Source organism: Pan troglodytes, chromosome 1 (assembly GCF_028858775.2).
Source record: "Pan troglodytes isolate AG18354 chromosome 1, NHGRI_mPanTro3-v2.0_pri, whole genome shotgun sequence".
NCBI classification, from domain to species: domain Eukaryota; kingdom Metazoa; phylum Chordata; class Mammalia; order Primates; family Hominidae; genus Pan; species Pan troglodytes.
In genome coordinates, this window is record NC_072398.2 from 152,994,320 (window position 1) to 153,243,421 (window position 249,102).

The 249,102-nt window shown below is 38.7% G+C and overlaps 5 protein-coding genes and 2 pseudogenes across 60 annotated transcripts; 3 read left to right on the forward strand and 4 right to left on the reverse strand.

Moving 5' to 3' along the window:
• Positions 1–3,935: 3,935 nt before the first annotated feature.
• On the reverse strand, positions 3,936–43,629 carry DNAJB4 (DnaJ heat shock protein family (Hsp40) member B4). Of its 3 annotated transcripts, none has more exons than XM_003308168.7 (3): positions 17,399–20,893; positions 9,094–9,662; positions 3,936–6,665 (listed from the first exon to the last, which is right to left on the reverse strand). In XM_003308168.7, the coding sequence occupies exons 1-3, from the start codon at positions 17,607–17,609 to the stop codon at positions 6,432–6,434; spliced, it is 1,014 nt and encodes a 337-aa protein (XP_003308216.1). In that variant the 5' UTR covers positions 17,610–20,893; the 3' UTR covers positions 3,936–6,431. The 3 variants fall into 3 exon arrangements, with proteins under 3 accessions (XP_003308216.1, XP_054523508.1, XP_063673093.1); XM_054667533.2 differs by lacking the exon at positions 17,399–20,893 and adding an exon at positions 43,547–43,629 and having other exon boundaries at positions 4,699–6,665; XM_063817023.1 differs by lacking the exon at positions 17,399–20,893 and adding an exon at positions 43,221–43,367 and having other exon boundaries at positions 4,699–6,665.
• On the forward strand, positions 43,290–79,120 carry FUBP1 (far upstream element binding protein 1). 37 transcript variants are annotated; one of them, XR_010159472.1, is made up of 24 exons: positions 43,344–43,443; positions 43,781–43,955; positions 52,812–52,902; positions 54,617–54,655; positions 55,483–55,522; positions 56,048–56,100; positions 56,198–56,269; positions 56,401–56,458; positions 57,895–58,057; positions 58,158–58,256; positions 58,379–58,480; positions 58,770–58,872; positions 58,964–59,064; positions 59,415–59,556; positions 60,200–60,360; positions 62,632–62,783; positions 62,865–62,944; positions 66,443–66,571; positions 67,818–67,892; positions 73,869–74,014; positions 75,616–75,715; positions 76,592–76,638; positions 77,529–77,665; positions 78,902–79,120. XR_010159472.1 is itself a non-coding variant. In XM_054667443.2 (23 exons), exons 2-23 carry the CDS (start codon positions 43,836–43,838, stop codon positions 77,557–77,559), a joined length of 2,064 nt encoding a protein of 687 aa, XP_054523418.1. In that variant the 5' UTR covers positions 43,323–43,443; positions 43,781–43,835; the 3' UTR covers positions 77,560–79,120. The 37 variants fall into 37 exon arrangements, 15 of the variants coding, with proteins under 15 accessions (XP_054523481.1, XP_054523418.1, XP_009422105.1 ...); XR_010159484.1 differs by having other exon boundaries at positions 43,405–43,443; positions 43,647–43,955; positions 75,621–75,715; XR_010159450.1 differs by lacking the exon at positions 43,344–43,443 and adding an exon at positions 53,743–53,805 and having other exon boundaries at positions 43,685–43,955.
• Positions 79,121–79,279: 159 nt separating this feature from the next.
• On the reverse strand, positions 79,280–136,881 carry NEXN (nexilin F-actin binding protein). Of its 8 annotated transcripts, XM_009423850.5 has the most exons (14): positions 136,799–136,881; positions 108,529–108,607; positions 106,901–107,092; positions 106,620–106,698; positions 106,384–106,532; positions 99,516–99,557; positions 98,135–98,332; positions 97,854–98,030; positions 95,264–95,452; positions 91,318–91,515; positions 87,130–87,351; positions 80,968–81,153; positions 80,359–80,716; positions 79,280–80,277 (listed from the first exon to the last, which is right to left on the reverse strand). In XM_009423850.5, the coding sequence occupies exons 2-14, from the start codon at positions 108,553–108,555 to the stop codon at positions 80,264–80,266; spliced, it is 2,031 nt and encodes a 676-aa protein (XP_009422125.3). In that variant the 5' UTR covers positions 108,556–108,607; positions 136,799–136,881; the 3' UTR covers positions 79,280–80,263. The 8 variants fall into 8 exon arrangements, with proteins under 8 accessions (XP_009422125.3, XP_009422151.3, XP_009422141.3 ...); XM_009423876.5 differs by lacking the exon at positions 106,901–107,092; XM_009423866.5 differs by lacking the exon at positions 99,516–99,557.
• LOC100609015 (putative uncharacterized protein NEXN-AS1) lies at positions 119,778–136,979 on the forward strand. The gene is made up of 2 exons (XM_054675519.2): positions 119,778–119,813; positions 136,158–136,979. Exons 1-2 carry the CDS (start codon positions 119,778–119,780, stop codon positions 136,977–136,979), a joined length of 858 nt encoding a protein of 285 aa, XP_054531494.1.
• Positions 136,980–145,409: 8,430 nt separating this feature from the next.
• MIGA1 (mitoguardin 1) lies at positions 145,410–241,090 on the reverse strand. 11 transcript variants are annotated; one of them, XM_009423794.5, is made up of 16 exons: positions 240,970–241,090; positions 237,347–237,460; positions 219,169–219,346; positions 217,265–217,401; positions 213,576–213,702; positions 209,099–209,232; positions 207,737–207,860; positions 179,279–179,379; positions 163,679–163,797; positions 163,349–163,421; positions 162,609–162,695; positions 161,408–161,506; positions 158,700–158,834; positions 156,334–156,387; positions 151,836–151,952; positions 145,410–150,105 (listed from the first exon to the last, which is right to left on the reverse strand). In XM_009423794.5, exons 2-16 carry the CDS (start codon positions 237,443–237,445, stop codon positions 149,887–149,889), a joined length of 1,803 nt encoding a protein of 600 aa, XP_009422069.1. In that variant the 5' UTR covers positions 237,446–237,460; positions 240,970–241,090; the 3' UTR covers positions 145,410–149,886. The 11 variants fall into 11 exon arrangements, with proteins under 11 accessions (XP_009422069.1, XP_009422072.1, XP_009422075.1 ...); XM_009423797.5 differs by having other exon boundaries at positions 237,347–237,455; positions 240,970–241,068; XM_009423800.4 differs by lacking the exon at positions 240,970–241,090 and adding an exon at positions 240,514–240,943.
• Positions 173,864–175,687, reverse strand: LOC134810860 (nuclear speckle splicing regulatory protein 1-like; annotated as a pseudogene).
• Positions 241,091–245,877: 4,787 nt separating the features above from the next.
• Positions 245,878–246,881, forward strand: LOC469358 (actin, cytoplasmic 2-like; annotated as a pseudogene).
• Positions 246,882–249,102: the final 2,221 nt, after the last annotated feature.

Sequence of the window (249,102 nt, forward strand, 5' to 3'; positions counted from 1 at the left end):
GGCTCCCAAAGTGCTGGGATTACAGGCGTGAGCCATTGATCCGGCCAATCTCATTTCTTGAACCTCTTCATCCCCAGTCACAGAGATGCAAAATGTATACTTAAGATAAAAAACAATTACGCAACTTTTACTTAACTGACTCAGATAAACATAACTAAGCCGAGAGCGGTGGCTCACGCCTGTAATCCCAGCACTTTGGGAGGCCGAGGCGGGCGGGTCACGAGGTCAGGAGATGGAGACCATCTTGGCTAACACGGTGAAACCCCGTCTCTACTAAAAATACAAAAATTTAGCCAGGCGCTGTGGCGGGCGCCTGTAATCCCAGCTACTCAGGAGGCTGAGGCAGGAGAATGGCGTGAACCCGTGAGGTGGAGCTTGCAGTGAGCCAAGATAGCGCCACTGCAGGTCTGGCCTGGGCGAAAGAGCAAGACTCCGTCTCAACAACAACAACAAAAATAATAAATAAATAAATAAAATAAATAAATATTTCTTGAGCTCGAGAAATAGTTATATAATAAAATATAATTTATATTATATTATTATATAGAAATTATATTATTATATAAATTTTAAATTCATCTTACAAAACTACTTCCCATCCAGGCTTTTTGTATCCATTTCAATGGCATCCCTTTAGCAAAAACAGCAGCAGTGGTTCTTACCTCTGGCTATATTGATTGATTGAGACACAGTCTGGCTATGTTGCCAGGCTGGAGAGCAATGGCGTGATCTTACTATAATCTCTGCCTCCTGGGCTCAAATCAGCCTCCCACCTAAGCCTCCCAAGTAGCTGGGACTACAGGAGTGCCCCACCACACTGGACTAATTTTTGTATTTTTTGTAGAGATGGAGTTGTGCTATTTTGCCCTGACTGTTCTCGAACTCGTGGGCTTAAGAGATCTGTCTGCATCAGCCTCCCAAAGTGCTGGCATGAGCCACCACAACCGGCCTTGGCTTTATTTCTTATGTGTAAGTCTGCATCAAAAATTTCTCATCTTCCTGAACCATTCGCTTTACTCTCATTTCCTTTTTTCCAACCTCTGGTTTCCTCTTCTTAAAATTATCTCAATTAATAATGGCTCAGCCTGGGCAACATGGTGAAACTCCATCTCTACAAAAAATACAAAAATTAGCCAGGCATGGAGGGGCACGCCTGTAATCCCAGTCACTCAGGGGAGGCTGAAGTGAGAGGATTGGCTTGAGCCTGGGAGGTCGAGGCTGCAGTGAGCCCAGATTGCACTACTGCGCTCTGGCCACAACAACACCATGCCTTAAAAAAAAAAAAAAAAAAAAAAAAACTCACTAGATTAAGAAAATGTGGCACATATATACCATGGAATACTATGCAGCCATAAAAGAGGATGAGTTCATGTCCTTTGTAGGGACATGGATGAAGCTGGAAACCATCATTCTCAGCAAACTAGGACGAAAAACCAAACACCGCATGTTCTCACTCATAGGTGGGAATTGAACAATGAGAACACCTGGACACAGGAAGGGGAACATCACACACCAGGGCCTGTTGTGGGGTGGGGGGAGGGGGGAGGGATAGCATTGGGAGATATACCTAATGTAAATGACGAGTTAATGGGTGCAGCACACCAACATGGCACATGTATACATATGTAACAAACCTGCACATTGTGCACATGTACCCTAGAACTTAAAGTATAAAAAAAAACCTCAAGAACTAAGTTTATACAAACCAAAATTCTAACAGCTGGAGAGAAGATGTACTAACGAATTTTTAGTTTGGGAGGAGTTATAATATTTGCAAATGTTTGTAGAGATTCCGTATGTTATTTGTCATTACAAACTTTTCTTCTCAATAAAATCTGCAGGGTTTTTTTCTTCCTTTCTTCCCCCCTTCTTTTTCTCTCGCCTTTTTTCTTTCCTCTCTCTCCCTTTCTTTTTACAATGATATAATTTAATATTTGAATAGTATTTTACTTGTAAAAATCTTCATTTGTTATTTATGTAAATTAAAATAATATGCTTGTTTTTTGCTCAGATGTGGCCTTACACTATTTTGACAATAACATTGGCATATATATTTGTAAACTAATGAAGGACACAGCCCAATTATGGACTATTACTGCTATTAATATCCTTAAAAAGAAAAAGCCTGTTTTTGTAATTAATGTTTCAAAAGCTTTCTAGTGAGCACCAAATTATAACTTTGTATGTTCCTAAATGACCGAATATATTTCAAATATATATGCTAAATTACACAGACTACACAAATAAATAGGCAAATGAACTTTTCTTTTTAATATTTAAATGGAGTCTTGCTATGTTGCCCAGGCTGGTCTTGAATACCTAGGCTCAAGCAATCCTTCTGCCTTAGCCTCCCAAAGTGCTAGTATTATAGGTGTGAGCCACCACACTTGGCCAGCAAATGAGCTGTAAAAGAATTTAATCTAGTCTTGGAAATTGAGAAACAGGGGATATCAATGGCATACTGGAGAAAAATGGCACTGAGAATAAGAATTCCCTTTCCAGCTTCCTTTTTTTGAGACAGTCTCCCTCTGCCACGTTGCCCAGGCTGGAGTGCAGTGGCATGATGTCAGCTCATTGCAACCTCCACCTCCCAGGTTCAAGCGATTCTCCTGCCTTAGCCTCCCAAGTAGCTGCGATTACAGGTGCTTGCCACCATGCCCGGCTAATTTTTGTATTTTTAGTAAAGAGGGGGTTTCACTATGTAGACCAGGCTGGTCTCGAACTCCTAGCCTCAAGTGATCCATCTGCCTCGGCCTCCCAAAGTGCTGGGATTACAGGCATGAACCACTGCACCCAGCCTGCTCTTTTTTTTTTTTTTTTTTTTTTAATGACCAGAAGAGTTTTGAATACATCAAACCTGCTCTTTAACTGCAGACAAGCCACTTAGCCTCTCTGGGTTTACTTCTTTATCTAGAAAATGGGATTTTAAAAATTATTTCCAGCTCCAAATGTTTTATGAATTTTATGAAGTATCACAAAAAAAATTTAAAACGTTGAAATATTTACTCTATAAAACTTCATCTATTTACTCACATTTTGATTAAGCTATTATTTAAAAGTAACATACCACATTTTTTTTCTATACTTCTCCATAAAGGGTAAAAAATAAACCATGTATACATGAAGTCAGACATATAGGCAGTATACTACATTACACGTTAGTAGATAAAAAGTATTTTTAGATTAAGAATGATATTTAGTCTTAACTCTTTGAGGTTATGTAAATAGTCCTTGGAATATGAAGATAGTCCCTTCTGAGCCATTTACTGAGTCTAATCACATATATTAATTTCCTTTATCCATCATAACTATTTGAATGACAGTTTCCCAAAAATAAACAAACAAGAGTATTTTCAACTCCTTGTCTCCAAGGAAGGCTAACAATAGGCAGGAGTGATGAGCTACAGTAGATGTGACTAACTCAGATGCTTTCAGAGGCCCAGGCAATATAACTCAACATGTGAAGCAGCATTATGTAACGCAATAGATAATGGTAGGTCAGTGGCAACAGAAGAGTCCATGTCTTGCCTAAAAGCATTCTAATTAAAAAATAGTTTTTAAACCACTGAGCTGGCCAAACAAAATACCTCTATTAGCAGGCCATTAATCACCTTGGCTTATACTTGTTTTTTTTTGTTTTTGAGAGAGGGTCTCACTCTGTCACCCAGGCTGAGTGCAGTGGTGCAATCAGGGCTCACTACAGCCTCTACCTCCTGGGCTCAAGTAATCCTCCCACCTCAGCCTCCCAAGTAGTTGGGACTACAGCACATGCTACCAGGCTCAGCTAATTTTTAAATTTTTTGTAGAGATGGAGTCTTACTATGTTGCCCAGGCTGGTTTCAAACTCCTGGACTCAAGTTTTGATTTTCCCCTGCCTCAGCCTCCCCAAGTGCTGGGATTACAGGCATAAGCCACAGTGCCTGGCCTTCGTAGTCTTCTTCTTTTTTTTTTTTTTGTAACATAAGCAATTTGTGGTTTTTCTTTTAGGGAAGATAAACATCTTCTTTATGGGATCTATAGTACTTCAAAACTATTCCGGCTATCCAAGAACCTGGTTGAATTTAAAGAAAACATTTTAAAATAAAAAGTACTCTCATAATTTGAAAAAATAAATTAAAAAACTTTAAAACTCTACTCATTACTACTTTTAATTCAACATTCAACACATAAAAACTGAGCACTTACTACATGCTAAAGCATTGTCAATATCCTTTAAGATAAGAGAGATACTGGTATACTGGTTTTGTGTAGTTATGTAAATTTATTTACTACTAGAATAATAATTCTCTGCTTAAAAAAACTTTTTAATCCAAAGATTATTATATATCTATCTATAAATCATTTATTTTACCTGGGAGAAAATGCTTAATCAAGAAAATTGCAATAAATAATGATGGGTTTAAAACAGAAACCACTATCAGTCACCACGTTGACTGATGCTTTTCAGATCTAGATCTTCAGACTTGTGAGAAAATTTCTGTAATGTTCACACTTCTGTAGGGAGTTTTAACTGTCATTCAGAGAGACAGTTATAGAGGAATCATTTATGAATTAGAGTAATAAATATGATTAGCTGAATTCTGTGGCATTTTTTTCAAGCATTTTCCATTTGCAACTCAAATATATGGTTACTCCCAGAAATTCCACTTTTAGGTATATACCCATGAGAATTGAAACACAAAAACTTGCACACAAATGTTCACAGCAGCATTATTTATAATAGCCAAAAAAGTAGAAATAAGCCAAATGCCCATAATTAATGAAAAGATAAACAAATTGTGGTATATCCATATGATGTGCCACACAAAAAATAAAGTACTGATACGTGATACAACATAGATGAACCTTGAAAACATTAAGCTAAATGAAAGAGGCCAGACCAAAAAAAAAAAAAAAGCCATATATTGTTTGAGTCTATTTATGTGAAATGTCCAGAACAGACAAATCCATACAGATGAAAAGTAGATGGTAGTGTTTTCAGGGGCTGGAGGAAGGGAAGAATGGGAAGTAACTGCTAATGGATTTAGGATTTCTTTTTGGGGTGATGAAAATATTCTGGAATTAGAAAGTGATGATGATTGTACCACTTTGTATATATCACTAAAAACCACTGAATTATATATTTTAAGGGTAAACTTTATGGCATGTAAATTATATCTCAATAAAGTAATAAAGAATATGGCTATTATAACCTATTTATATTGGATTTCTAAAAGAATATTTCATATTCTACTAAAAGGTGATAGGATCCAGTATATATATATATATATATATATATAATCCTGAAAACTATTTTGTAACCAAAAATTTTGTTTCAAAACATCATTCTCACTATAGTTATAAAACAGAAAACAAAACTAAATTTTAAAAACATAAATATATTTAAAAAATTAAAACACCTAAGAAATGCAATCTATACATGTGAAAAAGTAAAATATTTATATGCATAACAAGTAGTTGCAACATTATCCATAAGCAGCAGTTAGTGTTTATTTTCCCTATATTTTGGTTTAACACCATAGTGTGTAGTGGTAGTTCATTCTTTTTAGGGAAATTACATAAAGTACATATAGAATATTATTAGTAAGTTATAGAAGACTGTATAACTGGAAAATTAATTCCAAGTAACAGCATTTCCTCTAAAAACACATCTATTATTAAACGAATTACTTTAAACTAGCAGAGAACAAAATGAGCCTATAATTTATTAAGTACAAGATATATAGTCAACTTGCATAAAATTACATATGGCATTTTAAAAAGTCTATTCTAAAATATCAGTAATTCAAGCAATTGGGATTTCCACAGGAGAGAAATTGCCATTACTTTCCTTTTTATGAAGAAAGATCTGCCTTAAGAACATCACAATGATGTTATTAAGAAATGCTACAGCATACTTTAAAAATCAAAATGGTGAAACAGATGCATCAGGATATTCTTTTACAGATACCAGCCCTATAGCAGCATTTCAGAAGGTGATTTAAATCTAATAACTGACTTGGGTTTTTATTCTCTTCTAGAAATACATATTACATGTATAGTTTAGTTAAGAATTTTCATTTCCATTATAAATGGGAACTTTTCATACTGATTATCTAAAGGTATAAGAAATTAAGTAATTGGATAGTCTAGCACTTTATTAGAAATATATCCACTGACTCCACAAAAACAACTTTTACATATAAGCAAATTACTAAAAATATCTGAATCAGGAGAAATGAAATAAAATACAGTGAATGGTTTTCTCTTTTATCTCTAACTGTAAAAATCCCTTTTGCCTATTTATTTGACCCGTCTCTATTCATGCAATTTAATGAACCCTCAAAAGAATTTACATATCTTTATACAGAATTCACATCTACATCAGTAAACTGCCAGTCCTTTTATATTTTCAGTGCCTTATCAAAATATGTGTAACAAAGTTCTTCATTCTATGAGGCAGGAAGATGTTTCCTAAGTACTTCTTTGGATGAAGAAGATATAGTATCTGGGAAGGACACCTCAAATTCTATTAGAAGGTCACCACGTTGGTCAGGATTTTTTGGAAATGGCAGCCCATATCCAATAATTCTTCTCCTCATTCCGGGTTTCACAATATCATTTACTGACATAGGTATGTTTCTTCCATCCAGTGTTGGTACATTAATTGAGCAGCCACACAATGCCTAAAATGGACCAAATAAAATAAAATGAAAACACTTCAAAACTCAAAAATCTAAGCACAAATATTACCAGATGGTAAAGGATAATACCACTAAGGTAAAACTTTAACCTCCAAAAGAATAACAATAGTTATAAATTTTTTTTCCTCATTAGAAAATTCCTTCAGAGGTCAGGCACGGTGGCTCACACCTGTAATCCCAACATTTTGGGAGGCCAAGGCGGGCAGATCACCTGAGGTCAGGAGTTCAAGACCAGCCTCACCAACATGGAGAAACCTCGTCTCTACTAAAAATACAAAATTAGGCGAGCGTGGTGGCACATGCCCGTAATCCCAGCTACTCGGGAAGCTGAGGCAGGAGAATCACTTGAACCCAGCAGGCGGAGGTTGCAGTGAGCCGAGATCGTGCCATTGCACTCCAGCCTGGGCAACAAGAGCAAAACTATCTCAAAAAAAAAAAAAAAAAAAAAAGAAAGAAAGAAAGAAAGAAAGAAAGAGAAAAAGAAAAAGAAAAGAAAAAAAGGAAAATTCCTTCACGACATGCATTATTAGATATGTTACCAAAAAAAAAAAAAAAAAAAAAAAAAGAAGAAGAAGAAGAAAAGAAAAGGTAAAAGAGAAGTAAAGGATATATTCCACATTGCCCTGGAATGACATGGTTATTCTGAAGCTGCTATTAATACATTCAAGATGCAGGGATTGGAATGGGAGAAGAGGGAGAAATTCAGGACTAGAAAGAACTGGATAGGAGCAACTATTTCTCTGGAAAGTATTAGGACAAGAAATATATTTGTTTTAGATAACAAATGTTTACTGAGCATTTACTATATGCCACACATTCTGGCTAGATGGTGAGCCTTATAGGGACCATGAACACAGACCCCAGCTCAAGGAATGCACAAGGAACTCACAGAAACATAGAAGCAAACTAGCCATTATAACACTGTATAGTGTAAGAACAGAGGTAAGCATGGAGGTCTTTTGTAAGAGAAAGAGCACCCAACTTAACCCCTTAGATTCCGGGAGTAGAGGATGCTTGAACTAAGCATTGGGCAGTAGCAGGTAGGTATTAGAGCAGGGTAAGAAACAATAGTGTTCCATAGAGTACAGCTCAAGTATACAAGATAATAATAGAGCAAACTGGGCCAGGTGCGGTGGCTCACGCCTATAGTCCCAGCACTTTGGGAGGCCGAGTTGGGCGGATTACTTGAGGTCAAGAGTTCAAGACGAGCCTGGCCAACATGGTGAAAACCTATCGCTACTAAAAATATGAAAATCAGCTGGGCATGGTGGCGGGCGCCTGTAATCCCAGCTACTCAGGAACCTGAGGCAGGAGAATTACTTGAACCTGGGAGGTGGAGGCTGCAGTACTAGCTGAGATTGTGCCACTGCACTCCAGCATGGGTGACAGAGCGAGACTCCATCTCAAAAAAATAATAATAATAATAGAGCAAACTTGGGGAAGTGCATATACATTTTATGGGTAGACATCAGATTTAAAATGACTTATTTTAAGCTAAAGAGTTTGGACTTTATGGTAGAGGTTATATAGAGCAATTTAAGAATTTGAAGCAGGGAACTGCTATGACCATATTTGCAAAGTTACAATCCAATTTGAGAAATAGTACAAATAGGCCAGGCGCGGTGGCTCATGCCTGTAATCCTAGCACTTTGGGAGGCCAAGGCAAGTGGATCACCTGAGGTCAGGAATTCAAGACCAGCCTGGCCAACATGGTAAAACCCCGTGTCTACTAAAAATACAAAAATTAGCCAGGTGTGGTGGGGGGGGGGGGGCGCCTGTAATCCCAGCTACTTAGGAGGCCAAGGCAAGAGAATCACTTGAACCCGGAGGCAGAGGTTGCAGTGAGCCGAGATTGCGCTGTGGGTGACAGAACAAGACTCTGTCTCAAAAAAAAAAAAAAAGAAATAGTGCAAATAAGAACTCAAATAATAATTGTATTAAGGTAGTACCATTATAATTTATAAATGTATATATTTATATGCACTTATAAATGTATTTATTAATATAAATGTATACAAATTTATTTATAGTGAATTATAAATTATTTTCTTCTAATCTTTTTTGTTATGCAATTATTACTCCATATTAACAAATTTAGAACAAACCCTATATACAAAGACTAATGTGTTGAGATTACCAATGCAGATCTCATAAACCACATTTGTAAAAGCAGCCTCCTAGTACATAATCCAGTTAACACTTGACACTTTAATTATAAGTAACTAAAGTTAGAAAATATAATCACATCCATAAAAGAGGTATAATACCAGTACTATCTTAGAGGATTTTTATAGTAATTATTTTTAACGTATAATAGGCATTAAATAAATGTTAGCTATTATCTAGATACACTCCCTATGATCAACTACATAATTATTTGGTCTTAGGATTTTAGGTCCTACCAACTTACCTCTCGTAAACTAATTTTAGCAGTATAAATTATATTTGATCCATCCCTTTTAAATTTTGGATGATCTTTGTCTTTAATGATAAAAACAATGTCTGCTGGAATACTATTTGGTGTTTCATCTCCTTCTCTTGGAAAAGTAATTTTGGTGCCTTCTTTCCACCCTTTTTTAATCTCAATGGTAAGAATTTTGTCCTCAGATCTGTAACTCCTTCCATCAGCGTTTAGCCTTTTTCGAGAAATCTTCATCCGTTTGGTACAACCACTATATATCTCTTCAAGTGATACTCTAAGTTCATGAATAACTGGAGGATCTTGTTTGAGGCGGGATGGCCCCACAGAATTCCTGTCTCTTGGATATCCATTCATGCTGAAACCAAAGGCACTAAAAGGATCACCATCTATTTCCATTTCTTCAGAATCTCTACCACCACCCATTCGTCTTCCAAAGAAAATTTCAAAGGGGTTGGACCCTCCGAAAAATGCAGCAAATGTAGCATGAGGATCGCCATGAAAGGTGTACCGGAAGGTACCTCCTTGTCCATCAGTACCTCCTGCTCCTCCTTTCAACCCTAATTGAAGAGATAAGCATGATTAGAAAAAAGCTTGCAACTCTTAAAAGTTAAACTTTCAAAAACTGTATTGCTAATAAATTTTGGCTAACTTACAATAAAATGTATTAATATTGGCCAGAAATGCCACTTTACTAAATACAGAACAGCTATAAAACTCTTGATGATTACATCCTAAGTTAAATTGTTAAGTTTTCAAATTCTTCCTCCAAATCAGCATTTTTGTTTGTTTGTTTGTGTTTTTGAGACAGAGTTTCGCTCTTGTTTGCCCAGGCTGGAGTGCAATGGCGCAATCTTGGCTCACCGCAACCTCCGCCTCCCAGGTTCAAACAATTCTCCTGCCTCAGCCTCCCGAGTAGCTGGGATTACAGGCATGCGCCACCACGCCCGGCTAATTTTGTATTTTTAGTAGAGACAAGGTTTCTTCATGTTGGTCAGGCTGGTCTCGAACTCCCAACCTCAGGTGATCTGCCTGCCTTGGCCTCCCAAAGTGCTGAAATTACAAGTGTGAGCCACTGCTTCCGGCCAAATCAGCATCTCTAATATTTATTCCTGATTCTTTGTTCCACGGGTAAGTAAGAAAAATAAAATAAGGCCGGGCGCAGAGGCTCATGCCTGTAATCCCAACACTTTGGGAGACCGAGGCAGGCAGATCATGAGGTCAGGACTTTGAGACCAGCCTGGCCAACATAGTGAAACCCCGCCTCCACTAAAAATACAAAAAAAAAAGCCAGGTGTGGTGGCAGGTGCCTGTAATGCTAGCTACTCAGGAGGCTGAGGCAGGAGAATCACTTGAACCTGGGAGGCAGAAGTTGCAGCGAGCTGAGATCGCACCACTGCACACTAGCCCGGGCAACAGTGTGAGACTCTGTCTCAAAAAAAAAAAAAAAAAAAGAAAAAGAAAATAAAACTGGGAACTCCTTGTCTTATAAACTACTGATCTGGCATGCTGAAGTATATAAATTATATAAATATCTACTTATAAATATATAAGTTTTTAAAAGATGTCAGTTGGAAGGTCTTCAGCAATCAACACAAAGTGCAGAACTTAAATCTTTAATTTTTATTACAATCAAACAATATATATAACATTTAAAAATATAAACATATTAATAAAATATATAGCAAAATATAAAATACCATATTCATACTGTTTATATATAAATAAAATAGAAATATGTAAAAATATAATGTAATAAAAATACCATATTCATTCTAACTAGCTTTATTTCAGATCATCTTTTACTGTTTAAGAATTAAAATAGGGCCAGGTGCAGTGGCTCACACCTGTAATCCCAGCACTTTGGGAGGCTGAGTCGGGTGGATCACTTGAGATCAGGAGTTCGAGACCAGCCTGGTCTACATGGTGAAACCCCGTCTCTACTATAAATACAAAATTAGCTGGGCATGGTGGCACATGCCTATAATCCCAGCTACTTGGGAGGCTGAGGCAGGAGAATCGCTTGAACCTGGGAGGCAGAGGTTACAGTGAGCCAAGACTGCACCATTGCACTCTGGCCTGGGCAACAGGAGCAAAACTCCATCTCAAAAAAAAAAAAAAAAAAAGAATTAAAATAGAACTCTGTGTCAGAGAGTGAAAAAAATTCTAATAATGAGGACATTCTATGAAAAATGGTTTTTTAGACACTACGATTGTCATTCCTACTCTAGATACCAAATTTTTTAGGCATATCACATCTTAGCATTAATTTCAATGCTTGTAAGAAGACTGAAATCAAGAGCTGTAAACTTTGACACGTAAGGCCTCTATATGGGTTATTTCTGTCTCTTGTGAACAGTCCACCTCAGGCAACAATACAGTGACTTTCTGACCCTTTGCTTAAGGGTTCCACTAAGTAATATTTAACCCACAAAAGATTATATTTGAAACAACATTTTCCACTATGAAAGAAATGTTCTACTAAAACTCAAAAAACAACAGTATGGTGATCTTTTAAGGGGTCAATACAGATCAAGAAACAAGCAGGAAAAGAATCTAAAAATCATAAAACTATGAAAAATCCAACAGATTAAGCTAGGAGATTCTAATATCTCCAAACAGTGAGTGATTTGAAGGCAGGAAATATATTTATTTTGCACTGCTCATGCATACAGGGCTGAAAATGGTAGGTATTCATGCTTAGTGAATGAAGGGAATGAACTAATTCCTAAAGTCCTTCTAAATCAAAACTAAAAAAGGTGTCTTGAGTATCGGTACAGAGAAAAAGGCAGAAGCAAAAACAATGTAAAATATAATCACACATATACATATATGAGAGATTTAACAATTTAAAATGCCACTAACACACAGCATACTTTAAAGAAACTTAGTTTTGCTTACGTCTTATTCTGCATTTGGCTTCTTCCATTAAAAGGTATATATCTACTCTATTTCATCTAACAGGGTCTCAAGTGATATCTAAAATTTTTACCTTCATCCATGAATAGAAATCTGGAGAGATCAAGAGAGACCTAATAATCTGAAAATTGCCAAAATATGTATTGAACAATATATCCAAATAGCAGTTAGGGAAATTCCTTGTAGAATGACAAGTATAAGCAGGACAAGATCTTTTCATAAGCAGCTCATCCAAATTTCCCTTTTATAAATTTTAGTAGTATAATTATAACTCCAAATGTTAAAAAGGTAATGGCAGATTTTTTTTTAATGATAGAATAATATGTAGCTCAAGGTCATCACCAAAGTGACTCAACCAATGCTTAAATTATTTAAATAATTTTATCCTTCATCCCATAGACTTAAGGGAGTATAATTATTTAACTGAGTTAAGTAAACTGGGTAAATCAGCCTGCCCAATCTAGCCTCTTATAAGACAAAATTTAAATACTTGCACCCATAATGAATTCATGAAAAGAAAGAATAATGTTTTGATTTATTACATCATGGGTTTGGCTTTCTGGAAAACCTCTTCCTCCTCTGCCAAAAAGGGCAATTCAGTCATAATTACAAAGTCTCTGAGAAGATTCATACAAAGTCTGAAGTAACTTATCAAAGCTGATAAAAAGACTCCAATGCAGCTTTGAGGTTTTCCTAGACACTATTAAACAGTCAACTATGCAGCTCAGACAAAGAACGAAGCTACTCTAATGAATGAAAAAAATCCTAGGCTGGGCACAGTGGCTCACACCTATAATCCCAGAACTTTGGGAGGCCAAGGTGGGTGGAGCATGAGGTCAGGAGTTCGAGATCAGCCTGACCAACATGGTGAAACCTCGTCTCTACTAAAAATACAAAAATTAGCCAGGCGTGGTGGCGCACGCCTGTAACCCCAGCTACTCAGGAGACTGATTCTGTCTCAAACACAACAAAAAAAAAGAAAAAAATCCTACCAAAATTCATGCCACTATAATATACATTATTATGCAAGTATCACTTGCATTGTCTAGCACATAAAATTATAAGTAATGTCACATTAACTATATGGTCAGTTCTTAATCATGTACATTTTGAATGCTAATGGAAATGTTTAATATCCAATTGGATTCCCTCTGCTATTCAAAATGTTTTCTAGACACCGTCATCACTTTGTGTGATCAAAAAATGCACTAGAGAAGCAACATTTGCCTATGATTTAGCAAGACTGCTATTATTTTACAACTAACCAGTCAACCAGTTTGCAGTCCCAAACCAAATATGTGTTTGGAATACTATCTATAACAATGATTCCCACTAATTAGTTAAGGTTGACTAAAAGTTTCCAAAAGAAGAAACACTGGAGAAAAATTCAGATTGCAAAGAAAAAAACATGATAATACTTTAATAACTCTTACTCCATCCAAGGAGATCTAATATGTAAAAATCCAGATTTACAGCAAGACTTCAGTTATCAAATAATGAGATTCTGAGATTTTTTAAACAGTTTTAATTCACAAAAATCAAATTTACTTACTTGTTTTTAGAACACACAGTGAATTTAAAAAAATCCAGCTAGCTAAATATATAAGTTAAAGAACAGAAGAGAACTAGTATAAAGATTAATAAATACAAGTTTTATCATTTAAACACTACCTTTTAATATTTGAAGTTACTGAATAAATCATATGCAATAACAAAATAAGGAAAGCATAAAAAAAGAAAAATTAGAAAACTAGAATAAATGAGGATGTGTTATTGAAAATCTTTTCTTTTAGATCTCTTAACACAAATTTTTGTTGACATCCACTAAACTATTCAAGACTAAACCTAAAACTTTAGAGAGTGGTTCAGAATCCAATTTTAAATTTCTGTAGTTCTGTGGTTTTTGTTTTCAAATGATTCAACTATAGAGAAATTTTATTTTTAAAAAGATTTATTACATATATAAAATTAACCTATTGTACAAATACAATTCAATTGATTATAGTAAATTGATAGAGTTGTATAACCATCATCACAATCCAGTTATAGAACATTTCCATCATTCCAAAGAATTCTCTAGTTCTTATTTGTAGCTAATCCCCGCTCCCACCTCAAGTCCTAGGCAAGAAAGATCTGCTTTCTTTTTCTACATACTGGCCTTTTCCAGACATTTCACATAAATAAAATCATACAATATATAGTCTTTTACATCTGGCTTCTTTAATTTAGCATAGTTTCTGAGGTTCATCAATGGTGTAGCATGTTTCACAAATTGGTCCTTTTATTGCTAAATAGTTCCTCATTGAATGTATATAGCACATTTTGTTTAATTCACCAATTTATGGTGCTTTCAGATTGTTTCCAGTTTGGGGCTATTATAAATAATGCTGCTATAAGCATTCAGGTACATGTCTTTGTGTGGACATGTTTTTGTTTCCCTTTTATAGATTCCTAAAAGTAAATTTGAGTTATCCGTATTTTTTTTCTTTCCTTTGTTTTTTCTAGAGGTAGGGTCTTGCTATGTTGCAAAGGCTGGACTCAAACTCTTGGGCTCAAGCAATCCTTCAGCCTCAGCCTCCCTATTAGCTGAGACTACAGGCATATGCCACCTCACCCAGCTAGCCAACTGTTTTTAAAACAAAGCATTTTAAATTGTGAATATTCAGAACACAAATATACTGTGTTCTGGATTACTGGTTCTTTCACTCCTAAATACATAAATTTAGCATATGCAACTTATATACTTTTCAGTTTATGGTTCCTTATTCCCACCATCCCAGATCTAAGTCCCAAGACTGTAATAACTTGGGGGGAGCGGGAAGAAGGATACCAGGTAAATTAATAGTGTTTCCATAGTCCTAAAGTTCAGTGTTTTGTTACTACTGGAGACACCTATGGAACCACGTCTGGAGATAAATAAAAGGCAAAGAGAAAAAATGTTTTCCCCTACTTTCACAGTGTATCTAAATGGGATTTTTTAATAGAATAAATGAGATATTCTGAATAAACGGCAAATAAATATAATACTTTCCTGTGAAGGAAGAATAATTCTAAAAAATAATTCAAATAACTTTCATTCAATTGTATTTTCTTTTTTTCCTTTTCTTTTTTTGAGATGAGGTCTCGCTCTGTCGCCCAGGCTGAAGTGCAGTGGCTCGATCTCGGCTCACTGCAACCTCTGCCTCTTGGGTTCAAGTGATTCTCCTACCTCACCCTCCCAAGTAGCTGGGATTAGAGGTGTCTGCCACCACACCTAGCTAATTTTTGTATTTTTAGTAGAGACAGGGTTTCACCATGTTGGCCAGGCTGGTCTCGAACTCCTGACCTCAGGTGATCGCCTGTCTTGGCCTCCCAAAGTGTTGGAATTATAGGCGTGAGCCACGGCGCCTGGCCCATTCAATTGTATTTTCAAGTAACCTATAACTAGAGAATGGTATTTCTGCATAATATATTTCTATGTTTTAAAAAAGGTATTCTCTCCTCACTCTTTCCTTCTATCACTTATATCAATTATGTAAGTAAAAAAAAAAAAAAAAAACCCAGGGTATACAGATTCAGGGTGATTTAGTTTTTAAAAAATTCACTCACTGTGTAATGACCAATAAAAATTAAATGAGAAAAATCACTCTAGAAAAGCACTATTAAGAGATAATGTTAAATCAAGAAAAATGTATCATTTGGTGACTTGAAAATTCTGAAGACAAATATCCTTACTAAACCCTGAATCCAATGGCTTAGCCACAAACTTGAGCTATCAGTGAATTGTTGCAAAATATTTTAAATACAAAGCAGTGGATATCTGCTTTTTCACAGGAATTCACACTGTCATTCCATGTTTGTGAATTTCTTTACAAAATTACAAAATTACTCCTTTAGAAATAGTAGTACATTATTGGTAGTATCTCAGAATCCTGCTTAGCTTTTGAGATAAACCAAGTCATGATATTTTGGGTAATATGGCCATAGGTATCATGCAAGATTGAACTGCCCAGTATTTGCCTTTTTCAATATTTGCTTTGTAAGAACCTGACACTGTAGGTCCTCACCACACCAAAACCTGCAACATAAACTTCAATTTTGGGCAACTCATAGACCAAAAAAGCTAAACAAAACAAAAAGGAAAAAACCCTCTATATACAATCACCCTGCTTGTCTACATTTAATTTGTTTCATTCAAAATAAGCAGTCTCTGCTTGACTATATTTTAAGGATATATTTCTAATTAGGAAAATTTGATGTTAAATGTAATAAAGGAATCAAAGGGATAACAAGTTTTCATAGCTACAGTGATTTGAAAGCCAGTATTTTGGGAGAAAAACTAATAATAAAATAACTTAGTCCTGATGTTAAAAGTTGAAAATCCCCAAACCAGTACAAGTTAAAGTTTTTTGTGTTATCAATTAGCAATTTAAAATAGTCTTGCTTCATAGCCCCGTTTATATGGAAGTGATGGACAAACCTGATTTAAAATGCAGAATGAGAAAAGGATAATCTGAAATTGTCCTCCTTTACTGTGCTCACTAGTTTTTGATCTCACAATGCAAAAAACAAAAGTATGGCAGGGAGAGGAAAGGGAAGTTGTTATGTTTTTCTCTATACCTAGATAGGAAAATTTCTAAATAAATAATGTTATCTAAAAGTAAATGAGTAATTATTCTAACTAGGTGGCCATTTTAGGTCAAAAATTGTATTTCTGAGATTTCATTTTCTTGGCACAAAATTATTGTTTACAATTAAGCTAAAAACTTGTTCTGGTATTTTATGACATCAGGAAAATTCTTTCCTCTCCAGGCAGAATGCCAAAAACAACTAGAAGCTAAATGCCTGCGCCTTCTGCTTCTGAGAGTCACAACTCTGTCTTGTTCAGTCTAAACTAGCCTTGCTATAAGAAAGGCAAAAAACTACTTTTTGTTTTTGTGAATAAGGTATAAACTACTCAGAATCTGAAATGCCAATCTTAAGGTTTTAAATGACTAAAGACTCTTTACTGGTTCTGGCAGAAAATTCATTAGAAAACGAAACAGGTTTCATAAGACTTTTGACACAATTTACTAATAGGTATGGGAATTCAAGGTTTATTTTAAAATATACATTGTTAACATTGTAAGTCTAATGATAAAATATGTATAATACAAAATGCTAAAATAAAAAGGCAAACAAGGACATTTCATTCATAGCTCTGCAATACTCATTCATATGATCAGAGATGAAACCTTGTTATTATACATTTGTCCTTCTACTTTTGATATGACTGAGAATCCAATTTAAGGATAACCTTAACAAGCTGAGAGAGAGGGGGAAAAGGCTGGGAGAGAGAGAGAGAAAAAAAAAAAGAGACAGAGCTGAAGAGACAGAAAGATATACAGAGAATACTTACCTTCCTCCCCAAACTGATCATATATTTCTCTCTTTTTAGGATCACTCAATACTTCATAAGCTTCTGCGACCTCTTTAAATTTTTCCTCTGCCTGAGGAGATTTGTTCTTGTCCGGATGAAATTTGAGGGCTTGTTTTCGGTAAGCCTTTTTAATATCTTCATCTGAAGCTCCTTTCTCAATTCCCAAAATGCAATAATAGTCTTTCCCCATTTCGAATGCCTTGAAATTAACTTAGATTTCCCTTTGTAAAAGAAAACAGCGTCCCCAGTCTTAGCAACAGATTCTAAGAAAAATAAACCAAGCTGGGTATTTTAAAAGTTAATCAGCAATTCAGCTAGCTGTCTTAAGGCAGCAAGCAGACAGCGTCTCTGTATTCAATCCTTCCCCAACGGCTCACTTACAGATAAATATACACTACACAGGAGACAGCCTCCTTCTAGATCCTCCCATTTTCACTACGTGTCTCTGTACTTTCTAGAACAGCAAATGCTACAGGACGTCACTTTCCCAGCTGCCTCTAGTCAAAGTACTGAGCTATGTTTTCTCCTCCTCCACGATTAACTATTCATTTTCCGACTGGCTCTACCATCTTTATTTCCTAATTAAACAGGACAAATGGGTTAACATGCCAATATTTCAACACAGAATGTCACAACTATATATTTATGTACTCCATACTAGGTGAAAATCATCACAGTCATTAAACACCCTATGTTAAAAGAAGTTAAAGTTAATATACAGATAAAAGGAACGACAATTCTATTTTAGGTATTTTTTAATTTTAAGCTATTTGTTTGTTAAGTATATAATACTAAAATGCAGGTTGTTTAAATTAAGATTTCCAAGTAATTTACGTTGTCTTCAAAATTCCTGGGGTCTATCAATCAGAAACGCCAGAAAGTTTGTGTACTAGTTTCACATTGTTAAGGGAGTATCTATAATAAAATTCAAATGCATTATTTTAAAATAAGTAAAGGACTTAAACATGATTTTAGCTAACTAGTTATTTCTAGTATACATGAGTTCATAGTTCTGGCAAACAAATACTTATTTTTGAAATTTTAGTATCTGAACTTAGTTACTTCAACTAAACTAAAACTGAATGAGGTCCCTGCCACCCCTCAACCCCCGTCCCCCGCAGCCGCCCCACAGGATCCCTATTTAAAGAACTGTGGTGCTGCAGGAAAGCTAGAACAAAGTATCAGGTTACAGACAGTACATACTCATGTTCCTTACAAGACTTAACTGCAACTGCATCAATGTAAAATTTGGATATGCCACTTAAGGGGCAGTAATATGAGAAATATTTTTTCTTTCAAAAACACATTTCCCTAATTATAAATATATATTCATTGTTGGAGATTTTGGAAAACGCAGAAAAAAGTTTTTAAAAATCTCCCTATAATATCATTTTAGGTAATCCCTGTTAAATATTACTGTATTTACTTATAATCCTGTTTTCTATAAATCTTCATGGTTATTTGCTGTAGTTTTATAATTTTTTGTTAACAAAGTTAGATCATAGCATTTATATACCCTTTTGATGCCTGCTTTTGAAAGTATAACATATTTCAGGTATTTATGAGACATTTTCTATGTATATAACTCATCTTTTATCTCCTGTATGGTTTTCTCATCTTTTCAAAAATGTTCCCATTTCTATTAGAGAGATAAATAAGAAAAGTCAGAAGAATTGCACACGGTCCAAATAAAATGTTAGAAAACCTTTATGAGGAAAAGAAAATGTACATATATGTTTAGAATATAATAAAGGGTAATAATCATGTGTTAACCTTTAAAGAAATGAGAACGCCTACTCTATATGCCAAGCAATGATGATTCAGCAATTCTTTCTGAATGTTCATCTTTGTGCATTTTGACAGCTATGATTTTCTACTCTTCAAAATTCTCTACTTTAACAACACTATGACATTAGAAATGTATAACATTGATCTAGCCTACCTGTAGGTTACAGAGGTTTGTCAGCTATTTATCAATTTTTTTAGCCTCACCAAGAAATAATATCAAAAGGTACTTTCAAATCCAAAAAACTTAGTGAAAAATGCTAACATCCAGTCACCTTAAGACTCCCAGTTTTAAAAAGCATATTGCCAAACTGAAATCCAGTGCAAGGATCAGTATCACATAGAGTAAAAACAGAATAAAAAATCACCTATTACAAAATTCATTTCCAAGGGAGTTCCTTTAAATATTCATTACCAAAGGAATGGTGACTTTACTATTTAACAACCGGAAATTGTTCTGGTGGGTAGTGTTTGCAGAAAAAAAAATAGATACTTATTTGATTCAATCATTTTCAGAGAGCTAGGAATATTATCAAAACTTGACACAGTAAATTATTTTAGAGAACCTGAAGACCGGGTCTTTCATATTTGTGAGAAATTGTATTATATATTAACAGACGGAAAGAAATCTGGCTCCCTAGACATTGAAAAGGGTGAAAAGGGATTTTCACATTTCTTTAAATATCACACACACATAAGAATCGTAATTGTAAAGTTGAAAAGCAAGAATTCACCTCAACTTTGACATTTCAAGTTAATAAGAAAGCAAATATAATCGTGATTTACGACTATTAATACAACAATCTGGCTAGCTTTTGGTAAAATGAGCAGATACTTGCACACTTATAGCTTTGTAAAGCTTTGTAAATAATTCAAACATTTGGCAATAGTAAAAGCCACTAAATATTATTTTAATAGCTCTATAAATTCCACACCTGGAATTTATCCTTAGAAAATAATTTAAAGACAATAATTATATTTACAAATATACCCATTGCAAATAGATGAAATAGGGTAAAGCATCAAGATGATCATCTTTAAAAGTACATAGCATTTTGGAGATATTTTACCCTTACATTCACTTTTTCAGACTGAGATGTCTTCTCTACTACCTAGGAGTTGAAAATCCATTATACAATACGATCACTTTACATTAAATCTTGGTCATCCAAGTTTGTATGATATGAATGCGGCAATTTGGGGGAGGGGTTGGGATTGTCATTCCTGCAAATAATTATGACAAAAACAGGAAGAGTATGTGAAAGGGAGAGTAGTGGTAGCCTGTAGGGGAAATGGAACAGAGAAGAGCTGAGATCAAAGCTTATTTAATAAAAGTAAAATAAATAAAAGCTTATTTATTTTAAAGGTTAAAATAAAACCAAAAAAATACATAGAAATAGTCTATATGGAATATTTAGATATCACATAAATGCTGCTTATTTGATGTTATAGCTTACATGTATGTGTGACGGAAAGTTTGAAGAGAACAAAAACTAGCTTGAGTTAGTAACTGACATACATTTTTTCCCTTAAAACTAAAGAATGCTGCATTTTTAACAAAGATATAAAAATTAGCACTTGCATTTTAAAATTTTTACTTTACTACTCAAACATTGGTAAGATTATTCCATGAAAACACAATAAGAAAAGTACAGTCAGGTGAGGTGGCTCATGCCTGTAATCCCAGCACTTTGGGAGGCCAAGGCAGGAGGATCACTTGAGCTCAGGAGTTCAAGACCAGCCTGGGCAACATAATGAGACCTTATCTCTACTAAAAACTAATTTTTTAAAAAAATGGAAATTAAGATAGCATTTTAACCACAAAAAACTAAAAGTATAATTTGTTATTCAGTTGATGTCATCTTCATCTTCTACTTTGACTTTATTCATATATAATAAAAAACAAGTTTTCTTTTTCCAACTCACAAATCATTTCTCAGTTTATAATAAAATAGTACAGAAGAAGATAAAATGCCATGAGTCTCAGAAGAAATTACATCAAAATTCAGATCATCACTTAAATCAAAATTCAGATCATCATTTAAATGCTGGAGGACAAATGACTTCTCATATTTTACCATCGCACCTGTGAATAACTTTTCCTGGCAATATTTAATGCTTAAATGGGTCATATTTAGTCCTAAAATTTTTTTTTTTCTTTTTTGAGATGGGGCTTGCTCTGTCACCCAGGCTGCAGTGAAGTGGCACAATCATAGCTCACTGCACCCTTGAACTCCTAGGCTCAAGTGATCCTGCTGCCTCAGCCTCTCGAGTAGCTGGGACTACAGGCCAATGCAACATCTGGCTTATTTTAATTTCTTATAGAGACCAGGTCTCACTATGTTGCCCAGGCTAGTCTCCAACTCCTGAGCTCAAACAATCCTCCTTCCTTGACCTCCCAAGATCCTGGGATTACAGGCATAAACCAGGGTGCTTGGTCCTTGAAATTTCGATCCTGGAATTACAGGCATAAACCAGGGTGCTTGGACCCTGAAATTTCTTTTTTTTTTTGAGACAGGGTCTCGCTCTGTCGCCCAGGCTGGACCAGAAATAGAGTGCAGTGGCACAATCTTGGCTCACTGCAACCTCCGCCTCCCGGGTTTTAAGAAATCTCTGCTTCAGCCTCCCGAATAGCTGGGATTACAGGTGCGTGCCACCACGCCCAGCTAATTTTTTTGTATTTTTAGTAGAGACGAGGTTTTGCCACCTTGGCCAGGCTGGTCTTGAACTCTTGACCTCGTGATTCACCCGCCTTGGCCTCCCAAAGTGCTGGGATTACAGGCATGAGCCACCACGCCCGGCCATGAAATTTCTTAGTGATTCATATTAGAAAATTATGACCTCCATTCCCCAATAATTCCTGTCCAAGAATAAGCAAATAAACTGAGGCTCTTTTAAACTCTGTTAACAGTGCTTTAGATATTTGAATATATAACCTCAGAGTATGTAAAAGTGATTATATTTGCCGAGGTGACACCCAGGGAATATTCATAATATAGTGGTTAAAAGCACAGATTTTGGAGCTGGAGTGCCTGGGTTAGAATCCTGGTAATACTACTTATAGCTGTAAGACCTTGGACTTAAATCTCTCTGACCTCAGCTTCCTCATCTGTCAAACAGAGTTAACTCTGTTAACTGTTAAGCTGGTAACATTAATACCAATTTAGGATTGTTGTGAGGATTAAATGCAATCAATGTGATACTTAAATGTGATTGGCACGTAGTGAGGAATACCAAAGTGTTAGCTACTCTTATCATGATGATGATCTCATATGAACTTGAAAATTTTTTTTCCAGGAAAATTACTATACCATATGCATAACAAAATGTTCTTATTTATAAGCATACATGCACACACACTCACACATACACACACAGCTGTCCAATTGGTATTTCTAAATATTCCAGTTAATATTTGCTACTCATTCATGTTGATTTTGTTAAAATTTAAAATCATTAAAACTTCCCATAGGTAGCATTCATTGTATTTCAGTTCCAATATTTATATTCTTAAAGTATATATCTTTGATTTTGGAATCAGAAGATCTGTCCAGCCTTAATATCTGTCGATGCCTCACATATCTCAGTCATACCAAATTACTTGAAAATTATCTAGGGGAAACCATTATTTATCAATTCCTCTTAGAGGGCTAGCACAAAAGAATAAAGACTTAAAAATCTGAATACTTGGTTTCTAATCTCAGTTCTCCCACTTAACAGGTGAGTAAGTTAGATAAATCATTTAAATTATCTGAATACCTAACTCACAAAGATTATTGTGAGAGTCAGATGAGATAGTACATGTGTCAGCACTACAATTTATATGACATCTACATATACATTATTTTCAGTATTTTAAGCTATATAAACTATTTTGCTACCACTTGGATGTCTATTGACAAATAGTCTCCTTTGACTCAGGAAGTTTTACTTGGCATAAAGCATTAAAGTAACTACCAGATTCACCCCCAAAGGAGTCTGGCATCCCCCAAGATCTTGCCTCTTGCCAAGTTCCCTTTTCAGACCTTTATCTCTGAATTTTACTATCTTCTCAGTGTTAAAAAAAAAAAAAAAAAACAAAACCTGTTCTATGCCTTCCCCATAATAACATTTATATAATACTTTACAGTTTATAAAATACTTCCATATGCTTTCTCACATACATCTGATACTCAAGTGATAAGATTTCAAAGAGCTTTTCTATAGCTACAGTCTAATAATGAGCTAAGATATTCTTGACAATACTTAAACATACACTGTTCCAATATTTACATAAAACTAGAGGGTACTACGCTGTGTCTATCCTAATGTTTCACCTGTTTTTAAGATAATATCTAAATAGTTATATAAAATCAAATTATTGGCCATTTAATAATGGACTATATCTTACCTCTACATATTATAATTTCCTAAAAAACCAGTAAGCACTAAGAGGTATCATTACCATAGATTGCTATAGAGCAAATGCTTGATGTAAGTTTGGAACTCAGACCCTCAATTCTCATTCCTGTGAAAAGGTTCCAGAGCATAATACTTACAGTACCTTTTAATTTTGTGATGGCTACAAATGCAACTTTGTCTTTAGGGGAAAAATAGGGAAATTTTTATTTATTGTGTATGTGTTGCCAAGATACAGACCCATAAAATGTATTTATTTATTTATTTAGAGACAGGGTCTCACTCTGTTGCCCAGGCTGATTGTGTTCCTGATCTCACAATCTCAGCTCACTGCAGCCTCGACCTCCTGAGCTCAAGCCATTTTCCCACCTCAGCCCCCAGAGTAGCTAGGACCACAGGCATGCCACCATGCCTGGCTGATTTTTCTATTTTTAGTACAGATGAGGTTTCGCCATGTTGCCCAGGCTGGTCTAGAACTCCTGGGCTTAAGCGATCCACCCATTTTGGTCTCCTAAAGTGCTGAGATTACAGGTCTGAGCCACCGCACTCAGCTGAGAAATTTTAAAGAGATTCACTTCTTACCTTATCTACGTTACAAGCTGAAAGACATAAACTTAAGGCAAGTGTCTTTAAGACATTAAGCCCTATCCATTTAAGCTTAAATTGTTTTAGAAATCCTACTCCCCCATGCCCCTTACCTGTAAATGTCCTTTTTTAGCAATGACAGTAGTTTGGATTCATTATATTTGGAATTTGTCAATAGTATCTGACTGTCCATTTTATAGTATTTGATGGGTACACAAACTGTTTAAAAAGGTGGTTATCATAGTGCACATTTTCCACAAATAAAGTATTTCAATCACTCAGCAAATATTTATGGAGTGTTTATTTTGTGTCACACACTATTTTAGGTGCTGTTAACTAGATAGACATTATCCTTGCTCTCATTCAACTCATTCTAGAGGGGGAAGACAAACAATAAAAAGTTAATAATGAAATGAGATCGTTTTAAGAGCTTTAAAGATAGTCAAACAGAGGCCGGTGTGGTGGCTCACACCTGTAATCCCAGCACTTTGGGAAGCTAAGGACTGCAGATCACTTGAGGCCAGGAGTTCAAGACCAGCCAACACGGTAAAACCCCGTGAAAATACAAAATTAGCTGGGCATGGTGGCGTGCACCTGTGGTCTCAGCTACTCAGGAGGCTGAGATGAAAGGATCATTTGGGCCTGGGAGGTGGAGGTTGCAGTGGGCCAAGATCATGCCACTATACTCCAAACTGGGTGACAGAGGGAGACTGTCTCAAAAAGAAAAGAAGGAAAAAAAAGTTAATTATTATCCTCAACTTGGGCTGGAGTGGTGGGGATAGGAAAGACTTCAGAACAGAAAAATGTGAGCAAAGTCATGAAAGACTGATAGATTTTGAAAGAGAAAGGGAGAATTTGCAATTTGGATCAGGAACACTAAGTCAAGAAGCAAAAGAGCATAAAATGTATTTGATACAGCAAAAATACTGGTGAGATTAATGCATGCAAATTAGGAAGGCTTGCCCTGGGAAGCTGGCAGAAAATAAGTTACCGTCAGATTGTTCGAAGTTTTTTTTATGGAGACAGGGTTTTACTGTCACTGAGGCTGGAGTGCAGTGGCATTGTCACAGATCGCTGCAGCCATGATCTCTCCTGGGCTCAGCCTCCCAAGTAACTGGTATTACAGGCTCACACCACCACCACATCTTGCTAATATATATATATATATATATATATATATTTTTTTTTTTTTTTCTTTTTTTTTTTTTTTTTTTGTAGAGACAGGTTCTCACTATGTCTCCCAGGCTGGTCTCAAACTCCTGGGCTCAAGCAATCCTCCCGTCTCAACCTCCCAGTGTTGGGATTACAGGCGTGAGCAACTGCACCCAGCTGGAAGTTTTTAATGTCACACTTGATGACTGCTCTTTCATGCTCTTCAAAAAGCACTAATTCAATAGTTTGGTCTTTGAAAAAAAATTACTTGAAGAGGTTGCTTCATTTCTTAAGTGTCCATTTATTCCCAAACCAGTGAAATTACTTTTCTGGTTGTCAGTAAGGTAAAGGTTTCTTAACAAAGTTTCATTAATAATCTGTAAGCTTCCTGGCCAGGCGCTGTGGCTCACGCCTGTGGTTCCGGCTACTCTAGAGGATCACTTGAGACCAGGAGATCAAGGTTGCAGTGAGCCGTGATCGCAGTCCACCCGGGTGACAGAGGGAGATCCTGTCTCAAATAATAATAATTTGTAAGCCTCCAAGAGCACCAACATAAGATGGCAAACTAACTTAAAATGGTTGGTAGGAAGAATAATTTTAGTCATAATTCTCTGTGGACTATTGTCTGTATCATCAAAATTTCCATTTTATCGCTACAGTAATATTAGTAATTCCCCAAGTTTTCAAATGTTGATACTGTGTCATGGCTTGGTTTTATAATACTTTCCCTGAAGCACTGTAATATATACATTTAATTTTTTTGTCTAGTGGTCTTTAAAACAAGATTTTAAATTGTTTAAAAAATTAAAAAGTACATACCTTTCAAAAAACAAGAAAATAAAATTGCTTTAAATGTATAGAAATTACTAGATTTGGAGACACCCAGGGGATCAGACATATTTTATACTTAAAAAAATAAATCAGCCAGGTGCAGTAGCTCACACCTGTAATCCCAGCACTTTAGAAGCACGAGGTGAGAGGATCACTTGAGCCCAGGAGTTTGAGACTAGCCTGGGTAACGAAGTGAGAATTCCATCCCTACAAAAAATTTACAAATCAGCCAGGCATGGTGGCATGTGCCTGTAGTCCCAGCTACTCAGGAGGCTCAGGCAGGGGGATGGCTTGGGTCCAGGAGGTCAAGGCTGCAGGTGAGCCGTGATCATGCCACTGTATTCAAACCTGAGTGACACAATAAGACCCTGTATCCAAAAAATATATATATCATTTCCTTTTTGGGGGAGTATAGAACTAACTTATTCTAACTGGGATGAATAAAATATTCAAGCAACAACTAGCCCTTCTTTGTTACCCTCTTTTACAATAAGTCCTTGAAAGCTTGCTAATGACTAGTGAATGTACAGCGAGCTAATATACTTTTCTGGCCTTTTGAAATAATTTAAAGAGTTCTTTTTTTTGTTTTGTTTTGTTTTTTGAGACAGAATCTCACTCTGTTGCCCAGGGTGGAGTGCAATGGCACAGTCTGGGCTCACTGTAACCTCCGCCTCCCGGGTTCAAGTGATTCTCCTATTTCAGCCTCCCAAGTAGCTGGGACTACAGGCATGTGCCACCACACCCAGCTAATTTAAAATAAAGTGTTCTTTACACTGATTTTAAACACCGAGTTAGGCCCAGGGTGATAGCTCACACTTGTAATCCCAGTATTTTAGGAAGCCAAGGCAAAAGGATCACTTGAGTCTAGGAGTTCAAGACCAGCTGAGCAACATAGTGAGACCTCGTATCTACAAAAAATAAAACAGATTAGCCAGATGTAGTGGCATGCACCTGTAGTCCTAGCTACTTGGGAGGCTGAGGCAGGAGGATCACTTGAGCCCAGGGAGATGAGGCTGCAATAAGCCATGATCACGACACCACTGCACTTCAAGCCTGGGCAACAGAGCAAGACTGTCTCAAAACCAAAAACACTGTATTAGCCAAAAAATTTTAAAAAGAGCTAGAGTTTCTACATCATTTTAAATGGGTCTTGATAAACTAATATTTCATTATAACACTTTGCCTGTGTTGAAAGATCACACTATTTAGACCAGTGCTGTCCAACAGAAATATAAAGCAAGCTACAAATGCAAGCCACATTTCCAGAAACCATATTTTTAAAGTAAAAAGAAACGTGAAATTAATTTTAATAATGTATTTTATTTAACCTAGTAAATCCAAAATATTATCATTGCAGCATATAATCAAAATACAAATTATCAATGAAATACTTTACATTCTCTATTTTTTGTACTAAATATTTGAAATACAGCATGTATTTTACACTTTGACCTCAATTCAGATAGGTACATTTCAGTAGCTTAAGAGCCTCATGTGGCTAGTGGCTACTGTGTTGGACAGTGCAGATCTAGTGGTTCCTTCTAGTCAGCAGTACTATAATCCAATTTTTCAGAAATCTCAGCCTGTGAATCTCAGCCCAAGTATACCACACATACATACCTCTCACATGCACATTTAGGGTAAATAAAGTCTTAACAGGTGGACTCTATTTTACTTATAAAATAGTACTACATTGTTCATCTATATAAACGATATGATAATTTTTTTCAAAATAATACTTTACACTTAAGGTAGTAGGAATGTATTTACACATGCTCAGTTGACATACACTTTCACAATGTTTAATTGTAAAAGCAACACTTGGAAATGAGGAATCTACGTGATTTTCACTTTTATCTTTTCTAAAATGTCTCTTCTCATACTCTTTTCTTATATGTGGCCTGAGATGTCATCTTAATTGGCTCATTAGAAAAATGAGAGTAGTTTAAAAAAAAAAAAAGAGAGAGAGTAGTTTAAGGAGTACACAGAAAAAAAATGTCTGTAGCCCAAGAGGAGGAGAGGATATGTAGCTGTTTCATTGAATTATTAGGCTCTTAGCCAAGACTGCAACAAACTGATTATTTAGCAAGTTTGTTTAGCTAATTGTTTACAATTCTCAAATAATTTTTTTCTTTTTCTTTTTTTTTTTTTTGAGACAGTCTTGCTCTGTCACCCAGGCTAGATAGTGCAGTGGTTTCATTATGGCTCACTGCAGTCTCAGCCTCCAGGGCTCAAGTAGTCCTCCCAACTCAGCCTCCCAAATAGCTGGGACTACAGGCATGTGCTACCATGTCTAGCTATTTTTTCTTTTGTAGAGATAGGGTCTCCCTATTTTGCTCAGGCTAGTCTTGAACTCCTGGGCTCAAGCTATCTTCCCACCTCCGCCTCCCAAAGTGTTAGGATTACAGGCGTGAGCCATTGTGCCTGGCCTCTCAAATGATTTAATTTAAATCAGTACCAAACTTTAACTATGAATTAACTTTATCGTATACTGCATCCATTAAAACATAATCATGAAACCACTGCTACCATGGAGACTTAACTATGATTCGAAGACTTTAATAATGGCTACCAAATATAAGTATTAGAACATTTATATAAATAAGCCCGTATGTCCTATAGTATTTACCAACTACTATAAAATTCAGCCATTGACTACCTAATTCCAAATGCATAAGCTTGAACTATTATAATTGTCTAAAGAAGGATATTTAGAGAAAAAATAGATCTCTAAAATAAATTAACTGTAAATGGATGGGTTTTAATGTTCAAGTTATTAATATTTCAAAAATATAAAGTTTTTGTTATCTAGGTCAAATCAGCATATCAAGCCAACCATTACTGAGACCCCACTGTGCTATACTGTTACATGTAACATGAAGGATAAAACAGTATAATACATAGTCCCTACCCTTAAGGAGTTTATACTATAAATAGGTCAGGCATGGTGGCTCATGCCTATATCCCAGCACCTTAGAAGGCCAAGGAGGGCGGATCAGTTGAGGTCAGGAGTTCGAGACCAGCCTGGCCAACGTGGTGAAACCCTATCTCTACTAAAAATACAAAAAAATTAGCCAGATGTGGTGGTACACACTTGTAGTCCCAGCTACTTGGGAGGCTGAGGCAGGAGAATTGTTTAAACCCGGGAGGTGGAGGTTCAGTGAGTCAAGGTTGTTCCACTGCACTCCAGCCTGGGTGACAGAGCGAGACTCGATCTCAAAAAAGAAAAAAAATAAAAGAAAAAGGAGTTTATACTATAACTATATAAAGTAATACCTACTGTCTATTGTTGCTTTTGCCAGACAGCGGTAGAGTTGAGTAGCTGCAGCAGAGACTGTATGGCCCACAAGGCCTAAAATAGTTACCGTCTGGCCCTTACCAGGAAATGTTTGCCAACTTCTGCTTTATACAAATTATTCTTCGCTGGAGGGAGAGCAAAGTCTAAATAAAGCACTAAACATGATAAAATTTTATTGCATCTGGCAAACTTTAAAAACTATAGTTTTTACAATAAACACTCAGAAATAGGCCGGGCGCGGTGGCTCAAGCCTATAATCCTAGCACTTTGGGAGGCTGAGGCGGACAGATCACCTGAGGTCAGGAGTTCGAGACCACCCTGGCCAACATGGTGAAACCCTATCTCTACTAAAAATACAAAAATTAGCCAGGTGTGGTAGCACATGCCTGTAATTCCAGCTACTCGGGAGGCTGAAGCAGGATAATCGCTTGAACCCGGGAGGCAGAGGTTGTAGTGACTGAGATCGCACCATTGCATTCCAGCCTGGGCAACAGAGACTCAAAAAAAAAGAATAAAGGTCAACCTGTTTTTGCTTGTCTGATGGTAAAATAAAACTTATACGCTGATTCTCAACCTGGACATGACTGCTAAAGGGAATATATTAGAATATTTAAAGTGTGAGGTGAGATGCTTATCAAAAAGGGTGGCATGTGTTTTAAAAGGCAGAGAAAGACTGTTTAATAATCATACCTCTGTATTGTTCCCCTTGACCATTCCCATCTAATTCATCGGTCCTGGTCATAAATGATAATGGCTATTTCCCAAAATGAAATTTACCCTGAAGTAGTTGATTCTCATTTGTTATGTTCTATAAAACCCATAGTTATGTTCTATAAAACATTTGCCATGGTTATGTTCTATAAAATCATCCCAAATGCTAAATTAGAGAATAGTGAGTCACTGCCCCTAAGGGAAATACAGTGTTAGGTTCCTGCCAGGCTCTGGTCATATTTTCATCAACTGGTCAATACATAACCTCTTCTATGTGTATTTCTGTTAAAGATACCTTAATAATATATATTGTTGATTCACTGACATTGAACTCATAGCCAACAGAACTATGACTCATGCCTGAATGAAGCTTACCTAACACCTGAATTTTCTCTGTAAGGCACATCACAGCCTTCTTGTGCTTAGCAACACTAGACAGCACTTTAGCACTATGCTTAGAGGCCATTTTAAATAGTAAAGTCACCAATAAAAAAAAAGAAAGCACAAAAATACAAAAATGTGGCACTAAATGGACCATGAAAAGGAGACTTGTTTAAAAGTATGAGAGCTGAAACATGAGGGCAGACCACTGACTTGTTTAACCTCAGCTAGTTCATTTTTTGTGTGTGTGGAGATGGTGGGAGGGGTTGCACTATGTTGCCCAGGCTGGTCTTGAACTCCTGGCCTCAAGCAATCCTTCTGCCTCAGCCTCCCAAGGTGGTGGGATTACAGATGTGAGCCTCTGTGCAAAGCTCAGCTAGTTCTTAAATATTTTGCCACTCTGAACATGCGTATGTCTAAAAATGACCTTGAAAGCATTTCAAGTATTGCTTTTGGGGTTACAAATACATTTCGGTGAGTAGGCAAATTCATAAATACAGAACTGACAAATAATGAGAATCAACTGTATAATAATATCATTACTGAGAATCTTCTGCATTAACCATAATCAGTTAAAAAATTGTCTTTGAACAACGGTAACATTAATGGAGTACACAGGCACCAAAGTTAATACCTTTGAAGGGATATTTGTTATATATAAAGCAAATAGGGCATGTGTGTAGGTGTATTTCCCTCTTCCCTACTCCAGGAGCCCTTCACCTAGCTTACTTCTGCTTTGAGACTCACCCTGTAGTTGGGCTTCTGTGAAGCCCAAACTTGGGTTAGATTCCCCGGACCTTGAGCTCCTACACTTCCCCCCATATCTCCACTGTATTACACATCACCTTACATAACCATCTGTGTGTTTATGCCTTATCCACTGGATTGTAACCAGTGGGGTCCTGTTTTATTTCTAGAACAAGGCGTTTACAATATATTGCTGTTCAATAAACTTTTACTGAATGAATGAATCACAAAGAGATGAGAAATAACAAGAACCTAAAGTAGGATGACTATGATATAAACAGACCAACAGGTAGGATTAAGTAGTAAGAAATAGCATCTGTATAATTTGCCCATCAGCTGGATGTAGGGAAGAGGAAGGATTTCAGACTGCCCATTTCTGGATTGACAAAGGTGTGCACAGTTGTGCTACTAATGAAAGTATAGAATATAAGAAGAGTACTTTTTAAGTGTAAAGACAAGTTCTACTGTGAACATTCCTGTAACCTTATTAATAACCCCTTCATCTATGCTACTTCAATAGTTGGTAAGTTTTGCTGCATAAGACTGCATTCCTAGTTATCTATTTCTCTGGCTAACTACCTCATTAAAATGTAAGATAATATAAGGTAAATTTTATTTAATTTTTGACTCTCCAAAAACCAACTCAACAATATTCATTTGAATTGAACGTGGATGAAGACATCCAGGAGATATTCTGAACTGGAGCTTAGAAATATTAGTTGGAGACAAATATTTAGAAAGGATCCTAATGCAAGTGATATTTTATAGTGTGAAGGAGGAACAATTTTTGGAAAGAATCAAAGACAGAACTTTGGGATGACCAGCATTTAAGGGACACATCAATCAATAGGAGACAATAAAAAAGACAGAAGGAACCATCAGAGATCAACCAGGTGAGAATGCTACGGCAGACACTGCTGGTTACATACCAAAGAACCATTCATATCTTCTTTCTAGCTAACAGATATCTTCTCCCAGAAATAGAGTAATGAACTCAAGGAAGGTGAGAGCATCCCCCAGTCTCTTGGGGATGGCTCAGGGTTGATTTAAATCAATCACAGTAGTATTTCCTTTGCCAGTGATTGTTTAAGGGCAGACATGTGACATGGTTCTAGCCAATGAGATGTAACAGAGATGTTCTGGGGATTTTCCTCCCTATAAGGAGATATCCACCAAGGAGAAACCCCAGCACTGCATCCTGTTTTTGAATAATGAAATTCTTACAATCCTAAAGGTAGACATCTATGACACAGTGAAAACGGCAGAATACAAAGACAGTAAGAGCCTAACTTGACAGTGTTGCATCTCTAAATCAATCTTGGAACTACCTATCATTGGACTTAAGAGATTCTCTTACTTGGAGCTGAAGGCATCCTGACACCACCAGTGTCCAAAAACCAAAAGACAGAAACTATTTCATGAGGGATATAGAAAAGTAAATAAAGATGATAGAAAAGTTATCTGTAAGAGTGAGAATGATTTTGGCTTCAGTAGTAATAGTTAATCCTGGTGAGCCCTCAAAAAATATTAACCTAAAAACACATGTATCCTCATTTAATCTCTCAGAATTCTATGAGGTAGACAGAATTGTGACCAATAAAAGCTAGAATGTGGTAAATTGAACATTAAGAGGGAAATGAAAATGAAATGGTAAATGTAAATATTTCTAACAAGTTGTCTGAAGGAGATAGACCTGTAATAAGGAAAGGATAAAAGAGGTTTTAAGATAGTCCAGAGAAGAAGAAAACAATATAGAGGAGGATATTTAAAAACATGTAAGACATATAATAAAAGAAATAATTGCTTAAATGACATCTCAAAGAAGATAAAATTTGATATGATTTGATACCAAGAGTACCAGTAGATGAGACATGAATAAAATTAGAGGTGGGCTCTGAGAGCAAAAGGAAGTAGACGACGACAATTTATAAATTTGAAAGTAAAAGGACTAGGAAGACCAAGAAGTTCATACATAGTATCAATACTCTGTTTAAAAAGAGAGGAGTGGGGGGACATCCACTACTAAGGATTCAGAGTAAAGTAGGGTGTTTGATAAGAATGGTGGTAGTTCAGTATGTCAATTATGGAAAATAGGGAAGCAGCTGATCAGAAACAAACAATTACTAAATCCCACTAAGGACCCAGCTGAAACCAGAATGAATGAACATTCATTTACTCACAAATTTTTATTAAGGACCTTTCATATGCCAAGGCACCTTTCTAGGTGCTAGGGATACAGTATGAACAAAAATCCCTGCCTCATTCTCTGTACATTCTAGTGGGGGGAGATACAATAAAAATTTTTAAATACTGTAAGTTGTGTTAGATGGTGATAAAAGCTAAGAAAAATAAAGCAGAAAATGTAAATAAGGAGATTCAAAATTTAGATAGGGTAGCCAGAAATGATTTCAGAGAAAATGATATTAGCACTACAATCTGAAAGGAGAGGAGGAAAGCTATGCATCCATATGGTAGAACTTATTGGATAGAGGGAAATATCAAACACCAAAGCCTAGAAGTGAGGGAACGCAAGGCATCTTTGAGGAACTGCAAGGTGGCTGAGTCAGAATGATAGAGATGGTGAAGGGGTTGAAAGATGGTCAGAGAAATAACAGGTGCAATACAGAGGCTTGTAGGCCACTAAAGACTTTGACTTGCATTCTGAGGGAAGATACAATGCCATTGGAGAGTTTTACGCGAATGATAGGTCACTTTGATTCTTAACAGCGTGGGAAAGACGGTGGGCAAGGGTGAAAGACCAATAAGAACTGATGGGCACAGTGGCTCAGACCTGTAATCCCAGCACTTTGGAATGCTGAGGCAGGAGGATAGCTTGAGGCCACGAGTTTCAGACTAGCCTGGACAATATAACGATACTCTGCCTCTACAAAAGATAAAAAATGTCAGCCAGATATGGTGGCACATGCCTGTAACCCTAGCTACTCAGAAGGCCGAGGCAAGATTGCTTGAGCACAGGAGTTTGAGGTTACAGTGAGCTCTGATTATACACTGCACTCAAGCCTGAGTGACAAAGTGAGACACTGTCTGGGGGGGAAAAATACACACATACACATATATATATAATGTATGCATATATATTATGTATATATATAAAATATTTATGCATATATATGTACATATATAAAATATATATACATATATACATATGGCTTAGGGTGCCAAAGACTAAACAAACTCAAAAAAGGTTAAAGAATTTGGCAAGGTCACTTAAGTAGCAATATACATATATATTCAGGTGGTTTGGACCATGATGTAGCAGTGGAGGTGATGAGAAGTGGTGAACTTCTGGATATATCTTAAAGGTAGAGTCAACAGGATTTCCTGGTGAATCAGACAGGGAATGTGAGGAAAAACCAATAAGGACACCAAGGTTTTTCAACTTCAGCAAACACAGAACAGACTTGCTACTTACTAAAATAGAGAGGGGAGAAGGGAGAAACTGAGGAGTTCAATATTGGACATATAAAATAAAGATGCATGGGGCCAGGCACAGTGGCTCAAACTCAGCACTTTGGGAGGCCAAGGCAGAAGGACTGCTTGAGGCCAGGAGTTTGAGACCAGCCTAGGCAACATAGCGAGACCCCCATCTCTACAAAAAATTTAAAAATTAGCCAGGTGTGCTGATGCATGCCTGTAGTCCTAGCTACTCAGGAGGCTGAGGCAGGGGAATCACTTGAGCCCAGGAGCTCAAGGCTGCAGTGAGCTAAGATTGCACCGCTGCACTTCACTTCGGGCGACAGAGATCCTGTCTCTTAAAAGAGAAAAATTTGGGAAGAGTGTAGGTGATATTTGAAACCATGAGACTAGAGGAAATTACTAGAATCATAGATAGGGTAAAAGGGCACAAGGATTGAGTCCTAGCACTCACAAATGCAGTAGTAAGAATAACTATTACTAGGAAAGTGGGGCCTCTCCCTCACCCCTGAGATGAATCCTAATTATTCTAAGCCAGTATGACACTTATAGAGTAAGCCTGTGACTCAACTCTGGTCAGGACAAGGTTAATAAGATTGGCAGTTGTGGGCAGGGGTGGAGGGTAGGGACATTGGTAGCAGAAACTTTCCCCTTCCATTTAACAATCATGACTGCATGACACCTGGAACTGTGGCAACCATTATGCAATCATTAGGGGAGTAAAGTCAAGAAGCTGAGGGTGGTAGAAGGCAAAGATGAAAAAAACATGGGTACCTCATAAATTGTTGAGCTGCTCATCAACCAGCCTTACAGCCACTCTACCCCTGGATTTTTTATTATTTAAGCCATTTAATAAGGGTTTTCATTACTTGTGGTCAAAAGTATCTGGATACAATAATCTCATTTAATTTTCAAAACAATGCTTAGGGTGACAAGGAGTAAACAAACTCAAAAAAGGTTAAAGAATTTGGCAAGGTCACTGAAGTAGCAAATGGTGATTTGAAGTTCATCCGACTCCAAAGTCAATTTGAACTGATTAAGAGTTGTTGATTTAAAGAATGGACACAACTGAAAGACAAAGGGGAGTGGGAGTTGAGAATTACTGAAGTGACTGGCAAAGAAGGAAAGCCAGCAAGTAAGAGATGGAAAGAAAAGAGAAGGGTCAAAAGACTAGAGGAACGGAAGAAGTACATTAGGAAACAAACTGACAAGAGGTCATCTTGAGGAGAATATCAGACTTGAAGATTTTTATTGTTTGAGTTGTCTGGATGAAGACTAGATGCAGGCTGTGGCCATAAGTAGTGAGGAAATAGCATTTCGAGTAGTTAAGGATTAATGTAGTAATATTTACTACATGGCACACATTATTTTATGCACTTGGGATTCAGTGGTATGTGATCTGAGATGAAGTTCCCGGGCTGTAACCTGGCCAGAAGCTTGAAGTCTTTACCCCAAGATATAAACAGAGCACAAGAATCAGGCTGACAATTGGGATGACAATGACTCACATTCACTAGCTTGTTTCAAATAATTTAACATACACTAGGAAATTAAATGTTTAATGAATGAATGATCTATCTGATCATTCAGCTTCTCCCATTCTGACTCTTCAAACCATTGCTTAATTAGCTACAGAATATTATTGGTTAGACTGATACAAATAATTGTCTGAAAACAATAGGGAGTCTCTGCAAAGTGATCCATGGTTTCAATCCACCTTCACTCACTAGCATGCTCAAGACAAGACGGTGAGATATATGTCTATTTTGTTTACTACTGTATCTCTAGCACTTAGAACAATGCCCAGAATTTTTGTTGAATTGAATAAATGAATAGATTAATTAGGACCTACTAGATGCCAGGCATTATTTTCATCTCAAAGGTAAATAAGATAGCTCCTGCCCTTGACCGTTTACCACTTAAAAGCTCTAACTAGGCCGGGCGCGGTGGCTCATGCCTGTAATCCCAGCACTTTGGGAGGCCGAGGCGGCTGGATCACGAGGTCAGGAGATCGAGACCATCCTGGCTAACACAGTGAAACCCCGTCCCTACTAAAAATACAAAAAAATTTAGCCAGGCGTGGTGGCAGGCGCCTGTAGTCCAAGCTACGCGGGAGGCTGAGGCAGGAGAACGGCGTGAACCCGGGAAGCGGAGCTTGCAGTGAGCCGAGATCGCGCCACTGCACTCCAGCCTGGGCAACAGAGCCAGACTACGTCTCAAGAAAAAAACAACAACAACAACAACAAAAAAAGCTCTAACTAAAACCTCTCAATCTTCATTTATATCAAAGTGCATAGTTAAGGAGCAAGGTTAAAGGTAATATCTGTCCTGGATAAAAGGCGTCTAAAGCTTAATATGCGCTTAAATTTTTTAAAACTACCATTCTTGCTTGAAAAAATAGTATTTATATTATTGCTACAATTAGATAACCTGGCATAAACAATGATTATGATAAACCATAGAAAAATAGTACCTCCAGATATTTCTTATAAAAAAAATTAATTCCTTTTTCTTAAGTACATGTCCCTTCAAATTTTTTTTAAATGAAGTGAGAATATCAGTTAATATGAAGCAACATAAAGGAACAAATGGAATCAGAAGGCAAATTCCAAAGAGATCACTACTATAAATAGAGACATGGAAATGTCAGAACAGAGAAGCAAAGTTCCACTAAAAAACAACAAAATTGTTATACCAAATGAGTTTTATATCTTGTACCCACCCACTTCCAGTTAAGGATTTCACTGGCAAAGATCCTTGATCTTTCAATAACCTATTTTCAGAAGGAAATGTTGTCAGTAAATGTTGTCAGTAAAGGTAGACATCCTGATTACAAAAATTAAGATGTTTTTGGTTCTGTACAGATTCTTCTTCCTCTTGTACCTAAGAAGCAGAAAACCTCCAACCCAAACACCGATGCTTCATATAGAAGACAGTTCACAAAATAAAGAGCACTGGATTAGAAATCTAGTCTTGGCTCTGCAATTAATCTTGGCACTTTGTAGAAGGCACTCAGCAATCTGTGTTATGGTTTCCTCCAATATAAAATGAAACAAATGGGCGAGATTACCTTCAAGGTCTTTCCAAGACTGATATTCTAAGAAAAGTTTGTGTGAAACTACCCTTCAGTGCCATCTGGCCTCAAAGGCCCTCCACATTCATAATCATATGTAGCTTTGTAGGAAAATGATAAGTGGAATAAAGAATTCAACTTGATATTTATTAAACTTTTACCAACATAAAAGCATACTGGGCAAACCAAAGAATAAGACCCGGTCCTTGACCAGCCCTCTTTTATACAGAGGAGGGGAAAAGGGAGAAGACAAAATTTCTGTATTCATAACATTTACTACAATCTAGCCAGGGAAACAAAATTTAATTCACTTTAATTCCTCAAATATTAAATATGTTTTGCGTCAAAGGGTAGTTTTCAAATCTTGATGAGTAGAATCAACTATGATGCTTACTTTCTGGAAAAAAAAAAAAAAAAGAAAGAAAGAAAGAAATATAGATTCCCCAAAACATGATTCAGTAGGTCCACGTACGGCTAAAAAGCACTCTTGATGATGCTGGTGACCTTTTGTTAAGAAACTCTGCCTTAGTCTAGCTAACAAAAAGTTTGAGTTAGTCCAGTTAAAAGAAAAACTTTCAATTGATTCATTAATAGGACAGATCCCAATTGAAAGTAGTTCAATGACTTAGGGCTGAAGGGATAAGGAGGACTTTCACAGGATGAATGCAGAAACAAGGCAAAGAAAACATTTGATTAAAGTGGAGCAACAGCCTGATTTGGACCATTCCAGTGAAAAGTCCCTAGTTAAAAGTTAATTGGCAGTTTCTGATTGGTTAAGACAGTTTACATTGAATTAGGTTTCAGTTTGCTTATGTAGGAACACAGGGCACTGGAGGTACCCCAGTCTAATCACTTCCCATTTAATTATTTTAACAGTTTAAAAAAAGCTGTTTCTAGACCCTGAATTCATCTCAAGACTATATACCCATAACTAGAAACAAACTGCAAGCCATTAAAAATAAGCAAAAGTCGGCCAGAGCTTGTACACGTGTGTATTTCAGTGGTTCTCAAGTGTGTCTTGCACTTTAGGATTAACCTGTGGGGAAAAGCAAGAGAGATCAGATTGTTACTGTGTCTGTGTAGAAAGAAGTAGACATAGGAGACTCCATCTTGTTCTGTACTAAGAAAAATTCTTCTGCCTTCAGATTCTGTTAATCTATAACCTTACCCCCAACCCCGTGCTCTCTGAAACATGTGCTGTGTCAACTCAGAGTTAAATGGATTAAGGGCGGTGCAAGATGTGCTTTGTTAAACAGATGCTTGAAGGCAGCACGCTCCTTAAGTCATCACCACTCCCTAATCTCAAGTACCCAGGGACACAAAAACTGCGGAAGGCCGCAGGGACCTCTGCCTAGGAAAGCCAGGTATTGTCCAAGGCTTCTCCCCATGTGATAGTCTGAAATATGGCCTCGTGGGAAGGGAAAGACCTGACCGTCCCCCAGCCCGACACCCGTAAAGGGTCTGTGCTGAGGAGGATTAGTATAAGAGGAAGGCATGCCACTTGCAGTTGAGACAAGAGGAAGGCATCTGTCTCCTGCCCGTCCCTGGGCAATGGAATGTCTCGGTATAAAACCCGATTGTATGTTCCATCTGCTGAGAGGGAAAAACCGCCTTAGGGCTGGAGGTGGGACCTGCGGGCAGCAATACTGCTTTGTAAAGCATTGAGATGTTTATGTGTATGCATATCTAAATGCACAGCACTTAATCCTTTACCTTGTCTATGATGCAAAGACCTTTGTTCACGTGTTTGTCTGCTGACCCTCTCCCCACAATTGTCTTGTGACCCTGACACATCCCCCTCTTCGAGAAACACCCACGAATGATCAATAAATACTAAGGGAACTCAGAGGCTGGCGGGATCCTCCATATGCTGAACGCTGGTTCCCCGGGTCCCCTTATTTCTTTCTCTATACTTTGTCTCTGTGTCTTTCTCTTTCCTAAGTCTCTCGTTCCACCTTACGAGAAACACCCACAGGTGTGGAGGGGCAACCCACCCCTACATTAACCCAGGAAGCTTTTACGGATTCACATATAGTCCAATTAAATCAGTTTCTGGGAGTAGGAGTTAGGGCTAACCTTTCTTTCTTTCTTTCGTTTTTGAGACAGAATCTCGCTCTGTCACCCAGGATGGAGTGCAGTGGTGCGATCTCAGCTCACTGCAACCTCCCCGTCCCGGGTTCAGGCAATTCTACAGGCGTCCGCTACCATGCCCAGCTAATTTTTGTATTTTTAGTAGAGCTGGGGTTTCACCATGTTGGCCAGGCTGGTCTTGAACTTCTGACCTTAGGTGATCCACCCGCCTCGGCCTCCCAAAGTGCTAGGATTACAGGCGTGAGGCACCTCGCCCAGCCTACCTTTCATATTTTTTAAAAGCTCCCTGTAGCCAATGTGGGTAACCACTGAATAAATAAAAGGTCATTGCAATTGGTTAGTCAGGTTAAGTTTCATGAGAAAAGACTTTTTAATCTGGATTTTTTTATTTAGCTAAAGGTTAATGAAAAAGATAAATGTAACAGAAGAACTGATAATCTAAATATATGATCCAATAGGAAAAGAAACAATAAATGTTTTGACCACAAAAAAAGGGAGAATAAGAACAGTAAATATATGAATTTTAGACATTTTGTTTTTGAGGCAACATGTAAAACCAAAGTTTTGTAGGTAGCTGTTTGGAAACATCTAGGAAACAAATATAGGATCAATTTACAAGAAATTACAAGTATATTAGTGCATATTTGTATATAGCAGCTTTATTATAAATTATTGTAATGTATGCTATGGAATAAGCTAAACTCACTTAAGAACCGGATAAGGCCAGTTATTTAAGATAGATGCTTTCAGGAGTCCCAAACTTTCAATCTAACATTATTACCTAAAGTAATAGAAAGCTGGGAGTGTTGTCTTACAAGAAGAGGTGGAGAGCTCCAAATTTTTCTCTAAAAATTAATAATCTATTTCCTATATATCCTATGATGCCCTGTTATATCTCCCATGATCATAATCAAAGGACAGATCCTGGCAATGAATGTGTGGCGTAACCAAATACTCCATTAATATTCAAAGAGGCCTTTTGTATAATACACTAAAGATGTTTGTTCTTTTATTAGATTTGAAGAACACTGAAAAGTTTGGAATGACACCTTAGCAACCCCCCAAATATTCCTCCCAGCTTCACTGAAGAGGTCCTAAAAAGCAGTTTATTTATATTTTCACAAAGAACCTTTGTCTCAAGCATTAATTTTTCCAAAAGATTAAGCTATCAAGAATTTTATTCTGGCTGGGCGCGGTGGCTCACGCCTGTAATCCCAGAACCTTTGTCTCAAGCATTAATTTTTCCAAAAGATTAAGCTATCAAGAATTTTATTCTGGCTGGGCGCGGTGGCTCACGCCTGTAATCCCAGCACTTTGGGAGGCCAAAGACGGTGGATCATGAGGTCAGGAGTTCGAGACCAGCCTGGCCAACATGGTGAAACACTGTCTCTACTAAAAATACAAAAATCAGCTGGGCGTAGTGGTGGGTGCCTGTCATCCCAGCTACTCGGGAGGCTGAGGCAGAACTGCTTGAAGCCAGTAGGCAGAGGTTACAGTGAGCCGAGATCATGCCACTGCACTCCAGTCTGCGTGACAGGGTGAGAGTACGTCTCAAAAAAAAAAAAAAAAAAAAAATAGGCATGGTGGTGCACACCTGTGATCCCAGCTACTCCAGAGGCTGAGGTGGGAGAATCTCTTGAACCCGGGAGGCTGAGGTTTCAGTGAGCCAAGATCGTGCCACTGCACTCCAGCCTGGGCAACAGAGCGAGTATGTAAAAAAAAAAAAAAAAAAAAAAAAATTGAGGTCCTTACATATTTTCAATATTCAGTGATAACTAAAATAAATTGAGATATACATAAATTTGTTTTGAGGGTAAATTATAGCACTGTGGTAAATTACATTGATCAAAAGGTCTGATTGCATTGCCTAATTAATAAAATACGAAAAAATCAAGACATTTTCAAAATACAACTGGAAAATTTCTACCTAGCCGCACACCCAACACTGCTTTTACTGTTTTTCTATACATTATGATTAAATCTGTAGTCCCATACGTGCACTGATTTTTCAAATGCAAATTCCACCAAAATTTATAGGGATGGCCACGAACACTGAAAAAGATCATCAGAGCTATAAATGGATACTACTGCCTTAAAAGCTGATTAAAGGGAAATGATGGCTCACCTGTATCTACATTCATATTAACTGCTATTTTGGTGGTTAAGCAAATGAACACATTACTTTTAGGTTTTCAGAAAGAATGCAGCATATATATATTTCTCACAATTACTCTTAAGAGCTGCAGAAAAAGTATTTTTTTAGACCTAACCAAGTAAGACAAAATGCCACAAAGTCGAGAAAGTTCATTTTACCTCATTGTTTGTTATTTAAACAGAAATAATTTTGGAAAAAAAAAGTCATTGTGATATACTCAATAATAAAGAGTAAGACTTCTAAAGTATCCTCACGATTCCTGGAGCTTACTACTATTAACACAGTAAATTACATGCCACGGTATGTTGGAGAAGGTCTGAAGAAATGCCTGGCATTACTTGGTAACTGAAGTACATAACATAAAATACCAATTTATATATATATACATATATACACACACACACACACACACACACACACACACACACACACACACACACACACATATATATATACCTAGTCCTGTGATGACAATTCAGAATATGATCTTACATTTGAGTACCCACAGGATGGGGTGGGAGAAACTACGCCTAAGAAGCTACAAAATCTATTTTGGTCAAGAAACAATGCTGTTCTTAACTTAAGAGACTTTAACAGGCCGGGCGCAGTGCCTCGCGCCTATAATCGTAGCATTCTGGGAGGCCGAGGCGTGTGGATCACGAGGTCACAAGATCGAGACCATCCTGGCTAACACGGTGAAACCCCGTCTCTACTACAAACGCAAAAAAATTAGCCAGACGTGGTGGCAGGCGCCTGTTGTCCCAGCTACTCGGGAGGCTGAGGCAGGAGAATCGCTTGAACCCAGGAGGCGGAGGATGCAGTGAGCCGAGACCGCGCCACTGCACTCCAGCCTGGGTAACAGAGCGAGACTCTCAAAAAAACAAAACAAAACAAAAAAAACCCTTAATAAAAATGGCCATGGACACATACATATACTAGGTTACTAAATCTGGCTAACACTGAACTTCAAGAACAATCACGTTTTTGGATAAAGAAAAGGGCAGTCATACTTTTAGAGCCTCATCCACATTATTTTAAACAAAAAACTTAAAATATGTTCGAGAACTAACAGGCTTCCAGCCTGAATTCAACACCCACCCTCGTGATAAAACTAAAAAATCTGACAGTCTGTAAGTAAAATACAGGGACACTTTACTACCCTGAAAATCATGCTGGGTTCCCGCTAGGCCGGGCAGACGTTTTCGGGAGCATCACCGCGCGGCGTCTCGGACGCACTTCTCCTGGCGCCCTCCGGGCGGCAGCGCTCTCGAGACACTGTTGCGTCGCCGTCACGCCCGTCGTTGTCACGCCCTTCCCCGCGGACACCGAGAATGACTCATAGCGGAAAATTCTACCGCACTACCTCCCTGAGGCAGCGACCGGTAAGAAACAACCTTTTCTTCAGGCTTCCCACCACCCAAACACAGTGGCAGTCCACTGGCCACTATCACCCACCACCCTGCAGGAACAATTACCCAGCCTCACCCCAAGAACGCGCGGAGAGGAGGCGCCAAAAGAAACCCTGCTCTCGCGAAGTCTTAAACTTAATTCTCGCGACGTCTCTGTTCCTGTCGTTCTTTCTCAGCCCTAACCCACACTGGCGCGTTGCCTCGGAAACATCGCGAGATTTTGTTCCTTCAGTCTCCGCCCCTTTACGGCACGATGGTCGCGCAAGAATGTAATAGAGCTTCGACGGCCGCCATTTTCTTTCTTTCTTAGCTGTTAGCTGAGAGGAAGTCTCTGGACAGGCGGCAGCGGCTCTTATAGTGCAACCATGGCAGACTATTCAACAGTGCCTCCCCCCTCTTCTGGCTCAGCTGGTGGCGGTGGTGGCGGCGGTGGTGGTGGAGGAGTTAACGACGCTTTCAAAGATGCACTGCAGAGAGCCCGGCAGGTAAGTGTGGACCGCGCGGCGGAATCCCGAAAGCTTACGGTAATTGGCCGCTGACTGAGTAGGCCGCTACCCTTAAGCGCATGAGGAAGAGGAAAGAGGTGTTCTTCCGGCCTGAAATGTGAAGAGACACGTTTCCCCATGTTGGTAATAATGATTAGAGACCAGAACCCAGTTTTGTGTTCTTGGTGCCTAATCCACTTAGAACCCCGACGCGTGCTACGCAAAGAAGGCCTGAAGTCTTTCTGCCGCTTCTGCGGCACTCGCGTGTCTCCAGTGAGCTAGTTTAGATAAAGATCCTCTTCCAGGGGATAAAGCGCAGTTAGTTTCACACAATTTAATGGAAGGTTCTGGTAATGAGTTTGGGAAAGAACTAGGGTCTGTCCTGGAGCCATAGCAAGGGAAGGGATTTGTCATTAAAGTAGCCTTTACAGCTCATTCCCGTTCTCTCTCGCAATTAAAACCGCTTTCAGTACCATTCACCGTCACACCTCTACAAGGAAGGGACTTGAAAGCAGCCTTTTTCTGGGCGGGATTTACGTGTCAGTCTGTTCCACCAGTCCGCCCCCCTTATTTCTCAAAATGGCCTCAGGCCCATTATACCAGAGGTTTCAATTTGAATCTGCCTCTCAGTTCAGAGTCGTAAACTGACCAGACCTCTTTGTATTACGTAGTGCGTGCATTTGCCCTGAAGGCACCACTTTCCCAGACGTAAGCTGTTAAAATAGTGCGTGTATTCCAGGAAAATAAAAGATACCTTAATTTGAACTTTACATTTTTAGATAGTCCCCTAATATATTTAACATTTCAAAATGTATGATGTTGGTATAGATTTGCATGTAAGCAAAAGAATCCTATTCTCTATGACACTATGCATATTGTACTAGGTGCTGGGCATTTTTTACTAGTTTTAAGCTAATGATAATTAGAAACCAGTGTTGTGCTGTGTTTTCGTTGCATTAGGAGTTCACTTAGTTAACTTTTTACCGGTACAGTTGAGGGAACATTGAGTCAAAATTAGAATTCATAAAATCCGTTGTAACACATCTAATGTGAACGCATTATAAACATGTACCTGTACTTCTTTATAACCAGAAATACTAGGAGTAGTCAACAAAAGGTCATCATTAATATTAGTTCTGCGGTTTTTTCCACGTAATTTAAGAAATTCTGAACATGTTTAGCAACAAGCATATAACTATGACAAACACTCTTAGCGTGTTTTATTAGATTGATTTGTAAAACTTAAGGGAACTATTTTATTTACTGGAACCAACTATTTTATTTTATCAGAACCAGCACATTAGATTAATTGGTATCGCACACTGTAGGTAGATACTGGAGTTTTGTTTTGTTTTGTTTGAGACGGAGTCTCCCTCTGTCGCCCAGAGTGGAGTGCAGTGGTGCGATCTCGTCCCACTGCAACCTCTGCCTCCCGGCTTCAAGCAATTCTCCTGCCTCAGCCTCCCGAGTAGCTGGGATTACAGGCGCCCGCCACCATGCCTGGCTAATTTTTTGTTTTTTTTTTTTTTTTTTTTCAGTAGAGACAGGGTTTCACCATGCTGGCCAGGCTGGTCTCGAACTCCTGACCTCGTGATCCGCCCGTCTTGGCCTCCCAAAGCTGGGATTACAGGCGTGAGCCGCTGCGCCCGGCCTTGTTTTTTTTCGTTTGTTTTAATGCATGAATTGTTTCCTACTAAGAAGCTATGATATAGTTCCTTGACCAAATGCAAATGAACAGGATTATCTGATTAATACTTTAACGAGAGCAGACAAAATATGGATATTTAATTCATCCACTTGCTTTATAAGTGTTTATAGAGTTTCTATAAGTCAGGCACCTTGTACGGGACACAAGTTAGGAGGGGATGCCCAATTTCCTAAGTAAAGGTGATATTTGAGCAAGACATTATAAAATGAAAGAGAGTTTGGCCAGTAAAGAAAAGAAGCAGCATGCGCAGAGGTATGGGGACTTGAGGGAATGGCAAGGACCCAGAAGTGAAGTCGCTAGAAGATGGGGGTGGGAGGACGTGAAACGAGGCAAGGAAAGGTACAAGCGGATCCAGATACTGGAAGACCTTGTGTTGCAATGCTTTAATTAAAAATTGGATTTCAGGCCGGATACGGTGGCTCACGCCTGTAGTCCCAGCACTTTGGGAGGCTGAGGCAGGCAGATCACTTGAAGTCGGAGTTTAAGACCAGCCTGGCCAACATGGTGAAACCCCATCTTTACAAAAAATGCAAAAAGTAGCCGGGCTTGGTGGCCTGTGCCTGTAGTCCTAGCTACTTGGGAGGCTGAGGCACAAGAACCGCTTCAACCTGGGAAGTGGAGATTGCAGTGAGTGGAGATCACGCTGCTGCACTCCAGCCTGGGCATAGAGCGAGACCCTGTCTCAAAAAAAAAAATTGGATTTTATTATTAGGCTAAGCCATACTTTCTTTATACTTCTTAAAATATAGAAATTGTTGGCAAATTGTGAAATTTATTGTTGTGTATGCTAATAGATCAGTTGTCCTGATGTCTTTGCTGTAATGATTTCTTTATAAAAATGATCTTAAATCTGAGCTCCCTAACTTTAGTTTTTGCCTGGAATTACCCATTACATTTGATGATATCTCTAAATGTCAGTTGTAGCTGTTACTCTGATGATATAAGTGGAATATACAGAAGCGTACTTAGACAAAAGTTAGGTTAATATCTGAACTACTTCCTCCTTGTGTATTTAAGAGAATATTGACTTAAGTTTCTAGAATCCTCAACTAATCCTAAGTTTATTTTCTTTGTCTAGAATACTATGCTGTTTTTGTTTTTGGAAGGAAGAGATATAGGCATAGTTTCCTGCTCTCAAGGAGCTTCAAAGGCTGTACCAGTGGGGATGCCATTGGTATTTTTAGTTGGATAGTTGTTATTCAGAAAAGCTGGACAAGTAATTATGATTCCTGGTCCGTACCTGGTAATGCCAGTAATGTTAACTCTAGCTGGTTGTTGACATCTGGTCATTTAGTTGCCAGTCTTCTTTTTTTTTTTTTTTTTTTTTTCTGGCTTTTATGTGAAATTTTTAGATTTTTATAATATTCTGAGCTAAATTCAACACAGGGACACCAGATTGCTGCTTTAGTTCAGGGTTTCCAGCCTGTGCACTTAAGAAATTTATTTTTGTGTATATCAAGCTGTAACTCCAGAGATTGGGATTGTTTGATTGGGTCTTTAGCAGTGGTACTAATAGCAACTTCTGTCTCTAGAACATTGGAAAATTAAAATGTGTTTATCTACCGTTTTTTTCCTCGAGGTTATATGAAGGTAGAAATGAATCAGACTAGATGATTAGCTAAGCAAGACTATTAACCCTCATCCCTTCCCCTCTAGACAACTATGAAATTAGTCATTATGTATTCGATCCTTCTTGCAGTCTCTTCTCTGACAATTATAAAAGTGATTTAGGCTGCATAATGTTGTTTGAATGAAATGAAAATATAGACTAGAGCTGTTGTTTTTTTTTATTTCCATCAGTCTCTTCAGTGAAAACTAACATTTGAGCATGATTCTTTTTTTAAATCATTTTGTGACAGTTTAGCAAGGCTTGTGATAAGCAAGTTATGGTATGGTAATATTTCTAGTGTCCACGTTTCTTCACATGTCTGGTGTATGGGAACTACTAACTCCATCAGGACCTTGCCTATAGTAGGTACTCAACATTTACTGAATTAAATCAATAAACATTTTTAATGAATTAAAGTACAAGTCAGACCTCTGTATCTGTGGGCTCTGCATCTGCAAATTCAGCCAACCATGGATCAGAAATATTAGAAAAATGGAAGAACAGTCCAGCAATACAAGTAATATGAATAAAAACAATACAACAACTATGTACATTGTATCAGGTATTATAAGTAATTTAGAGATGCTTTATACTGAAGGATTTGCGTAGGTTATATGCAGATACTGTACCATTTTATATAAGGAACTTGAGCATCTGTGGATTTTGGTATTTGCATGGTTCCTGGAACCAATCCCCGAGGGATACTGAGGGACTATAGTTGATCATACCACCTGATTTTAGAGATTTTCTGAGTCTCAGAAGTTAATTAAGTAAACTACAATAGTCTGTTCTTAACCTCGGAGGATACATTCCAAGAACCTCAGTGAATATCTGAAACCACAGATAGTATTGAATCCAATATATACATGGTAATATTTTTTCCTATACATATGTATCTATAAAGTTTAAATTCTAAATCAGACACAGTATTAACGATAATAATAAATTAGTGCAAGACTGGGCATAGTGGTTCACACCTATAATCTTAACACTTTAACTATGACGTTGTCTTTGAAAAGAAATCAGCTAGCCAAGGTGGCTCATGGCTGTAATCCTAGTGTTTTGAGAAGCTGAGTCAGGAAGATTGCTTGAGCCCAGGAGTCTGAGACCACCCTAGGCAACATGGTGAAACCCTGTTTCTATAAAAAATACCAAAAAATAGGCTGGGCGCGGTGGCTCACGCCTGTAATCTCAGCACTTTGGGAGGCTGAGGCGGGTGGATCACGAGGTCAGGAGATTGAGACCGTCCTGGCTAACACGGTGAAACCCCGTCTCTACTAAAAATACAAAAAATTAGCCGGGAGTGGTGGGCGCCTGTAGTCCCAGCTACTCAGGAGACTGAGGCAGGAGAATGGCGTGAACCCGGGAGGTGGAGCTTGGAGTGAACCGAGATCGTGCCACTGCATGCCAGCCTGGGCAACAGAGTGAGACTCCATCTCAAAAAAAAAAAAAAAAACCAAAAAATTAGCCAGACATGGTGGTGCTTGCCTGTAGTACCAGCTATCCAGAAAGCTGAGGTGGGAGGATTGCTTGAACTTGGGAGGTCAAGTCTAGAATGTTGACAATGTTGGGTCCTTTATGTAGTTGCATAAGTGAGCCATGATCGTGCCAGTGCACTACATCCTTGGGCAACAGCCTGACCCTGTCTCAAAAATTTAATTTAATTAAAAAAATAAAATAGAACAATTACAACAATACACTGTATTACTGGACAAGAAGGGCAAATTTAAAAAAAATTAAACCAATATGCTGTAATAAGTTATATGAATGAGGGGACCCTCCCCTACCCCAGAATATCTGATTGTACTATATCATAGGTAACTGAAACCGTGAAGAGCAAAAACTGAAGATAAAGAGAGACTACTATGTCTTTTAAGTTTCTTTTCAACTCCCAAATTCTTGGATTTCTCACCTCTTGGCTTCCTCAATAGAGGTGAGAAATGCTAAAGTAGTGAAAACAGGAAAAATAACTTACTCATTCAAGAAGTAGATAATGGTCCAGATGGAAAGCTTGAATTATTTTTGTAAAACTAAAATTAAATAAAGTAGCCAGGCATGGTGGCTTACGCCTGTAATTCCAGCACTTTGGGAGGCTGAGGCGGGTGGATCACTTGCGGTCAGGAGTTCAAGACCAGCCTGGCCAACAAGGTGAAACCCTGTTTATACTAAAAATACAAAAATTAGCCGAGCATGGTGGCGGGCGCCTGTAATCCCAGCTACTCGAGAGGCTGAGGCAGGAGAATCGCTTGAACTTGGGGGGCGGACGTTGCAGTGAGCCCAGATCACGCCACTGCACTCTAGTCTGGGCAACATCGTGAGACTCCATCTCAAATAATAATAATAATTAAATAAAGTAAAAAGTTTCCCACACTTGATAAATGTCTAATAAAAATTGAATATGTTGAGTTCAAGTACTCTGAAAAAGGAGTTGAATATAGTTGGAGGTTGGTTTTTAGGAATTACTATTTTTCTTAAATTAACTATCCTTGTAGTCACCTAGGAATTGTGTATTTTCTATAGATCTTAGAAAATTATCAAATCTACAGTTCATTTTGTTTTTTCAATTTTTTTTTTTTTAAGAGATGGAGTCTTGCTGTATTAACGTTGAACTCCTGGCCTCAACCAGTTCTCCCATCTCAGCTTCTGAAGTAGCTGGGGCTGCAGGTGCCACTGAGCTTGGCTTCTTTATTGGTATTTTTATTAAACGCTTTTCTCTAATGTCTTTGTAACAGTTCTCAGTTTTTGAAATGCTGTTACTGGTTCTTTAGTGTGAACTGTCAACTTTCATTTTTTCTTTTCTTTACTTTTCTTTTCTTTTTTTCTTTTTTGAGACAGAGTCTCGCTCTGTCACCCAGACTGGAGTGCAGTGGTGCGATCTTGGCTCACTGCGACCTCTGCCTCCTGGGTTCAAGTGATTCTCCTGCCTGAGCCTCCCGAGTAGCTGGGATTACAGGTGCGCACCACTGTGCCTGGCTAATTTTTTTTTTTTTTTTTTGTATTTTTAGTAGAGGTGGTGTTTCACCATGTCAGGCTGGTCTCGAACTCCTGAACTCATGATCCCCCTCGCCCTGCCTTGGCCTCCCAAAGTGCTGGGATTACAGGCATGAGCCACCACGCCTGGCCTCAGCTTTCATTTTCATTTGGTTAGTTTTTGAACTATTCAGTGGGTAAAGTTGTATAAATAAGTGTCTTTTCTCTGTATAGAAGTTTCTTGGAGTTCAAGGAGTGCTGCTTTGCAAACTCATAGAGTATTTATAAAAGCTAACTGCAGAAGGTATTCATAGGCTAAACCGTTTCCTATTCTTGGTAGCACCATTTTCTCTGGCCTGAAATACTTTCCTTCTACTATTAGTGCCTGTCGATACCCAGCAGTGTATTTACTTTCCTGAGGAAAAATTCAAATGCTAAGTGCTTTAAGACCTAAGGGTGGAAAAGCAGTGTTTTCAGGCATTATTAGGAAAATAAGATTTAAATTAGACACCCAGAAACAAAAACAGGTTTGTAATTGGTAAAGTGAAAGATGGTTAAAGAAGGTTAGATTGACCAAAGCGAGAATTTACCTTTTTTTTTTTTTTTTTTGAGACAGAGTCTCATGCCGTTGCCCAGGCTGGAGTGCAGTGGCGTGATCTTGGCTCACCGTAACCTCCACTTCCTGGGTTCAAGCAGTTCTCCCACTTGAGCCTCCCGAGTAGCTGGGTGACATGCGCCACCACGCTCAGCTAATTTCTTTGTATTTTTAGTAGAGACTGGGTTTCTCCATGTTGGTCAGGCTGGTCTCGAACTCCTGACCTCAGTGATCTGCCCGCCTTGGCCTCCCAAAATGCTGGGATTACAGGCATGAGCCACTGTGTCCGGCTGAGAGTGTACCTTTTTTTTTTTTTTATCAAGCAATCTAGTACTTGATCCTAATATTCTTTGTGGTAGGTGTTTGCATTTTTAGATTAGGAAAAGGGAAATCTAGGAGTCCTAGGAAATACAGTTGGTATATGGGAACTGATATGTAATTAGACTTAATGACTTAAGCACTTAACTATAATCTTAACCTCTCCAGTTGTCTGATGAAGTTAGTATATGGGAACTGATACATAGACTTAAGTGATCCATGTTGAATTTATGACTTCAGCACTTAACTATAATTTTACCCTCTCCAGTTGTCTGATGATGATAAAAACTTGAAGCAGTTATCCATATGGGGATCTCTTTGGGGAATCCCAGTCACCAAAAGTTAGGTTTTCTTTAATATTTTTTCATGGAAGATTTCAAATATACTCAAAATTGAAATAATTATATAATAAATTCTTATGAGCCCATCACACATCAATAATGAATGTACAGTATTGCAGTGTGGAGCTTGGCCTATTGCTGACCACTCAGCAATGTGGCAGAACCACTCCATGATTCCCCATGGAAATGGGAACTACTTCAGTTGTCCTTTTATAGAAAAATTCAGTAAGTATCTGCTGATTGTGCCCTACTTGTGACTTGAAGCCAGGTTTTGTTTTGTTTTGTTTTGTTTTGTTTTTAACAGTCTTGCTCTGTCATCCAAGAGGGGCATGATATTGGTGCACTGCAACCTCCACCTCCTGGGTTCAAGTGATTCTCGTGCCTCAGCCTCCCGAGTAGCTGGGACTATGGGCGTGCACCACCACACCTGGCTAATTTTTGTATTTAGTAGAGATGGAGTTTCATCATGTTGCCCAGGCTGCTCTTGAACTCCTGAGCTCAAGCAATCTACCCACCTCCACCTCCCAAAGTGCTAAGATTACAGGCATGAGCCACCATGACAGCAAAGCTGGGTATTTCTTAAATTGGTTCAGTCAGGTGCAATAAATTATTTGCCCTACTCTAAAATTTAAAAATCTTCTAAGAGAATTATGGTTTTGCAGCTGAGGTTTTTTTAAGACTTGAGCTCCCTGGACTCCTACATATATCCTTAGAACAACATTGTCCAGTAGAAGTACAATGTGAGCCACATGTTTTGTTTAACCCAGCATATCCAAAATATTACCCCCTTTGCATGTGCTTAATATAAAAATTTAAGATGATTTATATTCCAGGTTTTCAATATTCAGTGAGTAATTTTACACTTAGAGCAAGTATCATTTCAGATTAGTCACATTTCGAGTACTCAATAACCACATATGGCTAGTGGCTACCTTACTAGATAGCATAGCCTTTGAGTCCCACAAAGTGTTCACATTCTATGTGTTTACACACATCTTTTGAAGTGTCATGACAGCCAGATAGGATCCAGATTTTCTTTAAATCTGGTCTCTCTTCCGGATTCCTAGTTGATTACTTCTTTGTTGCTTCTTATATGGATGTATCAGAAGTTTAATAATCTCATGATTATTATGTTAACTGCCTGAAGTATTAATGGTAGCAATAAATTGAACTATAATTTTAATTTTTCAAGTAAATTTTCTTATGTGATACTAAATATTTCACATATACATGTATCAGGAAGTAAATGGGGGTAATTTAGTAATGAATAGTATATAATAGTTTATGATGGTATTTTTCTTTTTTTTTTTTTTAGATTGCAGCAAAAATTGGAGGTGATGCAGGGACATCACTGAATTCAAATGACTATGGTTATGGGGGACAAAAAAGACCTTTAGAAGATGGAGGTAAGTTATACTCTTAAGTATTTTAAATTGTTTTTCAGAGTGTTTAGTTGAAGTGATTCTCGGTATTTTTCTGTTATTTTATTGAGATATTAACTTTTATTATAAGGTTGTTAAAATTGTAAGCTGTATATTGGCCTAAAAGGGGGGAAAGAAAACTAGACAAGGTAAGTAAAATTTGAAAGAAATTTTTTAAAAATTTTTTAAAAAAAGGAAGTTTTGTCTTAATAGAAAACAATTTATTTTCCCTCTTTTAGGATTGTGCCAGATTGAAAGTTTGCACAGACGTCTTGTTAATAGTATTAAAAAACATATAAATTGCTTAGAAGACACTTCACTGGTTTTACTCATACGTGAATGGATTTTAATATGCCGTATTTTCGTCATTTTTCTATTTCCAATTGCACCTTAAAGGTTGAAATTCCTATAGTTTGCTACTCTAGTGTGTTGCAGGTTATACCATTTTTTTTTAATGTTCTTTACTTTCAGTACTTTTGTGTTTCACGTTTAGCTTTAAACCTGTGGATTAAAACAGTGGATTTACAGTGCTTTGTATTTTTAAAAATCGTAATCGTTGAAGCTTCTGAACTTAGAAGTCTGCATGTATTTTTTGTTTTAGGTTTGATATATGAGTTTTGATACATTTTCTTTTTACCCTTTTTTTTAAAGGGAGGATTCTCACTGAGGCTATAGAATGTATTTGTAGCTTTTGACCAGGAGAACTTGGTTTCCTTTTATTTAAGTGTCTTTCATACTTATAGTGAGGTTTTTAATGTAGAAAAAAAATGAGCTAATGATGCTTCAGATGTTGTATGTAATGTATTCTTTTTATTTTATGTGTAGATGGCTCTTGGACAAGTCCGAGCAGTACAACACACTGGGAGGGAATGCCCTCTCCTTTTAAAGGCAGGAATTTTTATTTATTACCTGTGTTCAGTATGTAAACGTGAAATAAACCAGTGGATTCTTAAATGGACACAAATATTTCTTGGATTATGTGTCTGCACATATTTTATTTTTGCTGCACAACATTCTGATGTTTAATCATTTAAGTTTGAAGGGGGGAGGAGAATGTAGTACTTTGAGCTATAGGTTGTCTGTTCCAAGGTATGCATTGTATTCATCTGTGTAATGGATTTAGATGAAGGTAGTCATGTAGTTGCTTTGAGATTTTATTTTTTTGCTAAAGTTTTATGCAGTGAAATGTTTGTTTATAAATAATAGAACAGTTTAGGTTGAGATTGCCTTGTAATGTTGTGGGGGGGTTTTTTGTTTTATTTTTTGGGGCATAGCTTTGTGGTCACTGTCAGATACACTTTAATGTCAGATTTTTGTAGTTTGATAGGCTTTTCTCCCCCCAGTCTTCAGTTCCTGAGGTGGAAGCATCATTAGCCTTTAGCATGTGATATTTTGCTAGTAATGGACCTAAAGTACGTTGTCTTGTATCATTCTAATGTGCTTAACATACATTAAGGTCAGTGATTTCTTAAAAATCAGATAACTATTTTAATGTCTGTGCATCTTTTGAACGTGGAGAGAATGAAGTATCGTTTCTTTTTTAGATTACTGAGTTTGGGTTGAATTTTGGCAGTTTTGGTTCAAATGATAAACCATACCTTCAGATATTTCAATAAATGTTTATATTGTTATTCTTGTTTGGGAGGGGAGAAGCTTTGTACTTAATTGGCAAAAAATTAAAAGACACTTAATTTTGCAGATCAACCAGATGCTAAGAAAGTTGCTCCTCAAAATGACTGTAAGTATTCCTTTTAAACTGGGTCAAAAGCTAAAGTAACAATTTCAATGTTAAGATTTTGTTCATATTGGAAATCATCGTTCTCAGTAAACTACCGCAAGAACAAAAAACCCAACATCGCATATTCTCACTCATAGGTGGGAATTGAACAATGAGATCACATGGACACATGAAGGGGAATATCACACTCTGGGGACTGTGGTGGGGTGGGGGGATGGGGGAGGGATAGCACTGGGAGATATACCTAAGGCTAGATGACGAGTTAGTGGGTGCAGCACACCAGCATGGCACATGTATACATATGTAACTGACCTGCACAATGTGCACATGTACCCTAAAACTTAAAGTATAATAATAAAAACAAAACAAAACAAAACAAAAAAGATTTTGTTCATATTATTGGGTATCTTTGAAGTTAGTTGGTTTATGAGTATTTTGGATCAGCTAGCCTGAATTTCTTTGTAAATATATACCTTTTTCTCCTATTTTACAATCTGTCCCATTAATTGTGGCCGGGTATATGTAAGGATTGGTTGCTGAATTATTTTACATATTTAACAACTCCAATTCTTGATCTATACTTGTACAACTTGAAAAAGGAAATTATTTTGTTCTGTGCCATTGCTAATATAATGTCTTCCCTTTCATTGGCTCTCTTGCCCCTGTCAATGCCAATATAAATATTGTGTAAAAAATTTGACTCTCTTCAAGGTGTTGTCTGTGCATTAGGGAGAGATTTTTGAATGTTTGATGTGATTGTGTTGTTAAATATATAAGTAAATTTAAATTTTGAATTTTTGTTTTATTTTTATTTAATTTTTTGATAGCTTTTGGAACACAGTTACCACCGATGCATCAGCAGCAAAGGTACAGTCACAAGATTTTCAAAAACTACTCTGCAAGTTTTGGTTGAGCTGTATGTAAAAACACAACCACATTGGTGTATATTGAATATGTGTCTGTGTATTTTTTGGTGTACCTAGTTCATATCACTCCCCGTGGGAAGGTACCATAAAGTGATGATTTTTCTTTTGAGTGAGAAAAATTTGTGATTTGGAGAGATAGGTGGAATTAACCACATTTTAGAAGAACGGGGGTGAATTGGAGTAACTGTTAAGATGACATTCTCTAAACTCCACTTCAACTTCTTTACAGTTAATGCCTTCAGACTGTTCCATTCATCATCCCTTCTTCACTTGATGTGTCATCTTAAAATTCTTAATTTAACTACTCAAGTAATAAGACCATATTTTTTGACGTGAGTCTGAGCCTAGAACCTTAGTTTAAGCCATTGGGAGACATTAGACTTCCATTTTTATTAATAGATTAGCTTTTATTTGTAAACAAAGTATCTTTCATTGAAGGAAAATGGTGCTTTCTGTTATTTCTTAGCAGATCTGTAATGACAGAAGAATACAAAGTTCCAGATGGAATGGTTGGATTCAGTAAGTAACTTGATTTTTAAAGTTTTGAAAACATGATCAAAACATACTTTAGAATCTTTCAACCAAAAAAAAAAAATTTTTTTTTTTTTCTAACTAGTAATTGGCAGAGGAGGTGAACAGATCTCACGCATACAACAGGAATCTGGATGCAAAATACAGATAGCTCCTGGTAATGTTACATTCTCATGGTATTTTCAGTGTGACTAGAAAACTAGCTTTTTTTTTTTTTAAGGCTTCTAGTAACATTAATGCTACTTTTAATCTTTTGACCTGAAGTTTTCTGTTTGTTTTAAATTGTAGACAGTGGTGGCCTTCCAGAAAGGTCCTGTATGTTAACTGGAACACCTGAATCTGTCCAGTAAGTTTGAAAAATCTTAAAAATCTACTTAGGTAACAACAGCAGAACTCTTTGAATTTCGTCTCTTCTCTTTGTTACTGCTTTATTTTACACTATGGTTTCGCTGCCACCTTCCCTCAAAGTCCTCCAACTCCTTTGAAGTTTATGCCTCATGCCTTTCTCAGGTAGGGTTCATCATCTGAATCATTAAACACAGAAAATGGTTAAAACAACTCCATATCTACTCCAGTCTCTACTTGTAAAGCCACGTGTAGCCTGGAGAAGAATGCACAGTCAGGTTGACTGGTGACACCTAAAACTCAGACATTAAGCTCAAGTGGACTGTTGTGTTGCCTGTATTTCCCTAGTTCCATTCACTTTTCCACTCCTCTCCCAGGCTCTTTAATACTGTATTTCCCCACCTCCAAATCTTCAGCATCTAACCCCACCCTCTCCCACTTAAGCTTATTTACTGAGAAAATGGAAGCAAATGATAAGAAGCTTTTCTTTTTCCCTACCACTAAACCTACCAGCCTTCATTTTTCCTCTGTTCACATAGTACTCAGGTAATTGCTTTCCTTTTGTGTTCGTGTGCCTAAAGCCAGCCCTTTCTTCCTACTGAAGGTTCAGCCTGCAGTTGTACTTTCTTCTGCATTATTAGTTCTCCCTCATTACTAGGTTTTTTCTTTTCTTTTTTTTGAGACGAAGTCTCGCTCTGTTGCCAGGCTGGACTCGGCTCACTGCAACCTCCGCCTCCCGAGTAGCTGGGACTACAGGTGCATGCCACCACACCCAGCTAATTTTTGTATTTTTTTAGTAGAGACAGGGTTTCACCATGTTGGCCGGGATGGTCTCGATCTCTTGACCTCATGATCCACCCACCTCGGCCTCCCAAAGTCCTGGGATTACAGGCGTGAGCCACTTCCCCCCAGCCTGATTTTCTTTATGGCACTTTCCAAATAATGTGTTATTCATTTGACATGTTATTTTTACTTATTTAATGAAATGAAGCCACTCTAGCAGGAACCCTGTTTCTTTGAGTGCTATTACCCCATTACCTAGAATAGCACCTGCACATAGTTGATATTTAAATATTTGTTGAATGAATAATTGTAGCATATGAGTAAGCAAAATGGTAGTTTAAAAATGTAAATAAATCATTTAGTTCTTGGAAGAATCAGTTTAATTCTAAGATAACTTTAGCATTAGAGTTCTTTCTTGGAAATTTTGGACTATTCTTTAAAAATTGTATATCTAGAAAATTTTTTTGCATAATCTCTCAATCTTTGACCCTTGATGGCATTTTCTTTCAGTTAAAAGTAAAAACATTGTTAAAGTTAGCATCAAGGCACCTAATCCTGAACTGGGATAGGAGGAGTTATATTGCTTTATATTTCTCTATTTGAATAAGCTTGGGTATGCTACAGCTTACTATTTAAATATTAATTTGTTAACAGGTCAGCAAAACGGTTACTGGACCAGATTGTTGAAAAAGGAAGACCAGCTCCTGGCTTCCATCATGGCGATGGACCGGGAAATGCAGTTCAAGAAATCATGATTCCAGCTAGCAAGGCAGGATTAGTCATTGGAAAAGGGGGAGAAACTATTAAACAGCTTCAGGTATTGTTATTTTTGTGAAATGGCTACTTTTGATCTGTTTTGATGCCCATTTTTGTCCACTTCCTTTTGTTAATATATATTATTTCTATGATTATAACAGGAACGGGCTGGAGTTAAAATGGTTATGATTCAAGACGGGCCGCAGAACACTGGTGCTGACAAACCTCTTAGGATTACAGGAGACCCATATAAAGTTCAAGTAAACTTAACTTTATACTTTATAAAGAAAGAGTGGGTTGAATGGGGTTGGGCAAAATATGCATGAATAATTAAAATGTTTTGAGACATGCTTTCTAAATTAGCTAACTTTTTCTGCTTTAGCAAGCCAAGGAAATGGTGTTAGAGTTAATTCGTGATCAAGGCGGTTTCAGAGAAGTTCGGAATGAGTATGGGTCAAGAATAGGAGGAAATGAAGGGATAGATGTAAGTAAAAATACCCATTCCGAAATGGTTGTATGCTAATTCATAAATATAATAGTGTTTTCTGTTTTGTGTTAAGTAGCTCTAACATTGTTATCCTTTTATTTCACCTTTATACTTTAGAATACAGAATTCTATATATCTTGTTACCCTATTTACTATAAATATAGAATTATATGTACTTTTATGATTTGAGGCAGATTTTCAGGAAACAGCGCTTTTTTAAAATACTTTTTTTTACTTTAAACCCTGAGAAGCTAGCTTTCTTAATACTTAGTCTTTTTTACATAAGGTCCCCATTCCAAGATTTGCTGTTGGCATTGTAATAGGAAGAAATGGAGAGATGATCAAAAAAATACAAAATGATGCTGGTGTTCGCATTCAGTTTAAGCCAGGTGAGTATATATAATAATCTTGTAAGTGTTGGCAGCAATGAGTTTTGACATACATTTATTGTTTAATTAATTTTGTTTCTTTGTTTCGAAGATGATGGGACAACACCCGAGAGGATAGCACAAATAACAGGACCTCCAGACCGATGTCAACATGCTGCAGAAATTATTACAGACCTTCTTCGAAGTGTTCAGGTTTGATAGAAAGTTAACATTTTCATTTTTTGTTTTTATGGAAAAGTATTTTCCTTCATGAAATCTGAAGTTACCTCTATATCAGAGTCTGCTTGATGATACTTTATTAATGGAGAAAGTTTAAATTGCTTTAAGGTAAAGATCTTGGAGCAGGAAGAACTACTACCTTAAAGTGCTACCTTATTTACTCTTGTATTTTAAAAAATGTTATTACTTATTATTAGGGCCAGTTCATCTCTACATTTCTGATTCAGGTATATGAGAGCTGGGAAAAATAAACTTAATAATTTTATCATGAAACAAAAGTATTTCTGTGCTGACTCTTCGTTCTTGTCTTTCCCTCTCTATAGGCTGGTAATCCTGGTGGACCTGGACCTGGTGGTCGAGGAAGAGGTAGAGGTCAAGGCAACTGGAACATGGGACCACCTGGTGGACTACAGGAATTTAATTTTATTGTGCCAACTGGGAAAACTGGATTAATAATAGGAAAAGGCAATGTATTTTAAACTCTTAATGTTTTAACACATTATTCATTTTTCTGGACACTTTCTGTTGCTGTCGTAAACAAGTGGCAATGCTTTTTCTCTGACCGTATTTTAGTAGAAAAGCATTCTTATGTTAATATGTAACAAGTAAAACATAAATGAGGGATCTCATGTATATTTATAGAAAGAGCAGGATTTTAATCTTACTAGCTTCTAGAGAAAGCGAACTAAGAGATAATTAGTAGCATAAGAAATGTCTTTTGACCGAAAAAGTGGTTTGAGTGTTTTTGTTTGTGCATTTTGGTTTTTCCCGACTCATATTTTAAAAATTTGAATGTTTATAAGTGTATTAGTTTATATTTACACTGCTTTTAAAAGCAGTTAATTCAAATATTTTATTATAATCACATTAAGGTTATGTTTAAACATACCAAGTAAATGTAAATGTATTTTAAGAGAAGCATGAAATGCTTCCTAAAATTTGATTTTCAGTGTAGAATATTAAATGAAAAATCTTAATACAATATTGTCAATTAGGATACTGACCAAACCATATTTTTAATGGCCCATTTAATTGTGATCATTTTCTTCTAAATAGCTCCTAGTACACCCTTGAAACCTTTAGAGAAATTACTGTCTTTTGATTTTAGGAGGTGAAACCATAAAAAGCATAAGCCAGCAGTCTGGTGCAAGAATAGAACTTCAGAGAAATCCTCCACCAAATGCAGATCCTAATATGAAGTTATTTACAATTCGTGGCACTCCACAACAGATAGACTATGCTCGGCAACTCATAGAAGAAAAGATTGGTGTGAGTATACTTTAAACTTTTAATTTTTAGTGTAGACCCTTAGACTGTAGTTAAATTAAGACATTTATTCAAATACATCAAAGGAAAATGTATCATTACTAGTCAGCATTTATAGATTTCATGATATGTATAATGGATACAACGTGAAGATTTTCCAGCAATGAAAATAACCTAATTAAATGTGTAGTTACAGGTTTTGAGAACAACCTTACATTTGGGTGTGGCTAGATAAGAGGAGGGTAGTGTTACCTGCAGGCATGATATTAGTGTTGGTGTAGGATTGTGGAACATACTTGAAGGACATAGTTAACGGGAATTCATTACTTGTTAAGATTTTACTCTACTGAACCCCAGCGAGGCAAACAAGATAAATCAGGTACATCTGCCGCTCTACAGTAGAAATTCATAAATCCTAGGTTTTGGACTGGCTCACAGATCATCTGGGGGTATTAAAATGTAGACTATTTGGGTGCTTCCCACTCCTACACATAATATACAGAGACAGACCTGACTCAAAATGTCTGGGATAGGGCCCAGCATCTAATTTTACATAGATGTTTGGGTGATTCTGGTGCACAGACAAATTTGGAAATTTTTTCTCCAGGAAAGTTTTCTGTTAGAACAAAAAAGTATGAAACGCTTTGACTGCTTTTTTGTAAGTGAGGCAGACAGTGTCTTACTGGAGTTTTTAACACAAAGTGTGCAGGGAGCATCTTAAATTATTAGAATTGCCTAGGAAAAATTATTTTTGGTGTTTGCCATGCTGTGAATGGGGTGCGTGCAAAACAAGGTTGACACTGTTTCTGTCAACTTGGGAAGACAAAAATAGATGTACAAAAGACGCTTAAGGAACGTCTTACAGAATGTACACAAACATTGTAAGTTCTGTTGTATGGATAGTTTAATGGTTCAAAAAATGAAGAGGATGTTTGTAGAGTAATGATAGAGGTTGATGCCATGGCAAAAAAATGAATAGCACATCTTGGTTTTTTATTTTACAGTATTAGCCTAACATGCATGGGTCAGGATTTCTGTTGGATTCATGGAAAAACAAGATAGATTGTTTTGGAGAAGCAATTTGGTGTGGTGATTAAGAGCATGGACTCTGTAGTCGGGTTGCCTGAGTTCAGAATTCTGTGAATCATTTACTGGTTCTGTGACCTTGGAGAAGTTACTCAGGCTTTTCTGTGCCTTGGTTTCCTCCTGTAAAATGAGGATAATGGTATCTACTTCATAGAGTTGTAGGGATTAAATGAATGTTCATGTGTGTGTCACTTAAAAGAATGCCTGCCACATAACCCTAAAAAATGTTGCTACTTTTTCAGTATTATTTTTACTACTTGGAAAGAATAGGTCATGGATAGTAAGTGAGAGATGACAGCAATTGGAGATTTAAAGAGACAAGTTAATAAAAAGAACTTTAAAGGTCATGAAGTTTAGTTTCCCTATTTTGCAGTGAGAAATTTACAACAAAATGTAGTGTTAGCATTTTGTCCAGCATGTCGCCTGGTTGTGTTAACTACTCAGAAGGAGCATTTAGGACAGTTAAGTGTAATGTCTTTGTTGGCTTAACAAAACAGAAATCAGTTAAGCGTTACTAATGGTGTGGCATGCATGCATGATAAGGATATAAAATATCCTGATTTATTGAAGGAATTAAAAAGGGAATTTTTGTGCTATTAAACATCATGATACATGAAAGGCCAAAAAGGATATAAATTATTGATCTGAATGGGATTTTAGTGACAGAAATAGGTTGTGAGGTGGATTTTAGTTTCATAGTGAAACAACTAGCTACTAATGTTATCAGTGAAATGTTCAGAAGACGATGATACAGGACCCAAGCAGTTTGGGAATATATTGTCAAGATGGTTGTCTCATGTTAGGCAAGTAGATATAGAGAGAAGAGCTGAAGATAAGGACCTGATTTCTGTGATTAAGATGGAAAAAGATAGTAAAAGTAAGAATTATAAAAGGAAAGGGAACTACTGCTGTCCGCAAACAAGCTAAAGGAAATTTAATTGCTAATTTAAATTTAATTTAATTTAAATTGCATTTAATTGCTACTGCTATTGATTTTAGTGAATTTTACATGTCTCATTATTATGGCAGATGAAATAGTTTTTGCAAAATGAATGAGGAAAGGAAGGAAAACCTAAAATTTGTTGTTTGTGACTATAAGAGGGTAGAAATGGATGATTATTTGGCCATAGAGTTGTTTAACCATTACTGTGTTTTTCTGATTTTTCTATGTCATCCTTTTTTTTGTAGGGCCCAGTAAATCCTTTAGGGCCACCTGTACCCCATGGGCCCCATGGTGTCCCAGGCCCCCATGGACCTCCTGGGCCTCCAGGGCCTGGAACTCCAATGGGACCATACAACCCTGCACCTTATAATCCTGGACCACCAGGCCCGGCTCCTCAGTAAGTATTGGGTTTAGTTCTGGGCTTTCCCCAAAGATTCTAGTTTTGGGACTGTATTTTTATACTGATTTTTCTTTTCAGTGGTCCTCCAGCCCCATATGCTCCCCAGGGATGGGGAAATGCATATCCACACTGGCAGCAGCAGGCTCCTCCTGATCCAGGTAGAAGATGCTTATTATTTGTGTGTTATCTGTATTATTTTCCACTCCTGTTACATTATTAAATTTTCTAGTGTTGATTCTACATTTGTATGCATCACCTTCACTCACTTTACTCTTTCAACAGTGTTAGGCACTGCCTCTACCCCAGTGTATAGGACTGACATGAATATGAGCTCTGCTTTTATGGAATTTCTTTCTACTTGCCTTTGGCTTATGAGTTGATACAGTAGAATGATAAAAGCTAAAAGTTGCAGGAAAGAGCACAGTGTCATAGGTTTTGGATACCAGTGCTGTCAAATGTGTAGTATGTTCATTGTGACATTATCTGTGGAAAAATAGTTTTTACTTATTTAGAAAAGTATGTGATAGGGGCTGGGCACTGAGGCTCACGTCTGTAATACCACCTATTCAGAAGTCTGAGGCTGAGGCTTGAGACCAGCCTGGGCAATATGGCAAGACCCATCTCTAAAAAAATTTGTTTTAAATTAGCCGGGCAGGGTGGTATGTGCCTGTACTTCTAGCTGCTCAGAAGGCTGAGGTGGGAGGATTGCTTGAGCCTAGAAGTTCTGGATTGTATTGAGCTGTGGGCACACCATTGCACTCCCCTGGGCAACAGAATGGGATCCCATCTCTTAAAAAATTATGTATATATGTAACAGTCTATATAAATATATATATATATATAACAGTCTAACAGAGTGTTAAGTATTGGGGCATTAAACTTCCAAATTGTCAAATAAGATATCTGTTCTAGTACTCCTCATATGACAACTTCATGTGAGTAAAAATCAGGCCTGTATTTAATAACTGCATGCTAAAGCCCAAATACGTTTAATTATTTTCTATATTCAGATTTATTTATTATATCCTATTATATTCTGGCATCTTTCCATACCCTGTAGTTTGCTTTCCATCTTGGTCAAAGAGTCATTCTTTGAAACCAATTAACATTTATTTATGATCCTTTTTTCTCACCTGCTACCTACCTTTTAGGCCTCTTTCACTCGTGTAGTTTCAAGGAAAATATACTCAATTATGGAATACTTTCTACACATAATACATTTATCCCAAAAAAACTTGAAGTAATTTATGTAAATGAAATTGCTTGATTAACTTCATAGGAAGTGTGCTGTTTGGAATATGATGACACAGCATGACAGTTACCAAGCATGACTCGAGTTGTGCTAGGATATAGGTGTGCAAAGTTGGGGCTGTGTTCTATAGCAAAAGAATGCACTCCCAGCATAAGCAACACTGATGGAAGGGGCTCACAGGGTACAGGATATAATACTCTAACCACTACTTTTTGGAGAATGAAAGGGCTTTTCTTTCCCTCTTGTTGGCTGATTGGGATGGTATAATTAATGGGATTGAAGAGTTTGAGTAGGTTAAAAGGCAGATTCATATTGGGTAACTTGGATCTGCCAGGATTGTATTTTTGAGCACTACTGGGTGGTTAGCATGATTGAGGAAAAATGATGGGAATAAGAAGTGGAAGTGGTCTTTGTATCACAAGTTGAATTTCTCACTTGGAGTAGTAGTGAAGTCACTACTGTAAGAGCTGGTCAGTGAATGTGGTTGCAGCATGGCCTTTGGGCAAGAAGTAACCCATTTAACTAAAACCAGCTGGTTGGCCCCACTCAGATTTATCAAAGGGTTACTGGGTCCCTGGGGGTGGATATTGCTTATATTAGACTTAGAATAGCATACTGTTTTAATATTATATGAACTAAAATGTTTCTTTAAAAAAAGAGTGGTCTGTTAATGGATTTATGTAGTGGTCAAGAATTTAGACTTCAGAGTCAAATAAACCTATATCAGTCCTAGTCCTACAGTTTACTAATTGTGAGATGTCAAGCAAGTTTTTGAACTCCTCTAAGCCTCTGTTTTCTTATCTATAAATTAATAAATGAATGAATCTTGGGTTGAGTGAATATTTAGTAAATTCTTAGTACATACTAGTTATTTGTAACTGTGAGACTGGTTTTTTGGTATGGTTTTCACATTTGGGAGTAGAAATACCACTTCCTAAAGTCTGTTTTATCTCAAATTCTCTATCCAGGCATAGTGTAAAGTGAAATACCTAGATTTCTTGATTAATATACAGATAATGGCCAGACGCCATGGCTAAAACCTGTGACGCTAGCACTTCGGAAGGCTGAGGCGGGCGGATCACTTGAGGTCAGGAGTTGGAGACCAGCCTGGCAAAACATGGCGAAACCCTGTCTCTACTAAAAATACAAAAATTAGCTGGATGTGGTGGCGGGTGTCTGTAATCCCAGCTACTTAGGAGGCTGAGACAGGAGAACTCCTTGAGAATTGCTCCACTGCCCTCCAGCCTGGGCAACAGAGTGAGACACTTCATCTCAAAAAAAAAAAAAATACAGATAATGACACTATTGAGATATGTAAACATCCAACATACAAAAGCAGTACATTGGGCAATTGAGAAAAGTTTGGAGGGTGTCCTAATAACACCTTACAATTATATTACCTTGCAATTTTCTTTTTCTAGAAATTCTTGCTCATTTTTCTCAAACTTGACTAACCTTTATTAAGCAGCTGAGAATTGCTACTGTTCAGAATGAAGGTATAATAGAAAATTTAAAAGTTTTAATTGTATGGTATTCCTAGTATAAAAGACAATCAAGTTTTTTCTGGTTTCTAGAAGATTGAAAGGTCTCAAACTGTTCGCACTTCAGTTGATGTGGGAGATGAGTGAGGGTCAGTCAAGTGTAGAGGAGACAACATAGCTAAAAGCCGAGACACGGGCATAGTGATTTCTGAAAAGTACAAGCACTGTGTTGTGGCTGGAGCTTGGGTGTTGAAGAGATACAACCAAAGGGAGAGATGAGGCTGAAATGGAAAGGATAAGCCAGGGGCTTCAGGCTGTTAAAGATGTTGAATGATAGGCTGTACTTAAGCTTTGAACATCCTGAAGATTGCAGAGAATGAAGAATTTCAAGTAGGATGACATCAAGTTTATAACATTCAATGTGAAATAGGATGAAATGTGGCTAATCTTCTTTAAGATTTTTATATTTTCTCTTCATTGAAAATAAGGACAAAGTTCATTGTTCTAAAATAATTTTCTTTCTTATACAGGTTAGTCCCTAGAAATGTTTTTCTTTAGTCATCTTCTAGATAGAACTGTTTGTGCTTGAGGTGAAACCAATTTAGAAAAAAACAAGGGCACAGGATGGTTTGAGACAGAGCATTGGATTTGGAGCCAAAAGACCTTTATTCATATCCCAGTTATGCCACTCAGTAGTTTTTAACCTAGGAAAGTCACTTGGTCTCTGACACTTGGTTTTCTTTAATAAAAGCTGATGGTGACAACAAAAATAATAGAAAATATAAGTTTTCATATACTTTTTTTAATGTTCTAGTTAATTTTGGGGGCTGTATATTTGCCAGAGAGCTGGGGGGGTGGTGTGTGTGTGTGAGAGAGAGAATTACAGACTTCACATGCAAACCTTGAACTTTCATTTATTTTAGCTAAGGCAGGAACGGATCCAAATTCAGCAGCTTGGGCTGCTTATTACGCTCACTATTATCAACAGCAAGCACAGCCACCACCAGCAGCCCCTGCAGGTGCACCAACTACAACTCAAACTAATGGACAAGGTAACTACAGAACTTATTGTATGTGAAAGCCAAAACTTGTGCTTGGAATTATATATGAAGTACATCACTGTATAATACCTAAAATTTCTGACATTATTTAATTATAATTTAAGCAGACTTTTCCTTTTTTAAATTGTTACTTTGAAATAGTTTCAAACTTTCATAAAAGTTGTAAGAAGAATACCAGGAGCACCCAGATAGCCCAGCTGTTAATGTTTTATTCCCTTGTTTACTCTGTTACCATCTATATCATACATGTGTATCTGTGTGTATTTATTTTAAATATCCATTATAATTAGTTCTGAAGGAAGCTAATTATATCCAGCATAATTAGTTCTGAAAGAAATCACTGAAGACTAAACTGTAGACATGATGTCCTGTTGGGTACTTCTTCAAAAATACATAACCATCATACAGCCCTCCAAATCAGTAAGTCAACATTGATATATTAAGTTCTTTATATCATTATGGATTTCTGATTTTTGCAATAGGTTATATTTTTAAAGTATTTTTATAATTTTGATAATCAGATTATCCTGGATTTGGCCAGTCAGGGAGTATATTCAGGGTGGTGCCTATATCCTTTTGAAATACCTGTCATTCTTTTAAGCACTTCCATACTGTCTGGCACAGTAAGATTGTTATTTTGTGCTTTCTGGGCTCCAGCCCTTGAGTCAGCTATTTCTTCAAGGAGCTCTGATTCCTTTTAGTAGAGTATGGTAGTTAGAAACGAGACTTGAGTATGCTTGTTGCTACTGAGGTGTAATTGCTTCTAGCTTCTTTTAACAGGCAGAACTAGGAAATATATTTACATACATGCATACCTACATACACACACCAAAAAACACATAAACATCGATATATGTATATTTTTTAAAAACTATGTTCATATCACCACATCCATTTCAGCATTTTGGGGTTTTCAAGCCTTTTCCTTTTTTGTACTTGTTTACAAACGGTGAGAAACCTGGTGTCCTCAGTGTATTTCCTTATTTGACATGCATTTACTTATATGTTCAACATAACCAGTCTTCAAACAGGTTGGTTTTCTTTTCTGTCCACCACCTCTGTACCCCCAGTACCTTCTATCTTTGGCACTGTTAGGGATGCCACCACCACATAGTACCTCCCTCCTACCCTCACTGTCACATTGCAGGCCCCTGCCAGCTCCTGCACCCAAGGAAACGGCCAAAATTGCCTTTTAAAAACTTTAATTCTGTTTTTTGTTTTGTTTTGCTTGAACAAGGAGATCAGCAGAATCCAGCCCCAGCTGGACAGGTTGATTATACCAAGGCTTGGGAAGAGTACTACAAGAAAATGGGTATGTTTTATACATTTCTTGAAAATGCATACTTAATTAAATTGAAACAAATTATTCTCTTCAGGAAGAGAATAATTGAATAAAATCACTGGACTTGTAAACATATCAAGACAGTTGTAAATTATAGTTTTTAAATTTGTGGTTATATGGCAAGGAAATTTTTTTTTCTAATTGCATTTGTCAACCAGTTATTAATTGAAACTAGAAATGTCCTTACTGGTACATACAATATTAACATTACTATACTTTTGACAATGACAGTTATATATATTATCAGTCTAAATGACATAAGGTTAAATTTTAATGTGTCAGGCGAAAATTGTGTGTGATACCATTATTTTTGCTGCAAGATAAGCAGGTAAGAAGTAATCTGCAGTGACGGAAAGTAACCAAGTGATGGAACCAGAATCTGGCTTCCAAGAGGGTCTGAGTCCCAAGCTTGTCTCCCAAATTTGTCTCTTTAGGAACCATTTGGAACCTGATACTATACTTCTGGACAAATCACTATGTTTCAGCTGCTCTTGCTCTTAGTCATTTAAAATTATTACATACCACAGCTAGATGTCACAAATGAAAGCTAAATTGGTAAGCTTGGTTATCCTTCACTATCAGAAAAAGAATCTATAGGTGGTAGAGTTTTGTCATAAGAGAACGGTCTACTTGGGATTTTCAATGTTTTCTTTGCCAAAGAATGTTTCTCATTCTCCACAGAAAGAAAAATTTCCAGAAAGGTGACGATTTTAATCTTCTAGATGTAAAATTACATATACCTGATGATAAAGTTGTTTTGCACAACTGGTTTCTTTTTAAAGAAAAATTGTTTTTCCTCTTAGAATGGCTTCCTAGGAGAGTCATGTTCCGTCTCTTTCTGAGGCTTTAACAGATTATGTTTTTGTGACCTAGCTTAGGCAGATCTACAGTAGCTACAATTCGGCAAAAAGAAACTTTTAACTTAAAAACAGCATACTCTGATTAAGGTTGGTTACATAATTTATTTTCTGAACTGGGATCCTTTTTAGAATGAATAGGGATGCTATTAATAATCATGCCCTGACAGCATTGTGGTCAGGACCTGTAATCAACTTAACTTTAATTACATAGCATCACCATTTTAAAAGACTTGAGCATGAGCCACGTGCGGTGGCACACACTTGTAGTCCCAGCTGCTTGGGAGGCTAAGGTGGAAGGATTCCTTGAACACAGGAGATTGAGGCCAGCGTTGGCATCATAGTGAGACCTGGTCACCTGTTTGGGTTAAAAATCACTAACTTCAACTTCTGTTTTCTCAATGGGTAATGTCCCCTAGATAGGGTCCCTAGTTATTATTAAGTAGGTAAAAATAAAGGCTTGTTAATGGATTTAGGTAATTACGGAGGAATGAGTTTGGCTTCTGTGCATTATTTTACCATATTGATTATTTGTAATATGGCCATTAATACATTTACTGTTTAGTCTTTTTTGTTTTACTTTTTATGTTTTACTCAAAATGAGTGGGTGGGTTGAATTCTAATTTTTATTGTTAAGGGAAGAAATTTTACCTTGTCTTTAATTTTTTATTTTTTTTTTACCATTTCCCTGCCAGTTAGAGATACTATACTATACTGTCTTGAATCCTCTGTAGGAAAACATGGCATAGAAATAATTAAATAATAATTAGATGTTAAATAATAATGCTGTATGACTAAAGAACCTCCTTACCCCGCCTTTTCTGTTGTTGTTCTGTAGTACCACAATAATCACCTGTTAATTTTATTTATTTATTTATTTGAGAGGGAGTCTCACTCTCGCCCAGGCTGGAGTGCGGTGGCGCAATCTCAGCTCACTGCAACCTCCGCCTCCCAGGTTCAAGCGATTCTCCTGCCTCAGCCTCCCAAGTAGCTGGGATTACAGGCGCCTGCTACCACGTCCGGCTGATTTTTTGTATATTTAGTAGATACGGGCTTTCATCATGTTGGCCAAGCTGGTCTCAAACTCCTGACCTCAGGTGATCCACCTGCCTCAGCCTTCCAAAGTGTTGGGATTACGGGTGTGAGCCACCGCACCCAGCCTCACCTGTTAATTTTATGAGCAAAATAGATTAGTTGGGCAAGTCCTTCACATGCATATCTTGTTGTTGTTTTTTTTTTTTAAGACGGAGTCTTGGTCTTACTCCCCAAGCAATGGTGCGATTTCGTCTCAGTGCAACCTCTGCTTCCTGGGTTCAAGCTATTCTCCTGCCTCAACTTCCCAAGTAGCTGGGATTACAGGCGCCCAACCACACCCAGCTAATTTTTGTATTTTTAGTAGAGACAGAGTTTCACCATGTTGGCCAGGCTGGTCTCGAACTCCTGACCTCAGGTGATCCACCCGCCTCAGCCTCGCAAAGTGTTGGGATTACAGGCGTGAGCCACTGCGCCTGGCCACATGTGTATATCTTAAAGGAAATAATGCTAGGTAATTTAGTCAGGTGCTTGATGAGCATTTGTCATCATCATACGGAGTCAATTTGTCTTTTTCTATAAAAGTTCTTTTTGTAAATGATTAGTTGCTTAACTGCTTTAATTTCTTCTAGGTACCTTACCTGTCATCAGGATCTTTTTACCACAAATAAGAAACCTTAAAGCATAAAACTTGGTTCAGTCTTCACATTTCTTAAATGGAAGGAGAAAGGGAATAATAGGGAGATAGACATCTTTATCTCAAAGCCAACTTGTTGACTTTTCCAGTGGCAGGGGTATGATGCTAGGACTTCAGATTTCCTGATTCCCCATCCTAGTGCCCCTTTTGCCAAACTAGGCAGGCTTTCACAGCTTTTGGAGCCTAATTTAAGTTTTTCTTGTTAAGAACAGAAAACTCCATTCATAGATTTTAATTTGTCATTATTTGCTTATTTACTGAAAAAAAAAAAAAAAAACTATTGAAAACAGATGTGGGTTAAGTTTCCCAAAATTAGGTTTATATTTTAAAACAATTCTAAGTTCCCAAGGATAACACCAAACTAAGAGGAGAAATTTTTATTTTATTTTATTTTATTTTTTTTATTTATTTTTTTTTTTTTTGAGATGGAGCCTTTCCCTGTCGCCCAGGCTGAAGTGCAGTGGCATGATCTCGGCTCACTTGCAGCATCCACCTCCCAGGTTGAAGCAATTCTTCTGCCTCAGCCTCCCAAGTAGAGAAAATCTTGATAAGATTTCAGAGGCTTATAAGGAATGGCAGTAAAGATGGGTGTTTTTAAAGCTAGAATAGAGGGATTTTTTTAAGACCCTTAAGAGAACAAACAGGGTTTCAAAATAGAAAGGAGTAATTCTTGTTTGGAGAAGTGAAGACATTTGGGAAAAGTTTGACTTGAGGAAGGCCATTATGATAAGGACTGATGTGGTAGACTCTGAACCCTGAAGAATCTGGTACCTTAAGCCTAAAGGAGGGTAGAGTGAGGACTTGTGGGAAAGGTACAGTTATATGGGAAGACAACTGAGTGTGAAAATCTATTCATGCAAGGCTGGCTCTTAGGCTCTAATAGAATCTTACAAGCTAACTCTAGAGCAAGTCTTTTATCTTTGGGATGAAAGAAATTTAAGGCTAAACTTTATACATTATAATTATAAAACTATAATAAATATTAGATAATGTTCTACTGAAGTATAAACTCAACTATCTGGCATCAAACAGTAACTAAGCCATGATCACACCACTGCCACTGTGTTCTGGCCTAGGTGACAGAGCAAGACCCTGTCTCAAAACAAACAAAATCCAGTAACTAAAGAGAGGAATAAGGGGAGTGCAAGGTAAGGCAGTACATGTCTGAAGGGGCAGGGAAAGAGTTCTTTCTCTGCTTCCAACTGGGCAAAATAAATCACATTTGCCCTTTAGATTGCAAGAGTGAAATAAGCTTTTCTTGAACATCTTTTAAGATTGGAGTGTCAAATATTACCAACTTATTTACCAAGAATTTGGTTTTTCTTAAAGTCTAAAGTGTTTACTATTAGCTTTCCACAGGGATATAGGAGTTTGCAGAGGTTGTAGTTTTTTAAGGGAACATCGATGAATTTTCTTGATGCATATGCCTGTTTCTACCATTTTACATTGTTAATTTGCCTCTAAAATGAGTAACTCTTACAATGGGGTTTAAAACCTGAAGACTGTTGATTGCTACCTTGATCAGGTTTGGTTTCAAATGTGCACCCTGTAAGAGACAATGTGTGGTTTTATTGCTATTGTCACACCAGTTTTTTAGATATTGAAACCTGTTTCAGATTTGCTTGAATTGTCTTGTAAGAGGAAAATGTTAAACTTACTTCCTCTTTGAGAACAGTTATTTATAGAAGACAGGAAAATATGAGAGTTTTTAATAGTATATGAGAGTTCTCTGTTACCCAAGAAAAGAGGGTTTTTTTCAGGCATTTTTAAAGAATCATAAATCTTAAATTCTTTCACTCAGTTGCTTTGAGTCTGTGACCTGTTTTACAATGGTGATAGACTGCTTTCTGAAACCATGAAATTGGTCTTGTTGGCAGCATCCTACAAACATAAAAAGAGCTTCCTGTATGTCCATGCTCCAGTATTTTTGTCTATGGTAATTATTTCACAAAGCCAAGTGAGTTACAAACGAAATAAAATAGTGCTTAAGTAAAGAAACTGAATAGGAGAACACATACTCTCTCTTCTCAATTTTTTATTTAGAAAATTACATACCTTCAGAAATTGGGGAAATAAGGCATCAGACACTCAGCTTCATCATTTTTTAAAAGTTTGCTGTATGTGCTTTATATGTATGTTTTTTGTGTATGAACCATTTCAAAGTAAGTTGCAGACAAGACAGTTTGCTCTAAATAAACTCAATGTCTGGGCACAGTGGTTGACGCCTGTAATCCCAGGACTTTGGGAGGCCAAGGCAGGTGGATCACTTGAGTCCAGGAGTTCAGGACCAGCCTGGACAACATGGCAAAACCCCATCTCTACAAAAAAAGAGAAAAATGTCAGCTAGGCATGGTGGGCCTGTAGTCCCAGCTACTCTAGAGGCTGAGGTGGGAGGATCACCTGAGCCCTGGGAGGTTGAGGCTGCAGTGAGCCATGATTGCACCGCTGCACTCCAGCCTGGGTGGCAGAGTGAGACCCTGTCTGAAAATAAATACCCTCAATATTATCACAAACATACAGACTATATTTAAATTTCCATAGTTGTCAGGAATATGTCTTTTGTCGTCTGTGTGTTTTGTTTAATTCAGAGTACATTCAAGATTCATGCGTTGCATTTCATTGCTATATTTCTTTAGTCTCTTAATTCAGCAAAGTCACCTTATTTGGAAAAAGACCTGATTGTGAAAGCTGAGTTTTATGTGTTTTCATTGATCTTGTTCTTTATTCCTTGTCAGGTTACTTTTAATAACATTGTGTTGTAATTGGAATAAATTATTAATACTTTTAACATCTTATTATGTGTGTGTGTACGTACAGTTTATAGGTTACTAATCAGGAAAAAGTCTTGGCTAGGTCTTAATACAGTCTTTAAATCATTGCCTTTAAGTGGGCTTAAAGTTTTTCAAACATGTTCTTTTTGTAATTCTGGAATCGAATTAAGATTATGCCTAAATCTTTACCTTCCTTAGCTAAAGCAGTGTGGATTTGGAGTTGATTCTGTTTTTTTTACTAATAATGACGTCTAGAACTAAAAGTTAACGATTAATTATAAGGCAAAAAGAAAAGAGCGTTCTTTTTTTTTTTCTAATTGCAGTGGTTTCCTGACACTACTAAATGAATATTTTAAATAAAACAGGAGTAATTCTGACCCTCTGGGCTTTTGTCTTATAACCTGTACTTACAGTGGATGTAATTTTATATTAAAATTTAGGGGGTTTTTTTTTTGGTCAACAAGGGCAGACACAAGATTATTCAAAGGCTTGGGAGAAATACTACAAGAAGCAAGGTATTGTTTTTATTAGAAATGAGATGTTGGGCTTATAATTGTGGTTACAGCAACAAAGTTCTTTTTTTTCAAAGGTCAGGCAGTTCCTGCTCCGACTGGGGCTCCTCCAGGTGGTCAGCCAGATTATAGTGCAGCCTGGGCTGAGTATTATAGACAACAAGCAGCCTATTATGCCCAGACAAGTCCCCAGGGAATGCCACAGCATCCTCCAGCACCTCAGGTATAATGTAATTGCTAATTTGTTGATTTCTACTCCAGTCTGTTTTCTGCATGTTTACTGTTTGTCTGTTTGGGAGTGTTTGCCTTTTAAATTTTTATCTGGCAAAGTATAATAACTATTTAAATGAAGTACTACGGTGTATTGTTTGGGTTTTTTTTGTTTTTTATAATGCTTTCCAGCATCTGAGTGGTGAATATTTCTGCAATGCCTTTGATTTTAAAAATAAATTTTCTTCCCCCAGGGATTTGCAAATCATGCAAGAAGCCACCACCATTTATATTAACCACTTTTTCTTTCTTAAAGGATTCACTCCTGAATTAGCTCCATTTCAAGGATTTTCTTTAACTTTTTGTGTATTTCTTATGTATCTCTTCTGCACAGGGCCAATAATAAGAAGTGGACAATACAGTATTTGCTTCATTGTGTGGGGGAAAAAAACCTTTGTTAAATATATGGATGCAGACGACTTGATGAAGATCTTAATTTTGTTTTTGGTTTAAAATAGTGTTTCCTTTTTTTTTTTTTTTTGAAAATGTACAAAATATCTATCACTACTGATAGGAGGTTAATATTTCTGTGTAGAAATGAAAATTGGTTTGTTTTTAGTATTTAGTGTAGATGTACACATTCCAGCAAATGTATTTGCAATTATGTGGTTGATGCTTTGTGATATAAATGTACTTTTTCAATGTATACTTTCACTTTTAAAATGCCTGTTTTGTGCTTTACAATAAATGATATGAAACCTCCTGTGTCGGTAAGTTGGATATGTGGGTATTTAAAGGATTCATAATTTCTTAGCAATGATAAATTAAGATACATATACACAAATATATAAGCTTTCCCCATGAAATATTGAGTTTTTAAACACTGGCATGTTTTTCCCCCCTTGCAGTATAGTGGTAGATTGGAGGATCTTTTCCATTTATTGTATTTGGCTCTTTCAGCACAAGTAATCCTGATATCTTCATTTTTTTTCCTTCTGTTTGATTAAAAACTGCATGTGTGTACAATGATCTTTTGGCATACTTCCATTGCATTAACAGTGAAATTTCCTTTTATACATGACCACTGTTTCAGACCTGTACTGCTGCTATAACAGTTAACCTTTCTGTTCTTAATTTGATAATACTTGATTTCCAAGACTGTTTCGGCATAACTAATTTTAAACAGTTTTCAGATAGTGAATATGAGTAGTCTAATAAGAACAGTTTTTTTTCCATGTGAAGCAACTCTTTCAATGTATAATGTTAGTGTGTTTCTTTCTAAATTTAGGATAGAAAAGTGAATAGTGTGCAAAAAGTATAGCTACATTGCATCTGCCATTGAAACATAAATGGGGTATGGAAACGTTCAAGCTTTTTTTTTTTCTTTATGCAGTATAGATAAGCTTTGTTTTGTAAATGCACAAGTCCAATCATTGAATCAACTTAATTTTTTTATGTACTTGAAGTCATTTTATTACTCTTTAACACTCATGCTGAAGTTCTGATATTTTGTTGAAATCCATTGTTTTACTCTTTGCATATTTGTTGGCTCTTTGCATATTAATATATTAGACTACATGCAAATACAGTCTGTCTTGCCATTGTCTGTTGAAGTGCAGGTTTGATCCAGCCAGTATAGAACTAGCTCTGTAGGGGTGAGGAGGACTGTGCTGTGTATCATCCTTGATTGTGTTCCTTCAAGGAGCATTGCACTGTAAGTACATCAGAATGACAAATTGATGAACTGCAACAGTATCTTTTTGTCAATGTTCCACATAATGCAAATGCCATACGTTGTGTGAATATTATGTTGGAATACAGTGCTGATATCTTGGAAAACCATAACTGCCTCTTAATTTAACATAGAATAATACATAGTTCTGTATTTTTTTTAAAGTGAGCTTAATGGGTAAGTATTTTTTATATGCTTTAGCTATAGCTAAAGAAAACTGATACTTAACAAAGTTGAATAGTATTATTCACTGGTGCTCCTAAAATATTGTTTTTCAGTGTAAAATATGCATATCTTCTATATTTAATATGAAAGTCTTGAAATGTATCAGACAGAAGGGGATTTCAGTTTGCAAATAATGAGCAATGTAGCAATTTTAACACATTTCATAAATATATATTTTGTCATTGGTGGAGAGCACCATTTGTTGTTTTGAATATACTTTAAAGGAAGAGGTACAAGGACATAAATGTTGAGATTACCTACAGGATGGAAATAGCAGTACAGTTCATTGTAGATATTTTGAAATGTTTTTGATTGTTTTATATAACCTAGAGTGACTTCCCTTACCCTTATTTAGATCTGCATATATAGTTCTAGTATGAAGTTTAATAGTTAAGGAGTTAGCTATTTGTTATCTTTAAGAGTAGGGTATTGACGTGAACAATTGCAGTATTTTGCATGATACTGTTTTATAGATGACCTTTTAGGAAAGTGGTGCATTTATTAATTGAACTGAAGAAGTAGTTCAGTTGAATTCAGTATCATAACTCACAAATTGGAGGCTGTTGATTTTGATTCATTTAAGGTTTAAAATCTTTATTAATTGCAAACAGTGCAATTATTTATACTTCACAGTGCCTTCCCAGACCTTCCACCTTAGGTTCTGCTGCAAAAAGCACCAGGTAAGCACAACCTAAGGACATATATAAATAAATATTTCAGTACATTAATGTTGTCCCTGTGAGGTTTTTGTGGTTGTGTATTCAAAGGCAATCTGCTACTGCTTCCCCAAAATGTATTTTGTTATTTTATGCTACCATCTTAGTGGAAAGTCTGTAAGTTGTTAAAGCAACTGTTTACATTTCTGGGTAATGTTTTTTATTTTACTTTTTTTTTTTATTAAGACAAGAAAATGATGAGTAGATTGCTGCAGTAATTGAACTACATCCAAATCTTTTTGTATTTTTTCCCCAAATATAGAAATGTTAATATTAAGAAAGGACAATTACACAGTTTTCAAGATTTAGGAAATCACTTGTTTAGAAACTTCAACAGCCTTCACAATCTGTTTTATATGATGGACAGAAAATTTCTTTGCCCTCCAAAATTATAATTTCTTTATTTTTTTCTTATTCTTAAACTATAATAATTCAGTAAGGATATTATGGGTTAGAATTTTATTATGATTTTTTTCTTAGACAAAAGTTATATGCTGAAGAAGGAAAAAGTTATAAGGCAGTATGTTTTGATAAAAGGCATGTGCATCAGTGAAATGTTAACTGTATAGCAAATAACCTTTCATAATCTGTAGCAATCAGTATTTTTCTGATTTAATAATATTTTAATAACTGACGCTGCATTTATTTAATTTTTTTGCCAGTTTAAAATGTTTGTGTGTTTTTATAGATGATTTTAACTGGTACATATTTTGAGTTAAGATGAATGTATGAAAGCAGCATCTTATCAGTTTTGTTTATTCGATTTCTAAAATGTGCTGATCCTTTTAAAACTCCTGCTTATCTCTGCAACAAAGAAAAATATTCAAAAATACTGCCTTCATTTTCACACACAGTGCTGAAGATGCTGCAAGCACCAAATCATAGCTCATAAAATCAGGTCCTGAGATAGTTACCCATAAAGAGGAATCCTTTGAGTGTATGCCATTGGTGAGCCGATGAGCATGGACCATAGAAGGGCTCAATGTAGAAGGTAAAATTGGCAAATCATAATTGAGAAATATGAAATGTATTCCCATACATAATATGGTATAGGGTGTAATGTACCTGCTTTTGATCACTTTTCATTTTAAAGTGCTATTCACTTGATCTTAAATGTTCCATGAACTGTTAAATTTCTTAAGTTACATAGTTACTACACCACATTTATGTGTATGTTATGTTTTAATAGTCAATGATAGATATGTACAATTGATAATATAAAGGGGCTCATTGAAACTTGAGAGCCTGTCAAGTTTTGGTTAGTTGTAGATTGCATTTTTATTAAAAAAAAAATACAGATAGATTGATGATAATAGATATTGGGGCATTGTTTCTGTCTCATGAGAATTCTTTTATTCATTACCATAAGCCTTCACTGATACTATAAGCATTATTTTAAATGACGCTGATCTTAAGTCTGAAATAAATGGAAAGCAGAAAAGGTGAGCCAGTTGATTTGAATGCATTGGATATTAGTGTTAGAAACAATGTATAGTTTAGATTGAAACTGAACTGACTTATTTAGCACTTAAACAAAAATTTGACAATGTTTTTAGTTTTTTTTAAGACAGCTTAGTGTGGTGATACTTAGAATTCTGTGGTTTGATGTTTCTTTTAGAAATGAGAAGTATAGTTTTATTTTTTAATATAAAAATGGTTTTAATACTAAAACTAGTAATTTGATACTAGTTGTTTATAAACATTGTAAAATATATCTTTGAAACAAATTATCTTGGTAGTTAATTCATAAGGGGTGGGTTTGGGTAGGAATAGCAGAGTACTTTCAGAGGGAAAGGGGAGTCATTCAGAAGTGATAGCATTTTATTTGTTTGAATACTCTGCCAGTAAAATCAGCTGTACTTAGAAAGTTATCTGTTGTGTAGAATAATGATGTAGAGTTTACTAATCGGTGAGGATGTCTTGTTTTTATTTTCTGCAAACTCTGCCTCACTTTAAAATGCATTATAACAATACCTAATTAAAGATAATTTTGGCTCTGAAAGTTACCTTATTTTTTGTTGAGTTAGTGACTTCATTTTTCTTGCCACAATATAAGCTTTTGAGGGATTTTTTAAAATTGGTGCTTTTAATAAGCAAATAAATCCCAGGGTTTTATTTTCTTCAGTGATACCCCTATAGAAACTCTTAAATGTATTTGCGCATATATATATATTTTTTCTTATGCATGCTCGATGCATTTTCGTCCTGAGAAAAATGTTCTCTACAGAAACTACCCGTGTGTAAAAAGAAGATTGGCTTAAAATGGCTACTGTGATGGGAACAGTGTCTTAGGGAGATGCAGCTTGGACTTGAGGTAAATTGAATACTTTACAACTGTGGTTTAGAGTTTGCTTTAATGACATTGTATGTAAAAGGTCACATGATTGCTGTAATTTTGTATTCATTATGGTTTCCTCAATAAATGTACATTGATGAATATTATAAAGGAGTGCTTTGTGTTTTTTATACATATATTACATGGTAAAATTTTCTACTTGACTGGGTTTTTTTTTTTTTATGTTTACTGTGAGAAAAGATGATTTTAAAAAGTTTTAATGATAAAAGGGTAACATCTGGTTGCACAAGTCTTAAAATACAGAAAGACTTTTAAATACAGAAGTTACTTTATTTGGGTTCACGTTGTAAAATAAAATTGTCTTCCAGAAAATTAAAATATAAAACAAACTTAATAGAACGTAATAGCTAATTATTTACAAACTCATTTTAAAGACTAGAATTTTAAATCGAAGGTTGTGCCACTTTTTCCCTAAGTCTGATACACTTAGATCTTGAAGCCTTCGACTATGTTGAAAGTGTTTTCTCTTGCGTGAACTATTAATACAAAGTTTTTTCATTAAAATATAATTTGTTCAGGCAAGAACACAACATAAATTTGCTTTATAAATTTAATATGTTACATACGTTTGAAAAATAACATGTTTAATATCCTCAACACTCAACACTGTATAGCCATTCTTTAAGTCCTTTAATTTTTGTTTTTCTCCATGCTCCTCCCCTTTTCCTCTGAAAGGAGTGACAGTTTTCCCCACCCCGCTCCAATCCCAATATGTCTGCTTCAGAAAGACTTTGAAACTACAACAACCAAAATGGTGTACTACTAAAGAAAAAGTCCACTCAAATTGATAGGTTCCAAATTAATTATCTCAGCTATTTCAGCCTAATTTTAGGTGTAAAAAGCTCAGAAATGACATTCCTTCATGCAAAATAATGTATTCTACTTAGGTTTGTGTGTTTGTTTTGTTTTGTTTTTGTTTTTCAAACATAGTTGCTGTAAACGTCTATGGGAAATACAGTCTTTATAATAGGTTCTGATAGAATAATTGAGTAATTCCCCCCCATAAGTACATTTTATTGACTGTTACTGCATAATAGGCGATAAATCTGATGCTTATTTGGAAAAGAAGTAGGCAGTCTTTAGATGAGCTGTGCTTTGAAGACTGTTATGAAAAGGAATAAGAAGTCAGCATAGTGGCACTCCTGGTTTCCTTTTTTGGCCCCGCCACAGAAAAGATGGATGTAGTAAGAAAGTTGGAGTGAAAGAGAAAGTTCCAGGGAGAGGGGAGGGGAGCTAGTAGTCATCAGCTAAAAAAGAGAAGAAGAAAAGTGATTTTAAGGAAAAAAAAATTAATAGAATAAAAGATAAAAAGAGTGATTAATTCTTACTTTCAATGGTAAGAATACAGGTACTAGCTGCAGATCCTTTATTGTTGACTGCTTTACACATATACTCTCCTCCATCTTCTGGGAAAGTTTCTGGTAAGTAAAGGCAGTAAGTTTCTCCCCTTTCAATATATTGATAGTCTTCTCCATCCTGCAGTATTTCTCCTTCAAACCACCATGTAATTTCTGGTTTGGGTTCTCCTGTTACTTTAACCGTAAATCTGACTGGCTCACTGTCTACAACTGATGTGTTTTTAAGAGGCTTCTTGAACCATGGAGCTCCTGATCTGGTTTGCTCTTCATCTTCAGTAGTGGAGCCATTCATGATGCTAGCTTCTTCCTCCTCCTCCTCTTCTCTTTTCTATATTAAAATAAATGCATTCAGGTTGGCATTTATAGTATTTTCAGGGCAGCAATTTAGTAACAATTTTGAAATGAAATTTTTTTTTTAAGTAAAGAACATACAAGTGTGCCTACTACAAAGTGTACTTAACAGTACATTCCAGTGACTTGAAAGAAAACCATTAAAACATTTTTTTAACCTACCTAATTATAAAACTATGGGTTTTAAGAGGGCATCTTTGGAAAATAAAGGATACATAAGCCTGGTACCTTTTGTAGTGCTGCATCAATTTCCCTTTGTTCAAACTGCATGCGTAGTAACTTTTGTTCTTCAATTCTTCTTTGTTCTTCTTCTTCTCTTGCCTTAGCCATTTGTTCAAATCTAGCTTTCATATTCACTTTGTGAGTAAATGGAGCCTCGCTTTTTCTTGCAGGCCTAACATCAACATCATCTTCCTGCAAGAAAGTGGGCCAAGATTAACAATTGCTTGCCTTCTAAAAACAAAGAAGCGTTACTAGTTCTAAAGGTGTTTAGAAGCACAAAATGATTAACATGTTTATAATGCATATTTTTGCTACACTGCAGACACTCAGATTTTTTCTAACTCCCCAGTTCAGGAAAAGTGATAGATACATTTATGAAGCATTCTCTTAGTTATAGGCTTTTTCTCCAAATGTAAAGATCACAATATCACTGGGATCCTAGCCTGTTTGTCCTACCAACTCTGCTTGGTTTTGATAGCACTTAACTGAAAAAGGTCAGAATACTATACATTCTAAATAATTGTTAAAAGTACTCCCTTGATTCCTGTAAGTCCATACCATTCCCTACTGCATAATAAATCTGTTCTTTCTCACTTAATGATTTTCCTTCTTTACCCTTCTTAGAACTATGTCCCTAATGAATTCCATCCAAATAATGTATTGATGGTGAAATGGCAGGGGAAGGGTGTTTACAAGTAGAAAAACAGGTAGAGACAACTGTTGAAAGAGGCAATGGCTGAAACATGGGGAAATCACTAAGTAAAATATGTTTGAGTCATCTGAGGGGTGAATTGGAAGGGCGAAATACTAATAAGGGAGTGATTTAAGAGCAGAGTCTCAACTGTCAAATAGTGTGTCTAGGAAAATAATAATTTGGTAATGATAAGGTCTTCTAGAGCAGTTTTGGTGGAGTGGGGTTAATGTGGGTAGTTAATTCATGGTTTCTAAAGTACTTCAGTTGTTGTTGACTTGGTTTCTTGACTTTTGGTTTCTAACTACCTAGGCATTTGTGGATCTAGTTGGAAATCTCACCATTTATATTTCATAGTACTATGAGGAAATTGCTCCAGATTGCCACATCCAACTAAAGGGAAATTTGAAACAAGCAGTTTAATTGCCTATGTAAGAAAAGTCTTGGTTCGGGTGTTTCACTTCAGTTTGAGGTGTTGCACCTCACACCTCGTACCTTGTACCTACCTCATTTCCGATGAAAGGAGTAGAAGGTGGTTAAAGTAGTTGCATGGTTTTTCTGGTTCTGCATTAGATTTTTTATTTGATGTTGGAAAATCATGGGACATCAGACAACCTGCTACCTGGTGCGTAAATTCTATTTTGTGCCATTATTTACCTTCAGTTGATAAATATAATGCCTGACTATGGTTGTTGCTAATGAATGAATGAATAGCGTTTTTTAAAAAATTATTATACATAAAAGACTAAGAAAAATACATGTTAAACCATGATTTGCTTACTGTAGTTTTATCTCAACAGACTTCTGAGACTTAAATTTAAAAAGGACCTCTTTGTTCACAGTATACACTTTTTTTGTTGTTTACCAAATGAACCTTTAAGATGGAATATTTCAGCAGGTACAATAATTGCTATTCTGAGTCCCTCCCAGTTAATAACTTGCCTTTCAGATTTTAGCCTGTTTATGCAAATTCATAACTATTCATTTAGCTGCCTCAAACCTGCATTTAGAAAATAAATTTGAGTAAGTGAAATAATTTCTCGAGCTGAAAATTTATGCACAGTTCTGCAGTCAAGTACAATTGTCAACTTTTCTTGAGCTCCTAAAAAGCCAGGTTAAAACATGTTTCTGGGAAAGAAATCTAAGATAGTAATATAAATGGTATTCTGTAGGTACATTCTTTATAGGGCATTGGTACTCTCAGCCCATGAATATTAAAGTCAGCAGTTAGGCAGTGTATTTTCCTTGAGATACAATGGGGCATAAGGTAGTTTTGGAGTAGACTTTATTGGAAAATCTAACTAGAAATTCAAATGTTATATAAGGCATTTAAGTACCAAATGAGGGGTACATGTTTAAGTGCTACAGGAGCTGGGATGGAATTCTTTGATTAGGTAAGGTTATGTAAATGAGCCTTGAAAGAATATAAACATTTTGAAGACACATTGAACATTGATATTTCTCGCTGTGTCACCCAGGCTGGAGTGCAGTGGCGTGATCTCGGCTCACTGCAACCTCTGCCTCCCGGGTTCAAGCCGTTCTCCTGCCTCAACCTCCTGTGTAGCTGGGATTATAGGCGTCTGTCACCACGCCCGGCTAATTTTTGTATTTTTAGTAGAGACAGGGTTTCGCCATGTTGGCCAGGCTGGTCTCGAACTCCTGACCTCAGGTGATCCGCCTGCCTCCGCCTCCCAAAGTGCTGGGAATTACAGGTGTAAACCACCGCGCTTAGCCGCTAACAAGTTTTTAAATACGATTTCAATCATCTTTAAGCCAGAAAGATACGATAGGAGGGACTTCATTGTCCTCCAGAGGAAACTCCATTCAGGATATTCTGATAGGGTATAAAAGTTCAGCCATGTCCTAATACCACATCCATGTATACTAGAGAGCCAGTAATAGCAAAAACAAGAAGTCACCTATCTTATTTTTGTTATTATTACCTACATATTTTGTAGGTATAGGTATGACTGCTAAGGTTTCACTACCATTAACAAAAGGAAGCAAGTGCATGCTGATTGAACTTTTCTTTACCTTCCATGTTACACCTATAAAGACTGATGTTTGGCCAGTCATCCACTAAATATTGGTGTTCTCCAGGGTTTAATTCACTTTCAACAATTAACTTTATAAGCAGCTTTATCTACTTGTACTTTCCAGTGCTGTCTGTAAAAGTTAGTATCTGCTTGCTTCTCACCTTATTTCAGGACCTTTGTTAGACTGCCTTTACCTTATCCAAATATCACTCAAACTTTACATGCCAAAACTATTCACCCCAACTCCCCAGACCTGATTTCTCTATAGCATCATCTAGATATCCTGAAGTAATGGTAGCCCCCTCTGCAACCAACTGCCCAAAAAGCAACCTATAACCCTTTTTTGTTTGTTCAACTCCTATCCATACCAGAGTCTAACCTAGTTTTGTTATTTAGGTCTGTTTTTCTCCCTTGGCCCCAACTTCATGCCTGTCTTCCAGTTCATCCTCCATGGTCCCAGAATTCTTGCATAAACATAAATATTTTATTACTCTGACCTAAAAAGTTACTAACATTGTTGCCCAGATCATAGAGCCTGCAAGGTTTAAAAAGACCTTCATTAACTAGCCACAACCTATTTTTACAACTTTGTATCCTATCACTTATTCTGTGAACCTTGCCTTGTCCTTTGAACCTGTTTTCCATTCCCCAGATACATTTTTACAACCTCTGAGTTAATCTGGAAGGCTTCTCCTCTATCTGGAATGTCTCTCCTCTTTACCTGCAACTTTTATTCAGCCTTCACACTCACCTTAAATGTCACCTTCTTGGCCCTGTTAAACATATCCTAGGTATATTGACCACCCAATTTGATTCTGTAATAACTTCTATTATAGTACTTAGAATAATTAGAATTTTCTTCATCATACGTCATTAGACTGAATTTTTTTTTTTTTTTTTTTTTTTGAGACAGTCTTGCTCTGTCGCCAGGCTGGAGTGCAGTCTCAGCCTCCTGAGTAGCTGGGACTACAGACCCGTGCCACCACGCCCAGCTAATTTTTGTATTTTTAGTAGAGACGGGGTTTCACCATGTTGGCCAGGATGGTCTCGATCTCTTGACCTGGTGATCCACCCGCCTCGGCCTCCCAAAGTGCCGGGATTACAGGTGTGAGCCACCGCACCCGGCTGTAGACTAAACTTCTTAAATGCATATTATATCCACATATATATCCCCAAAACAACAGATCCAACATGTTAAAAATGTTCAACATTTTGTAGATGTTAAAAAATAGAAATGGTGTTTGCTTTTGGCAATGATGAAAAGGTTTATCTACAACTAACCCAGGCCTTAGGCTTGTATGTCACACAAGCTTAGATGCAAATCAGATTGATTGGTTGATGTTTCACAGCATCTCCATTTGTGTCAAATAGCTTATGGAACCTCTTTTCCTTCCAAACTCTAGTCTGGTTTCCCGTATTGTTACTGTATACCCTGTCGCTATGATTCCTTCCTCTTTCTTCCTCTCCATCACCATCCCCAAGTCCTGCCAGTTTTGACTCCTGCATACTTATCTGTCCTTTCCATACCAGCCCTAGTTCAAATCCTCAGGCCGCCTCTGACCACGCTGTACAAAACAGTAACACATACTCTTATTTCCCTTACTCTGCTTTATTAATCTTAATAGCTTTTGTTTGTTAACCACCTGATAATTGTTTTCCATCCCTCCCAATCCCCAACCCATCCATTAGATTCTAAACACTATATGAACAGGGACTGTAAGTTTAGTTACTGATGTCTTGTGTCCAAAGCAGTCCCTGGAACATAGTAGTCATTCAAATAATTTTTTTTTTTTTTTTTTTGAGACGGAGACTCGCTCTGTCGCCAAGGCTAGAGTGCAGTGGTGCGATCTCAGCTCACTGCAGTCTCCACCTCCCGGGTTCAAGCAATACTCCTGCCTCAGCCTCCCTAGTAGCTGGGATTATAGGCACCCGCCATTATGCCCGGCTAATTTTTGTATTTTTGTAGAGACAGGGTTTCACTATGTTGGCCAGACTGGTCTTGAACTCCTGACCTCAGGTGATCCACCCACCTCGGCCTCCCAAAGTGCTTGGGATTACAGGCGTGAGTCACCGCGCCTGGCCTCAAATAATTTTTTTAATGCATGTATCTAAGACCATATAGCTTCAGCATGATCCAGCTATATAGACAATATCTGTCTGACAATATCCATGCTTTATTGTGTTAGAGACAGGGTCTTGCTCTGACCCCCAGGCTGGAGTGCAGTGGTGCAATCACAGTTCACCGCAGCCTCAACCACCCAGGCTCAATCAGTCCTCCCACCTCAGCCTCCCAAGTAACTGGGACTACAGACATGCACCACTGTGCTCGGATAATTTGTATTTTTTGTACAGATATGGTTTTGCCATGTTGTCCAGGCTGGTCTTGAAATGGCTCAAGTGACCCACCCACCTCGGCCTCCCAAAGTGCTGAGACTACAGGTGTGAGCCACTGTGCCCAGACAATATCCATGTTTTAAAAATCCCTTCACATGGCATCTAAGACTCCATGATCATCTCAATTATGCTTGCATCTTCATTTTGCTGTCCTTTGCACTCGTGCATGCCTCAATAATAATGAATTGCTTATAGTCCCAATAATTGGCACACAGTTTCTTCATTCTGTCCTTTTATTCAGTCTCCTCTGAAGGCCCTCCCAAATTCCCATACGTGTTTTGCTAGCTGAATATTTGATCAAAATAGAATATAGGTTAAGTTCTGTTAAATATTATAGGATGGCAATTCTGGCAGAAAAAAAATTTCTAGATATCATTTAAACTAGTATTCATAATCACAGAAATAGTCCTTAAGCTAGAAGGGATATTGCAGGTCAGTGATTGCCTCTTTATTTTATGTTTGAAGATAATTCAAATTCATGTCATCAGAATTCTCATTTAGGCTCTTCCACACTGAATTACTACTGTAACTTTGAGCAAATACTAGAGGCTTTATGGGTTTCATCTAAAAAATTATGAATAATCTGGAGTTTAACTTGAATATACACTGGTTCTACTGACTCAACTAAAACATATGCCAAAAAATATATTATTTTAGTTGTATCTTTTTTGTAGAGATGGGGTTTCACTATGTTACCCAGGCTAGCCTAGAACTCCTGGATCATGTGATCCTCCCTCCTTGGCCTCCCAAAGTGCTGGGATTATAGGCGTGAGCCACCACGCCCAGCCAAAAAATATTTTTGAAGATTTTTGCTAGAGTGAACCATTTGACATTCACTATAGGTTTTAACACTGATAAAGGTGATTTTGAAACAATGCTAGTCTTTCAAAGTCTAAGATCTACATGTGTTTTGCTATTTACTTCCCAGATTACTGTATATACCAATGATTAATTTTAAGTACTAAAACATTTCAAAGCCAATGTTACTTCTGTTAAATTTATTATCATTACTGTACCATAACTATGTTAAATATAAAGGTAATATACCTCATGAAAATTTTCAGCTTCTCGCTCTTTAATTTCAAGGTCAATTGCTCTCCTTCTTGCTCGCTCTTCTTCTATTTTTTTCTGTATTTCTTTTTCAGACAACTGTCCAATTTTTTCAAACTTGCTTTTTAGGTTTTTAGCTTGAATAGAGCCACTCCTTTTTAATTTGATCAGTTCTTCATATTCTCTGCTCAATCCAAAGGTTTCATTTTCTTCCTCTTCCTTCAAAAAAAATTAATAAGTTTGTTGCTGCTGTTTTTGAGAGAGTCTCACTATGTTGCCAAGGCTGGCCTTGAATTCCTGTGTTTAAGCAATCCTCCTGCCTCAGCTTCCCAAGGAGCTGGGACTACAGGCACATGCCACCATGGTTGACTCAAAAAAAAAAGATTGAATATCAGCATATTAGTTTGTACAAGAAACCATCCAAAAGATGTGCACTATTTCTTATTTGAAACCAAAAATACAGTTTAACCTCTTCTCTAAATGCAGGGTCCAAATTTACTAACTCAAAATGGTGCTACAAATTTAAGGCATTATTGAAAACATTCTACTTAAAATACTATTCTCATTAGGAAATATGGCTAAAATCCTCTGACATTCCTTGATAACTTGCTAAAACTAAAATATTCATGACAAGATTAGCTTTTTCTAGGAGTTGTAGGAAGATCTTTGTTAGGGGAAGGCAAAAAATAATTGAAAGAACACTAGGCTGGGTGCAGTGGCTCACGCCTGTAATCCCAGCACTTAGGGAGGCCGAGGTAGGCAGATCACCTGAGGTCGGGAGTTCAAGACCAGCCTGGACAACATGGTGAAACCCCCTTTCTAATAAAAATACAAAAATTAGCTGGGCATGGTGGCTTGTGCCTGTAATCCCAGCTACTTGGGAGGCTGAGGCGGAGGTTGTAGTGAGCCGAGATTGTGCCACTGCACTCCAGGCTGGGTGACACAGCAAGACTTTGTCTCAAACAAACAAAAAAGAACACTGGACTAGGAGTCATATGAGTTCTAGTCCTGGCTCTGATACTGTGCAGGCTTTTGCCCAGTTACTTACCCGCTGTATGATTTTCTTCATCTCTAAATAGAGCCAGAGTATCTAAAATTTTTCCTACTTTTGATTTTATGGTAGTCTTATAAAGTTAAACCACTCTTAATACTCAAGTTAATAATTAAGCATTTCTGGAGATATAGTCTGGTAAAATATCTACATTTCTCTACATATAACTTGTATCCTCAATTATATATTCCACCAGCAAAGACAGAAAAGGAGTCAACTGGCCAGGCACAGTGGTTCACACCTGTACTCCCAACACTTTGGGAAGCCAAGGTGAGAGGATCACTTGAGCCCAGGAGTTCAAGGCCAGCCTGGGCAACAGAGCGAGATATCATCTCTACAAACAATTCACCAGGTCTACAGCCATTCCACCCTGAATGTGCTGATTGTGTCTGATCTTGGAAAAAATTCACTGGGTGTGGTGGTGTGTGCCTGTAGTCCCAGCTATTTGGGAGGCTGAGGCAGGAAGATCACTTGAGCCTAGGAGTTGGAGATTACAGTGAGCTATGAGTGCACCACTGCACTCCAGCCTGATAGAGTGAGCTGCGTTTTAAGAAGAAAAAGAGTCAATCATAATTGGGCTCCAGTTCTTTGTTTGTTTGAGACACAGTCTCACTCTGTCACCCAGGCTGGAGGGCAACGGCACTATCTCAGCTCGCTACAACCTCCCCTTCCCAGGTTCAAGCGATTCTCCTGCCTCGGCCTCCCTGGTAGCTGGAATTACAGGTGTGTGACACCACACCTACCCAGCTGATTTTTTTTTTCCTTTTTTTTTTTTAGTAGAGACGGGGTTTTGCCATGTTGGCCAGGCTGGTCTCAAGTTCCTGACCTCAAGTGATCTGCCCCGCCTTGGTCTCCCAAAGTGCTGGGGCTACAGGCATGAGCCACTGCGCCTGGCTGGCTCCAGTTCTTTATACCATTTTGTCTTTTTTGTTTGTTTGTTTGTTTTTTGAGTCTCGCTCTGTATCCCAGGCTGGAGTGCAGTGGTGCAATCTCGGCTCACCACAAGCTCTGCCTCCCAGGTTCACGCCATTCTCCTGCCTCAGCCTCCCAAATAGCTGGGACCACAGGCGCCTGCCACCATGCCCGGCTAATTTTTTGTATTTTTTTTAGTTGAAACGGGGTTTCACCATGTTAGCCAGGATGGTCTTGATCTCCTGACCTCGTGATCTGCCCTCCTCAGCCTCCCAACATGCTGGGATTACAGGCGTGAGCCACCGCAGCCGGCCCATCTTGTTCTTTTATTCAGATTCTTTTCCCCTGACTTTTCACAATCTATTATTACTAGTCCTTTGTAATATTTACCAAACCCTAATACCACCATAATGGAATGGTAAACTACTACAGGTATTCCTGGTATACTTTTCCTGGAGAAGACTTAAAGTTCTACACAGAGTTTTAAAAGGTGGAGGCAGAGGGTGTCACAGTCTGGGATGATATGACATGAAGGTTAATTTCTTGACTCAACCAAGGGGTAAGAGAAAACATTCCTTTATACTATTTCCACTTTTTGGACTATGTGGGGTGAAAATACACAACTCATAAGAAACCTAGACCTTGGAATATTTTCCCACAGCACATTCCTGGTATTTATTTATACATTTATATTTATATTCTCAGGGTCCACTAGATAATTTGCCAGCCACACCTGGGGCAGAGAAGTAAAACTTCCCTTCCCACGTGCCTACTGCCCCAACCCATAAAAAACAGGCACCTTCCAAGGGATTGCAACCTCTGTGTAGGAACTCACTTGGTTCCTAGGTCATAAGTTGGTGAGAGGACCCCTCCAAGTTGCCTGCCAAACGTGCCATAGCATTGCCAGTCCAAGTCATGAGGCTACATCTTAGACCCTGACCCTGTTCATGTGTGTGGCCTGGCCCCTGGCAGGGGCCAAGGCTGATGGCGAATACACGCCCCCATTCTACCTTTCTCTTCTGCTGCCCACGCAACCTGGGCCATCCAGAGGGATGGCAGCAGAGTCCGAAGAGGGAAGAAGGTTAGGCAGGGCCCTGGGAAGGGGGCTGATGAAAACCCATTCCAGGGAGGCAGGAAGACAGCGTAAAGCTCTAGTGAGCAAAAGCTCCTATATAGGGCATGCTTCATCGTCCAATCAGCTTTCACTTATATACAACACACAAATTCAAAGGTAAAATTAAGAATTTCAAGACAGTGGCTGGGCATGATGGCTAATGCCTGTAATCCCAGAACTGGAAGGCTCAGGTCAGAGGATCGCTTGCCAGAAGTTCGAGACCAGCCTGGGCAATAAAGTGCGATCACCCCATCTTTAGAAAAGAAAACAAAAAGGCCGGGTGCGGTGGCTCATGCCTGTAATAACCAGCACTTTGGGAGGCCGAGGTGGGCGGATCACCTGAAGTCAGGAGTTCGAGATCAGCCTGGCCGACATGGTGAAACCCCATCTCTACCAAAAATACAAAAATTAGCCGGGCATCGTGGCACATGCCTGTAATCCCAGTTACTCGGGAGGCTGAGGCAGGAGAATTGCTTGAACCTGGGAGGTGGAGGTTGCAATGAACCAAGATTGTGCCATTGCACTCCAGCCTGGGTGACAGAGCAAGACTCCATCTCAAAAAAAAAAAAAAAAAAATTAAAAATTAGCCAGACATGGTGCTGCGTGCACCTCAAGTCCCAGCTACACAGAAGGCTGAGACATGAGGATCACTTGAGCACGGGAGGTTCAGGCTGCAGTGAGCCATGTTCACACCACAAAAAGAATTTGAAGACAGTAACCTCAGCATTAAACCCCAAATGCAGGGCCTTCTGAACATGGCGTCTTGTGAGTGCACAAGGTGCATGCCCATGAAGCTGGCACTGTATAGTCTATATATAATATATGTATTGAATATATGCATATTTATGAACTACAAATATAAATAAATAGTAATAGCTCAGTCACTTGCAAACCTAGATACTTTTTTATTAAACTAGCAAGGAAGGAGTAGTTAAAGCAGACTAGAAAGTACACATAATTGTGCAGACGCCTGTACCATGTAAGCACCTCATAATACTATGTCAACTATCCTAAAGGTGAATAACAATACAAAGTTATTATAAGGTGATATAAGTAAAATATTTAGCTTAATAAATATGGGGAATATAGATATTTCTTAAAATCTTACCTCTCCCATTTCCTGTCTCAGTTGTTCAAATTCTTGTTTCTCCATTTCTAGCTTATGCTTCCGTTCCTCCTCTGTTCGTCGTTTTTCTTCTTCCATTTTTTGTTTTAATAATTCTTCAAAATTAATTTCCAGTTTTCCCGGTGTAAGAAATTCTTGAGAGATTGTCTTATACATCTCTGGGGAGTCATCATCTACTACCTATTTAAAATAATTATTTTATCACTCTGGCCAGAATTATACATACTAAAAAGGGACTATTTCTTGAAGAAACTGGGATTTCTTTTTTTTTGTTTGTTTTTAGTTTTTGTTTTTGTTTTTTGAGATGGAGTTTCACTCTTATTGCCCAGGCTGGAGTGCAATGATGTGATCTCAGCTCACTACAACCTCTGCCTCCCAGATTCAAGCAATTCTCCTGCCTCAGCCTCCCAAGTAGCTGGGATTACAGGCATGCGCCACCACGACCGGCTAATTTTGTATTTTTAGTAGAGACGGGGTTTCTCCATGTTGGTCAGGCTGGTCTCGAACTCCCGACAGGTGATCCGTCTGCCTTGGCCTCCCAAAGTGCTGGGATTACAGGCGTGAGCCATGCACCCGGCCAGATTTCTTAAATAGGTTTCACATTGAACAAAAAACAAGGGGACTTAACAGTAAACAAGGAAGTCTCAACACAGTGTTCAAAAATAAATAAATAAAAGGGAAGAATTATTAGAAAATGTAAGACCGAGGTATTTTGTGGTTATGAAGGAAATGGTAACCATCTATTCTCCATTACAGTGAAGACAAAGAAATAATTTATTCATACCATGAGTACTTTAAATTAGACATTAAGATTTCCTAATTTGAGAACATTTTTTAATTGGATTGAAACGACTCTCCAGGTTGGTAATTAAAGCATTTAAGTTAATCATGATTTTGTCTGAATGAATTAGATAACCCATCATGATCTCTTCATAATCAGGCAAAAATCATTCTTAGTGCTATGAGTTTATTGTTTATTTGCTGTCTGGCTAATTTTAAAGAAATAATAATAGTTAATACTTGGAGCTGCCAAGTACAGTTATAAGCACGTAAAGTGTATTAATACATGTAAAATGTATTAATTTATTTAATCCTATGACCCTATGAAGTAGTTACTAATATCCTCATTTTACAGAGAAAGAAACTGAGGCACTGAAAAGTAATTGTCTAAAGTCAACACAAATACTATGTGGCAAAGCTGGGATTCAAACTTCAAAATCTTTCTAATAAAATTATAGGCCGGGCACAGTGGCTCATGCCTGTAATCCCAGCACTTTGGGAGGCCAAGGCAGGTGGATCATGAGGTCAGGAGTTCGAGACCAGCCTGACTAACATGGTGAAACCCCGTCTCTACTAAAAATACAAAAATTAGCCAGGTGTGGTGGTGGGCGCCTGTAATCCCAGCTACTGGGGAGGCTGAGGCAGGAGAATCACTTGAACCCAGGAGGTGGAAGTTGCAGTGAGCCGAGATCGCACCATTGTACTCCAGCCTGGGTGACAGCGAGACTCCATCTCAAAAAAAACAAAAGATTATAGGCCGGGCGCGGTATAACATAACCCTCTGGCCTGAACTGTGACTCTGTGGTTGAAATACAGGGGAATGAGAGAGGCAAGGGGTATTATTCATTTGCTCCAAGTTTTATCAACGTAATCCAGGCTTTACCACAGAACTATTTCAACTCAGAAACAATGTTTAAGTGGTTTACAATTCAAAGATTGCCTGAAATTTTTAAATTTTATATATGCATGAACTAAGCTATGGTATGAAATTACAATACTTATTCCTGGATAAATTACAATACTTATTTGTGGATAAGAAAACAATATAAATGTAAGAGGAAGGTTTTCTCTCTTCTCTTTAGAAATGTCTTTAGGAAACTTGGTTTTGTTTTAATGCAGTTTTCTCGCCTGCATTTTTTCCGCTAGTGAATCATGGTAAAAAGGCAGTATTGGCCTGCAAATCTGCCCCAAGGACTAGGTCTAGTAATCTTCACAGTTACTTCTCTTCTACCGCTTCTTTTTTTTTTTTTTTTTTTTTTGAGACGGAGTCTCACTCTGTCCCCCAGGCTGGAGTGCAGTGGCGAGATCTTGGCTCACTGCAAGCTCCGCCTCCAGGTTCATGCGATTCTCCTGCCTCAGCCTCTGAGTAGCTGGGACTACAGGTGCCCGCCAACACGCCCGGCTAATTTTTTTTTTTTTAATTGTATTTTTAGTAGAGACGGGGTTTCAACATGTTAGCCAGGATGGTCTCGATCTCCTGACCTCGTGATCCGCCCGCCTCGGCCTCCCAAAGTGCTGGGATTACAGGCGTGAGCCACCGCGCCTGGCTTCTTCTACCGCTTCTAAACCTGCTTATTCTCCAAAAATTAAGTGCATTCACAACGTCTGTAGGACTTCTATGTAGAAACCATTTATGAATCAGGGATTACCTACTGCACGTAAGATTTCAATATCACTTGTTCCATCAACATTTATTGGAGGTCTGCTACGCTAGGCATTGTGCCACATGTTTGATGAACAGTCTTGGCCTCATGGAGTGGAAAAGACAGCCATAAGTGGTAACAATACAGGATTAGCGCTATGATAGAAGAGTACTAAATGCTGTAAGAATTCATGGAAGGTGTTTATTATCAGGAAAGGCTTTCCAGAGGAAATGGAAAGTTATGAATTGGAGTTAGCAGAGCATAGGGAAAGGAGTGAGGGACATCTTTCAGACAGTGTGAAGGCTGAGTCTCACTTTGAAGAAATACAAACAAATTCAGCATATTTGGAACAGAGCAGATTCAGGAAGAATCAAGAAATGAAACGAGAGCAATATACAAGAGCAAGACTATAAAGAAATTTGTTTTAGAAGTTTTTGGATTTTTGCTTAAGAAAAGTGGGGAAATATTAAGCAAAACAGTAACAAAACACAATCAAAATTTCTTTCTTTTTAAAGATCACTCCTGGCCTTACAGGAAAGAATAGGTTACAGGTAAGAAAGCAAGTTAATGAGGAGTTGGCCCCAGGCAAGTTGTAACAGTAACTTGGATTATAGTAGTGGTGGTGAAAATGGGGGGAAAACTGACAGATTTCATAGTGATTTAGGAGGTAGAATAAATGAGACTTAGTGACTGGTTGGACGTCAGGCATGAATAAGAAGATGGAAGTGTTTCAGGCTTCCACGTTTCTGATTTGAGTATCTGTGTGGGCAGTAAAGCCAAATAAACACTTGGACATATGTGTGTGATGCTCACCCATACAGAGGAAGAAAACCACGTTACGATATCACCAAAGCTAATTACAGTGTTTCAAGAAGGAGATGCAGTGCTCTAGTCTCAAATTGCTTCAAAATTGTTTGTCAGATAACTGTACATTGTACAAACATAAAACTGGTATAGGAAGTACAGTCATAACCTTGTGACAGTTAAGTTAGGTATCAATTTCCAGGAGTGATGAGTGAGCATTTTGGAGAGAGAAATAATTCTGATTAAATGACTCAGGTCATTTAATATATAGTAGGTGGGATGAAAACTGAAAGAAGGAAAGGAAGGAAATAAAGGAATGAAGGAGGGAAAAAGGGAGTGTGGGAAGGAGGTGGCGAAAGAATGGAGAGGAAGAAAGAAAAGTTGAGGGAGGAAACTCCCTACTTCTTCTTCTTCCTTGGATACTTAGTTCTGGAAAACATGCCTTCCCAGAGAAGGGAGATAATATTCCATCCTTTCTGCCAAGCATGGCAATTTAAAGCAGAATCTTCGGAACACTAAATTGAAGCAAATACCTTCAACCAACTGGTGTTATTCCATGGGAGACTTTAAAACATATTTGCCATTTCTACTCTTGGCACAGTTTCCAGAAATAATAGGGTATTCTCTAAAGTCTAATGATTCTATTAACATATTCTCAAAGGTGAATTCTAATAGCATTCTCCAGTTAGCTTCTGTCTTACCATATTTCTCCTTGCTTCAGCAAACGCCTTCTTTTCTTCCTCTATTCTCTTTCTGGCTTCTTCTTCTGCTTTCCTTTTTTCATCTTCTCTTCTTTGCCTTTCCATTTCTTCAAAACTGAGTTTGAGTTTACCAGGGCGGTACCCTTTAAAAATTTTTGCTGTGTCTTGGTTTTCCTCATCTTCATTTACCTAACCAAATAAACAATTCATTCCTAAGAATTGAGGTTCATCAGAAAAAGGAATGAATTATCAATCAAAAGGCACAGAATTAGCCACTATCACATAGGAGTTTCAATGCCCTTAATATACTTGACCTAAATCCCCTTCCTTTTTAATGTCTTCTATGATAAAATATTCAAATTTGGAGAAATTCCATATAAAGATGTACTCAGGTTAAATAAAACTTCTCAAGTAAGCCAAATTTCTATAGATAAAATTGAATATTAAAACATTTTTAGCCAGGTGTTGTGGCGGCTCACGCCTGTAATTCCAGAACTTTAGGAGGCAGGAGGATCACTTGAACCCAGGAGTTCAAGACCAGCCTGGGCAACATAGCAAGACTTCGTCTCTACTAAAAACCAAAAAACACATTATAGCCAGTGTGGTGGTGTGTGCCTGTAGTCCCAGCTACTCGAGAAGCTGAGGTGGGAGGATCCCTTGAGCCCAGAAGGTTGAGGCTGCAGTGAGGGGTTACTGTTGAGTATTAACTTTCCCAGAACAAATATAAAATGCGTATATGTGTACTATAATTGGGGTTCAAGTATATCTACACAGAATCTCTTTGGTAGTAAAATAAGGTTCTCATTTTGTAATTTTTGTAGTTTTTTTTTTTTACTGTGAACTATGGTACCTTATACTAATCAGATAAAAGATTATTATCTAGAACTATTTTATGTAAAATTCCAGCTTTATGATTTTATCATTAAAGGTTTATTATTAAATTTACTATAATATCAATTGAAATGTATTATTTAACAATACTATTTCTTTATTAAGTTGACCACCAGAAATATCTAAAATGTGCAGATATTATGCAGCTATACCCGAGTAATAACATTTTCAAATAAATGTCTAGAAAATTAAATTTTTATATATATAATTCTTAGAACATCATTCAAGAAAGCTGATCAAGAAAGTTCTGTAACTTTAAAATTACAAATATTCCATTTTTAGATCCTTTTTTTTTTTTTTTTTGAGACAGGGTCTCACTCTGTCACCCAGGCTGGAGTCCAGTGGCTCGTTCATAGTTCACCGTAGCCTTGATTTCCCGGGCTCAAGCAATCCTCTCGCCTCAGCACCCGGGGAGCTTGGACTACAGGTCTGTGCCACCACACCTGGCTAATTTTTGTATTTATTTTTGTAGAGACATGGTTTCCACATGTTGCTCAGGCTGGTCTCAAACTCCTGGGCTCAAGGCATCTGCCTGCCTCAGCCTCCCAAAGTGCTGAGATTACAGGCATGAGCCACCATGCCTGGCGCGTTTTTAAATCTTAAAACGAGGTTTGGAATCAGTGTTTTCTTATTTCAGTTTTACTTTCTGTTGATAAATCTATTAATACCATAGTAATAATTAACATTTTCAAAGAACTTAGTATATGTAACAAACACCATTTTAAGTGCTTCCTAGATATTAACTCGTTTAACCATTTAAGAAATAGGCATTGAAAAAAAATCCAAGTCATTGTGGAAGTTAAAAAAAAAAAGAAGTAGGCGCTTTCATTTTTACCATTTTAAAAATAAAGAAACTAAGAGAGATTTAATTAATTAACACAGCGAGAGATTAAAACAGTTGTCCATGGTTACACAGTAAATGGCTGATATCTGAATCTAGACAATCTGGCTCCACAATCCATGCTCTTAACCACACTACACACACACACACACACACACACAGAGGCATGCACACAAATATGCACACACATACACTTAATAGGACAAACTGCTTATTCCACTGTAAACTGTTATTTTGATATGTTCAAACAGTTGAAAAACTGGACTGCTGAGGACAAGTTTACACTTACAATCAGTCCCGCACCCATGTCATTAAGTACTTTGCAGATTGAACTAACAGATGAAGGAAACCAGGTTCATTGAGTAATTATTTTGCATATTTATACATTAATAACAATGTATAAAAATAAAAATTTAAAGCATATTGGGTAAAATGCCCCAGAGTGAAAACTGGAAAACAGTATGGATTTTTTTTTTTGAGACAGTCTCATTCTGTTACCCAGGCTGGAGTGCAATGGCGTGATTTCAGCTCACTGCAACCTCCATCGCCTAAGTTCAAGTGATTCTCGTGCCTTAGCCTCCCAAGCAGCTGGGATTACAGGGATTTCACAGTGTTGGCCAGGCTGGTTTCAAACTCCTGACCTCAGGTGATCTACCCACCTTGGCCTCCCAAAGTGCTGGGATTACAGGCATGAGCCACCGTGCCTAGCCTAGATGTATTTTATATATGAAATATGAATACAATTAGAAAATCAGCCCTTCTATATGTAAAATCTCTTTGAATTTGTAGTAGTAAACCTTATCTAAAGTCGGCTAACTTTATTAATATTAATTGTAAGTTTTAAATATGTAGATTTACCATTTGCCGCCTTGCTTCTTCAAAAGCACGCTTCTCTTCTTCTAAACGTTTTCTTGCTTCCTCTTCAGCTTGCTTCTTTCGGTTTTCTTGTCTTTGTCGCTCCAGTTCTTCAAAAGTTAGTTTCAATTTTCCAGGAGAAAGTGATTCTTTTTTTGCTTCACTTTCTATTTCATCATCCTAAGAAAACGTTATGAAAACCCACCTTTTAGTCATAAAGGAAAATGCTGCTAACTTAAACTGCCTTGATTTGTTTCTTAGAAAACAAACAAACAAAAATTTACCATAACTAATGAAAGACACTTTGCTTCCTTGAGAGATGGTCGTTGTTCTTCATATCTTATTCTTTTATCTTCCTCGTACTTGATCCTTTCTTTCTCTTCACGTTCTTTTTCTAGATCCTCAAAATTCTTTTTCATTTTTCCAGATGTTTTATATGATTTGACAGGTACCACAGTTATAAGTAGTGAATCATCTCCTTCCTATTTTATAAAATAGATAATTAGCATATTTCTTCTTAATCAAAATTGGGTTTCATGGGACTTTACCTCCATCATAGGTGAATTTCATTACACTGTCATCAATGTTATTATGAAGAACAATTTTTTTTACAGATTATTATTAAATATCTCCTACTCTAAATTCTTTGTGCATTATGAGTTAATCTTACTGAAATCCATTGCTGACGAGGTTCAAGAAGCATTCTATTTCCTAGAAGATGGAGTTAATACAGCTGTTTGGATAACGAAACTGCAGTGACATTGCCTGAATTAAGCTATTTGTGCACTAATCCACAAAATGTGCATGTGAATATACTCTAAATCAATTTGATGGTGGATAGATTCAGTTTAAACAAAAAAAAGTTTCCTCATATGATTTTTCTCTCTATGCAAGCTTTTAAATACTTAATGAAACCAGTATTTAGTGAGAAAAAAACACAGTATTTCCAAGTGATTTATTAAACATTTATATATATTATAGATAAAACTCTCTGGTATTTGATTGTATTAAAATATTTTAAAATTATTATTTAATTCATTTTAATTATATAATCTGTTGTTGCCTCTGACTTTTTTAAAAACTAAGAAGAGTTATGAAATGAAACACATGGCCCTGAGATAAAATTGCTCCCAATTTATGGGCTGTAGTTTTGGGCACACCATCAAATTGAAAGATTTTTAACTTATTCTGTTAGATAAAAGGGATGACTAAAATTTTTGTGGTTGTTGAACATTTCTTCTTGGTAACAGATACTGCACTCTGTACTATTATATAAAAACCAAAACATAAACTCTCAGGAACTCTGAGGAAAGAAGACAAATGATGAAAATAAAATTGCCTTTTCATAAATGTTAGTGTTCAACAATCTCAGCTGTTAGTAACAGTTCAAAAAATACGTTGTCTTGGCAGAGTATCTCAAACTGAGACTAATAAGGCTTGTCTTTCTAACCTATGAAAGCAAAACATACTTTTCTTTAAAAACACTAAGCTATAGTGTTTGAAAGTGCAAAAGTATGCTCTTGCTTTGCAAAACATACTTTTTTGTTATTTCTACATTTATAATAAAAATAATAAAAGCTCTTTTAGTTTTTTCTTATACTAAAAGATAATTTGTGAATCAGATAATTTTAGGTGAATGTTTCATTAAAGGAAATGTCTGTTTACCTCTGATGCTGATTCAGTTCCCGTATTGTTTATGTCCTCAATCTATTGAATGAGAATTTCATATCATTACATTACATCAGATTTCTACTTTTTGCTTTTAAACAACAACTGGAAAGTAATTTAGTTGTGACTTATAGTAAATTTTCAAATTTATAATTTTTGAAATATGTTTATGTTGTTCCAAATTAGCCAAATATATCCTTTATATTTATTGTTGCATATTGATATCAATATCAATATCCAGAAAACAACATATTAAGAAAACAATCAGGCTGGACGAGGTGGCTCATGCCTGTAATCCCAGCACTTTGGGAAGCCGAGGTGGACAGATCATTTGAGCCCAGGAGTTCAAGACCAGCTTGGGCAACATGGCGAGATCCCTTCTCTACAAAAAGTACAAAAATTAGCTGGGCATGGTGGCACGCACCTGTGGTCCCAGCTACTCTGGAGGCTGAGGCAGGAGGATCACTTGAGCCCAGGAGGTTAAGGCTGCAGTGAGCCATGTTCATGCCACTGCACTCCAGTGTGGGTGACAGAGTGAGACCCTGTTTCAAGAAAAAAAAGAAAAAAAAAAAACAGAAAAAATTAAGATAAAGCCTACCCTCTGTAACCCAGAAACTGAATAACAGACCAAACTCTTATGACCAGGCTGTTGAGCTTACAAGCAGCAATTATTAATTTAATTAGCAATTTAAACCAAGACACATAGAAACACTTCTCCATTCTTTGTCACTGCCCCATCAAAGGAAAACCTATCCATTAGCAATCTAATACTTGTCATGATTATATTTTACAACATAAATACAGGGCAAAAATAAAACTGATACAATAACAGTGCAGTGAAAGATGTAGGCTAGTTTATTTATTTTTTTGAGATGGAGTCTCGTGCTGTCACCCAGGCTGGAGTGTAGTGTCGTAGTCTCAGGTCACTGCAACTTCTGCATGCTGGGTTCAAGCAATTCTCCTGCCTCAGCCTCCTGAGTAGCTGGTACTACAGGTGTGCACCATCACGCCTGGCTAATTTCTGTATTTTTAGTAGAGATGGGGTTTCACCATGTTGGCCAGGCTGGTCTCCAACTCCTGACCCCAAGTGATCTGCGTGCCTTGGCCTCCCAAAGTGCTGGGATTACAGGCGTGAGCCACCGTGCCCAGCTGGGATAGAATAGTTTAGAAGGGAAAATAATTCTGATAGTCATGTTTTCTCTATATTTTGACGAGGTCTAAGTAGGAAAGCTCCTCATTTAAAAAGTGAGAGCTTGGCCAGGCACAATGGCTCACGCCTATAATCCCAGCACTTTGAGTGTGTGGTGGCACACGCCTGTAGTCCCAGCTACTCGGGAGGCTGGTGCAGGAGAATCGTGTGAACCTGGGAGGCGGAGGTTGCATTGAGCTGAGATCACACCACTGCACTCCAGCCTGACAGAGCAAGAGTCCCTCTCAAAAAAAAAAAAAAAAAAAAAGAGAGCTCAATTTACCCATTACTCATAAGAAATACCGTTAGTTTAGCTTTAGAGGAAGACTAATGTACTCTTCTTAGCAAACCTAATTGAGAGAAGATAGGTGATTTAAATAATGCAGTGTTTAAGATCTCAGGAAAAGAAAACAAAAGCAATGGGAAAATGGAACCATTAAAAAAGTAAGAATTCAGATTGTTTATTGTTTTAATTTGACTTTTAAAACCAATGAAAGAGTGGTTAAAGAGTTCATTAACTCCTCATGCAGTGTAAGGGAATTTTGTTGTACCCTGCTTCATACTAGGAACTAGGCTAAGTCCCTGTTCTCTCATCATCACACTTTTCTATATTTTCTCTCAAGAAAGAAATAATACATTTTATTAAGATACCTGGCCAGGCATGGTGGCTCATGCCTGTAAACCCAGCATTTTGGGAGGCTGAGGCAGGCCGACTGAGCCCAGGAGTTCAAGACCAACCTGGGCAACATGGCGAGACCCTCTCTCTACAAAAAAAAAAAAAAATTAGCTGGGTGTCGTGGCACACACCTGTAGTCCCAGCTACTATGGAGGCTGAGGTGGGAGGATCACTTGAGCCTGGGAGGTGGAGGCTGCAGTGAGCCATGAGCGTGCCTGGGAGACAGAGCAAGACCCTGTCTCAAAAAAAAAAAAAAAAAAGACACCCAATTTCTTGAAAAATAAATTATTCTGAGCAAAGTTTGTTAAAAATAAATCTATTTTATACTTTAATAGTTTATTTTCATAGTTTTATTAAGAATAATTTTGTGGCCAGGCGCTGTGGCTCACGCCTGTAATCCCAGCACTTTGGGAGGCCGAGGCGGGCGGATCACGAGATCAGGAGATCGAGACCGTCCTGGCTAACATGGTGAAACCCCGTCTCTGCTAAAAATACAAAAAATTAGCCGGGTGTGGTGGCAGGTGCCTGTAATCCCAGCTACGGGAGGCTGAGGCAGGAGAATGGCATGAACCCAGGAGGCGCAGCTTGCAGTGAGCTGAGATCGCGCCACTGCACTCCAGCCTGGGCGACAGAGCGAGACTCCGTCTCAAAAAAAAAAAAAAAAAGAATAATTTTGTATACTATAAAATATTTTATTTAGAATAATTTGCTTTGTTATAGAATTACTTGTTAACACTGACATGCTAGGTAAATGGTGAAGGCTTTGTTGAATTATATATTATACTAAAAATCTTTAATGGATCTATAATAAAATAATTACAAAAGACTTCTCTTTTTAGGCCAGGCGCGGTGGCTCACGCCTGTAATCCTAGCACTTTGGGAGGCCGAGGCAGGCGGATCATGAGGTCAGGAGATTGAGACCATCCTGGCTAACACAGTGAAACCTCCTCTCTACAAAAATTAGCCAGGCATGGTGGCGGGCGCCTGTAGTCCCAGCTACTTGGGAGGCTGAGGCAGGAGAATGGCATGAACCTGGGAAGTGGAGCTTGCAGTGAGCTGAAATCGCGCCACTGCACTCCAGCCTGGGTGACAGAGCGAGACTCCATCTCAAAAAAAAAAAAAAAAAAAAAGACTTCTCTTTTTAAAAGAATACTGACAACTCCTGTATAAATCATGTTAATCTCTCAATAAAAAGGTCCAGGAGGCTGGACATGGTGGTTCATGCCTGTATTCCCCCAACTTTGGGAGGCCGAGGTGGGAGGATCTCTTGAGCCCAGGATTTTGAGACGAGCCTGGGCAACAAAGTGAGACCCCATCTCTACAAAAAAAGACTTTTTTGGTAGATTTTTTTGTAGAGACAGCAGGGTCTTGCTGTGTTGCCCAGGCTTGAGTACAGTGGTGCAATCTTGGCTCACTGCAACCTTTGCCTCCTGAGCTGAGGCGATCATCCTCCCACCGCAGCCTCCCAAGTAGCTGGGACTGCAGACATGCGCCACCATGCTCAGCTAATTTTTTTTTAATTTTTGTAGTGACAGGGTTTTAGTGTATTGCCCAAGCTGGCCTTGAGCTCCTGAGCTCAAGCAGTCCACCTGCCTCGGTCTCCCAAAGTGCTGGTATTACAGGTGTGAGCCACCACACCTTGCCAAAAATTTTTTAAAAATTAGCCAAGCATGGTGGCATGCATCTGTAGTCCCAGCTACTTAGGAGGCTGAGGTAGGAGGATTGCTTGAGCCCAGAAGTTTGAGGCTGCAATGAGCTGTGATTGCACCACTGCACTCCAGCCTGGGCAACAGAGCAAGACTCTGTCTTTAAAAAATAAAAAATAAAAAGATCCAGGAGATACGGTGAGAAGCCAGACATTGAGAATATAGAAAAGAGAAATACTAAATTTATTAACTCAACTTTCTTTTATTGCTGCTGCTACAACCTTCCCAAACCCAGGTTTTTTGTTTGTTCGTTTGTTTGCTTTGGTGCAGTGGCCTGATCATGAACCTCCTGGGTTCAAGCAATCCTCCCACTTTAGCCTCCCAAGTAGCTGGGACTATAGGCACCCACCACCACCTCCTGGCTAAATTGTTTGTCTGTCTGTTTTTAAGAGCTGAGGTCTCACTATGTTGTTACCCAGCCTGCTTCCAGATCTTTATTAGCTTATGGTAAAATAATAAAGTATGTTTGAAGATTTTTTTTGCTTTCTTCTTTGCTCACTTTAAACCATTACCAAAACAAGAAAACATTGGAGAATACTTTTTTTCCAACAAACTAGGAAAAAGATAAATCTGTCTAAGTAGCCATGGTGTCAGTATATTCACAGAGACCAGATATTCAGAAGTTCAGGTATAGTGTTGACTTTCAGAAGACAATATTGAAGAGCCACTTCCTATTTCTTTTGCTTTATAAAAAATGAAACTCCTTTTGCTTCTTCCCAAATCAACTTCCTTCTCTCCCTTTTCTTTTCAACATCTCCTTCTCTTCCCTCACCAGTAACTCCTCTTTTTTCTAAGCTGATGGACTTTAACTTTGCTCATCAGGGTATCCTCAAAGATAAACAGATAATATCAAATCAAGCTTCTTCCCCAAATTGATTCTAACATCCACTATATCTACTATTAATCCCCACCCACCCCCAACCATCTTTTTTTTTTTTTTTTTTTAAGAGACAGGGTCTCTCTGTTGCTGGCTGGAAGTGCAGTGAAATTATCATAGCTCACTGCATCCTGAAACTCCTGGGCTCAAGCAGTCCTCCTGCCTCAGCCTCCCAAAGAGCTGGGATTACAGGCATGAGTCACCATGTCCAGCTCTCATTTTTAATTCATTATAAGATCCTAGAATCTCCAAATCTTGTAGGTCACCAAGTCATTCAGCTACCCTCTGACTCAGGAATCCTTTATGGCATTCTTGCATATGGATTTATACAAATAAATTTTACAAGCAAACATTAAAACTCTTCTTGACTACCTATGCCATACTTTACTCCTTATATTCAAAGATACATTAAATTATATTGGAGTAGAGTGGAAAATGTACTTAATTAGATTTGAAAATTAAACTTTACATATTTACAAGATAAAATTACTAGGCCGGGTGCGGTGGCTCATGCCTGTAATCATTTTGGGAGGCCGAGGTGGGCAGATCATCTGAGATCAGGAGTTCAAGACCAGCCTGGCCAACATGGTAAAACCCTATCTCTACTAAAAATACAAAAAAATTAGCTGGGAGTGGTGGCATGTGCCTTAGTCCTAGCTACTCAGGAGACTGAAGCAGGATAATCGCTTGAATCCGGGAGGCAGAGGTTGCAGTGAACCGAGATTTTGCCACTGCACTCCAGCCTGGGTGACAGAGCGAGACTCCGTCTCAATTAAAAAAAAAAAAAAAGAGGCCAGTGCGGTGACTCACGCCTGTAATCCCAGCACTTTGGGATGCCAAGGCAGGTAGATCACCTGAGGTCAGGAATTCAAGACCAACCTGGCCAACATGGCGAAACCCCGTCTCCACTAAAAATACAAAAATTAGCCAGATGTGGTGGCAGGCACCTGTAATCCCTGCTACTCAGGAGGTTGAGACAGGAGAATCGCTTCAACCTGGGTGGTGGAGGTTGCAGTGAGCCAAGATTGCACCGAGCCAGGACTGCGCCATTGCACTCCAGCCTGGGCAACAAGAGCAAAACTCCGTCTCAAAAAAAAAAAAAAAAAAAAAGACTGCCCTGCTGGATTTCAGACTTGCATGGGCCATGTAACCCCTTTGTTTTGGATGATTTCTCCCATTTGGAACTGCTGTATTTACCCAATACCTGTACCCCGCTTTGCAAATCCAGGGTAAATACATTTCTTTGGTATGCAAGTATAGCATATGCTTTGCTTTCATCGTCACTTTTCTTTTCAGAAAGGTAATGGAAACTGAAGGCAGCATAGCAAAAAGACTGAAAGCACTTAATGTATGCCTTAAAAGACCAGCTGATATGGTTTGGCTCTGTGTCCCCACCCAAATCTCATCTTGAATTGTACTCCCATAATTCCCACGTGTTGTGGGAGGGACCTGGTGGGAGATAATTTGAATCATGGGGATGGGGGTGGTTTCCCCCATCCTGTTCTCGTGGTAGTGAATAAGTCTCATGAGATCTGATGGTTTTATCAGAGGTTTCCGCTTTTGCACCTTCCTCATTTTCTCTTGCCACCGCTACGTAAGAAGTACCTTTCACCTCCCACCATGATTCTGAGGACTCCTCAGCCAAGTGGAACTATAAGTCCAATTAAACCTCTTTTCTTTCCCAGTCTTGTGTATGTCTTTATCAGCAGCATGAAAACAGACTAATATACCAGCATTTAAAAGTATTGTTATTAGAAGACCAGCACTTTGTTAGGTACTCATGGATAGTTTATATGTGAAATTGCCTTACATCTTTGTAAAATTCTCTAACTTGTAAAGAAAAATAAGGAATGTAGACGGGGTGAGGAATGTGGATAGAGCGGTAAGATTGTATATGATACAAATCATCTCACTATTCTACCTTAAAATAGGCATATTCTGCCCATGTCCTTCTAGGCATCTGATGTTAAATATTTTTCCTTCAGATCTTTTCAGGTTAGCTGCCTTTTTTTTTTTTTTTTTCTTTGAGATAAGTCTTGCCCTGTCACCCAGGCTGGAGTCCAGTGGCATGATCTTGGCTCACTGCAACTTCCACCTTTCAGGCTCAAGCGAACCTCCTACCTCAGCCTTCTGAATAGCTGGGACTACAGGCACTTGCCACCATGCCCAGCTAATTTTTGTATTTTTTTGTAGAGACAGGATTTTGCCATGTTGCCCGGGCTGATGTTGAAGCGATCCACCCAGCTTGGCTTCCCAAAGTGCTGAGATTACAGATGTGAGCCACCATCCCCAGACGGTTAGCTGCTTTTTAATAGGTTTATGTTACATTAAAATATTTTAATTAGGCAACATACTGATTAGTTTTACTTTGCACAGTTAGTTTCAGAAACAAATACAAACTTAATCTTCAGTGATACCTGTTCAGCCCTTTTTGCTAATTCACGCTGTATTTTCCTCTTTTCTAACATATCCTGCTCAATTCTGCGTTTTCGTTCCTCCTCCGTTCTCTTCCTTTGTTCCTCTTGTCTTTGTTTCTCCATTTCAGCAAATCTACCCTTCACAGTTCCTAAAAATATATGAAAAAAAATGTTTGATACTTGGTTATGTTTCTATTTTGCAATTTAATTTACTATTTACCCCTCAAGCTTCTTACCTGTTAATTTTGGAACATAAGCCTTTTCTACTTTAGAAGATACATCTTCCTCATCATCAGAAGCAAGCATTTCTTTAATCTAGATGGTTAAATAAATTAATGTGAGCACATGTCCAAAAATTAGACTAAATCACATTATATGCAGAGTTTAAATTAGGTTACAAATACAGAAAAGTATTTTAGTTATAGTTAATATGAAATGTGGTTAATGTGAATAAATACAATTTAAATGAAAAAATGCAAACAAATATTTTCACGAGAATAAAGTAAAATAAAATAACCTCCTGCTTTCTCCTGTTCCATTCTCTCTCTCTAATATATTGTTCTTTTCTTCTTTGTTTTTCATCTCTAGATCTCCTTTGATTTCTTTCTTCCCTGGCTCTCTGCATGGCTTCAAACTTATCCTTTACATCACCCTTGCCAAGTTTTGGTACATAGGTTTTTGGGACAGGTTTAGATGAAGAAAGCAGAATCTTCATTAGAAGAAAATAAAGAAAAGAAAGTTAACGAAAAAGATAGGAAGAAATTAGGTAAAGATAGATAAGAATAAGCAATATAAAAAATATTTATTGAAACAGAAAATAGAAATGTGTTTGAACCCTTTATTTGACCATCACAACCTGATTAGATACTTTCTAAAACCTAACTATGAAAAATGACATTACAGAAAATATGAGAGTAGAAATTCCACTGTTATATAGTAATGAAATCTCATTTTGTGGGTAGCATTCCACTGAAGCTGAAAGCCAGTAAAATATAAAAATCAAATTCTGAATTCTAATTAAAAACAACTGTCTTTTATTGTCTAACTCCATTATTAAAGATTCAGATTTGATATCACTTGCTAAAAAGGTACCCAAACTAATTTCAGTAAATTTGGTGAAGTTGAAAACAAAGCAAAAGTTTAGGCTTTAAAGTTTGAGCCTAATTCACATTTTACACCCTTCCTGGTTTCTATATCCAATATAAGCAAAACCAAAGGCCAGTCCTTTAGTCCTTATTTGTGGCTGAGGTACACCATGGTCTGTGTGCACAAGCTGTGATTTATGTTGTTACTATTACTTCCCATCTATAACTTCTTTAAGCCACATTAAAAATGTGTAAGAAGGCTATATCATTCTATATGGGGGCGGGCTGTAAGAGGAATTCCATATGGCAACAGCTTCACAAAGAATGGGAATCTGGTAGAAGACTGAAGAAATGATTTTCCTCCACTCTAAAACCAGAAGAGCAAATTATTTTTACCACTTTGAAAATTAAGCTGATTTCTAAATGAAATTTCAGTAAATAAAATGTGTGCCTCAGAACACCAAATCCTTTTTCCTAGTGATAATGACAATTACTTAATTAATCTGTGGCACATCCAACTTGTATTTTATAATCTATTATGTGTCATTGGCCATTTAAGGGTTAACTTTATAATTCTGAGGTGTCAGCAACTGAGCTCTTCTTACAACAACTCTCAGTATCTACAGTCAAGAACCAGAAGAAAGCTAAAAATTAAAATATATATATAAGGCACTTAAAAAGGTTCCTTACCTAAGAGGGAATTATGTTTTCTCCTATGAGTATAGGTCAAACTTTGTTTTAATACTAAAATAATAATTTCTAAGAGTTATCAAGAACAAAATATTTAAAATTCTACTCAGAATGCTAGCTATCACATCCACTTCACTATCATTCACAAATTTACTACTCATGCTTTGTAGAATTTCCTAGAACCCAAATGAAAATACTAGCCCAAGACCAGCTGGTGAATTGTATCTCTTCTTGTTTTACATCTTGCCATTATGTTATTAATTATGAACTCCTAAATATGACCTTTCCACCAAATGACTGTCCTTTCAGCAATTCTACAGTCAACTCTACATTTCCCTCTTTTATTTTTATTTTTACTTTTGAGACTTACCTCAGCCTTTTGGGAAATATCATTCATGTTTGCTCTATGTGGTCTTGGGCTGATTATGAAGCTCTGTATATATTTGCACCTGAAAAAAAATTATATTGTATAATAAATTTTAATTTATTTGTAATATATTATGTATTTTTATAAATAGAAATAGCAGTTAATTGCCCCTCAAAAAATACTGACATGATTCAAGCAAGTAATAAATTGTGATAACCTTTAGCTCTTTTTCCCAAGATTCATGGTATAGAAAATATAAGGTGCATGATGGTAAAAGATCCCTGAAAGTTTTTGACCCAGAATAGCTTGATGAACATACTAAGTTCACTTGAAAAGAATGTGTATTCAGCAATTACTGAGTGTATTACTCTATAAATATTAACTAGCTGAAGGTAGTTGATCATGTTTTAGATCTGTATTTTTACTAATTTTTGGCTATTTCTATCTTCAACTATGTAGTTTTTTGTTTGCTTGTTTTGTTTTGTTTTGTTTTTGTTTTTGTTTTGAGATGAAATCTCACTCTGTCGCCCAGGCTGGAGTGCAGTGACACAATCTCGGCTCACTGCAACATCTGCATGCCAGGTTCAAGTAATTCTCCTGCCTCAGCCTCCCAAGTAGCTGGGATTACAGGCCCGCGCAACCATGCCTGGCTAATGTTTTATTTTTAGTAGAGATAGGGTTGCACCATGTTGGCCAGGCTGGTCTTGAACTCCTGACCTGAAGTGATACACCCAGCTCGGCTTCCCAAAATGCTGGGATTACAGGTGTGAGCCACCACGCCCAGCCAGAATTTTTTTTTCTCCCTTTAATTCTGTTGTTTTTGTTTCATGTAATTTCAGGTTTAATTGCACACACATTATGATTATAAGATATCTTCTTTTTGAATTGACCCTTTCAGCAGTATGTTTTTTGTTTTGGAGGCAGAGTCTCACTCTATCGCCCCAGGGTGAAGTGCAGTGGCACAATCTCAGCTCGCAATCTCCGCCTCCCAGGTTTAAGCAATTCTCCTGCCTCAGCCTCTTGAATATTTGGGATTACAGGCAGCACACCATCACACCCAGCTAATTTTGTGTGTGTGTTTAGTACAGACGGGGTTTCCCCATGTTGGCCAGGATGGTCTGGAACTCCTGACCTCAAGTGATCCGCCTGCCTTGGCCTCCCAAAGTGCTGGGATTACAGGTGTGAGCCACTGTGCCCAGCCTATCAGTAAGAAATGTCTTTCTTCTTACCTCATTGTCTTAAACTTATCTTACATTAAAATAGTCACACCAACTTTCTTTCTTCTTTTTTTTTTTTTTTGGCAGCGGGGATGGAGTCTCGCTCTGTCACCCAGGCTGGAGTGCAGTGGCGCCATCTCGCTCACTGCAAGCTCTGCCTCCCGGGTTCACACCATTCTCCCACTTCAGCCTCCCGAGTAGCTGGGACTACAGGCGTGTGCCGCCACGTCCGGCTAATTTTTTGTATTTTTAGTAGAGACAGGGTTTCACCGTGTTAGCCAGGATGGTCTCAATCTCCTGACCTCGTGATCCGCCTGCCTCGGCCTCCCAAAGTGCTGGGATTACAGGCGTGAGCCACCATGCCCGGCCACCAGCTTTCTTTTTATTCATTCATTTATTTTTTAGAGACAGCATCTCGCTGTGTCACCCAGGCTGAAGTACAGTGGCACAATGACAGTTCACTGTACCCTTGAACTCCTGGGCTCAAGCGATCCTCCTTCCTCAGCCTCCCAAGTAGCTGGGACTACAGGCATGCAGCACTATGCCCAGCTCTTTTTTTTTTTCTCTATAGAAATGGGGTCTCACTGTGTTGTTTAGACTGGTTTTGAAACCCTGGGCTCAAGCAACTCTCCCACCTTGGCCTCCAGAAGTGCTAGGATTGCATCCGTGAGCCACTGCATCTGGCCCCCAACTTTCTTAGGTTTACAGTTTGCATGGTATATAATTTTCTAGCTATTTACTTTCACTCTATCTATGTTTTTATATGTAAAGTATATGTCTTGGACACAGCATATGTTTGGACCTTGCTTTTTACAAAAATCAATTCTGATAAAATCTGGGTTTTCTTTTTTTTTTTTTTTTTGAGACGTAGTTTCGCTCTTGTTGCCCAGGCTGGAGTGCAGTGGCACGATCTCGGCTCACTGCAACCTCTGCCTTCCAGTTTCAAGCGATTCTCCTGCCTCAGCCTCCTGAGTAGGTGGGATTACAGGCTCCCACCACCACACCCAGCTAATTTTTGTATTTTTAGTAGAGATGGGGTTTCACCATGTTGGCTAGGCTGGTCTCGAACTCCTGACCTTGTGATCCACCCACCTAGGCCTCCCAAAGCGCTGGGATTACAGGCGTGAGCCACCGTGCCAGGTCTAAAATCTGTTTTTTTAATTGCAGCATTTAGTCCATTAACATTTAATGTAATTATTAATATCAATGAGTTTAGGCCTATCATTTAAATATTTATTTTAGGTTTGTTTTATCTTGTTTTGTTTTTTTCTTTTGGAATTTTCTAGCCAACTTTTTTTTTAATAGAGTTTATTTTAGGTTCACAGCAAAATTGAGTAGAAGATAGAGATTTCCTGTATATGTTCTGTCCCTGCACATGCTTAGTCACCCCCATTATCAACACTGGATAACCCCATTATTACCACCTATTGGAGTGGTACATTTGTTATAAATGATGAACCTATACTGACACATCATTATCACCCAGAGTCCATAGTTTACATTAGGGTTTACTCCTGAGTTGTACATTCTGTGGGTTTTGGGTAAATGTACAATGACATGTGTCCATCATTACAGTATTGCACAGAGCAGTTTCACTGACCTAAAAGTCCTCTTTACTCCACTTACTTATGCTTTTCTCCCCCATAATTCCTGGTAACCATGATCTTTTTACTGTCTTCATAGTTTTGACTTTTCCAGAATGTCATACAGTTGGAACCACACAGTATGTAGCCTTTTCATATTGACTTTTTTCACATAGTTATGTGCATTTCAGTTTCCTCTATGTTTTTCATGGCTTGATAGCTCATTTCTTTTTAGCACTGAATAATATTCTATTACCTGCATGTACCACAGTTTATCCATTCACCTACCAAATGACATCTTGGTTGTTTCCAAGTTTTGGTGTTTATGAATAAAGTTGACATAAATATCTGTATGCAGGTTCTTGTGGACCATGATTACTGGATTATATGGTAAGAGCATATTTAGTATTATAAGAAACCACCATGTAGCTTACCACTTGGCATTCCCACCAGCAATGAATGAGAGTTCATATTGCTCCACATCCTCACCAGCATTTGATATTGTCAGTGTTCTGAATTTTGGCCATTCTAATAGATGTGGAGTGGTATTTCATTGTCATTTTTATTTGCATTTCCTTGAATATATATTAAATGAATAAATATTAAATTAGAATTATATTAAATAATATATTAAAGCACCTTTTCATATGTTTATTTGCCATCTGTATCTTCTTCAGTGAGATGTCTCCTAAGATCTTTGTTTGGTCCATTTTTTTTTTTTTTGAGATGGAGTCTTGCACTGTCACACCCAGGCTAGAGTGCAGTGGCATGATCTCAGCTCACTGCAACCTCCGCCTCCCGGGTTCAAGCAATTCTCCTGTCTCAGTCTCCCGAGTAGCTGGGATTACAGGCACCTGCCACCACACCCGGCTAATTTTTGTATTTGTAGTAGAGATGGGGTTTCGCTATATTGGTCAGGCTGGTCTCAAACTCCTGACCTCAGGTGATCCGCCCACCTCGGCCTCCCAAAGTGCTGGGATTGCAGGCGTGAGCCACTGTCCCCAGCCCTTTGGTCCATTTTTTAATTGGGTTGTTTGTATTCTTATTACAGAGTTGTAAGAGTTCTTTGTGTATTTTGGATAACAGTCCTTTATCTGATATGTCTCTTGCAAATATTTTCTCCAAGTCTATGGCTTATCTTTTAATTCTTTTCACAGTGTCTTTTGCAGAACAGAATTTTTTAATTTTAATGAAGTCCAGCTTATCAATTCTTTCTTTCATGAATTGTGACTTTGGTATCATAGCTAAAAAGTGAACTCCAAATCTGAGGTCATCCAGATTTCTGTCTATGTTTTCTTCTAGGAGTTTTATAGTTCTGTGCTCTAAGTCTGTGATTCATTTTGAGTTAATTTTTGTGAAGAATGTAAGGTCTGTTTCTAGATTCAGTTTTTTGCAAGTGGATGTCCAGTTGTTCCAGCACCATTTGTTGAAAATAATCTTTTCTCTATTTTACTGCCTTTGCTCCTTTGTCAAAGATCAGTTGATTATACTTACGTGGATCTATTTCTGGGCTCTCTATTCAGTTTCGTTGATCTTTTTGTTTATTATTTCACCAACACCGCACTGTATCAATTACTGTAGGTTTATAGTATGTCTTAAAGTTGAGTAGTGTTAGTCCTCCAGCTTTGTTCTTCTCCTTCAACACTGTGTTGGCTATTCCAAGTCTTTTCCCTTTTCATATAAACTTTAGAATCAGTTTGTCAATATCCACAAAATAATATGCTGGGATTTTGATTGGGATTGCATTGAATCTGTAGATGGATCTAGGGAGAATTAATATCTTAATAATGTTAAGTCTTCTGATCCATGAACACAGTATGTCCCCCCCATTATATACATATTCTATAATTTCTCAGAAATGTTTTGTAGTTTTCAATGTGCAGATCTTCCACATCTTTTGTCAGTTATCCCTAAATAATTTCATAGTTGTTTATACTACTGTAAATGGTGTTGTTTTTTAGATTTAAATTAATGATTGTTGCTAGTACATGTTGAGTATCCCTTATCTGAAATGCTTGGGACTAGAAATGTTTCAGATTTCAGATTTTTTTTTTTTTTTTTTTTCAGACAGAGTCTCACTCTGTCACCCAGACTGGAGTGCAATGGTGCAATCTCGGCTCACTGCAACCTCTGCCTCCCGGGTTCAAGCAATTCTCCTGCCTCAGCCTCCTGAGTAGCTGGGACTACAGGTGCATGCCACCACATCCAGCTAATTTTTGTATTTTTAGTAGAGACAGGGTTTCACCATGTTGGTCAGGCTGGTCTCAACTCCTGCCTCGTGATCCGCCTGCCTCAGCCTCCCAAAGTGCTGGGATTACAGGCATGAGCCACCGTGCCTGGCCTCAGATTTCAGATCTTTTTTGGATTTTGGAATATATATATATATATATATAAAAACAGGCTATCTTGGGGATAGGACCCAAGTCTAAACATGAAATTCATTTATGTTCCATATACACCTTATACATATAGCCTGAAGGTAGTTTCATAGAATATTTTAAATAACTTTTGCATGAAGCAAAGTTGTTTTGTTTTGTTTTTGAGATGGAGTCTTGCTCTTGTCGCCCAGGCTGGAGTGCAATGGCGCAATCTCGGCTCACTGCAACCTCCACCTCCTGGGTTCAAGCGATTCTCCTGCCTCAGCCTCCCAAGTAGCTGGGATTACAGGTGTCCACCACTATGCCTGGCTAATTTTTGTATTTTTAGTAGAGACAGGGTTTCACCATGTTGGCCAGGCTGGTCTCGAACTCCTGACCTCAGGTAATCCACCTGTCTTGGCCTCTGAAAGTGTTGGGATTACAGGCGTGAGCCATTTTGCTCGGCCAAAGCAAAGTTTTGACTATGTTTTGACTGATCTGTCACATGAGGCCAAGTGTGGAATTTTCCACTTGTGGCGTCATGTCAGTACTCCAAAGGTTTCAGATTTTGGAGCATTTGGATTTTAGATTTTCAGATTAGGGATATTCAACCTGCATACAGAAGTATAATTTTGGGGCCAGGCGCTGTATCTCATTCCTTTAATCCCAACCAACACTTTGGAAGGCTGAGGCAGGGGGGTTGCTTGAGGCCAGGAGTTCAAGAACAACCTGGGCAACGTAGTAGACCCCATCTCTACAAAAAATTTAAAAATTAGCCAGGCCTGGTGGTGTGTGTCTGTAGTTTTGGCCACTTGGGAAACAGAGGCAGGAGGATCTCTTGAGCCCAGGAACTCAAAGTTACTGTAAGCTATGATCATATCACTGTACTCCAGCCTGGGTGACAGAGTGAGTCCCTATTTCTAAAAGAAAACAAATTAAAATTAAAAAATACAATTTTTGTATTCTGGTTTTATATCTTGCAACCCTGCTAAAATAACTTATTAGTTTTTTTTGTTGTTGTTTGTTTTTGTTTTTGAGACAGTCTCACTCTGTCACCCAGGCTGGAGTGCAATGGCACAGTCTCAGCTCACTGCAACCTCCACCTCTCGGGTTCAAGTGATTCTACTGCCTTAGCCTCCCGAGTAGCTGGGACTACAGGCGCGACCCACGACACCCAGCTAATTTTTGTATTTTTAGTAGAGACGGGGTTTCACTATGTTGGCCAGGCTGGTCTCGAAGTCCTGACCTCGTGATCCGCCTGCCTTGGCCTCCCAAAATGCTGGGATTACAGGCGTTAGCCACCGAGCCCAGCCTAATAACTTATTAGTTCTATTGGCTTTTTCATAGATTCCATCAGATTTTCTACATACATAGATGATCACATCATCGGTGAGCACAGTTCTACTTTTTCCTTTCCAGTCTGGATGCCTTTCATTTCTTTTTCTGGCTTGACTGTACTAGCTAGAACCTCCAGTACAATGTTAGATAGAAGTGGTAAGAGCAGATATCTTTGTCTTGTTCCTGATCTTAGGAGAAATATGTCCAGTCTTTCACTGTTAAGTAAGATGTTAGCTGTAGGCTTTTCTTAGATGCCGTTTATCAGACTAAGTTTGCTGGAGTAATTATCAGTAACAGATGTTGGATTTTATCTAATGCTTTTTCTGTGTCTATTGAGATAATCATATGGCTTTCATTTTTAATTTATTAATATTGTGAGTTACACTAACTGATTTTCAAGTGTTAAATCAACCTTAACATTCCTAGGATAATTCCCAATTGGTTATAATGCATTATCCTCTTAATATATTGCTGGAATCAATTTGATAAAATTTTGTTAAGTTTTGTATCTGTATTTATGATAAATTATTGGTTGTGTAAGTTATCTTTTCTTGTGATGTCCGCTTTTATTAACAGAGTAATATTGTCTTTATAGAATGAGTTGGGAATTATTTCTTTAGTTTTCTGGAAGAGTTCATGTAGGATTTAGTTTTATTTTTTCCCTAAATATTTGCAAGAACTCCCCAGTGAAGCCATGTGGGACTGAAGTTTTCTTTATGGGAAGGAGACAATATAATGGGGGAGAGGATGGGACATGATTCCCTGTAATTATTAATAAGATCCTAACTTTTCTTGTTTAGTGGGTCTGTTGGTGCTTATGACATTATTAAAAATAAAGGAGTAAATTAAAGGAATCCATCTATACATGAGTGTGTCATGAACTAAGGTTTATGAGTAACTTAATTTTATGTGCCTGAGATAAAAATAATAAATAGCACTAGTCCTGTTGTCTTACTTGAGCCATTATATCATATCTAAAGTTACCTGTTAGATATTTTATTAATTAATTTATTTATTTATTTATTTATTGAGATGAAGTTTTGCCCTTGTTGCCCAGGCTGGAGTGCAATGGTGTGATCTTGGCTCATTGCAACTTCTGTCTCCCGGGTTCAAGCGATTCTTCTGCCTCAGCCTCCCAAGTAGCTGGGATTACAGGCATGCCCCACTACGCCCGGCTAATTTTGTATTTTTAGTAGAGACAGGGTTTCACCATGTTGATTAGGCTGGTCTTGAACTCCTGACTTCAAGTGATCCACCCGCCTTTGCCTCCCAAAGTTTTGGGATTACAGGCATGAGCCACCATGCCTGGCCTGATATTTCTTCTTATATAACCAACAAAACCTACCCTTCATTCTCATGGCTTCTCAAACCTTGCAGTTATTTTTGATTCATTCTTCTATATCTCCTAGATTTTAATAGATTGTCAAGATTTATGAATGTTGCTTTCAAACTTCTCTTACATATTACTTCATATTTCCACGGCCTCCATACTAATACAGACCTTCAATCACCTCACATTTAGATTACCAAAATTTGGTAATCAGACCTAAATCCAAATTTCAAATCCGTTAACTGCTTAGTTAGGATTAGCTGAGAGCATTATATGAAGAACCCTGGAATAATAACTAACATTAGTAGATATCAATAACTTTGACTAATTTTATTACTATTCATCTCCCCTACTAGAATTTACTCTATTTAGGAAAAAAACCTATCTTCCCCTGCCAGTGAGCATATATAATGTATTACTTACACAATTGTGGTGGCTCATGCCTGTAATCCCAGCACTTTGGGAGGCTGAGGCGGGCAGATCACCTGAGTTCAGGTGTTCGAGACCAGCCTGACCAACATGAAGAAAGCCCATCTCTACTAAAAATACAAAATTAGCTAGGAGTGGTGGCACATGCCTGTAATCCCAGCTACTCGGGAGGCTGAGGCAGGAGAATTGCTTGAACCCGGGAGGCAGAGGTTGCTGTGAGCTGAGATCGCACCATTGCACTCCAGCCTGGGCAACAAGAGCAAAACTCTGTCTCAAAAAAAAAAAAAAAAAATAGAGGTAGGGGAGGGGTGGGGGTGGGTGCAGTGGCTCACACCTGTAATCCCAACACTTTGGGAGGCTGAGGTGGGAGAATCGCTTGAGCCCAGAGTTTGAGACCAGCTTGGGCAACATAGCGAGACTCATTTCTACTGAAAATTTAAAAATTTGCAAGTGTCGTAGCACATGCTTGTAGTCCCAGCTATTTGGGACACTGAAGCAGGAAGATCGCTTGAGCCCAGGAGTTCAAGGTTGCAGTGAGCTGTGATCATGCTACTGCACTTCAGACTGGGCAACAAAGCATGAGGCTGTCTTAAAAATAAAAATAGAGACAGGGGTCTCACTCTGTTGCCCAGGCTGGTCTCGAACTCCTGGCCTCAAGTGATCCTCCCACCTCAGCTTCCCAAAGTGCTGGGATTACAGGCATGAGTAACCATGCCCGAGCCTCTCGTGCAGTTTTTTAGAGTAATACTAAAGGGTATGAGGAAAACTTGGAATCATGGGATCATAAGAACTGATAATTTTAGGTCAATTAATTGGCCAGAAGGGACTTCAAAAGCCTTTTTTTGTGTGTGTGAAATGAAAGAAAATTGGGTGGCTTACTGACAGTGAAGAATTAATCTGTCAAGAATAGTCCTAGAAAATAAATGAATCAGCTAGACCTCTTCATTTAATTTGTAAAAAATCCTCAAATTATATCTTGACTTAATTATAGATTTAGAATAAAATAAAATTGATTTTAAAAATTTACTATGAATAAAACCACTTAAAATCGTTTTTTAAAATGTCATTTTAGTATTCTGAGCTCTCATTTTTAAACTCAGTGAAAATTTGAACAGCACTAGCCTTAACTTTCTTGGTTAAAATATAAGCAAGTGATCCTTTACTCAAAGTTTGCTCTGTTCTGCCTTTTGAGGATAAAAAGTTGTAGCAAAATAAGTTCATGACCTTTTTGTGTTATGCAATTGCACTTAAGGTGCAAATTACAAACCAATAGAACTCACATCTCTTAAATATTTTTATGTTGGAGAAAAAACTTCACAATTACGTAGACACTGTAAATACATATAAGATTCCTTTATTGTTAATTAAAAGGGAAGTATGACACTGCCTTGGTAGAAACAACAGTGCATTTCAGTTGCTAACTCATTTACCTATCTGTGTTAACACAAGGATAAAGGTATGAATTTGACTCTGTTTGGCCTATTAACTTCACAGGAAAACTCTGTTCCCTAGTCATTAATTGTATTATCCTATCTAAACCCACTATTTCACTAATACATCCTTTAGTCACAAAACATGAATAAAATTAATGATGAAGATAATCCAAGTTAACATTTGTTAAGTCTTTACCGTGTGCCTGGTAATGTGCCAAGTAGTTAACAAGCATTGTCATTTATTTCCTACAACAACGCTTCAAGGTAAATACTATTATCAAACCTTCTCTCCAAATCATTTCCCAGCCAGGTGTTATGGCTCACACTTGTTATCCAGGCTGAGTTGAGGCAGGGGAATCACTTGAGGCAGGAGTTGGGGACCAGCCTGGGCAACATAGCAAGACCCCATCTCTACAATTTAAAAAAAAAAATTAATCTGGGTGTGGTGGCATGTCCCTGTAGTCCCAGCTACTTGGGAGGCTGAGGCAAGAGGATCACTTGAGCCCATGAGTTCAAGGTTGCAGTGAGCTATGATTGAACCACTGCACTACACCCTGGGCAACAGAGCAAGACCCTGTCTCAAAACAGAAATCAAACAAACAAAAAACAACTTTAGAACAAATGACATATACAGGCTCAATGTTATCATAACTTTTCATAAACCCCCTCATAAAAATTCCAAACCCATATATATTTTAAATTTTAATATTAATACAAAAATAATTTGAAATCTCCCAAAATATTCTACTAGAACTTTTTGCGCTTAATAACCTTTGTATTCAATTATATCTTCATGATAATTATATAGTTAACTGTTGGTTTTTTCATGCACATTAAGAAAACATTGACGGTGGAAGAAGCACTGGAGTTAGAGCCAGAAAACTTGGATTAGAGTTTCTGTTTAGGTTAATTATTAGATATGTGATTTTGGACGAGCCCGTTAACTTCTGTGAACTTCAGTTTTATATGTAAAATGGGCCTAATAATGCTTTTCTCATTATATTGCCAAATAAAATGAACAGTTCCCTTTTTCTGAACTTCACTGCTACACTTGATACTCTCAGTCACTCCTTTCTTCCTGAAATCCTCCTTGCTTGGTTTCATAATACTATTCTCCCTCTGTTTTTTCATGTCTCTGAGCATTCCTTCTCTATGTCCTTTGAGGGCTTCTATACCTCTCTCTACCTCTTAGATGTTGTTTGCCCCCAGCTTTCAATCTTTGCCCTTTTCTTCTCATTGTCCACTTTTTCTTCTGTGATTTAATACACTTTAGTAGATTAAATTACTTCTGTAGCCTCATCTCTTTTTACCCCTCCCTCCCACTCTATCACCCATACTGTAATACTGGCACAACTCAAGCCTTTGCAGAGCTGGCTCCCTCAGCTTTATGCTATTCTCATTCCCTTATCACTCAGCTAACTCCTACTCATCCTTTAATTCTTGAATTGTCACTTTCTCCAGGAAGCCTTCCTTGATTCCACAAGACTAGGTTAAGTGCTTCTCCTGTTTGCTTACACAGCATCCCATGGTTACCCTAATTGTAGCACTGACCGCAATGTACAGTAATGACCCACCTTCCTGAAAACCTCCTCGACCAGAAGGTGAGGTCTTTGAGAGTAGTGACTGTGTTTTGTACACCATTATATCCATAGTACCTCCTGCCTCAGCGTCCTGAGTGGTACTACAGGCTTGCACCACCATACCCAGCTAAGTTTTGAATTTTTTTGTCGAGACAGGGTCTCGCTATGTTGCCCAGGCTAGTCTTTAACTTCAGGGCCCAAGTGATCCTCCCACCTTAGCCTCCCAAAGTGCTGGGATTACAAGCATGAGCCACCATGCCCAGCCCTGAACAAGTAAATCTTGCCAGCTTCAAGGTGAATCACTTTATGAACAGATAAAGATTATCTGGATATAAGGCATGACTATCATTATGATTATCATTATGCAGGGATATCATATAAATACAACATGCCACATATATTATTATTTTTTTTTTTGAGACGGAGTCTCACTCCACTGCCCAGGCTGGGCAATGGCGCAATCTCTGCTCACTGCAACCTCTGCCTCCCGGGTTCAAGCGATTCTCCTGCCTCAGCGTCCTGAGTAGCTAGGACTACAAGCACGCACCACCACACCCAGCTGATTTTTGTATTTTTAGTAGAGACAGGGTTTCACCATGTTGGCAAGGATGGTCTCTATCTCTTGACCTCGTGATCCGCCCACCTCGGCCTCCCAAAGTGTTAGGATTAAAGGCGTGAGCCACCATGCCTGGCCCATAAGTATTTATTAAGCATCTACTATGCCAGGCACTCTACTGGGCACTGAGAAATATAACACTGAACACACAGACATGGTCTCTATTCTCATGCTATTAACAGTCTCTTTGCAACAACTCTCAACAAAAGCCTTGGAACCGGATTTTTAAGTGGTCCAGTCTGATTTGCTATTTGCAAACACAGGTAAGGTTCTAACATCAACCATGCCTACTATAGAATTGAAAGGCAGTATACACTATTCCCCAACTTTCAGTTAGATGACTAAGATCAATGATTTCCATTCTCAGTCCATATTTTGCACTTACTTCTCTTACTCCCTGATTTTCCTCTGTACGCATGGTAGACTCTACGCTCCCTTCCCAGATTGCAGGGGATCAGTTGCTTTCCAGTATCTTGTTCAATTAAATTATAATTTAAAATAACCCCCAAAAGCTATCACATAAAGCTTTTAAATATTCACCAAAAACTAGCAAGTTTGAAAGATCCTCTGTTCCTTTGATTCAACTTTTTATTCTCTTAACAAACTGTCTATACTATATTTTAAAGAAGTCTTCTGTTGAACATTTATAGGAGATTATTAGTCTTTTAGAAACATATTCTCAAATGCCAAATATCATACATTAAATATATACAGCTTTTGGTATGTCAATCATATGTTAATAAGGTGGTTTTTAAAAAAATTCCAAATATCACCAGGAACAGTGGCTCATGCCTGTAATCCCAGCATTTTGGGAGGCTAAGGCGGGCGGATCACTTGAGGTCAGGAGTTTGAGACCAGCCTGGCCAACATGGTGAATCCCCACCCCTACTAAAAATACAAAAATTAGCTGGGTGTGGTGCCAGATACCTGTTATGTCAGCTACTAGGAAGGCTGAGGCAGGAGAATCCCTTGAACCTGGGAGGCAGAGGTCGCAGTGAGCCAGGATTGCACCACTGCATTCCAGCTTGGGTGACAGAGTAAGACTCTGTCACAAAAAAATAAAAATAAAAACTAAAAATTTCAAATATCAATTTAATCTTTGACTTATTTTATCATCTCCTCCCACTTCCTTTCTTTCTTGACAGGATCTCACTCTGTCACCCAGGCTGGAGAGAAGTGGTGCAATCACAGCTCACAGTAGCTTCGACCTCCTGGGCTCAAGCAATCCTCCCACCTCAGCCTCCTGAGTAGCTGAAACTACAGGCACACACCATCACACACAGCTAATTTCTGTATTTTTTGTAGAAACAGGGTTTCATCATATTGCCCATGGCTTGTCAGTCTTCCCAGTTTCGTGCTTATATATATTAATAGTCAACATTTCAGTTACCAGTCTATAAACTTAATTTTGCTGCTTTATTTAGCAAAAGTCCCCAGCTGCTCCTTCAATTTCATATAATTATGCTTGCCAGAAATTATTTCTATTTAGTCTTCATATGTATCACTATAATTTTCATAAATAAACTTAATTTTGCTGCTTTATTTAGCAAAAGTCCCCAGCTGCTCCTTCAATTTCATATAATTATGCTTGCCAGAAATTATTTCTATTTAGTCTTCATATGTATCACTATAATTTTCATTAATAAACTTACAAAATGAGAAGCTATAAAATTCAAAGTATTCACTTTACTGGTTTTCTTTTCTTCGGAATCCTGATAAACATTTTCAAATTATTCAATCTTTTCAATAGGTGCCGGAATCCAAGTGTAATGACATAGTTAACTTCAGTTGCTATAGGGCAGCTACTTTAATGTAGTTTCTTCAGAACTCTTAACTGATACATATTGTATTAGAATAGAATAATAATTTAAGTATACATTATTGGTAAAAAAAAAATAGGTTTTAAAAGTTCCAGAAGAACTTCTAGCCATGATTGTTCTGATTTCTCTCTTTTTTTTTCATTTCTTATGATAGGATAACAGCCCACCATTCTTTCTGCCCTCAACCAGGCCCACTAGGTTCTCTACTCAACTACTGCCATCTCTACCTCTCTGTGCTCTTCTCTGTGCTCTAGTGTATCACTCTAACTCTGAGGATGTTAACTGTGTAGTGCATCATGGGTCAGAACTAAAATTCTCACCTGGGCTTGACAGGCCTTCTGCAGACCCTCAGACTCTTCAGTTTCCTTTGTCTTCTCTCCATTTTTTCAACCTTCCAGCTAGACAAATCTATTTAGTAGCCTTTTTCTACCTCCAAGACCTTTCTTAAGTCACTTCTTTACCAAGGAGGTATTTTCCCAAACTAATTATAATGGAAATGGTGATTTTCTCCACTTCATCTTAAACATGGTTGTTTTTTCTCCTTCAGTCTCTGAGACCTCTAAATATGCTTAGATTTCTAGGTGTATCTGGCATAAACTTTAAACATTTTTATATTGGTAAACATCTCAGACATATCAGTCTAATCTATCTTTTTTGTTTACTTTTTTATTATGGAAAATTTCAGGCATACAAACTGAAAGAGACTAATACAATGAACCCCCATACACCCATATCAAGCTTCAACAATTATCAGCTTTTTCCACTGTATTAGGCAATACAAAGTCTGTTTCATTTATTTTGTGCAACACCTATTTCAGCATAACACATCTTTATAGATGTTTTAAATAATATTCTACCTGTACTCACCATATCCTAGGCTCTATGTAGTACATCCTCCTATCCTCTCAGAATATGAACAGAATCAAAACCTATAATTCTTGCCTTTTATTCTCTTTTGGGAAAACTTTAACCACTCAAAGAAAATTGGTAAACTTTCATTTGATGAAGTCATTAATAAAGTAATGAAAAGTTACATGTACAAATAAAATTTAAGGATTTTTTAAAAACTGCAATACGTTAAAGGAAAGTTCTGAAACCTCTAAACCAAATAAAGGAGGAGAAAATAACAATTGAATACCTATTGTGTACCATAAACTAGGTGATTTTCATATGCTTTATAAATTTAGAGTGATGAGTATGACAGAACTAAGAATAAACAGAAAAAGATAAATTAGTGAACATTGATATTTGTTCAAGAAACATTTATTGAACATTTTTCTATAATGTGCTAGGTACAGTATATAGGCTACTACATAAATAATAACGAATAGGATAAAATATCTGTTATGGAGTTTATGGTCTAGATGAGATAAAATATAACTATCAAAAATATAATAAGGCTTACATTTTTAGATTAGAAAAGGCTTTATTTAGGTAACATCTGAAAGTGTGTAAACACACATAAAAATTAGCTTCAGCTGGGTGCATTCCTGTAGTCCCAGCTTAGTTAGCGAGGACTGAGGTAGAAAGATCGTTTGATCCCAGGAGTTTGAATCTGGTTTGGGCAACATAGTGAGACACCATCTCTAAATAAAATAATAAGATCTGTGATGTTAAAGAAAATCCCCCCACAAAAAGAAAGGCTATGTATTACAAAGTGGGTCTCAAACTTTTGGGGCTCAGGACCTAAAGTCTGGGCCCATTATTGAGGATCCTAAGGTGGTTCTTGGCCACCTTAAAGGGGCAGCCACAACACAACAATTCGGCTCCATTGCACCTTGTAAGTATCTAAGATCCCAGGCAAGTCCATTGAATTCTTATGAAGAATAAGATGAGAGAGAAAACAGTGACCAAAAGATAAGGTTGAACATGTGGTTCTAAGAGTTTGGTTATAATAGAGGTTTTGTTTATATGGATAATAACAATAGGTCTTTAATATATTAGAAATTAAAACAAAATATTCTAATATGTACTTATAAAGTCATTTAAAGTAACAATAACAAACCATTATTTATAAACATAAAAATAATTAGTAAGAAGAGGAAAATAATTTTACATTTTTGCTAATCTCTGGTATCTGGCTTAATAGAGGAAAAATACATTCTCATATCTGCTTCTGCATTCAAACTACGGTGATGTTGTTTTGATTGAAGTCTCTAAGAAAACATGACCTTATACTAATATGTAGTTGGAAAAGGAAGGACTTTATGGACCCCTAAATGGTACTGAGGACTCCCAGGGGTTCTAAGACCACATTTTGAGATTTGCTGAGTTACAGGAAAAACATCCCAATTGAGTCATATCAAGTTCTCATTCTAGAAATGTATTTTAGAATGCTAAATGGAGATTGGCTTAACAACTTAATTCCTATACTCAGTGACCTGAATGCCAAGAGACTTTGTATCTGGAATCTTAACAGGCTTTTCTTCTTCTAGCGTTAAGTGATTTTTCTTGTTTGAGTAGGCAGATGCAATGTCCTTGGCCACCTTAAAGGGGCAGCAGCAACCCAACAATTCAGCTCCATTACACCTATGTATCTAAAATCCCAGGCAAGTCAATTGAATCGTTATCAAGAATACGATTAGAAAGAAACCAGTGATCAAAAGATAAGATGGAACACGTGGTTCTAAGAGTTTGGTCATAATAGAGAAGGCTGGGATGATAAAGAGATTTAGTAATGGCATTCTAACACATTAAGCATTCATGTTAAATGAAGACAAATATGTATCCACCGCAGGTTTCAGAGGTAATATTGCAATATTAGTATAACCCATACACAATTTATCAAAAAAGCTGCATTTTTTCAAATTTGACAGATGAGGTCTGTATTTACAATACATTATTTTTGTGAAAAGGAGAATCTGCTGTATGCCAAAAAGTATGCCTGGCAATGGGATACGAAACAAATAAGAGCTAGCCCTTGTGAATCAAATAGCTTTGGTGACAGAAATAGATGTACTAATTATTATATGATGTAGTAAATGCTATAATACCAGTATTATAACCAGGCTACAGAAACATGGAAAAGACTATGGTATGGTTAAGGAAGAGGCTGGGTTAAAGAAGGTTTCACGGAGACAATGACATTTGAGTTAGACCTTGACAGATAAGTAGAATTTCACAAAGTGGAAAAGATTGTAAAGGCATCCAGGAAAAAGAACCAGAATGAACAAAAATACCGATGCCTGGTGACCCATTGCAAATCTGGGGAGCTATAAAATTGTCCAGTCAATCTATGGCAAAACTAGAAAGACAGGCTGGGCACAGACTAGAATGAATACTGTGCACCATATTAATAAAAAGTTCAGATATTACCTAATAATACTATAGGCAATAGAGAGCCAGCAAACGAGCATGACTTAAAGATGTATCCTAGAAAGAAAAGAAAAAGAAACTCTTATAGCAATGTAGAGAATGGAGTTTAATGGGGAAAGACTAGTGGAAGGAGGACAAGTACAATGACCTTGGTAAGAGAAGATAAGGGCCTGAATTAGGACATTGGCATTAGGAATGAAAAGCTGGAAGAGACATTTTGGAAGTGGAATTGACAGGACATGGTGACTCATTATTTATTTAACAAATATTTCTTACGCTCCTACTTTGTGTCAGGCGCTATCCTAAGCTTGGGGAGATGAAAGGGAACAAAAAGTCAAAGTCCCTGTCTTGATTAAATTTTTTTGTTTGTTTTTTGTTTTTTTATTTTTTATTTTTTTATTTATTATTATATTTTAATGTGCACAATGTGCAAGTTTGTTACATATGTATACATGTGCCATGTTGGTGTGCTGCACCCATTAACTCGTCATTTAGCATTAGGTATATCTCCAAATGCTATCCCTCCCCTCTCCCCCCATCCCACAACCGTCCCCGGAGTGTGATGTTCCCCTTTCTGTGTCCATGTGTTCTCATTGTTCAATTCCCACCTATGAGTGAGAACATGCGGTGTTTGGTTTTTTGTCCTTGCGATAGTTTGCTGAGAATGATGGTTTCCAGTTTCATCCATGTCCCTACAAAGGACATGAACTCTTCATTTTTTATGGCTGCATAGTATTCCATGGTGTATATGTGCCACATTTTCTTAATCCAGTCTATTGTTGTTGGACATTTGGGTTGGTTCCAAGTCTTTGCTATTGTGAATAGTGTCGCAATAAACATACGTGTGCATGTGTCTTTATAGCAGCATGATTTATATTCCTTTGGGTATATACCCAGTAATGGGATGGCTGGGTCAAATGGTATTTCTAGTTCTAGATCCCTGAGGAATCGCCACACTGTCTTCCACAATAGTTGAACTAGTTTACAGTCCCACCAACAGTGTAAAAGTGTTCCTATTTCTCCACCTCCATCTCCAGCACCTGTTATTTCCTGACTTATTAATGATCGCCATTCTAACTGGTGTGAGATGGTATCTCATTGTGGTTTTGATTTTCATTTCTCTGATGGCCAGTGATGATGAGCATTTTTTCATGTGTTTTTTGGCTGCATAAATGTCTTCTTTTGAGAAGTGTCTGTTCATATCCTTTGCCCACTTTTTGATGGGGTTGTTTTTTTCTTGTAAATTTGTTTGAGTTCATTGTAGATTCTGGATATTAGCCCTTTGTCAGATGAGTAGGTTGCGAAAATTTTCTCCCATTTTGTAGGTTGCCTATTCACTCTGATGGTAGTTTCTTTTTCTGTGCAGAAGCTCTTTAGTTTAATTAGATCCCATTTGTCAATTTTGGCTTTTGTTGCCATTGCTTTTGGTGTTTTAGACATGAAGTCCTTGCCCATGCCTGTGTCCTGAATGGTATTGCCTAGGTTTTCTTCTAGGGTTTTTATGGTTTTAGGTCTAACATTTAAGTATTTAATCCATCTTGAATTAATTTTTGTACAAGGTGTAAGGCAGGGATCCAGTTTCAGCTTTCTACATATGGCTAGCCAGTTTTCCCAGCACCATTTATTAAATAGGGAATGCTTTCCCCATTGCTTGTTTTTCTCAGGTTTGTCAAAGATCAGATAGTTGTAGATATGTGGCATTATTTCTGAGGGCTCTGTCCTGTTCCATTGATCTATATCTCTGTTTTGGTACCAGTACCATGCTGTTTTGGTTACCGTAGCCTTGTAGTATAGTTTGAAGTCAGGTAGTGTGATGCCTCCAGCTTTGTTCTTTTGGCTTAGGATTGACTTGGCGATGCGGGTTCTTTTTTGGTTCCATATGAACTTTAAAGTAGTTTTTTCCAATTCCGTGAAGAAAGTCATTGGTAGCTTGATGGGGATAGCATTGAATCTATAAATTACCTTGGGCAGTATGGCCATTTTCATGATATTGATTCTTCCTATGCATGAGCATGGAATGTTCCTCCATTTGTTTGTATCCTCTTTTATTTCATTGAGCAGTGGTTTGTAGTTCTCCTTGAAGAGGTCCTTCACATCCCTTGTAAGTTGGATTCCTAGGTATTTTATTCTGTTTGAAGCAATTGTGAATGGGAGTTCACTCATGATTTGGCTCTCTGTTTGTCTGTTATTGGTGTATAAGAATGCTTGTGATTTTTGCACATTGATTTTGTATCCTGAGACTTTGCTGAAGTTGCTTATCAGCTTAAGGAGATTTGGGGCTGAGACAGTGGGGTTTTCTACATATACAATCATGTCATCTGCAAACAGGGACAATTTGACTTTCTCTTTTCCTAATTGAATACCCTTTATTTCCTTCTCCTGCCTAATTAATTGCCCTGGCCAGAACTTCCAACACTATGTTGAATAGGAGTGGTGAGAGAGGGCATCCCTGTCTTGTGCCAGTTTTCAAAGGGAATGCTTCCAGTTTTTGTCCATTCAGTATGATATTGGCTGTGGGTTTGTCATAGATAGCTCTTATTATTTTGAGATACGTCCCATCAATACCTAATTTATTGAGAGTTTTTAGCATGAAGCATTGTTGAATTTTGCCAAAGGCCTTTTCTGCATCTATTGAAATAATCATGTGGTTTTTGTCTTTGGTTCTGTTTATATGCTGGATTACGTTTATTGATTTGCGTATATTGAACCAGCCTCGCATCCCAGGGATGAAGCCCACTTGATCATGGTGGATAAGCTTTTTGATGTGCTGCTGGATTCAGTTTGCCAGTATTTTATTGTGGATTTTTGCATCAATGTTCATCAAGGATATTGGTCTAAAATTCTCTTTTTTGGTTGTGTCTCTGCCAGCCTTTGGTATCAGGATGATGCTGGCCTCATAAAATGAGTTAGAGAGGAGTCCCTCTTTTTCTATTGATTGGAATAGTTTCAGAAGGAATGATACCAGCTCCTCTTTGTACCTCGGTAGAATTCGGCTGTGAATCCATCTGGTCCTGGACTTTTTTTGGTTGGTAAGCTATTGATTATTGCCACAACTTCAGAGCCTGTTATTGGTCTATTCAGAGATTCAACTTCTTCCTGGTTTAGTCTTGGGAGGGTGTATGTGTTGAGGAATTTATCCATTTCTTCCAGATTTTCTAGTTTATTTGCGTAGAGGTGTTTGTAGTATTCTCTGATGGTAGTTTGTATTTCTGTGGGATCGGTGGTGATATCCCCTTTATCATTTTTTATTGCGTCTATTTGATTCTTCTCTCTTTTCTAAATTTTTTTTTTAATTAGACAGAGTCTTGCTCTGTCACCCAGGCTGGAGTGCAGTGGTGCAATCTCAGCTCACTGCAACCTCTGCCTTCCAGGTTCAAGCAGTTCTGTGCCTCAGCCTCCCGAGTAGCTGGGATTACAAGTGTCTGCCACCACACTCAGCTAATTTTTGTATTTTTAGTAGGGATGGGGTTTCACCATATTGGCCAGGCTGGCCTTGAACTCCTGAGCTCCACCCGCCTCGGGCTCCCAAAGTGCTGGGATTACAGGTGTGAGCCACCATGCCCAGCCTTCTTGATGGAACTTACACTGTAGTGGGGCACAATTGCAAGAGGTTTGGCCAATTTGATTTGGAGGGGTAGAGGTGAGGAGAGGAATATTGTCAAGAATGAACCCAAGCAAGAGTCAGAGGATGAGAAATAAACAAACAAACAAGTAAATAAAAAAGGATGAACCCAAGGTTTCTAGTTTGAGCAAATGGGTGAACAGGGTTACCATTAACTGGAGATTAAATTAAAAGGCATGTTTAAGTCAGAAAATGAGCTCAGTTTCTGAGTCACTGTGCTTGGCCGACAACTTATTTATTTATTTATTTATTTATTTATTTATTTATTGAGACAAAGTCTCACTGTGTCACCCAAGCTGGAGAGCAGTGGTGTCATTTCTGCTCACTGCAACCTTTGCCTCCTGGGTTCAAGCAATTCTCCTGCCTCAGCCTCCCGAATAGCTGGGATTACAGGCACATGCCACCACACCTGGCTAAATTTTTTTAGTACAGACAGGGTTTCACCATGTTGGCCAAGCTGGTCTCCAACTCCTGACCTCAAGTGATCTGCCCACCTAAGCCTACCAAAGTGCTGGGATTACAGATGTGAGCCATTGTGCCCAACCAGGCTGTCAACTTTTAAGATTTCTTTTTTGAGATGGAGTCTTGCTCTGTCGCCCAGGCTGGAGTGTAATGGCACTATCTCAGCTCACTGCAACCTCCACCTCCCAGGTTCAAGTGATTCTCATGCCTCAGCCTCCTAAGTAGCTGGGATTACAGGTGTGCACTACCACACCCGGCTAATTTTTGTATTTTTTAGCAGAGATGGGGTTTCACCATGTTGACCAGACTGATCTCTAACTCCTGGCCTCAAGAGATCTGCCTGCCTTGCACCCCCAAAGTGCTGGAATTACAGGCGTGAGCCACAGTGCCCAGCCAACTTTTAAGAAGATTTTAAACGTAATACTTAACTATATGCTGCAAGTAAATGTTAAAACCTAATTCTTACAGTCTTTGGAACAAGCAACAAAATTGTTTTGAGCTTCATAAAATATGAGCCTAAATTTTTATCATTTTTCACTTGTACAGGAAACATAAACTTAGGTATAATGTAACTTTATTACATTTAATTAATGAAGGTTGCAACCTTATACTTTAAAAATTACACTATAGGCGACCGGGCGCGGTGGCTCACGCCTGTAATCCCAGCACTTTCAGAGGCCAAGGCGGGCGGATCAAGAGGTCAGGAGATCGAGACCATCCTGGCTAACACGGCGAAACCCCATCTCTACTAAAAATACAAAAAAATTAGCCAATCATGGTGGCGGGTGCCTGTAGTCCCAGCTACTCGGGAGGCTGAGGCAGGAGAATGGTGTGAATCTGGGAGGCGGAGTTTGCAGTGAGTTGAGATTGTGCCACTGCACTCCAGCCTAGGCAACAGAACGAGACTCCATCTCAAAAAAAAAAAACAACAACAACAAAATTACACTATAGGCTGGCCATGGATGGTGGCTCACGCCTGTAATCCTAGCACTTTGGGAGGCTGAGGCAGGTGGATTGCCCAAGCTAAGGAGTTCGAGACCAGCCTGGCCAACATGGTGAAACTCCGTCTCTACTAAAATACAAAAAATTAGCCAGGCATGGTGGTGTGCGCCTGTAGTCCCAGCTACTTGGTAGGCTGAGGCAGGAGAATTGCTAGAACCCGGGAGGTGGAGGTTGCAGTTAGCCAGGATCAGGCCACTGCACTCCAGCCTGGGCTACAGAGCAAGACTCCATCTCTAAAAAAAAGGGAAAAAAAGTATACTGTAGGCTGGGTGCAGTGGTTCATGCCTGTAATCCCAGCACTTTAGGAGGGTGAGGCCTGGGCAACATGCTAAAACCCCATCTCTACAAAAAACAGAAAAATTAGCCAGGTGTGGTGGTGCACACATGTAGTCCCAGCTACTCGGGAAGCTGAGGCGGGAGGACTGCTTGAAGCTGGGACGTAGAGACTGCAGTGAACCCTGATCACGCCACTGCACTCTAGCCTGGGTGAAAGATCGAGACCCTGTCTCCAAAAAATAATAATAATGAAGTAAAAATGATACTATAAAACCTGTCATAAACCTCATCACAATTCAAAAATATGAAATTAGATCCTATTTCACCTATATGAAGTAGTGATCTATTTCCCTCCTACCAATACACAATTCCTCACCGAAAACCAAGAATCTTATGCCAGGTGCAGTGGCTCACACCTGTAATCCTAGCACTTTGGGAGGCCGAGGCAGGTGGATCACCTGAGGTCAGGAGTTCGAGACCAGCCTGGCCAACATGGTGAAATCTCGTCTCTACTAAAAATACAAAAAGGCCAGGTGCGGTGGCGCATGCTTGTAACCCTAGCACTTTGGGAGGCCAACGTGGGCAGATCACGAGGTCAGGAGTTCGAGACCAGCCTGGCCATCATGGTGAAACCCCATCTCTACTAAAAATACAAAAATTAGCCAGGCGTGGTGGCGAGTGGCTATAATCCCAGCTACTCGGGAGGCTGAGGCAAGAGAATCACTTGAACCCAGGGGGTGGAGATTGCACTAAGACGAGATGGTGCCACTTCAGCCTGGGCAAAAGAGCAAAATTCTGTCTAAAAAAAAAAAAAAGAAAGAAAGAAAATCAAGAATCTTTCGAATCTTTCAACCTGCCTTGATATCCTTCCGCAATAAGTATAAATAACACTTTGCCCTTATATGACAGTATGTGATACTTTTTGAAGTATATCCATCAAACTATGAGCCCCTGAAAGGTAAGAACTGCTCTATTCCTCTCTATAGTTTTAGTGTTTCGCACAACACCTAGGACATAGTACAAGCTCTATTCGTATTTGAGCTAGTGAATGAATGACAAAGAGATAACAGGAAAACTGTCTGATCCAAAATCACCCCAAATAAGACACATGATTCTTATCTACAAAAGGAAGACTGATGATCTAGATGCACTAACTAAAATAATAAAAAATAAAATGGGGTGAATTTATGCTAAACTAAATACCATGAACAACCAGAAACCTGAGGCTTCAGGAGTTCTGTTCCCAAGCAAATTGATGTGGTAATCACTGGAGTCTGGGCCTCCTCACCATCTCTGCAAGTGGAAGATGGTCTTTCATTGAAGGACACAGCTGGGAATAGGAAGACCTGGATCTCTGGCTCCAAACATGTAAGTGGAATGGGGAGGCAAAAGAAAAACAGTAAACTCCTCTTTATAGCCAAGCTGTAGGAGTCACAAAAACCCTCCTAAACACTTCTCAAATGGACAGGGAGTAGAATTTTTAAGGAGGCCAGGCATAGTGGCTCACACCTGTAATCCCAGCACTTTGGGAGGCCGAGGCAAGAGGATTGCTTGAGACCATGAGTTTGAGACAAGCCTAGGCAACATAGTGAGGCTCTATCTCTACAAAAAATTAAAAAATCAGCCAGGCATGGTGGTGCATGTCTGTAGTCCTAGCTACTCAGGAGGCTGAGGTAGGAGGATCACTTGAGCCCAGGAGATAGAGGCTGCAGTGAGCCAAGATCATGCCACTGCACTCTAGCCTGGGTGACAGAGCAAGACTCCGTCTCAAAAAAAAAAAAAAAGATTATTTACAAGATCCTAGGAAATACTTCCTTAGCAGAAATATCTTCCCCATGCTTTCTAAAATCCCACCAGGGAAAGTATTTTATTTGTTTTGGTTAGCAATATATGGTCCCTTCCAGCTCTAATCGACACTAACAATTAGTGTCAATGAATGCTAATCTCTTCTCCCACTCCCATGATCACATTATTTAAGAGGTTTGCTAACCAAAATGTATCTACAATGTTTAAAGTCCCAGTTCCTGTTGCTAAGTACAGCAGACTTTCCATCATATGATGCATCAGATATACTTGCCCTAATACTTAGATCGGGGACTGCATACTCAAGTATTCAGGGTCAGGTAATGTAAATGTAATGTAAGGTAATGTTATGTAATATAATTGACAGGTAATGTAAATGAGTGTATGACTTGTTTAAAACAATAGGGAATCTCAGAGACTATGTCAAATGCAGAGCATGTGACCTGCCTGTCTGTGGGGCAGCCACTATTTAGTTCCAGTGTATTGTTCCTGTGCAAAAATGTGAACCTTTGGGTACAATGTACACTATTTGGGTGACAGGTACACTAAAAACCCAGACAGACTTCACCATTTTACAATTCATCCATGTAACCAAAAACCACTTGGTACCCCTAAAGCTACTGAAATAAAAATAATTTCTTTAAAAAAGTGAACCCAGATTTTGCCCAGATTTTCCAGTTTTCAAGAGAGGATGTAAATCGATATTTTAATGTAAAATGTACCAATTTTTAAGTATGTCTGTGGCTAAAAGTGTCTTTTTTTTTTTTTGACACAGAGCCTCACTCTGTCACTTAGGCTGGAGTGCAGTGGTACAAGCACGGTGCACTGCAGCCTCAGCCTCCTGAGCTCAAGCAATCCTCCTGCCTCGGCCTCCCAGGTAGTTGGGACTACAGGCATGCACCACCACATCTGGCTAATTTTTAAATTTTTTGTAGAGATGGGGGTGGGTCTCACTATGTTGCCAGGCCTGGTCCTGAACTCCTGGGCTCAAGGGATCCTCTCGCCTCAGCCTCCCAAAGTGCTTGGATTACAGGCATGAGCCACCACACCCAGCCCCAAAAGTGTCTTTTTTGTTTTTGATTTTTTTTTTTTTTTTTTTTTTTTTACTTTTTTTCCACACTTGGTAATCAGGAAGTAAAAGGTGTCTTTTTGACTGTCGACTTTTTGACTGCCATAGCCTTAGTCTAAATGAATAGACAACACTGACAAAATGGAAAGGGTCAAAGGGGAGGCCTATTTTGGCCAGAAAGAGAAGGGGAAGAAAAGACAGGGAAGAGGCCCAGGATGGATGGTGAGAAGTGAATTTCACCAACCTCGAAACCTCATATAGGGAGCCCCAATCTGCTTGTCTTCTAATCTAAGAGTAAAAAGGAAGAGATGTCAAGAAGGAAATAAAGGAGGAAGAAAAAGAATCACCTGTTGAGCACTTACTGGATGGCAGACACTGCATGGGATGCTTTCACATGTTGTTTTATTGAGATATGTCAATGCAAAAAGAAAGAGTTCTATGCATGGGAAAAAGACTTAAAGGAAATACATCAAAATCCTAACAGTAAGAGTGTCAGATTACAAGAGCCCCTTTTTCCATTCTCCATAATTTTTAACCATAAATATAATATGGTGTATTAACATTATAATACAAATTAAACTAAAATTTAAGGTGGATTTCTGGGTACAAATCCACCCACCCTGGAGTATATAAAGTAAACTACTATAAATTAAGCCAAACTATACACTGAATATTTAAATAATAAAGGAAAATGTAGCCATTTCAAATGTATATAATATGTAACTATGCAATTATAAACCCAGAAAGAGAACATGAAAGAAACTACACAGGTGATATGGACCACAGATTGATTAAATAAGAACACAAATATGTGAAATTGTTAAGAATGTTATAAATCATTTTCTCTCCAAATTATAAACTACCAAGATGTTCTATGTGTGTGTGGCCTACATAACTATAAAATAACAGTCCTCTCTTCTATAAAAACGTTTAGACTTTTACCTGTCTGTTACATACTTTTCCACATTCACTGCATTATTTTCTTTCTTTTAGGTGTGCACAACTCTCATATTTAAATAATCCCCCTTTTTTTTGTCTTTTAGGGTATTTCAAAGATAACAGGTTTTTTTTTAATAAATGAAGTATGTCATTATAGGCCGCTCAGATTCTAAGCAATCTGAATCCCCAATTAATGTCTTCCAAATATGCATATTTAGTTTTTATTCTGCTCAAAAATGAAACCCTAACCTAAATACTTCAAGTGAAATTTCAGGGGAAAAATACTGTTCAAAAACCTAGATAATGCATTCCTTTGTTGATGCTAAATATAGTCATCTCAAGATGACATACATTTTGACAATGATCAGCCTTACATGTCAAATTTTCAAAAATAGCACAAATTCCATTTTAAGGTGAGCAGGAACAATTGCTATTCATTACATTTCAATTGAAAATGGATTTTAAAATATGAATCTTCTATTAAAACTGGATTACATTGTAACTATGATGAGGAAAACTGGATTTAAAATAATTTTGTTGTGGTTTTAGCTTAGAATTCTTTAAGGGAATTGCAGATAAACTACATAATTGCATGCATTTTTCTTTAAATTGTTCCTCAGAAGCATTAGTCAAAATATAAAATATCTGCAAAAATACGGTGTTAATTGTAAGGAAGAAGAAACTTAAACAGCTACATTGGTTAATCAAAGTTTACTTATACAAATTATACCTCCCCCCAAAAAACCTTTCTCTCATTTGATTAATTATGCATTTTTTCTTAACAATACCCCAAACTCAAAAGAATTTGAGACAAAGTTTTCTAACTGCAGCAGTTTAACCTGTAAAGGATAATGTTTAGCGGGGGGAATTATGTGGTCCACTCAATAACGTGTGACTAAGATATAAATAACGTGTGACTAAGATATAAACTTAAGTATAAATACTTTATTTAATCACATTACCTAAGACATAGTTATGTTGTGACTCGAAGGCCAATGGGCCGCTGCTACATGAATTCATTAACAAAATTTAACGATGAATGATATTCCCGTTGTTTTGGTCAGGGAACTAATTTCTTTATTATGGCTTCTTCTCTCTACCTGTGTCTTCACCAAGGACATTTTGTTAGGACATATCCTTATGCTATTTTTACCTTGTTATCTCTCTGCCAACTTTGTTCACGTTGTGCTTTAATAACTATAAAATGAGCATCTCTAAGTCACTGCAGTAACCAACTATAATCTCTCAACTTCGTCATTTTCTTTATAAATCCCAATGCTAATGCATTTGTAGAACGTTTCACAGTTTACAAACAGCTGGAATGGTTTGGCGTTTTCAAAAGCATATAGGCAAAGGGAGTTCTCAAGAAGTGACTACATTTTTCACTCACTTAAACTACGTAAACTTCGTAAACTTCCAGCCCTAGTTGCTCAACCCCCAGCATCCCACCTCGGGCAGAATCACGAAAAAAAAAAAAAAAAAAGGGTTGGAGACAGGAGTGGGGGGATATGCGGGGGTGTGTGTGGGGGGGAGTAACAGGCTGTTAAATCATATTTCTCCCTATCTTCCACAGAGACCGATCAGAAAGGATTTCTTAACTGGCACTGCTGGCAGAGACGGAGACCGCGGCTGGGGCAAGTGGTGGGGGACGGCACTGAACTTCCCTAAGGACCCCAAGGGTTCAGCCGAGGGACCGGCACCCACTCCGCTCACAGAGGGCTCCCTCCCTACAGTAGGGAACGCACCCGAAACTCAGCCGACAAGGCGCAGGGGAGCAGGGCAAAGACATTGCAACCAGAAGCCCAAGGCCGGCCGACACTTTCAGACCCTGGGGCAGCCCCTGGTAGGCACCCCGCCGAGCCCGCAGGACGCGGCTCCAAGGCAGGGTTCGCCCGGGCCGGGGCCAGCGCGGACCACAGCTGTATGGCGCCCGGCGCCCTCCGGAGCTGCAGCGGAGCACGGCCAGAAGCCGCAGACCCCGAGTGCCTCTCTGCAGCCGCCGCTCCCGCCCCCGCCCCCACCAGGGGACCCGACACCTCCGTCTCCACTCCCCCCAGCCCACGTTCCCCCAACTCTTCTCACCCTCCAGGAGCCGGTGACCGACGAAGGTCCTTCTTTCCGCGTGGAGGGACTGTGCGCGTTCCGCCTGGCTGTGGGTAGGGGTCTGGGAGCTCTGGCCGCTAACACTTCTGCTCCAGCCGCTGGGAGTCCTCTGGCTGCCGCCGCCGCCGCCGCCGCCGCCTCCAGCAGCAAGTTTCCATAAAAGTCCTGGTGCGCAGCCTGTTCCCGCATTCCAGGCGGGCCCAGCGCCGGCTGCAGCTGTTCCAAAACACAAGGCCAGTTCCCCCAACCCCCCACCTCCGCCGTATCACCCGGAGTGGGGGTGGAGAGTTGAGGAGAAAAGCAGGGGAGGGGGACCGTGGCTGCCAACTTTACGCCAGAATTTGTCTGTCTCCCGGCCCTAGGTGCGCGAGCTGACCCCCTAACTTTGGGCCTGCCTCCACCTCCAGCCAGGCCTGGGGAAGGAAGGCTGCCTCCGCCATGGGAAAGGAATGAGGCCGAAATGGACTTCATTACCGGGCTGAAGCTGGCTCCCCCTACCCGCAACCAGTTTGCTCTGGGGCCCACTTCTCTCAGCTACTCTACCCATCCTAGTTTCCAGTCAAGAAGCCAAGCCACTACATATCTTCTACTACCCTAAGCATTGACCTTTGGCCAAGTTTTCCTTTATTACAAAGAGCGTGGGGCAGCAATCCGGGAACACTTCATCTGTCTATTGCTCCCCTTTTCTTAGCTCCAGTCTTTAAAAGGAGAGTTAAAAAAGAAGAAGAAGAAGAAGAAGAAGAAGAAGAAGAAGAAGAAGAAGAAGAAGAAGAAGAAGAAGAAGAAGAAGAAGAAGAAAGTTGAAGGCAGAGGAGGAGAAGAAAAAAAGGAATATATTTATATAAGTACAAATATCTTTATATTCCACCTTTTTCTTAATTGAAGGCAAACCATATCTGGTCTTTCTAAAGCTTCATAAAGGCATCTTTGACTATTAGACACCCACAGACCTTTTTCAACTTGGACCGCCAGCCTGTCAAACCCATCAGACAATACCATATTAAAACCCGAAATGCACACTCGGAGTATTTTTGGTGGACGAGATCTTTAATTCTTCACTGCACTTGAAAAAAAAATCGAAATGACATCCAGATAAAGAATAAAGGTAACCACTTCCACCTTCAGGCCCTAAGCAGACAGCGGTGCTCAGGTTATATTTCAGGGATGTTGAAAAGGCCTTCTGGGCTGGGCGCGGTGGCTCATGCCTGTGATCCCCGCACTTTGGGAGGCCGAGGCGGGTGGATCACTTGAGATCAGGAATTCAAGACCAGCCTGACCAACATGGCAAAAGGCCGTCTTTACTAAAAATACAAAAAATTAGCCTAGTGTGGAGGCACACACCTGTAATCTGAGTTACTCAGGAGGCTGAGGCAGGAGAATCACTTGAAGCCAGGAGGCGGAGGTTGCAGTGAGCAGAGATCATCCCACTGCACTCCAGTCTGGGTGACAAAATGAGACTCTGTCTCCAAAAAAAAAAAAAGGCCGGGCGCGGTGGCTCCTGCCTGTAATCCCAGCACTTTGGGAGGCCAAGGCGGGTGGATCACCTGAGGTCAGGAGTTTGCGACCAGCCTGACCAACATGGTGAAACTCTATCTCTACTAAAAATACAAAAAATTAGCCGGGCGTGGTGACGTGCGCCTGTGATCCCAGCTACCTGGGAGGCTGAGGTTGAAGAACCCACTTCGCTTGAACCCGGGAGGCTGAGGTTGCTGTGAGCTGAGATGGCACCATTGCACTCCAGCGTGAGCAACAAGAGTGAAACTCCCTCTCTCTCTCCGTTTCTCTCTCTCTCACACCCGTACACACAAAAGGCCTTCTACTCAAATATAACTCTGTTCCCCAGTCCCATCCCCACAGTATTTACTCAGGATGGAAACTCTTCTAAGGAGGGTAAGCCATTCATTCCTCGATTACAGAAAAGTTCAAAATTGGTAATTAAAATTATTTAAATGTACCAAACTACGGATAGTGATAGGCGGTCTTGGTAGTCTTGCTTGTGCCCTTGCTCTCTTTGATACCATCACCTTGGCCTTCTTCAGTTCATGAAACTTTCTATGGGCAGTCTGGCTGCAGGGCCTTTGTATAAGTTGTTCCCTGCATGAAATCCTTTCTCCCACTTTCCCCTTCACCTAACTTCAACATATCCTCCCGATCTCTTATTAAATGCTGCTTCCTCGGAGAAGGCTTCCTTGCATCCCACCTTTCTCCCCACCTTGCACCTCACCTTTCATCCCACCTTTCTCTTCCCTATATATATATATTCCTACTTATTTGCTTATTTATTTATTTATTTATTTATTTATTTGGAGATGTAGTCTCGCTCTGTCGCCCAGGCTGGAGTGCAGTGGCACGATCTCAGCTCACTGCAACCTCCGCTTCCCCAGTTCAATCGATTCTCCTGACTCAAAAGTAGCTGGGATTACAGGCGCGTGCCACCACACCTGGCTAATTTTTGTATTTTTAGTAGAGATGGGGTTTCACCATGTTGGCCAGGCTGGTCTTGAACTCCTGCCCTCAAGTGATCCACCCACCTCGGCCTCGCAAAGTGCTGGGATTACAGGTGTGAGCCACTGTGCCCTGCCCCTATACATATCAATTTATAATTACATATTTATTTCTGTGATTTAAAGAAGTGAGTTGGCTGAGCATGGCGTCTCACGCCTGTAATCCCAGCACTTTGGGAGGCTGAAGCGGGTGGATCACTTGAGGTCAGGAGTTCGAGACCAGCCTGGCCAACATGGCGAAATCCTGTCTCTACTAAAAATATAAAAATTAGCTGAGTGTGGTAGCGTGCGCCTGTAGTCCCAGCTACTCGGGAGGCTGAGGCAGGAGAATTGCTTGAAACCAGGAGGCGGAGGTTGCAGTGAGCCGAGATCATGCCACTGCACTCCAGTCTGGGCGACAGAGTGAGACTCTGTCTCGAAATATAATAAATAAATAAATAACTAGAAACTTAACAATTTTTTATTTTTATATCCACCCAATAGATTCACCAGATTAAACAAAGCTCTCCATTCTCTCTGTAGAACACTGATAGCTACTCACAGCATGCAAGGCCTGCTTATTTTCCCACCAATTCATCATTCATTCATTCAACAGATATTCAGTTCTATATGCTAAGGATACAGCAGTGATAAAAGAAAAATCCCTGCCATTATGGAACATACATTCTAGTGAAAGAAGGCAGACAATAAGCAAATAAGTGAACTATGTAGTATTTAGTGACATGTAATATGGCAATATGGATAATACCAGAGCAGGGAAGTAGAGAATGCTGGAGGCAGGCTGAGTAGATGTTGTAATTTTAGATAAGAGTGGCTAAGGAAAGCCTCATATGAGTAAAAGCCTTGAGGAGAGTGAAGCAGTAGGCTATGTAAATATCTGGAGAAGCAAATATTTGGAGGAAGAGTGGTCCAGGGATAGATACAAAGGCCCAGAGAAGGATTCTATCTGACATGTTCTAGGAAGAACCAGGAGGCTTGTGCGACTGAAGCTGAGTAGGTGAAGGGTGAGGTAATAGGAGGTGCAGTGGGGAGCAGGAGACAAGACTACGTAGGATTTTGTTTGTTTGAGAATAAGTCTCGCTCTGTCGCCCAGGCTGGAGTGCAGTAGCATAAACTCTGCTCACTGCAACCTCCGCCTCCTGGGTTCAAGCGATTCTCTTCCCTCAGACTCCCGAGTAGCTGGGATTACAGGCGCCTGTCACCATGCCCGGCTAATTTCTGTATTTTTAGTAGAGATGGGGTTTCACCATATTGGCCAGGCTGGTCTCAAACTCCTGACCTCAGGTGATCCGTCTACCTCGGCCTCCTAAAGTGTTGGGATTACAGGCATAAGCCACCATGCCTGGCCTTTTTTTTTTTTTTAGAGACCCAGGCTGGAGTGCAGTGGTGGAATCACAGCTCACCGCAGCCTCTAACTTCTGGGCTCAAGCGATCCTCCTGCCTCAGCTTCTCTGAGTAGCTGGGACTACAGGCATGCAACAACACACCTGGCTAATTTTTTAGTTTTTGTAGAAATGGGGTCTTATTGTGTTGCCTGGGTTGGTCTCAAACTCCTGGGCTTAAGCATCCTCCCACTTCGGCCTCCCAGAGAGTAGGGATTATAGGCATGAGCCATTGTGCCCAGCCTCTTTTTGTACAGCATTGTAAAGATTTTGGTTTTTACTCTAACATGGGTGGTCTCTGGTAGGTTTTGAACAACATAGTGACATGATCTGACATGTTTACTCTCTCTAGCTTAAGTGCTGCACATACACTAAATGAGGCAAGAGAAGAAGCAGGGAGATCAATTAATTAGGAGGCTTCCACAATAATCGGAATGAGGAATGGGGATTTGGGCCAAAGTGATAGTTGTGAAGGTAGTGAGAAATATCTGGCATATTTTTGTTTCCTTGTTGCCTTTTTAGGTAGAAATGGTAGGATTTTTTTTTTTTTTTTTTTTGGTAACTGAATGTGAGGTGTGAGGAAAGGAGGTTTTGGGCCTTTGATCTGGAAGAATGGAGTTGTAATTTACTCAGATAGGGAAGGTTGTGGGAAGAGGAGGTTTAGGCAGGGGTGGTAAGGAGCTCAGTTTTGACATGCTAAGTTTGAGATTACTAAAAATCCAAGATCTGCCAATTTGTATAAGCATTACTTGTATACTTATCACGAGTGATTAGGTTTGTTCTATGTCAGTTGCACGGTTTTGAAATTATACAAAGTAAACATTTAAAAAATGAAATTATAGGCCAGGCATGGTGGCTCACACCTGTAAGCCCAGCGCTGTGGGAGGCCAAGGTAGGCAGATCACCTGAGGTCAGGAGTTCGAGACCAGCCTGGCCATGATGGCAAAATCCCGTCTACTAAAAATACAAAAATAAGCCGGGCATGGTGGTACGTGCCTGTAATCCCAGCTACTCGGGAGGCTGAGGCAGGAGAATCGCTTGAACCCAGGAGGCGGAGGCTACAGTGAGCCCAGATCGTGCCCCCAAAAAAAAAATAAAGAAATTATAAAAGCAAAAATAAAGTTATAGTTTTTTATAAAAGCTGAGTTGAATGCTTTGAAAAGACTTGATAAAGGCAAATAGCTTACAAAAATTACCACCAAGCTAGGTGTGGAGAAGACAAATGTAAAAGATTGGGTACAAAATTGTACAAATCTAGGGAGATTCTGCAGTCAGTGCTTTTTAATGTACCTTTTCTCTCCTTTAAAAGTAAGGAAAACTCGAAATTCCAGATGATGATTTAGGGCAGGGGCCCCCAAACCCCAGGCTGCACAGCAGGAGGTGAGGGCTGGCGAGTGAGCATTACCACCTGAGCTCTGCCTCCTGTCAGATCAACGATGGCATTAGATTCTCATAGGAGAGCAAACCCTATTATGAACTGTGCATGTAAGGGACCTAGGTTGTGCACTCCTTAGGAGAATCTAATCCCTGATGATCTGTGATGGACCAGTTTCATCCCAAAACTATCCACCACAGCCACCCCCAAACCGTCCATGGAAAAATTGTCTTCCCCATAACTGGCCCCTGGTGCCAAAAAGGTTGGAGACCACTGATTTAGCGGTTTAGTTTATGTAACAAAGATATCTTGAAATATCGAGTGAATCCATACTCACAACTAAAGGCCTTGATACTATATCAAAAGATTGGCCAAAGAAAGTATATTCATTCATTTAACATTAAAATGTCAACCAGGCATGGTAGCTGAAGCCTGTAATCCCAGAACTTTGGGAGGCTGAGGTGGGAGGATCACTTGAGGACAGGAGTTCAAGACCAGCCTGGGAAACATACCAAGACCTCCTCTCTACTAAACAAAAATAAGCCAGGTGTGGTGGCATGTGGCTGTAGCCCCAGCTACTCAGGAGGCTGAGGCAGGAGAATCACTTGAGCCCAGGAGTTAGAAGTTGCAGTGAGAACCACTGCACTCCAGCCTGGGTAAGAGAGAGAGAAAAACCTTATCTCTTAAAAAAAAAAAAGTAATTTGTCTACATCATTATGTATAATCTATTATGATTCCCTGCCATGGTATCCAGCCACCAAGACAACCCCAAATGTTCCACCTCTTGGTACTCGCATCCTGTGTAATCCCCTCCCACATTGTGTCAGCGTTGGTCTGTGTTACCAATGGCAGAAGTGGCAACACTTCCACATCTAGGTTATAAAAGACATTGTGTCTTTTACCTTGCTGTTTCTTGGATTATTTATCTGGGAGGAAGCCAGCTGCCACGTCTTTTTTTTTTTTTTTCTGTAGAGACAGGGTCTCATTTTGTGGCCAGGCTGGTTTCACACTTATAGGCTCAAACAAACATTCCTCCTGCCTCAGCCTCCCAAAGCGCTGGGATTACAGGCATGAGCCACCATGCCTGGCCAGCTGTCATGTCTTAAAAGACACTCAGGCAGCTGAGAGGTCTAGTTGGTAGGAACTAAGGTCTCTTGCTAATGGCAAGGGACTGAGGCCTCCTGAAAACAGACATGTGAATGAGAAAACCTTAGAAGTGAGTCTTCCAGCCCCAATCAGGCCTTCAGATGACTGCAACTTCAGGAGAGAACCACCAGACTAAGCCATTCCTGAATTCCCAGCCCTCAGAAACTGTGTAAGATCATGTTTGTTGTTTCGAGCTGCTAAAATTTTAGGATAATTTGTTGTATTGTAACAGATTGTGAATATAATTGCTTTAACATTTATTATCCATCTTCATCTTCTACCACATTGTTTTATTGGTCCTTTGTAAAATTCCTGGGGCCATTCTTTTTCTTTCTTTTTTTTTTTAAAGATGGATTCTCGCTCTGTTGCCCAGGCTGGAGTGCAATGGCGTGATCTCAGCTCACTGCAACCTCTGCCTCCCAGGTTCAAGCAATTCTCCTGCCTCAGCCTCCCGAGTAGCTGGGACTACAGGCACGCAATGCCACGCCCGGCTCATTTTTTGTATTTTAGTGGAGATGGGGTTTCACTGTGTTGCCCAGGCTGGTCGCGAACTTCTGAGCTCAGGCAATCCACCCGCCTCAGCCTCCCAAAGTGCTGGGATTACACGCCGTGAGCCACCGCACCTGGCCCCTAGGACCATTCTCACACAGAGTTATTATTAAATAAGAATTAGCAAAGTTCAGGAAGTCATATATTTCAAGTGCTTTCTAATTCAAAGTGCTTCTCTATATTCAAGTACTATGGTATCATTTCAAACATAGCAAATTATAAAAGTTCTGTAATTTCCTAAATATAAATGTACTTTGTGAAAGGCTTCTGTGACACACATAAAAGACATATTTGATGTACCAGTTGCTTTGCTGTGGCTTTTAAGTAAAGAATAAAAAGTGTCATAGAAGGAAGGCTGTTTTTCTTCTCTGTAGTAGAATACAGTCCTTCCCTGCCCAGATGATGGTTACTGTAGAGTTTTCACTGTTCAGATATAGAAAAAGCCAAAGAAAGAACCTTAGCAGACAGAAGAGTTTGTGTAGCCTGATCAAAGATGTCAGTAGCGTAAGAAGAGAAAGAGATCAAGGGAGAAGAAGTGGCAGGATAAAGTATCAGAGAATACAGGGCATAGGAAGAAACACTGCAGAAAAAACCAGAAGTCAAAAGCAGCATAAGAACAGTTAGTTTAGAAAGATTAACAAAGTGATTTATAAAGATTTCCAGCAAAGCCCTATAAAGTCTAACAATAGGGCACTAAGATGTTTGCAGAGAAGCATTTTAAATATACATAAGAATTCAGAGACAGATGTTTAAAGTGCAAAACATTAAGTTCAGATCCTGAACATTAAGTTCAGGATCAAAGAAGATGCATGAGACAACAGAGTATGGCAGATAATGACAAAACAGAAAATGAGAATGAGATGCTGCTCTAGTTTCCCATTGCACTCCAACCCTGTATCCTAGCTAAGGAAAGATTCTACTCATGTTTATATGGTTTTCTTATCAATATATTTCACTTTATATGTTTAATAATTCTAAAAATGTAACTATATAGATTTATCTATATCATATATAATTATTCTAAAATAAACCCATTTGTTAAAAGTCTCAAACTAAGAATCTGTTTTCATATCCAGGTGACTTCCATCTGGTGACTATGGTGGTATCCAGGTGGCATCCCTCTCCTTGACTAAATATATCTGAACCCTTTTGTTTTTTGGTTTTGAGACTGAGTCTCACTCTGTTGCCCAGGCTGGAGTGCAGTGGCGTGATCTCAGCTCACTACAACCTCCACCTCCTGGGTTCAAGCAATTCTCCTGCCTCAGCCTTCCAAGAACCTGGGATTACAGGTGTGTGCCACCATGCCTGGCTAATTTTTGTATTTTTAATAGGGACAGGGTTTTGCCATGTTGGCCAGGCTGGTCTCGAACTCCTGACCTCAGATGATCCACCCGCCTCGGCCTCCTAAAGTGCTGGGATTACAGGCATGAGCCACCGCACCCGGCCTTTTATTTTTTATTTTAATGATAAAGTTTTATATTTGATTATAATGCTTCTGCAGTTGTCCTGTTCTCTATGCCATATATATGGGTCTTATGGAGACTGAATATTCTCATACAGGATCTGATGAGACAAGCGTGACTTCATAATTATATATTAACATTGTTTAAAATATTCAATACATCAGCAAGACGTACCATCACTTTTTTATTTGGCAGTAATAGTAATACATCCATGTTACAGTGCTTATTTTGGCTAAAGAGCCAGTGCAATTTTTTCTGCTACTGTAGTGTTTTACTTTTACACAAATTAATGAGTACAGTCCTTACATTTAGGAGACAGAAACATTTACTGATATCAGCTAAGTAAAGCTAATACATGGTTGTTCACAAACTAAACAAAACAATAACGTAATATACTCATTAGGAACAAAGTAGGGATGTTCTTATTTCCACTAATCACAGATTATATAAATTCTTAAATTTCACATACATATTTCTTAATCTAAGCAAAAAAAATTAGAATTCAGCTTAATTCCTATAATCATTTTGAAATTTACATCAAATAATTTCTGAATATATATTCACATTAAAATAAAAGTAAATGGGTTACATAAACATAATTTAAAATTTCTGATTATGAAAAGTTATAGAGAAGTACATTAAATGTTACTTTGGCATTCCTATTTCCTAGGCTTACAGGAATTATTAAGAATTCCTTTGTAATGCAAATAATCACTCTCTTGGAAATTAAATTTAAGTAGAAAATGTTACATTTTAAGGCAAGAAAACATTTGTAAATATTTTTATAAAGGCATTTAATTCAACAAATTAACGGAATCATAGTAAATGGATGCAAATAAAGAATATTACTTTATGAGAAAGACAAAGTTCTTTGGAGCTTACTGTGACAGTATGGAAAACTTGTCTTCTTTTTTAAAAGATAATTCCATTTTGATACTTAATAAACATAATGTTAACCTTCAAGAAGAAATAAGCATTCTTAGTTGAACAAAAATGTAGAGAAATTAAAATACAAAAAATGAAATTAAAAGAAATACCAAATGTAAATTGCCTCAAAATTTATCTTCTTTCTTCTAGAAAAAAGGATATTTTCTCAGGAGTGACTTAATTGAAGTCCCTCTTATAATTTACATATGGAAGTGGATGGTAGAGCTCATGGTGGCAAGGGCAATTCCATGATTAAGTGTTTAAACAGGGTTTACCCTAAAAGGCTCTAAACTAATCATTTTTAAAAACATTGCTTTTGCTATTTAACCCAATTTTAAGGCAAATGGAAACCGTTACATATGTCTTTTTTTTTTTTTTTTTTTTTTTTTTTGAGACAGAGTTTCACTCTTGTTGCCCAGGCTGGAGTGCAATGGCACGATCTCGGCTAACTGCAACCTCCGCCTCCCGGGTTCAAGTGATTCTCCTGCCTCAGCCTCTCGAGTAGCTGGGATTACAGGCATGCGCCACCGTGCCTGGCTAATTTTTGTATTTTTAGTAGAGACGGGGTTTCACCATGTTAGTCAGGCTGGTCTCAAACTCCTGACCTCAGGTTATCTGCCCACCTGGGCCTCCCAAAGTGCTGGGATTACAGGCGTGAGCCACTGCTCCTGGCCTGTTATATATGTCTTAAGTACCCTTCTGCATGCAGTCAGAAATGTTCTTTTCAAGAGGACATTTCCTTTAAAAAGTTCAAGTTTCTTCTCTTACGATAAAGAGATTTTTCCTATACTTATTGTCCTAAAATTCTATTTGGTCACTCTTACCTCTTTTGTGAAAGGCCACATCTTGCTAAAGTAGCAGCTACTGAACTGACCAGAAACAAACTCAAACACTGAATTTGACAAACCAACCTGCTGAATATAAGCAACTTTTTCTAAGATGAAATGTAAAAAAGAAAAAGAAAAAACAAAAAGCAACACCTTCTAGAAAGCCATTCATCTTATCTCATAAAATTAATTCCCCAGAGTTATCTCATGTAGTAGCAGCATTATCAAATAGTGCAATTCTTCAAAATTGATTTCAAATAATATCTTTCTAAAATAAATTACATTTACTTACAGCTTTGCTTATAAAACCACAGCTTAAAACACTTAGCCCTCAAATCGGTAAATTACTATAAGCAATAACTGTCTTGTCTACATGGTAATGAAATGCATGTGCACGCACACATATGTGTGTGAAGACCAAAGATACCGCAACAAGGTAAAAACATGTAATATTAAATAAAAAGTAAACAGTACATAATGGAATTTTTAGTTTTGGTACTTCTAATCATATTCCCGTCAATAATAAGAATTATAAATAGGTAACTGTTAAATTCAGCATCTATGTAAGAAAAGGCAAGGAGCTATATACTAAAGAACAGTGATAATTTGTATGTTTCATGCTATATAACCTATAAAGTACATGCAAAACAGCATGATCCTGAATTCCATATTTTATAGTTAATTTACATAAATGTGGCACATACAGAAAATTACAAATCTTAAAAGATTATGCTTTTCCCGCCCACTTTTTTCATCTTCTATTTATTAATCAGAAACTAGGCACTTTAATCTAAAAATTCGCTTTTTAAAAATGCATTTTAGGAGTAAGACATGGTGACACATGCCTCTGGTATGAGGAGTTGGAGACTGCAGTGAGCTATGTATGATAGCACACTGCACTCCAGCCTGGGCAATAGAGCGAGACCCCATCTCTTAAAAGAAGGCAAAAAACAATGCATTTTAGGTCCTTTTGTGCAACTCACTCCTAAAATGACTAAAGCCCGTTTTAGGGGCAAAATCAACAAATCTCATCTACTTACATACTGAGTTAGCCACTCCAAATAAGTGGTATATTATTTAGAAACAAAATTAATACAACTCTGAAAGCATTTAATATACTCTTATAGAAGAACTCCACCCATAAAAACAATTCATTTGTTTGTAGATTTATCATAATGAACATGAAATATATACTTCCACGTCATTAAAAAATATTTTTGTTTTACATTCCAGGGAGGAAAAAACCCTTCTTTAAAATGTCAATAAGATTCAAACTATGAATACTTTAAAAACATAGGCATAATATGACAAATTCCCACTGGGCTGAGTTTTCTGTGGGAATAACTAAAAGGAAGGAGAAAGGAGAAATTATTTCACTGTACCAAGTTTCATACCTTCAGATGTTGACAGTCTTCAAATAACACTAAATTTTAAATTGCCTTTATTAATTAATAAATGTTATCTTTTAATCAATACTCATTCCAGGGGAAAATGCTCTAATGTATAAAAAGAAAGTTCTTCAGTCTCTTTGTAACTTACAGGACCAACAGTAACATATTTTGGAAACTACAGTTAATATAAATTTGTAAATTGTAAATTTCTCAATGTCAATTCATTTAAATGCTGTATTTGTTTTATTTATTCACTTCTGAGATAGGGTCTTGCTCTGTCGCCCAGGCTGGAGTGCAGTGATGCAATCACGGCTCATGACAGCCTTGACCTTCTGGACTCAAGTGATCCTCCCACCTCAGCCTCCCAAGTAGCTGGGACCACAGACACATGCCACCACACCCAACTAATTAATTTAATTTAATTAATTTATTTTTTGAGACAGAGTCTCACTTTGTTGCCCAGGCTGGAGTGCAGTGGTGCGATCTCGGCTCACTGCAACCTCCACTTCCTGGGTTCAAGCAATACTCCTGTCTCAGCCTCCCGAGTAGCTGGGACTACAGGCACCCGCCACCACACCTGGCTAATTTTTGTATTTTTAGTAGAGACGGGGTTTCACCATATTGGTGAGGCTGGTCTCGAACACCTGACCTCAGGTGATCCGCCCACCTTGGCCTCCCAAAGTGCTAGGATTACAGGCCTGAACCACCACACCCAGCCTATTTTTATTTTTTAAAAAAATTTTAATATTTCCATGGAACTCTGCTTGATACCAGCTAATTTATTTTTATGTTTTTGTAGAGACAGGCATCTCCTTATGTTGTCCAGGCTAGTCTCAACCTCCTGGCCTCAAACTGTCCTCCTGCCTTAGCCTCCCAATGTATTACAGGCATGAGCCACTGCAAGTGGCCCATTTAAATGTTCTATAACAATATTCAGTGATTACAATTTCTTTGATTCAAATACATAAGCAAATGCACAAGCAATAATGTATGCAGTACATATTAAACATCATTACTGCCTAAACTTGATTAAACAAATGAATAACTTTATAATTAAAAATATGTTTCTAGGCAAAGTTAAATATATTGACATTAGAAGTAATATATTCTTGCATGTGTGGGCCACAAAGACCTTGGCTAAAGTGTACATTTTAAAGGTGCAAAGCATAAAAACAGAGCTTTTGAGAATGACAGCTTCAAGAAGACAAACCAATTAACTCCTAAATATTGGCTTCAATTCAAGCAATATTTCTGTAAAATATACATTTCATGACTTCAATTATTACCTAATGAATGCAAAAAGCCACTATGACTACACTACACAGGAATTCAATGACAGAACTTCTGTATAAATACAGTACAGTTGCTCATTTTTTAGTAGATTTTTTTTCCTCCCTGAATCCACATGCACCAATTCTGTTAACTTTGTAATATATGTTACAAAATCAATAGTTACCTTAAAATATTTCATAGCACACTCAAATTGTATGATTCTTATGGTACTTATTGTACTTTGGCTTCCAGTAGCCCAGTGGACATAACATGACCATGACTGCTTAGACAACTACTTGTATGCCTCAGGGCATCTGCTTCAAGATAGGCCATTAAAAGCTCAGTGCGGCGAATGAGTAACTGCATGAGGTCTTCAGCTAAAGTCTCTGTACTTGAATAGCGCACCTTCTCAAAGTCAAAAATGTCTTTGAGAAATAAAAGAACTTGATTCTGGAAAATGAACATAAATTGGCATTTATTAGACCAAAATTATGTTACATTGAAAAAGCTTCTAATATTATAATGAGCACTGAATCAGGACTCAGAAGACCTGACTTCCAGTGCTAGTTTCATATCTCATTAGAAAAGGGACCTTGCACAAGTGATTTAACCTTTCCTTTTTGGGGGCTCATTTTCTTTTTCTGTGAAATAGGGCTAATACCACCCATCCTACTTACTACTCAGGGATGACATGATGATCAAAAAAGATAACCTATGTGATACCATGAAAAGGTGGGGAAACATTTAAAAAAAGATAATCTATAAGAAGTGCCTGTAAACTCTAAAGCACTGTTTAAATGTAAGGGGTTATAGTCCTTTCCCTTCGATGTGACCTTTGAGCATTGCCTCTACTCTAAGACAGAAGAATAAACTATTTCCAGTAATAGTTTTAAATAAATAATAATAAAATAATACGTTATAATTTTAAATGTGCTTTTTTTTTTTGTACAAGAAAAACCCTTAAGGCACATGAAAAATAAAGAACATTTCAGGTCTCAAATCAGTGGTAGATCCTGAAGGATATTTCATTTCAGTAAGTTATTATATACACTGGAACTCACTGTAAGCAAACTGTATAGGAATAAGTATTAAGTCTCAGCTGTTATGTCACCATAATAGAAAAAAAGTAATTTCAAAGAGCGAAAAACAGGAATATTTAATTTCTATCTTCTTTCTTAATAACGTATCTTCCAAATGTTATTAAGAAGTACTAAGAAGACACACTTCATTGATTCACTGGATTTTATATCTGAAAGGGTCATTAGCAATCAACCTGTTAGGCTCCCTCGTTTTATAGATAAAGAAAAGGAACATCAAAGAATGATTTGCCCCAAGTCAGAATGCTCACTGATGACAGACTTAATTCCCAACCCCTAAAACACATACCTTACATTTGGGTGGTCAAGTAAACTACAAAAATCAACGTGTTCTGAATGACAGTAAAATACACATTTTCTAAACCATTTATAAAAATATTACCTTGACAGCACATAAACATAATTTTAAAAAATGAATGGTATAGTAAAACATCCAAACTTTCAAATTCATACTCAATTATGTTTACTTTTATTTGCTCCTTGAAATGCAGCCTAAACTCAAGACTATTACATAGCGAGACTTTCCTTGTCACTTTGCCAGCCAGAAAATTCTATAAGGAGCTATAACTTGTATTTTGGCAAACTAAAACTGCTGACATTGGGAGATAACATTAAACCCCCATTTTATTTCTCACAACTTGGATTTTATCATTCATCTCAACTTTAACCACAACTTATTCTATATTACCACATGTGCAATAAAGGTGGATATTGTTTGTAAGTTTCAAAAGTGCCCAGGTATGAAAAACCAACTATCTACATTGATTTGACTGTCACATGGCAACACCATGCAAGACCATGTATCCCTTGCATTAGGGAATTGATAAGGTGAATGGATATGCTGAGTCTACTCCAGAATAAAGCACCAAATCTATAAAATACTGGTCCATTATAATAATAGTGGTATTATAAAATGCCAAAAATATTTAACACTGACATTTAAATGCTGAATTTAGGTGACTTTTATAACTTTACTTTTAAATAACATTTGTTCTTCTACAAAAGCAAAACAAAACAGAATAAAACCATATCTCCTTTTTGATTTAGAAAAAAAAAGAGAAATGATTCAATGACTGAACATACCTTAAAAAAGCAACATAAATCATACAGAGAATTTCTAGGACCCAAAAAGCCCCAGGCTAGGACAGGACTGATGTGTTCACAAATGGCATAAAAATGGGCAAAAAATCCATCTGGGATCTGTTGGGAAGTAAAGGAGAATCAAGTTACTTCTACCTTCTTGTTATTTGTTTTCTCTAGTACAGAAACTGAAGTTGCTATTCATTATATGACCAGTGGGAGTTTAAGAAAATTTGTTTTTTAGAACCAGAGTCTAGCAACACCTCAAACTCCTGGCCTCAAGCAATCCCCCGGCTTTAGCATCCTGAGCAGTGGGGACTACAGGCAGGCACTATAGTGCAGGGCTCATGACTAGCTCTTTTTGAGGGCAAACCAAGAGTCAGTCATGAGCCATGCTATTAAGAAAGTTAATAAGGTTACAAGTAACCTTTAGAGTCACAGAATGTTTTATGTAGATTTCATATCCTAGCCAACAGTTTCATATGTGCTGAGACACATTTCTATATTTGTTGTTTGTTTTTTTGAGACAGGGTCTCACTCTGTAGCCCAGGGTGAAGTGCACTGGTGCAGTCATGGCTCACTGCAGCCTCAACTTCCCAAGCTTGAGTGATCCTCCCACCTCAAAATTCCAGGTAGCTGGAACCACAGGTGCACGCCACCCCTCCTGGCTAATTTTTTCTATTTTTAGTAGAAACAGGTCTCACTATGTTGCTCAGGCTGGTCTTGAACTCCTGGGCTCAAGCAATCCTCCCTACTTTGCCTCCCAAAGTGCTGGGATTACAGGCGTGAGCTGCCACACCCCGCCCTTAAAAGTTGTTTTTACCTCATAAAAATGCTTCATAAAAAAGCAATCCAGCCAGGCATGGTGGCTCATGCCTATAATCCCAACACTTTTGGGAGGCCAAGGCAGGTGGATCACTTGACCCTTAGGAGTTCGAGACCAGCCTGGGCAACATGGTGAAACCTTGTCTCTACAAAAAATACAAAAGTTAGCCAGGCGTGGTGGTGTGTACCTATAGTCCCAGCTACTCAGGAGGCTGAGGTGGGAGGATCATTTGAGCCCAGGAGTTGGATGGTGCAGTGAGCCAAGATAATGCCACTGTACTCCAGCCTGGGTGACAAAGTAAGACTCTGTCTCAAAAAAAAAGGGCAATCATATTAGCTTTGCAACGAAGCAACAAAAAGAATGCTACAGTGTTCCTTAGTTGTATAAGTTTTATGATTATTAAGACTATCATAGTTTTAGCTATTTAAAAGCCCAACTCAAATCACTTAATTATATTAACTGACAAAAAAAAAACTAGTAAAATGATTAAGCTAAATTACTCTTACTAGAATCCTAACTTTTAATTAAGGAACCCTATATTATTTAAGCATTTAATTGTGTAATTGCCTCTTCCTGTGAAGTATTAGTCAATATAGCTGTGTTTTAGGAAACTCTAAGTTTATATTTATAATAACTCTTTGAATTTCCCTTGTTAAATAACACACTGTGGGATTTGTTATACAGCACTGACTACAGAAAACTACACCTTAAGATTCTGTCTCCTGGGGGGCGGGGGTTATTTTCTATTTTACAGTCTCCAAGACAATCTTCTAAACCTCATTTTCTTTTCTTTTTTTTTTTGTGAGACGGAGTCTCACTCTGTCGCCCAGGCTGGAGTGCAGTGGCACCATCTTGGCTCACTGCAACCTCTGCCTCCCGGGTTCAAGCAATTCTCCTGCCTCAGCCTCCCGAGTAGCTGGGATTACAAGCGTGCACCACCATGCCCAGCTAATTTTTGAGTTTTTAGTAGAGACGGGGTTTCGCCATGTTAGCCAGGCTGGTCTCGAACTCCTGACCTCAGGTGATCCACCCTCTTTGGCATCCCAAAGTGCTAGGATTACATGCAAGAGCCACTGTGCCGGGCCTAAACCTCATTTTTAAAATATAAGATAGCAGCAGTTACCATTTAATGAGTACCCATTATATTCTAGAAAATGTGCTAGTCTCTATTTAATTTACTATAACATTCCTTCAAAAGTATGTCATGTTAACATCATTTTAAACATGTGAAAAGTGATATTGGAGAGGGGTTAAATAAACTGCCCTAATTCACACACAGCTAGTTAGTGAGGGCCAAAAAGTATGTTCTACATATAGTAAAGTTCTAAATACCATACAGACTTGAAGTGTATTATGAGTTCAGAGAAGTGGGAACTTGGTGTGGGCTGAAGCAGACTAGATAAACTTCAGCAAGGAATAATGTGAGCTGAGCTCAATGATGGGTAAGATTTATTTAAGTACAGAGGGAATTTGGCATTTCAGGTATAGGAAATAGTTCCCAAGAGGTGAGACATATAGGTATCTATGGATATAGAAAGTTACAGGTTGGGCGCAGTGGCTCAGGCCTGAAATCCCAGCACTTTGGGAGGCCAAGGCAGGTGGATGACTTGAAGCTGGGAGTTTGAGATTAGCCTGGCCAACATGATGAAACCCCATCTTTGCCAAAAATATACAAATTAGCCGGACATGGTGGCAAGCGCCTGTAATCCCAGCTACTTGAAAGGCTGAGGCAGAAGAATCGCTTGAACCTGGGAGGCAGAGGTTGTAGTGAGCTGAGATCATGCCATTGCACTCCAGCCTGGGCGACAGAGTGAGACTCCGTCTCAAAAAGAAAAAAAAGTACAATATTTATTCTAAGAAGTAGAAAAATAAAGTTAGACATGTTAATAATATATCATTATTATTATAACTACCACTTACTAAACTCTTTAAATGTTTAATGTTTAAATTAAGCTTGTTGATATCATCGCTTTCATCCTTACCACAGTCCTATTAAGTAGGCATTAACACCATTTTGCAAATGGGAAAACTGAGGGTAAGCTGATGGTCAGTAACTTACTGTAATCATGCTAGCTAGTGTGAGAATCAAACCCATGTATACAAGTCTGTTCCTAGTCCTAATGTTAGAGTTCATCATCATCATTAAGGAAATCTGCTTAAAATATGGGTCTCTGGAATCATTTTAAATAAGAATTATTCAAATACAGGGGCTCCAGAATTATTTCTACCAGCACATTCTAAAGATGCTGTGAGGACTATACTTTAAAATCACTGCAACTGGCAATACTGTCTCAAAGTTATAAGATTGAAAAATATGGATATGATAAAATACTACAGGTCCTTGGGTAAATAATAATGTTGTAACAGTCAATACTTGCTTAATGCACTATGCCAAGCACTGTTCTAAGCACTTCACATTGAATCTTCAAGAAACCCTATGAGGGCTAGGCACAGTGGCTCACGCCTGTAATCCCAACACTTTGGGAGGCCGAGACTGGAAGATCACTTGAGGCCAGGAGTTTGAGGCCAGCCTGGGCAACACAGCAAGACCTCATCTGTACAAAAAAATAAAAAATCAGCCAGGCATGGTGGTGTGCACCTGTAGTCCTTGCAACTCAGGGAGGATGAGGTAGAAAGATTGCTTTAGCCCAGGAGTTATAGAGGCTGCAGTGAGCTATGATCATGCCACGGCACTCCAGCCTGAGTGACAGAGCAAGACCCTATCTCTAAAACAAAACAAAACACTATGAGGTAGATACTATTACTATTCTATTTTTAGAGATAAGGAAACTGAGGCATAGAGAGGGTAAGCAACTTGCCTAAGGTCACATAGCTAGTATGTGGCATTTGAACCCAGTAGTCTCACTCCAGAGTCCTTGCCCTTTACTACTAGGAGTGTATGAGAAAAACAATGCTTAGCAGGTAAGACGGGTTACAGGGTGTGAGGCGTGAAGGCAGGATATAAACTCTGAGACTTTTTATTTGTAGGGGCTCCAAACTGAATAAAGCAGCTATTAGAATCAAATCTTTATTTCTTAATTGGATTAAACGAAGGGAATCCACTATATTAAAGAACTGTAAAAAAATACTGGCCAGGTGCAGTGGCTCACACCTGTAATCCCAGCACTTTGGGAGGCCGAGGCGGGCGGATAACCTGAGGTCAGGAGTTTGAGACCAGCCTGGCCAACATGGTGAAACCCCGTCTCTACTAAAAATACAAAAATTAGCCGGGTGTGGTGGCACCTACAGTCCCAGCTACTCGGGAAGCTGAGGCAGAAGAATCGCTTGAACCCGGGAAGCAAAGATTGCAGTGAGCCAGGATCGCGCCACCACACTCCAGCCTGGACAACAGAGACAGACTGTCTCAAAAAAAAAAAAAAATTAATATCATTAAGAGAAAAAACAAAAACCTAAAACTTATCAGAGCTGTTTCCAACTCGAAACCCCTCTCCCAGTTAGCTGAAATACCATGCATGCCTCAATACTAAGGATGAGAAAGAAGGCCTTCAAAAAAGAAGCCAACCCACTACCAGTAAGTCACTCATCTAGCCTGAGGGACAGTCCCTCCTACCCCTCCTACAGCTGCCAATTCCCACCGGAGAAGTGACTCAGAAGCTGCTTTGACAGAATCCTTAAATGATTTAACAAAGGAATTCAGGACATAACGAATTTTACCTTCATCTGTTGTCTTTTCTGTTTCAGCACCGACCAACAACTTGAAGCCACAGCCTAAATACATGCAGAGAAAAGAAAGATTTATATATAGCTATATAAACATTTCCATTTTTATTAGAAATTCAAAGTTTATGGGTCTAAAACGTTCGATACATTCATTACTAATAAGAACTAGTCGGCCGGGCACAGTGGCTCACATCTGTAATCCCAGCACTTTGGGAAGCCGAGGCGGGTGGATCATGAGGTCAAGAGATGGAGACCATCCTGGCCAAGATGGTGAAACCCCATCTCTACTAAAAATGCAAAACAAAATTAGCTGGGCATGGTGGCGCATGCCTGTAGACCCAGACACTCGGGAGGCTAAGGCAGGAGAATTGCTTGAACCCGGGAGGCGGAGGCTGCAGTAAACAGAGATCGCGCCACTGCACTCCAGCCTAGCGACAGAGCAAGACTTTGTCTCAAAACAAACAAACAAACAAAAAACAAAACTAGTCAGGGTCCTCACACTGTTTGAAAATATTAATGAAAAGGTATTTCATTTTTATAAATTTTTAAATCATGAGCAAAGTTGTATGTTGCAAGGGAAAAAAAAAAGTAAAATAATATTTAAAAAATTAAACACAAAGCCACTAAAGGAAAAAGACTGCACTCTGGAACAAAGGAGATTCAATTTTCAGAGTTTTAAAGTTCTGTTCCTTAAGGGAAAAAAGTGAAAATATGTGTATATAGAATTCACATACACAAATAAATATTCTATGTGTAATAATAAAGTAATTTTTCTTCTTCTTTTTTTTTGAGACAGGGTTTCACTCCCATTGCCTAGGCTGAAGTGCAAAGGAGTGATCTCCGTTCACTGCAACCTCCGCCTCCAAGGCTCAAGTGAACCTCCCACCTCAGCCTCCTGAGTAACTGAAACCACAGGCACACACCACTGCACCTGGCAAATTTTTGTATTTTTTTTATAGAGACGAGGTGTCACTATGTTGCCCAGGCTGGTCTCAAACTCCTGAGCTCAAGTAATCGGCCTGCTTCGGCCTTCCAAAGTGCTGGGATTACAGGCATGAGCCACTGCACCTGGCCTAAAGTAATTTTTTTTCAAGAATAGTATTATTGGAATATTTGTGAATAGAGCTAACAGTCTGATCCAAATAAAGAACTAGGAAATACAACCATGACAGGACAAAAGCACCCAGTGGATCCTGAAGAAATCTGACCCTTGGAGGTGATTCCAGTCAGGAAAAAAAAAAAGAAAGAAAGAAAAATCTGACCCTACTCTGGCATGACCCAGCTTTGATCAAGGTCACTTTACCAAATCAGTTACAGAAATGGAGAACATGTACCTTTTATTATTAAAACATACTTAATTGAGGCAAAATGAATTTATTTAAAATGCTTTTAAGTTTAATATCAGTAAGTTCCAAAATAATTGTGAAATTGCCAACTGGAACATTTTTTTAAAGGTATCCAAACTGCATCATAAAATATATCCACCCTACTTTGCTTCCAGGTGCACACTTAAAGCCCAACAAAAACCAATGTCAAACAGGTTTGAGAACAGAAAAGAACAGAAGCTGAAAAGAGAATTTCATCTGAAGATGTTATGCCGTATATGCCTGAGCTGAATATCAAAGGATGAGCTCAGTTTCCATACATTATTTCACAGACAGATGTATATGTAAATCTTAACAATCTACCCAGCTTTGACATTTTTTTGAGATAGAGTTGCACTCTTGTTGTCCAGGCTGGAGTGCAGCGGCATGATCTCGGCTTACTGCAACCTCTGCCTCCTGGGTTCAAGCGATTATTACACCTCAGCCTCCCGAGTAGCTGGGATTACAGGTGCCCACCACCATACCCAGCTAATTTTTGTATTTTTAAAAGAGACAGCCTTTCACCATGTTGGCCAGGCTGGTCTCGAACTCCTGACCTCAAATGATCCACCTGCCTCAGCCTCCCAAAGTGCTGAGATTACAGGTGTGAGCGACCGCGCCTGGCCAACCACTTTTTTGTTTGTTTGTTTGTTTGTTTGTTTATGAGACGGAGTTTTGCTTTTGTTGCCCAGGCTGGAATGCAATGGCTCAATCTCAGCTCACAGCACCTCCCAGGTTCAAGCAATTCTCCTGCCTCAGCCTCCCGAGTAGCTGGGATTACAGGTGCCCGCTACCATGCCCAGCTAAATTTTTTTTTTGTATTTTTAGTAGAGATGGGGTTTCACCATGTTGGCCAGGTTGGTCTCAAACTCCTGACCTCAGGTGATCCGCCTGCCTTGGCCTCCCAAAGTGCTGGGATTACAGGCGTGAGCTACTGCGCCCAGCCTCACTTTTTAATCAAACTTAAAAGGCTGAGAAAGGTTAACCACCACTTACTGTTTCTTTGAAGGATGAGTTTAGCCATCGATTATTTACTACATTCTGTATGGATGTGGGTGGGTTTTCCAAATCTTCAAAGGAATCCATTAATATAAAATCCAGAACAACATCATAAAAATTTAGATTTTTCACCTGCATTAAATTATGAGTTGAAACAGAAATTATTATTACATAGAGCTGAAATAAAATCTGAGCCAGGGCTTTATGGTTTTATAACAGCAGGGGTTTTTTTAATCAGCTTATTCAAAAATAAAAAATAAAAGGAGAGATAAATATGAAAGCTCGCCACTAGAAATTACGAATTCACATTATCGCTGCTCCTTCCTAGATCTCAAGTGAAAATAATCTCTCCTCCTCTCTATTCTAGGAGTCCTTTGTTCACGCTTCTATTATAACATCCAGGATGCTCATTCTGCCTTGTTATTTAGTTACTGGTATATGTGCCTGTCTTCCCCACCAGATCATGAACATCTTGCTCTTTCATTCATTCATACATACACACTCTACATACTACATGCTGTACCAAGTGCTCAAACTTCTAGAGTAAGCAAATTAGACGCCTAGAGTATAGTGGGGAAAACAGCAACAAAATAATCCTGCAAATATCCAATTATGAACTGTGTGAAGCACAATAAAGGAAAAAGTATAGTGTGCTGTATCATTTTGGCAGAAATGTGGAGAATGAAACGGGAAAGAATGAATGCAGGGAGGAAAGGAGTGAGCAGGGAATCAGGAAATATAAAGACTACTGATGTAGCCCAGAGAAAAGACAACAGGCACTTAGGCCAAGAGGGGTGACAGAAAGAGAGAAAAGTCGAAGAAACTGAAAGATATTTAGGAGTTAAAACTGACAAAATTAGAGATGAATATGATAAAATGGGTGAGGATCAGGGAGAGGTGAAGGATGAGTCTCAGGTTGCTGGCCTGCAGAAGTAAATGGATACTGATTCCATTTCCTGAATAAGGGAACACTAGAAAAGGAAAAATTAAGTCTTCATGTATTTGTTGTATCCACTGTTTTCTCTGCCTAGAAGGCCTTTCAGCTGCTTGTAAACTCACTCTTTTTTTTTTTTTTTTTTTTTTTTTTTTTGCTTCTGAGACAGAGTCTTGCTCTGTCACCCAGGCTGGAGTGCACTGGCACGATCTCGGCTTACTGCAGCCTCCACCTCCTGGGTTCAAGTGATTCTCTTGCCTCACCCTCCTGAGTAGCTGGGATTACAGGCACGCACCACCATGCCTGGCTAATTTTTGTATTTTTAGGGGAGACAGGGCTTCACCATGTTGGCCTGGCTGATCTCAAACTCCTGGCCTCAAGTGATCTGCCCGCCTCGGCCTCCCAAAGTGCTGGGATTTCATTCTTTTTTTGTGTGTGTGTGACGGAGTCTCGCTCTGTCACCCAGGCTGGGATTACAGGCATGCGCTCCATGCCTGGCTAATTTTTGTAGAGACAGGTTTCACCATGTTGGTCAGGCTGGTCTTAAACTCCTGACCTCACGATCTGCCCGTCTCAGCCTCCCAAAGTGCTGGGATTACAGGTGTGAGCCACCATGCCGGACCGATATCTATATCTATATATTTTTTGAGACAGAGTCTCGTTCTGTCACCCAGGCTGGAGTACAGTGGCGCGATCTTGGCTCACTGCCACCTCCACCTCCCAGGTTCAAGCAATTCTCATTCCTTGGCCTCCCGAGTAGTTGGGATTACAGGCGTGAGCCACTACACCTGGCTAATTTTTGTATTTTCAGTAGAGACGAGGTTTTGCCATGTTGGCTAGGTTGGTCTCGAACTCCTGACCTCAGGTGATCTGCCTGCCTCAGCCTCCCAAAGTGCTGGGATTACAGGCGTGAGCCACCATGCCTGACCAATATCTATATCTATATATTTTTTGAGACAGAGTCTCGTTCTGTCACCCAGGCTGGAGTACAGTGGCACGATCTTGGCTCACTGCCGCCTCCACCTCCCAGGTTCAAGCAATTCTCGTTCCTTGGCCTCCCGAGTAGTTGGGATTACAGGCGTGAGCCACTATACCCAGCTAATTTTTGTATTTTCAGTAGAGACAAGGTTTTTCCATGTTGGCTAGGTTGGTCTCAAACTCCTGACCTCAGGTGATCCGCCCGCCTCAGCCTCCCAAAGTGCTGGGATTACAGGCGTGAGCCACCATGCCTGGACCGATATTTATTTCTATATCTGTATCTACATATATATTATAAACTGTGAACTCACACTGACAGCTCCAATTCCAATCCCAGCATTTTATACCTCCCTTCTCTCACAGGGAAAAGCTGGCTCTGATTTTTCTCAGTATACTTATTTGTTCAGTCCTGTGTATACAGCCAATTCCCCAGCCCTACTGAGCTGCTGCTGTTGTACTACCCAAAGCTGTCCTTGCATGGGCCACCATTCCTGCCCTGCTAGGGGCCTGCCAATGACTTTTGGAGAGAAGGAAGAGAGGGAACAAGGGAAGGAGGACAGGAGGGAAGGAAGCAAGGAGCCAACAACAGCAAAAAAGGCTTCTTAGAAAACAATTTACAACTACTGCCCCAATGTACAAGGAGTGTGGTTTATGACTTCGTCAGAAAAAAAGATGTCCCACAACCATACAATTGGCTTTATTTAACAAGGACAATGAAACAGTAGTCTCAACTCATATAAAATTACATGCAAATAACTAAGAAAAATAAATATCACAAAAAATTTGAATTTACCCCTCTAGCAGCAAGTTCCATTTCAGTACTACCCCAGTGATCGGTCTGCTCTAAAAAATAGATCATTTCATCAAAAACATCTTCAAACTTCTTTGGATTCTGAAGAAGAAAACACATTTTAACCCTAAACTCAACTTTATAACAAGCTACAAAGAAAGTTACTCTTCAAATAAGTCTGGTAGATCTTAATTCTACTAGGTAACTGAACTAAAATACATTTTAAAGGTATGCCAAATTTATCTGGTTTACTACTTTGCTATTGCAACATTTTGCAGAAGCCAAGATAAAGAATGTCAGTAAAATGTCACAAGCAAACTATTTATTACTCAAATATGTATGCCTATTTTGGTCAGTCCTTAAAATGAAAATTTGGTTATAGCAGACATTATGTGAGGCTTTTGTTGCAGTTCTGCTTCTTTTGGAGGAACCCTAGTTCAAATCACTGAGTTTATCTGTCATGAGAAGGCCAAGAAAGCAACACAAGACTTACATTGGGAATTGCATGTATTAATAGTTAGTATCACCTTACATATACTTAGCTTTACACTACTTAACACTTTATTCTTTAAGTTGCTTTCCCATTTATCATTTATTTAATCATCCTAAAAACCCTGTGAAATGAGGTAATATAAATATAATTCTATTATATAAATGAAAGAATTAAAGTTCAAAGGGATTGAGTCTGAAAACTAGGTGTGCAAATGGCTCAAGGAAGGCTTGTTTTGTTTTCTCATCATCTGGACAAACCTTGCATAAAGTAAGGTGGTTCCTTACAGTCTGAATGAAGTTCTTGTCATTGCTTCTGCCTCATTCAACTACATGAAGATGAGGCAGTTCAATTTGTATTCCAGATTTCTGAGACCTACGCTATTTCCTGTAACCCTCTTCCTGAACAGGATTGAGGTAATAAAAGAGGAGGCATTAGTAATAATAATAGTGATGGTTATAGCAGCAGATCTAATGATAATTCTCACCATGACATTTACAGAGTTTATGGCAAACTGGAAATAATTTATGAGAAACAACTTGGTTGAAATAGTGTGGACTTTATACATAGTTCAACCCGAGCATAACTTAATGCCCTTTTCAACTATCCACAAAAATTTTTCTTCTATCAAAAATTTAATGTCTTAATCTTCAGTTCAAAGGGTAAAAACTACTTTTGTAAATGGTAAAAATCTTGCCAACAGAACAAGTTTACCTTTCGTGCTTTCACAATTAAAGCTGATAAAATTTTCCTTCCACTCTCAGCGAGGAATATCCTGTTAGCTGATTCTGAAAGAATTATCTGAAAAAATATTCATCCCCAAAGAAAAAAGAGACCTATAATGAATGTGAATGGACATTCAACTTAATAGCACAAATAATCCTAAAACAGTTAATGCATTGCATGTGGTGCTATTTCAACAGGCAGCTCACAGAGAAAGTCCTAATTTACTAAAATAAAAAGAACTCTTGAAACCTATAGTCAAAAAAAGATTAAAGGGAGTTAAATTTGAATTTAAATTCTGTTCAAAATCATATTACAGTCTCAAATAAATTTCCTATAGCCCCAAAACATAAGAAAACAAATATATTCTTGTTATTTTCTTTTTAGAAAATCAATTTTATAATTGACTGAAATTAAATCTCAAATACACACTAATTAATAAGAAAAAGTGTTTTTATTTTAAGCAGCCATTTTTACACTCCTGAAGTATCAAAATATCCTGTTTTGACAAAGTGTCGTGGGCCTGGGAAGCCGTGGGAGAGGATAATGAAATATGGAAACAAATGAAGGCAAGTAGCAGGGAGGAAAAATAAGTTTAGTGGACTTTATATTTGTCATTAGGAATAGGGATAATCAAGAGCACAGAGCTGTCCTGTTTATTTGCACTGGACTCTACAGCATGAGGGTGGGGATGAGTGGCTGGGTGAAGTCACTTAATGTTAAAAAAATACCTGAAAAGCCTGTCGAATACAGTGAAGTTTGGCAAGAAAATCACTGTCTCCTAGGCACTCCAACATTTCAGTTCTATGTAATAAACAGGGGAGACAATTGTTAAACTACATTCAAGATCAAGCCTACTATAAATTTGGATTCAAACAAGGCTTAACCTCAGGACCTTAATATAAAACATGTTTTTTCAATACTGACAGAATATGTAAAAATAATTTTTTCTTTACTTGGACCTAAAAACATATTTTCTCCTATTCTCATAAACATTTTTAGTAAGTACCACACAAACACCTTAATATCCTTCATAAACATAAACAAAACTGAAATGGTACCTCAGTACTCTGGAGTAAATTTTTCCTTCTTCAACTAAATGCATGGCTTCCTCGTAAAATGGGCAGTGACAAAGGGACTCCAGGCTGTAGGTATGCCGTACTTCTCTGTGTTCTGCAAGCTAAGAGCACGGTGGGTTAGAACAGAATACAGGCTAGGTGCAGTGGCTCATGCCTGTAATTGCAACACTTTGGGAGGATCATTTGAACCCAGAAGTTTGAAACCAGCCTGGGTAACATGGTAAGACCCTGTCTCTACAAAAATCTAAAAAAATTAGTCAGGTGTGGAGGCATGCACCTGTGGTCCTAGCTACCCAGGAGGTTGAGGTGGGAAGATCACTTGAGCACAGGAGGTTGAAGTTGTAGTGAGCTGTGATTGTATCACTGCACTCCAGCCTAGCTGGCAAAGCCAGACCTGCCTCAAAAACAAAACAAAACAAAAACCCAGAAAACCAAAAAGCAGAATACACTGATATAAGAAGATAAACTATAAAAGAAAGAAAATAGGATTTTGCTAACATCAAAATACAATAAATTTGATTAAACCATAAAAACCATTCAATAAGATTTTATAGCTAATAAAATCTGAATTGATTTTACTTCAATAGAGTTGTTAAAAAGAGTAAAACTTTTAACAAGCTTAGTTCTTTCTGAATCCAATTATTTAAATCCACAGAACGTACAGAAAACCAATACTGTATCTTTTTTTTTTTTTGAGACAGGGTCTCACTGTCACCCAGGCTGGAGTACAGTGGCAGGATCTTGGCTCAATGCAGCCTCCATCGCCCAGGTTAAAGCGATTCTCCTGCCTCAGCCTCCAGAGTAGTTGGGATTACAGGCATGCACCACCACACCCAGCTAATTTTTGTATTTTTAGTAGAGATGGGGTTTTGCCATGTTGGCCAGGCTGGTCTCGAACTGGCCTCAAGTGATCCGCCTGCCTCAGCCTCCCAAAGTACTGGCATTCAGGCGTCAGCCACCGCGTCTGGCCAGCAATACTGTATCTTATAGTTCACCAAAAAGAACAACTGAGGAAGCATTTTTTAAAAAGAGGAGGAGAATTTTATCATCCATAGATTACTTACAAGTATTATAACCTATGATTATAATGAAGCAAAACTTAGTACAAAAACAACAAAATAAGCTCAGTGTTGCTATTCTAAGACATATTTCCTTATATGTAGCTTTGATTAACTTTTGTATAACTGAAAGACAGTCGTGCTTTTGGCTAGCATAACAACTCTACATATGAAATTCCAATCTTCTGACAGTTCATTAAAAAACAATTGCAAACACTGTAGAGTAGCCACCTAAGCAAAAAACAAACAAACAAACAAAAAAAAACAACCCAGAAAACTTCTAGAAAACTTCTAGAGTGTTTTGTTTGGAAGAAACAGGATCTCGCTCTGTCACCCAAGCTGTAGTGCAGTGGCACAATCATAACTCTGCAGCCTCAAACTCCTGGGCTCAAGTGATCCTCCTGCCTCAGCCTCCCGGGTAGCTGGGGCTACAGGTACGCACCACCACATCCTCTAATTAAAAAAAGTAGGGGGTGCCAGGTGCAGTGGCTCATGCCCGCAATCCCAGCACCTTCCAGCACTTTGGGAGGCTGAGGCAGGCGGATCACCTGAGGTCAGGAGTTCAAGACCAGCCTGGGCAACAAGAGTGAAACTCCATCACAAAATAAATACATAAATACAATACAATACAATACAAGTTACAAAGCAAAAACAAAAAAAAAAAAAACCAAAGTACACAGGCAACAAAGAGCACAGTGAATGTAATGGTACCTCGCATTTCAATACTAAAAACTGAAATTATGTCAAGCACTCTCTTAGACCACTGTGGAATAAAACTGGAAATCAACTCCAAAAAGGACCTTCAAAACCATGCAAATACATGGAAATCAAATAACCTGCTCCTGAATGAGCACTGGGTCAAAAACAAAAGCACGATGGAAATTTAAAAATTCTTCGGACTGAATGACAAAAATGACACAACCTATCAAAACCTCTGGGATACAGCTAAGGTGGTACTAAGAGGAAAGTTCATAGCCCTAAACGCCTACATCAAAAAGTCTGAAAGAGCACAAACAGACAATCTAACGTCATACCTCAAGCAACTAGACAAACAAGAATAAACCAAACCCAAACCCAGAAGAAGAAAGGAAATAACCAAGATCAGAGCAGAACTAAATGAAATTGAAACAAAAAAAAAAAAATACAAAAGATGAATGAAACAAAAAGCTGGCTCTTTGAAAAGATAAATAAAATTGATAGACCTTTAGCAAGATTAACCAAGAAAAGATGAGAGAAAATCCCAATAACCTCACTAAGAAAAGAAACAGGAAATATTACAACTGATACCACTGAAATACAAAAGATCATTCAAGGTTACTATGAACACCTTTACACACATAAACTAGAAAACCTAGAAGATATGGATAAATTCCTGGAAAAATACAACCTTCCTATCTTAAATCAGGAAGAATTAGATACCTTGATCAGACCAATAACAAGCAGCAAGACTGAAATGGTAATTAAAAAATTACCGATTAAAAAAAAGTGCAGGACCAGATGGATTCACAAGAGAATTCTATCAGACATTCAAAGAAGAATTGGTACTAATCCTTTTGACACTATTCCACAAGATAGAAGGAACCCTCCCTAATTCAGCATCACCCTAATACCAAAACCAGGAAAGGATGTAACCAAAAAACAAAACTACAGACCAATATCCTTGATGAACATAGATGCTAAAATCCTTAACAAAACACTAGCTAATTGAATCCAACAACATATCAAAAAGATAATCCACCACGATCAACTGGGTTTCATACCAGGGATGCAGGGACGGTTTAACATATGCGAGTCAATGAATGTGACACACCACATAAACAGAATTAAAAACAAAAATCACACGATCACCTCAATAGATGCAGAAAAAGCATTTGACAAAATCCAGCATCCCTTTATGATTAGAACTCTCAGAAAAATCGGCATACAAGGGACATACCTTAGCGTAATGAAAGCCATCTAAGACAAACCCACAGCCAACATAATACTGAATGGGGAAAAGTTGAAAGCATTCCCTCTGAGAATGGGAACAAGACAAGGATGCCCACTCTCACCACTCCTCTTCAACATAGTACTGGAAGACCTAGCCAGAGCAATCAGACAGGAGAAAGAAATAAAGGGCATCCACGTCAGTAAAGAGGAAGTCAAACTGTCACTGTTTGCTGTCAATATGATCGTTTACCTTGAAAACCCTAAGAAGTTGTCTAGAAAGCTCCTAGAACTGATAAAAGAATCAGCAGTTTCCAGATACTAGATTAATGTACACAAATCAGTAGCTCTTCTATATACCAACAGCGACCAAGCAGAGACTCAAATCAAGAACTCAACCCCTTTTACAACAGCTACAAAAAAATAAAATAAAATACTTAGGAATATACCTAACCAAGGAGTCCGAAGACCTCTACAAGGAAAACTACAAAACACTGCTGAAAAAAATCAGAGACGACCCAAACAAATGGCAACAGATCCCATGCTCATGGATGGGTAGAATCTATATTGTGAAAATGACCATACTGCCAAAAGCAATCTACAAATTCAATGCAATCCCCATCAGAATACCACCATCATTCTTCACAGAATTAGAAACAACAATTCTAAAATTCATATGCAACCAAAAAAGAGCCTGCATAGCCAAAGAAAGACTAAGCGAAAAGAATTCTGGAGGCATCACATGACCTGATTTCAAACTATACTATAAGGCCACAATCATCAAAACAGCATGGTACTGGTATAAAAATGGGCACATAGACCAATGGAACAGAAGAGAGAACACATAAATAAACCCAAATAGTTCAGCCAACTGATCTTTGACAAAACAAACAAAAACATAAAATGGGGAAAAGACACCCTTTACAACAAATGGTGCTGGGATAATTGGCTAGCCACATGTAGGAGAATGAAACTGGATCCTTATCTCTCACCTTATACAAAAATCAACTCAGGATGGATTAAGGACTTAAACCTAAGACCTGAAACTACAAAAACTCTAGAAGATAACATTGGAAAAACCCTTCTAGACATTGGCTTAGGCAAGGATTTCATGACTAAGAACCCAAAAGCAAATGCAATAAAAACAAAGAAATAGCTAGGACCTAATTAAACGAAAGAGCTTTTGCATGGCAAAAGGACCAGTTGACAGAGTAAGTAGACAACGCACAGAGTGGGAGAAAATTTTCACAATCTCTACATCTGATAAAGGACTAATATCCAGAATCTACAATGAACTCAAACAAATCAGAAAAAAAAAGTCCCATCAAAAAGTAGGCTAAGGACATGAATAGACAATTCTCAAAAGAAGATATACAAATGGCCAACAAACACATGAAAAAAATGCTCAACATCACTATGATCAGGGAAATGCAAATCAAAACCACAGTGTAATACCTACTTTACTCCTGCAAGAATGGCCATAATCAAAAAATCAAAACACAGTAGATGTTGGTGTGGATGCAGTGATCAGGGAACACTTCTACACTGCTGGTGGGAATGTAAACTAGTACAGCCACTATGGAAAAAAGTGTGAAGATTCCTTAAAGAACTAAAAGTAGAACTACCATTTGATCCGGCAAGCCCACGACTGGGTATCTACCCAGAGGAAAAGAAGTCATCATTCGAAAAAGATACTTGCACATGCATGTTTATAGCAACACAGTTCACAATAGCAAAATTGTGAATCAAAATTGTAGAACCAACCCAAATGCCCATCAATCGACAAGTGGATAAAGAAACTGTGGTATGTATAGATGAAGGAATACTGTGCAGCCATAAAAAGGATGAATTAACAGCATCTGCAGTGACCTGGATGAGACTGGAGACTATTATTCTAAGTGAAGTAACTCAGGAATGGAAAACCAAACATCACATGTTCTCACTGATAAGTGGGAGCTAAACTATGAGGACGCAAAGGCATAAGAATGATACAATGGACTTTGGGGACTTGAGGGGAAGAGTGGGAGGGGGTGAGGGATAAAAGACTACAAATATGGTGCAGTATATACTGCTCAGGTGATAGGTGCACCAAAGTCTCACAAATCACCACTAAAGAACTTATGTAACCAAATACTACCTGTACCCCAATAACTTAATGGAAAAATAAAATAAGAGATAATCCTGGTGCCTCCATATTCTGGGAAAATAACTTTATCTCCAACTTTCATGCTAACTGGTTGAATCTCTCCACTCTTTCCTTTAGAGCCTGATCCAACAGCAACAGCTATTACTGTTGCTTGCAATACTTTTCCTTGAGATTTTTCTGGAAGCATGATGCCTCCTTTGTGTGTGTGTGTTGTTTGTTTGTTTTTGGGTTTTTGTTTGTTTTTGTTTGTTTTTGTCAGGTCAGCCAGGCAGTAGTGCAGTGGCACAATCATGGCTCACTGCAGCCTCAACTTCCCAGGCTCAAGTGATCCTCCCACTCATTTTTAAATTTTTCATAGAGACGAGCGTTCATTATGTTGGCCAGGCTGGTATCTAACTCCTGGACTTAAGTGATCCTCCTGCCTCAGCCTCCCAAAGTGCTGGGATTACAGTCATGAGCCACAGTGCCCAGCCATAATGCCTCCTTTGGTTGTAGTTTCTGCAGCACATCTTTCAACCAATACTTGGTCAGGGTGGAAGAAACTTCCAAATGCTTGTCCTGCCATGACTCCTGACACTACAGCTTGTACTCTGCTCTCACACCCAAAACATTTTTTTATTAAAAAGGAAGAGAGCAAATTAAAAATCCACAAAGCTCACTGCTCTTATGGAGATTCAGCCATTTTACTTGATTCAATGTTCTCTGAATTTTTGCAAGTCTTTTATCCATTTTCAGAATTCTGAAAATTTTGTTTTTGACATTTTTTGCTTTGTGGAGGAGACTTTTGAATGTCTACGCTATGATTCTAGAAGTAACTCTCAAGGCTTTGGTTTTGGTATTTCACATGCAGTCAGTGCTGTGCTAATGCTTTCAGTTGATTTATTTAACCCTTACAAAAGCTCATAAAGTAAGTACTATTATTCACATTTTGCTGGGTGCAGTGGCTCATTCCTGTAATCCCAGCACTTTGGGAGGCCGAGGCAGGCGGATCACTTGAGGTCAAAAGTTGGAGACCAGCCTGGCCAACATGGGGAAGCCCCGCCTCTACTAAAAATTCAAAAATTAGCCAGGTGTGGTGGCACATGCCTATAATACCAGCTACTTGGGAGGCTGAGGCAGGAGAATCACTTGAACCTAGGAGGTGGAGGTTGCAGTGAGCCAAGATCGTACCACTGCACTCCAGCTTGGGAGACAGAGTGAGATTCTCTCTCTCAAATAAACAAATAAATAAATAATCCACATTTTACAGATGAAGAAACAGAGATTAAATTAGCAGGAATTTACCCAGAATCCCACAACTAAATGATAAAATTTAAACCCAGGCACATTATTCCAGAACTTAAGCACCAAATTATACCCTTCCTATCAGCCTTATCCAAACAGCCAAGGGATAAGAAGTTTCAGCATCAGCAATATTTATGATATATAAATATGTCTATTAGGCCAGATGCAAAAAAAAAGGTATGAAGAGATGACAGTATCTCACAGTATATATTCTCTACTTTAAGTAACATTTCCCCTCATATTTTAAGGAATATATGTTATGCTAAAGGGCAAAGTCTTCTTGAGGCTAACAAAACTAAACAGCTTTTTAAAAATAACTTAGAATGAAAATTCTTTAGATATTAAACAGTTTTAAATTTTTGTACCACTGTCAAAACAAATAGGACCCACACACATGTACTATTAGTATTCTCTATTCTCTATTAGAGAAAAATCCTAAGAAGTAAACTGGGGGCCAGGTGCGGTGGCTCACACCTGTAATCCCAGAACTTTGGGAGGTTGATGTGGGCAGATCACTTGAGGTCAGAAGCTCGAGACCAGCCTGGCTATGATGGCGAAACCCCATCTCTACTAAAAATACAAAAATTAGCCAGGTATGGTGGCACATGCCTGTAATCCCATCTACTTGGGAGGCTGAGGCAGAAGAATTGCTTGAACCTGGGAGGTAGAGGTTGCAAGGTTGCAGTGAGCTGAGATCACACCACTACACTCCAACCTGAGTGACAGAGTAAGACTCTGACTCAAAAAAAAAGAAAGAAAGAAAGAAAGAAAACTAAACTGGGCTCCAATTAAACCCTCTACATGAAATAATTTCTAACAATAATAAGAAGACAATCCAACAATGGGAGATTCCAGAGTTGAGTCTTGAATTATTGATCTACCTTGCTTATTTGTTGGTTTGGTTTAAGTAATCGTTTAAAGAAGCCTCTTAAAATAAGACTGCAGCTGTGAGAATATATCATGTTGAAGATTTGATACTAGCTAACATTATTGACTCTTCAGAGACAATGCCAGCTCAGAAACATTTATTTAAATCATTAATCTTAAACTTTTTTAAACAAAAAGAAACTCATTAAAACATTGGTTGAAATTCTTATTTCAGAATACATCACATAGGAAGAATTTCTCAACAAAATTCCCAAACATGTTTTAAAAGGTTTTAGAAAAAAATTAACATTTAAATAGAGCTGAGAAGTTATTTCAGAAGCAGCGGTCAATAAGGCAGTTAATTTCAGCTATGGAACATGCAATTTACTATTAAAAGGGGGTCTTTTTTTTACTAGCTGAAATTTCCTATGTATTTTGAAATTATTCTTCTCCCAAAAGGCTACATTTTAAAAACTCATTTTAATATTTTCAAAAAGAAAAGTAATACTATATTTGTTTACACCAAATCATCATCCTACCTTTTGTTATTTCCCATATTTCAGAAGTACCATAAATATGACCATAAAAGAAATCAAACAAGACCCGGCACGGTGGCTCATGCCTGTAATCCTAGCACTTTGGGAGGCGGAGGTGGGTGGATCATCTGAGGGTCAGGAGTTCAAGACCAGCCTGGCCAATATGGCAAAACCCCATCTCTACTAAAAATACAGAAATTAGCTGGGTGTGGTGGCAGGTGCCTGCAATCCCAGCTACTTGGGAGGCTGAGGCAGGTGAATCACTTGAACACGGGAGGTAGAGGTTGCAGTGAGGCAAGATCGTGCCATTGCACTCCAGCCTGGGTGACAAGGGCAAAACTCCATCTCACAAAAAAAAAAAAAAAAAAAAAAAAAAAGAAAGAAAGAAATCAAACAAGTCAACAACAGCAACAATAAAAACAGAAAAATAGATAATTCCCACATATGAAGCAACCAGTGAAAACTCTGTTTGGGGATTAGCTAAAGATTTCAAACATCCTAAATTACTTCTCTTGGGCCCCATGAGGTACAGGATGGACTGAGCCTTATCCTCCTTGGCATGTAATGACTTTGCTAAATTTGAAGTAATATTTTTTAAAAGCCTTAATCCAGACCAGGTCCTCTGAATGACCATGAATGAAATGTCTGAAGTTTCAAGATTATTACAAGTAGGGACATGAAATAGGCTAAGTTCTATTTTAATGTGGACCATTTTATACATGTTTACATTTTCCTTTCAAATCAATCACCTAAAATTATAAATAAGACTTACAGTTAAAGAAAGCAGGCTGTTACCAATCTGTATCCCTTAATAGACAATAGGAACTTAAAATAGCCACCCTCCAAATTGGGTCTTCAATGATTCTCTCACCCTGGTTACTCACATCCCAACCCACATTGAATAGGGCTAACCTGTGTAACCAACAGCACATTGTGGAAATGACAGAATGAGATTTCTGAGGATAGGTCGAAACAGTCATCACTTCCACCTTGCCCTCTCTTGGGTCACTCCCTCTGCGGGAAGCCAGGTGCCATGCTGTAAAGATACTCAAATAGTCCTATAGAAAAGTCTATGTGGTAAGAAACTTAGGTCTTCTGTTAATGGATAGCACCAACTTTCCATTCATAGGAGTGAGTTATCTTGGGAACAGATCTTTCAGCCCCAGTCAAGCCTTCATACTTTTTTTTTTTTTGAGAGAGAGTCTCACTCTGTTGCCCAGGCTGGAGTACAGTGGCACAATCTTGGCTCACTGCAACCTCTGCTTCCCTGGTTCAAGCGATTCTCCTGCCTCAGCCTACTAAGTAGCTGGGATTACAGGCGTGTGCCACCACACTGGCTAGTTTTTGTATTTTTAGTAGAGACTGGGTTTCACCATGTTGGCCAGGCTGGTCTAGAACTCCTGACCTCAGGTGATCACCCATCTCGGTCTCCCAAAGTGCTGGGATTACAGGCGTGAGCACCACGGACGGCCATGCCTTCATACTTTCATAGAAGAAAAATTTTAAATGATAGATGTAGCCCTCTCTCCCTTTTCAGGTTATAATTATCCTAAATATTCATCTTTGTCACTTTGTACATTATTATTGGTGTATTTTTTAAGCATATCACTATTTTTTATTTTCATTTAAGCCAACTATGCTGTAAGCTATTTAGACAAGATGTATGATTCACATTTTACACTTTAATACAAATTTCAGAACGTAAAGTATATTTTCTATTGTTCAAATCCATATTTTATCTGAAATACAATATTTATAAAACAAACAGCTCATGCAACAAAACCAACATTATTAGAAGAGTTAAATTATTTATTTAAAAAAAGGTTTTTTTTAGAGACAGGGTCCCGCTGTTACCCAGGTTGGAGTGCAGTGGTATGATCATAGCTCACTGTAACATCAAATTCCTAGGCTCAGGTGATCTTCCTGCCTCAGCCTCTCGAACAGCTGGGACTACAGGCATGCACCATCACACCAGGCTTTTTGTTTTTTAAATAGAGACAAGGTCTCATTATCTTGCATAGGCTGGTCTTGAATGCCTGGCCTCAAGTGATCCTTCTGCCTCGGCCTCCCAAAATGTTGGTATTACAGGCACGAGCTACCACATCTGGCCAAAATTATTTTTTAATGGTTGTAGTGGAGCCAATTTTCCTCATTATGTACCTACAGGGAATTAGCACACTCTTATGGTTCTGGAATACAACAAAGAATGTGGTATTGATAAGTACATACTCTATATAAATTCAGCCAAACATCCACATCCAGACATCCAAGATGTAAGACTGACTTTTGATTTTAACCTAAAATTTTGAAAATAAATTTTAAAATGCCCTCCAAACTACTGGTAACACACTCCTTTATGGTTTTATGCAGCAGGTTCCAGGAATTAGTTTTCTGTGCTTCCTTAAATCTTTCTCTTGGGGTAGCCATCAATCATCTTGTTTCTCAATATAGCTCTTTGCATTAACCTGCACCATCTGCCTGGCCAAGTACCTGTCTCTAGCTGACATTACAGTTTCTTCGTTGTTCCTCTTTGCAAACTTGCTCACTGCCTCAGGTGGTCTCTCTTGTTCTTTACCCTTCTCTTGCCTTTCTGTGAGTCTGTGTTTTGCTCCCAGTGATGATTCAGAATTAGAGGGTTTCTCCTGGTTTCTTTGTCTTTTGTCATGTTTTTCATTTTGTTGGATCTTTCTTGGTCAAGAAATTTATCCTTTGCCCTAGAACTTGGGCTGCTTTCCTTTCTGAAGATTTCTTTCTGAAGATCAAACACTTACTTCTTGTTTTTCTCTATCTCTGTATTTATCATTATTTTCATATCTTTCTTTCCTTACTTTCATACGCTCTTCCTTTGCTTTGCTTTTCTCTTCCTTCTCTCCTTTCTCACTGTGTCGGTTCTGATCATTTTGTTGTCTCTCTTTCTTGTTCTCTTTGGGAATATTTCTCCCCATCTTTCTCCCTTTTCCACACTCTGTCACTTCTTTCTCTTTGGTCCCTCGCCCTTAGTTTATCTTCCTGTTCATGCCTCTTCCAATGGGAATCTCTATGACTGGTCTCCTGTGCCTATGAGAATCCCTTTCTTTCTGGTAATCACGGTCAGTGTAATGGTTCTCCTCGTCTCTGGATTGCTTCTGTTGGTGCTGATCTTCCCTTTTCTCGTGTCCTCTCGATGTTCGTGATCCTTTCGTGTGGTGTCTGGCACTGTGCCCTCTTTCTTCACTAGGTGACTGAGAGTGGTTTTGATTCCTGTGGTGCTTGGGGGTGATTCTCAGGGGTCTCTATGACCTTTTCCCTTCTGCAGTTCACTCTAGTTTCTTTATTTCATCATCCTTGCTGCTCTTAGCATCAAAGTCACTGTCTGCATCTGGGTTTTCCTCTACTTTCACATCAGTTTGAAGAATGCATTTCTATTGTGGTATTCTGTTTTTTGAACTTACTTCATCAGAGTAGCCCCTTGATTTCTCTTCCTTTATACCAGATCTGGCTTCACGAAAGCTGCATTTAGGTACTTCCTCTTCACCAACTGCTTGATTTAGTAAGTGTCTATAAAATCCACTGAGATCTTTCTGCTTGGTTACATCCAAACACGCTTCCAGTGCAGCAGCCCTTTTTTCTTTCTTCTTCAGCTCTCTCTTGCAGTTTTTTCTTATATGCAGGTGTCACAAATGCCTCTTTATCATCAAACTCTCCCTTTTCCATTTCTCGATCTCTCTGTATTTTCTTTTCCATTCTTTTTTCCTGTTCCTTTTTTCTGATCTCAACTGCTTTTAGCAAGTTGTGAATACACTTGGGCTTTCAGTCTTTCCCCAAAAGCAATTTAGTATTGTTTTCCTCCTTTTTTTCCTGCATTTCATCATAAATACTGTCATATTCATACACAGTAGCATTTTCTGCAAGGGCCTTCTGGATTCCAGTTTGGTCTGTTTCATGGCCTGCTTCTTAGCAGCTTCCCTCTGAAGGCTTTCACTCATGGAGGTCTCATCATCATCATCAGAATCATTCCCAAACACTGACGGTTTTTGCAAAACAGGATGCAACTGCTGTGTTTTCTTTGGCAAAATAAACCCATACTGCCTGCCCAGAATCACCATCCTGCTCCCATATCTACTGAACGTGGCCCTACTATTGGTGTAGTTTCTGGATTGCTATAAATAAGTGTCGTCAAATCAGAGAGGTGGATATAGCAAAAGCTTTCCAAGGTTCCATTTAGAGTACAAGTAGAGGTATCTAAATTATTTTATTTTATTTTTTGAGACAGTCTCGCTGTTGCCCAGGCTGGAGTGCAGTGGCGCAATCTCAGTTCATTGCAAGCTCCACCTCCCAGGTTCACGCCATTCTCCTGCCTCAGCCTCCTGAGTAGCAGGGACTACAGGCGCCCGCCACCATGCCTGGCTAATTTTTTATATTTTTAGTAGAGGAGGGGTTTCACCATGTTAGCCAGGATGGTCTCGATCTCCTGACCTTGTGATCCGCCTGCCTTGGCCTCCCAAAGTGCTGGGATTTACAGGTGTGAGCCAGCAGCCCCGGCCGAGGTATCTGAATTATAAAAAATAAAATTTTCAGCCGGACACAGTGGCTCACACCTATAATCCCAGCACTTTGGGAGGCCAACGAGGGAAGACTGCTTGAGCTCAGGAGTTTGAGACCAGCCTGGGCAACCTGACAAGACCCCACCTCTATTTAAAAAAATTTTTTTAAATAAAATTTTCTTTTTAAAGAGAAGCCTATGATTTCTCTATTAAATACATATACACAATTGCAGAGTGGTAATTCTATAAAAAATGGAATCTACAGCTAAAAACTGCTCTCTGCAATATTAGTTTCTACCTATTAAATGACAATATCTTTAACAGATGGAAGAATTAGGAGTAAAATGGGAAGGTATCCCAACATCAAAAAGACTTTTCAGAACTTGAAAGAAAACATTATGTTAAGTGAAAGAAAGCCAAATACAACATATCGCATGGTATGATTCCACTTATAAGAAATGTCCAGAATAAGGCAAATTCATAGAGTCAGAAGGTATTGGGTGCCAAGGGCTGGGGGGTAAAGGGAGTCGGAGAGTGACTGCTATTGGGCAGGGGTTTGTGTTTAGGGTGATAAAAATGTTCTGAAATTAGAAAGTAGTGCTGGCTGCACAACTATATAAACATACTATAAACCACTGAACTCTATATTTTAAAAGGGTGAATTTTATGGCATGTGAATTACTGTCAAGAAAGCTATATTTAAAAAAAAAAAAAAAAAGCTTTTCATCCGTGGTTCCAAACCAATGTTTGGCAAAGCTTATACAGGAAAATCTTGTTAATCACTTTCACAAATGATTGATCTAGCTTATAGAAAAACCGATACCAGAAATTGTTTTAATCTAACTAGGCAAGAAATCTTTCTGGTAATCCTGAAAAGGTTTTCGAACGATCAAAACCTTGTTTAACTTCCCAAAGCGTTCTGATTCTATTAACTTAGTAATTTTCTTCATTAAAACAATTTTCCCTAATTTAACCTTAAGTGCTTGGCATATAGTTAAAAATAATTTAACAAACATTTCTTATAAAATAATTTATCTTGGAACATTCACATTCTGAGACCATACATTTATAACATGGAAGCATTCTTAGGGTATTTCTTGAATGGTAAGTCCTTTTCGTGTATATTCATGCATTTTGTTTTCCACAAGTATTTAATAATTTTTATTAAACTTTATTAAACAATAAATTTAAAGTGAGTACAATGAACACTTAGCAAAATATTTTTTAAAGTTGCATATTAGAAAAAAACTTTAGAGCAATTAGGTATATTGTTCCTCACAATGGAAAAAAGTGCAAAGTGAATAGCAATTTTTCTCCTTACAAACGACCTAGGACATAGTATCTACAGAATAGAAAGACAAATATGTATATAATGAACAGTAAAAGGAAGAGGAAACAGCTTTCCCATAGAACAAGTAAATATATTCTGTCTACTGCAAACTTATAAGTGGAAAAATTTTTGTAATGTAAACAATTAGGAGATGATACTGTAAGTGATGGCTGAAATATACACATATAGAAAAACCTTGAGAGGATCAAAGATATTATGAATCAGTACTGCTTTTAAAAAGGCAGATCCAAAGTTTAAGGTACGGGTATTGGAATATCTAAAGCTTCCAAACTAGAGATAAAATTCACACATCAGTTATAGATGTGTAATACTACTTCTGTGCATGTGTGTGTGAGACAGAGTCTCACTCTGTTGACCAGGCTGCAGTGCAGTGGTGCGATCTTGGCACACTGCAACCTCCATCTCCCAGGTTCAAGCAATTCTTGTGCCTCAGCCTCCTGAGTAGCTGTGATTACAGGCATGCACCACGATGCCCGGCTAATTTTTTAATTTTTTGTAGGGATGGGGTTTCACCATATTGACCAGGCTGGTCTCAACCTCCTGACCTCAGGTGATCTGCCCGCCTTGGCCTCCCAAAGTTCTGGGATAACAGGAATAAGCCACTGTGCCTGGCCAGATGCATAATACTATTTCTATGAAAAAAGAGCACCTAAAATTATTATATCCAAAATCTACTGTAAAAAATGCAAATATTCTGAGATAAAATTGGCCACATGTAATTTTTAAAGCTGTTTTAAGTACAAAAATTAAAACAAAAAGATGACCTCTTTGCAAGCAGTCTCTTTTGGTAAAAAATTTAAATCTCAGTGAAAAATAAATTATCCAAAGATTTATAATTCAGTAATCACTACTGTTTATTTATGGTTAGCCTTTTTTCCTCTGCCTATATACTTATATATCACGCACGTTTGTTTCCTTTTTACAAAATTATAATCATACAATCTATATAAAACTTTACATACTAATCTTCACTTAACATGTTCCCATGTCATTAAAATTATTGGAAACATGTTTATAGCTCTATAACATTTCTAATTACAGATGTGTCATAATTTGGCATTAGATTGTTTTTAGTTTTTCATTGTTGCTAAAATGCCACAGTGAATGTGTGTATGTGTGTGTGTATATACATATATATCTATATCTATCTATCTATCTATCTATCTATCTATCTATCTATCTATATTTTTTTTTTTTTAAGACAGGGTCTTGTTCTGTCACCCAGGCTGGAATGCAGTGCCACAATCATGGCCCACTGCAGTCTTGACCTCTTGGGCTTAAGGGATCCTCCCACCTCAGCCTCCTGAATAACCAGAACTATAGGCTACTCACTACCACATCTGGTTAATTTTTTAAATTTTTTGTAGGGACAAGGTCTCACTATGTTGCTCAAGCTGGTCTCAAACTCCAGAGCTTAAGCAATCCTTCCACCTCAGCCTCCTAAAGTACTGGGAATACAGTTGTAAGCCACTGCACCTGGCCAACAGTGAATATTTATATATATATAATCTTTGAATCTGATCACCTTCTTAGAACAAAAATCTAGAAGTATGATTTCTCAACTAAAGAAATCGAACATCTTTAAGACTCTTGATATAAGTTGAAAAATTGCTTTCCATTAACATACTAATTTATATGCCTCACCCATAATCTACAGTATATGAAAGTGCCCATCTAAACCATGTGTTTACAGGTCCATCTCCTTAAAGAGAGTGTAAGCTCCTGTAGGAGCTTATTTTCATGTTAGATTTATTCATTTTTGTATCCTGGCACCTACCACATGGTACATGCTAAATAAATAGTGACCAAACTGAATTACAGTATAATGACAAGACTGTTGTTTCCACCAAAAGAGAAACAGAAATCCTCATTAGGAACACATATGTCCTACCTCTGCTGCGGAAGCAAAGGAATCCGTGGATGCGATGCTCAAGGTGTCTCGCAGGCCAAAGTCTTCCACATTACCCTTCATGGTGATATCTGTATCTTTATCTTAAAAGTAAAAGGTGAAAAGTTCAGAAAGTGATATTCCACATCATTGTGGTATTTCACATTCCATAGTTTGATTTTGATTTTTTCCCCCAGTCTTTATTTAGACTACTAGTGTCAAAAAGAAAACAGTAAGTATCCACTGTTTAACTGAATCTGAAACTCTGACAAGTAGGGGAGACAATGTTACAAAGCAAATATTCATTTTTAATTTAAAAAGGAATTAAGCTTAATTTTTTATTAAAAGGGCTTTTTAGTACATTATAACCAGAGTTGGATTATCTACTATACATGGTGAAGTCAGCATATATCACAGCTAGTTTGAAACAGAGCAATTTATTTGCAAGTGGTCTTGCCCAAATTAGAAGAACTTGTAGGTTCATTCAAATCAACTATATTATTAACATAAAATATCCAGCCTGTCACTTGTGATAAGCTGATCAATTAAAACAATTCACAGCCGGGTGCAGTGGCTCACACCTGTAATCCCAGCACTCTGGGAGGCTGAGGCAGGCAGATCACCTGAGATCAGGAGTTCGAGACCAGCCTGGCCAACATGGTGAAACCCCGTCTCTACTAAAAAAATACAAAAATTAGCCAGGTGCGCACCTGTAGTCCTAGCTACTTGGGAGGCTGAGGCATGAGAATTGCTTGAACCCGGGAGGTGGAGGTTGCAGTAAGGCAAGATCACACCACTGCACTCCAGCCAGGGAGACAGATCAAGACTCCGTCTCAAAACAACAACAACAACAACAACAAACAATTCAAGAAGATATTTGTGACTTTTTCAGGCTTTAATGAGACCTACTTTAAAAACTGAATGGTCAAAAACAATCAGACCTAGGTCCTTGATGTTTACTCTGCTTACCTGAGGGTCAAATATAAATGCCCCCAAAATTTTAAAAGGTTGAAAAAGTTCAAATTCTTTGGAATGGTTAATCTCGCCCTATCAAGACAGGCTGTTAGCAATACTTGTCATTCGGAATGTGGGTATGAATATCCTCATGTACTGTTATCAGGAATCTAATTGTTAACATTAAATTTTCAAACAAATACTTTCCTTCTTACATATGTGACTATAATGGAGAAAACAAGTGATAAACTTCAAAATGTATCATAAGTATGAAAGAGCAAAGAATAAAACATATATAGATTTTTCTTATTTTGATTCTGAATCTGCCAAATTTGTCAGACACTATCTTCTTTAAAATGAAACCAGCTGGCTGAGGTAGCTCATGCCTGTAATCATCCCCGTGCTTTGGAAGGCTGAGGCAGGAGGATCACTTGAGTCCAGGAGTTTTGAGACCAGCCTGGGAAACACAGTGAGACCTTGTCCAAAAAAAAGAAAAAAAAAATAGCCAGGTGTTGTGGCACATGCTCAGGAGGCTGAGGCAGGAAAAATGCTTGACTCCAGGAGTTTGAGGCTGCAGTGAGCTATGACTGCACCACTGCACTCCAGCCTGGATGTCAGAGTGAGACCTTGTCAAAAAAAAAAAAAGAAAGAAAAAAGAAAAGGAAGAAAGAGAGAGAGAGAGGGAGAGAAAGGAACAAAGAAAGAAAAGAAAAGAAAGAAAGCAGAAGTCTCCTTGGCTTTGATTCATCCAAATTTTCATTTCACAATTTTCCCAAAATTAAAATTTATTACCTCTACTAGAAATCTGTCAAATTCTGTTTAAAACCCTAAGTACCAAAAAACACAACTTCTGACTCTACCCAGGAAGTATGGGTTTTTTTTTTTATTCAAAGCATCAATCTGGCTTCAATTAAATGTTTAAATCAAAAGTTGTACAATCAATTATATTCCAAGCTCTACTTGGAATATAATTCCTAGTATAGAATTCCTAGTATAGAAGAGAATATATTCTGCTTCTACCACAAGCAGAAGACAGAATAAGCCACAATTGGTACAAGGTTCATTCCCATTAAGCACCAAAAATAACCATACACGTAACATATTTTTTTCCTACTTTATGTTTGGTGAGATCAGACCTTACATTTTAAGTATTTACCTTCCAAGTTTAAATTATAATTGTTTTCAGATGACGTTTACATCAATCCTTTTAAAGTACCTAAAACTTTTCATCTTAAAAATCTTTCTACTACTAAATGACTATTAATGGGATAAAATCTGAGGTTAAATTATTCCATTATAAAAATATTTTAGAAATTTACATTTTTCCATTAAACTAGAGAATAAAACAACATAATTGTTTCACACTTATAAATAGCTATCAAACTGGTATTTTGGGACACTCAATTAGAAAAACTCCCATAATTCTCTTTTCAGTGCATATTAAGGCTTTTTAAACACAAATACACACAAACTGAGCTTTTATACAAAACTTAATCCTCGTGTACAACCTTCAAAGCGTTATTTTAATTATTTTCCATTCTCAGTATTTCACAAAAAGAAATCACAGTTTTACAATTTTCATTATGTCATGGCATTATCAGAGTGGGATTAAATTTTATTTTATTTTATTATTTATTTATTTTGAGACAGAATTTTGCTCGTTGCCTAGGCTGGAGTGCAATGGCGCGACCTTGGCTCACCACAACCTCCACCTCCCAGATTCAAGCGATTCTCCTGCCTCAGCCTCCCGAGTAGCTGAGATTACAGGCATGTGCCACCACGCCCGGCTAATTTTGTATTTTTAGTAGAGACGGGGTTTCTCCATGTTGGTCAGGCTGGTCTCCAACTCCCAAACTCAGGTGACCCGCCCGCCTCCGCCTCCGCCTCCGCCTCCTAAAGTACTGGGATTACAGGTGTGAGAGCCACAGCACCCGGCCGAGAGTGGGATTAAATTTACAAGTCAATTAACTCTTGTTTCCATATGGCTTTTGCTATTTTCAGAGTAGAATACAGACATTTATCTAGTGTCACTTTACCTCTCAGACATTACCCATGTCTGATGTTAAAAGTCTGTTTTACTTTAGTCAACAATAACCAGCTATTCAATGTCATCCAGATCAGTTACCATACTTGTACTTTATTTTTTAAAAAATCTAACAAAGAAAAATGGCTCACTTCCAGAGGAATTAGAAGGATTTACTCATTAAATCCAAGTCCATAAACCATAGACTATACCTCTTATTTCAGTAATTGTTATGATTCCTGGAATGGCAGCTAAATGATTACGAAGAGAAATAATACATCTGTTTTTTAGATACGACAATAAAAAGTACAAAGAAAGAATCTTGGGCAATATCCCAAACTAACTGCTTTCATGCATCCAATTAAATTTTAAAATACTCTTTCTTAAAAGTGTCATAAACTCTTGGCCAGGCACAGTGGTTCATGCCTGTAATTCCAGCACTTTGGGAGGCTGAAGCAGGCAAATCTCTTAAGCCCAGGAGTTCAAAGCCAGCCTGGGCAATATGACAAAACCCTGTCTTTACAAAAAATTAGCTGGTGCAGTGGCACACACCTGTAGTCTCAGCTACTTGGGAGGCTAAGTGGGAGGATCACTTGAGTCTGGGAGGCAGAGGCTGCAGTGAGCCAAGATTGCACCACTGTATTCCAGCCTGGGTGACAGAGCAAGGGTCTGTCTCAAAACAAAACAAAACTAATAAAAAGTTTTATCAACTCGACTGTGGTACTGAAAGACAGTGACAGCATGGAAAACTGAAAACCAAAGGCAGCTGGGTGCAATGGCTCACGTCTGTAATCTCAACACTTTGGGAGGCTGAGGCGGGAGGATCACTTGAGCCCCAGGAGTTCAAGATCAGCCTGGGCAATAGAGAGAGACTCCAGCTCTACAAAAAATTTAAAAAGTTAGCAGGGCGTGGTGGTGCACACCTAAAGTTCCAGCTTCTCGGGAGGCTGATGCGGGAGAATCGCTTGAGCCCGTAAGTTCAAGGCTGCAGTGAGCCATGATCGTGTCACTACACTCCATCCTGGGTGACAGAATGATACTCTGTCTCTAAAAAAAAAGAAAAAAACCAAAGGCTTCATCTTAGTCAATATTTTCAGAAACTTCTGAATTTTTCTCAGCCAAAAAAAAAAAAAATCCTAAAACCACAGGGAAATATCATTACACACCTACCAGAATCACTAAAATTGGTGGAAAATGGTTATTATTATTATTATTATTATTTTGGTCGAGGATGTACGGTCAGTGGAAACTCTCACACACCACTGGTGGAAACAACTGGCAGAACCACCTTGAAAAGTTTGGCATTACCTATGAAAGTTCAAGATGGCTTTCTCTATGACCTAGCAATTCTACCCTTGGGTGTGTTTTACAGAAATGCATGCTTATATGCATAAGAGTGTTCATAATAATACTGTTTATAATAGCCCCAAACTGGAAAAGAAACCAAATGTCCAAATATAGAATAAACAAACCGTAGTATATTCATACAATGAAATACTACACAACAATGAAAATAAATGAATTGCAGCTACATGCAGTAACATGGATCAATCTAACAATATGCTGAGTGAAGAATTACATGCAGAATTCATTCATAATGAAAAACTATTATTAAATTCACTCATGCAAAATTCAAAAACAGACAAAACTAAACACACTTAGTGATAAAATTATTTTTAAAAGCTAGAAGGTGACCGGGCGCAGTGGCGGATGCCTGTAATCCCAGCACTTTGGGAGGCCAAGGTGGGTGGATCACCTGAGGTCAGGAGTTCGAGATCAGCCTGGCCAACATGCCGAAACCATGCCTCTACAAAAAATACAAAAATTAGCCAGGTGTGGTGGCAGGCACCTGTAACCCCAGCCACTTAGGAGTCTGAGGCGCGAGAATTGCTTGAACCCAGGAGGTGGAGGCTGCAGTGAGCTGAGATCGCACCACTATACTCCAGCCTGGGTGACAGAGTGAGACGCTGTCTCTAAATAAAAAATAAATAAATAAATAAGATAGAAGGTAATTAGCCTGAGCATCAGGACAGCTGCACTCCAGCCTGGGTGACAGAGTGAGACTCTGTCTCAAAATAAATAAATAAATAAATAAATAAGCTAAAAGGTAATTAGCCTGAGCATCAGGACAGTTGCTCATTCTGCAGATGACTGGAAGGGATTACAAGAAGACCCATCTGGAAAGTTGGCAATGTTTTACATTTTGCTGTACATGATAGTTACATAAGAATGTGTGATAAATAATTGTACTTTTTTGTTTTGTGCACTTTCCTCTAAGGATTTAAATAGAAGGAAAGAAAAGAAAGCAATATCAACTATATGTCTTGGTCCCAAATAGCTGAGAGCAGAAAAGGCTCAATCAGAGCTTCAAAGGCAGGAGGAAGGAGGGTAAGACAATGAATGCTTTCTATATTTCAGTGTTGCCAATGATGCTGTAAATCATTACCAGACACGAATTTTATAACCTGATTGAGAAAGCATATATAATGATGCTAGATTCAAAAGTCAAAAGACTTGATGAGTGTTAAATATAACAGCAAATTGAAAATAATTTATTTGTACCCTGTAGTGAATACCAACAATAGTAGTAGTGTATAATGCCAAGTATATACCACTCATAACCTTTTTTCTCCAGCTCTGCAACCTTACTTTGCTATTTAGTGATTGGTTTAGAATTTTAAGTGGGAATGTTTAAGTGGGGATAACCAAACACTTTCAAGAAGGAGAAGACATGGAAACTAAGGAATGTCTGCTATTTAATCATAACAATAGAAGCGTGATGCAATTAATCAAAATAAACATTTATTTTTCACTCAGTACTTGCCAGATACCAAGTTACATGCTTTACATATATTACCTTATTTTCAATCCCCACAATAACCCTTTGATGAGGTAGATACTATTAGTTTTCTCATTTTATGTATCAGGAATCTAAGGCACACAGAGGCCAAGTAGCTGCTACATACTTACACATCTAAGAAAGAGAATGGTAGTATTCAAACTCAGGTCATCTGATACCAGATGCTATGCTATAAAACTATGGAGCCCTGGTGTCCAATACAGTAGCTCCTAGTTACACGTGTCTATTAAACACATGAAATGAGATGTGCAGTAAGTATAAAATACATAATAGATTCTGAAGACTTAACAACAAAAAAGAGAAAACATCTTATTAAAACATACTGGGTTTAAGAAAATATATTATTAAAATTAATTTTATCTGTTTCTTTCGAGCCTTTAATGTGGCTATTAGAAATTTTAAAATTACATTTGTGGCTCACATTATATTTCTATTGGACATTGCTGTTAGAGCATTTGTTGTTCATATTTTCACTACAGTGCAAAGAGCTTACAAGTTCTTTAGAAGACTCAGATTCAGCTTATAGTTTTTGAGTCACTATTATGTGTCCAAGTAATACTAAGTGCTTTCACAGACTATTTTACTTGACATATGTAATCATTAGAGAAGAATAGCCTAATTATGTATACTGAGTTTTTGTAACTTGGGAAAAAAAGCCATTTTCTAATCAAATGGCTCCTCTATTGGTTTCCAAAGCTTTCCATTATCTCTGATTATCCTACCTATCCAATGTTCTTTTCTATTAATTACTTTAAAAAAAAGAAAAAAACTTACTGCTTTATCTGAGGGTATGTTGACCACATCCCCACTTGTCATTCAGTAATGTAATGGGTAAAAGCGTGGTTTCTGATTCAGCCAGCCAGCACCTGGATCCTGATCCTAAGATTTGCTACTTACCACCTACGTAAACTGAGGATAGCAATATTCATTTCCTAGAGTTGTTGCAAAAGTTAAATGAGATTTGTGGAGGCACAGTACTTGGTCCATCGTGAGTATAAAATAATTTTTTCTATTACTATCATTACCAAACGCATTTTTATTCAAGCCTCTGGTTCCTCCTGTTTCTACTCTACATATATCCTACTCTCCTTCTGCTCCCTTGCCCCATGCTACCCATAAGCACATTTTTTTTAATACTCAGTTCAAGTATTATCCCCTGTAAACATCCTCCAAAATTTATCTGATTTTTTGCTCCTATGTAAGGCAGTATAGCAAAAGCGTTAAAACCATGGGTTCTAGAGCTGAATTCCAATACTGACTCTGTTACTTATTAGCTGTGTAACCTTGAGTAAGTTTCTTATCTTCTCTGTTCCTCAATATTCCCATTTGTAATATAACTTGAGTGGAGAGACTTTACTTTCTTTCTTTTCCCTTTTTGTTTTTCCTGGTGGTTCGTACAGTTCTCGGGAGATTATTGAACACATAACAAACACTTACATATTTGTTCATGTAAACTAACACTTACTATTATAAATGGACCGTCCCCAGGACATGAAAATCTCTAGAGAGCCTATCATATACTTACTCTGGGTCATTTTGCCTATGACTTTAACTTGTTTTCAGAGCCCTGTTAAATTTCTTACGTTTCTTTCCTTTTTTTTTTTTTTTCTTTTTTCTGAAACTGAGTCTCGCTCTGTTGCCCAGGCTGGAGTGCAGTGGAGCGATCTTGGTTCACTGCAACCTCCACCTCCCAGGTTGAAGCCATTCTTGTGCCTCCGCCTCCCAAGTAGCCGGAATTAGAGGCGTGCACCACCACGCCTGGCTAATTTCTGTATTTTCAGTAGAGATGGGGTTTCACCATGTTGACCAGGCTGGTCTCAATCTCCTGACCTCAAGTGATCCACCCGGCTTGACCTCCCAAAGTGCTGGGATTACAGCTGTGAGCCACCACACCTGGCTTATTTCTTATGTTTCTAATAGTCAGCCCTAAAGTAACTAAACTTATACTACTATCTTGTAAACCGGAAATATGCAGCTTACACTCCTTAATGAATGATAATGAACATCAGAAGTTCATTTTAAAAGGCTTTCCCCAAACTGGTTGATTGTACATTAAATTTAAAATACTCTGTAAATTACCACACTGGCTCTCAGTGAAGTAGCTCTTTTTTATTTTTGGTAACATTTTAAAATAAGTAAATCTAAAATTAAAAAAAATTTAAACTGTCTCAATCACCCAGAACTTTTAAAGCATTCACTGTACACAGATATCAACGATGATATTCTTTGGAAGTACATTAAAACCATAATGTTTACTCTTAACTCAATTGTCACATATTCTAGGCCAAAAATCTGACTGGATTCAAGCCTTACCCTTCTTTCACAATCTCATAATTCACATATTACTTGAGTTTTTTTCCAAAGCAGGATTTGCTTTAAAAGTTTTAAAGAAAACTAGAAGTCCTGGAACTTGGAATTTCAGGCCTGGATCTATTTCCTTAGACCAATCCAAGTGGGTTTTCTACATTTCACTTTTGCCATCCCTAGGCACATTCTATTTTCTGTCACTTAGAAAACACTGGGTCTATTTTAACCTCAGCAGATTCTAGTAGAGATTCCAAAGATGCCACTCTTCTTTTAAAATCCAGGCTGTCCACTGCAGATTTTATAACAGGAGCAACAAGAGGAAGCCTGCCAATTGTCTCAATGTCATCTGACTTCTATGTCAACAGCTTTTCTCCAGGTGATATTCAGCAGTTAAAATATGACTTGGAACCTTGTCCTTTCTATGCTTTTATTAACAACGGAAAAGCTTCTGCTGTCGACAAGATGAGCTATTTTCCAAACAGAGTCTGTTATAATTTGTTTAAATAATCAAGTCTAGGAAATCACTGCTGCTCTTTGTTTATTCTGTATGACTATCTGCCCATACATACTGTGGATAATTTTTATTTTCTGATTTGTTTTAAAATGCTACAGTATCATTTGAGAGAAAGAACAAAGTTGAATATAAAAATCAGAAACAACATAATTTCAGAAAGTGAAAAACTAAGAGAGTAATGATATTTTCTTGATTTTTAACCTCAATGTGCCTCAATATTGAAAAAAGAAACAATAAAATCCACTGAAACAAAAGAAAAGAGAACTCGGGGCAGGTGCAGTGGCTCATGCCTGCAATTCTGGTGCTTTGGGAGGCTGAGGCGGGAGGACCACTTGACCCCAAGAGTTCAAGATCAGCCCAAGCAACATACCGAAATCCCATCTCTATATAAAATAAAAACATTAGCCAGGCATGGTTGTGTGCACAGTGTAGTCCAGCTATTCAGGAGACTGAGGCAGGAGGATCACTTGAGCCTAGGAGTTTGAGGCTGCAGTGAGTTAGGATCACGCCACTGCGCTCCAGCCTGGACAACAGAGTGAGACCCTGTTCCTCTAAAAAAGAAAAAAAAAGTTATATATGATGAGGTGGTGGGAATAATAAAAAAAAGAAAAAAGGAGAACTTGTCAAAGTTCTTGATTTGTGATGACGTATAAAGTTTCACCCATGTGAAATAATATATGTACAAAACAGCCTGATAGTACCCAAAAGAAGATTTCCACAATAGTTGTCTCTGGCATTCCCTATTTATCAAAATTTTTATATACTATGATTGACCAACACAACAACTGTGATTCCTAACTGGGAAGTACAGCTGCCAATGCAAAGTGAGTAACACAAGGAAAGGGAATGGGAACCATTCAAACACTGTAGAAGAGTAACAGCATTTTCTACACCCTCCCCCCTTTTGTTTAAAGAAGAAAGAAGTGACTAGATTAACCCAAACTGGAGCAAGAAGTCATTAAGATTAGGTCTGCAGTTACAGAGACTTGAGCAGGGCCACGAGGTACAACTGGTCATTCTGTATGTTACACAAAGGTCCCCTGCCACAGGAATAAGTCGGGGCAGAAATCCAGCCCAAATACTAGACCTGCATCTTCCTGAAGGAAAGTGGACCTTCTTCTTGGCACAAAGGTCCCCTCCCAAGGGGCTTACATGGATGGCCCTTTGTCTAAATCACATAAAGGCCTTATATGGGCAGTGATGGTCCTGGACATAGAAATCCAAGCTGTTAAGACATAACTTCAATACACAACAGGCAAAGGCAAGCACCAGAAATTTCTCATGTTTCTGGGACCCCAACAATTTTCATTATATTGCTTTCTTCTCTGAACCTACTTTAATTTGTATAATACCAGTTAGATTTCATTTTGTGTTATTACTAAACCCTTTAAAAATAAGATTATGAGCCTTACACATGGGAGGAAATTACTAAGCCAAATTTCTCATATGTTGTACAATGTGTACTCTGTATATTTAGATGTCTGAGTATACAACTTAAGCTGGCAATTCATATCATTCCCTAAAAATAAACCCTCAGGGAGTTTATCCTCCAACCACAATGATTCTGCAGGAATGGGAGAGGACAAGGTCTCAGAGCTTCAACTTGGGGCTGACATTTGATGTAAGATGTTAGGCTGAGGTATTTCCTCTTGTTGCCAAGTTCATTCAGTATTTCTAAATGTTCTATCTGGCTGCTTACCAAAAAAGAAGAATAACATCTCTCTAGTGGTCAAGAGGTTCTACTTGACAGCTTTTCCTATGCTCTGCCAGAGAATTTGTGCAGTCAGTACTAAGCTGGCAAAATCTCTAATTTTCCCTTAAAGGATGTCTCACTGACTCAATAAAATCTTATAAATGAGCAGCAACAAAAATGGATAAAATATTTAAACTGTGCCAGCCACACTTCCAGACTTCTTCAAACTCATAAATTTGATTATGACTTCTTATAATCCTCAATGGCTCCCTTTCGTCTAAAGGTACAAAGCAAGGACCTTCATAATTTATGTCCTGCCCAGCTTTCTAGGTTCATCTCCTACCACTCCCCACCTATATTGTGTTTCCAAAACATATCAAAGAACTTGTAGTTCCCTAAACAGGCTCCACTCTGCACCTTGATCCATGTTCTTCCCTCTGCTAGGAATGCTCTTTTCTCAACTGTCTCCCTAGCAGACCATCTTTCTTTAAGTGTCACTCCTCCTGTGAAACGTTCCCATGAGCCCCGCTCCATGAATAATCACATGCTTTTCCTTGGTGTTCCCATAGCACTTTATAAACATGTTATTATGTACTTACTCCACTGTCTGTGTATTTTTTAATGCCTGTTTCCAAAACTAGACTCTGCATTGCCTAAAGGCAGAGATGAAATCTTCATCTTTATTTCTCCAGTGTCATACCATGTTTGACATATACTAGGAAATTAAATGTTTGCTAAATAAATATTACAGACCCAAGATTCTGTGAGCTCATTCTGTAAAAACATAGATTAGGAAGATGCCTAAACACTTATCTGAAATATGTGAAGCAATGCTTTCAATAAAGCCACAAAAATTCCTGGTTTAAGATCTAAATCTGTTCCTACACATCAATATAAAAGAATCTCAAAGTCCTCTGTTTCAGCCACAAAAATAACATTTATCACACAGGCTTCAGTGTTGCCTGCTAATACTACTACTGTACATATATACTACTCTTCACAGGAAGTGTAACTACACAAAATATGAAGCCCAATTAATTTTAGAAGGAAATGAAATTAGAGATTAATAAGTTGGAACTTTATTCATTTAAACCATACCAACTATATAATGTCCCCAAGAAACTGTGGACAAGATACATCTGTTGTTAATCGGGTTTACTTTTTTGGTGTTGTTTTGTTTTGAGACAAGGTCTTGCAGCCTAAACTTCCTGGGCTTAAGGGATCCTCCCACCTCACACCCAGTTTATTTCTAAACTGGCATTAAATCCAGCAATTTATTCCTGCCCAAATAGTCTAACCAAAGTGTGTAAAGAATAATGTTAATTCCTGAATCTACTGTTACAAAAATAAACTTCCAAAGCATGTAATCACAAACATTTGTCATGATATGACAGTAACAGAAGTCTCCTAAAGTATAAGTTATTCCTGGTTTTAGAGATTGGTAGGATCCCACATTTTGGTGGAAGATGAATGAGAGATTGGTAGAGTATCTCTCAGTTGTTGTGGCCAACTGAAGCCTAATTTTTACCAAAATAATTCAGATAATAAAATTTCTGTTTATTATAAAATAAATATATATTTTTATTGTGTGATATTTGAAATGTATAAAAATTACCTACATAGCATAGACATGTTTCTGGACTCAAAATAATAAAACAAACATTTTTGCATTTGCCACCCATTTATAGCCACTTTTCAAAGCTTACAAAATTACTTGTTTATTAAGGAAAGTAACACTATCATGCAGAAATACACTGTACATATCTTCTTAAGTGAAACTCGAGTTCCCAAATAAATTTCATAGATATTCAGATATTGCAGCAAAAAACAGCTGCAGATAACTAAAGAATTAACCCATATGTCCCAAACAAGATCTGTTTACTTTCAAGTTCTTATCTTAGGCTCTTAAACAGGCTGAGGGCACATCAATTGTGAGGTATGGGAAGAAATGGAAGTGGAGAGGAAAAGTTAAAGAAGGATCTTCTACTTTGTGGATGGAGGTTAGGCTCTGAGTCTAATTGCTCGGTATTGAAGAATATACCAACTTATATTGCTTTTTAACTGCTCCATAAGTGTAAGTGTTCGTTACCCCATCAGACTACAAGCAACCTGAAAATAGGCACATTAGCCCTTATTTCATCTGAATTTCATCACATGCTTCAGAGTTGTGTTTAAGTATTTGTTTGCTGTGTAAGGTACACAGCAAATAAATAAATACTTAAAAACTGATTTTTAACCTATATCTGCTTTAAAGTCTCCATGTGTATCTCTGCCATTAATGCTCCTTTACCTTAATGAGAGGCTATAGCCACAGGGAAATATAGTCTTTGATTCTGTATAGTGGGCCAGCTGACTTATGGTCCTCTTTCTGACACAGCTCTCTTCAGACATAAAAAGATTATAACACTCTACCCAAAGCGGTGAGATAGGGCAGGGGTGCGGGGAAGGGGGTGCGGAAGACGGATGAAAGAATACGTGGTGAAAAGATGAAATAAAAATAAACGTGTTATCATTCCCAGATAATATGTGGTCTAAATAAAAACTCCAAAAGAACCTATGTCAAATTACTGGTATTACAACTAATAAGAGTTCACAAGAGTTGTTAATATTCAAATGCAAAAACCTACATTTAAGATCCCAGCAATGACAAATTAGAAAATGTAAACTAAAAAGATAACCACTTATAATGACAATGAAACTGTAAGGGACTTAGGAAAAAAGACATATAAGACATTTATGAAGAAGATTATAAAACATTATGAAAGATATAAATGAAGACCTAAGTAAAGAACCATACCATGTTCACAGATATAAAGGTTACTATTATGAAAATGTAAATTTGCCTACAGCTGACCTATAAATACAATATAATAATCAAAATCCCAAGAGGGTTTTTCATGAAACTTGACAAGCTGTCCTAAACTTCACATGGAAAAGCAAAGGGCTAAGAATAGTCATGACAAGTCTCAAAAAGCCCCACAGTGAATGGACTCACCCTGCCAAGTGTCAAGATTTATTATAAAGCTATATAAAGCTACAGTAATTAAGACACTGTGAAACCAATGCAGGAAACAGATTAACAGAACAAAATAGAGAGCCCAGAAAAGACACACAGAAAGAGACCTGACATATGACGGTGGGGGGGGGGGGGGCTTTGCAAATCAGTCAGAAAAGAATATATTATTCAAAGAGAGGTGCTGAGGCAATTACCTATCCAAACATTAAAAACAAAACAATAAAATACATTTAAAAAAACTTCTATGGCCGGGCGCAGTGGGTCACGCCTGTAATCTCAGGACTTTGGGAGGCCGAGATGGGAGGATCACTTGAGATCAGGAGTTCAAGATCAGCCTGGCCAACATGGTGAAACCCCGTCTCTACTAAAAATACGAAAAAATTAGCTGGGCGTGGTGGCAGGTGCCTGTACTCCCAGCTACTAGGAAGGCTGAGGCACGAGAATCACTTGAACCTAGGAGGTGAAGGTTGCAGTGAGCTGAGATCGCGCTGCGGCACTCCAGCCTAGGTGACAGAACGAGACTCTGTCTCAAAACAAACAAACAAAACTTCTAGAAGATTTTTTAAGGGACAGGGTCTCACTCTGTTACCAAGGCTGAAGTGCAGTGGTGCCATCCTAGCTCACTACAGCTTCAAACTCCCAGGCTCAAAAGATCCTGCTATCTCAGCCTCCCAAGTAGCTGAGACAACAGGCATATACACGCATGCCACCACACCCAGCTAATTACTTTTATAAAATTAATTATTCTACTTATTTTTTTGTAGAGACAGGGTCTTACTACATTGCCCAGGCTGGTCTCAAACTCTTGGCCTCAAGCAATCCTCCCACCTTGGCCTCCCAAAGTGCTGGGATTACATGCATGAGCCACCATACCTGACCAAATTCTAGAAGAATAAAAACCTAAATATGAAAAACAAAGCTTTAACACTTTCCAAGGAAAATACAAAAGAATTATCTTTATCCCTCTAAACAATACATAGAAAGCACAAACCATATAAGAAAGAATGAAAAATGTGATGACATTAAAATTAAATATCTGGGACCAGGTACAATGGCTCATGCCTGTAATCCCAGCACTTTGGGAGGCTGAGGCAGGAGGACCACTTGAGCCCAGGAGTTCGAGCCCAGCCTGTGAAATACAGGAAGACTCCCATGTCTACAAAAAATACAAAAAAAATTAGCTGGGTGGGGTGGCACATGCCTGTAGTCCCAGCTACTTGGAAGGCTGAGGTGGGAGGATCCCTTGAGCCCAGTAGTTCAAGGCTATAGTAAGCTATGCTCACACCACTGCACTCCAGCCTGGGTGACAGAGTGAGACCCTGTCTCAAATTTTTAAAAAGAAAAAACAAAAAGACAAACAGACTTACTGGCAGTAGTACTTTATATATTTGAGGCTTAAAATAAAATACACATGAACCATACATTATATTTTCCCCATGTACTTAAAAAATTAGTTTTAAATTTCTACTTCACTAAAAATAAAGTTCTGTATTTAATAAGCTGAAATTATAACATTTACTTAAATTTATTGCAAAAAACATTAATGTTACCCATCTTGTCTATCCATCCAAATATCTATCATTCAGATATTACCTGCAGGGCCTCGTAAGCAGAAATGCACATGAGAATCACCTGCTGAACTAGGAAATACAAACCCAAAGCTTCATGTCCCAACCCCAAAGTTTCAATTTCAGTAGGTCTAGAGCAAAACCTATGAAGGTGATTCTGATAAACATCACAGAAGACCCACAGACCTACTACTATCTATACTACATTCAAACCAGTTTCAGACACTGAATAGAATTAAGTATGTCTTCTGCCCACAAGGAGTTTAAGGTTTAGCATAACACACTGGATATGTACATAAATAATTATAATGTATTGTCAAGAGTAATCAATCTCACAAAGGAAACCATTAAACCTCCCCACCCACCTTTATTTTATTTATTTATTTATTTATTTATTTATTTAATTTATTTATTTATAAGACAAAGTCTCACTCTGTTGCCCAGGCTGGAGTGCAGTGGCCCAATCTTGGTTCACTGCAGACTCCTCCTCCTGGGTTCAAGCTATACTCCTACCTCAGCCTCCCAAGTAGCTGGGACCACAGATGCGCACCACCACACCCAGCTAATTTTTGTATCCCACCTTCATATTTCATATAGGACTTCTACTCCAATCTCCAAGAAGCAGCTATTCTGGTTTTACATTTTAAGTTGCTCCCTTCACCTCTTCAATTGCTCCTCCCCATGGGAAGAGTAACTTGGCTAATGCTGAGAACCTGCATGCAATTAACTAGGTAGAGGAAAATAAGATAAAATTAATGTTCACTAGTTCTTGGTGTGTACTAGTTCACTCTCCTTCACAGACTTTCTAGAGAAAGGTCAGGGTCTGCAAACCCATCCTCACTTTTGCTCTGGATCTCACTCCTTCTGAGCTGGACAACGTGTTGGCAGAAATCGTAAGGCAGGCAGGGAATCTCTACACAGCTGGCTGGGTAAGTATGTTGTTAATTTGCTCTGTATTCTCTTCTCCAGATAATTTTTTATTTTATTTTATTTTATTTTTTGAGACAGGGTCTCACTCTGTCACCCAAGCTGGAGTGCGGTGGTGTGATCATAGCTCACTGCGGCCTCGATCTCCAAGACTCAAGCAACCCTCCCCACTCAGCCTCCCAAGTAGCTGAGACTACAGGCGTGAGTCAACACACCCAGCTTCCAGAGAATTTTTTTGAGGGGAAAGGAAGAAGTTGTAAAAATCCTTAACACATTGTCCAATCTGGCTATTAAGAAAAAAAAGTTTAGGTCAGGCGTGGTAGTCGGGAGGCTAAGACAGGAGAATCACTTGAACTCAGGAGGCAGTGAGCTGAGATTGTGCCACTGCACTCCAGCTGGGCCACAGAGCAAAACACCATCTCAAAAAAAAAAAAGGCTCTTTTTGGCCAGGTGCAGTGGCTCATGCCTGTAATTCCAGCACTTTGGGAGGCCCAGCTGAGTGGATCACCTGAGGTCAGGAGCTTGAGACCAGCCTGGCCAACATGGTGAAATCCCATTTCAGCTAAATATACAAAAAAATTAGCTGGGCGTGCTGGCAGGCGCTTTTAATCCCAGTTACTCGGGAGGCTGAGGCAGGAGAATCACTTGAACCCAGGAGGCAGAGGTTGCAGTGAGCCAAGAATGTGCCACTGCACTCCAGCCTGGGCAACAGAACAAGACTCCATCTCAGAAAAAAAAAAAAAAAGGCTCTTTTTGTGTTCTTAATTTATTCAGAATCCAGACCTGGCATGGTGGCTCATGTCTGTAATCCCAGCACTTTGGGATGCCAAGGAAGGATTGCCTGAGCCCAGGAGCTCGAGACCAGCCTGGCAACATAGTGAGATCCTGTCTCTACAAAAAATTAGAAAATTAGCTAGTCATGGTAGTTCACGCCTGTAGTCCCAGGTACTCAGGAAGCTGAAATGGGAGAATCACTTGGACCCAGGAAGTTGAGGCTGTGGTGAGCCATGATCGCACCATTGAATTCTAGCCCAAGCAACAGAGCAAGACCCTGTCTCAAATAATAATAATAATTAATAATAATAGGATATGCCAGCAAGAGGCAGTATATCCATTATCATTTTTTATTTTCCTCCTACGCATGACAAGGTCAGAGATGAGGGAAAATCAGTAATCTTAGCTACATCTAGAATAATTATTTTTTCAAGCCCTTCAGATAATTTCTAACCCGGAAAAAGGTAGATTTATAAAAAGCACCTTTTTTTACTTTACCAAAAAATGAGTTTAAACATGGCTTACCTTGTTTCATTAAATACAAATTTAGATTACTATGAGAAAAATCAAATTAATTCCCAGAAAAAAAGAATGTTGTCTGCAGAATTGACTAACAATATCATTGTAAAACAATTTATGAACATGTGACATCCTCCTATCTATAACTATGAAATTTTTAAACCAGCTTAGAACAGGCCTCTTTAAACTGCTAGACTATAATTATAATAATGAATAGATAAGTGTTTACCATGTGCCTATGCTAAATATGTTATGTAATCTCACTTAATCCTCACAGTTCTATGAAGTTGATCCTAATATACTCCTACACATTACAGATGAAAAAGCTGAGTCTAAGCAAAGTCAAGGCTTGCTTAATGTCTCGGCTAGCAAGAGGGGTAGAGCCAGGATTTGAACCCATGCTTGTTTGACTCCAAAGCCCATATTCTTAATTACTAAGTTATACTATGTATAATTGAAATCATATTGGAGGTTTTCGTTAAGCCTTCAGAAGTTACAAAAAAATAGTTTATCAATTATAATTTAACAATCTCTGAAAATAGAAGCTACAAATAAACATAAACATAACACTTCCAGATACTTTTAGCTAGAAGAACTTGCACAATAATGGAAATTTACAGTAATGTTATTTCATGTCTTCTCTGCATAACTTCCACGTTCTTTCTCATTCTGAGTTACAGTACCAGGTGCATACAAAGCCTGCCAGCAAGTGTTGACTTATATTTAACTCCCAGTGCTCCAAGTAGCAACACAGAATGGCACCTGAGTCACAGGCATCCAACATGTAGATAAAACGTGCTGCCCTCTAGTGATTTCAACATCTCACATTCAGCACTAAATGGTCTTATAAGTGAATAAGGAAAACGTTTTCATTTTTAGAGAACTAACTCAAATCTTCATTTCATTTGTTTGTGATTGCACAACTCCTATATTCCTATAAGAGAAACAGAACAGGGCCAGGCATCGTGGCTCATGCTGTAATCTCAGCACTTTGGGAGGCTGAGGCGGGCAGATCACTTGAGGCCAGAAGTTCGAGACCAGCCTGCCAACATGGTGAAACCCCGCCTCAACTAAAAATACAGAAATTAGCCAGGTGTGGTGGGGCACGACTGTAGTCCCCAGCGCACCTGCAGTCTCAGCTACTTGGGAGGCTGAGGCAAGAGAATCACTTGAACCCTGGAGGCGGAGGTTGCAGTGAGCCAAGATCATGCCACTGCACTCCAGGCTGGGCATCAGAGCAAGGCCCTATCTCAAAAAAAAAAAAAAAAAAAAAAAAAAAAAGAGGAATAGAACAAATAACTATTGTTTAAGCCTGTATTAAACTCTTGGTGCACTAGCACTTAGAAATGCATGCAATAATGATTCATTAATTCAGGATGGTTAAGGAAATGCAGCATGGAACATGGCAAACAATAAATTATAGAATATGGAGTGGGTTATATTTTATGGGTGGAATTCATTCCTTAAAACATAATTCAAACCCTGCCTAACGCAAAGGTATTTTCTTATCATAGGAAACATTGTAAAGATGGCTTGAAATACAACTACTGTGCTATATTTCTTTTTGCAGGCATACTTTTAAACCACAATAATTATAATAAAATCTGTGTTTATGCTTTTAAAACACAAAATATTACTAGTAAACCATTTTGTATCAGTATCACCTCCTTCCAAAATATCAAAAATATTTCCTATTTTAATTATTTTTAGAGACTGAGTCTCACTGTTTCTCAGGCTGAAGTACAATGGCCCAATCGTAACTCACTGCAGCCTCGAATGCCTAGGCTCAAGGGATTCTCCTGCCTCAGCCTCCTGACTAGCTAGAACTACATGCACACACCACCATTCCTGGCTTAAATTTTTTTATAGAGACAGGGATCTCGCTATGTTGTCCAGACTGGGTCTTGAACTCCTGGTCTCAAGCAACCCTCCTGCCTCAGCCTCCCAAGTGCTGGGATTACAGACAGGCATGAGCTACCACACCCAGCCTGTTTTCTATTTTAACACAGATGACAGCACAGCTTAGGAATACATTTGAATGTTTGCAATTTTAGAGCCAGGTTGTCAGAAGTTTTTCATTTTAAAAATAAAAGTCCTCCTATTTTAATACTGCTCTTTTATTTTCTCAGCATTAGTTCTAATATTTCCAGCATGTTTGCTGCTAAATTAACAGAAATGTCAGGTCTTCTTTTCAGTATTTATCATATTTAATGGCTTCTTGGATGGCAATGTTACGGAATAGAAAATAGATTTAAAATTTAACCAAAGTAAAAACAACAACACAACCAAATCACTTGCAGAAGTTCCCATGCGTATAAACAACAGTATGGTTTATAGGCTATTCACAAAGGATAGTTAATATTTCTGGTTACCAGCTGAGGTGTCACGACCTATGTGGCAACAGAGAAACAGAGTTTAGAATTCAACAGGCCCACCAGCTTTGAAACTAAGTGATTCTTTAAAGAACTTTTTAAAAATTTTGTCCAGCCTAGACAACAAAGTGAGACCCTGTCTCTACAAAAGAATTAAAAAATTAGCCAGGCATAGTGGCATGCACCTGCAGTCCTAGCTACTCAGGAGGCTGAGGCAGGGGGATTGCTTGAGCCCAGGAGTTTGAGCCTGCAGTGACCTATGACTGTGGCAATGCATTGAAGCCTAGGAGACAAAGCAAGACCCTGTCTCTAAAAACCAAAAAACCCAAAACGAAAATTTGGGATTTGCATTCAATTTAACATGAAATGCTATTCTGCACTATTTCAAATTCATGAAAATCTACTTACTTAAGCTTAGCTTAACACCATCCACAGTGTATTTTTAACTCCTTTATTGAAGTATAATTTACATACCACAAAATTCTCCCCCTTTAAGTGTGCAATGTGTTTTAGTTTTAAATGTATAGAGCTGTGCAATGGTTACCATATCCAGTGTTAGAACCATACTATATGTTTTTCAAAATCTATGTTATTAACTTCATCTACCAAAAGTAACCCCAAATAATTCACAATACTGATAACTCAGAAGTTTTTTGGATCTGCTATTTAAAAAAAAAAGGAGAATAGACATCATTTATTTTCAATAAATTCATTATTATCTACAAAGAAAAATGCTGAAAGAATCATGCTGGGCCGGGCATGGCGGCTCACGCCTGTAATTCCAGCACTTTGGGAGGCCGAGGCGGGAGGATCACGAGGTCAGGAGTTTGAGACCAGCCTGGTCAACGTGGTGAAACCCCGTCTCTACTAAAAATACAAAAATTAGCCTGGCGTGGTGGCACACGCCTATAATACCAGCTATTCGGGAGGTTGAGGCAGGAGAATTGCTTGAACCCAAGAGGTGGAGGTGGCAGTGAGCCAAGACTGTGCCACTGTACCCCAGCCTGGGCGACAGATCAAGACTCTGTCTCGGAAAAAAATAAAAAAATAAAAAACATGCTGAAAGGATTTAAACAGTCCGCCTATAATCTTATCCATAATGTTAAGTTGGCAAACTACTCTTCTATAAATAGTACAAATGTATAATAAGTAGAATCCTTATTTAAATTTTGAATTCCAAATTAGTAAAATAAATTTTGCTAAGGCTCTTCTTTTTTTTTTTTTTTTTTTTTTAATTGTACTTTAAGTTTTAGGGTACATGTGCACATTGTGCAGGTTAGTTACATATGTATACATGTGCCATGCTGGTTTGCTGCACCCACTAACTCGTCATCTAGCATTAGGTATATCTCCCAATGCTATCCCTCCCCCTCCCCACCACAGTCCCCAGAGTGTGATATTCCCCTTCCTGTGTCCATGTGATCTCATTGTTCAATTCCCACCTATGAGTGAGAATATGCGGTGTTTGTTTTTTTGTTCTTGCTCTTCTAAAGTAAATAAAATCTGACACATTAGCCTTCCAATACTAAAATGATTTGCAAGTGAGTATAGAACCAGCTATGAACATTTGATGGCAAATCCCTAGCTGCAAAAAACTCAGCCTCAGCAATATTTCCAAATAATGTTAATTAATATCAGCCTCTTTTTCAAAAAAATTCTGTATTTTCCTAAATTCCCAGTTAACATTTTGTTATGATATACAAAAAAGTATCCCATGATCTCTCTCACTCTTTTTTTCTCTAGAGACAGGATCTCACTCTGCCACCCAGGCTAGAGTGCATAGGTACCAACATAGCTCACTACAGCCTCGAACTTCTGAGCTCAAGTGAAGCTCCTGCCTCAGCCTCCTGAGGAACTAGGGCTACAGGTGTGAGTTACTGTGCCCGGCCCCATGGTCTGTTTATAATCAAGATGAAAAACGTAAAAACAGAATAAGCTGAATTCATAGCTGGTTGAACAAAGTGTTTTTTTAACAGCTTTATGAGCTATTACTGACATACAAAACTGTATATATTTAAGGCGTATGATTTTTTTTATATGTATACAATGTGAAATGACCACCATAATCAAGCTAATTAATGTATCTACCACCTCTACAGAGTGATTGTGTGTGTATGTGTGTGTGTGGTGTGTAAGGTAAGATTTAAGTTCTAGCCTTTTAGCAAACTTCAAATATGCAACACAGTATTATTAACTACTGTCACCATGCTATACATTAGATCACCAGAATTTATTCATCTTGAATAACTGAAACTTACAAAGTATCTTAATAATTATTTGTGACCTAAGGAAATTTGACAGTGTCATGCCTCAGGTCTCTGACTCTGACACTATCCATTTTAGCAATTTTTATTAATGATTTCAATGACAGCACTGATTACCAACTATACAAAACTAACCAAATTAGAGAATGATACAAAGTTGAGAAGAATAATTAATACGTTAGATGTCAAATCAAAATCTAAAACTATTTGGCCAGGCGCGGTGGCTCACAACTGTAATCCCAGCACTTTGGGGGGCGGAGGCGGGCGGATCACCTGAGGTGGGAGCTCAAGAGCAACCTGACCAACATGGAGAAACCCTGTCTCTACTAAAAATACAAAATTAGCCAGGCATGGTGGTGCATGCCTGTAATCCCAACTACTCAGGAGGCTGAGGCAGGAGAATCGCTTGAACCCAGGAGGCAGAGATTGCGGTGAGCTGAGATGAGATCGTACCATTGTTCTCCAGCCTGCGCAACAAGAGCGAAATTCCATCTCAAAAAAAAAAAAAAAAAATCTAAAACTATTTAACAATTCAGAATGATGACTCAGAACTAACAATTTAGTAAGAATAATAAATACAGTACCTATACCCTTGGTCCAAAAGAACAACTGCACAGGAATAAATGAGGGAAGATGTGGCTTAATGGTAAGAAACTAACAATAACAAAGAACTTAGAAATTTTAGTTAACCATAAGTTCACCAAAAGCCAATGTAAACCTTAGACTCTATTATTATAATGTCCAGAATTTATTATCTTTTTTTTTTTTTTTAAGACGGAGTCTCACTCTGTCGCCCAGTCTGGAGTACAATGGCACAATCTTGGCTCCCTGCAACCTCCACCTCCCAGCTTCAGGTGATTCTCCTGCCTCAGCCTCCCAAGTAGCTGGGATTACAGGCATCCGCCACCACACCCAGCTAATTTTTGTATTTTTAGTAGAGACGAGGTTTCTCCAGGTTGGCCAGGCTGGTCTCGAACTCCTGACCTCAGGTGAGCCACCTGCCTCAGCCTCCCAAAGTGTGGGATTACAGGCATGAGCCACCATGCCTGGCCTAATGTCCAGAATTTATAGTTCAACATGGTAGGCAAATTACCTTCTAGTTCAAGAAGGTACTTCTCTTTCCTCCCAAAGGCCCATTGAAAAGGACAGAAGAAATTTTTTTTAATGGAGTAAAGTATAGCATCTCTGGAAAACATGAATAGGATATCAGTGGACCAGAAATTTTAAAGAACGTCTTGAAATTGGCAAATACAGGATCAGAAAGGTAGAACAAGAACAACAACAACAACAAAAATGACAGCCTAAGATTCTAGAGGTAAAATGATGGTCTTCCTGAGTGTCCTAGAGAAGTTCCAAATTCCGAGCCAATACACATTGTTACCCTGTTCCTAGAATTTTCATTTAATCCTCAGTTTATAAAATTGGTACTCTATATGTTAATTTTTCAGAAGAGGAAGCCAAGGCTTAGAGAGGTTTTATAATCACACAGATAAATGGAAATGTCAGGAGTTGAACCCAGTTAGTCTGCATCCACAGTCCGTACTTTTAGTTATTATACAGATGTAGGATAATCCGTCAGAGTAACTCATTAGCACTACACTAAGTTCAGGGTCACAGTCAGGCCCTCTGTCTCACATAGCTTGCCTCTTTTGTTCTTGGATTAAACCTTGACAATTTCTTTTACAAAATGTGTGAAATCTGCCTAGAAAGCCTGAGAAAGGAAGAAAGACACATGAGTTAACTACAGATCACCACATGAGTATAGAGGAAGAAAAATTAAAAAAAAAAAAAAAAAAAAGATCTACACAAAAGCATACCACCACCAGAAATAAAAGTCTCCTTACTCTGTCAGCTGTGGAATTTCCAGGCTGCCTGCTCTAAGCTGACCTTTCCTACAGGGAATTTTGGGTATAGGCATACTCTGTCCACAAGAAGTTCACAGTTAATCTTCCCATTCAAGGAAGACGTCTGTCCTATAAGTGGTAAGTCAATACAGCATGGTGATTAAGAGAATGGACTCTGCGACTGGGCACAGTGGCTCATACCTGTAATCCAAGCAGTATGGAAGGCCGAGTTGGGTGGATCATTTGAGCCAAGGAGTTTGAGACCAGCCTGGGTAACACGGCAAAACCTCACCTCTACCCAAAATAAAAATTAGCCAGGTATGGTGGCAAGTGCCTGTAGTCCCAGCTACTTGGGAGGCTAAGGTGAGAGGATCGCTTGAGCCCAGGAGGCGGAGGTTGTACTGAGTCAAGATCGAGCCACTGCACTCCAGCCTGGGCCACACAGCCAGACCCTCTCTCTCAAAAAAATAAAGAATAGGCCAGGCGCAGTGGTTCACCCCTGTAATCCCAGCACTTTGGGAGGCCAAGGTGGGTGGATCACCTGAGGTCAGGAGTTCATGACCAGCCTGGCCAACATGGTGAAACTCCATCTCTGCTAAAAATACAAAAACTAGCTGGGCATGGTGGCACGTGCCTGTAATACCAGCTACTCAGGAGGCTGAGGCAGGAGAACTGCTTGAACCCAGGAGGTGGAGGCTGCAGTGAGCCAAGATCACGCCACTGCACTCCAGCCTGGGTGACAAGAGTGAAAAGGAAAAAGGGAAAAGGGAAGAGAAAAGGAAAGGAAGGACTCTAAAGCTAGCTTGACTGGGTCCAAATCCGGGTTCCTCCACTTAATAGCTGTGTAACCCTGGGGAAGTTATTAATGCCTCTGTACCTCACTTTCCCCATCTGAAAAATAGGGATGATAGGTATATTTATATCCTAAAAGTTGTTGTAGGGATTGAGATAATTTTCTTTTTCTTTTTCTTTTTTTTTTTTTTGGGAAAGAGTTTTGCTCTTATCGCCCAGACTGGAGTGCAGTGACACCATCTCAGCTCACCGCAACCTCCGTCTCCTGGGTTCAAGCGATTCTCTTCCCTCAGCCTCCCGAGTAGCTGGGATTACAGGCACCCACCACCATGCCCAGCTAATTTTTGTATTTTTACAACAGACAGGGTTTCACCATGTTGGCCAGGCTGGTCTCGAACTCCCGACCTCAGGTGATTCACCCGCCCCAGCCTCCCAAAGTGCTGGAATTACAGGTGTGAGCCACCACGCCCAGCCAACGCCCTGCTAATTTTTTATCTAGAGTTTCCTCTAGAGATGAGGTCTCGCTATACAAGGCTGGTCTCGAACTATACAGGCTGGTCTTGAACTCTTGGGCTCAAGCAATCCTCCCACATCTGTCTCCCAAAATGCTGGGTTTGCAGTCGTGAGCCACCATGTCGAGCCAGGAAAGACTTCTTAGCCATCATCTAATTTCATCTTTCCCCCTGTGTGTAATAGCTAGGGGAAGCTAGTTAATAGTAGCTACTAACAACTAGTAGCCACTATCGTTTGTTACCATGTACTAGGTGGGCCCTTTGTTAAGCACTTCACGTACATCCTTGTGTCTTCTCTGGGTCAGGTACTGTTATATTCTGAATGAAAATTACCTCAGCAGGACACAGTGGCTCACACCTGTAATCCCAGCACTTTGGGAGGCCAAAGCAGGTGGATCGCCTGAGGTCAGGAGTTCGAGACCAGCCTGACCAACATGGAGAATCCCCATTTCTACTAAAAATACAAAATTAGCCAGGCATGGTGGTGCATGCCTATAATCCCAGCTACTCAGGAGGCTGAGGCAGGAGAATCGCTTGAACCCGGGAGGCGGAGGTTGCGGTGAGCCGAGATCATGCCATTGCTCTCCAGCCTGGGCAACAAGAGCAAAACTCTGTCTCAAAAAAAAAAAAAAAAAAAAAAAATTAGCAGGACATGGTGGCACACACCTGTAGTCCTAGCTACTCAGGAGGGTGGGGTGAGAGGATGGCTTGAGTCCAGGAGGCAGAGGTTGTAGTGAGCTGAGATCACACCACTGCACTCCAGCCTGGGTGACAGAGAAAGACTGTTGCAAAAAAAAAAAAAAAAAAATCTTCCAATCTTGAAATCCTACCAGATTCTTAAGGGAAAAAAATGAAGTTCATCAAATTAGACAAAGCAGATTCCAAAACAATGAAGTGTTCACTGACATCAGATAGATACTTGGTTTACACTCACCCCAAGCCTCTGAAGGCATTTGTTACACTATCTTAATTTATGACTATTAACTTTAAGTTGCCTCTCAGTAAGTTAAATGTATACAATGATTTTGGATTTAAAGAATGAGGAGAGTTAACTGACTTCTAGGCAATTTTGATCAATGTCAAGTAACAGTTGTAAAAGAGCTGCTCCCAGAGTCTTAGCCATAAATTCAGCTCTTTTGATCCAGAAGTTCAAAAATGCAAACTTGCAATATCCAAACAATTCCCCAAAATGAACAAAATATAACAGCTTCACATTAAATGGAATCTCCAGGGCAACAGGAGGCCAACGAACTGGACGGCTACAGAGAAAAGCACATCAGTCTAGTAGGCAGTGACAGCACAGGTTAAAACATGAGTGGGGTCAGGAACTTATTCCAAACCTAAGCTAACTAAATGCACGGACTGATTGTGGGTCCCACCCTATCCATTTAGAGCTCCAGATTAACAATAGTTGCCTCAGAAACAACTTGAAGACCCCAAAACTAAGCCCCCAAAACTAAGCCCCCAAAACTAAGACCCCAAAAACTAAGCCACATGCCCAGAGGTATTCTTGTCTAAAAGCAACAAGAATCTAAAGCAGACCTCTGAGACTGTACCCAAGGAATCCTTTTAACCTGAAGAAATAAGAGATGGACCCAGTCAACCTCTACAGAAGGATATAGAAAAAATGTGCCCAGGCATGCCAAACAGAACCAAATCTGCAATGAATATTACAAGACTAAAGGAACAAGAACTACACATCCACAAGATCCTTATAATGAGGCTAAAAGAAACTGCCAAAGATTAGACAGTGTAGACAAAGCCTCCATTCCTAGAGTAAGACATTAAAAGTCCCAGGATCCTCTTCCTCTTTCCTCCTTATAATTTTTTCCTACTTACTTTTCTCTGTGGCATTCCGTGCCACTTCACCATTTTTCTAACTTTTCTAGTTGTTCCATTCTTATTCTACATTTGAAGTTTTAAAAAATTTCTTTTCTCAGTTCTTTCTCCTACTTAGTATCACAAATGACGTTCTAATTAAAGTTACAAAAGAAACTGTAGAAAAAATTAATATAAAGCTTTGACAAATTATATTTGTTGATACGAATACTGCCTACTTTTTTTCTAGACTGTAATCTCCTAGCTATGTCAAAACATTATGCCTATGCTAATAGCAGAGAAGCTATTAAAAAACACTCAAGTCTAATAATGTTTGGTGACAATAATAGTACGACAAAGCAGAGACCAAAGAGATTTCATATAACCTTATGACATATACACAGTAATTCATAATTCTAATACAAACAAAATCTTTTACCTAAACTCAAAATGCATAGATATAAATATCTCAAAGTTCAGCTGCTTTCAGTACTAATGTGGAAAAAGTTAAAACTCCTTAGCTTTTATTTTAATTGGAAAATAATAATCCTCTTCATATTAAAAAAGACTTAAATTATTTTTGACCAAAAAAACCATGTAATTTTGTCTTCTTTCTTTCTTTGGGGGCATTTATAGAAGTTGAAGAAGCAACTTTAATCATTCCTTTCTTCCAAGACTTCATTCAAGAACCTCACCTTGGCCAGGCATGGTGGTCCACGCCTGTAATCCCAGCACTTTGGGAGGCTGAGGTGGGAGGATCACTTGAGGTCAAGAGGTGGAGATCGGCCTGGCCAACATGGTGAAACCCTGCCTCTAATAAAAATACAAAAATTAGCTGGGTATGGTGGTACATGCCTGTAATCCCAGCTACTCAGGAAGCTGAGGCAAGAGAATTGCATGAACTTGGGAGGCGGAGTTTGAGTTGAGCCAAGATCATGCCACTGCACCCCAGCCTGGGTGACAGAGTGAGTGAAACTCTGCCTCAAAAAGAAAAAAAGAAAAAAACCTCACCTTGTCTCCACAAAAAAAATTTTTTTAATTAGCAAGGCATGGTGGCATGTGCCTATAGTCCCAGCTACTTGGGAGGCTGAGGCAGGTGGATCACTTGAGCCCAATAGGTCAAGGCTGCAGTGAGCTGTGATCGTGTCACTGCACTCCCACCTGGGCAACAGATATCCTGTCTCAAAAAAATAAAAAATAAAAAACTTTTTAAAAAGTATCTTTAAAACTCTTTTCTCTTTAAAGTAGGAAACAAAGGTAATGACCCATAATGATGTATGTACTAACTATTTACATCAACAGCTATCCTGCGATTAAAGTGGGTCCCAACATACATAATTCTTTAAAGTATTTTAAGTAATATTATATGCATATTTCTGAAGTGCTGAGTCTGTCCCATTTGTGTATTTTTATTCTTTTCTCCCTCCAACACTCTTAACTAGATTTTTTCACCCACAATGTATTTTAAAATAATGTCACAGCCTGCCTATGATAAGTACTTGAATTTGTATCTTAAGGGCATTAGTTCATTTGAAAATTAAAACTGAAAGAAAAAAGAAATATGATAAAAATTTTTTCTCTTGGCTAGTTTATTTTTTTTTAAGTAACCTATTATTACGTAAGACAGACACTTATGCAGATGATTCCAAGGATATAAAAGAAAAGTAAACATTTCATAAAAGCCATATGAAATATCCATCTTACCAATATCATCAGCAAGGGAATTAGGATCAGATGCCCCAAGGGTAGCTTCAAACTCCTCTTGGAGACGATAGGCTCTTTGCAGCAGAGCTTCGAGTTTATGGATAAATTCAGTACTAATAATATCCTACAAGGAGAGAAAAAGTACACAGAACAAATTAAATTCTAATGTTAAAATTCTAAATATTTTTCCCACTTTTAAATAAAAGGCAAAGAAAGTGAGTAATATAAAAAACAACTGAGAGATGGTGGAAAGAGTACAGCAGCAGAAGTCAAGAGGCCTGGGTTCTAGCTGTGTCTTTGGCAAAATTACCTTAGTTCTTAGTGATTCAGTCTCTTTACCTATAAAATTAAGGAGTTAGACTAGATTGGCAGTTCTCAAAGTAAGGTCCCTGAGCCAGCAGCTTCATTATCACCCAAGAACTTGGTAGAAATGCAAATTCTTAGGATCCATCCCAGTCCTAGTCAGTGAGAAACCCATGGGGTAGGGCCTCCAAATCAGTGTTTTAACAAGTCCTCTAGGTGATTCTTATGCATTCTCAAGTTTGAGAACCACTAGCTTAACTAAATAATCAATAAGGACTAGTCTAGCTCTACACCTTTATGTGATTTTAATGAACATAATGGCACTTAATTAATCCCAAAGCACAAATCAAACTTTAAAAAATTCCAAGCCAGACAAGGTAGAATGTGCCTGCAGTCCCAGCTGCTTGGGAGACTGAGGCAGAAGAATTGATTGAGCCCAGGAGTTCTGAGGTATAGTGTACTATGATTGTTCCTATGAACAACCACTGTACTCCAACCTGGGCAACATAGCAAGACCCCATTTCTTTAAAAAAAAATCCCTTAGAAATCAATCTGCTTATTTTGCATATCCTGGGAAAGTCAATAAACTTGATGAATGGTAAATCTGGCATTTAACAACTACCTGGATAGAAAAAGACCAATAAGAAATACCCCACATTGTCCCAAGGAAGAAGAAAAAAACAGTTCTATTAAATGCACATAAAGCAAATACACTGAATCAACATTAAAAAATACTTTCGGTCAGCACCTTGGCTCATGCCTATAATCCCCAGCACTCTGGGAGGCCAAAGTGAAAGTGCTGCCTGAGGCCAGGAGTTCGAGACCAGCCTGGGCAACATAGTGAGACACCATCTTTACAAAAAATTTAAAATTAGCCTGGCATGGTGGTGCATCCCTATAGTCCTAACTACTCAGAGGACAAGGCGGGAAGATCGCTTGAGCCCAGGAGTTCAAGACTCAGCCTGGGTAACAATAGTGAGACCCTAACTCTACCAAAAAAACAAAAAAAAATTTGATTCTTCTAATATTATGAAGACCACTCAAATCAATCACCCTTACATCTACATTTTCTTCAGCAATGGCATCTCCTGCACCCAGTTTAATGGAACCACAGGCTTCATCTTCAGCCTGTCTATTGCGAAAGGTCAGAGCTTGTTCCCATCGACGCAATGCCTCTTCAAACAATTCCATACCTAAAAATTAAGAACAGAACAATTTTAACTGAGCAAAATCAATGCCAAAATAAAATTATTGGGGCCTGAAATGTTTTCATACCTTATCACTGATGTCACAGTCTAATTTTGACACTAAAGAATCATACATCATTTCATGACAGAATCTTAGTTTCCCAATACATTCTCAGCCTATGGTTCCAGTTAACCAAAAATCAGAGACAAAATGGCCAATATGTTTTCATTTCTTTAAAAATATAACACAAATGTATATGGTGCTCAGAATTTTTCTAAAAGAATATAATGAATTCATCAGAAGTTCCACAGTAATAGCTATTTTTTATAGCCACACAACTATGTTTCAAAATATCCCTGTAAATTAAAAGGAAAACTAATGGAAAGATAGAAGAAACCAGTTTACAAAAAGCTACCGGGTTTATAAGTTCTCAGAAGAACAAAGTAAAGCTGAAGATGGCCCAGCGCGGTGGCTCATGACTGTAATCCCAGCACTTTGGGAGCCCGAGGTGGGTGGATCACCTGAGGTCAGGAGTTCGAGACCAGCCTGGCCAACATGGTAAAACCCCATCCTACTAAAAATACAAAAAGCAGCCAGGTGTGGTGATATGTGCCTGTAATCATGGCTACTCAGGAGGCTGATGCGGGAGAATCGGCTTGAACCTGGGAGGCAGAGGTTGCAGTGAGCCGAGATTGCACCACTGTACTCCAGCCTAGGTGACAGAGCAAGACTCTGTCTCAAAAAAAAGAAAGTAAAGCTGAAGAAAAGATAATAATATAGAAGTCTAAAATAAAAGCCTTTTCCACCTTTTGTCCCTTAAAGGGTGTCCTGAACCACTATGATCCCAACAGGCGGATTTGGATAAATTGGTGGGCCAGAGTTAAAAATCTGCAAGACACTGAATGAACCCATCAAAAGTTAGTTATAGTCCAAGTAGGAATTTCATTTCCTTGCTGAGAGAAAGCTTTGTGTGAAAAAAAATGAACATGTGATTCCTTTTCTCCAAATTAAAAAACAAGGCTTACAAAAATAATTATGCACTTCAAACAAAACAAAAATAGTTTAAAACTTCAACTTTTAAAGTATTTTTAAGATGTTAAATATTAAAGAAAAAGATCTTTAAAAGCTGTTTAAGAATCTGGGCAAGTCATTCTCTTGATGTTTTTAAGATATGGTAGCTAAAAAATACCTCTCCTCTCAAGTCATTTCTTCAATTACCTATAGAACCTACAATCCTAAATGAATATAATTTCGTATTTATTTGTTATTTATTTATTTATTTATTTATTGAGACAGAGTCTCACTCTGTTGCCCAGGCTGGAGAGGAGTGGCACCATCTCGGCTCACTGCAACCTCCTACCTCAGCCTCCCAAGTAACTGGGATTACAGACATGTACCACCATGCCCAGCTAATTTTTGTATTTTTAGTAGAGATGGGGTTTCACCATGCTGGCCACACTGGTCTCAAACTCCTGACCTCAGGTGATCCACCAGCCTCAGCCTTCCAAAGTGCTGGGATTACAGGCGTGAGCCACCACACCCAGCCTCTTTCATTTTTTTAAATGTATTTATTTATTTATTTGTAGAGATGAGGTTTCACTATGTTACCTAGGCTGGTCTCAAACTCCTGGGCTCAAGCAATCCTCCCACCACAGCCTCCCTAAGTTATGGGATTACAGGTGTGAGCCACCGCACCTGGCCTAAAATTTCTTAAAATGAAATGCAGGCCTTTCCTTCTTGTTTGATTTTCTGTAGCAAAAAATAGCTTTTGAATCTTCCTCATAAAACATTTATGCACATAAAAACCAATTATATCACTATCTATTCTCCTTTCTCCAAGTTATGCAACTCTAATTTCTTCATCCTTTTCTCACACTATCCCTTCTATACACTTATTATTTTGGCTGAACATATGAACACAGGAATAATTATTTTATTTTATTTTTTTAGGTTTTTTTGGTCTCTTTTTTTACAGATGGGGTCTTACAATGTTCCCCAGGTTGGTCTTGTACTTCTGGGCTCAAGGGATCCTCCCACTTCAGCCTCTCAAGTAGCTGGGACTACAAGCATGTGCCACCACACTTGGCTTCAGGAAGAATTATTTTACAGCAGAGTTGTATAACACAAAGATAAAACCTGTCTCCTCAAGAAGTACTATGTCTACCTCACTATAGAATATAGTCCAGACTACCAAATATCATCAGTTTTGTAACAGCAAGTCAAACATATGTCACCAATCTTTTTTTAAGGTCTTCAATTTTATAAAGAGAACTGAAACAGATGGGTGATGATACCAGGTGGTCCACAGGGCTCCTTGCAATCTTAATCCTGTAACACAAAGACCCCCTTGTGGCATCTCCAGTTTTACTCTACATTTCTTCAATTTGAATTTTTAATATTCTGAGGTTTTTGTTGTTGTTGTTGTTGTTGTTGTTTTAAGAAAACGGGCTCTGTCACCCAGGCTGTAGTGCAGTGGCACAATTAGCTCACTGTAACCTTGAACTCCTAGGTTCAAGTGATCCTCCTGCCTCAGCCTCCCAAGTAGGTAAGACTACAGGTACATGCCACCATATCCAGCCATAAACTTGTAATATTAACAGAAGCTGTGAATGTTAAGTTTCCTAGACACAGAGTAATCTAGAAATATGTGAATTTAACTCTCTGGAGACCTTCTTTCCCCATAGGAATACCCACTGTGATGGCACTGGAGATGAGATAGTCTAACTATTCTAGAGAGTAGGAATGCATTCTGAGGCACTCAGTCCTTCTACACAGAGCCATCAACCCTTTATTGCTCACTGGCCAGGGCCACATCAAGTTTACTGGTTTTGTTTTTTATTTAGTATGCATTTCCACTAAAAGGAGGATAGCCTGAAACAGAATAGAGAACAGGGAAAAGCATTTGAATCTTCTGATTCAACAACAGGTTCATTTGGTTCTTCTTCAGGGCTCCAGTGAGGCTCCATAGACATGTTCATGGTCAAGTCAAGAAATACTGAGATGTGAAACACAGAAAGCCTCTTTCTATTTAAAATTTTTTTCTGGATATAATACAAATGATAGCTAGATAAAACATATTTAGTAAAGTGAGTTCTGATAGATTCATTATATAACAGTCAACAGATTAGGTTAAGATAGTGTAGTAGGCTGAATAATGGTCACCCAAAGATATCAGGTCCTAATTCCTAGAACATGTAAATGTTACCTTATAAATAAAGGTAACATCTTACATCTTTCTAGATGTAATTAAGAATTCCAACACAGGGAGATTATCCTACTTTATCTGGTGGGCCCTAAATCTAATCAAAAGTGTCCTTATAAGAGAAAGGTGGCTGGGTGAGGTGGCTCACGCCTGTAATCCCAGCACTTTAGGAGGCCGAGGCAGGTAAATCAACTGAGCTCAGGAGTTCAAGACCAGCCTGGCTAACATGGTGAAACCCCATCTCTACTAAAAATACAAAAAATTAGCCAGGGGTGGTGATGCACACCTGTAAGCCCAACTACTTGGGAGGCTGAGGCATGAGAATCACTTGAACCCGGGAGGTGGAGGTTGCGGCGAGCCGATGTTGCACCACTGCACTCTAGCCTGGGTGAGAGTGAGACTCTGTCTCAAAAAAAAGAGAGAGAGGGAGAGATAGGGAGATTTGATACACACAGAGGAGAATGTGACACGAAGACAAAGGTAGAGACTGGAATGATGTGGTCACGAGCCAAACAATGTTGGAAGCCACCAAAAGCTGGAAGAGGCCAGGAAAAGATTCTCCCCTAAGCCTCCAGAGAGAGCATGGCTCTACTGACATATTGATTTCAGCCCAGTGATAATGAAATTCTAGCCTCCAAAACTCTTTCTGCTGTTTTAATTTTGTTGTATTAGTTTAAACTAACACAATGTATGACGTTATGAAGACTAGATACGACAGATATAAGAACATTTAAAATTATAGTTGCTTCTCTTAGAACAATTCAGTTTTTTAATTTCAACTTACCACCAACCGTGGTGGCTCACGCATGTAATCCCAGTACTTTGGGAGGCTGAGGCGGGCAGATTGCTTGAGCTCAGGAGTTCAAGACCAACCTGGCAACATGACAAAACCCCATCTCTACAAAATTTTTTTAAAAAATTAGCTGGGCATGGTGGTATGCGCCTGTGGTCCCAGCTACTCAGGAGGCTGAGGTGGGAGGAACACTTGAGCCCAGGAAGTTGAGGCTGCAATGAGCAGTAATCGCGCCACTGTACTCCAGCCTGGGTGACAGAGTGAGACCCTGTCTGTCTCAATAAATAAAAAACAAGAACAAAACAAATGAAATGTGAGCACAATATCTTAAAATGTTATCATCTCATTCCTACCCATTAAGTATAAGTTCTCTGGAGTAGTCACAGGAATATTAACAAGTTTAATATCATCTTCATCTGCTTTGTCCCAGGAATTAGAATTGCCACAAGCGCAGCTATGACAAGAATTGACACTCTGGACCTAAAATTAAGATGGACAGAAGTTACTTCAAATCTCCCTCATGATAGTATGTTGTGATCTTTCATATTTACAAATTATTTTTATAAATCCTATTAGTGGTAAGACAATCCATGTAATTTCCACATGAAGAAATAATTCTGATGATAATCAATCAAACTTAGAAATCACGACTCTATTCTAAGCCTGTTTGCTCAAAAATACACAAGAAGAGTAGTATTTTGAATGTAAATCACTTATTTCCATCAGAAATCAGGCAGTTATGTTTATATCATTTATTCTTTTAAGCATTCACTTATAAATTTTATCTATACCTACTGTGATTTAAGCTAGCTAGCTTATTTTTCTTTTAGAATGTTTTACAATGCTGACTCTCTGCTAAATGATACCTAAAATAAAAAAGCCACTATCATCTTTGTAAATGCCCTCTCCTAGCAAGGTCCACTGAGCAAATCATTTCAATCACCTCTATGCAGATGATTCTCAAATTCCTAACTCCAGTTCTGTCCTAATTCCAGTTCAGTTTTGAGAAATCTAAGCCCACATTTTCATTTGCCTTTTAGGTGACTCCATTTGGCTCTTCTGCTGGCATCTCAAACTAACTACAGACACTTTCGACCTAACAACATCTGGGTCAATGACGGACCACATATACAACAGTCAACCCTACCGTAAGATTACAAAATTGTATTTTTACTGTACTTTTTCTATGTTCAGATATGTTTAGATACACAAATACCATTGTGTTTCAATTGCCTACATTATTCAGTTCAGTAGCATGTGGTACAGGTTTGTAGCCTAGGAGCAACAAGTTACAACATATAGCCTACAGATTATGCTGCTTCTGAAATGAAGAGTAAAATATTCACCTAATTAATTAGGGTGGTATTTGAATGGTCTACTGTAATCAGTATAAAAATACTGGCAACTATGTTAAATTTATATTTTTGTTAAATTGTAAGATTTAACAAAAGAGGAATGACTAGTTCAGTTAGGCAAGTACAGTACAGTGATTCTAAAGACTTGTTACACTATTATCATGAAATTCACCTTATCTACTTCTAGTCAACAAGGGCTTCAACTTTCAATTGAGGAAATTCAGAAGAGGCACTTCTCAGACACTGAGGAAGTTCACATTATAGAACAGGCATATTCTGGCCAGGCGCAGAGGCTCACGCCTGTAATCCCAGCACTTTGGAGGCCGAAACGGGCAGATCAGTTGAGGTCAGGAGTTCGAGACCAGCCAAGCCAACATGGTGAAACCATGCAAAAATACAAAAATTAGCCAGGTGTGGTGGTGCACGCCTGTAATCCCAGCTACTCGGGAGGCTGAGGCAGGAGAATCACTGGAACCCGGGAGATGGAGGTTGCAGTGAGCCAAGATCACACCACTGCCCTCCAGCCTGGGCAACAGAGTGAGACTCCATCTCAAAAAAAAAAGAAAAGAAAAAAAGAAAAAAGAATAGGTATATTCCATCAATACACTGCCAAAAAGACAAAAAAAAAAAAAAAAGAATAGGCATATTCTTCATTATGCTGCTCGGTTTCACAGAGAAACTGAAAGTCTGTAGGCCTTTGATCTAGCTGTTCCTAGAACAGAGCCTTTAAAAATTTAGTACATTTTTAGGCATTACAGAATAGGGCAGCTATATATTCCAGTGAAATACGGAAGCAAGGGGCCGGGTGTGGTGGCTCACGCCTGTAATCCCAGCACTTTGGGAGGCCGAGGCAGGTGAATCATGAGGTCGGGAGATCAAGACCATCCTGGCTAACACGGTGAAACCCCGTCTCTACTAAAAAATACAAAAAATTAGCCGGGCATGTTGGCGGGTGCCTGTAGTCCCAGCTACTCGGGAGGCTGAGCCAGGAGAATGGCATGAACCCAGGAGGCAGAGCTTGCAGTGAGCGTAGATTGTGCCACTGCACTCCAGCCTGGGCGACAGAGTGAGACTCCGTCTCAGAAAAAAAAAAAAAAAAAAAGAAATATGGAAGCAAGGTACAGAACAGAATATGGTGTTCTATAAACTATGAAGAAAAAATGAATACAGGCCAGGCATGGTGGCTCATGCCTGTAATCCTAGCAGTTTGGGAGGCTGAGGTAGGCAGATCACCAGGTCAGGAGTTCGAGACCAGCATAGCCAACATGGTAAACTCCATCTCTACTAAAAATACAAAAACTACCCGGGTGTGGTGGCACATGCCTGTAATCCCAGCTACTTGGGAGGTTGAGGCAGGACAATCGCTTGAACTCAGGAGGTGGAGGTTGCAATGAGCTGAGTTCCAGCTCATCACGCCACTGCGCTCCGGCCTGGGCAACAGAGCAAGAATTCATCTCAAAAAAAAAAAAAATTGTTTATGTTGTTTATCTCCATGGCGGGGAATTGAGTGGATCAGGAACACATTTATTTTATTATTATTTTTTTTAGAGACAAAGTTTCTCTATGCTGCCCAGGCTGTCTTCAAACTCCTGGACTGAAGCAATTTTGCCTCAGTCTTCTGAATAGCTGAGACTATAGGCACCACCACAGCACCCAGCTCTCATTGTATATTCTTTTGCCTGTTCTGTATTTAATAGCAGGTACATATTCTACCTGTTTTTTAAATTAATGTTTAAATCACATTAGATTTAAACAAATACTAACTTCATTCCTCACTTGTCAATCAGCATTAATAGTAATGCTCCAAATAAAGATGGGCAGCCTCCTGCTTGTCAGTCAATACTGTATTAATGATTCAAAGAAGGAGGTGAAGAACCTCACACTTGGCTTCAGCAAACCAAATACTTTCACCTAAGTAGGCTCATCAAGTGATTACTGTGACCCAGCACAAAGTCTGGCTGCATTGTCCAGCTTCTTGCAGAACAGCTAATTCTTTTAAATTAATAACTCTTTTTAATTTTAATTTTTGATTTTTGTGGATATATAGTAGGTGTAAATATTTATGGAGTACATAAGACATTTTGATATATACAACATGTAGTGATCACATCAGGGTAAATGGGGTATCCATCACCTTTATCTTTAAGCATTTATCCCTTCTTTGTGTTATAAACAATCTAATTATACTCTTTTAGTTACTTTTTAATGTATAATACTTTGTGTTGACTGCAGTCACCCTATTGTGCTATCAAACACTAGATCGTATTTATTCTATCTGCCTATATTTTTTTACCCATTAACCATTCCACTTCCCCTCCACCCCCCGTTACCTTTCCCAGCCTCTGGTAACCATCATTCTACTCTCTATCTCCATGAGTTCAATTGTTTTAATTTTTAGCTCCCACAAATAAGTGAAAACAAGAACATCTAATTTTGAAGCAATACTTCCACATCAACACTATTTTCACAGGACCCCATGAGACCACATCACTTATTCAAAGAAACCTAGAACCAAATTGACTAATAGTCAGCAAAAAGGTATTTTACTTGCCTAAAGAAAGCACATTCAGACGATTTCTTAAGAGTATTTCCATACTAAGAACTATAAGTATATGACACTTAAACTAATAGATCACAGAAGACATATAAACAAAAATTTTAAAAATTAATATTTTTTCTGTACTTACAGAGGCCAAACTCTGTGCAGAACCTGAATATTTACTGAAAAGTCCTCCATTAGCATAGTTACAAACTTGAGATCCTTTGTCTTTGGTAGAACTTAAAGATAATGTCAAATTCTGTCTGCTACTGGAACAACTTGAACCTATCAAATAAACATACTAATATTAAAAGTATCAATAACGCCAATGATAAATTTCAGGTAAAAATTTCAGAGTTTATAATATATTCATCCAGAAAGCTTCTAATTTTAAAACATGCATCACTCACTTGTGTAAATTATTACATGTACATCATTATTAAAATCTAAATCTTTATATAATCTTATATAATCTTTTTCCAACACTGCTAAAATCTGCTTCTGAAATGAAGAATAGAATATTCACCTAATAAATTAGGATGGTATTTGAATGGTCTATTGTAACCAGTATAAAAATACTGGTGACTATGTTAAATTTACAATTTTGTTAAACTGTAAATTTAACAAAATACAGGCATTTCCTTTTCTGAATTACATCTAAACCTTACCCAAATTTCATTGCATTGAAATTAGTTATACTTCTGCCTCTTCTACTCATCTATCCATTCTTCTAAGACTGACATTAGTTTTTTGGGGTTTTTTTTCCTTTTTTTGAGAAAAGATCTCACTCTGTCACCCTGGCTGGAGTGCAGTGGTGCAATCATGTCTCACTGCAGCACTGACCTCCTGGGTCAGGTGATCCTCCCACTTCAGCCTCCCGAGTAGCTGGGACTAGCTAGCTGTGCCACCACACCAAAAAAAACAATTTTTTTATTGTTATTTTTGTAAAGATGTGGTCCCACTATGTTGTCCAGGCTGGTTTAAACTCCTGGGCTCAAGCCATCCTCCTGCTTTGGCCTCCCAAAGTGCTGGAATTATAGTAACGAGTCACCATGCTGCATAAGTTTTTCTTAATGCAGCAGTTAAGATGTTCCTGGATTCAAATCCCAGCACTTATAAATTATATGACCTTGGGCAAGTCACTTAGCTTTTGCATATCTCAGTTTTCTTTATGTAGAATATAGAAACAATAACAAGACTATAGTCCTAATTCACAGGATTGCTGTAAGGTTAAATAAAGCACTGAATATATGGCACTTACCTGAGACCTAATAAAATCTCAGCAAGTGACAGCAATCATTACTGTTGCAATGTTCACTGCACTCAGTACGAAATAGTCACTCATTAATTGTATGCTGGACAGATGACTCACAAAAGCATATCACACACTCACTAAATAATAAAAAACTAAGAAACTCAGCATGTTTAAGGAATTATTTTTATTCATACGATATCTTTACCAAAAATTAAAGATCCTTTAAAAGATAGCAACTTACTCTTGAACTCTACATACTAAGGAAAATAGACAAGGATACACAAAATAAGAAAAACACAAACATCCTAAAGGGAACAATGGGGAAATGATTAAATAAATTGGGGTACATTCATACAAATTAACACTAGTTATATATTAAAAATGATAGCACAGAGGGATATTTATTGACCTGGAAAGACATTCTTCCACACTGTCAAATATCTTAAAAGCAGGTTACAAAATGTCTGATTACAATTTTACTTAAAATACATAAATAATTTACTTGTATATAACATTTTATGTCTCAATATGACATTTAAATACAAATATAAGTGGACTGATATACATGAAAGTATTATCAGTAGTTATTTCTGGGTACCAGAATGTCAAGTAATTTTAATTTTTTGTTTGCTTATCTACATTTTCTAATCTTTCTAAAATAAATCTGTACTACTTTTGAGTTAAATAATATATTAGGAAGAAAATTCTGGAGACTAAAAGACCAAAATCACTGTATTCCAGTTATGATTTACACATAAAATTTCTTTTGTACACTTACTTCAACTATTTCCACATACCTTTGTCTGATGCTGCTCTTTTAGTGTATTCAAGTATGAGGTGCTCTGGTTCCCATGGTAATATTTTTCCTTTCTTCTTTCCACGTTTTCTTTTAAAGTGATGGGCCAGAAAAATTACAGATATAGCACTCACTGCAGTTACCACAAACAACTTTTTAGCCACCGGAGAAAATTTGATCTGGAAAAGATTCAGTTAAAATTGAAAAAAATCTCTTTAATTTGTTCACTTAAAAGAAGGACCTAATAACTAAACTTACTCTTAATCTAACCTATTTCTAAATACTATCAAGAGAATATCATTTCACTCTTTCAATGACAAGCTAGCCCAATTTGATTTTTTTAAAAATATCTTAAATGTTGTAATTTATTACTCACTACTCTGAAGATCTCAGGTAAACAATATTACCCCAAAGTCAATAGGAGCAGAAAATAATTCAACCCCGTTAATATTTTTTGAGCAATTAAGGATTAATTCACGCAACTGAATCTTCTGTCTGAATCACAGCAAGATTTTTTACAGGGATGATTAAACTGAGCTTTAAAAAAAACTATCTGGAAATATGAGGAAATAGAAGCTAAATCCATTTCTAAATACTTTCTAAATAAGCCATTTTATTCACAAATTATTTAACAAATATTTCTTCAGAATCTTAAAGTACCAGGACTGTGTTATAAATTAAAATCTTACTGTAATTCTATTCTATGAGCACATAATAAGTGCCTACAACCAATCAGGAAGCACTAGGTATACGGAGGTCACAGATCTTGCATTTTGCATATACTCTTCTATTTCCCTCAAGCAGTGTGCTAAGAGTGGAGACAGATATATTGGCAAATAATTACAGCATAATGTGATAAATACAGTTATACAAGTACTAAGTTATATAAGCACTAACATCAGAGCAAGAAGCGATTAACTTTCTCTTGGGAGACAAACACTATTAAATACCTAAAAGCAAAGGAACTCTAAAATAAAGCTAAAGGCTTGGAATGTTGAGAGCTGGAAAGAATGTCACTTTCAACCCTCCAACAACAAAATAAAATATTCTGACTCCATCAGAATACGGAGATCAGAGGGCAACCAATTGCCCCCTAAACTAATAAGACAGGCATTTGCAGAGAGGTAAGACATTAGCATTGGCTTACACGGACAAGACACAGCATGACGTTAGCAAGAAGAGGTCAGCAAGCATCGTTTCAAAACTGGTGGAGAAAGAATACACTGTTGAGAGGCGGGAGAGAGGTGCTGCAAATGTAGGTGAAATCCACACCTTTCTTGCATATCTTATCATCAAGAATCACCAGGCACTCGTAGAAAATACTGAAAGAGTCCTACAAAAGTCTCCCTAATGGTACAGAGAGAGGGAAACAGCAGCTTCTGTGGAGGGCATGAACCAGCACCATAACCTTTCTCCTCTATCCCCATTAAAGAACAAAAGCCTTAAACTGTGGATGCATCTTTAACTTTAGAGAGAAATTTATGCCATTAAATGCTTATATTAAAAAAGGAAAGATATCAAATCAGTAATCTAAGCTTTCGACTTAAGAATCTAGAAAAAGAAGTACAAATTCAACCTAAAACAAGCAGGATATAGGAAGCATTATAAAGATTAAAGCAGAAATCAATAAGACCAACAGCTGGTTTTTTTTTTGGAAGGAAAACTAATAAAACCTCTAGCCAGTCTCATTAAGAAAAAAAAGCAAGAATGACACAAATTACCAAAATCAGAAAAAAAAGAGGAGGAGTCATTACTGCAGACCTCACAAAGGTCTGTAAAAAGGAGCATATAAACAATTCTATGACCACAAAGGACAAAATCAAAACTCACTCGGAAAAAAAAACAGGTAACACGAGCAGTTAAATATCTATTAAAGAAATTGAATAGGTAGTTAAAAACCTTCCAACAAAGAAAACTGAAGGCCAAATTACACCAAGTAGTTAAAGGAGAAACAGTATCAATTTCACACAATGAGGATACGTCCTAATCATGTTATCGATCTAGTCCAGATGCTGTTTGACTTATAATGGGGTTATAGCCAATAAACCCATCCTAAGTTTAAAAACATAAGTCAGAAATTGATTTAATAAACCCAAACTACCAAACATCATGGCTTAAACTAGCCTATCTTAAACATGCTCAGAACACTTATTAATACATTAGTCTACATTTGGGCAAAATCATGTAACACAAAGCCTCTTTTATGAGAAAGTCTTAGATATCTCAAGTAATTTATTGAATACCGTACATTATGTCAAATTTGCAATGGTTGTGCATCATCTTGAAGTCGAAAAATTGTTAAGTGGGGGACAGTTAATATCAAAGCCAAAGACATCACAAAAAATGAAACTATAGGTTAATATCCCTCATTGATAGATGCAAAAAATCTTCCACAAAATATTAACAAATAAAATCCATCAATATATTAAAAAATATATAAATAACCAAGTGGTATACATCCTAGGAATGCAAATCTGGTTCAACATTTAAAAATCAATGTAACTTACCATAATATCAACTAAAGAAAGCCATAATATTATCTCAACAGATGTGAAAAGAATACTTTAAAACATTCAACATCCATTTATGACTACTTAAAAACTCCCAGCAAATTAGGAATAGAAGGTGTAGTAGGTTGAATAGTGTCCCAGAATGATTCATGTCCACCTGGAACATCAGAATGTGATCATATTTGAAAATAGGGTCTTTGCTGATATAATTAAAGTAAGAATTCAGATGAGACCATAATGGATTAGGGTTTGCCCTCAATCCAATGAGAGTATCTTTGTAAGCCATAAATACACAAAGGGGAAGGCCATGTAAAGAGACTGAAGCTATGCTGTGATATGGTTTGGCTATATCCCCACCCAAATCTCGTCTTGAATTGTAGCGCCCATAATTCCCACGTGTTGTGAGTTGGCCCCCGTGGGAGATAATTGAATCATATGGGCAGTTTCCTACTGTCCTCGTGGTAGAGAATATGTCTCACAAGAGCTGATGCTTTTATAAGGGGAAACTCCTTTCGCTTGGCTCTCACTTCTCTCTTGTCTGCCGCCATGGAAGACGCGCCTTTTGCCTTCTACCATAATTGTGAGGCCTCACCAGCCATGTGGAACTGTGAGTCCATTAAACCTCTTTTTCTTTACAAATTATCCAGTCTCAGGTATGTCTTTATCAGCAGAGTGAGAACTGACTAATCCATGCTGCTACAGCCAAGAATGTCTGGAGTCACCAGAAGCTGGAAAAGGCAAGGAAGGATTCTCCCCTAGAACCTTCAGAGGAAGTGTGGCTCTGCTACACTGTGATTTCAGCCTCCATAATTAAAAAATTAAATTTCTATTGTTTTAAGTCACCAAGTTTGTAGTAATTTGTTATGGTAACTCTGGGGAACTAACACAAAAGGGAAATTCCTCCATCTGATAAAGGGTATTTATTTTAAAAACCTGTAGCTAAGATCATGCTTAATGGTGAAAAACTAAATGCTTTCCCCATAAGATCATGAACAAGGCAAGGATGTCATTTCACCAATGTCGTATTAGAAGTACTAGCCAGTACAAAAAATTAAGAAACAGGAATAAAAGGAATACATATTAGAAAGGAAGAAGTAAAACTATTCACATATGATACAGCTGTCTATAAAGTTACAAAGAATCTACAAAAAAGCTCCTATAACTAGTAGGTAAGTTTCACAAGATAACAGAATACAAAGTCAATATACAATATCAACTATATTTCTGTATAAAAGCAATAAGCAACTGGAATTTGAATTTCAAAAAGTAATACTATTTATAATAGCACCAAGAAAAAGAAAAGGAAAATACTAGAACTAAATCTAATAAAATCTGTGCTAGGTAACAATGAAACACAAAAGATATCAAAGAAGATAAAAGGAGAGAGACATCATATTCATGGATTATAGGAATTTTTCTCTCCAATTTGATCTACATAAACAACATAATCCAAATAAAAAACCCAGAAAAATTTTTGTAGTTACTGATAAGCTTATTTTTAAAAAATTAAGAAAAGGCAAAAGAACTAGAGGAACCAAAACAATTTTAAAAAGAACAAAGTTGCAGAACTCAAAATAGCTGAATTCAAGACTTAACTGTAAAGCAACAGGCAATACAGTGTGGACGTATAGATCAATACAGTAGAATAGACAGCCTGCAAGAAACACACACAAACATATAGTCCATCTATTTTTGTCAAAGGTAGAAAGAAAATCCAAAGAAGAAATTTCTAGAAGAAAACACAGGAGAAAATATGTATGACCTCATAATCACCTAAAATCAGAAACAACCTGGATGCCCTTCAACAGGTGAACAGATAAACTGTAGTACATTCATACAATGGAACGTTACTCATCAACAAAAAAGGACAAACTATTCAGACAAACAACAATGTGGATGAATTTCAAATGCATTATGGTAAAAGGAAGAAGCCAATTTTAAAAGATTATACGTTGTTTAATTCCATTTATGTGACATTTGTGGGTAAAGATAAAACTACAGGGACAGAAAACATCAATGGCAGCTAGCGGTCAGAGGTGACCACAAAGGAGCAGCACACAGGAACTCTGGGGATGAAGAACTGTTCTGTTTGGTGCTGTGGTGATGGACACATGATTGCACAGCTGTAAAAACACACAGAACTGGGCACAACAAAGAACAAATTGTGCTCCATGTCAATTGAAAAAAAATCAACCAGGATATGGGATCACAGATGGATCCAAAGATAAATCGCAGGCTGTGAAAAGTAAATCAAACTTTGCTCCAAATGAAGCACACTGAAGGGTGTGAGGAAGAAAGGCGCTGACCTAAGTGACAGTGTTTTGCCTGGATATTGTAAGACTACAGACAAAAAGAGTTAGACATAAATACTGTAACCTGTTGGTAAATTTGTTTCTCAAAGTAGTACTGGGGCCAACTGCAGTGTTACCTGCCTGTAGTCTCAGCTATTTGGAAAACTGAGGCAGGAGAATAACTTGAGCCCAGGGGTTCGAGGTTGCAGTGAACTACTATCGCACCACTGCACTCCAGCCTGGGTGACAAAGTGAGACTCCATCTCTTAAAAAAAAAAAAAAATTAAGACCAGGCACGGTGGCTCATGCCTGTAATCCCAGTACTTTGGGAGGCCAAGGCGGGTGGATCACGAGGTCAGGAGATCGAGACCATCCTGGCTAATATGGTGAAACCCCGTCTCTACTAAAAATATAAAAAAATTAGCTGGCATGGTGGCGGGTGCCTGTAGTCCCAGCTACTTGGGAGGCTGAGGCAGGAGAATGGCGTGAACCCAGGAGGCAGAGCTTGCAGTGAGCCGAGATCATGCCACTGTGCTCCAACCTGGGCGAGAGAGAGAGACTCCATCTCAAAAAAAAAAAAAAATTAAGTTGAATTTTAAAAAGAGGAGTATTGGGGTGCAAATTCTGAAATTTCTTTATGTGTACACTAGATATTATAATAAGTAAATATATTATGAGTAATACACTATAGTTAATGAGAGCCAGGTGTCTCACTGCTGAATAAACACGTCACAAATGATCCAACTAGGAATGCTAAAATGAAATATCTGTTGTTGGATTGAAGTCAGAAGTATCAATATGACCAGCACTTTGGGAGGCTGAGGCGGGTGGATAGCTTGAGGTCAGGAGTTCCAGACTAGCCTGGCCAACATGGTGAAACCCCGTCTCTACTAAAAATACAAAAAAAAAATTAGCCAGGCATGGTGGCGCACACCTGTAATCCCAGCTACTCAGGAGGCTGAGGCAGGAGAATCGCTTGAACCCAGGAGGCAGAGGTTGCAGTGAGCCGAGATCGTGCCACTACACTCCAGCCTGAACGACAGAGTGAGACTCTCTCCAAAAAAAAAAAAAAAGAAAGTAATATACCAGGCCCGGCATGGTGGCTCACACCTCTGGGAGGACAAGGTGGAGAGATCACTTGAGCCGGAGTTTGAGACCAGCCTGGGCAACATGGTGAAGCTCCATCTCTAACAAAAATCCAAAAATTGGCAGGGTATGGCAGTGGGCACCCATAGTCCCAGCTACTTGGAGGCTGAGGTAGGGGGATCGCTTGAGCCGAGGGGTTTGAGACTGCAGTAAGCCATGATTGTGCCACTGCACTCCTGCCTGGGCAACAGAGCAAGAAACTATCTCAAAAAAAAAAAAAAAAAAAGAAAAAGAAAAAAAAAGAAAAATATTCCAAATAATAAATGTAGAAGTAATGAAGGAAATAGAAAATCACCAATAAACACTTCAGTAAGAACTGCTGGCTGGGTGCAGTGGCTCACACCTGTAAATCCCAGCACTTTGGGAGGCCGAGGCAGGTGGATCACCTGAGGTCAGCCGTTTAAGACCAGCCTGACCAGTATGGTGAAACCCCATCTTTACTAAAAATACAAAAATTAGCTGGGCATGGTGGCATGCGCCTGTAGTCCCAGCTACTCAGGTGGCTGAGACAGCAGAATTGCTTGAACCCGGGAGGTGGAGATTGCAGTGAGCCGAGATCACGCCACTGCACTCCAGCCTGGGCAACAGAGCAAGAGTGCATCTTAAAAAAAAAAAAAAAAAAAAAAAAAAAAAAAAAACTCCTGAAGGCAGCATCAAGAAATAAGTACTAAAGTAAGATATCTTACAGTGTCAAAGTCTCTACCTCCAAACTTCTTATTTACAAAGGAGAAAAAGTGGAAAAGTGTGGCAGACACATCCTTAACTAAATGATAAAGGGGTGTGTGCGTGTGCCTTTTTTCAAAAGACAGGGTCTCGCTCTGTTGCCCAGGCTAGCGTGCAGTGTGCAATCACAGCTCACCAGAGCCTTAAAACTCCAGGGCTCAAGCGATCCTCCCACTTTAGCCTCCAGAGTAGCTGGGACTACAGACATGCATCACTGTGTTCAAGTAATCCTCCCACCTTGTCATGCCAAAGTGCTGGGATTATAGGAATGAGACACCATGCCTGACCAGTGATCAAAGCTACTATCACCAGTAACAAGGCACACAGACATCATCATGTATCCCCTGATATTGTGACATCTTGCCAAAAATGCATAACTTGAATCCAACCCTGAGAAAACATAAGACACACTCAACTGAGGGACATTCTGCAAAATACCTATCCTATATATTTCAAAAGCAGCAGGTCATATAAACCAAGGAAAACTGAAAGAACTGTCACAGATTGGAGAAGACTAAGGAAACCTGACAACTAAATGCAATGTGGGAACCTAGATAAGATCCTGAAGGATATAAGGTGGAAAAAAGTAATAAAACCTAAATAAAGTCTATAGTGTAGTTAAGAATATTACTTATAAAATTAAGATTACAATGTTAATCTTAGTTTTGATAGTTGTATTAGAGTTATAACAGACATTAATATTAAGATGTTAATACAAAGCATACACGAGAATTCTATGTACAATCTTTGCAACTCTTTGGTAAATAAAATTCTTTCAAAATAAAAGTTTAAGGCCGGGCGCGGTGGCTCATGGCTGTAATCCCAACACTTTGGGAGGCTGAGGCGGGCAGATCACTTGAGGTCAGGAGTTCGAGACCAGCCTGGCCAACATGGCGAAACCCCATCTCTACAAAAAATAATAAAAAATTAGCCAGGTGCGGTGGCACTCACCTGTAATCCCAACCACTTGGGAGGCTGAAGCACGAGAATTGCTTGAACCCAGGAGGTAGAGGTTGCAGTGAGCTGAGATCGCGCCACTGCACTCCAGCCTGGGCGACAGAGTGAGACCCTGTCTCAAAAAAAAAAAAAAAAAAAAAAAAGATAAAATTTTAGTAAAGCAGCCAGGCACAGTGGTTCACGCCTGTAATCCCAGCACTTTGGGAGGCTGAGGTGGGCAGATCACTTGAAGTCAGGTAGACCAGCCTGGGCAATGTGGTGAAACCCCATCTCTATTAAAAATACAAAAAAAAAAAAAAAAAATTAGCTGGGCGTGGTGGCGCATGCCTGTAGTCCCAGCTACTCAGGAGGCTGAGGCATGAGAATCACTTGAGCCTGGGAGGCAAAGGTTGCAGCGAGCCAAGATTGTGCCACTGCATTCCAGTCTGGATGATAGAGGGAATCCTTTCTCAAAACAAAACAAAACAAACAAGCAAACAAACAAACAAAAAAAACCTCTCAGGATTCAACAGTAAAAAAAGCAAATAGGCTAGGCACCATGGCTCATGCCTATAATCCCAGCACTTTGTGAGGCCAAAGCGGACAGATTGCTTAAGCTCAGGAGTTCCAGACCAGCCTGGGCAACATGGTGAGACCCCGTCTCTACAAAAAATACAAAAATTAGCCAGGCATGGTGGTGCATGCCTGCGTCACAGCTAATGAGGAGACTAAAGTGAGAGAATTGCTTGAGCCCAGAAGATTGAGGCTACAATGAGCCGATATCACACCACTGCACTCCAGCCTGGGCAACAGAGAGACCCTCTCTTTAAAAAACAAAAAACATACAAACAAAAAAAACAGGCCGGGTGCTGTGGCTCATGCCTGTAATCCCAGTACTTTGAGAGGCTGAGGCGGGCAGATCACCTAAGGTCAGGAGTTCAAGACCAGGCTGGCCAACGTGGTAAAACCCCGTCTCTACTAAAAATACAAAAAAATTAGCCGGGCATAGTGCTGCATGCCTGTAATCTCAGCTATTCAGGAGGCTGAGACAGGAGAATCACTTGAACCCGGGAGGCAGAGGTTGCAGTCAGCTGAGATCGCGCCACTGCACTCCAGCCTGGGCTACAAGGGTGAGACTCCGTCTCAAAAAAAAAAAAAAAAAAAGCAAACAATCCAATTTAGAAAATGGGCAAAGGACATGAAGAGACATTTCATTTCATTGAAGATGATATACAGATGGCAAACACACACAAACCCAAGAAGATGTTCAACATCATTAGCCAATTGGGAAATGCAAATTAAGACCACAGTGAGATACCAGTACAAAACTATTAGTGTAACTGAGTATTTCAGCTTTGAAATGCATTTTAAAACTTTTTTTCTCCTTTTTCTCTAGCTTAAGATGTAACCTTGAAACAAACTGTAGAAACTTTGTGTCCTAAGTCTTAAAATATGGCCTTGAAATCTTCTTTGAACTCTGCTCCCCTCTCTTTCCCACCAGACACTCCCTTGCACCATGCACACTTACCTAACTGCATGCTTGTTAAGAAATTCCAGGGGCTACAACAACCCAGGCAAAAAGACCCAGCTGTGGAATGAATTCTCCTCTACAGGGAGATTACCTCAAAACTGATAATCTGTAACTCAGCAGCAAATAAAATGGCACCAGCCTGTACTCCAGGCAGACAATAATTCGAGATAGTCCTTGGAACAACACATAGGAACCTGCATCCTGTGTTACTCTTATGTTTCCCATACCAAGTCTCCTCTTTTTAAACCCCTTCCCTCAGCCTAACACTTGAAATGGTCTTTTGGAGACATAAGCCTAGCCTATCCCAACTGCTAGCATTTCAATAAAGTTGCTTTCCTTTCACCACTCTTTCTTTCTCATGTTTTGGTCCTCAAGCAGTGAGCAGCCAGACTTTTGTTCAGTTATATTAGAACATCTAAAATAATTATTTTGAAGTGACAATACCAAATGCTGGTGAGAATATGGGAAAACTAGACTTCTCATACTTTGATGGTAGTAATGTAAAATGATACAGCCAATAATTAATTTTGTAATTTCTTTAAAAACTAAGTATTGGGCCAGGCGCAGTGGCTCATGCCTGTAATCCCACCACTTTGGGAGGCTGAGGCAGGTAGATCACTTGAGGTCAGGAGTTCAAGACCAGCCTGGCCAAGATGGTGAAACCCTGTCTCTACTAAAAATACAAAAATTAGCCAGGCGTGGTGGTGTGCGCCTGTAATCCCACCAAATCAGGAGGCTGAGGCACAAGAACCACTTGAACCCAGGAGACTGAGGTTGCAATGAGCCAAGATTACACCACTGCACTCCAGTCTGGGTGACAGAGCAACACTCTGTTTTAAAAAAAAAAAACTTAAATATCTACTTCTGAGCATTTATCCCAGAAAAATAAAAACATGTCCACACAAACACCTACAAGCAAATGTTTAAAGCAGGTTTATTTTGTAATATTAAATGACCCTCAGTAAATGAATGGTTAACAAATTGTGGTACATCCATACATACCATGGAGTACAAAATAAAAAGGAACAAACTGGTAATACATTCAACAGCTTTGCTGGATCTCAAGGGCATTATGCTGAGTGAAAAAAGGCCAATTTCAAAAGGTAACAGCCTGTGTGACTCCATTTATATAGCAGTTTTTTGGGGTTTTTTGTTTTTTTTTAAGAGACAGGGTCTTGCTCTGTTGCCCAGGCTGGAGTGCAATAATGCAATCAGAGCTTAATACATCCTTGAAATTCTGGGCTCAAGTGATCCTCTCTTCTCAGCCTCCTCAGCTAGAACTATAGGCACCTACCACCATGCCCAGCTTATATTTATTTTTATTTTTGTAGTGACAAGGTCTCACTATATTGCCTAGGCTGGTCTCAAACTCCTGGTCTCAAGCAATCCTCCTGCCAGCCAAAGTGCTGGGATTACAGGAATAAACCACTGTTCTCAGCCTTATATAGCAGTCTTGAAATGACAAAACTATAGATGGAAAACAGATTAGGGTTCACCAGGGATTAGGAATGGTTCGAGGGGCCAGGCACAGTGGCTCACACCTGTAATCCCAGCACTTTGGGAGGCTGAGGCGGGTGGATAACTTGAGGTCAGGAGTTTGGGACGAACCTGGCCAACATGGTGAAACCCCATCTCTACTAAAAATACAAAAGATTAGCCGGGCATGATGGTGGGCACCTGTAATCTCAGCTACTCAGGGGGCTGAGGCAGGAGAATCGCTTGAACCTGGGAGGTGGAGGTTGCAAGTGAGCCAAGATCGCACCACTGCACTCCTGCCTGGGCAACAGGAGCAAAACTCTGTCTCAAAAAAAAAAAAAAAAGGAATGGTGCAAAGAAAGGTGGGGGCCGGGCGCAGTGGTTCATGCCTATAATCCCAGCACTTTGGGAGGCCGAGGCGGGCAGATCACGAGGTGAGGAGATCAAGACCATCCTGGCTAACATGGTGAAACCCCGTCTCTACTAAAAATACAAAAAATTAGCCGGGTGTGGTGGCGGGAGCCTGTAGTCCCAGCTACTCAGGAGACTGAGGCAGGAGAATCACTTGAACCTGGGAGGCGGAGCTTGCAGTGAGCCGAGACTGCGTCACTGCGCTCCAGGCTGGAGGACAGAGTGAGACAAAAAAAGAAAGGTGTGAGTGTGATTATAAAGAGGATGCAAGAGGTAAATCTTTAAGGTGATAGAAGAGTTCTGGATCTTGATAGAGGCTGTGGTTACATAAATCTATGCATATGATAAAATGGCTTGGCATAGAATTATATACATACATTGTCACTGTCAATTTCTTGATTGTGATATTGTACTATAGTCATATAAAATGTAACCATTGGGGGAAATGGGATAAAAGGTACACTGGGCCTTGCTGTATAATTTTTGCAACTTCCTATGAATCTATAATTATTTCAAAATAAAGTTTTTAAAAATAAGCTGTACCAACCTAGTTTCTAATCCAGAATAATTCAAACCAAAGAACTTTTGGGAGAGTTTTATAATTGGATTGTTTTCCTTCTCACAACTATTCACTGTAATCTGAATTGACTCATGGTACCTAGTTTGTTGTCTGTATCATTTTACACTAAAGGGGTCCTTGAAGAAGTGGTTGATTCTAGGTATGGAGCAGGAAAATTACAAGATGAGCCTGTGCCATTTTATACTAGATAGCAAGGATTATGAGGGTTTTATCAAGAGCACTCAGGAACCAACCTGAATAGACTCTCACTGGCCAAATACGAGATCATTTGAGCATAAATAAGAATAAATAAATGCAATGGTTTAAAACATCAAATACAATTAAATCCATAAGATCAAAACGATTTTTAAAAAACTTTCATTGATTGGCTGTGAAGGATACTACAGAACCATCTTGTTATTTTTAAATCTGGTTAAAAAAAGAGAGAGAGAGAGAAAGCCAAACACGGTGGCTCACACCCGTTATCCTAGCACTTTGGGAGGCCAATACGGGAGGATCGTTTGAATCCAGGAGTTTGAGACCAGCCTGGGCAAGATGGTAAAACCCTGTCTCTACAAAAAATAAAAAAAATTAGCTGGGTGTGTTGGTACACTCCTGTAGTACAAGCTACTTGGGAGGCTAAGGTGCAAGGATCACCTGAGCCTGGGAGGTTTCAGCTGCAGTGAGCCATGACTCACTGCCGGGATTTGCAGCCCGGGCAACAAAGCAAGACCTCGTCTCAAAGAAAAAAAAAAAAAAAAAAAGCAACCGCCCCCCACAATTCCATTTAGATTATTATCAAAAAGAATACAATACTTAGGAATTAACCAAAGATGTGAAAGACTTCTACAATTTAAAAATATATATATATACGTTGCTGAAAGAAATTAAAGAAAACATGAATAAACAGAAACACATCCCATGTTCATAGATTAGAAGACTTAACATTGTTAAGATGTCAATACTACCCAAAGCAATCTACAGATTCAATGCAGTCTCTATCAAAATCCCAATGATTTTTTGGCGGAAATAGAAAAACCCATCCTAAATGTCATACGGAATCTCAAGGGACTTAGAATAGCCAAAATAAACTTGAAAAAGAAGAACAAAGCTGGAGGACTCACACTTCCTAATTTCAAAACTCACTATAAAGCGACAGTAATCAAAACAGTATGGTACTGGCATCAAGGGCACAGAAATAAAACCTCACATATATCGTCAAATGATTTTCCACAGGGGTGCAAGACCATTCAGTAGGAAATGGACAGTTTTTTCAACAAATGGTATAGGGAAAACCGGACCCTTACCTAATAATACACACAAAAATTAACTCAAAATGGATCAAAGACCTAAATATAAGTCCTAAAACCCTAAGAAGCTTCACAACATCGGATTTGGCAATGACTTCTTAAATATGACAATGAAGACACAGGCAACAAAAAAAAGATACAAACAAGACTTGATGAAAATTTTAAAATTTTGTGCATCAAAAGACACCATCAACAGAATAAAAAAGTAATTCACAGGGTCGGGCACGGTGGTTCATGCCTGTAATCCCAGCACTTTGCAGGCCAAGGCGGGTGGATCGCTTAAGGTCAGGAGTTCGAGACCAGCCTAGCCAACATAGTGAAACCCCGTCTCTACTAAAAATACAAAAATTAGGCCAGGTACACTGGCTCATGCCTATAATCCCAGCACTTTGGGAGGCCAAGGCAGGCGGATCACTTGACGTCAGGAGTTCAAGACCAGCCTGGCCAACATGGTGAAACCCCATCTCTATTAAAAATACAAAAATTAGCCAGGCATGCTGGCACATGCCTATAATCCCAGCTACTTGGGAAGCTGAGGCAGAAGAATTGCTTGAACCCAGGAGGCGGAGGTTGCAGTGAGCCGAGATTGTGCCATTGCACTCTAACCTGGGTGAAGAAGCGAGACTCTGTCTAAAAAAAAAAAAAGAAAAAATATAAAAATTAGCCAGGCGTGGTGGCAGGCAGCTGTAATACCAGCTACTCGGGAGGCTGAGGCAGGAGAATTGCTTGAACCCAGGAGGCAGAGGTTGCAGTGAGCCAAGACTGCACCACTACACTCCAGCTTGGGTGACAGAGTGAGACTCCATCTCAAAAAAAAAAAAAAGAAAAGAAAAGTAATTCACAGAATTGGAGAAATATATGGAAATCATATAACTAACAAGGAATTAATATCCAGACTATACAGAGAACTAAAACTCCACAAGACAAAACAATTTCAAAAATGGGCAAAGGGGCCAGGCACAAGTGGCTCACACCTGTAATCCCAACACTTTGGGAGGCGGAGGCGGGCAGATCACCTGAGGTCAGGAGTTCCAGACGAGCCTGGCCAGCATGGCAAAACCCTGACTCTATTAAAAATACAAAAATTAGCCAGGCATGGTGGCAGGCGCCTGTAATCTCAGCTACTCAGGAGGCTAAGGCAGGGAGAATTGCTTGAACCCAGGAGGCCGAGGCTGCAGTGAGCAGTGAGATTGCACCACTGCATTCCAGCCCATGCAACAGAGTGAGATTCTGTCTTACAAAAAAAAAAAAAGGGCAAAGGACTAAAATATACATTTCTTCAAAGGATACATACAAATGGTCAATAAGCACATGAGAAGATGCTCAACATCATCAGGGAAATACAAATCAAAACAAGAAGGATATACTACCTTTGATATGGTTTGGCTGTGTCCCCACCCAAATCTCATCTTGAATTCCCATGTGTTGTGAGAGGGACCCGGTGGCAGGTAATTGAATCATGGGGACAAGTCCTTCCCTTGCTGTTCTCATGACAGCGCATAAGTCTCACGAGATCTGATGGTTTGATAAGGGGAAACCCATTTCATTTGGCTCTCACTCTCTCTTGCGGCTGCCATGTGAGACGTGCCTTTCACCTTCCGCCATGATTGTGAGGCCTCCCCAGCCACATGGAACTGTAAGTCCAATAAAGCTTTCTTTTGTAAATTGCCCAGTCTCAGGTATGTCTTTATCAGCAGCATGAAAATGGACTAATACAGTAAATTGGTACCAGTAGAGTGGGGTGCTGCTGAAAAGATACCCAAAAATGTGGATGTGACTTTGGAATGGGATAACAGGCAGAGGTTCAAACAGTTTGGAGGGCTCAGAAGAAGAGAGGAAAATGTGGGAAAGTTTGGAACTTCCTAGAGTCTTGTTGAATGGCTTTGCCCAAAATGCTGATAGTGATATGAATAATAAAGTGAGGCTGAGGTGGTCTCAGATGAAGATGAGGAACTCATTGGGAACTGGCACAAAGGTGACTCTTACTATATTTTAGCAAAGAGACTGGTGGCATTTTGCCCCTGACCTAGAAATTTATGAAACATTGAACTTGAGAGAGATGATTTAGGGTATCTAGCAGAAGAAATCTCTAAGCAGCAAAGCATTTAAGAGGTGACTTGGGTGCTGTTAAAGGCATTTAGTTTTATAAGGGATGCAGAGCACAAAAGTTTGGAAAATTTGCAACCTGACAATGCCATAGAAAAGAAAATTCCATTTTCTGAGAAGTTCAAGCAGGCTGCAGAAATTTGCATAAGTAAAGAGAAGCCAAATGTTAATCCCCAAGATAATGGGGAAAATGCCTCCAGGGCATGTCAGAGGTCTTCACGGCAGCCCCTCCCATCACCAGCCAGGAGGCCTAGGAGGAAAAAGTGGTTTCAGGGGCCAGGCCCAGTGTCCCCGTGCTGTGTGCAGCCTAGGGACTTGGTGCCCTGCATCCCAGCCACTCTAGCCATGGTTGAAAGGGGCCACCATAGAGCTTGGGCTGTGGCTTCAGAGGGTGCAAGCCACAAGCCTTAGCAACTTCCACATGGTGTTGAGGCTGCCAGTGCACAGAAATCAAGAATTGGAGTTTGGGAACCTCCACCTAGATTTCAGAAGATGTATGGAAATGCCTGGATGCCCAGGCAGAAGTTTGCTGCAGGGGTGGGCCCTCATGGAGAACCTCTGCTAGGGCAGTACAGAAGGGAAACATGGGGTCAGAGGCCCCACACAGAGTCCCTACTGGGGCACCGCCTAGTGCAGCTGTGAGAAGAGGGCCACCGTCCTCCAGACCCCAGAATGATAGATCCACCAACAGCTTGCACCGTACACCTGGGAAAGCCACAGACATTCAACGCCAGCCCATAAAAGCAGCCGGGAGGGAGGCTGTACCCTGCAAAGCCACAAGGGCAGAGCTACCTACGACCATGGGAACCCACCTCTTGCATCAGCATGACCTGGATGTGAGACATGGAGTCAAAGGAGATCATTTTGGAACTTTAATATTTGACTGCCCTGGCCAGGCGCAGTGGCTCACACCTGTAATCCCAGTACTTTGGGAGGCCGAGGCAGGCAGATCACCTGATGTCAGGAGTTCAAGACCAGCCTGACCAACATGAAGAAACCCCATCTCTACTAAAAATACAAAACTAGCCAGGCGTGGTGGCACATGTCTGTAATCCCAGCTACTCAGGAGGCTGAGGCAGGAGAATCGCTTGAACTCAGGAGGCGGAGGTTGCAGTGAGCCAAGATTGTACCATTGCACTTCAGCCTGGGCAACAAGAGCCAAACTCCATCTCAAAAAAAAAAAATTTTTTGACTGCCCTGCTGGATTTCAAACTTGCATGGGGCCTGTAGCTCCTTTGTTTTGGCCAATTTTTCCCATTCGGAATAGCCATATTTACCCAATGCCCACACCCCCATTCTATCTAGGAAGTAACTAATTTGCTTTTGATTTTACAGGCTTATAGGTGGAAGGGACTTGCCTTGTCTCAGATGAGACTTTGGACTGTGGACTTTTGAGTTAATGCTGAAATGAGTCAAGACTTTGAGGGACTGTTGGGAAGGCATGATTGCTTCTGAAATGTGAGGACATGAGATTTGGGAGGGGCCCGGAGCAGAATGATATGGTTTGGCTGTGTCCCCACCCAAATCTCATCTTGAATTCCCACATGTTGTGGGAGGGACCCAGTGGTAGGTAACTGAATCATGGGGACAAGTCCTTCCCTTGCTGTTCTCATGATAATGAGTAAGTGTCACAATATCTGACAGTTTCAAAAATGGGAGTTTTTTTGCACAAGCTCTTGTCTGCCGCCATATGAGATGTGATTTTCACCTTCCACCATGATTGTGAGACCTCCCCAGCCATGTGGAACTGTGAGTCCAATAAACGTCTTTCTTTTGTAAATTGCCCAGTCTTGGGTATATCTTTATCAGCAGCATGAAAACGGACTAATATAACCTCATATCTATTAGGATGGCTACTATCAATGAAATAGAAAATAACAAGCATTGATGAGGATGTGGAAAAACTGTGCACTATGTGGAAAAACTGTGCACTATTGGTAGAAACGTAAAGTGGTACAGCTACTATGAAAAACAGTATGGCAGTTCCTCAAAAAATTAAAAATAGGGCTGGGTGAACCAGCTGACACCTATAATCCCAGTACTTTAGGAGGTCAAAGTGAGAGGATGATTTGAGGCCAGGAGTTCAAGACCAGCCTGGTCAACATGCTGAGACTCTGTCTCTTCAAAAAATTTAAAAACTGGTGGAGAGATGGTGGCACATGCCTGTAGTCCCAGCTACTTGAGAGGCTGAGGTGGGAGGATTGCTTGACCCCAGGAGTTTGAGGCTGCAGTGAGCTATGATCTTACCACTGTACTCCAAAGCAAGACCCTGCCTCTAAAAAAATAATAATAAATAAATACATACATAAATAAATAAATTTAATTAAAAGTAGAATTACTGTATGATCCAGCAATTTCACTTGACACAAAATAATTAAAAGCAGGATCTCAAAGAGATATTTGTATATCCATGTTTATAGCAGCATTATTCACAATAGCAAAAACATGGATGCAATCCAATGTCCATCAACAAACACACACATAAGCAAAATGTAGTATATCCACACAACAAAATATTATTCTACCTTAAAAAGAAAGAAAATGCTGACATATGCTACAACATGGATGAACCCTGAGGACATCATGCTAAGTAAAGTGAGCTAGTCACAAAAAAATTCTGTAGGGTTCTACTTGTGAGGTACCTGGTCGAATTCATACAGACAGAAAACAGAATGGTGGTGGGGAATGACGGGAAGGAGGTACAGTAAGATGTTGATAAACAGTTGTAGAGTTTGAGTTTTGCAAGATGAAAAAAATTCTGGATATTGTTTGTACAACAATGTGAATGTACTTAAGGCTAATGAACTATACACTTAAAAATGATCAAAATGGTCAATTTTATGTTATTTGTACCTTACCACAATAAAACTTAAAGGATTGTTAATAGTGAGAACAGGCCTACTGGAATAACATAATTCACTGAAAGTAATAATAATGGACTATGTAAGTTTGCTTAAGACAGAAAAAAATTTTTAAGTAACATAACCTTTTTTTAAGAGTTACAATAACCAAAACCAAAAACAAAAACCCGCGAAATAACCAAGTAGGTTTTTTAACTACTGCAATAAATATTTTGACTGTACTATATAGAAACCTCAAATAAAACTGAAATAATGTAAACAAAATATGCTCTGAGCAATAAGCTTAATATTCAACTTCCTGTTTGCTTCTTTTATTTACCTGGGAGAGAGAATAGTACCAAGTCAGAGGAAGATCAAACACTCTTAGCGCGGCTGTCTTCAAGGAAAACTGTGATTCACTTACTGTTTCTTCTGACATGGCTCCTCTTCTAATCTTCATTAAATGAAACATAAAAAAAATTAGCCACAAAGATTTCTGGTTACTTTACCAATGAAAGGTACAAACTGAAAATTTAATTCTATCAGCTTATTTTTGCAGTCAATTATTGATGACATTACACTTGAGCTAAAATTATATTTATTAATCACCAAACGCGTAAAAGAAACAATAAGCTATCCTTCCTGTAGGAGATAGCATAAAAAATAAGAAGTTAAAAAAAAAAAAAAAAAGCTAGATTTAAACTTTGAGTCCGGGTAGCAAATTTTCCTTAGGAAATTGAGAGTTCTAGATTCTCTCTTTTCTGGTTACATAAAAATTTAACACTTTTTAGAGAGTAATTTAAAATTTACTTCTCATTCATTTGGTTTCCTTCATATAACTGCGGGGGTGAGAGTAGGTGGCAGGCAGGTTGCTGAATGGAATCTGGAACAGACTCTTGGGGCTAGAACCTCAGAGTTCACTGACTGAACTCCAGAACTCACGCATTTATTCTCCTATTGTCTCATTTTAAAGATCTTCAAAGAAATGCCACATATATGCTATATGATTTTGGTATAGTTTTAATGCATATTATTTCTCTTAAACAAAAAAAGAAAAGTCAGATGAGTACAGAGAAGCAGTTGACACACAAAGAGAGGTCATTAAGGCAGTGGTTCAGGGTCTGGGTCTCTGCTTTATAGAGCCAGAAACGTAATTTTACCACTGTACCCAGTTGAACACATGTTAAACAAATTTACATGGTATTGATGCATAAATCAGTTTACAAGTTTATCTATTTATAATAAAGAAATAAACGATCTAGTGTACATATTCTATCAAAACATACCATCCCTGAAATAAAAGACCATAGGAAGCTGAACTAATAAGTCAAAAATGTTGCCTGATGAGTGCAAAAATCAAGAGTCCTGAGGAATATTTCATTCAGGCCAAGAAAACGCCTAAGCACTATCTCTAATGCACAAGAGAATGGGCTTCTCTAATAACCACAATGTTTATGTCTACCAAATTTATTATTTCTTTTATTTGGGTAGTGCTGTATATTACATAACAGAATATAAAAATTACCAGCAATCCCTCTATAAAAGTTTATTTGCGGCTGGGCACAGTGAGTGGCTCATGCCTGAGCACTTTGGGAGTGACTTTGGGAGGCCGAGATGGGTGGATTGCTTGAGTCCATGAGCCCAGGAGTTCGAGACCAGCCTGGGAAACATGGTGAAACCCTGCCTACACCAAAAAAAAAAAAAAAAAAATTATTTGCTACACTTTTTTAGGCCCTTCATTTCTGCATACATCTCTATGTTCTCTTTTTCTATACTCCAATAGACTATCCCCTTCTGTTAATACCCACCTGTTTTCAGACAAGTGTCAAAACCACTGATTAAGTAGTGGTTTCCTTTAAAATCAAACACAGCGATACCTCTTAGGGTGGGTTACTACTACTGATGCTTCCCTTAATCCTTACTAGGGATACAGCAGTATAAACTTAATCCCCCCTACCAGTGTTCTAAGTACAACTTTTAGACTCAGTATAGTTAGTTCTAATTGACATACATTTATTTCAGTCAACAACCTGTGATAGAGACATATGATTAAAAAGTACAGAGGAAACCATGAACAGTTAAGAAAGTGAAAAATGGTCCTCTGGAGAATAAGACAAGGGATATAGAGAAGCTGGGCAAAGAATGACTGCTTTTCCTTATAAGTCTGTTTGTAATACTTGATTTTTAAAAACGTGCCTACATGTATTACTTTTTTAATATTACTACAGTAAAAAGGAAGTGGGGGGAAGCTCATTTATTCTTCTCCCTCCCTAAATATTAACACATTTTATTTTGAGAAACATTTTTACTAATTAGATTCTGGATCATTAAGCAATCTATGCTACTGCATTTATAAAACGTATTGAGTAATTCACCCAAAGTAATTTTCCCTATAATGGAGCATTCCAAATTTTTAAGCAGAATAGAAAGAAAATAAAGCAAACACTTTAATTGGCTGCAGAGATATTCTTAAAAGATTATGACAAACCTCGGCCGGGCGTGGTGGCTCACGCCTGTAATCCCAGCATTTTGGGAGGCCGAGGTGGGTGGATCAGTTGAGGTCAAGAGTTCGAGACCAGCCTGGCCAATATAGCGAAACCCCATCTCTACTACAAATACAAAAAAATTAGCCAGGCGTGATGTCGGGCGCCTGTAACCCCAGCTACTCAGAAGGCTGAGGTAGGAGAACTTCTAGAACCCTAGGGGCGGAGGTTGCAGTGAGCAGAGATCGCGTCATTGCACTCCAGCCTGGGCGACAGAGCCAGACTCCGCCTCAAAAAAAAAAAAAAAGAAAAAAGATTATGACAAACCTCTGTTTTTGCATTCTAACTACCTCATTCTTTTTCATTTAATATTACTGATTAAGTTGATTCCAAACCTAATCATTATTCATTGAAAAACTAAAGAAAAAAAACCCAAAAAACTAGTCATTTCAGTTGCTTTCAGAAGTATAATAAAAATAAACATGAAGGGGGTTTCATGATTATTCAAATTTATAGACGGAATCTATAAAACATAACCAAAAATATTGTCCTGTGTGATATTACTTGCTCCTCTACATTCCAACTACTGGGGAATTAAAAATAAGTGTCATAAACAGTTTGTTTCTTACACTTCTTAAAATTCTATCCTGCAACTTTGACTTTATAATCCAACAGGAAGGAAAGTCTGAAATATCAAAAAGAAAATTGACGTGAAGCACAAATCTATATAACCTAACTGAGAAGACACTTTCAACACAGCAAACATGTTTAGCTGCAATAACAACAACAATAAAACAACAATAATAAAGGTTTCAAAGTCCTGTGCAAAAACAAGCTGAGTCTTCCCTCTGGAAAACAGATAATTTAACAACTTTACAGAAGGACCTGACACCACAATACTCCCGTGCTAAATTATTCTCTGAAAGCACCTGCAAAGCAGAGTAATCTTTCACATCCAAAAGCCACTCCCTGCTCAAAACCACCCGCATCCAAGCCGAACCTGAGACCTCACCAGCTGCCCTACCTCCAGCGCGCTCTCCCCCGACCCCACAGCAGCCCCTCGCGGAGCTCTCCTCTGCTGTCTTCCTTTTTCTTTGCCAAGAACACCAGAAAAGGGGGTCCCTCCAGCTCGGCCGTCCAGACCCTTCCTCTGGCTCAGAGCAGTGGCGAGCCCATCCCAATTCCGCGCTTCCTTTGCAGGCCTCCCTCTGGCGTGGGGACCCTCCTGCTTTCCTATGCAAGTACTAACCAGGCCCGACCCTGCTTAGCTTCTGAGATGAGACGAGGTCGGGGGTGTTCAGGGTGGCACGGCCGTAGACCCTCTGGCTTTCCGCCGCTCCACCTGGCACTCCGAGAGCTAACGCCAGCGATGGAGTCCGCGCCACCCCTGCCCCGAGGCCACTGCCCCAACTGCGTGGCCGCTCAACTCTCCGCTTCCTCCCGCCCGCCTCTCCACCCCACCCCGCCCCTGGCCCTGTACCTGGAGCTCCAGGCCAGGTACAGCCGGCCTGCCCACGCCAGCTTCCCAGCTGATGCCTGGCGCTGAGCAGCAGTCTGACAGGGAGAAGGCGGAGTCCTTCCGGGGTCAGGAGTGCGAAGGTGGAGAGAAAGTGGAGGGGGCCTTCCAGGCTTTCTGCGTGAGGGGCTACGTGTGAAGCAGCTCCCGCCATTTTTGTTTAGGGTAGAGGGTCCTTCCTCGTCAGGTGGATGCAAAAACTATATTCGAAGAATTGCATCCTTTTACAAACCGGTAAAAAAAAAAAAAAACTAGTATTGTAGTTCGTAACCTGTCGGGGGATCTAGAACGGTTGTCAATCTGGTAAAAATTATGGAGGCTTTCCCCTGGAAAAAAAAAATGTGTATACACATGCTCATTACATTAAAGAAAAAAAAGTTACGCAATTTCAAAACCCTGAAAACAAGATTAAGAACTTCTACCACAGGCCCTCAGCCCTCAGATGAATGAGTGTTAAGAGGCATTCTAATCCGGTATAGATGATGCACTTATTATTGATTTCATGTCCTCTTTACCTTTTTTTCTGTGTTTCCCACTGAATTAGGCAACCGAAGAATATTGAATGTGGCAATTTATTGGCAGAGTAGTCACCGCTCTCAGGTTCTAATACATAGTAAACTAATAGGGGGCCGGGTTAGGAAAAAATAACAACAACAAAACCCAAGGTACTGTTTCTACGTTCAGTCTTCAGTCAAAACATTCCATCAGAACTGCAGATTTAGGCGGGGCACGGTGGCTGAAGCCTGTAATCCCAGCACTTTGGCGGGCCAAGGCGGGCAGATCACTTGAGGTCAGGAGTTCAAGACCAGCCTGGCCAACATGGCGAAACCCCATCTCTACTAAAAGTACAAAAATTAGCCAGGCACCTGCCTGTAATCCCAGCTACTCGGGAGGCTGAGGCAGGAAAATCGCTTGAACCCGGGAGGCGGAGGTTGTGTGAGCCCAGATAGTGCTACTGCACCCCAACCTGGGTGACTAGAGTGAGACTCTGTCTCAAAACAAAAAACAAAACAAAACAAACAAAAAAAAAAAACTGCAGATTTAAGAATTCCAGTGCTGAGCATATTTGTGGTGAAAAGCCAAAATAATTCTGTTTTCAAAATTCCCATTTAACCAAATGGAAAATAGAATAGTAGTACCAATTTATGATATTATTAGATTAATAATAACTAACGATCCACAGACTGGGTTTTATGTGAAAATATTTTGCACTTATAGGGTAAATGGAGCTCTTGAGACTTGAAGAACCTGAAATTTGTAAGGCTATTTTCATTTATTTTCCCAATTTCCTCCTCTTTCCCATTTCCCACAGCTTCCAAACATTCAGCATAATGAGAATAGCAGTAATGATGATGACTACCACTCAACACAACTTTCCTGAGACCATATTATCTCCTTAATTCCACGATAAACATTATGAGAAAAATAGTATACACGGTGGGTACAGAGTTTATTCTTTAGCATGAGAATAAGATATGTCACATTTAGGCCAAGTGAGGTGGCTCACATCTGTAATCCCAACACTTTGTGGGGCCGATGAGGGAGGATCCCTTGAGGTAAGAAGATCGAGATTAGCCTGGGCAATAGCAAGACCCTCATTTCTACAAAATAATAATAAAATAAAATATATAAAATAGAAATATCACATTTAATTTATGTTTATAAACCAAATGTAATTTGCTGTAAGCCTCCCTTCTTCTGGTTTGGCAGAGTACTGCACTCAATCTTAGCCATTATTGGATATATTAGTTAACATATTCGCTACAAGTAAAAGAAAACCAAACAAGTAGTGGTTTAAACCAGAAGGACAGGGGACTCAATGTCTTCTGATATCGGGGACAAGGAAAAAAAAATTGGAGCCTGGATTAATTCTGAAGGCCAGTACCTCCCCCAGATAACCAAGCCATCGTGTAATGCTCACTAAACCAGAGAATGGAGTTCATGGAGTACTACCAGTTGTTTCTTCTGTACAAGTACTGCAATACATGCTACAGCAACCATTAATGAATTTAGGGGATCCTATCTGCATAATATCAAAACAAAACTGTGAAGTCAGACTGCCTGGGTTTGAATCCTTTCTTGGCCGCTTACTAGATGCATTGTTAAAGGAAAAGAAACACAAAGCTATTTTTCTGTAGTTTCAACACTTCTGACTCCAAATGTGTGGAGGTTTTTCCCCACCAAACAAGTCTCCAATTATTTCTTATTATAAACTCCACTCTTTAATTTAGTGTCTACCAACTGGGTGTTGTACAGTTAAATTTAATTCAATGCTATGCACCAAACCCTTAAGGGCTCAGTCCTACAAGACTGCCCCCACTTCAGATACCAATTGCAAATCCCAGGTTATCACTTGTACTTCTGACCAACCAGCTATAAATCAGGAATTCCCACAATCTTCTCCTCCCATCCCAAACCAGTTTATTGATTTATAACAGAAGATATTACAAAGGATACAGATGAACAACCAGATGAAGAGGTACCTAAAACAAGATCTGGAAGGATCCTAAGCGCGGGAACTTCTGTCCCCATGGAATCAGGGTGTACAACCTTTTTGGGATATGGATGTGTTCACCAACTCAGAAGCTCTTAGAACCCCGTACTTCAGGGATTTCTATGGAGGCTTCATAATGTTGTTACCAGAAAGGGGTCCCAATCCAGATCCCAAGAGAGGGTGCTTGGATTTCGCACAAGAAAGAATTCAGGGCAAGTCCACAGTCCAAAGCAAAAGCAAGTTTAAGACAGTGAAGTGGTGAATGTCCACTTACTCTATAGACAGAGTAGGGCGTTCCCAAAAGGAAGAAGAGGAACGCATCCACTCTAGGTACAATATTCATTTATAGAGGAGTTAAAAAAAAAGATCATGGGAAGATGTGCTCTGCTACGAGGGTTTGTGGTAAAAGATTAATTTTCTTAATTACCATATTGCAAGAATTAATATTATTATCTTTAAAGCAAAATTAGGAATGCTTTTGCTCTCAAGGTATCAGGGACATCAGGACACTCCCAAGTCTGGGTCTGTTTAGTAAACATTATCAATCTGTTCCCTTAACTGTAAATGTTTAGAAGCTAGAAATGCCTAACTTTCTGGGAATGCAGCCCAGCAAGTCCCAGCCTCATTTTCCTAGCCCTCACTCAAAATGGAGTCGCTCTGGTTCGAACCCTCTGACAATGTAACCATAATTTATTATTAACTCAATCTTCAACTCCTCTCTCCTCCACAGAGGATAGGGTAGGTATGGGGCCAACATTTTTAAGCTTCTAATCATAGCTTGAATTTGCTGGTGACCAGCCCCTATCCTGAAGCTATCCAGGAGCCCAACAAGAATATTAGAAAAAAAGACACTCCTATCAACCAGGAAATTCCAAGAGATTTAGGAGCTCTGTGTCAGGACTGGGGACAGAGACCAAATATATATCTTTTCTTTCTTTGTTTCTTTTCCTTCTGTCTGTCTCGTTTGCCTGCCTGCCTGCCTGCCCACCCGCCTGCCTGCCTGCCTGCCTGCCTGCCTGCCTGCCTGCCTGCCTGCCTTCCTTCCTTCCTTCCTTCCTTCCTTCCTTCCTTCCTTCCTTCCTTCTTTCTTTCTCTCTTTCTCTCTTTCTTTCTTTCTTTGATACAGGATCTCACTTTATTGCCCAGGCTGCACTGAAGTAGTATGATCATAGCTCACTGCAGCCTAGAACTCCTGGGCTCAAGTGATCTTCCTGCTTCAGTCTTCTGAGTGGCCGGGACTACAGGCACTTGCCACCACGCCCAGTTAATTTTTAAAATTTTAGTAGAAACAATGTCTCCCTATGTTGCCAGGGCCTGGTCTCAAACTCCTGGGCTCAAGTGATCCTCCCACCTCAGCCTCCCAAAATCTTGGGATTATAGGTGTGAGACACTGTGCCTGGCCCAAATATGTATTTTTTATGTCACAGTGGTCTTCAGCAAGGTACTTACCCTTTTCATGTCTCAATTTCCTCCTGGCATGTTAGAAAGACAAATATAGGCCTGGCACTGTGGCTCACACCTGGAGGCCGAGGTGAGCAGATCATTTGAGGTTAGGAGCTCGAGACCAGTCTGGTCAACATGGTGAAACCCCATCTGTACTAAAAATACAAAATTAGCCAGATGTGGTGGTGCGTGCCTGTAATTCCAGCTACTCGGGAGGCTGAGGTAGGAGAATCATTTGAATCCAGGAGGCAGAGGTTGCAGTGAGCCAAGATCACGCCACTGCTCTCCAGCCTAGTCGACAGAGCAGGACTCTGTCTCAAAAAATAAAAAGAAAAAGAAAGACAAATATAGTAATGCTTAGAAAGAACTAAGAATCTTATGGAAATTTTTTTTTTTTTTGGAGACGATGTCTCGCTCTGTTGCCCAGGGTGGAATGCAGTGGCACGATCTCGGCTCACTGCAACCTCCACCTCTCGGGTTCAAGCAATTCTCCTGCCTCAGCCTCCCAAGTAGCTGAGACTACAGGCGCATGCTGCCATGCCAAGCTAATTTTTTGTATTTTAATAGAGACAGGGTTTCACTGTGTTGCCTGAGCTGTTCTCAGACTGCTGAACTCAGGCAGTACGCCTGCCTTGGCCTCCCAAAGTGCTAGGATTACAGGTGTGAGCCAACGCATCCGGCTCTTATGGAAATTTTTAACTTGAGTACTTGGACCTCCATAGGATCCAAGGAGGCAACGGTATTTCAATATAGTTGTTTTGCCTTGTAATCCCATGTATTTGTTTTATGCACATAGAAGCATTACTTTGAAAAGGGGGTCCCAGACTCTACCAGAAAGCCAAGAGGTCCATAAAAAAAAAAGGTTAAGAATGTAGAACAGACTGCTAAGACCGCGTCCACCCCGCGAGCACAGAGCTCCGCTGCCCTTCCACATCTGTGTGATGGTGGGCAGGGGTCAAAAGGACTCCTACGAGGGTGATGAGGCCCAGAGCAAGAGAGGTATCCTGACCCTGAAGTACCCCATAGAGCACAGTATCATCACCAACTGGGATGACATGGAGAAGATCTGGCACCACAACTTCTACAACGAGCCGCGTGTGGCTCCAAGGAGCACCCGTAGTGCTGACTGAGGCCCCCCTGAACTCCAAGGCCAATCACGAGAAGATGACCCAGATCATGTTTGAGACCTTCAACACCCCAGCCATGTACATGGCCATCCAGGCCATGCTGTTCCTGTACGCCTCTGGCCACATCGTGATGGACTCCAGCCACAGGGTCACCCACACTGTGTCCATCTACGAGGGGTAGGCCCTCCTCCAGGCCACCGTGTTTCTGGACCTGGCTGACCAGGACCTGACTGATTACCTCATGAAGATCCTCATGGAGCGCTGCTACAGCTTCACCACCACCGCCCAGTGGGAAATCGTGCATGGCATCAAGGAGAAGCTGTGCTACGTCACCCTGGACTTGGATCAGGAGATGGCCACGGCGGCCTCCAGCTCCCTCCCTGGAGAAGAGCTACTAGCTGCCCAACAGCCAGGTCATCACTATCGGCAAGGAGCGGTTCCACTGCCCCAAGGTGCTCTTCCAGTCTTCCTTCCTGGGCATGGAATCCTGTGGCATCCAAGAAACTACCTTCAACTCCATCATGAAGTGTGACGTGCACATCTGCAAAGACCTCTACGCCAACACAGTGCTGTTTGGCGGCACTACCATGTACCCTGGCATCGCTGACAGGATGCAGAAGGCGATCACCACCCTGGTGCCCAGCATGATGGAGATCAAGATCATTACTCCTCCCGAGAGTAGATACTCCATGTGGATCAGTGGCTCCATCCTGGCCTCACTGTCCACCTTCCAGCAGATGTGGATCAGCAAGCAGGAATACGATTAGTCCAGCCCCTCCAGCCCCTCCATTGTCCACCGCAAATGCTTCTAGGCAGACTTTTACTTAGTTGCATTACACCCTTTCTTGACAAAAGCTAACTTGCATGGAAAACAAGATGAGATTGGCATGACTTTTTTTATTTTTATTTTTTTTTTGAGGGGGTGTCTTGACTCAGGATTTTAAAACTGGAACGGTGAAGGTGAGAGTAGTCAGTTGGAGTGAGCATCCCCCAAAGTTCTACAGTGTGGCCCAGGACTTTGATTGTACATTGTTCTTTTTTTTAATAGTCATTCCAAATATCGTGAGATGCATTGTTACAGGAAGTCCCTTGCCCTCCTAAAAGTCACCCCACTTCTCTCTAAGGAGAACGGCCCAGTCCTCTCCTGAGTCCACACAGGGGAGGTGACAGCATTGCTATCATGTAAATTATGTAATGCAAATTTTTTTTTTGAAATGGAGTCTCGCTCTGTGGCCGATACTGGAGTGCAGTGGTGCAATCTCGGTGCACTGCAAGCTCTGTCTCTTGGGTTCACGCCCTTCTCCTGCCTCAGCCTCCCGAGTAGCTGGGACTACAGGCGCCTGCCACCACGCCCGGCTAATTTTTTGTATTTTTAGTAGAGACGGGGTTTCACTGTGTTAGCCAGGATGGTCTTGATCTCCTGACCTTGTGATCTGCCCACCTCAGCCTCCCAAAGTGCTGGGATTACAGGTGTGAGCCACCGTGCCCTGCCGCAAAATTTTTTTAATCTTTGCCTTAATACTTTTTTATTTTGTTTTATTTTGAATGATCAGCCTTTGTGGCCCCCTTTTGTGTCCCCCAACTTGAGATGTATGAAGGCTTTTGGTTTCCCTGGGAGTGAGTGGAGGCAGCCAGGGCTTACCTGTATACTGACTTGAGACCAGTTGAATAAAAGAGCACACCTTACAAAAAAAAAAAAAAGAACATAGAACAATCCTGGCACATATTTCTAAGATATATGGCATATTAAATGAGACCCTTCAGTGCGTCTTTTAACAGAGGCTCCAAAGCTGAGAAAAATAAATGTGAAGTACCCTGAGCATTCTAAAAGAGGATGCCAGACCATCCCCATAGGACATGCTGGAAGACTGTGAAGCCAGTTTAGCAATCCTTAGTTCTCACACACCTCCCAGGAATGATATGTCAGGATTGATGAAAGAAGATTGTAGAATAAACATGCCTGGAAGGGCCAGGCTTGGTGGCTCATGCCTGTAGTCCCAGCACTTTGGGAGGCTGAGGCAGGTGGATCACTTTGAGCCCAGGAGTTCAAGACCAGCTTGGGCAACATGATGAAAACCAGTCTCTGTAAAAATGCAAAAACTAGCTGGGTGTGGTTGGGCACACCTGTAGTGTCAGCTACTCGGGAGGTTGCGGTGGGAGGATGACATGGGAGGGTGATGGCATGAGCCCAGGAGATGGAGGTTGCAGTGATCCAAGATCGTGCTACTGTACTCCAGCCTGGGTGACAGAGCCAGACCCTGTCTCAAAAAAAAAAAAAAAAAAAAAAGCCTAGGAGACAGTTTTCTGGAGTGCTGTGCATTTTTGTTCCCCTTCCCCAGGAGTGGGAAGAAGAGAGTGCTTATCCCACACTATCTCCACCTCAAGCCAAGTAAAGGAACTTTAAGAAATTCAGACAGGTTGACTCTGTGCCCTGGAATTTATGTTACCTGGAAAAGTCTAAAAGCAATAGGCTATCTAGAGAAGCCTTTGATGGCAGAACAGAGAGAGAGAGGCCTACAACAGAAGGGGCCTGTACTTGCAACTTTGCAAGAAAAATTTTCCTGTGGACCATGTGACTGTCACAGAATGTAGCCAGGCTTGAATTACATTAGAAGGTTGTATCTTCAAACCAGGTTTAAATTGACCATCTAAATGTTCAGCCACAGGTTTTTTTTGTCCAGGATTGGGAAATGAAACAGTAAGAGGTCCCTAGCAAAGGAGACAGTCATTGAGGAACATACAAAAGGGACAAGAAAAGAGCCAGCATTTAGGAGTGAGCCACATGCAGAAGGTACCAAAGTCAGACTTGTTTTTATTTATTTATTTAGATAGAGTCTCGCTCGCTCTGTCACCCAGGCTGGAGTGCAGTGGCACAATCTTGGCTCACTGTAACCTCCACCCCCTGGGTTTGAGTGATTCTCCTTCCTCAGCCTCCCAAGTAGCTGGGACTACAGGCTCATGCCACCACATCCAGCTAATTTTTCTTTCTTTCTTTTTCTTTTTTTTGAGACGGAGTCTCTCTCTGTCGCCCAG

What these genes read in the sequence shown, in the direction of transcription:
- DNAJB4 (XM_003308168.7), bottom strand. Translation starts at nt 17,609, where the DNA reads ATGGGGAAAGACTATTATTGCATTTTGGGAATTGAGAAAGGAGCTTCA. An exon ending in TGATCAGTTTGGGGAGGAAG is followed by an intron (nt 9,663 to 17,398) that starts GTAAGTATTCTC and finishes CTCTTCAATTAG; the next exon opens with GGTTGAAAGGAGGAGCAGGA. An exon ending in CTAAAATTAGTTTACGAGAG is followed by an intron (nt 6,666 to 9,093) that starts GTAAGTTGGTAG and finishes GGTCCATTTTAG; the next exon opens with GCATTGTGTGGCTGCTCAAT.
- FUBP1 (XM_016921151.3), top strand. Translation starts at nt 43,836, where the DNA reads ATGGCAGACTATTCAACAGTGCCTCCCCCCTCTTCTGGCTCAGCTGGT. An exon ending in AACTCAAACTAATGGACAAG is followed by an intron (nt 66,572 to 67,817) that starts GTAACTACAGAA and finishes TGCTTGAACAAG; the next exon opens with GAGATCAGCAGAATCCAGCC. An exon ending in TCTGCTGCAAAAAGCACCAG is followed by an intron (nt 76,639 to 77,528) that starts GTAAGCACAACC and finishes TTTCACACACAG; the next exon opens with TGCTGAAGATGCTGCAAGCA.
- NEXN (XM_009423850.5), bottom strand. Translation starts at nt 108,555, where the DNA reads ATGAATGATATTTCCCAAAAGGCTGAG. An exon ending in AGTGTCTTTCATTAGTTATG is followed by an intron (nt 98,031 to 98,134) that starts GTAAATTTTTGT and finishes ACGTTTTCTTAG; the next exon opens with GATGATGAAATAGAAAGTGA. An exon ending in AAGCTGAAAATTTTCATGAG is followed by an intron (nt 81,154 to 87,129) that starts GTATATTACCTT and finishes ACTTTCTTGCAG; the next exon opens with GAAGATGATGTTGATGTTAG.
- LOC100609015 (XM_054675519.2), top strand. Translation starts at nt 119,778, where the DNA reads ATGACCCACCTTCCTGAAAACCTCCTCGACCAGAAG. An exon ending in AAAACCTCCTCGACCAGAAG is followed by an intron (nt 119,814 to 136,157) that starts GTGAGGTCTTTG and finishes CTCAACCCCCAG; the next exon opens with CATCCCACCTCGGGCAGAAT.
- MIGA1 (XM_063817058.1), bottom strand. Translation starts at nt 239,610, where the DNA reads ATGGGGTTTCGCTATATTGGCCAGGCTGGTCTCGAACTCTTGACCTCA. An exon ending in AGCCACCACGCCCGGCCGAG is followed by an intron (nt 237,456 to 239,494) that starts GTTTGTCATAAT and finishes AATGAAGATTAG; the next exon opens with AAGAGGAGCCATGTCAGAAG. An exon ending in CCTTTGCTTCCGCAGCAGAG is followed by an intron (nt 163,798 to 179,278) that starts GTAGGACATATG and finishes CCGTGCTCTTAG; the next exon opens with CTTGCAGAACACAGAGAAGT.